This window comes from Poecile atricapillus, chromosome 1 (genome assembly GCF_030490865.1).
Source record: "Poecile atricapillus isolate bPoeAtr1 chromosome 1, bPoeAtr1.hap1, whole genome shotgun sequence".
NCBI lineage: Eukaryota > Metazoa > Chordata > Aves > Passeriformes > Paridae > Poecile > Poecile atricapillus.
This window is the reverse complement of record NC_081249.1, coordinates 115,494,666-115,731,947: the sequence shown is the minus strand read 5'-3', so window position 1 is coordinate 115,731,947 and position 237,282 is coordinate 115,494,666. Positions and strand designations below refer to the sequence as shown.

The 237,282-nt window shown below is 49.5% G+C and overlaps 2 protein-coding genes across 5 annotated transcripts; both read right to left on the bottom strand.

The window, feature by feature from the left end:
• Positions 1–45,585: 45,585 nt before the first annotated feature.
• Positions 45,586–46,371, bottom strand: LOC131590738 (claudin-8-like). Its single transcript, XM_058861027.1, has one exon. The coding sequence runs from the start codon at positions 46,369–46,371 to the stop codon at positions 45,727–45,729; it is 645 nt and encodes a 214-aa protein (XP_058717010.1). The 3' UTR covers positions 45,586–45,726.
• Positions 46,372–77,851: 31,480 nt separating this feature from the next.
• On the bottom strand, positions 77,852–200,176 carry TIAM1 (TIAM Rac1 associated GEF 1). Of its 4 annotated transcripts, XM_058861913.1 has the most exons (28): positions 199,900–200,176; positions 185,980–186,039; positions 149,598–149,776; positions 143,703–144,685; positions 132,444–132,891; positions 130,503–130,675; positions 126,508–126,732; positions 125,036–125,221; positions 122,284–122,430; positions 119,825–119,899; positions 119,188–119,358; positions 114,527–114,631; positions 112,420–112,501; positions 108,108–108,194; positions 105,484–105,708; positions 99,561–99,664; positions 90,933–91,112; positions 90,467–90,535; positions 90,052–90,177; positions 88,241–88,349; positions 85,776–85,955; positions 85,544–85,662; positions 84,685–84,793; positions 83,949–84,007; positions 83,057–83,159; positions 82,839–82,926; positions 81,870–82,042; positions 77,852–80,207 (listed from the first exon to the last, which is right to left on the bottom strand). In XM_058861913.1, exons 4-28 carry the CDS (start codon positions 144,672–144,674, stop codon positions 79,741–79,743), a joined length of 4,782 nt encoding a protein of 1,593 aa, XP_058717896.1. In that variant the 5' UTR covers positions 144,675–144,685; positions 149,598–149,776; positions 185,980–186,039; positions 199,900–200,176; the 3' UTR covers positions 77,852–79,740. The 4 variants fall into 4 exon arrangements, with proteins under 4 accessions (XP_058717896.1, XP_058717898.1, XP_058717905.1 ...); XM_058861915.1 differs by lacking the exon at positions 149,598–149,776; XM_058861922.1 differs by lacking the exons at positions 149,598–149,776; positions 185,980–186,039; positions 199,900–200,176 and adding an exon at positions 174,397–174,436 and having other exon boundaries at positions 90,933–91,037.
• Between the last annotated feature and the right edge of the window lie 37,106 nt (positions 200,177–237,282).

Genomic DNA, 237,282 nt, shown 5'->3' with positions numbered 1-237,282 from the left:
ATGATTATATGAAGGTGCTTTATTAAGAGCTCTGGGTGTCAGGGGTACACATACCCAAATCTGACAACCCTTGGTTTTGAGCTGAACATGTTTTATACTCTATCCTTATATAACTTACATATTAATTATTAAACTTACATTGTTTTATTGTAAGCATTGTTTTTACCCAAGCATGAATTTCTCGTGATCCCCCCTAGCCCCCTAACATCGTTCCTCATGTTTTTTAAACAATAATTATATCTAATCACATCTAACAATTGTATCATTTATCATATACTGACTACACAGGTACAGTTTGACCTGATCTTTAGCAAGCACGAGGCCTAACATTTCCCAGGGCCTACTTTTCCCAGGGCTTGCCAAGCCTAACTTTCTTTCTAAGTCTCCGAATTTTCGAAGATTTTAAAATCTTTTACTATCATCGTGGGCTGGATCCGAGAAGGAAAGGTGAAGGAGGAAGGGGAAGCGGGGAGGCTATGAGGAGGCAGGAGTTTTTTGGCATCTCAGGAACATCTCAAGGGTGGAGGAAGCCCTGGGCTGGATGCAGAGTTTGGCATGTGGCAGGGAGGAGGGAGAAGGATTTTATTCCTTGGAGAAAGAAGAGGGAGTCTCACTTGCACTCCCGTTTGTGGTGTGGCATGAGGAGCCCCCTGGGTCTCCTGACCCTTCCCCAGGCCACAGCTCAGCCTGGAGGCGCTTGCCCCAGCTCCAGGGGACCCAGACAGCGTGCAGGAACTCCTGGTCCCTCCCTGGCAGCTCCAGGGGATGGGGCTGAGCGTTCCCCTTCCCGCTGTGCCCCTTCCCTGGGCTGCACCGAGCTCTTCCGTGTTCTGCTGCGTGAAGCTCTCCTGGCCTCCTGCACTCCCTGGTACTGCCCAGGAGCACAGCCCCGTGTCCAGGGCCCTGGGGATGAGCAGAGCTCCTTCCAGAGGCAGCCAGGAGGGAACGGAGCCCTGGTGTGTATAGGAGTCCAGACATGGAGAAACATTTCTCTGTTTGTCCCGTTCTCCAAAAAGGTATTAATCCTATTTCTTACTGACAGAAAGGCTTCCAAATAGCCCTGGGTAAACCAGGATTTATGAAAAATTAAGTAGAAAGTGATATAATGTTTAGTATGTCACTGAAGTAAAAAAATATAGATTTTAGGGTGTTTAATACATGGAGTTAAGATGGAGGGAATAGGGTGTGGTTTTTAGCTCTCCTTCTTCCTTCTCCACGATTCTGCAGTTTTTAGGAGCACAAAGAGTGATTGGTTGAAAGTTAATCCAAATTTTAGTTATGTAAGTAGATATAGAAAACTTACTTGTTCATATATAAAAACAATACATGTGTCCATTGTTAATTGGGTGAAAATGGATATAAAGATGAAACATCCCCTTGGTTTGGGGCCTTTTTGTGCATTCAGAGCCAAGGTGAGGCAGGTTATGGTGCAGAAAGTCTGGGAAGGCCTGCCAAGTTTTGTGATAACATCCTAATAAACATGAAAAACAAGATCCTAACGAGCTTTGGAGTTTTCTTCTTGACTCAGAGAACTGAGATAAATGGGACTTGCCGTGAAGGAATATCCCGAAGGAGCTCAGCTCAGAAGAGACTGAGAAATCAGTTTTGAGAAGTGCAGCATCAAGCAGTGAAAAGTTTCAGGTGTGTTACCCTAAAAGCTGTGTGTGACACGCCTGCTGCAGCCCAAGCTGCATTTCTGCCACAGCCTGAGTGTGGTTCTGAGCGTGTTCCTCAGGTGCCTCTCCTCTGCAGAGCTCACACTCATCTCCAGCTGCTCTGTGCACCTCAAACCAGCCCCCTGCACCTTTTGCCTTTTGCCCCTGACACTTTTGGTGATGCTGCAGACTTTGGTATTAGCTTTGTGTCATGAGGTGTAAAGATTCACATTCCCTCTGCCCTCCATTCCTGCCTGCTTTGGTTTGGTTTGGGGCTTTTTTATTTTTTTTGTCCTGGCTAATTCACATTCTGCCCACTCCATTGTGTTGCTGCATGAATGCTCTCTGCAGCGAGCTGATGAGACCATGATCTGACCCACCAGAGGCACTTTTCTGCTGGAAACAGGGCAGGATAATACATTTCAGCCAAACTCCCTGCTTTTTTCCCCTGTGCTGCATCAAAAAATTAGGGCTGGCATCATCAATTGCTGAAATTTCCCTTTGGGAAAAGCCCTGCCATGACAAACTCGGATGTCTCTGAGCATCTTTTCCCTCTCCAGCTTCAGCACTGATATTCTGTGACCCAAGGCAGGGGCAGGAGGAGATGATCAGCTCTGAAACCACGAAGCTGTAACTGAGAAACCCAAGGCCAGCATTCCTAGATCACTTTTTTTGTGGTTCTTAAGTAGCTTGAAGCACAATTGAAATATTCCAGTTGATGTAGGGCAGCAGCTGATGTCTTTCAGGAATGAATGAAATGCTTGCCCCAGCTGAGAAGTTAATCAGCACAGTTATTTTTATTCCTTTGGGTTACCTAAGTCTTCCTTCCAGCACTAATTCCCAATTCTCTCCTACTCATGTAATTTATACAAATCTGATTTTCTCACTGCAATAAATAAATTGTTCCTCAATCCTGGTTTTATGTGTTTGACCAAGGAGGGAAGAAGAATGGAGAGGTATCTCACAAAATATTGGGAAAAAACCCCAAAGCAGCAGAGACAGCTTCATTATTCTGGGGCTGTGTGTGTGGGGAATATTCCTTCTCCCAAACCCATGGAATTTGACCATTTGATGTCAGATTTCAGTGCTGCAGGCCAGAACAACTTGAAAGCTACACATAATGATGTGAAATCCATCAGATTCTTATCCTGAGCTGCAGCACAGTCCAGGGACCCAAAAATCCAACCTCTGTCCCTGGAGGAGTGCCATTAAAAATAATGAGCTGCTGTTGTCCCTCGTGGCAGGGAATTCCCAGGGTCCTGGATCCAACACCAAAGTTTAGCTGTGGGGCAGTCAAAACCCCAAATAAATCCATCCTCACCAGAAACAGTGAGGGCTTTCCCTCTGGCCATTTTGGATTAAATTGCTGGCACTGGACTCAAAAGATCTTTTTTTATTTATTTATTTTTCCCCTCAGATTAGGTACAGCACTCAGAACAGGCAAAATTCTTCACATGTTCTTCTGGTATTTTACACTGGATGTCCTCACCTGGTGTTCACTGCAGTGGATTTCAGCCTCAGTGGGACTGGTTTTATTCTGAGTTGCTGATTAAATGCACCTTCACCCTGCTGTTATTTATGGTGGCATTAGCTCCTGCACAATGATATTTATCAGCTTTCCTTAATTTGATGATAACCTTGCTGGGCCATCTCCATGTGTAAATATTTTAGGGGAGATTCCTGATTAAAAATATTGACAAAAGGAAATGGAAGTGATGGCATTGTTAAGGTGCTCTGGCTAGCAGGTCCCCTGCTGAAAACCACTTGGGATTTCTTGGAGGAGAAAGCTTGGGAAGGCTGTGCCAGGATGACAGGTCTGGCTTGCAAAAATAGCCACTTTTAATGGTGTATTTAACAAAGGTTCCCACTAAATTCAGGGATGGGGGATCCACAGGCACAACCAGGGATCCCTTCTGGATCAGAGTGGCTGAACTTGGGGGACATCCCTGGGAATCCTCTGGCTCCACCCAAACCAGGGTGCTCAGGTAACTTCCAGCCAGCTTTTCAGTATCTCCCAGGACAGGGACAGCCTGTGCCAGAACTTGGTGACTCTGCCAGAGAAAACATCTTTTCCTATGCTCAGAAGTTAGAGCCAAGTGAGAAGCCATCTTAAACCAGATTAAAAATGGGACAAAGGGTTTGTGCTGCAAGATCTTCTAAATACATTTAAAATTTCCTCTGTGCAACAGCAAAAATGAGGTAGAAAGTATTTTCTTCCTTTATTCAGCAGGAAAAGCGTGAGCTCCACAAGGGGTGACCTACATATGCACTTGCATGTTTGTTGAGCTCAAAACCTTTGGTCACATCCCATAAATCAGAATCATTTAGGTTTGAAACGACTTCCAAGATCACAGAGTCCTCCATGAGTTTCTTAAGTAGCCACATAAATTCATATTGAATCTCATTAATCTTGAATTGACAGAGGGGGGAAAAAAAACCCCTACAAAATTGTGGACAGCATTTCTATTAAAAAACAAAAGGTGAAGCTTGGGCTCTTCCTGTGTTTTACAGAACAAATGCCCTGTGTAAAATCTGACTTTTAGCAACCTGTTGAGTGCCGGGGAGTGCCAGGAGCAGCAATTCCTAGTCCCAGAGGCATTCCAAGACAAATCCAGAGACCTGGGACACGAACACAAGGGTTTGGCATCTTTTGGAAGTGGCACCAGGGAGACAATTCTGGGAGCAGGGCTTGGAGGCTTGGGACATCTGCTAAAAAAAGCCCAGGTGAGAGAGACAGCCTTTTGCCTTGGAGGAGGGGCTGTCAGGGTATTGTGCAGCTTTAAAACAGCTTTTTAGCACTCCAGTTCCAGAGAAAAACCCTAAATGCAGGGAATCCACAGTAAATCTATTATTAAATCCACAGTAAATCTTATTAAAAAAAGGATTACCACACAAATAAATTGACTGTGTGCAATAGTGTGGCATGCAGAGAGTAAGGGGAAGACATTTGCATTGTTTAATATTCCCTAATTTTAATAATTATAGTTAAAATGTTTCCCAGGCAGGGTTGTGATATGTAGAGCTCGTTGTAGTTTGGTGATTCTCCATCTGAAACGAAGGAAAAGAGAAAAATGATTGCTCAGATTCCTGCCTTTGCATATCCCTTTTCAAATCTATAATTTATTATCCTGTACCTGTGTATATTTTAGCCTTCATTTTTCAAGAAGATGTCCATAAATTAAACAGGGATTCGGCAATCACTGAAGATTTATTTTGCCACTAATGATGGTCTAGTAGAGATACAGGTAAAATTCTAAAGGCAATTTCTTAGGGCTTGAATAAATTTGCTTTTTAGCTGCTTCTTTCTGGGATAGTGGAAAATGTCCCTGCCATGGCAGGGTGACACTGGTTGGGCTTTAAGGTCCCTTCCCACCCAAACCATTCCATAATCTGGAGGGAAGTTTGGTGTGCTGTTTCAGAAGCTATTCCTTTTCTTCTCCAGCACAGGACTCTTGGTGTTTTTTACCTGAATAACCTGTCAGACATAACAATTTGTGACTTTTGCAACTGAGTCAGGCTATTTTAATCCTAAACAAAGTAAGAAAGCAAAGATTTCTGCTGCCACAAAAATAACCCGGGTCTTGCTTGTGGCAGAAGGACTCTGGATGCTGTTCCAGAGAAGGAAAAGGGAATTGTAAAACCCCTGAATTCTGTGGGTCCAGCAGCACTTTGCCCTTGTGTGAAATACCTGTAGAACAAACCCAAATGTGTCCCTTTTATCGAAAATGTCAAAAGAAATATTTTCTTGCACAAAAGCACTCTGCAGCCGCATGCCAGAGAGGAGAGATTTAATTCATGCTTTGTCAGCCTGGTGAAATTCCCATTGCAGGGGGCAGAGGCTCAAAATACTCCAATAGGGAATTTATTTTAGTGTACTGGGATGTCAGCAGCATTGAGAGACATGAAGACAATGACAAAAACGTTGCCATTTGCCACATAACCTCAGGAAAATGTGCTCTGCTATTATCCTGCACTTGCTTAATTGGAGGACCTTGGCTGTTTGTAATGGGGTTATTTGTAACAATGAATTGTGTTCAGAGACCTTCTAACCATGCTTCCAGAGAGGAGCTGAATCCATGCTGAGGTTTAGTGGAATTCATAATGACCCTGAGGAATCACAGAATGAACTAGGTTGGAAAAGACCTTTAAGCTCATCAAGTCCAACCCGTGTTTATTGAAAGCACCCATGGCAGGATGTTGTGCTGACACCTCAGATGGTGACAAAAATTCAGGTGAAGTGGGGAAGTCCTCAGGTCTGACTGACAGGAGCACCCTCTGCAGAGAGGTGTCGATAGAAAGTGCCACTTTATTATTTCTGTTCTTTATTGTTCTTTATTTCTGTTCTTTATTGTCTCTCCTTTGCCTCAGCCACGCTCTGAGGCACCACACGGGGAGTGGCTTTTCCAAACCCACGCTTAAAATAAACTTGAGAAACTTTGAGTGGTTTTCAGAGATTGGGTGAAGAACAGCATTTCTCTGAAAAAGAAGGGTTGGTTGTTAGTGGCATCACTGTTATAACTTCACCATCTTCTCTGTTAGAAAGAAATCAGGTATTCTTACAATGACTGAAAGTGTTAAATGCTGTGCTGGGAATTGAAGGGGGTAAGAAAGGTAAGAAGGGTCATTTAATTTTGTTACGAGGATTTGGATGCACTGAGTGATGGAGCACACAAAATTCTCATTATGTGTCCATCCTGTAAATCCTTGAACAGGGTGGCTCTCCCTGAGCAAGCAGAAAAATCAGTGAAATATTCCATTTCTGCTGAACAGTGTTATCATAACGATTTGGGGTGTTTTATTCACTCCTGTTATCTCCATCTGAAGTGTCTGAGGGAAGGGAAGAGTTGCTGACAGGAGGAAAAGGTGGGAGGGAATGGTGTTACAGATGGACAGCAACAGAATTCGCTTCAGTCAGTGACGTTCCTTGAAGCTGAACTTTCAGTAGATTCACATTCATTAAAATGTGTTTTATCTTCATGTCATAATTACTTGTTGTCATTTCAATTATATCTTTTTGATGTATTAAGATGGCAGGTGTGCAGGAATTTGAAATCTAGACTTGGTTTTTGTCTTTGTTGACGTCCTGTGTGTCTGTGGGTGCTGGGATCCAGGCTGAGCATCCCCTCCACGGTGCATTCTGGGATCAGTGCAGAACCGTCAAATAGCCAGCTGGGAGACATAAAAACCCTCTGTTCCAAGTGCAGGCAGCATGTGAGCTCTGCAGGAGCCTCCAGCAAATGCAGTCAGCCTGGTTTGGTGGTGATGAGTATCCAGGGCAGGAGCACAGGCCCTGCTGAGGCACTGGAGACAAAAACCTTGCGTCCACGCGCGGCTCCCGGAGCTCCACGGGCACCGACAGCCCGGTTCCTCTCCTTCCCTGCAGGTGATGTGGCCCCAGCCCCTCCTGCAGCAGCAGGGTGAGGCAGCCCCTGTGGCAGAGCTCTCTGCCAAGTGGGAATTTGTTCAGACACATTGCAGAGGGCAGGAGTATTCCCCAACCAGGGATAACACATCTGCTTGGACCCTGCCCTGATGGCAGATGGTTGCATCACACACTTCCTGACCTGTTTGTGTCTCCCTGTGACTCTGCCAGCCCCAAAAGCCTTTGGCATGGCTGGGAATCTGTTCCCTGGCTCTGTGTGCTCAGGGAATGGGGAATGCTGGCTTTGCTCTTTGCAGCCTCTTTTCCTCCCGTGCTGAGAGAACACACATTGTGTAGCATTTGGCACGTGCTCATTAGGAAATTTCCAAAACACAGAGCAAGTGGCTGTTTGGGATTCTCTTCTCACAGGAAAAGAGGCTTGTTGGAGAGCTTGATTTTTATTACTTTGCTACAGAATGAAACCTTTCCTAGAAAATTTATCAGTTTTGCAGCTTAAAGGCTGCTCTCATAAACCACTTCAGGGCAAAGATAAAGCTTCTTTTATCCCCCTAAATGACCTCTCATGCTTAAGGCTCAGCCTGGTTATTTATCTGACTTTTATTCTCATTTATATCTCATTTCTGCAGCAGCTGATCATCCCTTGGCTGTGTGGTGGCAAAACTTTGCCTCCTTCTCTTTGGTTCTCTCAGAGGGATTTTTCAGAGACTAGCAGGGGATGGAAGGAAAAGGAGAAGGGGATTTCTACAGAGCGTGGAACTTCTCTGGGGGCACCTGATATTTCTGTAGGGAGGGCTGTGTTCCCACAGGGAGCCCTAAGGTGACAGAGGAAGGGAAGAGGGTGCTGGGGACTTCCTGAGAGGAGAAATAAGAAGCAAAAAAGGCGTTTTTGTGTGTGTGTGTGTGCAATTCCTGATACCTAAAGAAGACCCTCTGGCCAGAATTTTGCATCAGCTGAGGCTGAGTTTGTGCGTTGGAAAGGAGGAAGAGGAACCCAGCATTCCTGGGAAGATGTGGCCAAGGCCATCAGCTGTGAATTGATTGCTTTTTCTGCTGGAGGAGGGCAGGAAGATGTCACATGGGCTGCAGAAAAATCCCGTTTGACATTTCCTTTCCATTCAGGAACGCCACGGCCGCGCAGTCCTCCCCAATGTGTCACCGTGTTCTCAGTGAAGTGAACAAGATTAGAACATATTGTTGGGGGGAAAAAGAAATGAATCACTTCCCATTTGAAAAAAAAAAACACCACTAAATGGCTTTTAAACCTTCAGCTTCCCTTTAGATGAGCTAAATACCAATAAAGGGCAAAAATCAGCTTTGTGCCTGGAGGCCCTCTACTTCCTCACCACTGTGACCAGGCTTCATCTCCTTTGTCTGGGTTTTGCAGTCAGTGCAGCAGCTTTTAGAGTTTTGTTAATGCCAGGTTCTGGCCTATATTTTCCTTTTTCAATCATGACTATTATTGTGCTGTGTGCAGCCCTGTGGGTGGGCCTGGCCCTTTGTGGGTGAATAAAAAAGCCACCTCTTCTCTGCAGAGCTCAACATTTCAGCGTGGAGCTCCCATTCTGTACAGAACACAGAGCAAAGACCTGGGCTCTCCTCCCTGCAGGGACACATTAAATGTTTCAGTAATGTCCCTGAACAGCTTCAGAAAAGAAACGCCTCGTTCAAACTGCTCTTGCAAATATTTCAGGGTTTAAAGTGAATCCTGGTGTTGGTGAGGAGCAGTGGTCGCTGCGTTCATCTGAGCCTTGGGATTAGCTCTGCCTTAATGAGGGGCTGTTTCCAGGAGGCTGCTTGGCCACCAGAGAAGGTCTGAGAGGTGCAAAAGAATCAAGGGAAGGAGAATGGGTGGTCTGAATAGTGGAGCGGGGCAGAACTGAAACCTGGTCCCAACATTAGTGGGATTACACTAAGCATGAATATTGCTTTGTTGTTCCACACTCCCGCACATTAATTATTTCCTGAATGCTTAGGAAGTGAGCAATTAATTGGGTACTCTCACATGAAGTACTGTTCATAAAACAAAGGCTGTGTTCCAAAGGACAGGAATCCAAACTTGCTGTTGGATGCTCCAGCAGCCTTCTCACTCAATGCATTTTTATTTTAAAACCCAGAGGAAAACAGCAACCCCCTGAAGTGTTCTTGTGTGCCCGTGGGCAGCAGGGGAGGGGGATTGTGCCCCTCTGCCCCTGAGCTGAGGTGAGAGCCCACCTGCAGAGCTGTCCCAGCCCTGGGGCCAGCAGCACAAGGAGCTGGAGCTGCTGCAGAGAGTCCAGAGGAGGCCCCGGAGCTGCTCCAGGGCTGGAGCCCCTCTGCTCTGCAGCCAGGCTGGGAGAGCTGGGGGTGCTCACCTGGAGAGGAGAAGGCTCCAGGGAGAGCTCAGAGCCCCTTGCAGGGCCTGAAGGGGCTCCAGGAGAGCTGGAGAGGGGCTGGTGACAAGGGATGGAGGGACAGGACACGGGGAATGGACTCAGACTGGCAGATTAGGTTTAGATTTGATATCAGGAAGGAATTCCTCCCTGTGAGGATGGAAAAGCCCTGGCAGAGGTGCCCAGAGAAGCTGTGGCTGCCCCTGGATCCCTGGCAGTGTCCAAGGCCAGGTTGGACACTGGGGCTTGGAGCAGCCTGGGACAGTGGGAGATGTCCCTGCCATGGAGTGGGTGGAATGAGAGAATCCTCGTGTCCCCCCCTACCCAAACCATCTGTGACCCCACACTTCCATGGCTGTGGTTTGGATTCCCCATTCCTGGTGCCCCAAGACTGACACTGGGAACTGAGACTCCCAGACTCTTCATTGGGCTCTTAGGATCCCCATGGGAAAATTCCAGCCTTGGCCCTGCCAGGAGCTCCCAGGGCCAGTGCAAAGCCCTCTAAGTTAACAGCTTGTTATGCTGAAGGAACAAAGAGCACTGGGAATTATTATGGCCCATATGTTACTGAAAGGGTTTTAATGTGGATTAGGGGCTTATGTAACATGTGGGCCTAACCCACATCGGGCTTAATTTACGGTGTTTTCTCCTTGTCTTTAAAAAAAAATGGCTTATTTCCTAATGATAAGCTTGAGTACTAATTTAATTTACATTTTACTGCTCCTAGGCACAATTAGAGCACACTGGAATAAACATTTAAAGCCCCTTACGAAACTATTTGTTGGGTTTGCCATTATTCTTTTGGTTTTCTGGGTATTTTTTTTAGCAATGTTCTTCTTTCCCCCTGATGAAATAGTCTACTTAGGTTTGATTTGGAATTATAGGATCCACAAATTAAATCAATGAGTCTGCTGCAATCTGTAGTCTCCTTGGAGAAATAAAAAACAAAACAACTTCAGGAAAGTTTGACAACAGGAATTTTCCAAGCTCCTGGGATAAGAAAAGACCAGAAAAGAGCTTCAGACATAGAAAGAAAATAAAATCAAAGTCTTGATCAAAAAATACTAAAACTAAATAATTAGATAGTGCAGTTGGTGGGGGGGTTAAAAAAAGAGAGAGGGTTAAATTGGTGATGAATTCTAAGTTTATTACAAAAAAACTTTAAAAATTTCAATTCCTGAAGTGTGTTTTTTATTCCTTGTGTTTCCCAGCAGACTCTGCTATCCCTCCAGTGCTTCACTGGGGAAGATGTGGGCTGTGTTTTTCAGAGCAGGCATATGTTTGCTTGTGATGTGTCAGGGTTTTGTTGCCAGCCTGGTGTACTCTGGGGCAGTTCTGAAATGCTGAGCTGTTTTAGAAACGTTTCCAAATGAAACCAGAAATGTGCAGAGATTCAGATTCTCTGCCAGCCAGCTGAAAAAACCAAAAAGACAAGAAGTCATCTGTCTTTTGTTATCTGGTATTACAGTTATTGCTAATTTGAAAAGAATCTCACAAATTCACAAAGTGTTTCTTCCCTGCACAGAAGCCAGGGGGAGATGAGCCCAATATCCATTTATTCGTGTACAGAATTGGTTTTATCCTTGTTCTGACTAATTTACCAATACAGAAACTGGAGGGTATTGGGGGTTTTCTTTGGAGAAATTCCTGAATTTCTCCTGTCCAGGATTAATTTTGAGTTTATTTTTAGTGTCTTTACATACATCCCTGTCTCTTGCTGTAGCCTCAAGGCCACTTTAGGAAACAGGGATCTGCTGTTGGGATCTTCTCCTGGCTGGAGTCACCCAGTGCCCCACCCTGCTCTCACCGTGACCCTCCTGGGAAGGTTACAAAACTCTGGAGCTTCTCTGGAATATCTTGTGCTGGATGCCAAGAATTCATTCAGTAATTATTTCCCAAAAACTGATAAAACTCCCATTTCTGAGCACAGGTTTTTAAATTCCTTCCCCAAACTGTGAATCATTCCTGCTAGGGATGCATTTGGGGTGGGTTTTTCTGCCTCTGGAAATCTTTTTCTAGTGTTATTCCCAGCCTGGAATATGGTGATGTCCTGAAGTGGTCTTCAGGTTACCTGCAAATATTTTATCTGTTCAGTGGCTCCTTTTTATGGCTTGTCAATCTTCTTTTTTTCCCCCCTTGATTGCAAATCCACTTCTTAAGTTGCATGTTGTTATTGTGGATTTGTATTTTGACTTTTCCACCTCCCAAAAGGTCAGATTTGAATACTTTGTGGCCTCTTTGCCGAGAAGAAGTTTGATGGCTGCATCTTGAAACAGGTCACACACTCCACGTGAAACTAAATCAAGAATGGCTTTTCCTTTGTGGCTTTTGGGGCCAATTAATTGAAGAAGTGATCCTTTGTTTAAATTAATACTGGCTGCAAGAGGCTCTGTCCTGATGGGCTCTGGGTCTTTGTCAGCGCAAAGCCAAGGCCAAAATTCAACTCCATCCCATCTGCGCCACTACACGCAGAACATTTGCCCTTTTTGATTCCAAACACTCCTGAAATCCTTCTTTTCCTCCCCTAAACCAGACCTGGCCTGATTACTCCAGTTTTCTGAAATGTTCTGGTTTGAAGCCTCGTTTCTGCTCCTCAGCGTGGCTGGGAGCTCTGGCACTGTGCACACAGGCACACCTACTCCCTTTGAGGCTGCTTCCCTGCGTTCTGCCTCGGCTGGGAATGGCCTTGCTGAGCTGGGCTTTGCTGTCTCTGGGCTCTGTTTCAGCCCATCCTTTCCCTGAGAATCCTGTTCTCCACCCCTGGGCAGGACAGTCCTGCAGTGAATGTGTTCATCCACGCCCTGCCTTTCTCCCAGCCTCAGCTTTGGAATTCCCCTTTCACTTTTTGGTTTTAATTCCCAGACACAGCTCTGGGACCCTCCTGGGATCACCTCCTGTCCCTGTCCTGTGTTTTCCACGCAGGGCTGAGGCTCTGCCCTCCATCCTGAGAGCATCCTCCTGCCTCCCCAGCTCCCAGCACAGCCCTGCTGCCACTGATCCCCATCCCTCCTGTGCTTCCCCATCCCTCCTGTGCTTCCCCATCCCTCCTGTGCTTCCCCATCCCTCCTGTGCTTCCCCTCCTGTGCTTCCCCATCCCTCCTGTGCTTCCTCATCCCTCCTGTGCTTCCCCATCCCTCCTGTGCTTCCCCTCCTATGCTTCCCCTCCTGTGCTTCCTCATCCCTCCTGTGCTTCCCCATCCCTCCTGTGCTTCCCCTCCTGTGCTTCCCCATCCCTCCTGTGCTTCCCCATCTCTCCTGTGCTTCCCCATCCCTCCTGTGCTTCCCCATCCCTCCTGTGCTTCCCCATCCCTCCTGTGCTTCCCCTCCTGTGCTTCCCAGGGAGGCACTGGACAGTGCAAAGGGACCAGAAGTGCTGGCCAGCAGGGAGCAGGGAAGTAAAGAGTAGTTATTCCCCATTCCTGCACACACAGCCCCCAGCACTGGCCCATCAGGACAGACAGACAGCAGCATTTTGTCCCAGAGTGTGATGCTCACCCTCAGGCTGTGACTGCAGAGTGCAGACAGGAACCTGCAGCCCTCTCGGAGACATGGAAATGAGGCTTCAGCCAGAAGCTGCAGATCAAGAAACCCCTAAAATGCAGGGTGCTGGAATTGGGAGGGGGCCAGTCTTTCCTCCAGAGTGTCCTTCTGGTCCCAGCAGAAGGGACAGGGAGCTTTTGGTCCCGTAAGGTCCTTCAGCACCGCAGCTCCTTGGAATAATGAAGGGTGAAAATGAGGATTCAGCTGTCAGTGTCTCTCTGCTGCTGGCCAAATGCCCTCAGTGGGGTGGTTTTGTTCTCCTTTTGCTACTCTCTGTACATGACAATGGGTTGGAGCTTCATGGCAAAAGCATTTTTCATCTGGAAATGAGTTTTAACAATTTGGGTGGAAGAAATAGCCTGTGTGGAAATACTTCCTTTGCAGGTGGCACAGCTATGGACAAAATTTTACACGATTGAACCAAGTGATGTTAAGTTATGCCACACTTGCCATCGGCTACCAGGTGTATTTGTGAGAGCTGCTGCTGAGACAGGGAGGAATAGGGGGAGTTCTGCCTGCTCCTAACCATAAATAGCTAAAAAGGCACAAGAGGAGACGCTAAAATCCTGCACAGCATTTTGTTTGCAATAACTAAAGCAAAAGTGTCTTCCTGAAATGGTTCAGCATTGACCTCATCTATATGATATTATATATGATATATGAAAACAGAGTTTCATATCCCCAGGATTCATTTCTTGTTGCATCCCTCCAACAATGGGCATGTTTTCATTGCACATGCAGATGTGGAAGGAATTGGAATCAAACATGAGCCAAGGAGCCTTCTTGCCATCCCCTCAGCAGTGGTGAGGCCATGCTTTAAAAAGTGAAACAGAGCACACAGGATCCACCCAAAGGAAACACTCCAATAAAAAACCCAAACTAGCAAGGTAGCTTTAAAATGAAGGCTGGCTTTACAGCCCCCTTTAGACACATGTAAGAAGAGGAAGAGATGTGAGCATCATGCTTTTGAAAAGGGGAAGATATCAAAGATTTATTTGGCTCTTTTCTGAAATCAGGTTCTTTGAGAAGCCACAGCTGTACCCGAGCTAGCGAGCACACCCCGAGCTGTACCTTCCCTTTGAATTCAGCACAGCTGGCACTTCAGGCTTTCATTTTCCATGGATACTGCAAAGTGCCTCAGTAATGCACTTGAGTGAGTTGGTGCAGCCACAGGAACGCTTCCCTAGTGCAGGACCTGAGGTGCCAAGCAAGTCTGCTCCGTTCCTCTGGTGAATCTGGGTGGTGAAACACTTCCAGCCACCTGGGAGATGAGAAGGGCTTGCAACTTATTTGAAATCCCAGCCCTCCCGCTGTCATTCATCCCCGCTCTTAAGCCCTTCATCATGTTTAAAATATTCCAGCTAAACATTATATACATGGGAAGGGGAGAGAAAAGGAGCTTTAATCTTACTGTGTGTTTAAAACATATATGCACTTTTGGGGTTTATTTTTTCAGCTCTCACCTGCATCACAGTATGGAAATGAGGAAATGGGGCTGTAAATGATTCATCCAGCTGCTTTTCCATCATGCTGGGTTCCAATTGGAGCATACTGGAAATGAAGGAGCTCCACAAGCATGCCTCTGCACAGCTGGAGAGGCAGGAAGCTCCCTGGGATGCTGGTGACCAGCAGGATGAGCCTGGCAGAGCCCATGAAAGGCTGGAGTGAGGATGGTGAACTGGAATCCACCAGGCCCTTCCCTCTGGGCTTCCCTCAGAGATGAGCCCCTGCAGCTCGTTTCTCCACAGCCTGGGGTTTGGAATCGGGGTTTGAGCACCCAGCTGATGGAGCAGCTGGCAGATTTCCTGGCTGGGAGCAGGAACCTGGTGCTTTCCCCATTCCCCATCTCCTGGGGAAGCCTCATGGCAGATGGAATTCCTCCTTCCAGCAGTGCAGCCAGCTCTGGCTCCCATGTGCCACCTTCATGGTGCGCCACTCCCGCTGCTCCCAGTCTCCACTGGATGGGATGGAGCAGGACAGGACATCTCCGGGAGACACAGAGGGGATTCCAGGAGCTGGACCCATCGTGGTTTAACCAGGGTTAACTCCAGGAACAAGCATGGGCTTAAACATCTGGCTGAATGTTTGCTGAGAGGGCCTCAAAGCACAAAAGGAGGGGATAGTTTCCTCCTCCAGGTACCCTTTTAAAAACAATTCCTTCTGCTGTTTCAGAGAAATGCTGCTGTGAGGAGCTCTGGTTGCCTGCTGTCAGTGAGATTTCCCAGCACAAAAGCAAAAGTGAGAAGCATGTTAAATGCTGCTTCACAGGAAATAATTATTCCAATGCATTGTCTAAGTGCTCCTATAAAAGGTGCAATTAACAAAAATGCATTGACTCCACTCTTCTCATGCACAATGCCCAGTTCCTTTAGCTTAGCAAAGCCTGTGCCATGAAACAGATTTCCACTTCCTAAGTGATAACTTGATGATTTCTGCCAGGTACAGCTCTTTGTTTGTAACTGGTGAAGCAAACAATGCTAATGCTTGGTGCTGAGCAACACCTTTCCCCCACACTGCAACAGGCCAGGAAAAACTGTGGTTGTTTAGTCCTAACCTAAATAGAATCAGCATGGGGTTTAATCACTTTTACAGTGATTCTGTGGGTAAATGTGAAATAAAGCAGTGCCCAAGAGCAGGGCTGTGTGAGCAGGAGGAGCAGAGCAGCCTGAGACACGAGTGATGCCTGGATCCCCTTTTAGGCTGATTTGAAAGGTGTTTCCCTGCACAGCACCTGGCATGGGAAGCAGAAGGAGGTGCCTCTGTCTCCTGGCTTTTCCAAGGCTGTGGTGGGTAAAACTGGGAATAGTCAGCCTGTGCAGATGGATCCACACAAGCTTGACTTCAGGCTGCAGCTCCAGCTTTTGGGAGCAGCCTCAGGGCCTGCCTCGGGAGCTCCTCTGTTGTAGCTTTGATATGACAAATGTAGTCATACATGTGCTCAGACAGAAATTAAAGGGAATGGGAAAAGAGCGAAAAAAGAGCCCTGATCAGTGCTCAGGATGATGGATTGGCTCAGGATGAGGACCCAGCCACGGTTCCTGTGCAGCAGGAGGCAGGGAAGAGCAGGAGCAGCTCGGGAAGCCCTCCTGAGGGATGGATGCCACCTCTGGAACCTGGCAGGACCCCAGAGAAGAGCCATGGGGGCTCCCAGAGCAGGCTGAGCATGGAAATATCCCTGTCTGTGGCAATATCCCTGTCTGTGGCAATATCCCTGTCTGTGGCAATATCCCTGACCATGGCAATATCCCTGTCCATGGCAATATCCCTGACCATGGCAATATCCCTGTCTGTGGCAATATCCCTGACCTTGGCAATATCCCTGAGCATGGCAATATCCCTGTCTGTGGCAGTATCCCTGACCATGGCAATATCCCTGAGCATGGCAATATCCCTGTCCATGGCAATATCCCTGTCTGTGGCAATATCCCTGACCTTGGCAATATCCCTGTCCATGGCAATATCCCTGTCTGTGGCAGTATCCCTGACCATGGCAATATCCCTGTCTGTGGCAATATCCCTGTCTGTGGCAATATCCCTGTCCATGGCAATATCCCTGTCCATGGCAATATCCCTGAGCATGGCACCACTGCTCTGCTCTCAGCAGCCCAAGGGAGCTCCATCCCTGTCAGAAATGGATTTGCCATCAGCTGCATTGTCCCGAATTTATGGCTGGGTAAGGAGTGTGCAGGACTCGTTACCTGGATAAATGCTAAAGGCGACAAAGTCATGGATTTCCTTTGTAAAAGTTCAGAATGAGAAAAAGCTGATTTACAGGCAGACAGTGTTCTGGTCCCTTTCCAATGTTTTTGCACATAAATACAAAGGTCGCCAAATGGAGCTTGTTTCTCCATGGAGACTACAACAGCTCTTGAGTTTGTAAACCACAAAAGTCAATGTATTAAATGTATTAATTTCTTAATTCATTGCAGCATTTAAATGACTCAGTGTTTATTTTGATTTAAAGCTGTTTTTTAAGCCAGCTCAGTTCCTTCCTACTCAGGTACTATAGATAATTCTCTCTGGTGTGAGGCAGGCACTGCTGTTCAGTATAGAAAGATCTCTGTAACCCTAAAACACTGCAGAAGATGCATTGCACTAACCCTGTAGCCAGTAAGGAGATTCAAAGGTCTCATGGAAGGTCTCAGTGATCCCTGCAGGAGCTGCCCCACCCAGGAAGGTCATGTTCCTTTTGGACAGACCTCAGCATCATTTAGGAGCCCAAAGTTCTTTTCTCAAACATTGTTTGCCCAGAGGAAATGCCAATCAACCAAACTCTCCAAGATGTTTCCATCATTCTTATTTAGGTAAAGCAAGAAAATCTCTGATTTCTGGGTTTGATGGTTTTAGGGCCTTCATTTCAGTCTCTGAATTCAGGCTCACAGTCTGTACTTCAGTTTTGTGTTTCCAGTGTCCTGACTGCAGGTGACTTTCAGTGGGTAAAGAACCCACAGAACCAACCAGAGGTTTGGGGGTTCCACACTCCAGAATGTCTGAAAAGACAAAGAGGGAAATGCAAGATGTCCCTGTTTGTGCCAGGAGGTGCAATATCCCCCACTGCTGCTGCCAGGGGTGGGAACAGCTGGATTTCTGCTTTCCAGAAGGGATGTGCAGGTTAAATGATCTCTGTGGGGGTGCAAAAAAACCAAAAACCAGCTAATCTGTCTTAGTAGCTGATGAGCATCTCCAGTCTATTGTCAGATCCTTTTGCTTTCCCAATTCTTTTGCAACTGTGACATATGAATACAGAAAGATGTATCCTTTTTTATTTTTCCTCAAAAACTCTGAATTAGCCTTTGATTATATTTTTGTTTTAGAGGTGCATCTGTGATCTTTCTCAAATCCTTTCATTGTCTTTTTGCTCTGTCCAGCACCCCTTAGGCAAATGAGAAAGCATAAAAAGCATAAAAAGGAAGGAAAAATTTGGACAGTGCCCCACTTCATTTCTAGTAAGTTCAGCCTTTGACCTGCTGCAATCAGAGGTGAAAAACATGGCAGGATATTTCTTTTTCTCCAAGTTGCTTTAGGCTCATTATTCTTTGGCTTGAAAATTGTGTGTGTTGTTCAGACTGCACCAGCTGGCATTTAAAACAAACATCTCCATGACACAGCCTGCACGAGTGTCAAAATTCACAAATATTTGGGAATTCTGGCAGGCTTGCGTGCTGAGATCCTCTTTCTCAGCCCACTCAGGTGCAGGAATTTTGGGGCTGCAGGTTCTGAGCCTTTTCAGTCTAACATTAGCAACACTTTCCCATTATCAAGCAGGTATTTGCTTTTCCACAGGAACAAGGTTGCAGCATCTGTGCAGGTGAGCACCAAACAGAGCTGATGAAGCAACAGAAATGTTTTTGTTTCCTGTGTTGAGTTTTTCCCTTGTGTCTCCTGGCTGCTTTCAAGGACATATCTTACACACACACACACACACCAAAAAAAGTCTAAGCAAACAACCAGAAATCCGAAAATTTGCAGAATGATCAGATATCACTTCCAATAAGTGGGTGGCTGGGTCAGCAAATTCAGAGGCCGACATGGGCCAAAATTGCTGCATAATCTGCATATGCATTTATATTGGTCTTTCTCCAAGTAATGTGCTGTCACTGAGAATAAATGTGGCCTTTCCAAAGGCCAGCTGCTTCCCTGGAAAAGTTGATTTGTCAAATCTGAGCCTCAGCATTAAGCAAAAAGGAAAAACGTGTTGCCCTTCTTTTGAAAATGTTGGGTCTTCAGCAAGCCTGGGGGATTTATAAGGGTTATGTAGGTAACAAATCCCCAAATCCCAAAATGCAGCAACATCTGGAGCTTCCCACTGGCCAGAGCAGGAGGGGAGTAAGGGAATCTTCTAGAAATGGGAAGATACTCACAGGAAAGGAAGAAATAGTATTATAAACTTTTAAACGCCTGAAGTTAAAGTAATAATAGTCACATTTTCAGCTGTCCTGTTCAAAGGATGTAAAATTTCCTGTGACCTAAAGCACTCATTTGGTGCTGTGTTTACTCTGTGTGACATCAGGGAAGGCACAATCATCCCACAGAGCTTTGTCTTCAGCTGCAGGGAAATTCTTTTAATGGAAGGGATTGCAAGGTGCTCTCTGAAAAGATGCTCACTTCTGAGAACACACCCAGCTGCTTTCCTTCCCCTGGCATTTCACAGCCAGCACTCCTGCCCACGTCCTGGAGTCCAGGGAGGCAGCTCTGACCCTTCCTCTTCCCGAGGAACCACGGGAGGAGAGAGAAAATGTGCCCACCAGAGAGCTGTGGAGGGCAGCTGGCAGCTCTGAGAAGTGCAGATATTTTTATTTGTGTGGGGGGAGAGTAGGGTTTTCCTCCTTTTTCCTTGGAAGGTGCAGCATAATTAACAAGGAGATCAAAAGACAAGGAGCTGCTGGGGCCCAGTGGAGGCCACAAAGATGTTGAGGGGTCCAGAGCATCTCTGGGGAGAGCCCGAAAGAGCTGGGAAATGCAGCTGTGTGTATGTGAATGGTCTGCACAAAGCCCACCCTCGTGCTCCTGAGTGGATGCAGAGCCTGGCAAACAGATGAACACATTTCTGACAGCCCTGTGACTCGTCAGCTGCTGTTGAGTTGAAATTTGCTCTGTCAATGTGCCGTGGAGCTGCAGCAGCTGCTCGGGCAGGAAGGGCTTCACCGCTCGGGGAAGTTGAAATCAAAATGTTAAATAATTACAACCTCTTGCAGTCACACATGCTGCAGACAAAGTTCTGACAGCAACATGATGTTCTTTTCTTGCCTGACTTGCATTCTGGAGAGTCTGGGTTTTTCCTTGGGATACAGCAATGTGCTGTGCTTTGTGTTCCACCTCCTGCATTGTCAGAGGTTGCTTGTTCGTCTCAGACTTTGTGTTCAGCTCCATCCTAAACCTGGGTGTTCCTCTCAGCCTTTGTGCTCAGCTCAAATCCTAAACCTGGGTGTTCCTGACCCTCTGTGCTCAGTTCAAATCCTAAACCTGGGTGTTCCTGACCCTCTGTGCCCAGCTCAAATCCTAAACCTGAGTGTTCCTCATCCTCTGTGCTCAGCTCAAATCCTAAACCCGGGTATTCCTCTGGGACTTTTTGCCCAGCACAGGTCTTAAATCTGGGTGCTCCTCCTAAATCCCATCAGGTGGGAGGCCAGGGATGGGGAGATGATGCTCTGGCCTGGGGAGAAGGGAGGATCAGGAGGAAGCTCCTGTGAAGGGGTGGTACTGGGTGCAGGTTCCCAGCCTGCATCTCCCCAAGCACTCAGGAACTTGTCAGGTGAGAGGAAAGGGCAAAAACCCTCCTGGTGCCTGGCTGAGGAATAGAAACCCACTAAATTTGTTCCTGAGACTCAGCAAACTCAGGCCTGTCAGACATCCCACAGCTGTGTGCATGGTGATTTCAAGAGCAGCAGCTCCTTGGCTGTTGCTCCACTGCGTGCACATTCCCTGTGAAGCTTTGCTGTGGCACTGTGGGGTCAGAGTGAAGAAAAAGCAGCTTTACAGTTCCTAAAATGCTCAGCTTTTGGCCCCAGGTTGTCTCTCAGGAGGATGGCTGCTGGCTGCAAGGCACAATTCAGGCAAACAAGCAGAGGTCAGGCCTGTCTGTGATTTGGGCTCAGTGCCTCTTCCCACGTTTCCAGAGAGCTCCAAGATCCTGAACAGTTCTAGGGAGGAAATGAGTTGTGCGCACTCCAATATTGCCCAGACAGCAGGGAAGAGCCAGCTGGGAAATGCCCAGGGAGAGTGAGTGAAGAGAAAGGAACTTGTGCACACTGACATGTTTCCTTCAGCTGAGCTCCTGAGCATCCTCCTGGGAGCAGCTTCCATTGCACCCTGGGGCTTTTTATCCCAACCCATCTGGACCAGATCAAAATCATTTTCATTTTCAGCAAATAGAAATCTATGACTTTTCAGAATCATGTATCAGTCTGGGCTCAGCTGCTTCAGTGTTTATTAAAAGGATCTCAAAATCAGCTTTTTTTCAGGGGTGTAAAATCACTGCAGGGAGCCATGCCCCAGACATTCCCTTCCAATTACCCTGAACTGGAAGGCTAAATTGCTCTGAGTCATTTCATTCTGCAATGACTGTTTTCATGGATGTGATTTAAATTCTGCCAAAGGTTTTTAATTAAAGTCACCCTTGTCATGCAAATATTTAATTTGGATTGATATATTTTTAGCTATAAACCACCTTCTTGATTTTTGGAAAAGGCTCTTTAAAATTCATAGGAGTGTTTTAGTACAACTCTGTGTTGGTTGTGACATGAGATATCTGTCTGTCACTCTGGATGCTGAGGCTGGAGAGGTGAAATTCCACCTCAGACTCTTTCAGAACAGCAGAGGCTGTTGCCAGGCTTGTACAATTCAAGCAAAAAATGAGTAAAAATTGTATTTCATAAAGGTGGCCTTGCACAATCTTGCAGTTTTTCCTGAACTAGTGGAGTCACCCCCCTGCAGGAAGAGCTGAAGTGTTTTTTCTGGAGAATTCTGGTTGTAGTGTTCAGCATTTTAAATAAGTGTTTCAATACAAGAACTTTCAAGACTCAGAGTCCAAAAAGTGAGCAGAAATAGCTGCAGACATCCTTATTTTTTTCTTTTTTTTTTTTCCCTGGCACAGCACTGAAGTGGAGAAGCTCTAGAGTGTCTGTCCTTTGAGTTATTTTGCTTACAGAAAGCAGCTGATCCAGTGCTGAGCAGGAAGCCAGATTAGGTGGCCTCTGGAGGTCTCTTCCAGCCTTTGCTTCCTAAAATGATTTGAAAGTCATATATCTTCACAGTAAGTTATAAACCTGAGGATTCCCACATACTGAAAATCAGTGGTTTTTCTTCTCTAGACCTTGAGGGAGGTCTCTATTTATTGCGCTTCCTCAGTTGCTGCTGCACAATCCCCCTTCTCTGAGCCTGTGCTGTGTCCTGGAGAAAGGACAGAACAGAAGCCTTTCCTTTGGTTTGTGTTTCTTGGCACGTTTAAGGATCATGGAATGGTTTGGGCTGTAAGGGACCTCAAAGCCCCTCCAGTTCCACTCAGCAGAAAATCAGGCAGTGGCTCTTGGACTGCTGCAAACACAGCCAAAGTGACCCTGGAGTGTCCACAGCCCTTGTGGGGCTGAGAATCCCCCCCTGAGCGAGTCCCTGTCCTCGGACGTGGGCTTGGAGCGAGCACAGAGGGGCCAGAAATCACCCAGGAATTGCCACAAATGGATGTCACCTCAGCTGCTTCTCACTCTCCTTCCTGTGAGACCTCCTGTGAGACCTCCTGCTCCTGACCAGAGCCCCCTGAGATGCTCAGCAGCATCCCAGGGATTTTCCTGGCTGGGTTTACACCAAACCTGCCCTGACAACTGCACAGCAAACAACAGCAGCAGGGGAAAGAATAAAAAGCAAGCTGGCAATCTGTGTGGGGCTGCTTAAAAAAAGGTAAATGGGGAAACAAGGGCAGCAAATACCTCAGAGGGAACTTTGCTGCTTTTCACCTCCTTGCACGGAATGCTGATGAGGGTTTTTTTGGGGAGGGGTGGGGGCTGTAAACAAAAATATTCCTGCAGCTTTTGGCTGCAGAAGATTTCAGAACATGTTTCTGCTCGGTTCAAAGATTCTCTCCCTTTTTTTGCTGCCACTTTTAATATTCTCTGCCTATCTAAGGTGCATTTAGACACACAGCATAATCAAGCATGCTTCCCATAAATGTCTCTGGTCAGAAGGAGGGCAGGAGAGCACGCCTGCAGGAGTGTGTAGCTGCACCCACACAAGGGAGGGGATGCTTCTTGCAGGATTTACTGCAGGGATTTTGCTTCAGCTCAGGAAATTCGGTCCTCTCTTTGCTTTGGGGCATGAGTCTGCCTTTGCTTTGCACTGCTCCCTTTTCCAGGTGACCTTTGAGACAGGTACAGAGAGGGTGCTCTGAAAAAAATGTTATCTCAAGAGGTGCTTTAGAAAACAGAAAACCTGCAACAATCTTGGTTTTTGAATGTCTACCAGCAAGGCAGAGATTCCCAGGATAAAACCAGTGGCACCCTTTGGTCTAACCAAAGGTTAATTGAGTCTGCACTGTCAGTCAGGCTGAAGGAAGCGGAGCAGGATTTTAGAGAGCAGCATCAAAAAACCCCATTTAGTGATCTGCAGAGGCTGTCAGCTGCTTGACAGGAGCGAGCTGAGCTCTTTTTAAAACAAGCTTCTCTTATTAATAATGCTTCTGGTTTCTCTAATTATCTGCTCATTGTTCTGTAAAAGATTGAGCACTTTTGGCGTTCCAGCTAAGAAACCAGAATCTGCTGGTACATGGCAATGGAGTGTCACAGAAGCTGACCCCAGCACTGTCTGGAACAGCTGGTGTCTCCCTCTAGGCCAGCCCAGACCCCATCTGCCTCTCCAGACACAGAACACGAGCCTGATTCCCTTTCTATGCATCTCACAGCATCTTCTGATGAAGCAGTCAGCTGGGTTGTTCCTCTGCTGCTCTCTCTGTTCTCCCAGAAGCAGCGGAGATAAAATGACAGATATTCCAAATAAACGAGTGCTTTGGTTTGCAACAAAAAGCAATAGAAGCCTTTTTGTTTCCAGAGAAAGGCAACAGGAGCACTTCATGTGCTCTTGTCTTCCTCCTGTGCCTCTGGAAAGCCAGGTGAGGGAATTAGGTGGTGATATTGAGGGCTGCCTTTGCCAGAAGAGGAACTGTGCCCGTGTCTCACCAGCCCAGCTCACAGGACCCTGGCTGGAATTGTGTTCCCATGGCACTGGTCACCATTCCCCTCAGCACAGGACCCCAGCAGCCTGTGACCCACAGCCCTTCCAGGGAGCACTGGATATTTCTGGATTTCCATTCCTGTTAGGGCTGTTTGCCTCAATTCCAGTGCAATGCATCCCTGCACTGAGGATTCAGGTGACCTTTAGAAAATGAAGATCAAACATTTGGCTTTGGAGGTTGCAATGTTTGCAATAAATGCAGCCAGTTTCCTTCACCAGGTTTTATGGTTAGTGTCCACTCCATGAAGCCAATAATTACTCGCTGGACTTCCAAACATTTCAGAGCTGCTGCACTTCCAGGATCTGCAGCACATCTGCTCAACCTCAGCACTGTGGGCTTGGAAGGGACCTTTGGAGATCATCCAGGTCCCAAGGCAGGGTCACCTGGAGCAGGTGACACAGGAATTTGGGATTTTGGGATGTCCCCAGAGAGGGAGACTCCAGGCCCACCCTGGGCAGCTGTCCCGGGGCTCTGCCCCTCCATGGACAGAAGTTCTTCCTCAGGCTGAGGTGGAACTTGTTGTGTTTCAGTTCACAGCCACTGCTCCTCATCCTGTCCCTGGCACCACTGAGCAGAGTCTGGCACCATCCTCTGAGAGCCCTGGGGATGTTGGTGTCACTGAGGGGATGTTGGTGTCACTGAGGGGATGTTGGTGTGCATTGAGGGGATGTTGGTGTGCATTGAGGGGATGTTGGTGTGCACTGAGGGGATGTTGGTGTCACTGAGGGGATGTTGGTGTCACTGAGGGGATGTTGGTGTGCACTGAGGGGATGTTGGTGTGCACTGAGGGGATGTTGGTGTGCACTGAGGGGATGTTGGTGTGCATTGAGGGGATGTTGGTGTCACTGAGGGGATGTTGGTGTGCACTGAGGGGATGTTGGTGTCACTGAGGGGATGTTGGTGTGCACTGAGGGGATGTTGGTGTGCACTGAGGGGATGTTGGTGTGCATTGAGGGGATGTTGGTGTCACTGAGGGGATGTTGGTGTGCACTGAGGGGATGTTGGTGTTGTTGCTATATTTTATATATTAGTAAAGGCCTGTATGCACAAACCAGCCTTTGAAATAAGTCGTGATATTAAGGGCTAAAGTCCTTGAAACCTTCATGCAGAAGAGAGAGTAAAGTAAAACAATATCCTTGTGTGTAAGAGAAAAAATGTAAACTGTGTGTGTTAGCCAATAGTAGCTTGTTCTGCCTGCAGACCCTGTAGAACCCTATAAAAGTGTGCTAAAGATAGAAATAAACTGGCATTCACGATTACTTCTGTGAAGACTGGTGAACAGCTCGGGGGTCTTCTCAATATGGTGTCACTGAGGGGATGTTGGTGTCACTGAGGGGATGTTGGTGTGCACTGAGGGGATGTTGGTGTCACTGAGGGGATGTTGGTGTGCACTGAGGGGATGTTGGTGTGCACTGAGGGGGTGTTTGTATGCATTGAGGGATCCCCTCTCAGCCTTCCCTTGCCCACACTGGCCAGGCCCAGGGCTTTGTGAAGCCCTCCAAAACTATGTGCTTTTGGAGTAGGAGTTTGGATTTTCCTCCTGATGGGACTATGGCCATGAGTCAAAGTCACTCTGAAATGTGAATCTATCTGTGTGATTACTGGTTTCCCATTCCCTAAGTCTTCCTCTCTTTCTGGTTTTCATGCAGTTTTGAGATGGGTTTTAGCAAATGCACTTCATCCAAGTTGGATATAAGCAATAATTTGCCGCTACCATTTTTTACATCTGGAGTGACAGCAGTCCCTTCCCCATTTGTGTCACTTTGCCACCCAACACTGTTATGTTCCAGCACCTCCTACACCCAATCAACAGGAGCCATGAAATTATTCATACTTTTACGAGCCCGACACTCTCTCTTCTCACCTTTGGGTAAAAGCTCCCTTTAGGCTAAATTGAGGGAGTTAATTTTTCCCTTTTCTCACAGGGACAGATCCTTGCTTGGTGTTATTTGCTTCTGAAGAGTGTTTGATTCAGGCTGGTGTGGTTTTCCTGCAAACATGTCCTAAACAAATGCTTCCTAAATATGTTTTTTTTCTTTGTATCTTGACATGTCCAAATCAGATTTTCCAGTGACCCTCTTTGGTTTCTCCTCTGGCAGTTGGTCAGATGGAACTTGTAATGGTGAACCCCAGGAAAGCTGTGATGGGATCATTGCAATAATTCTTGATTCTCAGGATTTAGCAACCAGGGTGTCTGGCATTGCTGCTTTGCTGCAAGGGGGCAGAGTACAGCCCACTAATAATTGTCATTATCTGTCTGGTGCAAATGAAAATCACACTGTGATTTTAACAGACTTCCAAATTTATTTCTACCCTTCTTCACTCGTTTTGCATGTAACATGACTATGTAAATAATAAAAAAACCCCAGTGTGCAATAATTAGATGGGTTTTATCAGAACAATTCTCAACAATTCCTGCTTCCCTCACCCCAGCCCTACTCTGCAGCTCCAGCAGCTCCCTCTGTGTGTGCTCCAGGTGCTCTGGGTGTTGACACAGAGATTCCCAGGGCTTTTCCTGTGACCTTGGCCAAAAGCAGAGGTGTGAGCAGCAGAGAAGGGTGAGCAGGGATTTGGGACAGTGCTTCTGAAAGAGACCAGTTCACCTCCCCACTTAATTCCAGGGAAAAATGAGAAAGTTTGGGCCAGTTCTGCTGATCTGAATGCTCCCAGGTTTAAATGGACACAAGGCAAAGAAAGGCCATTCCTGGGGCAGAAAACTGCCCTTTGTGGAGGCTTTGGCCCATCTCCTCTGTCCCCGGCCCAAGCTTGTTCTGAATGCAGGTGCCAGGACAGAGTGGGGGACCTCAGGCATCACCCTGAGCATTCCAGGGGGGTTCAGGTGGCCACACAGGTGCACCTGCATTCTCAGGATTTCTTTGAAAAACAGGCTGCTTTTCCAAGCCCCACATACCCTTTTCCTTCCCTAGCTGTGGAGTCTAGCTCCCCTGGGATGCAGCACAAACACAAATGTTCACACACACTTTGGATATCTCTGCGTGGTCCATGACACCCTCTCCTAAGCTTCCTTCACGTTATGGAAAGGTTTCTTTTGACAAGTTTTCCAAAATCTGCTTCATGCACTCACTAAGGCAATGACAAGTGATACAACATGAGATTCCCAATGATGGAAAAGCAGAAAATGATTGATTTAGGTCCATCCTCAAAGGCCAGTTAGAACAAGAATCACAGTAATAAGGGGCTGACATGTCTCACTCTTACTGCAAATGCAAAGCTGTACCTCCCATCTGAGGGAAGAAGACATTATCCCTCTCTGCTTTCCTTGGAAACAGGAAATCCACGGGTCCTGTTCAGAATGCAGATTTTTCCAGTCAAAACAATTATTCCTGGCTGTCCCCTCACACTGCAGAGCACATGTCCTTTGCCAGGTGGGTGCTGCACTCATCTCCAAGTGGATTTCTGCCACCAGCAAATGCCTGCAGATCACTTGCAGAGCGCTTGGGTATCCTTGTGTGATGCATTCTGCTTTATTTCATACCAAGTCCTTGGAGGTTTTTTGTTACTTGGCATTTGTCTTTTGGGGTTTTTATTCCATGATCAGTTTAAATGCAATGTGTCCCTTGTCCAAGTTAATTACATACTCGGGTTAATGACTCTGCTCCAGGCTCTGGAGTGGGGAATGTGGCCAGTCATTGATGCACTGACCATTTTACTGCCCCTGAGCTGAGGTCTCCACCCAAAACTCCAAAGTGGGGCCTTCACCAGCCAGGCAAAATCTCTTCTTTGTGAAACTGCCTCTGAGCTCAGGAGAGTGGGGTGGTGGATGAAGGAGACGGCTCAGAGTCCAGGGAGTTGTACCAATATCAGTGTGACATCAGGGCAGTTATAGCAGATTAATACCAGTGTGATGGGGAGCTGAGTTCCCCCAGCCTGTCTGGGATGGCAGCTGCTGGCTGGAGAGCAGGGAATGAGGCCCCTGGAACGAGCAGCTACAACATCCCTGTGGAATACTTCACTAAAATCTACCTGAGAACAGGTTTTGGGGGTGAAAACTCCTATATATAGCTCAGAAACCATGAAACCCCCGTGAGCTCAAGCCACAATACTCGGAGGGAATTGAGCAGAAGCATTTTAAGCTGTGGTCTGTGGGAAACAGGCACTGGTTTTGTTTCTGGGAGACAGAAGCTCATCCATGGCTGTGATTCTCTCTAGAAGTGAACAAGAAATTCCCTCCAACACCTTTGAAATTCCCATCTCTTAAAAAACAAATAGATGTCATTGACCACTGGAGGCATTTTTTCCTCTGAAGGAGAGAGGAAGTGGAAGCCTCGAGTGCAAATTTCATTATGCTGCTAATTATAAGTTCCTCTCCTGAGCTGGTTAGCAGCTATTTTGATTAGCTGATGTTCAAGACCACTTAGTGCCAGGATTCTGGCAGTTCTTCCCAAATAAAATATTTGTTTCAGGCAGCTCCACTCTCCTCCTTAGGTGAGGCACTTGCGTGCAGGCCCCGATGCATCAGTTTGAACTCGGTGTCCCAAAGGCAATGTTTGTTTCCTTGGTTTGGCTAGACAGAGGAATCGCTGCTCTCATGTTTTATTCATGCAAGTATTTCTTGTGAATGTGGCCTCCAATATGTGTTGGAGGCAAAAAATATCACTGACAGTAGTGCCTGAAAGACTCTTCCCTTGTGTTACAAATGGAGACACAAATTAAATTACCGCTGTTAATGCGTGCCCACTCCGTAATTGCAGCCTGCTTTGGAATGCTGCTGAAGCAATTATCTCCGTTCAGAATTGCAAATCAGGAGCTGGTTTTAATCAGGAAACTAGGACATCTCACCCTACACAAAGGCAGTGGCACAGGTCTGTAACACGCCTGGCAAATGGCTACTGGCTAGGCAGGGGAATCCTCCTCTCCTCTCCTCTCCTCTCCTCTCCTCTCCTCTCCTCTCCTCTCCTCTCCTCTCCTCTCCTCTCCTCTCCTCTCCTCTCCTCTCCTCTCCTCTCCTCTCCTCTCCTCTCCTCTCCTCTCCTCTCCTCTCCTCTCCTCTCCTCTCCTCTCCTCTCCTCTCCTCTCCTCTCCTCTCCTCTCCTCTCCTCTCCTCTCCTCTCCTCTCCTCTCCTCTCCTCTCCTCTCCTCTCCTCTCCTCTCCTCTCCTCTCCTCTCCTCTCCTCTCCTCTCCTCTCCTCTCCTCTCCTCTCCTCTCCTCTCCTCTCCTCTCCTCTCCTCTCCTCTCCTCTCCTCTCCTCTCCTCTCCTCGAGTCTCCTCTCCTCTCCTCTCCTCTCCTCGAGTCTCCTCTCCTCGAGTCTCCTCTCCTCGAGTCTCCTCTCCTCGAGTCTCCTCGAGTCTCCTCGAGTCTCCTCTCTCCTCGAGTCTCCTCGAGTCTCCTCTCCTCGAGTCTCCTCTCCTCGAGTCTCCTCGAGTCTCCTCTCCTCGAGTCTCCTCTCCTCGAGTCTCCTCTCCTCGAGTCTCCTTTCATCTCCTCTCCTCGAGTCTCCTCTCCTCTCCCAGGAAAAATCGGGCAGTCCAGCTGTGCCACATCTGGCTCTGGGAATCACTCGGAGCTCTGCTCGGCCATCGCTGCGGCCGAGCGGCTCCTGCAGAGCCCGGAGAGTGGGAAACAGGGATGGGGACGGTCCAAAGTCCCGAATTCCCAGAGCCCAGGGTCTGTATTTCCCTGGGAGAGGGAAACAGGGATGGGGATGGTCCAAAGTCCCGAATTGCCGGAGCCGGGGCTCGGGGCTGGATGTGTCCCGGCCGGGATGCTCGGGGAGCGGGGCTGTGCTGCCGCAGCCCCCGCGGCTGGCGCAGGGAGCGGGGAGCGATCCTCCCGTGCCCGGCTCCTGCAGGAGCAGAGCCCCTGCCCCGCTCCAAATGTTCCAGCCCGGCTGATTCGGGGAGCCCAGACAGGCTCGTCCTCTCTGAGCCCCAAAGGCGGCGACTCCTGGCAGCCCCCGAGAGTCCCTTGTACCTTTGGAAACCTCTCCCAAACCCCTTTCCTTCCCGAATTTGGCCCTCCCCATCCTTTTGGCGTGACTGAAAACTCGGGATCCTTTACTGCCAAGCTGCTGTTTCACAACAAACGCGGTGCATTTCTGTGTCTGCTCAGCGGGAAGGAAAAGCAGGTTTTGATAGAGGAAGCCAGAGATGACATCCAGCTCCCACCCAAACTGAGGCAATAACCTGGTGTGGCGGAAGATTTATTTCTTTCTCATCACCATCCTCATTGTCTGAGCACAGGAAGCAGCTCCCAGGGAAAACAGAGCTCTCTGTGCTGCAGGAGCTTCTGGAGGTCAGTAAGGGAAAACTGGGTTTTGTTGTCGTGTTGCTGGCAGGTTCTGGGACACAAATTTCAGCCAAATATTTTCACAGAGAATTAAACTCGGCTAGAAGCTCTGGCTGTCCTGCCATGCACATGCAGAGCATAAGGAAACAGTTGCAGTTGAGGAAATGGGACAGCTTTGGAGCAGGGATGTGTTCCCAGCTCTATAAATATCGTCCTTAACAAGCAGCGTAACACAGAAAAGTGTCAAGTGCAGCTCTCATTCCTCCCGAGGTTTCACACAGGCCCTTCCACCTTCTTAATGCTTTCCAAATATTTCACCTTTTGATATCAGAGCTGGAAAATTTTAAGTTCCCGGGGGAAATTAGTTTAAAATAGGTCTTTGGCTAAGGATTTGTGTTCGCAGAGCTCGGCGAGGAGCGAGGTGCCCAGCCAGCAGTAGCTGCTCCTCGGAGCAGTCCTGGGCTCAGGACAGAGCATCTCACCCAAATTAGCAGCTGAGGAAAACCCTCCTGGCAAGGTCCCAGGAGCAAGCACAAGGGAAATAACCTCTGCTCGCTCAGCAGGCAGCAGAGATGGAGATCCAGCCTTCCATGAAGCTCCAGAGCCACTGCAGAATGAATCAATGTTAAAGCTCAGTTCCCGTGGCTGGAGTGGAGCAGTGCCAGACAAAATGAGAACAAAAAGCAAATGAGCCCTGGGGGAAACAGACAAAGAGATCAAGTACTGATCAAAGGACCTTGTTGCAAACGCTCATGGACTGTTTATGCCAGAGATGACATACAGGAATTCAGAATCAGAAATTCCTTTAAGGAAAGGAATAAGGATTTTTATTATAGCTATGTGCCTATATGCAAATATGTATACATATATACACATATATATATATATATGAATTTATTACGCCAGCTATTAGAATTTAGTTGAAAGTGTAGCTGTGTTTGATGTTCTTAAAATCCTTTGAGTCAATGGATTAAGGAAGAATCCAAACTTTTGAAGTTCTTCCTAACTTAAAACATGACTCCAGCTTTTATGATTTAATGCAAAATTCATGAAGAAGAACCTAAGGACTTTGAGATCCAGAACATATACAAAAAGTCTAAGTCTGTCATTTGGGTTTAAAATAGGATTTTAAGCCAATTTGAAAAATTTCATGGTGGTGGTGAAAAATTCCAGCCACTTTGGTGTTTGGTTCAGGTCCCAGACTCTGATTCCCAGCCTTCAGAACCCCCCATATTTAGTGGGGCCAACATTCCTGTTTCTTTAGCTGTGTTTAATGTCAGAGCATCCACACTGGCTGTGTCCATCTCTCCAGGAATTTGAGGTTCACGTACAGCAGGATGCTGAGGAGTGAGCTGATTGTTCTCCACGCTGGTGTTCATTTTCCTGCCTGAGCTGGCACAAAGGATGAAGGTGATGTGCAGGGCACACACAGTGACTCAGGGTGAGACAACTCGGGCTGCTCAGACTCTCCCAGCCCTCCAGCCTTCTTCCCTCAGGCTGTGTTGGTGTGGATTTAAGTGCAGAGAACCTCCTTTCAGGGCTGAGCTGGCTGAGAACTGACTCTGCCTTTTTTAGTGGATTAACTTCAGCAGCAGCTTTCAGCCCAGTGACCTCCCTGAGCTGGCTCAGGGGCCACGCAGGAGCTCCCCGTGGCACCTGGATGATCTCTTACAGAATCACAGGGTGCTGTGGGCTGGGAGGCACCTTGAAGATCATCCACCCATGGGCAGGGACACCTTCCACCATCCCAGGCTGCTCCAAGCCCTGTCCAACCCAGCCTTGGACACTTCCAGGGATCCAGGGGCAGCCACAGCTGCTCTGGGCACCCTGTGCCAGGGCTCCCCACCCTCCCAGGGAGGAATTGCTTCCTTAGTATCCATTCTAAATCTACTTTTCTTTTTTTCTTTGTGAAGCCATTCCCCCCTGTCCTATCCCTCCATGGCACAAATGTGGCAGCGGCCTCAGGGGAGACAAAGAGTTACATTGTCCCACCCCAAACCCCTTGTGAAGGGTGGCCCAGGAGTTCTGATTGGGTTTGAGTCCCTGGGGGGTTCTCCCTGACCCTGAACTCCACCCTCAAAGGTGTAAACCCTCGGTTCTGTCCCTCAAAAGCCCCTGCTGTGCCCCTGTTCAGGGCTGTCTGTTCTGGACCTGAGTTTGCTCCCGTGCTGAATAAATGGTTTCATGAACCGGGAGCCTGGCTCGTTGGTGTTTCATGCTGGTCCTCAGAATCCTGCTGCTTCCCTGGACGAGATCCTGAGGTTGTTGACTGCAACACACAAATAAATGCATTTGTCTGTATTCCCTTGCCCTGCAGAGTTATGATTTTTTTAAGGCAATTTTAATTTTTATCCTGGGAAATAGGGTAAAAGGACACTTTAGGAGTGTCTGTAGCTCCCCAGCCTATACTGCAGGTCACCCAAGGAATAGCAGAGTGCATCCTATTCCAGCTGCAGGAGCCAAATGGCAACCTGGCTTCACAGGAAAATCCCAATCATCCTGGCAGAACAAAATTCGGGGAAGGGCTGAAAGGCAGGGTAAAGCAGATGGGGAGGGGGAAATAAAGGGGAAGACAGCTGGGGAAAATGCCAAGAGCACAAAAACCAAACCAGAAACCAAAGTGTACAGAAAAGCCCAGGTTTTCTGAATCTTTACATGAGAGACACCCAGCAGAAGGGTTGTGCTGTCCAGGGCTGCTTAGTGTGGAGCCACAGGGCATAAACTCCGCTCTAAAGCTGGCAGGATGGACTCCTGCTGTGAGATTTGTCAATGTTTGCTTCAGACAAATGCTCACAACTCTCAGGTTGAACAAATGGGAAGCAGGAGCAAGGTACTGCCACAGAACCCTGCTCCACACATGGCACAGAGAACTCGGGGATAAATCCCAGCCATGGCAGAGAGGGCTTCCAGTGCAGCTAGGGAAAAATCCCTGTCAAATATTAGCAAACTGCATCTGGGGGAAGCAAATAGCCCAAGGAACAGGGTGTCCTGCACATGTGGCCTTGTGCAGTAGAACAGAAAGGAGAAGTGGATTTAACAACCTCTCTCCTCACAGCAAAGTGGTTTATTAATCCAGCACTGAAATCTGTGGTTTCACTCGGCTTACAATGACTGCAGTAATTGTGTTTTCTTGCCCCAATCCCCCTCCAAGCTGAATAATGAAGGACAAACAAAGCTGGATATGCCTGTGGATGAAATTAAACTTGCTAAATTCTAACTCTCCTGGAGGGCCAAACTCTTCCTCTCCTAAAGTCACAACAATGAGTTTATCCAGAACTTAAAACATGGGGAAACTGTTTTTTTGTTTAGAAAATTTTTATTATTTGTTTTACACACAAAAGGATCTCCCCTTGGAATTTCCTGGAGTCCAAATGGCAAGGTATGTGTCAAATTTAAGTCTAAAACTGTGTGTCCAGCAGGGACACCTTCCACTAGACCAGGTTGCCCCAAACCTCATCCAGCCTGGCCTTGGACACTTCTAGGGATGGGATTCTGGGATTCTGTGACTGTCTGCTGGATCATTCTGACTCCTACCCCACATATTGTTCCTTTTCTTGCAGAGTTCAGGATTTACCTCCCCAAATCCACTCATTTCCAGCACAATTATTCCTGGTTCTCCAGCATCTGCTTGCTGGCCCTGGCAGGGGAATGAGGCTGCCCAGTGTCAGTGTTCCCTGCTGTAGTGGAATCTGATTTTCACTTTGGCTTTCTGGAGTGAAATATGAGCAAAACTTACATTTTTGAAGCACAGAAAGGGATCACTGTGGTGAAATCAGCATTAAAATGTTAAAAAAGTTCTTCTTCCCCAAGAAAACCACAACCTGCTGATTTACATATTAATAGCATAACTTAATGCTCGGGAAGATAAAAAATGCAATCTTTGGCCAGATGCAGAGAATTAATTACAGTAAGCGAAAGGATCCTATGAAAAGCACAAAGCAAGCCCTGAATATTCTGGAAGAATGTTGTTGTCAGTCAAGTTTGAGTGTGTGGTGTTGTTTCAGGGCTTTAGAGAGACATTTAGGATGGGCTGTCCCTTTGAGACATGCTGCCAAAGCAGATAGAAAAGATAAAATGGAGCACAGAAGGCCACTAAAACTAAGCCCTGGCCATTTCTTTTTTCTGTGCTTCCTTCTCTTAGTATGGAATGTTAGTACTCATCCTGGGAGTGTTACTGTTGGCATTAACTAAGATTTTTTCTAGGAACTTCTTTTGCTACCACATAAATAACAACCATGGCAGCATCAAACCTCATTAAACAGATATTTTCAGCTCTCCTCCTGTTCCATGGGGGTCAGACCTCAGAGACAAATTAGTAACAACAGATTTCAAGGAAGATGTTGAAAGGGAGTAAAAAAAAAAAACATAAAAAAGCAAAAGAAAGACAACATGATGGTAATAATTTTAGGAGTCCCCAAATGCACCTTAAAGGGAGGGGTGGATTTTCAGTCCCTTGTTGGGGAAGTAAATGCACGGTGAGTAATCTGTGCTTGGTTCTCTCCTTCTAACCTTTGGGAGAGCTCCATGGTTAGCAACACTTGCTCCACCAGTGACACAAGAGGTTGTGCAACCCAGGAAGAGATTTTTGGTGCTGGGCTGCATTGGCCATCCCCACCCAACCACCAAACATCTCCAGGGCTCCTGGCAGCTCACCCTGGCTGACTCTGACTGGGGCTGACGTGTTAAAAGATCAACTGGTTCCGACCAGAACCTTTCCAGGGGCTCCAGTCCCCTCTTCAAGAACAACCGGAGCATTTCCCTGCCAGCCCTGCACGGCCCTGGCACGGCCCTGGCTTTGTTTCAGGGCATTTTTCCTCAGGCTTGCAGGGATGTTTTGGCTCCCAGAAGTGGCTCTGGCCATGCCAAGGCAGGTGAAATTTGTTGTGGATTTTGTGTGAGTGGCTGGTTCTGGGCAGGGGAGGGTTCCCAAAGCCAGGGTGCAGACAGCTTTGGGGTGTCACACAACCCACTGCTGGCTGGGCTGAGCTCAGGCAGAGGAAAGCAGAGACAGCCAGCCCTTGCTCCACAAACTCCATTTCCTGAGGGTTTCCAGGAGAATCGCTGCACTTTGCTGCCTCAAGAGACGTGCACGGGCGTCTGGAAACCTGCATGGTCCCTCTGCTCACCAGGAGCTCTGGAACCTCTTGGAATCCTGGCCTCATTTAGGCTGGAAGAGACCTCGAGGATCCCCAGGTCCAACCTGTGAGTGATGCCCAGCTCACAGGGCTTTTGGATGTTCCAGCAGAGACCAGGCTGGCCCTGCAGAAAGCTCTGGTCACCTCCACACGTGCACTTTGTGAAGAATCCCTGCATGTGACAGCATTTGAGGAGATGTTTGAGGCCATTCCCACCCCCAGCAGAAACTCCAAACACTGAGCATTGCTCTGCCAGCTGCTCAGTTTGCTTCAGGAGACTTCTTATGAACATCAGAGCTGCTGCTGAACTCATCCCCGTTGTCACCTGGCAATCAGGCAGCATCCACGGCAGCTGGCACCAGGAGCAGCCCACAGCAGAGATCAATGCACTTATTTTAGCTGCTGCTGATGCAGGGAGCAGGTCAGTTTGTCTTTTCTCTTTGGGAAGTGTCTCTTTTGCACAAAGACGTTGGATTTGTTGCTTCAATTGCTGCGAACTCTTAATTTTCTGCTGTTGTTCAAATGAAGAGAAATGTTTAATTTATTTTTTTTTTTAAATAGGGGGGGGGTGTGCTGAAGGGAACTGTATGATGTGTTCATCAATACACAGATAGTGTTTGATTAAAATTACACTTCATAAAACTCCTGTCAGCAGCAGGATTTGTTCTGAGGTGCAGGGAGGTGCTGAGGAGCAGCATCACTGGCCCAAACCCTGGTGTGGCTCGCTGCCTCAAGTGCCTGGCAACAGAAAAGTAAAAGTTTACAGCAAAATTTACTTTTCTGTAATGCCTCCAAATTTGCCACTGCTCAGGTGGTGACACATTGGTGTCAGGAGTCTTTTTGGAGGGACAGGCAGAGGAGGAGATAAAAGAATAAAAAGCCTAATGGTAAAATTAGCTTCCTCTTTCATTTTTAAAGGGCTGGGAGTGGAGGCCTGAGATCCCAGGTAACCATTTGTGCTCAGCTTTTGTTCTGGTGCAGACAACTGAGTTCAGTGTAGCATTTTCTCTGTCCCCCTTAACTGCTTTTAAAATGAGGCAATTGGTTGTATTTACTGTCCCTGAGAACACACTGGCTCAGTCCCTCCTGATCCCTGGAATGGAACAAAATCTGTGGCTGTACATGCCTTGTAAACCCTCCTGTCACAGCCCTTTCCCCAGCCACTTCTGCAGGGGATATGTGACATTTCTGAGCGAAAACTCCTCTAGTCTTCATGCCCCTCACACCTCAGGCCTGAGGACTGTGAGTATTTATTTGTCTCAAAGCCTGTCTGATTCCTCTCTCTGCTGTAATGAAGTGTTTTGCTAAACCATTGTTTTCGCCATAAATCTATTCCCTTGGCTGTATCTTTGTGGTGGATTATTCGCTCCAGAATCTTTTATTTTCATCCCAGAGATGAATATACATTTCGGGACATTCAGGTTTTGAAATACCAGTTTGCTTCAGGAAACTTCTTATGAGCAAGTCTGGGAAGCCAACACTAAATCACTTTTGTATATTTTATTTCCCAAGGAATCAGACCCACTTTGTTTATTGTCTAGCAAAACCCCAAGCAGAATGTAAAAACCAACACTGAATCAAAAAAGGAGCATTATAGAAATACTGAAGCTGTCTTTCCTTGGCAATGGGGAAATACATTCCTTCACTTTAATATGACAAAGAAATGATACAATGGTAAAGAAATAAAACCAAAAGCAGCTGAAGAGTCTGAGAGGAAAGCTGATGTCTTTACAAACAGCTCGATGGGTGAAGCAAGGGGTGTGAACATCTCTGACATGGGTCTTAGTATCTGTGAAGGTCTCTGAAATGGGTCTCAGTGTCTGTGAACATCTCTGAAATGGGTCTCAGTATCTGTGAAGGTCTCTGAAATGGGTCTCAGTGTCTGTGAACATCTCTGAAATGGGTCTCAGTGTCTGTGAACATCTCTGAAATGGGACTCAGTGTCTGTGAACATCTCTGAAATGGGTCTCAGTATCTGTGAACATCTCTGAAATGGGGCTCAGTGTCTGTGAACATCTCTGAAATGGGGCTCAGTGTCTGTGAACATCTCTGAAATAGCATTCAGCTTCCGTGAAGGTCCCTGAAATGGGTCTTGGTGTCTATGAAGGTCTGAAATGGGTTTTGGTGTCTGTGAATGTCTCTGAAATGGAGCTCAGAGTCCCTGCTGACTTTGGGCAGCAAGTTTGGTACCTGGAGCCAGTTTGGCTCCTGGAACAGACAAGTGGGTTTGCACAAGGCTGAACCTCTGAAGTTTTGGGGTGGAAGAATGGGGTTTTGGTGTGGTAGGTGGTTCAGGAAGGCTGCACTATCCTGGTAGCTCAGCCGATGTGGCTGGGAGTTTGGGATGAAAGGAGGCTGAAACCCTGAGAGAGGGAGGGAGGGAGGGAGGTAGGGAAAGAGAGACAGGGAAAAAGACGGGAGAGGGGAGAGGAATGGAGAGAGGGTGAAAGAGAGGGGGAACGAGAGAGAGAAAGAGAGAGAGAGAAAAATAAAATAAAGGAGGGGAAGGGAAGGGAAGGGAAGGGAAGGGAAGGGAAGGGAAGGGAAGGGAAGGGAAGGGAAGGGAAGGGAAGGGAAGGGAAGGGAAGGGAAGGGAAGGGAAGGGAAGGGAAGGGAAGGGAAGGGAAGGGAAGGGAAGGGAAGGGAAGGGAAGGGAAGGGAAGGGAAGGGAAGGGAAGGGAAGGAAAAGTGTCATGGAGTTACTTTACCTTTAAGGAAAGTTAGAGTTGCTGGGGACTGCCTGAAGTCTTTTCTCCTGACCAATTATCGGTCATTGCTGAGAACTGACAGCAGTTTAGGCCATTGAAAAGTGGGATCAACTTGTGAACCCCACCTTAAAGTGTAAAACCAGAACTCTCTTGTGCTCTTTGTTTCCTGACTGTGAAGGGTGGCAGAGCTCCAGGCCTCCCGTTCCCTGCCCAGGCCATGCAGCCGGGCGGGGGCCGGGCTGGGCCTGCCGTTCTCCCAGCCGGGAGATGGGGCCTGCGGGGGCTTGCCCCGGGCCAGGTCGGGCTGGGCCAGGCCCGGCCCGATCTCTGGCTCGGCTGCAAGTGTTGCTGTAACTACATTCACTAGAAAACTGCCGAGTGAAGAAGGAGAGGGGCTCTGGGCCTGCTGCAAGCAGAGACGGAGACCACGCTCTCCAGAGCAGCTATGAGGAACTTTCCATCGCAGACGGCTCCAGCTCCTGTTCAGCAGAGATCACCAAACCATCTACAAAAGCTTGGGCAGGATTTTAACTCTTTCTTATCCAGATGAGACTTGCAGATTAATCTTTTTATCCAGAGAGAGAAAAGGAGAGTGATCAACATGAAAAGAGACTTTATAAACTACTAGTGGCAAGAAAGAAAAGAAGCTTCAAGAAAGGTAGAGAATTAAGAAGATGCTTTAATTAAGCTGAAATATCTTTCTGTTAAAACTATGGGGATGGACAATGAAGTCCTGAAAAGAACTCCTTTAATTCATGATGGAGTATGGGGAGGAATAGAGTGTTCAAAGTGTAAATTTGAGTAAAAAGTAGAGTAATTATGGTATAGTGAAGTGTTGAGAGATTTGAAACCTTGAGAGGCAATGAGAAAACTGTTTTCTAGTGAAGCTCACAGAAACAGATGAAGAATACTTTTTGCCTTTGAATAACTTATCCTTAAAAATGCTATCCCTAAACATCATGACCCATAATACACCTCAGGGTGATGTGAGATGGGAGGAGTGGGCTCTGATAACAGCAGCTCTAGGCAGCTGATATCAGGGAAATGGAAAACTATAACAAAAATAGTTTTCTTGTGAGAAACTCCATAAATTAACAGAAAGAAACTTCTGTTTCTCTACAGAGACTGATGAAAAGACTGTAGAAAGAATTGGGACTGTTTAAACCATCAAAGTTCTAAAATTTTTGTCTCTGTTGTCATGTGAACAAAAGAATGGTGGGCAGTAAAAAATGAAAAGGTTTTTTTCTGGAAGTTTATTCTGGTGTTCTTATTATTGTAGTTTGTCAATAAACTTTTTTTATTCCTTTTAAATTTTATGCCTGGTTTGCTCTTGTTTTAATCCATATCTCACAGCAAGAAATAAGTAATTTTTTTTTCCCCTTTTGTTAATTACTGGTTTAAAACCACGACAAAAAGAAAAGTCCTGTAAGGCACAGGGACAGCCTTTGTTGTGCCCTGTAAGAGACAATGTGTCACCAAAGCCTGGCCTGACACACGAAGGGATTTTGTTTGGGTCACTGGAGAGTGATTTTGCAAAGAATTTGGTGTCTGTGGGAGGGTGAGAGCCCACAGGCAGTGGGAGCAGGGGATGGAGAGTGGCTGAGTGCTCCAGGAACTGCTTAGAAAGGCACATCAGGGATATGGAAGATGTGAGAGAAGGGATGAGGAAAAGGCAAAGGTACTAGCAAGGATAATGGCACAGTTTTTACAATACCTGATGGGGAAAATGCAGGGAGCCCCGAGGACTGAAGGGAAGGGGACAGCCACCAGGACAGCAATTGGGAAGGAATCAGTGTGCCAGATGTAGAAAAGAACATTAGAAATGGATTGTCAGGGGTGTCAGGATCCGCTGCTGTACCCAGGCTCACCACACTGGAGCTCTTGCTGAGCTCAGAAATGTGTCCTGGCAGACATGGGAACTTCTCTGATTGGAATTTTATGCCAAAGGGGGAACAACTGTTCAGGTGTTCTTTTGCTCATGGGGACCACGAGCAGGTGCATTTGATTCAGGCACTGTTGGTGTGTGTGGATGGGAATTAGCACTGTGTGTGTTATATCCATAGATACATGGATATATAAATATGTGCCTCTGCTCACTCCCCTCAAACACGCTGTACAGAGCTGGGAGAGGCCAGGAGGAATGAGACATGAGCAGTCAGTTGGCCTGTGCCCACTGGGTTGTTTTGTAGAACAATATTCATCACTTTTGGGGTTTTTTAACCCAGTTGAAGATCCTGTGCTGACTCTGTACAGCAAAATTGAAGGGCCACCAGGAGCCAGGTGGATTCTCTGGCTTGCTCAGATCATGCTGCTGAGGAGCCAACTCCTGGAGAAGATGAATGGAGGAACCAGGCAGGGAGGGAAAGCTATGGGAGAGTCTGTTTCACATCCCTGCCCCTGCCAGCCTGGGTCTGGTGTGCTGCTTGGGGTCATTTAGGGTTCATTGAGGTCACTGCAGCCCCTGGGAGGGGTTTCTTGAGGTCATTTGGGGTTCATTGAGGTTACTGGGGTTTCTTGAGGTCATTTGGGGTTCATTGAGGTCACTGCAGCCCCTGGGAGGGGTTTCTTGAGGCCATTTGGGGTTCATTGAGGTCACTGCAGCCCCTGGGAGGGGTTTCTTGAGGTAGTTTGGGGTTTCTTGAGGTCACTGCAGCCCCTGGTTGGGGTTACTTGAGGGACCCCCTGGGCAGGGCTGTGTTTTAGGTTACAATAGAAGATGAAACTGAAGGAATGAATGCTGTCACCATCTCCATGAGCTGTTAAACCAGGTGGGGCAGTGCTCTCTCTCTCTCTCTCTCTCTTTTCCAGGACATGTCTGATAACTCCCTCGGGGCCATCTCTCCTTTAATGGCCACCACATCTCTCTGTATGACTCACAGATTCCATCATCCCATTGGGAGAGGCTCTGACCAGGGGGAGCAGCTGGATATAATCTGAGATTTGGAACAACAGGAGCACCTTGTCTATGGATTCCCAGAGGAGAAGAGCTCCATAATCACCTTCAGAGGAAGACCAGACCCTTTGTACAGGATCATTGCTTCAGCAGAAGCCCATCTGTCACTGCAGGAGGACTGCAGGCACCATTTAGTCAGAGTGCTACCAACACCTGGGTGTCAGGTTGTATCCCAACTCTGTATTACTCTGTTTATTTTATATTATTTAATTAAACATTATTATTTAAATATAAATAATATAAATAAAATAATTTATATTATTTAATGAAATAATATTTAATTTACATTATTATATGTGTTTATTACTGCATTTATTTTAATTTGCCTATTAAAATGTAGTTCTGACTTGGGATCTCCCACTGCTTTATTTTCAAGCTGGCATATATTTTGGCTCCCAGTGTGAGAGAAGTTAGAATTACAATTCTGTATTACTAAAACCACCTATTCATGATGCTCACCGTGCTTACATGGGTCTTGTACCTTGCTCTCTATATTTTTCTGTACAGGTGGAGCTGCCTGCTGTAACGCTCCCATTGAGACCAAGGAACGGGATGAAAATTGCTCTATTGGTTTATTATCAGTTCTGTTTGCTTGTCCTCGTCTGGGCTGCCACATCTGGCTCCCCCTCAGCAACCACCCCCAGCCCCTGGGGGGAAGAGTGGAGAGTGGTTTCTTCTTCCAGCCTTCCAACGAACGAAAGTCTCTGCCACCAGGAGCAGCCAGCCAGGGAGAGAGGATACACTCCATCCACAATGGCTTTTCCTTCAGGAACATGGGATGGAAAACCCACTTCCTCCTTAGCAGCCTGGTACGTGAACTGCAAATAAACTCAGTTTCTGGGGGCAGGAGGATGCCAGCAGCTGGAGTGAGTCCAGCTGGGAAGGAGTGGCAGAAACCCCCACTGGGACTGGCCCAGAGGCCCTGCATGGGCCACGGCAGAATTGGGGATTTCAGAAGCCCGAAGGGACACCTGGGGCTTTGGGGACGGCTGCCTGGTCTCTCAGCTGTGCTGTGGGACTGCTGGGGGCTGGAGAACAGCAGGTCCCAATGGCCTCAGCCACTCTTCATCATCCTCTAAACGTGCTGCACAACAGCTCAGCAAGGACTGGGCACCTTTTTTATTGAGTTCTTTTTTCTCCCTTAATTAAAACAAAATAAACACCTAAATAAGACTTGTCTGGACTTGTGTCTGTGAGATGATTGGGGAGCTGGGAACTGGGCAGCCGAGGGGGTCACTTGGGGTCCCAGTCAGGGTTATTGGAGGTCACAGGGGTCATTTGAGGTCCCTATTGGGGTTATTTGAGGTCACAGGGGTCATTTGAGGTCACAATTGGGGTTACTTGAGGTCACAGGGGTCATTTGAGGTCACACTCAGGGTTACTTGAGGTCAGAGGGGTCACTTGAGGTCCTGCTGAGGGTTACTTGAGGTCATTTGAGTCTTTTTTAATTGATCCAAGGTTACTTGAGTTCCTTTGGGGTTATCTGGCTTCATTTGGGAATGAATATGCTGCCCCTACCAGCCAGCCAGGAGTGCAGGGCCAGCAGCCAGGACAGCTGGGCACAGCCCCTCACACTCAGGGCAGGGTCTCTGGGGCCCTGGAGATTTGGACTTTCTCAGCTGGAAGAGAAGGATGGGAGACCTTGGCTATCAGTAGCCAAAACCCCGTGAGCTGGGTCCCTCTGCCTTTACTCCAATAAAGTTGCAGGACTCCTCTGGCCCCTGTTAGGACACAAACCTCCAGCAGTTGTGGATTTTCCCAGCAAGGCCACGTGTTTATTTTGAATACACAGCAAGGTCTCAGCTAGGCACGTTTGTTTCCACTTTGTCCTGCAGTCACCAAAGACTAAAGCAAATAAAAACAGCAGGGTATCACAGCAGAGGTGGAGCCAGGGTATTTAATCAGCTCTCTCAAAGCAGTCTGGGAAGGCTCTGCCAGTTCTGCCTGGGGCACCAGGGCAGCTTCCCCCGGCCTCCTCCAGGAGAGCAGAGCTGCAGCACTCACAGCCTGACAACGTTTTAGCCACCCTTGGCCCACTCCCCAGCAAATTCCAGCCACAGGCCAGAGTGGAACCAAGGAGAGAGTTTCTGTCCTTGCCAGAGAAGAGTGATTCCCAGGCTGTGATGATTCCCAGCCTGCTCCCTCCAGCGCCGTGACCGAGTTCTGCCTCCAGGGCCCTCCCAGAGCACAGAGGTGGCTCCTTCCCTAAGTCTTTGCTGCACTACTCTTGTTCCTGGGCATCCTTACCTGTCTCGTGGAAGGACAGTTCAGCCATCCAAATCAGCTGCAGGAATCCCCTTGGGCACTCGGGGTTACTGGAGAGAAGAAAGCAGGAGCTGAGATTTTCCGGAGCAGGTGCAGCTTTGGGCACAGGGATGTGTCCCAGCTTCTCCAGCCAGACTTTTCTATTACCCTCACAAAACTCATCCACAGCAGCAGTTCCATTTCAAAGTTCAACTGCAGGGAAGTCTTACAGCTTCCTTTTCCTTCTCCCAGGCTGCAGCTTCCACATCAGTTCAGAGCGCCTGAACCGGGTAAAGGAAAAGGAAAAACTCTGTGTCTCTTAGCAGGCACAAATGCACCCATTCAGTGCCCAACGCCTTCCTTGCACTCAGAGATAAAACATCTGCTAATCCTCTAACTGGGCGTTTCCCTGCCAGAATCCACAGCGTGGGAATGTCAGTCCTGCTCAGCACCTCCGCAGATTAGAGAGAGCTGTTCCTGCACCAAACTCAGAAATGTTAATGTTAAATAATGTTAACAGAGCCTTAAACGCATTCCTGAGAGCCTCCAATGCTCCACCACATCCCCCAGGAATTGCTATGTGTGCCACTCAAGAGATTTTGTCTGAGCTCCTCTTTTGATCTGCTGGTAAAAGAGAGAAATGGGGCAATATGTAGTCATCAGGTGCTAATGTCAGACATTAAATGCTCAGGTTTTCTTTGAAATCGATGTTAAATGCTCAAATAAAACACCTTTATCTTTCTACTCTTTCAAAATAAAGTTACCAGTGCAAATGGCACACCCCGTTCCAATTTGATTCCTAGATGAGCCCACTGATAGTGGGAGCATTCAGGATCCTCTAATTAATGTTATAGAAAACTGTACTTAATTACTTCTTAAGCACTTAGATCTGCATAAAGTTGCATTAGACTGAATACATCATCATTTAAATCCATTACCTCCACATAAATACGTATCAAATTTGCATTGCAAATGTCTTCATGCTCTGCTTTGTTAATCACAAGTGTCACATCTAAATTACTCCAAAATGTGCAGTTCTGGCTTACTCCCCAAATAGTTCCATATTAAACAAAATACGCATTATAGGGCAAAATTACAATAAAATAGGAGGTGGAGTTCCTCAGGGTAGTGGAAATTATTACCAAAGTCACCAGAATGACTCCACTGAAATCAGTTGTCAGTGACAGCTGCCGTGACAGACTACATAAGGCAACAGAAAAAATATAAGGTTTAGTGCTAGAAAACCTATTTATGACTATTTTCTTCCATTTCCATCGAGAATTAGCAAGTGCTGATTTGACTGCTCAGGTGAAACACAGAGACATGAAACCTGTTCTATGGTGCCTCAAAAATTCCCACTGCAAGATCTGAGCTGGTTGCCTTCAGTGCAAATGCTCGTGGGTTAATACATGGAATGAATTTCTGTGGAGCACCGTCTCATCTAAGTTCATCTGAAGCCAAGTTAATAAAAGGCTTCTTTAATTAAATGCAGCTTTCCATGTTCTCTTTCAAATTGAGCAGTCAAATGAATACACAGAGACACTACTCTCCTCAGCCCAAACAGTCATTACAGCCTTTTCTCAGCACCAGCCACGGGCACAGAAAAGGGTCAGGTTGAGCCTGTGCCATGAAATGATCCCTTAAACGCTGCCATCCATCACTGCTGGGTAAAGAACCAGAAAACCCTTCTGGACTGGACCTCCTTTGGGTGTTCAGCAGCAGCACGGACACCAAGTGCAGACTCCAAGGTTTGCAGCTGGGAATAACAAACTTCCCAGCTGCAAGCGCTGTTGGATCCTGCAGGACGGACAGACAGGATCGGGCTGCATTCCCAGAGCAGCCTGGCAAGCACAAAACAGCCGGAGCAACATCAGGGCTGGGCTTTTTGGGTGTGCTGGGAGCCGTGGGCAGCAGCTCCGAGGGGCAGGTGGGGGGGTTGCCTGTGCCTTCCCTGCTTAATTCTGCTTTACAGCAGCACAGGGGCTGATGGTGTGCCCCAGGTTTTACAGAGGAGCCACAGAAGATGAGGGGTGGAAACAGCAGGGAAGGCAACACTCTCAGCACATTCCGGGGAAGTGATTAAAATCTGTCCCACAGGCCCTATTCCGTGCCCTGCCGAGGAGATGAGGAGCATCCACCAGCTCCACAAGCATCAGAGAGGTCCATGGACAGTCCCAGAGGCCTCTCAGCACAAACATCTCGGTGGCAGCACTGGAAGCTTCTCCGGCCACCCAGCTGTGCTCCACACTTCTCCCAGAAAGCTCCTTGCAGAGCCCGCTCCAGAGGGAAATTCCCTGCTCCCTTTGCACCTCAGGGCTCTCGGGAGGGCACTGGGATATTGCACAGCAGCTCCTTCCCCTCAGCCCAGCCCAGCCTGTTCATCTTCCCTGAGAGCCTCCTGACTGCTGCTGTCCCCATGCTGTTCCTCATTCCCAAAGAAATGGTGACTAACCATTCTGGCTCTAACCAAACACCTGTAAGAGCAGTTCCTGCCAGGCGGCCAGGATATCTGTGGAGCAGATATCCACAGTAAACAGCCAAGCAACTCAATTGCTCCTCCAGTGCACGCCTGAAGGTAAATGAAGAAGTCAATCAGCGCGTGTCAAGTAGGAAGGTCACAGGATGTCCCTGGAAGTGTCCAAAGCCAGGTCAGACGGGGCTTGGAGCTCCCTGGGATGATGGAAGATGTCTCTGCCATGGCAGGGGGTGGCGTGGGATGATCCTGAATGTCCCGTGCAGTCCAGAGCACTCCCTGGCTCCGTGGCCAGCAGCTAGACATAGGCACGGGCACCCGGGGCCGGTCCTCCCGCCCGGGCCAGCCGGGGATATCCGTGTCCGGCGGGCGGCCCAGCCCGGCACCACACGTGGCAGTACATGGCTCCTGCGGCCAGCAGCAGGGCACCGCTGCCCCAGCCCACGTACAGGGCTGCCCCCAGCTCCCGCTTCAGCGGCGCCGGCACCCGGCCGTCGTAGAAATCCCGGACGATGCTGCCGCCGGTCCAGGACACCGGGATCAGCGCCAGGGTGCCCGTCAGCAGAAAGGCAACCCCGGCCGCCAGGATGAGGCTGCTGATGGCCCGGGGCCCCTCCCGGCCGCCCTGGGAGTACTTGACCCCCGCCACGGCCGTGAGGAAGGAGAGCACGGCCAGCCCCACGGCCAGGCACATCAGGGCCCGCAAGGCCTCGAGCGGCGGCGGCAGCGCCAGCACCGAGTCGTAGAACTTGCACTGCAGCCTGAGGCCCAGCTGGCTGATGCAGTCCATCCACAGCCCCTCCCAGATGGTCTCAAACACCACGATGTTGCCGTCCACGTAGGCCGAGACCCTCCACTGGGGCATGGCCGTGGCCGCCATGGTGCCCACCATGCCCACGCCACCGAAAATGAGCCCAGTGATCTGGAGCACACAGCAATCCATGCCGCTACACCCAGAGCTGCTCCAGCTCCTGCCTGGGGCTGCCAAGGCCACTTACAAAGTCATTCGGTGCTAAATCCACTTACAAAGTCACTCGGTGCAAAAGCCACTCGGTGCCAAAGTCACTTACTCACACAGGTACTGGACACTGGGATGGGGAACTTCTGCTCTAGCAGCTTCCTGAGGTGGCAGGTTGGGTTTCTGGGCCGAGGCTCGCTCCAGCCCAGAGCTCAAACAGGTGGAAATCCATTCCTGGCTGCTCCAAGACCCTGGTATTTATTTGCTTTGAAATCCTCTCCGAGTGCAGCCCATCAAGCCTGACAAGTCTGTGGCCAATGGCAGTCTGGGAGAGGTGTGGCAGGGCTGATTTCACTACTCCTCACAGCCTGTCTGAAGTGCTGCTATAATTAAGCAAGTGGCAGGGATTCAATTAAAGGTGCTTAATTGCAGGGCTAACAATTTCTTAACTGCAGGATTGCAGTTCTGTTGAAATCCAGTACAGAAAGCCTGAACTTCCATCTGCTAAAATATTGTTTAAAATGGGTCATTACGGTTGTTCTTACAACAAAAGCCGAACTTGAGGCTTGAGTGGGGCTCATTTCCTAAGTGCTGCAGCCCTGGGAAAGCAGCTGATTATTATTTTCCTTTAAATCAAGGCAACAGGTACTTGGTGTAGCCCTTTAATGCAGATTTCTCATTTTGATCAACTACAAAAGCCTAATCATGATATCAGACAGGTACAGGAAAGTCAAGTATTCCCACCAACATCAAAGCTTCCCTCTACCAGCTCCAAAATGCACAAGCGTAACAGAGCAAAGAAATGGCTGAGCTGCTCTGCTCCTGCCCTGGATGCAGGAGCAAAGGCACAGTTAGGAGATAATCCTCTAGGAGAGGGAGAAGAAAAGCGTTGTCATCGTGTTCCACACCAGTAATCGTGGCCAGGTGACCCAGGGGGGCTGGGGGCAATGGTTCAACCCCAAATGACATTTTCAAATGTGGGAAGGATGTGCAACAACGCCTAAATCCCGAGTCCCTCTCACAAAGCCACAGCCCAGCCTGCAGATCCCTGGGCAGACACATTCCAGAGGCTGATCCTCCCTGGGCTGCCCAGGGATTGCTGCTGCCCAACTTACTCCGGCTCTTGAACCAGGTACAAAATACAAGCTAAAAAAAAATTGGCCCACCAAAGACAATAAAGGCCCCTAGAAATGCTGCTGGAGAAAGACTTGTTCTGGGTTTTTTTTTTTTTTTGCTTGTGGACTCTGTGTGTTTGGAAATATCAGACATTGCCTTTGATGGTATTAATTTAATTACAGCTTTAGGTACCTACACAACACCATCAAAGCCAAAGCTAAATTGGAAGGAAGGAAGGGAAGGAAGGGAAGGAAGGGAAGGAAGGGAAGGAAGGGAAGGAAGGGAAGGAAGGGAAGGAAGGGAAGGAAGGGAAGGAAGGGAAGGAAGGGAAGGAAGGGAAGGAAGGGAAGGATCAGATAATGCAAATTATTCCGTATCATGCTATATTTCTATGTGGAAAGTGTTCCCGAGGGATCTGGCCAATTGAGCTTCAAGTCTACAACCAGGAATCTGGAAAAAAAAAAAAAAGTCTTCAGCTGAGGTGGGAAACACAGAAATAAATCCATCATCAGGTTTGTAGTTACAGGGAGAGGAGTTTCACATCACTCTTCCACAGACAGAAAAGAAGAATCCTGGGATGCAGAAATTTGAGGGAATTTTCACCATGCCATAAAGAAGGAGATGAAATCAGGAGTCAGAGATGGGTCTAGAAGAAACTCCCTTCTCTGGCAGACACTGCTCCCTTGGGGGAACACTGCACACAAAACCTGTGCTATTAAACTCCAGCATAGTCTCCATTCATCTTGCTGGACTTCCTTAACCTCTGACTTCCCCAAACTGGTTTTTGGTTTTCTTACTTTAACTTCAGAACCAGAAATCAATTTATGATGGAAAATCCCTCTTAAAACCAGCATTTAAATGTCTTTTTTTTTTTTCTTTTTTTTTTTTTTTTAACAGAAAAACTCTTTGTGCAATGTTTTCAGGCAGGCAGCTCCTGAAGGTGAGCACAGACCATGCCTAATTCCCTGAATCCATTCTGCTGGCTGCTTTATCCATCAGGGGTGTTGGGAAATAACTCTCCCTTGGATGCTCTGGGGGGGTCAGCAGTGGAGGCCATGTGGAAAATCACCAGGGCATGCTGCAGAGAAGATGAAAACCGCTCTGAGAAATAGGATTAAAATGCAGCAATACATCCAGAGAGGGCAAAATGGCTGAGAGGGGTCCATTTTTAATGGGAATTAGAGCTTTTGGTGGGTGAGATCCTGTGCAGGAGAGGGGGAAACCCAGGGTACACTGCTGCAGGTGCAGGAGGGTTCCTTTTGTTGGAACCTGAGGGGAAAGAGGCAGCAGAGGGAAAGCATCAAATGAAATCTGAAGGTGAATTTTCAGAAGCTTAAAGGAGCTTTACAGCTTTCAGAAGTTTACAGGAGACAGGCTGGGATAAAACCCAAAACCACTACAAATATCTTGGACCATGGAAAACCTCCTGAAGCTCTCAAATACCAGCGAGTCCCTGGCTTTGCTAACCTGTGGAAAAACCCATTTTTTGCAGGTAAATCCTGAGTTTGGGTCAGCCTGGAGGGGGCTCTTACATCCCTGTGCCCCCCAGAGAACAGGAGCTCCATTTGAAGGCGCTCAGAGAGAGGGGCTTGGCTAGCTGAGGCATTTCCAAACCTCCCTGAAAAGCACCTTTCTCTCAGAGCAGAAACCACACAAATGCTGCCAGGGTGGGCACAGCAAGATACCACAGAGTTAGGGTCAGATGTGAGGAAATAAAAGGAAATCCCTGCTTACACCTGGCCAGACTTTGGAAGCCTCCTCACTGTGCATCATCCCTCTGCTGTGCTCTTTGAATGCTTCCCTGCCTCAAGAGGACAAGACCAGCTCTTATGCAAACATGTCCACCCCAAAATCTGCCCTCAAAGAGGAAAATGGGCAGCTGAGGGAGCACGTAGCCTTTACACCTCATCTCTCCCAGGATCTCTCTCAGATTTACATTTGCTCTTCCCTTCAAATCAGGATGTTCATTTGAATCTCTCCCTGGGGCACCACCTTCTGTTCCTTCTCTGCCTCTTAAAGTGCCCTTTCCCTTTGGAAAGGGAGAAGTGGAGCATCCCCAGTCCACAGGATCAGCAGAACCTGTCGATGAGGCTCAGTGTTTAATCAGTTATTACAGGCATCAGTAACACAAACACTGAACTCCACCCCTAAAGCAGGATTAATTCCTCTTTGAATAACCTCTCCACCTTTAATTTCAGAGTGCTCATCCATCCACGTGCACCTATAGAGGAAAGAAGAGGCTCCAATCCTGCACACATGTCCAGCCACAATGTCCAGAGTTCCTGATGTGCTCTCACCAGCAGCAGGGATCTTGGCTGGGCTGCAGCCTAAGGGACTGAGCTGGAGCCTCGGGAACACTCCTGGAGCAGGCAGACGTGGAGATTTCTCAAGGGCACACTTCAAATCGGTGCTCACTGCAGTGCCAAGGATCTCCAGCTCAGGACTGGCTGTGATCACTTGTTTAGGAAGCTGGTGAGTGGCATCAGGTCCTTCCTGCTTGTGGCTTTTACTCCCCAGTCATTACCTGCTGGGTTAACCACATTGTTTTCAGCTCCCCAAAGGGCTGCTCGGGGAAAGCACACTCCACTTCAATGGCTCCACTGCTTCCTCTGGCAGTCTGATCGACTGCTGCATCTCCAGCCTGCTGGTGAGGCACAAGGTGATCTTGAATCTGTTCTTACTCCAGGAGAGAATGGCCTGAAGCCAACAGAGGCCTTTTTATTTGTGCTACCTTTAATATTGCTGCCTGCGCTTCTGATATGTTTTTAATGTTAAAAGATGAAAGGGCATCTCCTCCCCTCTCTCTTCAAGTGTTTTGGGGTGAGAGGAACACCTGCTCTGCTTAGACAGGGATTTCTCCTGCTCACTTGGGCCACTGACCTCCAGCTCCAGCTTCGAGGCGAGCTCTGACTGACACTGGAATTGCAAAGAACTCACATTTCTTTCCTGTCACCTGCTGCAGCACACCCCAAATCCCCAGCCTGACAGCGCTGCCAGGCTGAGTGCTTCCATGTCTGATGGAGCCTGGCTCCTGGACACTGAGGAACCTGCTTGCAGAGTAATGAAACCCTACAGTAATCAAATATTAAACACTCCTCCGAGTATTTAATCCACTAAACCGCTTCCGGCTTTTACAAGGAATTTGTCACCTCCCTGCCTGCACACAGGGAGCAGGACAACCTGACAGAAACAGAAGCTGCCAGAAAACTGCTGTCTTACTCTGCTGCTTGCAGACAGCACCTCCAAGTTCATTTGGGGGCTTCTGCTGGCGCTGAGCTCTTGGAAATAGAGCCAATTCCAGGGGAACTGTTCTGTTTGTGACATTCAGTGGGGGAACCAAAGAGGAAGAGAAGGCAGATTGATGGCCTAAAGATAGGTGAGAGGCAAGGTTTGTAGAAAGAGGTGATAGCTCTTATCAGACTGCCTGATGCCCTTAGAAACAAGGTTTTAGGCTCAGACTCCCAAGATGGTTTTCGGAGCTCAGCATTATGATACATCCCTCAACTGGAGCTCTCCAGCAGCCAAGCACTGCTGGCAACTAACCCAGTAGGTCTCAAGCCATGAAGAAAAGGTGCTTTTTTCATCTTTTCTAGTCATGATTTGGACACTTCTGGTCCAGTCTGGTCCGCCCTCGCATTTTGTCCTCTCCCAAGTGCACGTCCTGCATGTAATCACGCTGTTAATGTCCACCTCCAAAATGAACCTCACCAAAGCGAGCTCCAGCACTGCCACCCCAGACTGCAGCTCACAGACCAAAGCAGGAGGGTTTTGCAGGAGTTCTGCTCCCAGAACTCCTCCCCAGTGTCACGAGCAGCTCCAAGGATGCCTCCCCGTCATTTGGTACCCATGTCCCTGCATGGAGACAGCCCCCAGCCTTCCAGGGCACCCCATTCCTGAAGCTCCTCCTCAGGGACAAGCCAGAGCTGCTCCTGGCCAGGCAAAATGGGAATTCCTCTGCCCATGGTCCAGCAGCTGCTGCTTTCGTTCCAGGTGTGAAATGCACAGCTGGCACCGGGGACAGCACTTCAGGAGAAGGAGGAATGTTTAATAAATATTTATCCCAACGCTGTGCTGGGAGTTAGGGGGCTGGAAGTTAGGGAAGGGAAAGGAAAAAAGATGGCAAACAGTCTGGTCTGTGCAGACTGACTTAAAACCAAGGATGAAATGGAGAAGGAGGAGGTCTCAGGAAACCTGGTGCTGTTATGTTGGAGAGGAGCAGGGCTCACATTGCAGGCAGAAGATGGAATTGAGCGGTCATTAGGATGAGAGGAGCTGCATCTCTGCACAAGGCCATTGCCAGTGAGGTGAGAGAGCTTGGAGCAGCCAGGGAGAACAGCTCCTCTGATCTGATCTTGTTATTCTTTCCTAATTACACCGGACAGCTTTGGGAGGCGAGTGTGGAGGAGGCTTAACAATTCCTCAGGAAATAAATGGAAAGTAAAATAAAATGCAGCATGAATGTAGCAAAAAAAAATAAGTTCAGGTTTTGTTTGGTATTTCATTTTCTAGAAAATAAAAGTAGATAAAATTGAATCCATTTGGACCTTATTAAAGCATCTGGCACAGCAGTGGGAAGCAACAGAGACACTGGAGGGATGGCAAAGAGCAACAAGAATGTAAAGTAGAGGCAGAACCCACCAGTCAGTCAAACAACAAAAGGTTGTACCGGGAGGAGAAATATCACATTCCTATTTCCAGACACTGATTTCAGCTGCTGTTGGATTTCTCTGGGGTCTCATCCTACTCCCCTCAGCAATCCAGCAACAAGGAAATCTGCTTTAGACCCCCAGCTGGGGGATGTGCTGAGCCCCACAGCCCGGGATAACAGAGAGCAGTGCATCCCACACACCCTGGGAAGGGCTCTGTGGGCTTGGAGAGCCATTTACCCGAGCTGTGACCACCTGGGGGAGCGTGCTTCGAGTGTTCTGCAGAGGGGAGGCTCCCCTGGGATGCTCTGGGCAGCTTCCTTTGGAATTCTCTGGGCAGCTTCCCCTGGGATGCTCTGGGCAGCTTCCCCTGGGATGCTCTGGGCAACTTCCCCTGGGATGCTCTGGGCAGGTTTAGGGCAGCAAACCTGGAAAGGGAGAGGAGAAGCAGCCAACACTAACCTGGGGTTGGGGGTGAATGAGTGTGGGGATGAATGTAAGGAAAGTGACAGAGGGGAAAGGACTGGAGGTGATGAAGTTGAGCAGGAGAGGCTGAAGGAGTCAGGTCAGGAAAAGCTTTGTGATCTGAAGGAAAGCTGCAGGCTGGGGGAAGGAAATCAGGGAGCAGCCTCAGTCTGCAGTGAGGAGATTCAGTTCAAGCTTCCTGAAAACCCTTTCTAATGAAAACTTATTTCATTATTATTAAGGGCTGAGATAGATTTCCAAGGACACAGCAAAATGGCAGCTCTGGATGTTTTAGTGCAGGAACAACTCTCAGGAACACCTGTGGCAAATTTATCCACCCAGCAGAGCGAGGGAGCAGTTCAGAGCTATCAGCTTTTCTAGATAGAGCTTCACCCACCTGAGCCAAAGAGCATTTTTCTCCTCTGACCTGCAGGGTGTGCATCCATTTGCACACCCAGAGGGCACTGGGTGCACCTCCAGAGGCTCCACTTCCATGGACTTCTTACCCAAAGTGCCGAGTGGAGGGGGATGGGGCAGAGCCCCTTGGTTTCTTCTCTTATTCCCCAAATCATTTCTCTTGTCCCTAAGCAGGAAAAAAAGGTTTCACATCATAAACTTCCAATGAAATTTTAAAAACAGTCAGCCAAACTCTAGAACAAGAATGTTGCTCTCCATTAAGCACCACAAATTGAATTATGTTCCCAGTTCAGTCGAAGGCAAAATTCCATTGATTTCTGTGGGTCTGCAGTTACACTTTATCAATTGGTTGCAAAATTCTATTAAAATATTGCCGCTATTGATTGGTTTGGGTCATTCATTAAATCAATTTGTCTGGAATTGCTTATTTTTTTACCAGGCTTTGTTTCTTTACATTGTTGCCTATCATGGTGACATGATCTTAATGGGAATAATATAATTTAGTCTCTTTTAATGGGAACTGTGAGCAAATACTATGATGGTTCTTTATGTTCATTATGCCTATAAACTATGCTGGTGTGAGAGGAGGATCTCAACAAAAATCTTGGCCTGGTTACACAAAAGACCCCTGTATTAAAAAAATAATGATAATAATAAATAAATAAATAAATAAGTAAAAAAAAAAAGGTTAAAAAAAAAAGTAAAAAAAAAAAAGTAAATATAAATATAAATCACAGAGTCCTGTGGCAAGTAACCAGCACAGTATTTGTGGTTTGTGCAATGCTGGAAAGGAAATGCTGAAAGCCACGAGTTTTCTGCCTCTAAAAGAAGCTTGTGAATGAGTTTTACCTAAATGGGCTACAAAGGAAATATTAACTTTCCCTGAAAGAAGGATAATTAGGATGTACATAGAGAGCTGTGTTTATTCTCTGAAATAAGGGATATTTTTTCATGTATTTCAGCTTACCTTCCTCTGCTGGATAAACTCTCCTTGCAACCCTCCATTAAGCCTACAATAAATCAATCCCTTTGTGAATGCTTTTCTTTTAAACCATTATTATCTTGTCTTTATTCACTGTTATCCCTCCTTTCCCAGGCAGAAAAAAACCCCTCAGCTGCTTAACTCCGCTCTTCATTGCAACAGGCCAGAATTTCATACCATGCTCTAATTTTAAGCCCTTCATTACTGTTTGTCACACAAAATGCACCCCAAAGCAAAAGCAGAGCCACACAACCCGAAAGCTGTTCCAAAGTGCTACCAAAATCACCCACGGTGCCACCAAAATCACTCACGGTGCCGCCAAAAGAGCATTACCCAGAGCCCACAGGCGTGGCTGAGCCCCCAGCCACAGCAGAGAGCAGCAAGAGGCCAAGGCAGGTTCTCATCCCTGTTTTGTGCCAGATCCTGGATCCCTCTGGAAGAACTGGGAGCAGCCAGAGCCACCTGGGATAAATGTGCCTTGTGAGGCAAATGCTCTGCATTGGGGTAATTATTTCTAAAACAATAATAAAAAGCCCCAAGCCTTGCCCTTGGCTGTGTTCATGCTGAGGGATGGAGCAGTCCCACCAGGGAAACCCTGGTGCTGTTCCTGGGTTGTGGGAAAAGCAGGAATATTCCACCTCAGCTCAGAAGCAAAGCACTTCTGCTCTGATGCTGCAGAGACAGGACCCAGCAAGCAAATCTGAAGGGTGCGGAGGAAGTAACCCCAAACCTGAGACAGTTCTGCAGGGGACGAGCAAAGTTGCTAAACACCGTGTAAGGGGGAGAAATAATAAATATATAAAAATATATATACACACACCTCTAGACATTCCTTTTGCTGCACAGCAAGCTGTGGGAATAGGCAGCACTCCAGAGACATCCCTGTGCTTAAAGGATTGCACATTCAGCTCCTCAGGATGGGATTTAAGCCACGTAACAAATCCTTTCCCTCTGCAGAAGTCAGCAATATGATGGAAGTGCAGTGGGAAGCATCGGTGCCCCAAGACCTGTGAGATCTCTACCTGAAACTACATCAGAAAAACACCACTTCTATTTCAAAAATGAAAACAAAAACCTTTTAGATTTATGGCAAGAAGGTGAACGGCTCATTGAAGCATTCTTGTGTGATGTGATGTGATCTTTCTTTCTTTCCTGGAAAATGCCAGGTGAAGACATTTGTGAAAACCAAAACAACAGAGACCATAGGCAAAAAAAAAAAAATCCAAGAAAAATCCCCAAACAGACAGGGAACAGTAGATCCTTTTTACAGATTCTTATAGCTTTGAATGTATGCATGAAATATTCAGCCTAATCTCTGAATGTGCCCTAGCATGGGAAATAAAAACCCAGGCATAAACTAGGATTCTTTTGTGGCAAAATTGAACTCCATATGTTAAGAGAAAACCTAATTTGTTACACAGTAAAAGAACAATTTAGGATATAACTACCTAGATATTGAAATACAAGCCTGCTGCTATTCATCTGAACTTTCTTGCTTCTAGTTTTTCTCTTGCCATTTATAGCTCTTCAAAAGCAGAAAGCAAATGCAGAAGTGCTAAACGTGCCAGGGATAGAGAAGGGATAAAAGTCCCATTTACAGGGAATATTTTATGCTCCCCAAGTGTGTTCCCGTGTGCAAAACCATGGTTAGGAGAGGAAGCAAAGTAAGAAGCATTCTACAAATCTTTCCAAATTCAGTTTGTCTTTTGTCTCCACTGACTTACCCAACCTCTGCAGCTGGCTGCTGCCCATGAAAACATGGAAAACTGGGAAGGCAGGGCACCTCTCCTTCTGCTTCTGGCCCTTTGAGCCCTGGTTTGTCCTTTTGGGTTTGTTTGCTGCTTTGCCTGCTGCAATCACCTCTGGGTCCGGGGCTTCAGGAAAACTGAGTGGGGAAAATTTCTTGGATGAGCAGATGCCTGGAATCACAGAATAATTCAGGTCAGAAGGAGCCCCAAAATATCATCTCATCCAACCCACGCTCAAAGCTGTGCCCTTCAAAATCCCCAGGCTGAGAGCCCAGCTCCATTTCCACCACCAAAAACACCCCCAAGTTTTCTTTGGGGAAGGGGGGGGCTAAATTCTGCTCCCCCAGGGAAGGCTTTGAGGAGAGCCTAGAAATGCCCAGCCTTTCCCTGCTAGAATGGATTTGACAGAGTGAACCCAGAGAAATAGAATTATCATTGCTGGGCTCTGCAGCCCCGTGGTTGCCATTCAAAGAGCAGAGGAAAAGCTGCCAGCCCGAGCAGAACAAATAAACAAGCTCTGCAATAATGCATCAGGAGGCAAACACAAACGGGGTGCAAACAGCAGGGCAGCTTTCTCTCTGAGGCTGATGAAGCTCGGATTTACAGGACATGGAAAATAATTAGCTGAGCAAATATAACTTAAGCACGTTATTGATTAATTTGAAAAACCATTAAGCTTCTGTGTAAATTCGTGGTAAGATTGTGTCTGCATCAAGGATTCAGTATTTGTGCATTCTTGGAAGGATTAAATTTTAGTGCCTTATCTTGCTCAAGACTGTTTTTGGAAGGAAACGTGGGGAAATCTTATTTAATGTTATGAATTGCATCTGCTTGTTTATAATTAAAACACAGGAAAGGGGCAAGTCAAGAATCTCATTATTTCTTCTCCCCTGTATTCAAACATGTCATTTCATCACGGGGAAATATCAAAAATGCCTCCAAGTAGCTAATCACAGCTTGCTGTCAGCCACAGGATCCTATTAGTGTGCCAGAAAACAAATATGTGCAGGCATAATTTAACCTTTCTTTTCCTCCTCCTTTCTCACTACATTAAGGAATTAATGCCCCTGAAGTCAGTTCCCAACTTTCCTGTGTTTTCCTGCTCGGTGCTCCCAGCTCTGCCCTCCTCCCCAGAGCAGGTGAGAGCTGCAGGCACTTTTATTCTATTTGGACCTGAAATATCCTTAAAATGCGGGCCTAAAGCAACTGCAGCATTGCCTGGGCAGGGAACACACAACATTTCGGGTCTGGTTTGGTGTGGGTTGGCTCCAAACAGGTCCCCATGGCCAGGACGTTCTGTTCCCTGTCCCTTTGGCACTTCATTTCCCCGTTCATCCCCTGGTGTGGGATGTTCCTCCCCCTCCTCATGGCTTTCTTTGCACCTCTGCTCTCTCTGGGGAAGAGATAACCCTGCCACAGATCCCCTGGGAGCTCTTCAGGCTTTAAATCCCACACAGCAAGCAGAGAGCACTGTGATGATGCCCCCCTGGACGAACAGGTGACACAGGAAATTCAGGTTTCCCTGAACTGGTGAGATGCTAATGCAGGATATTTTCCAGGCTGGGAACAGGGACACAGCTCCAAAACTGGATTTCTGTAGGTACACAGTGGCTGAAGAGCTTCAGAGGCTACAACTCCCTGAACTCTGGCTCTGAGAGAGAGCTGAAACCTCAGATGGGTACAAATATTGCTGAGCTGATTTGATTAAAAGTTTCACATCTCTGGACAAAGCCTATCATTTGTGGCCCTTCTGCTCCAACCTATTGGAGGTTGCAGCACCACATTACATTTCATTTTCTTTTCTAACAGGTCCCCAGGCTTTTGTATTCAGCATTCCTGCCATTCTTGCTGTGAAGGGCTGCCCATCCTGACTCACAAGCGTGACATGATGGTTCATTAAAGACAAAAACCACTGGGCAAGGCTGGTCTTGTTACAGCCCAGGTGCCTCGATGATTGCAGCAGGATTTCACAGGTGGGAATTAGAGCAAAATTTCTGATTTGCCTGCTTGCCTGGAACCTGTGGAGTTCAGCAGGGAAAATCCAGGGCAGGGAATGGGTGGGGAGCCTCTGAGCTGAGCTGAGAGCCCACCTGCAGAGCTGCCCCAGCCCTGGGGCCAGCAGCACAAGGAGCTGGAGCTGCTGCAGAGAGTCCAGAGGAGGCCCTGGAGCTGCTCCAGGGCTGCAGCCCCTCTGCTCTGGGGCCAGGCTGGGAGAGCTGGGGGTGCTCACCTGGAGAGGAGAAGGCTCCAGGGAGAGCTCAGAGCCCCTTGCAGGGCCTGAAGGGGCTCCAGGAGAACTGGAGAGGGGCTGGGGACAAAGGATGGAGGGACAGGACACAGGGAATGGCTTCCCACTGAATAAAGGTAGATTTAGAATGGATGCTGAGGAAGGAATTGTTCCCTGTGAGGCTGGTGTGGCACAGGGTGCCCAGGTAAACCATTCTTACCTGTCCAAGCCCTTTCCAGAAAGGCTCCAGGTGTGGGGTCCCTCCCTGCTGTGAGTGCAGGTCCATGTGTGGGATCACTCCCAGAGCTCAGCCCTGGCAGCAGGGAGCTCTGCTTTTATCTGAGGGCCCTCACTCAGCCCCAGATGAGGAGCACACCTGCAGCAGGGATCCAGAGCCAGCCTGGGAGGGCTCACACAGCCTCTTACAGCTGTTCCTGGCATCCCATCGAGCCTCCCATGCCTCTGAGACTGGAAGGATCACTGAGTCCAGCCCTGGACACACACCCCCAACAATCCCACCCTGTCCCTGGGAGCCCTGTCTCACAGGAAAGAACAAATTCATTGTCCCACAAGTAACATCTCCTCTGCCCTGAGATGCTCCTGGAACTCTTTGCTAGCAAATAACAACAACAAGGTCACTTCTTCTGGCAATGCTAACAAATTCCACTCCAATTATTTAAGAAACTGCTACCCCTAAAATGGCTTTCCTCAGCAGATATTAAAAAAAAAAAAAAAAAAAAAAAATTCCCTTTTGGTCAAATGCCTTAGGCAAAATCAATGGTGTCAGCTTCTGTCACAAAATTAAGGATTAAATGGGCAATGGCTGGGAAACACCTTCACACCCACAACTACTCTCTTCTGTCTTGTGTTTGCATTTCTACATTTCTATAGTAAAATCATTTCTATAACTGTATTTTCTATAAAATCTGTATATAAATACATTTGTGGCACAGGTGTCATTACCCCACAGTTCTCCCTCTGTAGGAAAGTAGAGGGAAGTAGAGGGAATTTCCAAGGGAATTGTTCCCATGGAAAAGCAGCCAGGTTTCCACCTTTCCATGGTGGCTTCTGCAGCACTGTCCTTGCTCAGGGACAGACTTTCTGTGCAGCTCCAAGGACAGCAAACCAAGGGAGGTGCTGGAGAGGGGTGAAGGGGACGAGGAACACGGGGAGGAAAAGCACAGCCTCAACTTCCTACCACTTTTCTTCCCTCCCTGCAGTGTCCCAAATAATCCTTATCTAAATATTTTGTTCTGAAGCTGTGTTGCCTCTTATCTTGTTACACCATGGTTTTGTATTTGATCTTAATCTTCCTCTGTTTAGCTTGTACCAGCCTCTGGCCTTTTCACATTTAAGGATTTTCTGTCTGCAGAAATTTCCTATTAGGAGTAGGGAAGGGGGAGAAAAAAGTGCTTCTGTGGATAAATTGTCACATAGGATCCGACATTATATGTAGGGGGCAAAAATAAAAGATAAGGCCATTTTAGCAGAAATTCATTTTCCTAAAGCTTAAAGAAAAAAAAAAATCACATCATTTCTTTTTTTGTGGAATGCTGTTTTCCATGGGATAGAGGCAGTGCAGTGAAATTGCACCAATTTACAATCCTGCAGCACAGCAGACTCCAGGCTCTCTCCAGAGTGTGCCTCCAGCTCCCATCAGCAACTCTGGAGTCCTCGGGAGGGAACATTCACTTCATAATTTCACCACAAACTGGAGAGTCAACATCAGCTCTAGTGCTGCTAAATTATTCCCCCCTCACAAAAGCAGCTGTGAAAGAACATTATCATTACAGATCTCAAACAAGCTCTTTCTCTTTTTTTTTTTTTTTTTTTTTTTTTTGGTGGTTGTTACAAATTCCCATTTCAGGCTGTTGATGAATATTAATTCTCTTCTTTTGGGACACCAAAATACCACAGAATGTGCAGTCAATTGTGAATTCCTCATAAAGACAGCAAGGACTTCATATTTGCAGCTTTCCAGGACCTGCAGGAAAAATGGAGAGAGGCTGTTCACAAGGGCTTGGGACACAGGGAACGGCTGCTAAAGGCAAGAGGGTGGGTTTAGATGGGATATTGGGAAGGAATTCCTCCCTGGCAGAGTGGGCAGGCCCTGGCACAGGGCGCTCAGAGACCCCTGGCAGTGCCCAAGGCCAGGCTGGAGCAGCCTGGGGTAGAGGGAGGTGTCCCCATGGCGGGGCCTGGAGTGGGATGAGCTTCCAGGTCCCTTGGAGCAAAGGTGATGATTATGGCACCGAGATGCCTGCAAAAGCTGCACAAAACATTTACTATAAACCACTCAGGCTTTGATTTCCAGGAATTTGGCCTCAGCTTCCCTGGTTTCAGAGACCTCCTCCCACTTGGGCACCCTGACACCAGGCTGCCTCTGCTTCCCTCAACCCAGACAGCAAATGAAGGCTCTGGGTCAGGCACAGCCAGGGGAGAAACAAAACCTGCTCAAATGAATTCTGAATTCCCCAAACCCTCTCTTCCAATCAGGCTGGGTTCAATTAACCCAGAGCTTCCAGGCTGAGCAGTGCTGCTCCTGGGGAGACGGGAACATCTCAGCACTCCATGTCAGCAGCACCTTTGGTTTGTCTTTCCTGGATGGAAAATGAGCGTGAGAGCCTCAGGAACATGTGAATGGCTGCAGCCACGGGTGTAAAGGAATCCCTTCTGGAAGCCGTCCCTTCCCCAAAGAGGAGACTCCCAAAGTGTCCCAAAAGAGGCACCTGCTCTGTTTGTCCTGGCTGGGTTCCTCAGGAGCCCTTGGAAATGCAGCTGTCTCCTGATGGCAGTGCTGGCTGTCCCGACTTCCCAGCTATCCCCTCCCTGCTCTGTTCTGCAGAGAGGTTCAGCACATGGAAAAAGGAATTCCCACCTTGGTCACGAAAGAACTGCACCAGGAATTCCTGTCCCCAGCACCCAAATTGTCACCTCTTACTGTCACTGTCACTCTAGTGTTTTGTGCACCTCCTGCATTCATATTTTAATTGGTCTTGCTTCATATTTCATAGAGCCTTACGCTATGAAAAGCTTTTCCAGAGAAAGGCAGGAATGTCTCCCTTCCAAACTCCTTGGTTTTCCCCCCTGGGGTGTAACTTCAGTGATATTCAAGTGAAAGGTAGCTCAGTAGTCTGAGGGCAATTCCCATCTGTGTATGTCACAAATTCTCACACAGCACCTCATGGGAGGTGAATGCATGATTCTGGCACTGCCTCACACCAGACATTGCTGGATTTGCAATCCCTGCATTTTTATTGATGCAGCCTTAGCACAACATGATGAAAAATTAGGTACATGATCACTGATGTGATTTTTGTTTTTTTAATAAAGTAAGTTTTGATTAATTGATGCCAGCAACAAACCACTCTCTATTTCAGGATTTATCTTCTTGTGCAGTGCACTGTGAGCACTCCCAGCTCTATGTCAGCTCTGTCCTGTTGTCATTTCACACCCACTTTGCTGGACAGGGGGATTGTGGAGTCAGAGAATTGTGAAAACATTCCTTGGGTTGGAAGGGACCTTAAAGCTCATCCAGTGCCACCCCTGCCATGGCAGGGACACCTCCCACTGTCCCAGGCTGCTCCAAGGTCTGTCCAGCCTGGCCTTGGACACTGCCAGGGATCCAGGGGCAGCCACAGCTGCTCTGGGACCCTGTGCCAGGGCTTTTCCATCCTCTCAGGGAACAATTCCTTCCCAATACCCCATCCAGCCCTGCCCTCTTCCACCTGGAAGCCATCCCGTGGTGATGGCAGGGAGCAGAGCCCCTCTGCAAGCCCTTCCCTGCCACTTCCCCAGGCTGAGGCTCCTGTGCCAGGAGCCTGGGACAGGGGACAGGCAGGACAGTCCTTTCTCCAGCCCACTGGCCCCACTGCACACAGACAGGGCTCCCCTCCCTGCTCTCCTGGACAACTGAAGCCAGGAGAAGGAAAATTCCTCCCTCTGGAGCGCCAGGCAAGGTAGGGCTGGGCTTGGAGAGTGTTTGCTGGGCTCTCCAAGCAGCCCCCAGCCCACAGAGTGTTTTCCTGGCACTCTGAGCCCCCAGGGAAGCAGGAGAAGCGTGCTGGATGTGCTCACTGCCTGATTAGCACCCACAAAAGCGTGGCAAACCCTGCTGGGATGGCCAGGACCGACTGAGCCCAGCAAACAGGTGCAGTGCATGTTGTTGGCACGTCCCAGGGATGTGGAACAAAAGGTACAAGGCACTTGTTGCTCTCCTCTGTTGTATTAAAAGCAGCTCCCAGATGAGCTGTTCCTCACCACAAACTCATTATAATGAAGAGGCAATGCCAAGTGAAAGCCATCCACAGAAGATGGACAACTGGTTCCCTGAAGGATGGAAAGCTCCAGGTCAAACACAGGAATTAGCAGAAGAGCCTCCTTCAGAACAAAGAGCCAGGGCCAGGGAGGCCTGGCTGGGAGGATAAAGGGGGTTTGTAGTGAGAGGAGAGCCAGGAGGATGCACAGAGAGCAATTCAGGCAGCCCCAGGGTCGGGGCACATGAGCAGCTCTGGTTGGAGTGCTGGAATAGAAAACACAGGCATTAAAAATGGCATTAGAATGAGTGAGTCACTGTGCTCCTCCAGACTGCTGGGTGCCACCAGCCCAAAACCTCTGCATTCCACTCACCTGGGAAGTGCAAATAAGCAGAAACACCTTGTCCATGTGCTGGGAACACAGGGAAGCCTCAAGTGCTGCAGAAGGGTGACAGGGTTACCCCAAAATGCCCAAAGGGGATGGCACACACACTGCAGCCTCTGTGCCTGCAACATAAAAAAAAAAACCAAAAAACAAACAAACCCTTAAAAACCCCATTGAAAACAAGTAAAAACCAAACCCAAACAAAACAGGAAAAATGAAACAAAAAATCCCAAACAAACAAAAAGAAAGAAAATATTTTCCACTGGAGAAAACCCAGAAATGCAGGAATTTCCAAGGCAAGCAGAGAAAAAGTGGCAGGGGGGGGAGGCCAGGATATGGACAAGAAATAAATAAAGCTCAACAGAAGGGGAAGCAGGTGTTAAATCTTCCAAGGGAAGAGCAGAACAAAGTAGGAAGTGGGGAAAAACCAGAGTCCCACGGAGGGGAGAAGGAGGAGGAGGAGGGCTCAAGTGTTCCAAACCCCAGCAATGTGAGCTAGCATTGCCCTGAGATTTTGGGGCTCTGTCCATCTGTCTGCTCAGGCACCCTCAGCCTGCTCAGGTGGCTCTGTCCTGCTCTTGTCCTCACCTGTAAGCAGCAGAGAGACGAGAAATGACAGCAGGCAGGAGGTCTGAAACTGCCCAAACAAGTCAAATATGCAACCAAATACGCCCAATGCAATCCCAAAAAAACATTCAGGCAAATCCTTTCTTCTCCTCCGTCTTCCCAGCAGAACAGGGATTGATACTGGGGGGAGGGATCAGCCTTTAAAATATAAAGGTGAAGACAGAACCTGATGGAGAAGCATCAGTGTGAGGGTGAGCACCACAGGGGAGCGGGGACGTCACACCAGGGGTGTCACACCAGGGATGTCACACCAGGGATGTCACACCAGGGTGGGGGACACGGCGTCATTCCAGGCTGGAAAGGGAGAATGAGGAGCCATCCCTCAGCTCATCCCTCATCCCTCAAGGGACACCACTGCAATCTCCTTTCTGTGGGAGCTGCTGCTGAGGAGAAGCGAGCTCCCTGCCGGCAGCTGAGGCGTGGGCACCAGCGGAACTCGAGCCTCCATCCAAATGTTCCCCTGGATTTCCCCAAAGTGCTTTTAATACCTCGTGGCTTTCACTGGGAGCTTCACAGACAGAAACAGCTGGCTGTGAACTTCAGAGCCCAGCAGGTTCTTGCCAGGGTTCCTATGGGAAAAAGTGGAGAAGGAGCTGGTGAATTTTGGTGCCAGGATTTTGAGGGTTTCAAACACAAGAGCTCACAATTGCTGGGGCTCAGCTCTTACCCATTCCCTCCTTTGGATGCTCTCTAACAGCTTTTTATTCTTCTCATACTGTGCAGCCCAGAACTGCACCCAGTTTTCGCAGCAAGTAACAACAGACAAGTGAATAAACCTGACAGAAAATGCTGGGGAAAATGCTTTTCAGTGCTCCTCTAGGGCCAGAGAACATTTTAAAACCATGTTCTGGTTTTAAACAAGTGCTGGGCAGGAGCAGCAGAGGTGGTGGCTGGACATGGAGCCCTCTCAGAGCAGTTCAACAACATCCTGTCCCTCCCAGCCCTCCAGCACGGCATTTCAATATTTTATCTCTTTCCTGCACTCAGGATTATGTATTAGGAGAAGGAAGGATCTGGAAGATTGTTTTCGTGTGTCCTTGTTAAGCTTCTCCCTCTCAAGCCTGATGCCCATATGTCCTGTTAATAATGCAGCACCATAATTTAATACAGTTTGCCTTCAGATAAATCCCAAAGTAAGCATGGGCTGGGATAATGCTCCCTTAATAGGACGTGCCTGGCCCAGAGGGAACCAACAAGCAAATCAAGCCATAAATGTGGAAAGGTGGGAAAAAAATACATCCTATCTCAAGCACTTAAAAAAACCCAAACAACCAAAACAAAACATCATCATCATAATGATAATAACAGTTATATTGTTACTATTATTATTATTATTATCATCATCATCATCATCATTACCACCTTGGGCTTAAATCCCATCAGCTTAAATGAAAAATGATTAGGTCCTATTATTCTCCAGCAGTACCAGTAAGGTGCAAAGTTTAAATTGGAAAGATAAAGGGATTTTTTTTTTTTAGAAGAAAGTTTGTGATTATTTCCTAATAAATCCTGAGAAGGGGTTTCCAGGCAGCTGATGGAAAGGGGAATGGAGGAGCAACCCAGGGGTGTCTATTTTCCCAAGGAGAAAGCAGAAATGTGAAAATCTTGTGTTTCCAGGGATTATCCCCCAGCAGCAACACTTTTTATTGGATTTTATTTAATTCTGCCCGTGGCACCCAACCCAGCATAAATGCTCAAGTACCCAGAGGAGACAGAAATGATTATTTATTATCTCTATTCCTACTTCTTATGGAGCTCTGTGCTCTCTGGGTGGCACTACTGAATGTGCTCAGTTCCTGCCAGCACTGGAGGAGAACAGAGCCATCACTCACAGCACATCACTCTCTCCAGTGCAGCTCCATGAAATCCCTGTGCTGCTGAGGCTGGGGAAAGCACATTCCAGAGACCTCCTCAAACACCTGGAGCTTTCTGCTGGAGCAGGAGCAGGACACTGACATGTTATTATGACTGTGAAGCCACTGGCTGTCTGAAAAAACTCCTTCTAAAGAGCACAGGCGGCCTCAAAAGAGATTTAAAAATACCAGGTTCAGACAGGCAGCGTCAGTTCGAACTCCTGTTGTAGGGAAAAAGGTCTTCCCCCATCTCAAATGGCAAGGGTAAGGAAATTTGCCCTTTTTTCTCCCTTTTTTTTGGGAATTGCACCCCAGGAATCCCACAGGAGGTTTGGAGAGAGCCCCTCAGAGCCTTGGCAGGGCTGCATGAGGAAACAGCAAAGGAGCTGACTGCCTATTATATTGCTTTAAATTTAAATTATCTTTAAAATATATATATTTCTTGGTAATTTAAATTATATTGCTTTAAATTTAAATTATCTTTAAAATATATATATATTTATTGATAATTTAAATTATTTTGCTTTAAATTTAAATTATCTTTAATATATATATATTTATTGATAATTTAAATTACATTGCTTTAAATTTATGCTTATATACACACACATATATGCATGCCACATGTGTGTTTGCTAAGAATCCACCTGGCAGCCACTGGCAGCAGCCCTCCAGCCCAAATCTGGGCCCTCAGGAATCCCAGGAGCTGTTCCCATTCCCCTGGAACAGCCCAGCAGCTCCTCATGTACCATTTGCTGTGTTGATTACAAGGCAACCTATGGCAAACCTACATTAGCCGTGCACAGAGAGGCTTGGATTTTGGCTAAGGATTAATTTAAGAGTTTTTATGTGATGCAGGCAAATCTACTTTGGCTTTGCAAGACTCTAACATTCCCAGGTTGGAGGGAATTTACTGTACCAAAATCCGCTTTTCCCCACGCTTAGAGGGTGTACAAGAATATTATAAAGCATAATTCTTCATGATCCACTCAACGCCGGCGTGCCCCAGTTCCACCAGATTCTGGAGATTTTCACTTCACAGTTCTATCGCTGCCAATGGTTATATTTATTGCTGTTCCCAACTTACCTAAAAAGGATCCTCCAAGTTTTTTGTTGTTCTTTCTGAGTTTCTTCCAGAAGAAGAAGTAGCAATGCTGATGACCAGAGAAGGATGTTGCCTGTGGGCTCCCACAAAGGATTTCCACCCCTGCTGACTCTTCAAATCTTACTTTTTTGGGGATATTTTCACCTGCTGAGCAAGAAGGACTTAGGGAATGTCTTTGATACAGAGACTGATATTCCTGGCAAAGAACAGCAGTGGGATATTTCAGAATATCCCACGTGTTTGTTTTACAAACCCCTGAGCGGTTCTCCCCTGGGACTGCACCCTGCAGAGATTCCCTCTGCTTCCCCCAAAGGCAGAACCATCATGTCTGTGCCTGATGCCAGAGCTGGGCAGGGCTGCTGAGCTCGTCCAGAGCCCAGGACAGCCAAGGAATCTCCCTCCCTCTGGGAATTCCTGCTGCAGGGTGTCTGAGAGATGTTTTATCAGCCACCTTCCGTTTCCTGAGCCAGGTGCAAAAGTTTGGTCCCTTGTCCAAAATATCCTCTCAAACTGTGGATGCCACATGAGCCCAGTTTGTGGCAAGGCAGGTCAGAGCCTCAGGCTGGCCCAGGGGAGGCGCAGGTCAGACATCAGCAGGAATTTCCCCATGGAAAGGGTTGTTAAACAGTGGCAGGAGCTGCCCAGGGTGGGTTGGAGTGCCCATCCCTGGAGGTGCCCCAGGAATTCCTGGAGGTGGCACTCAGCGCCCTGGGCTGGGGATTGGGCACAGCTGGGACTCCATGGGCCAGGAAGATCAGTGATTCTGTGATCCTGATTCTGAAATGGTTCCACTTCCTTTGATCTGTTCTTGCTCCCCTTTTCTCCCTCCAAGCCACGGATTTGTGTGGGAGTTCTGGGTGGTTTCCTGCTGTGCACACACCAAAACATCTCTTTGTGCTCCTCTGAACAGTTTGTGCTCACTAAGTGTTTGTTAGTGGAGCAAAGACACCTGAATCATACAGCTTAAAGCGTGGAGAGGTTGCATCTGTGAATTTCTGCTCCTGGCTCCTCAGTTTGTGCCTTCAGTGTGGGGTTCTGAGCACCCTTTTCACTGAGTGCACCCAAAGCAGGCCCCTGCTGTTTGCAGGATTCTGGAGCCTTGTCACGTTGGTTGTTACACCAATAATAATCACAATAAATAGAGCTGTGGGTTTGCTGGGTTGGGGGGAGGTGGTGGGGTTTGTTTGGCTTGCTAGGAAACAAATTTAATAGAGCTGCTCATTAAAGGCAGAGCGTGTTGTGCCAGCTGCAGGTAAAGTTCAGGCAAAGGACACAGCAAAAAATACAGAAGGTTCCCTGATAGATGTAAATGCACCTGCACGGAGCTGCTGCCTCCCTCAAACCCCGAGTGGCATCCTGGGATGCAGGACCCAGCGATGCCAGCACTGCCCAGAGCCCCAGCTGCTGCCTCAGCTGCGTTCCCTCCTGGCTCTGAACCCCAGGGAAGGATGGCTGTGGCCTTCTGGAGGTGCTTTCTCCATGAGCCATAACAGTGGGTGGTTTGTTCTGCCTCTTTATCCCATTCAGGGGACTGCATGTAGGTTCTCCTGCACTTTCCTCATGCTGCACAGCTCCATAAAAATACAAATTCCTAACTCAGAGATTAAATGAGATTTGGGAGATGCAAGGTCCCCAAAAAGAACGGGAAATGAAGCCCCTCATCAGTGTGGTGTGGCCATGGAAGACAGCCCAAAGGAATTTAAATACAATCCACGTTCACAGGGCAGCTTTTTGCAGTCCCACATTTGTCCCTGTCTGCTTCTGCTGGGTGCTGAGGAGCAGCAGCAGGCACAGAATGCACCAGGGGCCACCCCCAGCACAGCCCCCCTGGGAAAAGCCCCTCCCAGCACCATTCCCGTGCCTTTGGAAGGACACAGGGGCAGATCCTGGAAGCCAGGAGCCTGTCCCACACCCCTGCAGGAACCCTGCAGCTGCTCAGCCCTGCTGCTTTGCTCCACCAGCTGCTCTCAGCTGAGGAAACAGCTCTTCTTTGTGGACCTGCTTCTTGCCAAAGGGTCCAGAGGGGCACATGATGCCCTTGGCTGCTGCTGGTACCAAGTTCCTGGGGCCAAAGGGTTTGGGGGGCTGATTTTTCTCTACTCATGGATCTCTTCCCAACACAGCAGCCTCCTACTCTCCATGCTGAGCTTTCCTTTATGTTCCTCAATCCCACTGCTAAGCACTGGGCTCTGGGACGTGCCATGCTCTCCCCAAAAGACAAGAGAGTTCTCCTCACAGTAAATGGTGTTTCCAGAGGAAAATTGTCTCAAAAACAGGGATTGAAGAGGGCTGAAGTGGATCCAGTGAAGTGTATCGTGCTCTGTCTGAGCAGAACTCTGCCTCTAAGTGGGTAAAAGACCATGCTGGAAATTAATTTCAGTCCATACATTCACTGGGAGTAAGAGCCAAGAGAGTCAGGCTTTGGAAATTGTGAGGACCTCCATCAAATCATTTATTCCTGCCAAATGCACAGAGAAACTTCATCAAGGTTAAAAAAGAGGCCATCACACGCAATCAGGATCCCATTATTAAGAGAGAAACTCGTTATTCCGGTGACCCTACACCTTTCAGAAGACACGGCATTGTTTCTGCAGGTAGATGGGAAATAGCCTTTAATGAGCCACCTTTTGGCAGCAAAGAGTGAAACCTACCTGGATTTCAAGAGTTCTGAAAGTTTTTTTTTAAAAATGTATTAGTTTAAGAGAGTTTAAGACTTAGGCATGTCAGCCATACGTGCAATTAAAGCAACAGGGTGGAATGGAATGAGAACCTCTCCCAGCTCATCCCAAGGAGCCGTGGCTCCTCTTGTGGCTCCTCTTGTGGCTATGGATTGCAGCCAGAACAGACTGAGAGGGAAAAGGCCACACCCAATGTAGAACAGAAAATTTGCAGCTCAAATTGTGAATTAAAATTTGCACAAGCCATGGCGTCTGTGCCAAAATCTGCGAGATTCTGGAAATTTGCCCTTTGTTTCAGCTGGTGTTTGCAAGAAGTCTCCCTCTCTAGTGATTCTTTGGGTTTGGAGGTGCCATTGTGCTGATCCTGCAGAGTTTGTGGGGAACAGGGGAAGCTCAGAGCAGCTTTTCCCAGTGCAGAGCCTCAGAAGTGGTTTGGGGGAACCACTGGGAATCAGAACAGTTGTGACCCTTTCCCAACTCAATCCCTGCGTTCCAGAGCTCAGGAACCAATGGAGATGTGGTGCCCCAGGTCCCTGTGCTGAGGTTAATCAGGATGTAACTGAGGGCAGGGTTTAGGATCCTGGAGGCAGAATTTACCACTCTGCTGTGAAGTCAGTGCCACAGAGCCCTTTGGTTCCTCCCTGGGTCAAGACCCTGGTGTGACAAACCCCATCCCTGGTGATTCCCTCCCTGAGCCTTCACCCTGCAGCATCTTGCATCCTGTTACAGGGACATAGCATCCCACCCCGTGGGCTAGAAACCATCATCTCCAAGGGGTCATTATTTTATAATAATAAATCCTCTTTCCCACCCAGAATGCACAAAAGCAGAGCACAAAGCCTCCTCTTCCTCCTGCCAAGGCCTCAGTCGCTCAGGGCAGCTCCTCTCTCCTGACTGTCCAAAGATAAATAAATATGGTGGAGTAAGGACAACACGGAGTGTGGAGAGGGAAACACACGTGAAGGCACAGAGGAGCAGGGTCAGGACCTTTGGCTCTGTCCCCAGCTTTATCTTGGGCACTGCAGAGGCCCCCAGTGCTGGGAAAAGAAGGGAAATCTGTGCCTGGAGCTGGTGCAGCCACTGATCCAATGGGAGTGACTGAGATCACTGCTCCCTTCAGAAGCTCCCTCCATGTCCCTGTGGCTGTGGTGGCATCAGGGAACTGACTGGGTGCTCCAAATCTGGCTTTTATCACACTTGGGCTATTCCTGGCTCTAGGAAATGAAAATAAATCTGTGCTGTCTCCTCAGCAGACATGCTTCATCCCCCCTCTCATGGGCACTAAGAGCTCTGGATGAGAAAAGTACCTTTTGTTTGAGGAGAAGGGGAGGGAGGGAAAATAAACTTAAGCTCAGTTGGGAGGAGGATTGTGAAGGAAGCCCTTCATCCCTGGCCAGCCCAAAGCAAACCCCCCTGGCTGGGCTGGGCACCCCCTGCTCACAGCTCTGGTCTCACCTTTGCAAGCAGGAACAAAAATTCCAGTGAAAGGGAGCACATCCTTTGGGTGCTGCTTCCCTGCCTCTGCCTCACAGACTCTGTGTTTTCCTTTGTGCTGTCTCTTACACCAGAGGCGTTTTATCAGGCTGATAATTCAGCTTTATAAGAATCCCCTGGTATCAGCATTAGTTTTGTCAAGTCCCTTATCCACTGTGTGAAAACAGACAGGCGTTCTGTTGAAACAATAAATCCATTATGTCAACACAATTAACTCTGTTCACTGACTAAAACACTCTGTCTAGTAACAAAAGGCATTAACTTAATATCTTTATCTAGTTGACAAAAAAGCAAATTAGTTCAGAGCCTTTGATGTCACTGTGCTTTATGCCAAGGAGGATCCTTCCTGTTGATGTTTTATCAGCATTTGGTGAGGATCAGGACATGGGGGCTGTTCCAGGGCTCTGCTGAGGGACACGGGGAGGCTCCTGCACATCTTTGTGGCCCCTGAGCAGGGCTCCTCCAGAGCTGCTTCTGCCCTGGGCCAGGGACCATGGCTCACCTGTGTGGATTTTCATTGCTCCAAAAGGAAGGGATGGCTTTTCCCTCCCTGCTCCTGACACCCCAGCAGCAGGGGCTGGGTTTCTCCTGGCAGGATTTGGTGCCATTGTGAACCAAACCACTTCCAAAGTCACTGATGGGCACAAGGGGCTCCAGATCTCTAAAGGAGTTCCAGATCTCTAAAGGAGCTCGTGGCTCCCAGTGCCTCAGGAAAGGCCCACCCTTCTCACATGGATGGGATTTTCCATTGGAAACCAGAGGTTCAAACTTCACATTATTTCCGTGGGAATTACCCCAAAGGCTCCCCAGCAGTGGGCTGCTTATGTACAGAGAAAGGGAGCTTTAGTGTGATGTTCTTTCTTTCCCCTTTTCTCCTCAGAAGGGGTGAATTGTGAGGTTTTACAGCAGTGAATCACTGGCCCTGCTTTCCTGGAGGCCAAGCTGTGGTGCTGCTTTCCCTTGCTCCTCCTGGCCCTGGGACAGGGTTTGTGCAGCTCCAGCCCACAAATTAAATCAAATAAAATCAGGTGCAGCCTCTGAGGAAAAGCTCCCCTCAGCTTTTTGCTGAATGCAAAGTTTATCATGGGAAGGATTCCTCCTGAGATTGACCAGATCTGAGATTTAGCAAATCTGAGCTCAGCCTCAGGCCTGCCAGTGAGAGCCTGTGCCAGGTTTCCTTCCCTTCAGTGTCCATCTGGCTCCAGCCACAGCAGCACCTCTTTTCCTCACAGTGAGAATAAAGATCTCTCCTGAGGGAGAGAAGGTTGTCAAGTGCACAAATCTGGTAGCAGGACTAAGAGGCTCATTTCAAAAGGGGGGGGGGAAAAAAAATAATTAAAAGGTGCTTATAGTAAACATTCAAGGAAAATTCTCAAATTCTACCTCATCCTGTCTCCTCCAGGCTTCGTTCCCAGCCTCCCAGCAGCCAGGCTTTCTGAGCTGAAGCAGTGCAGCTCCAGGCAATGCAGATGGAATGATTGTGAATTGTGTGGCCATCAATAGATTCCTGATTAGCAATTTTTCTTCCATTTGTGCCTGCAGTGATTAAGAAACATCCAGCTGTTTCTTTCATTTTTTACAAAACCTTTCTTAATCTTTTTTTTCCCCCCACTCTTCTGCAGGAAAACTGATGTGTCTGGGGCAGCCTGTGCTGTGGCCACACGAGGAGGAGCTGAGCATCTCCTGTGCTTCCCTTGGGGATCCTGCAGCATCAATTCCTGTGTTTATCTCCCTGCTGGTCAGGATCTCCAAAGCTCAGCTCCTGGTGGATGGGCTCTGCCCTCCTCTGGACTGCTGGCAGCTTTAATTCCACAGCCAAGGCTTCCTCACTTATTAGGGAGCTGCTGTCCCTATAAATATATTTGCTCTGACAGGTTTTGAGTGGTTGTCTCAACACTCCCATGGTACCAAATTCTCTTCTAACACTCCCTTTGCACTGCCAGCAATTTATTCCTGGCCAAGGTTTGGGTGTGTGGCTGACAAAATTCCCACAACTTTTTCCCTTATTTATACATTTTTAAAGTAAAAGAGAAGAAATTCATGTTCACTGGTTCTAAGTGACGACATTCTCTTCCAATAATTAGTATTCTATCCTCTATTGGTTATTATTTCTCACTCCTTCTGCTAATTAGTCCATAGTTTTAGTACCTTTCCCCTCCAAATTCCGAGGGGTAGTGGGTCTTCTTTAGTCTCTCCTTTACCTTCTTCTTTCTGCAAAATGTCCTTGTGGTCTATAAATTCTGCGTTCCAGATGTCCAACCACACCAATCCGTCTTCCTCTCCCAGGCTTTGCTCATTGGAGCACAGCAGAGTTAGTTTATCAAAAGTTAAAATATCAGTCATTTTCCCCTCCTGTGTTCCCATAAAAGTAGCTTATGACAGCTTTGCTGAGAGCAATCTGAGAATAACACACAATTTATAATTTATCTGTATGTTGATTATGATTAATTAAAGCAACAATTTTAAAAGGTAATTAAAACCATTACCTACAATTATTTAGAAGCTCCCTCACTCCCAGCACACTCAGACCTCACTGTTTGTGTCAGCTCAGGGCTCCAGAGGTGGCCCAGGAACTGTCAGCAGATCACACCCTGGGAAATTCATTCTGCTGCTCAGAGATGGATCCAAGTCCAGAGGAAAATGGGGGGGCCTTTATTGTTCAACAGGAACAGGCTTGTTCCTGTTGATCATTGGAAGGCAAACTGTTCAGAGGTGACATTTGTCTCTGAAATCCACTGCCACACGCTGCAGCCAGCAGTCACCAATCCCTCCTCGAAACCTGAATAAATGCAAGGCTCCTCCTGGCTCAGGGCAATGCCACAGCCCAGGGGATGGCGAGAGAAGGGCTCAGACCCTGATGGGAGGCACAGGGAGTGTGGTGGGTAGTGCCTGGAGCCTTGGGGTGTGGGATCAGCACTCAGCACCTCCCAACGGGACCAGGGCTCTGCTCTCTGCTCCAGGTGATCAGGAGGGCTCTCTCCTCTGCTCCAGGTGATCAGGAGGGTTCTCTTCTGCTCCAGGTGATCAGGAGGGCTCTCTCCTCTGCTCCAGGTGATCAGGAGGGCTCTCTCCTCTGCTCCTGGTGATCAGAAGGGTTCTCCTCTGTTCCAGGTGATCAGAAGGGTTCTCTCCTCTGTTCCAGGTGATCAGAAGGGTTCTCTCCTCTGCTCCTGGTGATCAGGAGGGCTCTCTCCTCTGCTCCAGGTGATCAGGAGGGCTCTCCTCTGCTCCAGGTGATCAGGAGGGCTCTCCTCTGCTCCTGGTGATCAGAGGGGCTCTCCTCTGCTCCAGGAGATCAGGAGGGCTCTCCTCTGCTCCAGGTGTTCAGAAGGGTTCTCTCCTCTGCTCCAGGTGATCAGGAGGGCTCTCTCCTCTGCTCCAGGTGATCAGGAGGGCTCTCCTCTGCTCCCGTGCATCCACAGCTCATGGAGCCAGGGTGCCACCAGGAGCACCGAACTGGAACCACCTCTGCCAGAGCAGACATGGAATTCCCCAGGGTGCAGAGCTGCTGGGTACATCCAGTCCCTTCAATAAGGAATTGCAGGACACAAACACAACACAGGCCTCACTGTGTCCGAGGGCACAACATGGGATGGGTGCACTGACCCAGCTGCTCTGTGTCCACTGGCTTTGCTCTGCAGAAACAGGGAAGGGAGCCCCAGGATTGGGATACACAAACTGGTAGCAGTGAAATCAGTAATTCCCCTGAGTGCCAAGCCAAACAAAATGCCCTGCCGTGCTGAAGAAAAGGTGAATTTGTTGGAATGTGTCTCACAGAAGCTACATCTTTCTGTGCTTTGCCTTTGAAGGGAAAATGAAGCTGTTTGTCTCTGCATTGAGGGGACCTGCTCATCCCAGTCCCTGTCAAGGATACACTGAGCCTTCTGCCTTTTGTGGTGTTCCCCATCCCTGTCTCAATGATCATACAGCAGCTTTCACAGTAACTAACACAAAACCTCCTCATCCCCTTAAATCCATTGTGGCTCCTAGCAGGGTTCTGCTGGCACCAAAATCCAAGAGGCACCAGCAAAAATGGTTTTGGTGGGTTTTATCACCCTGTGTCTGAGCGCAGGGGCGTGCACCTGCACCTCTCAGCATTTCTGTGCTGTGTTAACAGTCCCTCCAGGCCCACATTCAGCTGAATTTCCTTCTATCAGCAAAGTGACAAAGTGACACTGTCCCTTTGCCTCCATGGAAATGCGCACAATGTCCCAGGGGTGTTCAGTCAATAACCTGCAGGCAAGGCTGGCTCTGCTGCTTGGACAGTGATGGAGGAATCCTAGGAAGAAAATGCTCTGTCAAAACCTGACAGCACAAGTGAGGGATGCAGCCCTCAGCTCGGTGGAACCATTGTTGTTACCTCTGAACAACCCCAGTTCCTTATGAGACAGAGAGAAGCCCTTTCCCTCCTGTAAAAGCAACATGATTAAATATGGGGACAGCCCTCCCTCATGTCTTTTTGATTTCCATGCCTTCAGGACCAGAGAGCATTACTCCAAGAGAAAGTTTGATTGGTATACTGTGCTTCCCCAAAAAGATCTGTCCCACACTCCAGGTGTAACTGCTGTTATTGGTAGCAGGAGAACATCTGGTAGGTTCAAGCCATCCAGCCTAAATATCTGAAATAAAACAGCCCTAACTCTCCCACAACTGAATAAATGGTGCTTCCTTTTCATTCCTCTCTTCCCAGCCGCATTTTCCCTCTGCCCCCTGTCCCAGCCCAATTCTAAGTCTCCACAAGGATGTTCCTGAGCTTCCCCTGCTCCTGCCCCAGCACACAGCAGCATCTTCCCGGGCCACCACCCCAGGAGTGATGCCAGTAATTATTATTTCCCTGCACTGCCTGGAAATCCGGTCCTGAGCCCCCTGGGGAAGTGCAGAGAGCTGAGCCCACAGCTCCAACTCGTCTGTACCACACTGGGGGGAATCTTCCCAGACTCAGCTACTGCTTTCAAAAGTTTTTTTTACAGCTTTTATCCCCACACTCTCTGCTTTATTTTACCTTCAGCAACAGATCTTTCACTGCTTTTTCTACACGGGAGACAGGCAAAGAAGGGTCATTGAAAACCTCTTCATTACCAGCTGCTCGTTTACTCCTGTCTCGTGAGGGTTAGACGGGGCAGAGGATTGGACTTTCTTATCTTTTCAAGTAACTTTCTTTTAATCTCCTTTTCCTGGAGTATTCCAGTGTATAATTCAACTAATAGTCTGCTATTGCAGTGACCTCGAAGAAAGCTGATGCTCTCACTCTGGTTGAGTCTTTGAATTTCACCTTGGAGATCTGAAGGGCTTTTTCGGTGTTCTCCCGGCAAGGGGACAGAGTAGACTCTCTTTAAGTGCATTTCTAGCCGAGCTTTGTTCCACATCCCTCTGCCTCCTCCAGCACTGAGATCACTCTGAAACAACCGCAGAGTTACTCGGCTCTCTGATAGCCCTTCAGGACTTAATTACAGGGGTTTAATCTCCGCTGAGATGAAGCCGAATCCATCCCTGGGCATTCCTTTCCCTGCTGGAATGACGCACAAGCCCGGGATGGAGCGGAGGATGCTGCTGCCGACCGCCCGGGAGGGGTTCGCTGTCTCTGGCTTTTCTTGGGAGCGGAAAGGCCTCGCATTCCCGAGATTTGCGGGGAAAGGGGGACACCCGCCGGCCGCGGCTGGAACGGAGCGGGGGCAGCGGGATGAATCCCGGGTTTGCCGGGACACAGCATCGGCACCGGGTGGGAGCTGACACCGCATCCCCGGAGCTCGGAGCGAGCCAGCCCCGCAGGAATCACCGGGACACTCGGGAACGGAGGGGGAGGCGCAGCCCCAGCTGCTGTGCTGCGGGTGTCAGCGAGGAAAAGCCTTCAGCGCACCTGGGGGAGGCCCACAGGGCTGCCCGAGCCTGATCCTTACACTAACCTTCATGCCAACCCTCATGCCAACCCTCATCCCAGCCCTTATCCCAACCCTCATCCCAACCCCAACCCCGTGCAGCCAAAGGAGCCTCCAGGAAACTTAGGGAGCAACGATTCCTGCTGGACCAACCCAGAAGGCAACAGGTATTTTCTGCAGGAGCTGAAGGAAAAGCTGCTGGAACCACGGTTGGGCAATTGGGTTTAAAAGGCAGCACCAGAGGCTCCTGTGGCGCTGGGAATGCTGATCCAGAACAGCCTGTGTCCTTCTCTAGAGCTCCCTTTGCCTCCCCAGCACTGGCCACGAGAAAATGCTCTCTCCTGCCACTCGGAGCCCCCAGGCGTTGGTTCAGAGCCTGCCCTCCATCCATGGACAGCTTAGAACATATTTAATATTCTATTCACACCTCTCTGCAGCTTTATGGCTCCGAGTTTCTGCCTTTGATCTGCTTCCCGCAACATTAATTCATTCCAAGCCCTCTTTATTTTCCAACTCGCTATTTCTAACCGCTTCCTTGAGTTACCTGCTTTGTTTCAAGCAGTATTTTTTCCCCAGAAGGGGATTGCTTGGCTGTTGGACCAAGGTGTGATTGCAGAGGGGTCACCAATGACCTGCACCCTGTGAGCTGGGGATCTGGCACAGGGGACACCAGAGTCCCTCCTGGCACAAAAAAAAGGTCTTGGGGCTCACCTCTCTGAGCTGCACGGGGAATTGCAGGAGGAATTTTCCCTCTGTCATCCTGTTTCTGGCTGGGGGCAGCACAGAGCCTGAAAGCCAAAGCATTTCAGCTGTGGAGCTGCCACACGTGTCACTTGTTGTCACTTGTCACCACTCATGTGCTGCTTTCTTCTTGAGGCCCTCGCTCTGCCTTCTTTTCACTTCCACTTTTCATTTCCCCGATTCCTGAGGAGCTTGGATTAGCCTGGTAGCCTTACAAGCTGAAAATAATCCTGCCTGAAGCAGCAAACAGGGCATTGCTGCAACGGATGCTGTAGGAAGTGCTGCACACACCCCACCCCATCTCTCAGTGCTGTTTCCCTCCTGTGTCACTTCTGTCACCCCTCAGCCAGCACCAGCCCCAGCTGTGGGGTGCCTGTGCCAGCTCTCCCCGCAGCTCTGGCCACACTCCCTCGTTTCCCACACACAGAGCTGGGCCCAAACCCAAAAACCTTTGGGGTGCTAAAGCCAGCGCCCCAACGGGACAGGGACTGGGCAAGGAACTGGCCACGGAGACACTGGGGAGCTTTTCCAGTGCAACTGGAATTCTTCTGGAATTTGCTGCTTTTTATCTCGTATTTTAAAACACTCACTTGAAGGGTCCTTGTGAGCAGCCTGGAAAAGCAGCGGGAATGGCTGACTACAGCTGCCATAAGGGAAATGGGAGTTCCCCCTCACCAAAACACGAGCAGAGCCTTACCTGAGGTCTCCTTCCTGAGCTAGAGCAGCTGGGAATGCAGGACCTCCTCCCTGGTACCCCCTTCCACCTCCCAGCCCTCCTGCAACAGGCTCCACATGACCTGGGGCCTCCACACACCACTCTTCACAGTTTTTGGTTTGTTGTTTTTTTTCCCAGTATTTTATTTCTGACAGGCATTTACAACGTTCCATTCATAGAACTAAAAACATAAAAATAGACCTTCTTTCAGCTTATAAAAGAAATATATAAGAACTTTGACATAGACATGTCATGACATTATGTACAAGAGCCACGGTACCTTCCCAGTACCAGCCTTCCAGTATCCGAGTGCCGACTGCGTCCCTGGGAGCAGCCCAGGACAGCCAAACCCTCCAGCACGTGGGACACGACCGACAGGTGATGATACAAAAAACAACCATGTGATCATACAAAGGGGGTAGAAACTCCTCTAAAGCTCTTATGAAAAGAAACCAGGAGATAGCAAAAAGTTAACTAGAGAAAGCTTTTGTAAGTCAAGTATAGTGCACCAGAAACCAGGGAAGGGAGGGGGCGAGGGGAGGATGCCAGCTGGGACACACAGACAGTGATGGATGTTTCGGGGGGGAGTGGGGATAATTTTTGTTATGTCTTAAAATATAGTCAGAGTGGATTTTATAAAATATAATCCTAAGGCTATTATAAAATTTCAGGTTCTTGAAGTATCTAGTGATGTGTCAAACATCAATAGATACCAACAAAACAGAACAAAATTTCATATAATCTTCCTTTTTTTTTTTTTTATTCCTATAGGTGAGACTGCAATGGGGAAAGCTATAGAAATCCTAATAAAAAAAAAAAAGTGCTATTTTGTGTTTCGTATTTGGAAGTCTACTTAAAAACCACGAGATTTTAGTCACGTTTTACCCTGTTTTAGATGTTTAAATAAAAGATTTAAAATGTTAAAGAAGTTTTACTTGTGTAGAACTTTTTTCATCCTCTATTGCAGTGGAAAAGCTTTTATAAAGGAATTAAAATACACTAGTTTCACCCACGGTAGAAGAGTGGGTGAGGTCAGTTTTTTGGCCATGAATTCCCTGTCCCCTAAGCCCAAACTCTGCCAGAGAGGAGCAAAGGGATCTGTGGTTCCAACAAGGGCACAGCACAGATCCCTTTGCTCCACTGCAATTCAGCCATGTCATTTTATTTATTATTCTTTTTATTAGCTAACTAAACTCCAGTCTCAAACATATACAATAAACCTTTTCCTGAAGAAAGTTATACCTAAATAAGAGTTTCCAGTTCATATTTTAATATAAAACCACCATTCCTAACCCTCTGCAAAAAGCTAGCCTCGTATCCAAGACGTGGAGCTACCCTAAATCTCTTACCTCTTTGTGCCCCTGCATCTCAGGTAAAATACAAAAAAATATTCCTTCAAGTGTTAAATTTGGATCTCTTTTAAGAGAGTTTGGCATCTTTACAAGAGTATGTAAAACTAGAGCTTCCGACATCGACGTTAAATTAGACCAGCCACAGACCAAGAGGACTGAACACAACATAAATCCCAAACCTTTCCTCACACGTTCCTAAAGTACATGAATATTCTCTTACATTTAGAGGGGGTAAAGGGGGTCAGAATACTGCAACTGTACAGGTTAAAAAGGCAGTTTCCTCGCCAAGGAGATGAGCCTACGACTGACGGCTTTCACGGCCATCAGCCCCTCTTGTCCTCGCGCTCCTGCCGGAGCCCATTCGCTGCACAGAGGTTACGACATCCAGAGTGATTTGTTTTCCAGTGATTCCGTTACTCCATTTCAGCCCCTGATTGTTTTAGAATAAATAAAATAGTGTGAAAGCCCTTGGTTAATGTAAGACAGGACCTCGAGCTCGTTTCGTTCCCGGTTTTGGAGCATTTGACAGTCGCCTGAAGCGTGGCCGCACGGCTTCGGACCGCTTGAGCTGCCGCAATGGTGTGTGCAAGGGTGCAATCCGCGGGGTCACCGGGAGGGACGGCGGGGGCCGGGGACACCTGCAGGGGCCGGGGACACCTGTGGGGGCCGGCTCAGAGCTCGGTGTTGAGCTTCCTGCCGGGCACGAAGTCCTCCCGCCGTACCCAGATGACCTCCTCGCCGTGGCCCTCGGCGGCGCCGTTGACGCCGGGCAGGGTCGCCTGCTTCCTCAGCTGGGCCATCCTGGTGGCGTGCGCGTCCCCGGGCGGGCAGGGCCGCTGCTCGGGCCGCCGGCCGCCCGCCAGGGACGTGGCCTGCAGCCGCTCCCGCAGCTCCCGCTGCGCGCCGCGCGCCGCCTCGCAGAAGTCATCGTCATCGCTCAGGATGTCGGTCTCCTTGATGTCCTCCTGCTCCTCGTACTGCGCCAGGTCGAACTGCTCCTCGACCCAGCGGTCAGTGTCCCCTCCCTGCGCGGGCTCTTTCTCGGGGCTGCTGCTGTGGACGGCCTCCGAGTCAATGGTAAACCTGTTTCGGGCCAGCCGCCGCCTCCTCCTCCCCAGAGACTTGCTCGGGGCTGACACTGCACACACAAAGATAAAACCCCACAGGTGTTTTACACACGGCACAACTCTGGGCCAAAGCTAAGTGCTGTCGGGGCCCGCGTCCGGCACGGGCAGGCCCAGCGCGGCCCGGTCACCCCCGGCAGCTCCTCGGCACGAGGTGCCCGCACAGGGAATTTCTGCTGCTCAGATCCACCGTGTGACAGAGAACAGCCCTCAACTGCTGCTGCTCCTGCTCCTGAGTCCTGGCCAGCACCAGCGGCCTCAGCTCAGCTTCTCGCTCGCAGCCCCCACAAAATCCAACAGCTTCACACCTCGGAGAGGGAAATCTGTCCGGCCTCAGAGCAGCGCTACGGCTTTCCCAGTGGCTACAGCAGCGCTGAAGATGCATCAAAGACAGGGAATCACGTTCCCTGTTCAGGCTCTGCTATTCCCTTCCTCTCTCTCACCCTACTGGGCGAGGAAAAAACAAATCCCCCAACCCAGGAGAGTTAGCAGAAGCTCCTTCTTCAGCATCTGGTCAGCAACTAGCCCAATTAACAAATTCCCATCTTGTGTGTCAGAACATCTTCCCAAGCAGGGGCAAATCCTGCAGCTGGCGGCTCTGCAGGCACCGTGGTGCTGCAGGGGCACACACAGAGCTCTGAGGTTGGAGTTTGCTGCCCTGCACTGACAAATTTATCCACCTCTGCCTTGGGGTTGAGGTCATTTTAGTGTCCCTGAGCCTCAAGGTGCATTAAGTACAACGGCTCAGCAATTGCAAATTTTATCTGTAGGGGGAGGCCTGGATTGCAAGGTGGGATTTCAATCCCTGCAGAATTTTCATGGCACACTGAAAGGAGGTCTGGCATCTCCAGCAGCCAGGGCCAGCTGGAGCCAGGGCTCACCCCGAGTGAGAAGCTGGGCTCAGCTGCTGTTGGTCTGGCCTGCCCCAGTCAGAGGAGGAACAGAAAGCCTGGCTGTCTACAGTGCTGGATCTAATGAGCAGAATAAGAAATAAACGACAGACCAGAACAAAACACGCAGTGGTGCCATGTACTTTGCAGTTGGAAGCAAATATTTCTTCCCTCCAGCATCTAGAGTTCTGAAAATGAAAACCTGCTTTTCCCTGGGATTTTTTCACTGCTTTTGCCTGAAGTCAACTGAAAAGGAAAATCCATGGTTTAGGACAGGCCATTACAAAAATCAGAGTACCAAGTGCACCTTCAAATGTGGGAAGGAGGAGCATGTGCCCTCTGGCAATTGAGCTGAAAAGGCTCAGGTGGAGGACACCACAGCTGCCCCTTCAAACCAAGCTCAGGGGAGCTGTTTTTCCTTGTGCATTTTAGTTCAAAAGTGCTCGAGTTACCTCAAAATTCTGTACATGCTTTTAAGAACCACACAGCTTCTGCTCTGTTCAGCTGACCCCCAGTTCAGATTAAAGTGCACAGCCCATTGGTACTATCAGGAATCCCATTTCCCTTCCATGCCAGAAGCACTGCTCTGAAACTGAGCCTCGAGTGCAAAGCAAGGTAAATAGAGGCAATTTAAGGCTCTCAAGGAAGTGAAGCATGGAAAAACCTGCAGATTTTACATATACAGGAGAGAATGCTAATCCTAATATACAAGTGACAGACACCACCACGTGTCCTACAACGGTGCTGGGGTTACTGGGATCTTGAAAGTCTGTAGCCCTACAGTACCTGCCCTGTTCATGGCTGGCCTTGCACCTTTTAGAGCACACAATCTTTTTCCACCAAAAGGAACGTATTGCTGGGATGAGGGCAAACTTTCGGTTTTAAGGAGCTGTCTTCTGTGTTTGTCCCGCAGGATGGAGTGCACTGCCTTCAGAAAGTCCTTCCTGTGTTCTGGAGAGCTGAAAAAGAGGTGGGAATACAAAAGGCAGAGTTACCCCTTGGGAACTGCTAAAAGCTGGCTGTAAATGAGGTAAATCATGGCCAGTTCTGTGATTTAAGACAGTACAAATTGATTGGCAGGCGCTTCCCCAGAGAAGACTCCACTGAACTCAGTATTTTCAAAGCAAAGCTAAATCCATGGTCACTGCAGTGGGCATCCAAGGAAACCAATACCCAGGTCATTAATAAAACATTCAGCCTTTCAACCCTCTCGAGGTTTCCTTTCCCTGCAGTGCCACCCACATGTGGCTGTGTCTGACACACATCCAGTGACCTGTGGTGCTCAATCTGTCCCTGCAAGTACACCCCACAGCTCTTGCAACTTTTCCTAGAAGCAGGAACTGGCTTGGCATCAGCTCTGTTGGATCCTGATGAACTTGTGTTCCAAGTTCTTATTTGAACCCGAAAAACATGCCAGGGCAACCACCACCACAACAATGGATGTTTATTGAAGGGAAGGCAGTGTCCCAAGTGCAGAGGTTGGGACCTGGTGCCATCAAAGGAACCACCTGAACACACCACCTGCCACAAAGACCCACTGGAAAATTGCAATAAGGCTTTTCCCACGAAGGTGCAAAGCTGATCAAGTTATATGCCTTTATTTTCAGAGACTGTACAAAATTCTACCTTCCAGAAGTAAGGTTTTAACACCCTCTTCCCACTCTCCCTCACTGGGTGGTCCCAGATTGTCTCCAAGGAAAGACAAGCAGGGATGCAGAGATGCAGCTGCCACAGAAAACAGGGAAACCCACTTACCTACAGCAGAGGTGAAATGTCCTTTCTGGCCTGCCCTCAGACTCAGATTTGACGTGGACAATCTCACACACAGAATTGGTCTCTGCATCTAAACGGAAAACCAAGCAGAACTTCATGTCTACCTCCATGCTGAACTCCAAAGCATTTACTGCATGATCAGTGAAGGCCCCCAGGCCACACATTCAAAGCCTGGCAGACTCCAGCTGTGGGAACATTACCTGCACTGGCCAGGGCCCGCACCTGCAGCGCTTCCAAAGGGATCATGTGGCGAAACCGGAACGGATCCCAGTCTTCATAGATTGAGGCTCTGTGTGATCCTCCCTGGAAGAATTTCAGACACTGTCAGGAAACAACACCCTGGGGCAGGCAGACAGTCCTGTGCTCTGTGCTGAGGGCTCCCTGTTGCAATCCTGGTTTTCTCATCCCAACACCTCCCTGGGGGGCCTCTCTCTGGAGACCTTGCTGATATCTGGATTAAAGCAGCCCTAAGGCCCATCAGCTCTTAGCAACACCTTCCAAAGCCACCCAGACCAGCCCTGGGTGCACACACACTTGGGAATATGTCAGAGTTCTGCTTCTCACCCTGAAGTCACTCTGTGCCTGCTGCCTTTCCCCATGGAGGCACCTCAAAGCCCTCTCTGGTTTATGCCACGGGCAGGGATTGCTCGTTTCCCTGTATCACTACAGACTGTGCCCCTGCTGTAGCACTGCCAAGCTCAGCTCTAACTTGGAATCCCAAACTCCAGCGGGATCCCTGAGCCACTCCTGAGGGGGCTGAGAGCAGCCAGCACTTGTTTGGTGGCACACGACAGTCAGTGTGAGGTGACAGACAATAATCAGCTCTCAGACACTCACACACACTGACCAAAGAACCTAAGCCAAGAGACACACTGGCAGTACATCTTCATCCAGGACAATCCACCCACCGCAGGGAATGGATGTGGTAAGCATGGCAACAAAGGATAAAGGAATGCTTGCTGTGCCCACCCAGCTCCTCACACACCAGGGACTACACATGCCAGAGCACATTCCAGCTCCATGGCTTTGTGGAAATCAAAACTCCATCTCAGCCCCAGAAACACCCACCCAGACAAGTCCCTGCACACTTACAAGTTTCTTCTTCTGTTTGGAACCATCCTTGTACACAAGGACCACGGCAGTTTTGAACACTGGAGGAGAAAGTTAGAGACAAAAGCTATGGAGCCACAGAATCCCAGAATCTCAGGACAGCTGGGGTTTGAAGGGACCTCTGGAGATCACCCAGTCCAACCCCCAACCAAGGCAGGGTCACTGGCTCAGGTGACACAGGAATTTGGGATTTTGGGATGTCCCCAGAGAGGGAGACTCCAGGCCAACCATGGGCAGCTGTCCAGGGGCTCTGCCCCTCCATGGACAGAAGTTCTTCCTCAGGCTGAGGTGGAACTTGTTGTGTTTCAGTTCACAGCTATTGCTCCTCATCCTGTCACTGGCACCACTGAGCAGAGTCTGGCACCATCCTGAGAGCCCTGGGGATGTTGGTGTCACTGAGGGGATGTTGGTGTGCACTGAGGGGATGTTGGTGTGCATTAAGGGATCCCCTCTCAGCCTTCCCTTGCCCAGAGTGACCAGGCCCAGCTCCCCCAGCCTCTCCTCAAGAGCATCCATATGGCCTGGAATGGGTCTCCTCTATTCCCAAACCTTTTGCCTGAGGCAGGAGAACTACCAGAGAGCAGAACTGAGCATTGCAGCAGAGAGACAAGCCCAGGTTTAAATTCCAGCCAACCCTGGGGAAGGTGATGCTCAGTTACTTTTCAGGCACAGCTGACAGTCTTTAAGGCATCTGAAATAAAAGTCCTGGGATACAAACCGAACGCTGCCAGCTCAGGTTCCTTCTTCCACTTGCCCAGGGAAGCAGGAGGGTTCAGCCATATCACTGTGTTATGCAGGAGCAAGTCCCCCATGGAAAGGTCGGCGACCTGCCAACACCAACATATGCACAGAGGCCAGGGTTTTAATCAGCTCAAGGAATCTGATGTGGGTTTGCAGCTCAAGAAAACTTGCAGGAAGTCTAGTCCTGAACAAAATTCCCCCCAGCAAACTTCTGGAGTATTTCATCAGCTCACTTCAAACAGATGCATATAAACCCTTAATTAGTGAGCATAAATTTGACTAAGTTAAACTCAAGAGTCCAGCTCTTGGAAGCCAGGGTCAAAACCAGACGTTTTCTTTGCTTTTTGTTCCCCTTTCTCCATTTCTCTCCCTACCAGTTTCTTAGTATTTTGTTGGAATATTTAAGCACATACTCAGTTTGGGGTAAAGTTTAGGGACTGCATCAGATGCAATGGCCAAAGCACCCCTTTCCCACAGCTGCTGTGACTCTTGACTTTGCCCAAAGGCTCCTCTATGGACACCACATTGTTGGGAACAGACTAAGAAAGGAGTTCCCAACTGCTGGGGGATGCAGCAAGCAGACCTTTCTCCTTACGGTCCTGCAGAGTGACAAACTGAGAGCCATCCCAAGGCCAGGGGGATGTTATCCCATCCCTCCACCCTCCCCCTCAGTCAAGTCTGAATTCAATCCAATGCAATTCAGGTCTTGAACTAAGCTGGGATTTATCTGTTTGCACCAAGATTTACTTCAATGGCACAGCAGGAAAGGCAAGTACTGGATCCAGTTTAGCAGGCACCACAATAACAGCCCTTTCCTCTCTACATCTGATTGTTACCTCTTTTTTCTCCCCTGTTTGTTCTGCTATGAGTTGGTCAAACACTGCCCCATATTCTTCATGGATTTTCTGCATTTCATTAATGTGGCTGGCAACTTTGTTCATTGTTTTGATGGCCACTGGAAGAGAGACAGGGGATGAGCAAGAGAGAATTTTAACTCTCTGAGAGGAAAGGAGGGCAGGAGGTTCAAGAGCAGAGGTGAACCAGAGAAAAGTGGGGTTAGGTCCTTACCATCAAGGTGATAATGTTCTTCACTATCCACATCAGTGAGAGCAAAGAGCTCCTTGAGCAGGAGGGGGTATTTGAGTATCCTCTGGATGGGTTTGATGAGGTAAGACTCCAGGGTGGAGGAGTGCTGCCGGCGCGGGTTCTGGGCATCCAGGAACGCCTTGAAAGCAGTGTCTGTCTTGGCTGCAAGATTCAAAGGAAGCCATTGGATCAATGAAAAAGCCTAACTGCTGCCCTGAGAAAGTGACTTTTCCAGGTTTAAATTGGTTTATCTGGAGACATTTTGTAAGGAAGTGCAGATTTACTGGGCTTGCAGAATTAGATTTACACCCTCCAGGATTTGAGTCACTGACACTCTCCCCGGATGTGCTATTTAGGATTTCACAGCAGGCATCCACCTCCAGTACGGGCAATTTTTAATTTCACTATCCATGATAGAATTTCCTGAGTGGGAAGGGCCCCACAAGGATCATCCAGGGCAGCCCCTGTCCCTGCCCAGACACCCCAACAACCTCACCCTGGCCATCCCTGGCAGCGCTGTCCAAAGGCTCCAGGAGCTCTGGCAGCCTCGGGGCCGTGCCCATTCCCTGAGCAGCCTGGGCAGTGCCAGCACCCTCTGGGGGAAGAACTTTTCCCTAAAACCCAACCTAAACCTCCCCTGGCAGAGCTCCAGCCCTTCCCTGGGTCAGTCCCTGTCCCAGGGAGCAGAGACCGGAGCTGCTTCTCAGGAGGAGCTGCAGACAGCACTAAGTACTTCTGGCAACTATTTTAGAGCAGCATGAAGTGTTTTAATCATCTGTTCCCTTTCAGCAAAGTCTCAAATTGGACATTTGTGAGAAGTCACTACTTCTAAGCCATGATGCACCCACAATATTGGCAAGTCTGGCTCTTGTTACCTCATTAAACCTTAAAATGCAGCACTGAGTCACAACAACCACCGGGAGCTGGCGAGAGGCAGGAGCCTCTAATGCACCAGATTTTGGGAACATGGGCAGACTGGACAGCTGATTGCCATCATCTTTTCTACCTGACTGCTGTAAATTTATGAAACTGTGATTTTCTCTGTTGCTACCTCCACTGGAGCATAAGGAGGGAAGGAAGGAGGAGGTGGTATTTATAGACATACAAATTATTCAGTGCAGGAGCAATTCCACACAATTGCTTTTATTAGAGTTGTGTCCCCTGCTGGGGTTGGGGGATTTTTGCAGGCAGTCCCCTGATTTCCATAAAGCAACTTGAGTTTCAAATGCAAAAGCCACCTGCACCTCGGCTGAGGGTACCAAGTGACACCTGAAATACACTCCCAGGCTTTTGAAGAGATTTACCTCTGGAATAGAATTCTAAATTCTGTTTATGCTGTAATTCAAGCACAACAGTTTCTTATTTATAAACACAGTCAGCAATGGAAAAGAAAAGCAAAATAAACAGATCTACCTAGTCTACCAATAAAATAATGCCAAAAGAAAGCATGGATGTGACTAGCAACAAATCATTTATTTATGTATTCCACAGAGCTGCCAAGTATACTTTGCAGCACAGGGAATAAGAAGTTTACAAGCAGAAATGAAAAAAGGAAAAGCGCACAGAAAAAAAACATACCAAAAACACCCCCCAAAAAAACCCAAACCAACCAAGAAGCAAAAGAACTCAAAATCTTTGACTGTCAGACATCCAGATGTTGTTTGAAAAACAAGAGTTCCTCCTTCAGTGGCATTGCTGCTACAACTGAAGCCATTTGTTTGTTTAATGTCTTGGCCAAAAAGGAATTGCATGAAGCACTGGTAACTCCAGGAGATTTACACTTCCACAGGGGAAAACATCTCTGAAAGACAAGCTGGCCCAGGAGCCAGACCACAGGGCTTTTATCTCCAACTCAGCAAGCCAAGCTCTGCTAGGAATTCTCACAAGGAAACTTCTCAGGCAAATTGGAATGAAGCAAGGAGAGAGGGGAGAGAGGACTAAAATATTTCTCCAGCTTCCATAAAACATTCTCCCAGGCTGATCCTCTCCTAGTGGCTGGGGCTTCCATGGGATTGCCACCAGCAAGGATTCCTGGCACAGCCTCCAGGAGGATCCAGAGGTCACTGCAGAGCCACCACTCCTGGTTCCAGAGCACGCAGTGACGCATCAGCACAGAGCCACAATGGGATTCCCATTTAGGAAATCTTCCCACATGACTGAAAACAAACCAAACACAGCAAGGGAGAAGGAACAAAACGTGGGAGGAGAAAAACTGCAAGCAAGGTGAGCCACCTCCTGTAACAAGCTGCTCAGGTGTCACCATGGGGTGGTCCCACAACACCCACGACACAGAGTGCTCCGGGAGCCTCTCCAAGCTTAGCTCCCTACTCCAAAGGCTCCTGGAGAGCATCCAGGCACATGTGTGCCCCCATTCCTGCCCTGAGAGGTTTGGGGTGCCATGAGCACAACCAACATGTGGCTGTGACGGCTCTGAAAGGAGCTCTTACCTTTCACCAGGACTTTGGGGACTTTCGTGTGGCTGGCACAGAAGGCACTGTACAGCTTGAACCTGTCAGCATAGTACAGGAAGGATCCACCCAGGGAGAACAACACTTTCTAGGATTAAAAGAAAACAAAAGCATTAGGAAAAAGGTATTTAGTTACTCTGCCTTCAGCCAGGTCATCTGAGGCTTCCACACAGCTTTTGGAGGACAGGACAACACAGTTTTAGTGTGTTTGCACACCAAGACATCAATGCTGGAGTAAGCCCAGAGGAGGCACCAGGATGATCAGAGGGGTGGAGCAGCTCTGCTGGGAGAGCTGGGAATCAGCCTGGAAAAGAGAAGCTTTGGGGTGACCCCCTTGTGGTCTTGCAGTGCCTGAAGGAAGCCTGCAAGGAAGATGGAGAGAGACTCCTGACAAGGAGCTGGAGTGACAGGACAAGGGGGAACAGCTTCAAACTATAAGAAAAGTAGGCTTGGAGCACCCTGGGATAGTGCAGGGGGTGGAACTGGGGGATCTTTGAGGCTCCTTCCACCAAAACCATTCTGTGATGGTTTTTATCCACCATGAAACAGGGCTAGCCCAGGTGTGTGGATTCAGCCTCTGCAATCAGCATCATTACCCAGGTCCCATCCTGGAGGCAGCACTAACTCCACAGGGACTGGGCTCCCACCTCCAGAGCTCCGTTTAAAAGCCCCACTGACCTCAGCAATGGCCAGAGGCCACAGACAGGACTGGATGTGCCTGACCCTGCAATGGATCAGGGCTCTGGGGAGCTGCAAGCAACACTCATCCCTCACAAACACACCAAGGGGCTCACCTGCTTGGAAATGAGCTGGTGCTCAGGGTCAGACACAGTCCCAAAATGTCTTGGGAACCAGACAGCACCCGCTGAGGGGCTGAGACCACACGTGGGCAGCCTGGGGACAGTGAGTGGGAGAGGGGGAAGCAAACTGCAGAACTGAAACCACAGAACCCCACATTTCACACTCTGCTCTCAGACAGGGCCCAGGGGCAGAACTGAAAGCGAGCTCGGTGCAGTTTTTATGGGAAGAGCTGGAAGCAACACTCAGGAGATGGAGTTTTCTCGGGAAGGACCCTTCACTGGCACTCTTATAGAGCTCACAGGCACCAGAGGAACTATTATTATTACTATTATTATTATTACTGTTACTATTTATCCTGTCCTTTACCAAGGTGAGTGGTGCTCAGAGCCAGAGTGGAATTCCCCAAAGGAAAAACATTTTATCATCTCCCTGCCATGCCTCCACTGCCTTAGATGCAAAATGCAATTTGTTTCCACATTTCCATGGGTTTTAAATGAAGTTCACAGAGGTGTAGTTTACATTTCTACCTGTGAAGATGCACACCTGCTGCAAGCCAGAAGTATTTGCCACCATGGAGTGCAAGTGGAAATACAAAATTCCACGTATTGTTCTGATCTGTAGCCCCAGAGGGCTTCTGAACATGAGACTTGTCAGGACAAAGATTTTATGTAACTTTCCATTTCTAGCATTTCCTGACAGCTCAAGGCAAGAAATCTGGCAGAAGGGCAAGAATAGAACCAAAAAGCACATGGTTTCTAGTGCTCTATATGGCTAAATGTAGCATAAACTACAATTGCAGCAGGAAAATTTTTCAGCAGCACCAGCATCAGCTGAAAATTAATCTTAAATGGAAGCAGATGCAGGTTTCTACATGAACAGTGGCAAGAGTCAGAAAAATGTGATGGAGAATGTTAAAGGTCTCCTCAAAATTTAAACAACGAGACAGTGCAAATAATGCGTTTTTAATATATAAAAGAAAAATTTTTTACCTTAAATTGCTCAACTTTTTCAAGCTTTTCCAGGTCTGGAACCAGCCTTACTCCATCTTCCAGAGTTTTCAAGAACTCTACCTGGAATGCTACCATTTCAGTCAGATTCCCAAAGAGAACATCCAGCTAATAAAAGGAGAAAAAAAAAGCAGAATGCTGAAAATATCACTTTGAGGCTAAATTGTGTTTTCTGTAACTGCAGCAATTCTCAGTCCAATTGTATAATCAATGTGGTGTCAGGAAAAAACAAGCTGCAGACATTACTGAGCAGCACCTCGATGCTCTACTTAATCCATTATTTGAAGGAAATGGAATTCAGTGAAATTAATTTCAGTCAAACAAGCCCAGCTGGGTGGGCAGAGTGGAGGGGCAGGAAAAAGCTCTCTGGCAAAAAGACAAGCGAAGGTCAACATACCTCATCTGGTGTGAGGAAGGTTTCTTTCTGCAGAGGTTTCAGGTATCTCTCCATCAGACAATTTAAGTCCTAAAAAATTCAGAAAAAGATTCCCACGTTGGTCCCTCTGGATATTTACTGAGGTGGAAAATGCTGCTTACCTAATCTGAGAATTTTTTCCTTTTTACACACAACACAAAATAGCTGGATCGCCCACAATTTCAGGCAGGAAAAGGAAACGTTTACACACTTGTAGTCAAAGCCAATAGCAGATCTCAGTGAGTAGTAATTGCTCACCAGTTAAGCCCTTTCAAAAGGAAAACAGCCTAAGCACTTGGAGATGCCTTATTTCGGTGGCTGAAGCTGTACCTTAGGCACAGCTTGTAGAACTGAGTTCAGCAGCAGACACGGACACGACACCCAGCCTGAAGCAGCAGAGCAGAAAGCAAGAGAGCTCTGCAGGAAAGCTGAGGCTGAGCCCCCTCACCTTGACATAGGTACGCTCAGTCTCCAGGAGCTCACAGATGACCTTCCTCAGCTTGTCTGCGTCCGTGAGCTGCCTCATGGTGCTCAGCTGGGGCCCTGCACAGTCCTGGGGGGGAGCACTGCAGTCAGAGGGGTTCATTTCATGAAGACTGCGACAGAAAGCTGCGACCTGCTCTGTGCTCTTTGGAGAGAAGGGAGAGGAAAGAGCAGTGGTAACATTGGAAATCAGAGCCAGAGGAACAAAGGGGCTGAGGAGGGTTTGCAGATGGGCAGTGGCAGCTTGGGGACTTTTCAACAGGTACCACAAGTGTCTATCCTGTCTCTCTGTAACTGGGGATAAAGGAAAAGAAAGGAGTAGCAGAATTCAAATTAACTGAAGTGCTGTTCAACTCCATTCCTGGTTTCAGACATGGGAATTTTCATTTTCCATCCAGCACTTAAGATTGACAAACTCACAGAGAGGGCAAAGAATTGGGAACCAAAAACACCTTGGCAAACCAAACACACACCCCAGCCCCCTGCCAGTTCCCCAGCCGGGGCTGCAGCATCCTGCGACCAGTTCTGCTAACACACAGGCACAAACCACTCCTGCTGGGGTTTGGGCAAGCAGAGCCTCCCAGCTAAAGCCCCTCCAGGCACCAAACACAAGATCTTTGGGAAAGCAGCTGGATCCCTAGGCTGTGTCTGGAAGTGTGCCTCGCAGGGTGAACTCCTTCCCCATAAGTGCCGCTTCCCAGAGCTGCTCCATCCTGCCACTTCCTTTAATATTTAATCAGCTGCCTATATAAAAAGCCAGTTATCCTCACTTCACCCCCTCGTGTTAGATCATTTCCTCACATCTTTCATTATACCCATGAGTTTGGAACAGGAATAGTCTCTGGTGTCAGTGACGACAGCCCCAGGCTTCCAGAATTGCCAAGGCAGCCGTGGGCTGTTCTCCATCCCTCCCAGAGACCTGGAGGGAAAAGAGCTGCTCCAGTGACCACACCTGACAATCCTGCCAGAGGATCTAATCCGGGTTCAGTGATTTCCCAGCACTGCCTCTACAGCCCCCAGCTCAGCAATTTCTCCATGGAAAGGGTGGCCAGGCACTAGCAGGGGCTCCCAGGCAGGTTTGGGGTCCCCATCCCTGCAGGTGTCCAAGGAATTCCTGGAAGAGGCACTCAGTGCTCTGGGGCTGAGTGACAAGGTGGGGATTTGGCACAGCTTGGACTCCATGGTCTCAGAGGTGTTCTCCAACATGGGTAACTCTGTAATTCTGTGAAACAAATGACTCAAAATCAGCCTGTTCAACCAGAAAAATGTAAAGAAAGCAGAGGAGAAAAAAACTAACAAAAAAACCACCCCAAAACAAAACAGAAAATAAAAAAGAAAAAAGGGAAAAAAAGAGAAAAAAAAAAAAAAAGGAGAAAATAAAGCACATCCCCACCTTGCAGTGGAGACAAAGCACTGCCCCTGGGACATCACTCCCACCCACTGGTAGTTGTGATCTCCATGTTTTTTAAGCCATGCAGTCTGCTCACACAGAGCTATTTCCTCTCCATGCACATACAAGCCATGTTAGGACAAGGAAGGATTTCTAGTCCCTTTCCTTAGAGGTCTCTTGGGACTGCAGATGCTCCCCTGAGGTCTCTGCACAGCACATGAGCAAAGATGCTCATTACACAATGCATCATTTTCTTCAGGACACAAGTAAGCCTGGAACTCATTGTAACTGGTTGTCAACACAAAACTGCCTATACACTTTATTACAGGGAAATTATTCACCTTCAGTTCCTGAGGTTTAACTCAGGTGTGAAAGAAAGGAAAAATACTGCAAGTTGAGGGCAGGAGGAAGCTGTGAGTTGGACCAGTCCATCTCCAACTCATTCTACTCCTGGTATGCATCACTGAGATTTGAGATTTACTAATCTTAATTATTCAATAATTCCTGTTATTTCTCAGCAAGGTTCCACCTATACTTGCTGTGCTTTTAAGTATAAAGCACACCCAAACTTTTAGATTAGATCTGCATCAGATTCCAGCAGGTGTGACCTTGATCCCAACAGCCCCAAATCCACCAAGGGCAGTAGGTGAATGCCTGGCTCCAGCACAGGTTAAAACACCTTCCCAAGTCCCCTGCTCTGCTGGGAAGGCACAGAGAGCTGACAGCACAGGTACAATAATCTGAGCCTACAGAGACCTGGGACAGGCAAGGGTTTGCTCAGCAACATTTGGCTTTGTTAGCACTGCTTAAGGCAGACGTGTCCAGCGGTGTTTTGCTTTAAGATCCAAATGTACAAATAACACCAGCTGTAACGCATAAAGCACAATCTGGAATCAAACCCCAAAATAAAACAAGTGTTTTAAGCAGTTCCTGCCTGCCACCCCATCCTGTGCACGCTCCTGCAGGGAAAGATGGGTCACCCAGAAAGAGAGAGCAAAAATCTGCTCAGGGTGTGAAACACCAGCTCAGCGCTGAAGTTGAAATAACTCCCGGAGACATGTGGTGCACCCCAGCAGGAGCAGTTACACCCATATGGCAGGAAGGAAGTGGGGAGGACTTCCCAAAGCCTTATCTCCACTTGTGCACACTCAATAAACCGCTGGTGGCTCCAGCCACAGCCCTGCCCCACACCTCCTGGGAACTGCCTCTGGATCAGCACACCCCTGGGGCAGTCTCCAGCTCACTCATCTTCACAAACCTCTTTTCGTGTTTGTCCACGGAACAAATGGCTCTGGGTGTGACTACACCTGAGTGGGAAGGTCTCCCAAGGTGTCTCCTCAAGGCTGAGGGCTCCTGGCCACCACAGAGCCCTGGGAAGTGATTAGGACACTTCGTATTCTCAGTCAAGGGCTATAAGGCTGTGCATATATCATCCTTCAGACATAAACCACTGACCAAGTCTGGGACTTAGTCTGGGACTAAAGCAGATCCAGCTGCACCTAAACCCTGAATTTAGCAATTCAGAGGGTCCTTTCTGACCCTCATGCCTCAATGGGAGGTTGCAGTAAACAACTGAGTGAGCCTCACCATCAAGCCTTGTTAAACCACCATCGTATTGACCAGCAAACCTGGTTCCCTTATCACACCATATCAATAAAAATATTGTTGTTTCTCTCCTAGAACTGAAATGCATGAGTCCACCTGCAACAACTGCTGCACTTCATCCCCGAGCACAACCCTGTATTCCCCTTAAAAAATCCCTTTCCAGACACAAAGCAGACACACATTGCACATGGGGGCTTCAGGGCACAGCTACTTTGGTGAAAACTCTCAAGCAGATTTCACAAAAACCCCTCTGCCCCCATTTTCCCAGAGAAAGTGGATAGAGTAGGGGAGCTCAGGAAGAGAAACAGATCCTTTTATCTCCCTGCACCAGCTCTGCCAGCAGTGACAATGACAGCACTAAACCAGGATTTCTCTAGGAGAATTATAGCATCACACTTCAGGCACAATCCCACAGGCAATCCCTTCAAGCGAGCTGAAAATGAGACTGAGGGCTGCCACAACCGGGCTGAAAAGTGGAGTTCACAAACATTAACCCCCTGCTCGGGAAGGGGCTCAGCAGAGGAGCCAAGATCACATCCTTCCCGCGGAGGAGGATCAAGGACATCCACCACAACCACAGCGGGGAGCTTTGGCTGCTGAAAGCCGTTTCCTCCCGTGTTTGCCATGCCGGGTGCCTGGGCATCAGGAGCTCTCCCCTGGAACAGCACAGCTCACCTCTGGGCAGTAGCGCCCACCCGAACAAAGCCAGGCAAACCGCATCCTTGCAGCATGGCAACAAAGAGCCCCTGCAGGGCACACACCTCGCAGCTCAGCAATTCGGAACCTGCACGATCCCCTAAGCGCCGGCTCCTGAGCCCATCCCCTCGCATCTGCTCACCAGGTACAGCATTCGGAAGAGGGAGTCCCCGTCCCTGCCGGCGCTCTCGCTCCGCAGCTTTCGGTTCCCCCTCCAGAGCGCCGACATGGCCGGAGCGGCTGCGGGGCTGTCACCGAGCCGGCAGCACGGGCCCGGTGCTGCACATCCCCAGCTGCTCCGAGCGGCTCCCGAGAACCCCGAGCTGGCTGCTCCTGCTCCTTCTGGGAACCCCGGGCTGCTCCTGCTCCTCCCAAGCACCCCGAGCTGCTCCTGCTCCTCCCCAGGCACCCCGAGCTGCTCCTGCTCCTGCTCCTCCCGGGAACCCCGAGCTGCTCCTGCTCCTCCCAGGCACCTCGAGCTGCTCCTGCTCCTCCCAGGCACTCCGAGCTGCTCCTGCTCCTCCCCAGGCACCCCGAGCTGCTCCTCCCGGGAACCCCGAACTGCTCCTGCTCCTCCCGGGAACCCCGAGCTGCTCCTACTCCTGCTCGTCCCAGGCACCCCGAGCTGCTCCTGCTCCTGCTCCTCCCGGGAACCCCGAGCTACTCCTGCTCCTCCCGGGCACCCCGAGCTGCTCCTGCTCCTCCCGGGCACCCCGAGCTGCTCCTGCTCCTCCCAGGCACCCCGAGCGCTTCTCTCCGTGCGAGCGGGGCAGGGCAGCACAGCCTCCCCTCCCGTGCCATCTGCTCACCGCGGATCCCGAGCCGTGTGCTGCCGTGGGCTGCAATGGAGAGGAGCGGGGAATATCGGGAATATCAGCTGCCTGTGGCTGAGCAGAGCCCGCAGGCTGCGAGCGGCGCTGCTCGGGAATACCAAACAGCGCAGGGACGCGGCACCGAATGAAAGGAACTTAAAAGAGCCGGTTCTGCCGCTGGGAAACCGACCCCGCCAATCCCCCTTTTAATCCTTTCACGTCTACCGCAACACACTGAAGGTTTGGAGACTTACGGCGGTCTGGAGTAATGCTGCAGAGAGCAGCCGACCTACTTTTCTTGGAAAAAAATCCCTCCGAGTGGCACAGGCGCGCACACACAGAGCCCATCAAGCACGCTCCCCCAAGCTGCCAGGTAATTGGCCTTTACTGCCACAGGCAGATGTCTGCAATTAGAAACGGAGAAACCAGTGTCCCGCAGCAGTTTTAACTGGTGACACTTCTTACAACACATCCCCAATTAAATTCGAAGGACCACGGCAGGAAAAGAAAATACACAGAGATTGATTCTGAGGTTCAATACAGCACCTATTTTAGCCTTTGGCAACCTGCAACATCAGGAACCCATATACTCAATTTTTTGGCTACCCCCTGGAACCTCAGTATTGAAAAGGCCAAAATAATCAGGTCACCAGAGGGGCAAGTAACCATTGAAGAAATTACACTGATGTGAAATATTTCTGATGCTGTGTTGAATAGAGGCTGACAGAGGGGCGTGCCCCCCATTTCATAAACAGCCTGAAATTTGGTGCTAGATGAAAACAAGCCTGAAAAGGTGGCCGAGAGCAGGCTTTCCTTTCCCCGACTCTTCTCCCTCCCGGCTCTCTCCTCCCCTTGGCTCCTACATGAAATGGGGACAGAAAGGAAAGCCAGAAGTCCACCCCAGAGCAAAAACAACTTGTAGAAAACCTTGGGCCAGGGACAGTTGCATGGCTTAAGGCAAAGGGTTGCACCTGGAAAGCGCCTTGCTTGCCACCCTTCACATAGATGTCCATCCCTAGAGATAAGAGGGTGAAACTAGATAGGGAGTGAGTTCAGAGAACAGCAGCTATCCCACACCACTGACACCTCAGCCCACCTTGGAGATGGGTTTTTTTACCAGAACAGACACAGACACCTCATCTTCCCTTATTCTCGATAATGGAATCATTGACAACAGTGATGGAGAAGAAAGCTCTGCATTATCAGGCCTTTAGGATATACAGAAGACAAGCTTCTCAGAAAAGGGAGGGATCCTCAGAGCTCCTGCTGCACCTCCAAATCCTTCAGCACCACCACAGCTTGGAGGCTTTTGCAGATTAAGAAGCAGAAGCACCACTGTTAAGGAAACACACACCCACGTGCACACATGCTGGGCTGGGGGAAGGGACAGAGGCGGCTGCAGCCACCGGGAGGAGGAGGAGGAGGAGAGAGGACACATTCCAGTGCCTCCTGTGCCACACAGCCCCCTGCCACCTGCCTGGCAAAGGTAGAAGGGACCAAGCCCAGCTTTTGGTGGGATTTCCCCGTCTTACCTTCATGCAAAGCCTGTGCTACGAGAGCAGATGAACACAGGCTGCGAGTGCCTCGCTCCTCTCCTCTCCTCTTCCCATCAATCATTAATGCTGCCCTAGGATCTCTCTGCTGGCCAGGGAGCCAGGGAGCTTCCTGGGGAAGCTGGCAGCTGTCCTTCTCTGCAGTGCTCCCCAGGCATGGATGGAGCCCTGCCCTGGGACCGGCACAAGACACCCCAAAGGCTGTTTTGGGATCTCCAGCTCCTAATGCTGTCTCTGTGCTGGAAGGAGGGGAGCTCTGTGTTTAGCTGGGGAGTTCTGATGCTGGCAACATGGGAACATTCCCCTGCTGACCAGTGGTGAATGGATGGGAGTGCTCCTGCCCTGCTGTAGCCAAGAAGGGCAGAGAAATAAAAAGAAGGAAAATAGGGGAAGTCTCCACTGAGCTCCACCATCCATGGCTGGGAGCTGTGGCAGAGATGGGATAAAGGGGAATGTGGCATGAGGGCAGAGCCTTCCCTTTGCCACGTACAAAAATAACTAACCCCTGTGAAACAGCCCTGAGGACACCACCTTAATCTCCTGTGCCATAATCCCAGGAGTATGGAAAGGTGTGGGAGTGCATGCACAGGAAAACACCTTTGTTTTTCTCCTCATGTCTGTGACTTCCCATGTGTGAAAACACATTGCAAGAATCCTTCCTTCCCATGCACATCAGCTTTCCCAAGCACACAGAAAAACCAAAGAATTAGGAAAACCCTCAGCTGAGCCTTTTTTTCTTCCCCACTGCCACATACTGGAATTTTCTATAGGCATTGCAGAATAATTTGGGGGTTTCTGCAGTCAGCTAGGAAGACACCGAGTACAGAGCAGGGACAGCAGCACCCCTGAGATTGTCACACTGAGTAGGTTATATATATTCCATAGCTACTTGTGTCCTTCATTTGTGGGAGAACATTTCAAGCAGTTTGAAACAGAAAAAAAAATGCCTCACTCCCCTTCACCCCACACAAATACAGAGATATATTTCTGTATCCCAAAAGGAAACACTCAGTGATGTCAACATTTCAATGCCAGACAGGCAGAAGCTCCTCCTGCTGGAAACCAGGGCTCCTTGGAGTTGGGAGTTACTCCCCCAGGATGGAATATTAAGCATTAAAGCTGCTAACACCCATTTCTCAGTTTGACTAAATCTGCTGAGCTGCAGAGCTAATCGGGTAATCCTTACGCCTTGTGCAGGCAATTACAGCTCTGAGCATCCAGGAGACAAGGGGAAAAACACCCCAGCCTGTGGCACACCTCAGGGACAGAAAGCCCTGGAAAACCCATGGAGAGCATTGATTCCCCAGCAGCCACGTGCTGTGCTCGCTGCTCTGCCACAGCTTCCTTTGACAGAACACCCTCTGCTCAGAGCATATGAAAATCCCACATATTTATAGTTAGAAACCCCAAAATATCAACAAACACCTCCACTTGCTGAAGAAGAAATTTACAGTTAAAAATCCCAAAGTTTCAACAAACATTTCCACTTAACAAAGAAAAAATCGACAGTTAAAAATCCCAAACTATCTAAACAAACATCTCCATTTACTGGAGAAGAAATTTACAGGTAAAAATCCCAAAGTACCAACAAACACATCCACTGACTGAGGAAGAAATTATTTCTACTTATAAGAAAAGGTTCCTCAATAAAACCTGGAAACAAACTGTATGAGTAATCACCTTCTCTGCGAGCATTTAGTGTTTTCCTGTATCTGACTTCCACTGCCTGGTTATCAAGGACAAAACTCCAGGCTAGAGTGACACAAGGGATCAGGAAACAAGAGGCCAAGGTCTTTTCCTTCCTTCCTCTGCAGCAGAGCAGCAAGGGACCAGCCCAGAGCTCGCTACAACACAGCTTGGTTACAGCAGGAGAGAAAACATGCACGGAGCAGAAACACCAGCAAACTGAGATCTAACTCTCCTTAGATCATTAACTGTGAAGAAAAATTGCTGTGAGCTCTCAGCATCACCTGTATCACAAACACCCAAAAGCAATCAAGGTAATATTGCAGGATTGTGCCTCAGAAGCCACCATCATCACCTTCTGTCACCACCAAGCTGTGTCCCTGAATCGATGGCAATTAGCAACCCATTTGCACAAGCTCCTAGCTATAACTGGACAGTTTTGCTTTGAGGTAGATTGCTTATGATTAGTTTGCAGTTAGAAACCTGCACTTGAGCGATGCCATTGCTTTAAGAAAATACAGTTTAGCTTATGTTTGTCCTAAGCCTGGCAATCCAGAAAGAATAAGAAATCCTAATAATCCACACAGTTTAGTGGAGCTGCTCTGGGGATGGAGGTGATAAACCAGCCCATTCACAAACTGTGTGGGGAACATTTTCACAGGGTACTGAAGGGATGAACCCAGTGGGGAGAAAGGGCACAAATCTTGCTGAAGAGGCAGTGGATGACGTGCCACAAGGCCTGTTCCATTCAGAATCATCCATAAACACCTTCAAAGCCACCCAGCGTTTTCCCAGGAAGGGTGCTCTAGTCTGGGTGCTGTCCCTGCCAGGTGAAAATGGAACCTCCTCACCTTGCTCATCTTCTCGGCCTCATCCAACGGCTCCAGGTCCTGCGCTTCCGCCTCCTCCGGGGCCGCCTCGGCCGAGCTGTCGGGGTCACTGCAGAGGGAGTGCCCTGCCGAGAGCGACACGGGTGTGAAACACGGCCACAACGCCCCAAAATCCCCAAGAAAAGCTGGCTGCAACCATGGAGCTCCCACGGAACACAAACACCTTCCAACAAGAGGCTGTGCCGGAGGCACCCGACGACCTCCGGTTTAAGGACGGCTGTAAAAACCAAACAGGTTATGACCAGACATCATTTCACTGGCAACTACAGATTCAGAGATAAGGCTAAAATGTCACATTACATTCTGACACTCCAGCATTCATTGCTTGGCTGGTGAGCAGTGCCAAGGACCTTTCTACCCCAGTGGTTTCACATGGAAAATGTGGTATGCACCTCTTGGTGCATGGTGATTCCACTGCCTGCATTTCTGGCCTGACACACCCACTTGCTGAGGAAATAAACCCAGTTTTAGATGTTTTTAGGAGGCAGGACCCAGCATTCAGCTGCTGTTACTGCAAGCTTTTAGGGCCCATTATTAAAAATAATTTGCACGACTGTGCAAGATTTGCCACTTTGTTATGTCCAGAGATCATCTAGAAAAGCCAGAATTCAGAAATCTGGAAAATAACTTCAGAACATATTCTACACACTGGGACGGAGCCAAGGTGGGCATTGATGAAATGGAAAGGACATAAAAAGCCCCTCTTCTGAAAAGGATGTGCCTGGAGGGATTGACAACACAGAGTCTATTTGAAGCATTTTCCCTGTAAGAAGTTTGGTTTTCAGTTTTCGGAGCCTTGCCCAGATTTTATCAAATCTCACTATCAGCTTTCTGCTCTCCCTGTTAACATGTGAGAAAGAATTCTCAAGGTGTCCATTTAAAAAAACAGGGAAAATACGTGCTATGGGCCTTAATTTGTGTGGAGCAGTCTGTTTTTCCACTGCAATTAATTTCCCTTCTCAAGCACAACGCACCTTGCAGCTGTTTCTCACCCCAAACCAAGGCAATAATATTTGTCCATATTACTTTTAAGCCACCCCTTTTTCTTTTCCTGTATGTCAAAGCCCCATTTAACCTGTTTCCTGCATTTCTTTCAGCCAGCAGCCAGGACTCTTTCACTGGAGCAGACACCCAGCACGTGTCCTCGGGCTTTTCCTGATGTCTTTGGCCACCAGGGACCTGAGCAGGTTTATCTGCTGCTTGTTAAATGCAATCAGAGCAATAAAGCTGCACGTTCCTACCCCTTAATACCGCCCGGTTACCGTCCCACTTCTGTCAGGATCGTTCCATCACCTGCTTTTTGCCCTGTGAATCCTTATTTAGCTCTGCCAGGAGAACGTGCTGCTTTCCTTCCTCCTGACCACTGCCATTTGCTGCCCTCACAGGGCATTAATGAATTAGAAGGGGAAATCCAAAAAAGCGGCAGAAAAAGGGGGTGAAATCCCTGTGGCCCCAGCACAGAGGGAGCTCACAGGGGCTGCCCCAGCAGCGTCATCCTGGGACAGTGTGACCAATGCCCACTAAATAACTCCTATCTGTGGCCACAACCAGCACAACAGAAGGAAGTCTATCACTGGAGCAAAGGAGCTGGGCCTTAAAGGCCTGGAGAATCACGGAAAACTTCAGCACCACCCAGCACTTGGCTAGATTTTCCACGACTGTTGCTTCCAGCTTGCAGGGCTGGTGTAACTCAAGGTTTTAATGAGACTTCCACAATGTGTGGTACCTCTCCTAAAGCCTCCTTTTTGCTGCCAGGCTATACATTTATTTATTACTATTTATATATTTATTTCAGTGCAGTGGGAATAAATATCCTGAGCCAAGCTCTGCCAGCTGCAGCACAAAGCTCCAAGTGTGCACCCCGCTAACACAAAATACAAACCAGGAATCCTGCAATCCTTCAAAAACATCCCAATATCATCTCTTTGGGCAGTTTAACAGCAGCTTTCTTAATCCAAATGCTGCCAGGGAATGGCCCCGTTATGACAGCAGAATTCCTGGCTGGAGAGGCTCTGTTATTAAATGCAAAAATATTATTTTTGACAGGAGTTGTTAGGGAACGGTGTCTCGGATTAAATTTTTATTTCAGGTGACATTTCACCTATAAATCCGCAGTAAATCGGGTGAATATGTATTTTTTTCTTCCTTGCAGAAGAACTCTCGTTAGCTCTGAAACACTGAACTGTGAAGTTCAGTCCCGGGACACCGGGAGCGAGGCATTCATTTCCATGGGGAAATCGGGAACCCCAGCCTTGCCTCCTGCGCGGCCGCCAGAGGGCGAGGCAGCACCGCAGCAATTCGGGGAATCGGGGATGAAAAATGCAATCCGATCCCAAACCCCTCCGGTGGCTGCTGCAGGAAGTGCCCCGGAATTGTTACATCAATGGACGAAATCTGAAATCAGCCTCGTGAAAATAACCCTGAAGAGATTAGGGTCACTGGTGGCCTCAGCTGGTTCTGAAATCCAAATTACTCAGCCCGAGGGGGCCTGTGACGGCTGAGGTTGGAATAAAAACCAGTGGCTGTTCTTACAGCGCAGTAGAAGTTTGTTTCAGTTTTACAGCACACATTTAGCCTGTGTGTTAATAACTCCAAATAACAAACTCCCTAAAACACCCATGTGTTTCCTATCTAGGGGACTGGTACAGCTGTTCCAAGCAGGGGGGCACTTTCTTTTTCAGTCTTTATCCATGCTGCACAGTGATTTATGTGCTCCACATCATCCCCCCATGCTAAAGGTCTCCAAAATACAGGGGCAGGCAAAGCCCAAACCTCAGACTCTGCCCCACACTGAAAGAAGGGAGTGAATTGTGAGGAAGACCACAAACAAATCTGGGTATGGAGGTGATAAAACCCCCATTACCAAATCCCCTACTAATAGCAGAATACCTTGCTGTTGATCTGGGGGAGATCCAAGGCTGTGTCCCAGCTCTCATTCCCTGCACTGAGGGGAGCAGAGTGGGCAGGCAGAACACTCCTCGTGGGGAGGGGAGACAGACCCCACTGATCCTTTTAGGCAATAAAGAAAACCTGCTGTGGGGCTCCAGACAGAACCAGAGCTAATCCTCCTCAGCCAAAGTCATGCAGGCTGTGTTAGCAGGAGAGAACCCAGAGCCAGGAAAAGCAATAATAGATGAGAGGAACAAAACTCATGGCTCTGCAAAGGCAGCACAGTTCCACGGGGAAAGCATCCATCATGCTCAGGATGGCAGTTCTCACATCAATCAGAGATATAAAACCCAAGGTCACTTCCAGAATAACCTGTTAAGCAAACACCCTGAAGTAACCACGGCCACAGAGCTGATTTGCAGCTCCAGCCCCAAGCTCAGCATGAGCACGGGAGTTCCAGATGATGAAAGGGCTGTGAGAGATGTCGGATTTAACAGGAGCTCCGGCAGATGGCTCTCCAGGGAGGTCGACTCCCAGAAACACCACCCTGCTTTGCTCCTCTAGACCTCCCAATGAACAGCAAGGCACCAGGAAAGCTTCCTTAAAAATATGTATCTTTCCTATTTTGAAAATACACTGTATCATTTGCCTCATACGAAAAATGAAGTCTACCCTTTGCTGCCTTCACAGGTGATGAAGAATTGCTAATTGAAGAATTATCTAATGAAGATAATGCTAAGACACCAGCATGATCCTGGATTCCTGGAGAAGGGATGTGCCCACAGGTGCTGTGTGCCCACTGGCACTGTGACCCTGCTGAGTGAGGCCTGCAGCACCTCAGGGCCAGCCACAGAATCTGTGTCCTAGAAATAAAACATTCCGCAGAAATCATGGAGCTCATCTGGCCAGCCAAACTGCCTGGAATCAACAAGGACACAAATAAATAGGTCAGTGGGTATTTCATACTTGACTGCTCTTGCAAGAAGCTGTAGAGCCAAGAACAAAAATCTAAGATAACACCACAATGTCCCAAATACAAGCACAGACCCCTTTTTAAAATGTCACGTGGATCCCACTTTAGGTAACGGATCCCTGACAAAGCACAGGAGCAGAAGAAGAAAGGCTTCAATAAAACAGGATGTTCTACAAACACGTAACTAGAGGGAAAGGTGGGGAAGATCACCTGCCTCCCAGTCACACACATGGGTGCAGAGCATTGATTTCACTCCCACCTCGGGCTAAGCCAGCCCAAATTATTTCATGTGGCAACTACAGGCGCTTCCAGAAGCAGTCAGGGACAGCTGCACTCCTCCTGCAGAAATATCCCCCTCCTTTTGGAGGGAACAGAGGCAGATCCCAGCCCAGCATTCCCTGTGCCTAGAAGGAATGGGAATGTCGGGAGAGCTCCAGGTTCTGTGTGAACACAGAAATCCCAGCTCCCAACCCTCTGCTCCCAGGGCAGACACTTACCTTGGGGAAAAACTGAGCTATGAGGAGCCAGCACTCAGGGTTCCAGTGACAAATAACAGGCAAAGACAAGAGGCTTGTGAAAAGCTGGTGTTGAGCAGCAAATGGGGGCATCTTGTGGCCAGCTATGAAAATGTACAGGACAACCTCGGTTTTCCAGCACAAAAGCCTAACTGGGTAAACTGCCATGGAAATTAAAAGAGGAAAATTTCCTGAAAATGTTGAATTTTAACTGCCTGTGTAGTTTTAGTCCACATCTTACATGATGTGTTGCTTTTAGCAGTCCCCTCAGAGGGATTTACAATAAGCTGTGTGGAAGCTTTTCTTGCTCCCTCTTTTCCACCTGCTATGAATATTACACTCCCCAAAGCCAGTCTCAGCTCAGAACAGTTTTGATTGCCTAGAAACTACTTCACTCCGGCAATTCTACTGATTTCTCCTGTATTCTAAATTCAAAAAAATGAGGCAAGAGGTCATCTTCTGCTGTCAAATCTAGAAGGAGCACTGAGTAGAAATTCAGGGAGCCAAACTCCTGACAAACAATTCCCAGTTGCTATAGGTTTATCTTCTGCTGGTTGGGTTCTCTGAGCAGGGCAGTGTCATTCATTCCAGGCTGAGCAGGAATGTCCCTTCCCACAGCAGTGTGCTCTGGGATCACCTGGCTGTATCACGCTGTAATGGCAATCCCCATCTTTAGGTGGTTTTAGAAATCCCTGTGAGTTATTCGTGCATCTCATCCAACACAGGCAGGGCTCTGTGCTCCTGGCTGACCCCACAGAGGGTGAATCACAGAGCCACAGAATATCCCGAGCTGGAAGGGCCCCACCACAATCATCCAGTGCAGCCCCTGGCCCTGCACAGACCCCCAACAATCCCACCCTGGGCATCCCTGGAGTGGTGTCCAAACACTCCCGGAGCTCTGGCAGCCTCGGGGCTGTGCCCATTCCCTGGGGAGCCTGGGCAGCACCAACACCCTCTAATATCCAACATAAACCTCCCGGGCACGGCTCCAGCCCTTCCCTCTCACAGGGAGCTGAGATCAGAGATCAGAGCTGCCCCTCTGGAGAAAGCTGCAGACCCCAGTGAGACTCCCCTCAGTCTCTCCTCCTCCAGCTGAACATTCCAAGTGCCCTCAGCTGCTCCTTGGAGGGCTCCTCCAGACCCTTCACCATCCTCCTGTCTCTCCTTTGGACACTTTCCAGCAGCTGGAGACCTGTCTGATGTAGTGGTGCCCCAAACTGCACACAGAACGCTTTAACCCTCACTCCCCTCACCACGTGCAGATCCTGTGGGCAAATCCAGATGACAAAGCACCTCCTGAGCTGCCCAGAAGGGAGCAGCTGGTTCTGTGAGTGTCTGTGGGCACAGCCCGAGGACCTGAGGTGCCTTTGGTGCTGACAGGGCTGTCCCAGGCTGGCGGCAGCCCTGTGACACCTCACAGCTTCCCCAGCCCCGCTCAGGCTGCAATTCCTGTCCCTCCCACCATGGAACCTGCAGGCAGGAGTGATTTCTGTCCCGACCCCAGTACCTTGGCTGCCCCCAGAGAAGGCTAGGACACCGTCCCCGGGCTCTGAGGGGTTCTCTGGGCGCCGTGGGGGCGGCTGGCTCAGCCTCTGTCCCTCCTCCGGCTCGGGGTGGGTGCGCACGGTGAGGCACAGCACGGGCTGCAGCAGGGCGTCCTTCAGCAGCGCCGAGTCCAGCTCCTCTGCGGCTCTCTGGTTGATCTCCACCACCTCATCCCCGGCTTTCAGGCCTGTGACACGGAGGAACGGGTCAGACTTGCGCCGCCATGCTCCCCACAGACATGGAGGAGCTCTGACGGGTGTTTACGTCTAGACATAATCATTAATGGCTGCAAACGACACTGAGATTTGATGGCCTTTGTGAGACCTGCTGTCTGGCTGCTCCTCCAGTGCCACCCCAAGAGCAGAGTGCCCAGCAAGTCCCTCAGCAACAATTTATCCCCTTTTTCCTCACGGTGCACACTGCACCCTACACAGCCCAGCCCCGCCACGACCCTTCCCGAACCCCATGGCAGCACAGGGATCTTCAAAAGGCAGAGCTGAGCCCTTGCTAAGTTAGTCATGGCTTTTTTCCCAGCCTGATTCCAGGAGTTATTTATAGCAGCAGTGCCCCAGGGAGAAGGGGATGTGCAGGGAAGCAGCTGCCTCTCGCTCCCCGGGATGCTGAGGGACAGGTGACACGGGAATCCTGACCTTCCCCATGGCCAGCCCGGCCCTCCCTGACCATCCACAGCCAGCTGGAGCAGGCTTTGATCCCAAATCATCCCTGGGGCCCAGCAGGCAGCAGCACACTGGGAACAGCAGTGCTCAGAGCCCCCCGGCCGCTGCACCCTCTCCATCTCCATCCTTGCATTTACAGGGATGAGAGCTGGAACTGACAGCAGCCAAAGAACTGAGGTGACCATCCCTGCCATGCCAAGGAGGAGCCCTGGCACCCTGAAAGCCTGGATGAATCCTCCAGAGTACTGACCCACATTCCAGGAAGAAAGGTGGAAGGGAGGAGGCTAAAGAGCTTCCTTAGGAAAATGGAGATCTCCCTAAATGCACGTAATTGTGCCCAGAAACTAGTGTGGTGTGCAGTTTCAGGGAGAATAAAATGAACTAGATAGAGCAGCTACGAAGTAAATGGACTGTAAAATCATATCTGAAAGAAGGACAAAAGAAGGCAAATCAAGCATTTCGCATTATTTAATTTATTCTACTTAGTGATTCTGTGGCATAATAGTAGCACACTAATAGGCCTGCAACCATAACCATTGGATCTGGGGCTTCATTTACTCTTTGTAGTCTTTGTTTTGGATCATTTGGGATAAAGCATCATGTCTATCTCAGTGCAATCAAGGAGCTCCTGTTCCAATAAGGAATGCCTGCCTCGCTAAGGCAGGCCAACAGAAGAAACAAAAGGATAAATCATAAAAATTACCAGGAGAAAATAAAAGTCTTCTAATTGGAGGAAAGATTGAAAATGAAATGCAGTATCTCATATCTGAGGGAGTGCAGTCAAAGGCAGACACCGCATGTAAATAATGGGAGGCACAGAGATTTTTCCTCCCTTCCTGCTGCCACCTCAGGGAATCTTGTCCTAGTATCCTGCTGCTCATACAGCAGTGCTGTTTCAGGTCTCTTCTGAGCAGCTGAGTTCTCATTGCCTGTCCTTGCACTGCAGCCCCACAGGAGGCACTCTGTGCTCACATATCCACTCCAACTGCTCTTCCAGCACCAACTAAAAGCAGACCCTGATGAAACCCCCATCCAGCCCCTCCCAACGCTCGCTTTGCTCCACACAGGAACCCACAAGGTTTCATTTCCCTGTGGCAGCCTGGCAGGGAGCCCCCCCGGCTCTGCTCAGGGCTTTTGGCAGAATATCCATCCTGTTCATCAGGGAATGCTGTGGGGCTGAGGGACAGCAAAGAGCAAGATGGTCCTTTCATATTTAACACACACCTGCGTGGGTTTCTGAAGCTGGGGTGCAACTCCAGGTGTTCTCCCATTCCTTGTTCCCCCATTCCACTGTTCCTTCCTCCCTGTTTCTGCCCCCACTGTGCCCCTTTGGCCACTCAATCCCAAGCACACTAGCCAGCTCCACCAGCCCGGGGTCACAGCAGCTGCCAGGGCACTTTCCCATGGCTCTGTCTCAGTGGAGTGCCAGAGTCAGCACCAGGCCAAGGGGGGCAGCAGCCTTGGAACAGCTTTTGGCAAGGGCCAGCTGATGAATAAGCTCTGCAAGGCCATATAAGCCCTCACCAGGAGAACTCTGAAGGTGTTCCTGAGGACTCTGCATGCACCATTGGGTTATGAAGAGATGAGAATCTTCTCACCCCTCATGGTCCCCGTGCTCTAGTTCAAAATGTGGGTGGCCTTCAGCTGCCTGGCTCCCTGTCTGTGCAGCAGGGGAGGCAGTGACTGGCACATAAGTGGCATGGTTGGCCTCAGCTTGGATAAGCTGCATTAAACCAGACCCTGCTCTGCCTTGGGACAAGCTGGGGATCCCTGCTGGCTCATGCTGCAAATGTATGCTTCCTGCTAAGGTTGTAAGCAGAAGCAGAGGCAGTAATGCTAGCCACAGCAATGCCCCTGCTGTATTTGTGTGGCAGTGACTGACTTGGGAGGGCTTTGGGAAGTGTTTTACCTTTCTTGAAAGCCAGGCCCGTCTCCTTGACGCTGTTCACGTAGAGCCGGCGAATCCCCTCCTCTTCCACAGAGGACAGAGAGAAACCTGGGGAGACAGACAGTGAGATGGTCAGAGGAAGCCAGCCCCTTCCAGGGTGTCCCAGCCACCAAGGCTGTGCTGTCCCTGCCATGAGCAGGCGGGAATCCCTCCCCTCTCCCTTCCCTCAAACCTTTACAAACACAACAGGGAAGTTGAGCAATGAAAGTGGCCCTAACAAAAACCCAAACTGAATTTCTGAGTGCATATACCAATTATATGTTTGAGGATACCACAGCTGCAAAGCCTTGGAACAGACTCCCCATTCTCTTGCCACCAAAGGTCGCTCCAGGAGGTTTTGCTGTTTGCAGACCAAAGCTGCACAGAGCCATGGTTCAGGTCAAAAGCTGCGAATCCGAGAGCCATGGCCAATGTGCTGCCCCAAACTCAGGCAAGGCACAACATGTCCTGCTAGAACAGAGAGCTGACCTCTGCTTTTCGAGATTCCTGGGCTGGGCAAGTTTGTAAAAATTCCCCTTTCCCTTTGCCCCTTGCCCTTTTCAGCTGCTTCTGGCACAACCTGTCATTTGCCAGGTCTCAGCTCAGTGTTTCACTACAGAACAGTCTTGGAGTGGAAGTGCTGACATAGCCTCATTTTAAACAGAGCAAATGGGACTGTGAGCTTTGGGCTGGGGGATTTTCCTGCCATTTGTGGGTGACACAGTAAGATAACGACGTGCCAAGTTAAATGCAGGTTGTTTATTTACCGTGGAGAGTTATCTAAAGCAGAACATTTGCCTTTCTGAAACTTCATTACTCCCTAAATGAGCGCAGGCAACCATTTGCTCTCTCTTTTTCTAGAGACTAGAAAAACATTTACAAACCTCTGGGGGGAGTCGTTTGTTTTGACATGCAATCAGCCACCAGCCAAGCAGTGCAGATGTGCTGGGAGCCTATCCTGACTTTAGGACTCCCTTCAAGCTGATCCTTATGGCTGAGAGTTATTTTTTCTTCCATGATTTAAAAATAAAAAACCAAAAAAAAAAAAGAAGAAGAAAAGAGGGGGAAGAACATGGCAGCTCGGAAGTGAGAAGCATATGGCCTTTCATGACTTACTGAGCTACTTGGAACCTGCATGCAAGCTACTCGGGCTGAATCAAATGAAATTTGTTAAGCTCACTCAACACACCCATTTTGGCAGAGGGAAGAGCCCTAGACTAAAAGAGCAGCTGTAAAATATAGCAGTTATTGGTTGTCATCACCACAAAGCCTACCTGGAAAACCCTCATCCAGAGAAACAGCAGAGTGTGCCCAAGGCTGCAGTTTGAGTCAGCACAAAGCATCAGTTGCTAAGAGCATCGCCCTTTCAGCTGAAATGCTGTTTTGGGCCAAACACCACACATTAAAACCAGGCTGAGGGACAGCTCAGGCTCTCACTGGGAGGAGATCAGCACATCCAAGCAGCCCCAAGCTCCATCTCTCCCACAAGGAAAGGCTGGGAGAACTAAGACTGCTCAGCCTGAGGAAGAGAAACTTTGGGGTGACCTAATTGCAGCTTTCTTGAAGGGAGCCCACAGGAAGGATGGAGAGAGACTCATTACAAGGGCCTGGAGTGACAGGACTAGGGGGAATGGCTTCAAACTGAGAGTAGGTTTAGATGGGATCTTGGGAAGGAATGGTTCCCTGGGAGGGTGGGCAGGCCCTGGCACAGGGTGCCCAGAGAAGCTGTGGCTGTCCCTGGACCCCTGGAAGTGTCCAAGGCCAGGCTGAACACTGGTGCTTGGAGTAACCTGGGAATAGTAGAAGGTGTCCCTGCCCATGGCAGGGGGTGGAATGGAAGCTTTAAGGTCCCTTCCTACCCAAACCATAGAATTCTGGGATTCTGTGATTCCTCCATGAGAAGACCTCCGCCTCCTTCAATCCATCAGGCCTAAATGCACACGTAGTTGCTTCTTAATTCATGTTTCAGCCATACCCATAAATCCTGCAGTTATTCCTGGCAGAAAGGGCACAAGGAGCAATTACACAGGTTGTCACCAGCTTTAAGAGATGAGAGATGGGCAGCTGGCAGCAGCCTGGAAATGGTCATCTCACCCCCAGTTAACCCCTCCACAGACAGACAGTGTGACCCTGCCCTGTTTTACCTCCACAGCTGGGACAGAGCCTGGATCTCACACCAGCTGCAGCAGTGCCTTCACTGCCCTGCACTCGGGAGAGAAACACCTTGTCCCAGCGTGTGTGCAGGCTGCACACACACGTGGACAGCAGGAATGAACAGCTCCATCTGCCTGGCTTCCACAGGGCTCCACGCAAACACTGCGGGAGAGGAAGGGCAGGAGTGGGTGGAAAGGAAGGGCAGGAGTGGGTGGAAGCCACAGTGATTGCATAAGCTGGCATTCCTGCCAAAAACATTATCATCAAACTGTGCACGGACTCTGAAACACAGGTGGGAAGAGATGGGTGGTGACCCAGGCAGAGCCTTCTCCTCACTGCGAAGTTCTGATGACAGGAGAACAAAAATCTGCATCTCTAAGTGCAGGTGGCCGAAGCAGCTCAACAGCTGAACCAATCCACCTTGGGTAATCCCCATAGCCCCTGGCACAACCAGCTGCTGGTGAACCTGATACATCCACAAACTGGAATCCAAGGATTCTTACCGATTTCTGCCCTCACAGCCCTGGCAAAGAGAGAAAGTACCAGCCAAAGAGGTGAGAACATCTGTGCTCAGGCATCAGCAAAGCATCCCACTGAGAGATCCAACACTCCGCTCCAGGAGTGCCTCTTCCTACCACAGACACACTGCTGGGAGCAGAAACACCACAGAACATTCCTGGTGAGGTCTCCCCTAGATGAGGTGTTGGAATGAGGTGATCTTTAAGGCCCTGTGCAGACCAAACTACTCCAGAACTGTGTGATTTCAGTACACACTTGTCACTGGACAAACACACAAGGAGACACATACAGACCACAGAAATCCATCTGCCAATTGGAGGCAAACCACATTTGGCTATCTTCCCCTCAAATGAGAGAAAAGTCAGCTTATCTGGGGGGCTTTTAGCATTCCCTCCCTGCAGGGTCAGAGCACTGCACAGCTACACCCCACACCTCACACAGCTGATCTCATCTCACAGGACACCACAGTGCATTTCACATTTTTTTCCCATTTATCACTTAGTAAAAAAGAAGAAAAAGAAATAAACAGGAATTGCTATGACAGCCCCAACTCTTGCAGTGCTTTCAGGCACTGCATAAATACGAACCCTGAACCATCACTGGGCTGGGGAGTATTTCTTTCTTAGGCCTTCAATATTCAGTCCAACTGCTTTGTAGCAAAGCTCAGTATTCCAATGGCCTGCAGCTGTATTATAAGGAGTTTGGGGATTCATAATTATTCCACTCATTAAAACAGAATATTTAGATAAACAGCAAAAAGATGCAGATTGGCTTCCTGTGGAGGAGGTTACACAGAAAACTCTAAAATACACCCCAGAACTGTAATTGCCAGGCCAAAGGGCAAACTCACCAGGCAGGAGGGCTGTAACCTGAAATACCTGAAAGCTGAGAAGTATGAACTACACAGAGATGAGAGATTCTGCTGAAATTACACAGGGAAGCCTTCCCCTGCTTTATGTTTCACATGGATCTGCCATGTGCCAGATCATGGCTCTGTGGGACATCCTCGAGGGCTGAAGCATCCCTGGGACACCCTGGAGCCGGGCATCCCCAGCCTCAGGAATGTCAGGCAGGCCAGGAACCCACCTTGGTTGCCTCTGGCAGGTGAGAAGCAGCCAAAGAGTCTCTGTGGAGCTGCCTGGCCACAGAACTCATGATGCCTCATACCCACAGCGATGCTCCGAGGAGAGAGGAGCGGAGCAAGAAGCAAGGAGTGAGGAGGAGGGCAAGGAGGAAGCAGTGAACCTGCAGAGCCCTGCAGGCTGTGGGCAGTGTGGCAGCCCCAGCAGAGCCCCCAGCAGAGCCTGTGTGAGATGTGACAGCTGGCAAAGGATGCTGCTCCCACCCACACCCTCCGTGGGTGGTGCTGGGAGGAACTACAGCAACAAGCAAACTCCCTGTGCATCCTCCAGCTCCAGGAAAGCCACGTTCAAAGCACTCGAAACAAAGCTGTCCTCCTCCAGGGCAGGTGAATGTTCCTGTGGGTGGCTCAGGAATCAGAAGTACTTTTCTCACTGTGCTCAAGAGACCTTTCAGGTGCATCAATAAACAGCACGCAAGAACCTGCTAGTGCTGGAACTGACTGGGGAGAAACAGCAAAACAAGTTGGGGACTAACTCACCATAAATATCAGAGGATGCATCAGACTTCTCCATCTGAATGTGCTGGGTAATTTTCTGACAGATTTCAATTTCCTTGTATAGCTGAATAGAGGGGAAAAAAAACCAAACACGAAAGTATGTTACTGTGGGAGGACACATCAATTGTAACTGTTTGGAACAGATTTTTGGTCTTTAATTACAGGCAGAAGAAAGGGACTGTGGTCATTATTTATCAAACAGTTTCTCTCCACCTGTGTGAGAGGCATTAGCAGTGTCACTCAGCTCTGCTGTCAGAATACAGTTAGAGAGGAGGAAGCAGTGTTTTCCCACCCCCATCACAAAACAGAGCGTGCATCTATTTTACTCAGTCAATACCGTATTGAGTCAGCTTCTCTCCCTGTTTTCCTCATTTACAGGTAGTAATAGCTTAATGTCTTTCTATTATTTTAATGAAGATATTGCAGGAATTCAATTATCCGACAGCACTAAAATCACAAGGAGTGATTTTGTTTCTTAAATACATTCCTTCATTATCACTTTCAGATTTGCTATACCTCAGCATGACATTTCACCTTTAACACCTGGATGTTTATTTGTACCAAGGAAAGCCCCCCAAGTCTTTGAAATGGTCATTAACATCCTTCCTGGGAGGGCAGCACAAATTCACACCTAGGTAATAGCCCAGAAGTCCCTCCATCCAGCTGTAAATCCCTCTGCCTTTCAGCACAGAAGTAACAAACCAGCCCTTTGTCTTCTGAAAAAAAACATAACCCCAGGTGAACGAGAGCCCACGGGTGAATATTAATTCTGTTGACATGCTGCTCTGAGCGTGTAAAAATGCAATTCACAACAATTAACATTTTGAAACTCAGTGTTTGGACTGCAGAATGTAAACTATTCCTTTAGAAAAGAAGAGGAACTCGTTTGCAGAAGGTTTCCCTAATAAAAATATAATTTTATCTCCTGATATAGAATAGAATTCTATCAGCACTGCAAAACTCAGTATTACAGAACAATTACAGCCCCATGGAAATAACTCCAGTGCTCTCCCCAAACAAGCCCACACAGACAAGCAAACATACAAAGTGTGTTGGTTTAATACCCACACATTAGACATCATCCTGCATCCTGCCATTTCCTTCCAGCATCTGCACAGTCCCAGGGACAGAGTTTTGGGTTAATTACAGCTTTTCAGAATAAACAGTAAGTGATGACTCTGTCAATCCTACGCCCTCTCAACACAAGGCCCCCAAGTCCTTCCAGACAACGCAGCTAAAAGCTGTCTCCTCTGAGTTTTAATTTTCCCCAACTATATCACACTTCCCAGTGCTAGCACTCCGCTAGCACTTTCTCACTATTTTTTGTTGTTGTTGACAGCATTAATGGAAAATCCCAAAAGTTCTTTGCTAAATGAGCAAAAGCCTCCATAACTAACAAAGTTTTATATTTATAAGTAAGCTAACCACCAATGAAAAGGACTTTAAAAAGGTTTACAGCGTGCCTGTGTAAAATCACAGAGTGAAAGCATGACACTAATCCTGTTTGGTCTTTTTTTTTTAATCTCTCATGGCAAAATTCCTTTGAAGTCTGCTTTCGAGATGAACGAGATGAAAACAGCCAGCTGAGGCAATTAAGGAAGTATATTCTCACACAGAACTCCAGACCTTCTTGACCTCAATCTTTACCTCACCATTAGGAAAAAAAAAGCAAAAAACACCCAACAATTGTGTGTTTCTCCCCTCTTTGAAGCTCAGACAGGGACTGTAACAAGAAGGGCTCAGGCCTCCACACCATGTCTTTAAAACCTCCATGGACAACATGAACAACAGGAGAAGACAACTTGGAGGGAAGTTAAGCTTAAATGGACCTTAGAGTGACTTTCACACATTGCCTGTGGCTGTCCCTCCTCTCTCCCCAGACACATCCACACACAAATACCAGCTAAACACCAACACAGGATGAAACCTTTGGAGAGATCCCTTTGCTGAAGGCCAATTTGCTATGGTCTGCAAAGCACCATAATTGCAAACCAAAAAGCATAACTCTGCCTGCTCCAGAATGTCAGATAAACACTAATTAACAGCGTCCTGCCCAGTGTCATGTCATTTGCCCAGTGGGCAGCATTACCAGCTCATAGATCTCCTCCTCTGGCTTTGGTACGTAGAACTGGATCTGGTTCTCAATGAGGAACTTCAGGCGCAGGTAGTGAGCGGAGTAGTCCAGCTGGTGTGTCTGCAAGAGACAGAGAGCCTTTAGACAGAAGAGCAGTCTTCCCCTCATCTCTGAGCCTCACAGGAACAAAAACGACCCAGCACCACCTTCCACCATGGCCTCCTGCCCTGAAACCTGAACAAAACCTGGCCTTCCTGCTCTCCCCCAGGAATAAGGTCCATGTACCCACGGAGGCCACTTGGGAGCAGCCTCCTTGGCTCTGCTGACCTGGCATCCTGCTCCCTCCCAAGCCATTCCAGAAATAAGCCCATGCTGGAACAGAAATCTCAGAGCATGCCTTTGGATAAAAGGATATTTAACTAAATGTTCTGCTAACAGAGCAAAATATAGCAGGAAAGGTGTTTTCAGTTTAGTTTGGGTTTTTTTAGCATCTTCGTAATTTAGCACGTAAATTGGCAGATTCCAAGCAAGGTTAATAAACACCAAAAATCTGTCTGTCCTCTAAATTCAAAGCAACTCAGGATACACTGGCTTTATGAGGCTAGAAGAAGCCAAGAGTTGCATCCTGGATTGCATCCCAGTGGAAACAGGTCACACCATTTTAATGAATTAGTTATAATTAGCTGAGGATACAGCATTTGGTCTGGGAGATGTTAATGACCTTTTCTCAGCATGATTAATAAGGTTGATTTAAGCAGAGGTTAATGCAGTGTGTAATCAAAACACATTATGAGTATGATAAACACAAAGGATATCATCCAGAAGTTACTTCCAAAGTTCCTAAAGCAAATCTAATGCAAAACCCCAAAGTGATTCACAGATACAGGAGGTAAATTCTCCTCACTGTCACTTCTGAAATCCCACTATTAAAGGCTTTTTTACCTTCAGCCTTTTCATTTTAAACCAGCATATTACCAAGTTTTCTCAGGCTGTGCTGAAAACAATGGCTTATCTGAAAATTCACTCAGGAGCATCATTACTGCCTGTTTGTCCTGTTTTTTAAAGCCTGGCTTTTCCAGTTCCAGCCGTGATACAGCAGCACTGAGGTGATGAGCAATGTACACTGAGGGACCTGTGAAAAACATCCCACCCTGGCCCTCCAGCAAACACACAGAGAACAGGGAATGCTTTGGAAAGCCTGGACTAGCCCAGGAGTAAAAAAAAAGCTACCAATAATAAGAAGGAAAATGAAACAGATCTATTGCTGCACTCTGCACAGTGCTTTGGTTCAAATATGTCCAACCCAAAGATCAATTATCCTTGGATGAAATGGAGTACCTGAAATGGAATAACCTCTGTAATCCAGGCAAATTCCTAGTTAATTAAATAATGACTGAAGTCTATCAAGGGCCAAAAGAAAAACAGCTGAATGTAGGAGATATCCTTGCTACCTCACTTTCTTTTTTTTTGGGAAAGTTTCTTGCTTGCTTTCCTCCCTGATAACTGCTGTTTTCAGTCATTTTCTCTTTACAGACACACACCTCACAAACACCTCAGAAAACAAGGGAAGCAGAATTGGCATTAAAGGTTCAGAAATGGCACAGAGGAATCCTGGGTTAATTTCTGGCCAGCTTCGTTTATTGTCCCTAGACACAAAAGTGTTTTAAACAAAAACACAGAGAGGAGACCTAAACCCACTGAGGGCATCCCCCATGTCTGGGGGTGTCCAGGGAAGGGGTTGGAGCCCCAGGAGAGGCTGAGGGAGCTGGAAAAGGGGCTCAGCCTGGAGAAAAGGAGGCTCAGGGGACCCTTCTGGCTCTGCACAACTCCCTGACAGGAGGGGACAGCCAGGGGAGCCAGGCTCAGCTCCCAGGGAACAGGGACAAGAGGAGAGGATTTCTTCCAACAAACCCCATCAGCCCAGGTGGATGCCATCAATCCAGTACACTGCAATCCCATCCAGGTCAGGAATGAGAGGTGCAGCCCATGAGCCACCCCATTTAGCTAATTAACATCCTACAATTGCCCCAAGGCTGTGTCTGCCTCAAAATCTGACACTGGTTAAAGTGTTTCAAATAGGGCCATGATGTTCTACTGAAGTGAAAGGAAAAGGTCCCTTGAACATGGACACAGCCAGGCTGCCCTAAAAGCCAAACCATTAACCCACTTTTTGTTGCTGGGAGCTGCATCCATCTGTGGGGAGGTGGGAGCAGAAACAGGGCAGCTTTAATGATATGAATATCCTTTCAAGACCGCCCAAAATACCTTTCAGCCATCCAAATCAGCTCCTTGGTTCATTTATTTCTCTCCTAATAATTCTGGCTATGTCGGGACTAAATTAAGCAGCTAATCCAGTTTAAAGCACAACCTGACAGCTTAACTGAGGTGCTCGAGAAGAAGAAGAATTTACAGGCAGGCTGTGATCCCATTCAGGAGCCCCCAGAGCATCAGGCTTAAGCACCTTCTCAGAGGCTTTGAGCACAAACCCAGAGGCCTTGGGGGACCTGCTTCTCACCCCTCATGCAGGTCCCTTTGAAAAATGTAAATTGTGAGGCGAAAAAAAATCCCAAACTTTTCTTGCCTCGCCTTTTATGCAGTCAAAAGACAAAATGCCATGTAGTCATCTAGGCTTGTTTTTTACTGCTATTATGTCCATATTGGGTTTTGGTGTTATTATCTCCACGCTGGCTCTGCCTAAATTCATAGACAGAGTGTGATTTCCTCCTCCATTTTAAGACATACCATTATGCAAATGTTAGTAATGCATATACATTGGTTCACACTGAGCAGTGTCATCACAGAATCACAGGATGGTTAACATTGGAAGGGACCAACTACTTCCTATCAGCCATAGAAAGCAATTTTAATGCATATACACTGAGTTTTCCTGCCTTCCAAGTGATGCTGCTAGTTATATTTTAGGAGAAATCTTTGAGAAACCACTTTAAAAGTGCTTTAAACACTCCTCCCACCAATCTTGAATCATAGAAGTGTCACAAAGCATCATCCAAAGCCTAACTCACTGTACAATAACAAGCAGCAATGTTAGCATTAAGAACACATTTTTCACAATGACTTTAGCGCATTTAAATGTTCTCCAACAGAAAAAATCAAGCTCAGTTTAGCAGCACAGATTTAACCACATCTACAAACATGAGGAGGTTTATATGAAATGTAGAGCTTGAAATGTTTACTGTACCAGAACTTGACTGGTTCTCAGATGGCAGATGGCAAACTGATGTGAAATGATGTGGATCAGATATTAAAGGGGGGAAAATGAGCTGAATGCAAGAGACAGAAGAAAGAGATTGATTATTAAATGCTACAGAAAAAAGGCATCTCTACAGTGTTTTTCAGGCTGAAAACTCTTACAGAAAGGAAAGAAACAGATAATAGCTCTTGCAAAAACACTCACCAACCTCCCCTTTTCCTTACGCACCCCCACCCACCGCAGCAAAAGCACAGTGAGAGACCAGACCCTCAGCAGGCACCTGCTGAACCCACGGAGCTACACCAGCTTACTCCAGCCAAGGATTCAGTCCACTGAGTCACCCATCCTTACCTAAAGGAAAACATACATCCTAAAAATAAATCATTACTAATAATGTGTCATCCAGCTTCCTATTATGTCTCTCTCCAAAAATGTCATCTTTTGCTGAACACAAAGCAGAGCTTTCACAAGCTGCAGCGCACCTGGCAGAGACGAGCACACCGTACAATTACTGGAAACAAACGCCTTTCTCTCACCTTCCCTCTCTTTGGAAGCACATGCAACACGTTCTGAAAGTCCCCAAAGTTAAGCTCTCAATAGTAATAAATGTTTTCTTTTCTCCTGCTGTTGTTGTTGTACAAAGCAGACTCACTTTTCAGAGCAGCACGTGACAGGAGTTGGGTCTCGCTGGCTCAGAAAACACACATTATGTAGCTGCCAGATCTGAAAGCCTGTGTTTAATTTGTCAAAGTTTCCAACTCTTTAGAGATGTAACTCTTTTTAATGGTCCAATGTCTCTGATACTTCATCTGGCAAAGAAATCCAGGTGGTTTTTCTTCCCCCCCCCCCAACTCCAATGTAGATAAAAGCATTCCCCTGTTCCCTGCTGCCACACACACGAGGTCGGGTCTGATTCTGCAGCACGGGCAGCAAACACAGGCACCTTCTGCTGATGGTGCTGCCACTCTCCCCAGTGCCAGCCTGAGGGGAAGGAAGGAGCAATGGCACATGTAAACAGGTCCCCTGGCTCCTGGGAAGGGGTGAGATCACCTCACCTGCCTGGCAGAGAGGGGAAGGGGCTGTGGGAGGGATGCTGGGGGCACCAGGATGCTGCACTACCAGAGTGTGGGGAGCCCAGGAGCTGGGAGAGGGGTCCCACACACAGCTGGGTTCCACTGGAGCCACAGAGGATGGCTGGCTCTGGAAAAGGCAGCAGCAGAGGCAGAGCTCCCAGGCTCGTGCACAGCAGCAGAGCAGGGAAGGCAAACCCCAGCCTGCTGCCCCCATCCCTGCAGCCACGCCAAGCTCGCTCCAGCTGCAGGGGATTTTCTGCTGCGCTCCTGCTCTCTGCTGCGGTGCAATTCGTGCGTTTCACTCCACACAGAGCTGGTGTCCCAGTGCAGAGCAGTCCAAGCACTGGCACAGAGGCTGCACCGATTTCCCACCGGCCCCAGGACACGTTTACCTTGCAGATCATCTCCAGCACGTCCCGGGAGGTGTCCCCAGGCCGGATGACCGTCAGGGCAGGCTGGTTGTTGGGCAAGCAGAACCACGAGGGTGTGAAGTACTCGTGCACCCAAATATCACAGTCAGGGTTGTGCTGGTGGACACTGCTCAGAGCCACTTCTTTCTCCCTCTAAATAGACAAAAATCCATCATGCCTATCCCAGCCCAACTCAGCTCCCTCTTCATCAATAACTAGGGCATGATGTGCTGCATCAGAGCCCTCTTAGAGAGATCTTTTGCTCCTATGCCCAGGTTGAAGGCTTGTCCGGACAGGAACCTGCAGTTTTCCCTGAGCAGGATAGAGTGTGCCTCCTGTGCCACCCACACAGCTACACTGCTGCAGTGTGCTTCTCCTGGGATTTCACCCTATGGCCACTGGGAATGCTAGGAATGAAACAAAAAATAGTAGGGATGAAAGCAGATTTAAATTTAAAAGTGGAATGTGCTGTTTCTGGGCAAACCAATGCCAACAAAACTGTCATAGGTACTGCACGTACTATGCTTAAAAATGGCAAAATAGCAAATCTTAGTATTTATTCTGAATTTACTGGCTGCAAATGTGGGGGAAGGAGGCAGCTGGAGAGCTGGGGTTTTACCTTTCCATCCGGGACTGTGTCATCAAAGATCCCTTCGAGAGATTTCTTCACTGAATCAACTCCTTCTCCAAACACCTGAGGAACAACAGAGGGAATGTGCTTTAAAACACGAGCCTGACTCCCTGTGTGCAGCACATGCCATGGGCAGAACAGTCTGTCTAACATCCAGCATGGAATTCGAACTGAGAAATACAAACATCCATCTCCAAACACACTGCTTGCAGACATTTTTCACTGTTGCAGAAATTTGGGGTGGGGAAAACCTTTTTCAGGGTGGGGAGGTCACATTCAGCAGCCACTCTAACCTCTTTTTGCTTGAGCCTGTCATCCAAAGAGAAACAACACAAGAACAAAGAGGTGTTTTCAGCAGAGAGGGGATCCCAAACACCAGGTCAGCTCACTCCAAGTGTTGTTCTTTAAATAAAGAGATATGCTGTCCTGTGTCCCCCAGCCCCAGTTCCTCACTAGGACCACTGCTCCTGAGCACAGCTGTGGCTTTACTGGCACAGGCACACCTTTGCACCAGTCTCTGTCCAGACCTAGGCTCTCCACAAAGGTTTGCAGGGCACTGAGCTGGGGGACCTCTCCAACATTCCCTGCCTCTCTGCTGCAGATGCATTGGAGAAAAGGAAAACAGCAGCTGGATGGAAGAGAAGGTGAGGTGAAAAACACCTGGTGATGGGGTGGTACAGGAGGCCACTTCAGCTTGGATGTCTGTCCTGACCTCCTTGGAGGAGCTGGACTAATTTTATCTCTCCTTGTGCTGGGTTTCCCCAACAGTAAAAGTGGGAAATGAACACTTCCCCACCTCTGCCAACGCTGAGAACTCAGGAGGGCTCTGCTTTTGGCTGGCTTTGTAATGAGCGAGCTGCCAAAAAGTACTCAGCAAACATTCAAGCACAAGTCAGTGGAACCCCTCTCTAATGAAACAGGAGCTGGTAACCCAGAACGAGCCAGAGAGGCAAAATCAACAGCATCCCATGCAGGAGGAATGATCAAACAGGAATATTTGCAGCATCCACCCCAAATCAGCACAGGACTGCATCAGATGTGCAGGCAGGGTTGGTGCTGCAGCAGAATCCAATAATGAAAACTGAAAATTTCAGTTTTATAGCTCCACATCAGCACAGCTCTAGGATCAAGTTGCTGGGCTGGTTAATTATTCCCTGGCTAAAATGAAGCAGGGACCGGGCAGGATGGGAAAAGGTCTCTGCCTTTTAGGGACTTACACCTGTCTGCTTCCAATAGGCAACACTTTGCACAAGCGAGGGAAATGTGTTCAGGTACTGCATTTAGACACTCTCAATTTACTTTCTCAAAACTTCACACTTTTTACAACTCTCTTCACAATGACTTTCCTTTAACCTGGGACAGAATCTTTGTCCATGCCTGTGCTGTGGAGGAGTGAGGGGGGCAGGAGCAGGGGAGGCAGCGTGAAGAATGCAATTATCCCCACTGAAAGGAAAAACAAAAGGGGGAGCTCGGGGCGGGGGGGAAAAGGGGTTTGAAAATACAGCACAGGCAGGATCCCAGCTCAGGACAAGGGATTTGGGGCAAGAAAATACAAAATGATGGGGATGCTGCAGCATTGGCACAAGGAATTGGGAAGGTGCTCATGGAGCTGCATTCCAGCCAAACCCTGGGCTTTTGCTCAGCCTCTAAATATCAGGTGAACTTTTAGTGTCTCGCTCCAAACAAGCTGAACAATTCCACAGCCTTCATCCTCTGCTGAACAAAACAAACACCCACTGCTGCTTGAACAGACAGCACAAGAAATCACAGGGCACAGAACAATGTGTGTCCCCAGCCTTTCTCCCCACAAGAAGTGAGAGAAGAGAAAGAAAGGCAGAGCCTACATTTCCTGCAATTAGTTGAGGTATGGCTCTCAAAAAGTGAAAGCTGTAATTAGGGATGTTTGGAAAGAATAACAGGGAAGCACCTTCCTACCACAGTGGAACACAGAGAAAGATCTGGGCAGTGGAAACAGCACAACTTCTCCTTTTTTATAAATGTGAAGCAAAACAGGGAGTGTCCTGACTAAATGTGAAGTTTCTTGTCACTTTAGGAAGTTTTCAGCACACTCAGCTACATTTAAAGCACTGTACAAATTAATCATTTTAAATTTAAAACAACCAAGCAAGTCTGGATTGTTTTGGGGTTTTTTTCTCTTCAAAGCTGTATCTGTTGTACACTGCTGCTTTGTTGCTCCTGAGATTGGGGAAGGCACCTCCAGGAAAAGCAGAAGCAGCAGAAATGCAACAACAGAATTCAGCTAAAGAAAGGGCAAATTCCAAACCTGTGATAAGAGCTGCTGTGCACTGATGTGCAGCTGCAGTCCCTGATTTGTGAGGGGGATGAGGAATGCGATGACTCTGTGCCAGTGGCTCTTTGTCGCTGCATTCTGCCCGCTAACAAACCAACCTTGCAAATAACAGTACCGCGAACCTGCACCTGCTTACCTGGTTAATGCTCGGCCTCCCTTGCTTCTTCTTCGAGGTAGTGTCCAGCCCCCAAAGAGAAGAAAACCTGCTCCTCCGCTTGCTGGCAGACCTGGACATGGCCTGTGTCCTTCTCCTCACTCCCGACTCCCCCGTGCGAGCCGCCACCTGTTGATGCCACATGGCTTCAGGATCAGAGCAGCAGCAGCCCCAGAACACACCCCACACCAAACTGGGGGGCTGGGCTGGGGGAAAAAGGCAAATCCTATGGCAACCAAGGGCTCTCACTGCTGGGACAGTGGGGATGCTGTCTTACTGCAAATTAACTGGCTTCTCCCAACATCAAATATTGAAATGGCCACTACACACCACACCTCCATCATTTTTTGGCATTCAATGTGAGATGTTTTAAAGCAGCCTAATCAACATAGAGCAAAACCTCAACATCTGTGAGAGGTTTGAATTTTTTCTTTTATTTTTCTTTTCCTAGCAAGGTTTCAAAGCTGAAGAAACCTGAGATTCCCAGACTTATCTGCTGCTTCTCAAAAACTCGGTTTTCCTCTTTGCTCTTTCCTGTGGAAGCACTCTGGGCATCCAGCAAGGCCACATAAAAGCTTGCAGGCAGGTCATGGCATTTAAACCTGCACTTCCTTAAAGATAAGTGACATCTGAAGGGCTGGAAGGCACAGGAAGGGGAAAAATGAGCTGAAATGACCCTTCCCATCAGAGCAGTGTCAACTGCTCGGCAAAACGCCCTGTGGCAAGAAGAGCCATTTGCCTTTTTTGATCCCAGCTGCCTGGGGAGCGTTTCACAGGCCAGGAAGCTCTGCAGGAGATTGGTACGACATTACTTAGAGCTGAAGTGGTCAGGCCCAAGTCGAAGGAGATTTCCCATGCGGAGGTGGCCTGAGGAGCTCCTCTCCTCAGGCCAAAAAGGGAGTGGTAGAACAGCAGGTATGAACGGGAGGCACAGCCAAGCCAAGCAGCCAGCCCCACCCTGCTGACTGCACCTCCTGAGCACCTCAGTGCTGCCTTCCCACAGCCCAGGCCAGCAGAGTGGCACTTTGTCATCTCCACAGTGACATCTCCATTCCCACAGCCCAGACCATGACAGCTCCCACGGCTCTACCTGGGACATTTATGCAGGGCCACCTGGGATAACTTAGCACAGCCTTGGATGAATGTACTGAGGAACATCTGCAGGAGATTTGGCTCATGGAATCACAGAATGATTTGGGACAGAGGAAACCTCAAAGCCCATCCCACCCCACCCCTGCCACGGCAGGGACACCTCCCACTGTCCCAGGCTGCTCCAAGCTCCAATGTCCAGCCTGGCCTTGGACACTGCCAGGGAGCCAGGGGCAGCCACAGCTTGTCTGGGTAAATTCCCTCCCTGAAACTTGAGTTAGGGTTTCTAACATGAGGCTGCATTTCCCCTCATTCCTGGGGGCAAAGGAGGACATGAGAGTTTGCTGAGAAGAGAAGAGAACACGTGTCTCTTCCAACACAACATTTTCAAAACATATTTTTTCCCTTGGCTCTCCAGAGGCACCAGCATGAAGAGACAGACTGTTTTTCAGCCTAACGCTCAGTGCTTTGCTTGATGCAAAAAAACCCCCAGCATAAATGCAAATTACAGCCCGCCACTTAAAAAATATAATAAATCCACCAGCAATTAGCAGGATGATGACGCTAATCTTTTCATATAGGAAAGAATAAAAACGCCCCTAACTGAATTACAGCTCTACATTCAGCTGAAGGGTACAGCTGACATCTACAAGACAACAGTGGAGCTCAGCTATTTCTGAGAACCTCCAGGAGTCCAAGCTGAAACTACAAGAAGTTAAATTCATTAAAACCCCAGCACTTTGCAAAACATTTCCCTGTACTTTTAAGAGCTGGGTTGTTACAGTACTTCAATTTAAACAACCATTATTTGCCACACCCTAGACAAATAGGGTAGCAGAGAACATTTCCCCTCCCTTGAGAAGCATCAGGTGTTGATGACCAGAGGGTGGATAGAGGAGTAACTGGTCAGTAGTTCCATCCATGGAAGTCAGATATGCTTGAGAAGGTCTCAGCCAGCAGAGGCTGAGGGTCTCAGAGCAGCTCCACTGTCTTCACAGGATGTGTGGATCGAGCCCAAATTCATGGGCACTTGAGATGACCCTGCTCTTGTAACAGTGATGCCTTAAGTTTTAGCTTTCATTTCTTCCAGATTCTGCACTGGGTAGGTGACTCTGAACTTCATATAGAGTGTCAGCAAGTTCTCCTCACAGCTCAGGCAGACACAATAACCCTTTTCCAGCCCCAGAACCAAGGACACCATCGCAGCCTCAGGCCCAAAATGTACAAACAGCAGTGAACTGAGGAGAGCAGTCTGGGAGGATGGGACTCCATCACCTGGAGCAATTAAATGTTGGACATTTAAATGTGGAAATGGACCAAAACTTTTGAAAGTGTGAAAACTCATGACTCAGAGTCCATCTTGGCTGGAGCCACAGCCCAAGGTGCATCCTTTGAAGGTTTTCTAATAAACACCTACTTTATTCCTTTAACTCTGTCCTGCCTCTGTTCCAGGTAGCCTCTCTAGGCATCAACAGGAAAATCTGTCGATGGCGGAAATTCAAAATGACATGTACAGGTCGAAGAGGGCTCTTCCCCAAGGCCGTGGCAGCAAGCAGCAGCTCCTTCAGCAACCCCCAGCCCCTCTGGGAGCAGGATCTCTGATCCCTGAGCCCTGCAGTGCCCAGCCCTGCCCATGCCCACTCACCAGTGCGTGGAAGGACGACACGGAGAAGATGCCCAGGCGGCCCATGGCCACCTTGGTGGGGCGGCTGGCAAAGGCCAGCAGCCGCTTGGGGTTGGGCAGCTCCCCGCCCTGCAGGCTCGCCAGGTAACAGCGGTACCGGAACAGATCCATCTGGAACTGCTCCAGGTTCTGCTCCCACACGAAGATCTGGGTCCGGCCGAGGTTCCAGAGCGAGGGGAGAGAAGGGGACAAGAGGCTGGTGAACGCCTTGAAAAAATTCCCAGTAGCACATCCTTTTCACCAATGCTGATCTCACTCAACAAACCCTGATTCCTGATTTTCCCACTCTCCTCTGCCCTCCCAACCCCCCAAAGGATGCAAATATTAAGAGTTTTCATTAGATGGAAAACAACTTTTTCTACATTCATGGCAGAAGTCTCCTCCTGGGACAACCGCTCCTTTGATACAATGCTAATTAACAGGATTAAAATTTCATTTTTAATTTTCTTTGTATTTCCAGGATTCTCTGCTCAGCAGTCCCTTAGGAGGCTTTTTTCATGCATCAAGAGCATCTGAGGAACCAGAAGAGCAAACCCCACCAAACTGCAGGGACAGGGCATCCCAAATCAGCAGCCACAGCAGCAGCTTTGCTGTGAGCAACAACAGAGCTTGAAAAAGTGCCATACACTGGGGATAATTAATCTGATCAGTGGAAGAGTGCTGTAATCAGCCTATGGAAGGACTTATTTAAATAATTCAAATAGCTTATAGGAAGCAGTTTCAAAGCATCCAGACAAACTCAGTTACATAAAGAGAGAGACTGCTCTGCCCTCTCACTGTGACTGACAGCTTTGAGTGAAGCTCTTTAGCATCTCCCTCCCCTTTCTCCCCTATTTCCCCTTCTCACGGGCTTCCAGGGCGTACAAATCTCTTTATCTCAGCCCCAAACACTTCCCATGCCTTGCATTACACACTTGGCAGCCGTGGTACCAGAGCTCCAAATGAGGGAAGCAGGAGCCATATGTTAAGCTTCCCAAAATAAGGCACTGCTGCAGCAGTGGGAGAGACATCTGCTCGAGGCTCTCTGCTTCTGAAACCCAGCCACGCTGTCCACTTGATGGCAGGAGGAGCGGGCCCAGGGGGAGCCAGGGATGCAGCCACAAGGTCAAGGCAGACCCTTGTGACAAGAAACCAGGCATGGCTTCTTCAGCCCAGCTGCCAGCAGAAGCAGCAGTGTTTGTTGACGTGTGAGCAGCTCTTCCCCACAGCATCCTCCAGCCATGGCCTGGCAGCCTCCTCAGTCAACCTCCTGCTATCCAAATCTCCTGAAGGCCAGCAGAAGACAGCCCATGCTGAACCTTCGTGGGGAAATGGTGCAGCTAAGGCAGCCAGCCCAGCTCTCCTGCTCCCACCTGGCTCCAGGGAGCTCACATCAACCTCTGAAAGGCCTTAAGCCCTCACTAGGGACTAATTTCACAGGAGCAAGAGCTTACCTGATCCAGTATGGTCTTCTTCTTCTTGGAGTCTGTGACAGAGGACAGCTGCATTTCACCCATTTTCTTCATCTTCTCGTCCATGTCTATCTTCTGCTCCAGCTTTTTGATCTCTGTTTTGAGCAGCTTGACCGTGTCCTCCTTGTGGTGCTGCCGCGCCACAGCGGTGGCACAGGCCGAGTGGATCGCCGTGATCCAGTTCTCCAGCTCCGTCTGGCTGCACGTCTGCACATGGGGAAAGAGGGCAGAGGCACTCAGGATCCTCTTTGAAACTGATTGCAGATTAACAAATGCAATTCCAAGGAGTTTCCTTTCCCTTTGATCTCAAGATTCAAAGCCTTAAATCCACTTACTCCTGTCGAAGTAATCGCCCCCCATCATCCATAAGCAGGCCATTTTTAACTCGGCACCAGGCACTCAGCACTTGGAATTACACCTCTATCTGTGCTTTGCAGCTGTGGGTGCTTCCCAGCAAGGCCGCAGGAATTACCTCCCTGGCTCAGTGCTGCCTTAACTTCTAGCTTGGCATTTAACCATGATTTCTAAACTCCAGTTCCTTAAGGCAGGGAGTGCACCACCACTGTGCTCTTCCCAGGATGGACAGCTTTTCTGGCATGCGGCAGTTAATCATAAATTAATAATAAACTAAAAGGTGACCATGATAAGTACTATGGTGCACAGACAAACAAGCTTTCTGTTTCTGAAGGTCCCAAAGCTCTCTGGAGACACCCATTACCATTAAAGGCTCATCCTTGTTTTCACAGCTCTGGCTGTGTCCCTTCCCAAGCATGGATATGGCAGGAAAAGGGTACATTTCTCCTTGCTGGAAGTGTCCAAGGCCAGGCTGGACAGGCCTTGGAGCAACTTGGAATAGTGGGAGGTGTTTCTGCCCATGGCAGGGCGTGGAACTGGATAATCTCTAATGTCCCTTCCAGCCCAAAGCACTCCATGAGACACCAGGCTGGAGCATGGGACACCAGTAGTGTTTTCTGGAAGAGAACTGTTCTGATTAGAGGCTTTTGACACACAAAGAAGAATCTTGCCAGATTTTCAAAACAAAAAGTCAATCTTCTTAAGGCCTTTTACTAAACTCCATTCCTTTTTACAGTAGGTCATAAAACAAACTTTCCAGCCAGCTCAGGGTTGCAGAGGACTTTCTGTGAGTGTCAGCCTGTGGCAATAATCACACTGGTATTTGGCTCCTGGCTGGAAAAGTAGCAAGGTGCCAAACCACCCTGTTCTAATTAAACTTTCTGATGATGCTGATCTATTAATAGACAGCCCAGCATGACTTCTCCATTTGCTGGAGAAGATGAGGAAGGTCACCCTCGCTGAGGTCACAACCAACAGCCACAGATGAAGCTAAGGAGAGCTTCCCAGAGAAGCCCAGCTGGCCTTCAGACCGATGCTCCCCAAACTTCTGTGGTGCTGAAGCAAGTGGGATACAGCTGTCTCAGAATGACACCACTTTCCTCACTCAGGCTAGAAGCCCTAAGCACAAACAGGATCTGCTCCAGGACTGACCTCCTCCTTCCCAATTCCCTTGGCTCCAGCTGGCACTGTACACAGGATACAGCTGAAACTGGTCAGGCCCCCTGCCCAGGCAGTAGCACCAGCAGGCTCTCATCCCGCTGCTGAGGACACTGAGTCCCTCTAGCTGAGGAACTTCTGCTGGAAATACTGGAATTATCTGCCAGAACAGGAGACACTTTGCCCACAGTCAGGTGGTGAAACCTCATCCCCAGCAGAGAAGAGATCAGCACTGGGCTTAGAATGAGATGCTGTGTTTGTTAATTCCTAGCAAAATCCTAACAGTGTTTGCTGACTTATTACATTTCAAAGCATTATCTGTATACAATTAGATTAATTTTTCTTCTGGGTTTCCTGGGGAGAGGGAGGGAAAAAAGGGTCTGGAGTGGATTTTAGGAGCTGAAGACCCAGCCTTAGGTGGGTGATGGGAATCAGTGCCCTTCTCAAGGGCCAGGACAACCCAAGCAGGCTGCAAACACCTGACACACGTGGGTGCTGTCCCAAGCTGCTGAGAGCTGCCGGCACACACAGCGACACGTGCCAGGCTGGGTTTGTGTGGGCACAGCCAGAGCTGCCTGAGCCCTGTGCGAGGATGGGGGGTGCCTCTGGGGCCACTGCAGTGGGCAGGCTCCTTACCAGCTGTCCAGGATGTGTGGGATCACAGCCAGCCCTGTTTTCCACAGTGCAGAAATAGCCTCCTGCAGGGCTGTGCCTGTCCTTGCCAAACCCGCTCCTACAGCTCTGTGCTGGCTGGGGGCACTCTCAGGACATCCCCTCCTTCTCTGCCCCCTTGGCAGAGGGGACACATCACAGAACATTTCTGGCAATAGAAATGACTGGGTTTTGCTTGAAAAGGCTCAGTTTTGCTTCTTCCCTACACAAAAACCTACCTGTGGTATAATGACACCGGGCTCCTAGAGAATAAGCTTTGGGGTGACCTCACTGGGCCCCTCCAGTCTGGGAGCCCACAAGAAAGACAGAGAGGGATTCTTTGTAGGGACATGGAAGGACAGGACACAGGGAACGGCTTCCCACTGCCAGAAGGCAGGATTAGGTGGGATATGGGAAAGGAATCGTTCCCTGTGAGGGTGGGCAGGCCCTGGCACAGGGTGCCCAGAGCAGCTGTGGCTGCCCCTGGACCCCTGGGAGTGTCCAAGGCCAGGTTGGACATTGGGGCTTGGAGCAGCCTGGGACAGTGGAAGGTGTCCCTGCCCATGGCAGGGGGTGGAACTGGATGAGCTTTAAGGTCCCCTCCAACCCAGGCCATTCTGAGGCTCTGTGATTCCCTCTCACCTGGAGGAAGGTATGCAGGTGCCAAAACACACATCCCCTTCCCAGAGGAGACATGAAGGGGAGAGAGAGAGACAGGGGCACTACTACAGAAGGAGCTTAGGAAAAATCCCATTGAGGTGGCAGAGAAGTTAGTCCACAAAAACAGATGGTTCAGACACTCAGTCCCTCCAAGAATCAGAAGGCCTTTTTTTTACACCAGTTTGAGAATCCAGCCCTTTGCAAGTACAGCTGCAAGGACCTACAACACAGCGTAATTTTAATTTTTTGCTCTGGAATATCAGGGAGTGATGATGTGGGGACACATCCTACCCCAGAGCAGCTTCTGGTTTGAGAAGGCAAGAAACTCCATTGTCATTGGAAAGAGAAATAAAGGGATTTCTCCAGTGAGGAAAACTGAATAAAAAGTGGAGGAAATGCACCTACCTCAGCATGTTCTGCCAATTGCAAATAACAGAATGTCACACTCTGCGTAGTGCCAGCTTGACATAAGAAAGGGGCTGACAACCTAAAAATCACTCAGGGAAGCAGTGGTTACCAAATTACAGACATCTTTTCAAGTGAAACACACCAACTAATGGATGGTCTTTGATGTAAGTCCTGGGAATTCTTTTTAAATGTACCCAGCAAAATTAAGACATTTCTCTTTCCTGATTAAATTCCTGCACTTCCAGTCTCCTCTTGGGCAGCAGCAAAATATGTGAACAAGGGGCAGCTGGATTCTGTAGCCCCTCTGGGAGAGCACCTGCAGGTCCAGACATCCCCTTGCACTTCCTACTGCTCTTGTCATCCTCTCAAGCCTCTCTGCAAGGCCCTCCTTTGACACAGGTCTTTTACAAGACACAGAGAGTGGCACAGCACATTTAATGCCCAGCTAGATGTCCTGTGTGGTGACTGGCTTGGTCTGTGTGTTCGAAGCATGCTGCCCAACCAGTTCTTATGGCGATGCTGGGGCATTTCTTCATTCTTTGCCCCAGCCATCCACACAAAGAGGGTCCAGCCAGTTATTAAAAAAGCATATTTGACACTGATCATGTTCAGATTGTGTCCTTCCTCTAGTGCTGCCAAAGGAAAACCCCAAACCTACTGGAGTCAGCAGGACTTTCCACTGATCTCAACCAGAGCTAAGATGTCCTCCTGGCTGGGAGACAGAAAAAAACTTAGCAAAAACCAACCTGGAAGAGGAAAGCGTCCCCAAGGGAGTTGCTGAGGCAGAAGACAAAGTCCTTCTTGGGGTGCTCAGGCACGGCTTGCACGATGCTGTTCTCCACCCAGACAGCGTGTTTGGGGATGCTGTTGTGGTCAATGCCAGACCTGCCATCAGTCTCGTAGAAGAACAACGTGCAGCCTACAAGGGACAACAAGCAGCACATTCAAATGCTCTGCTGATTTTAATGGCAAGCAGGCACACCACGAGCTGCAGGGCACAGTGAGAGCCCTGACCCAGCACTGTTTTGTTCCCCCTGAGTTTTGTTCTCCCTAGCATTGCCAAAACAGAAAGTCACGGGCAGTAAAATACACTCCCGGATGAGAAACATCATAAGAAATCACAAGTCTGGGCTCATGGCCACCCCATGCCTGAGATTCTGGTCCCCTGAGGGTGACAATCAGCTGTGAGCCAGCCCTGGGAGCAGGCAGGCCCCCGGGCATGGCCCAGCCTCAGCCTCTGCAGCTGCTGCTACAGTCCCTGCAAGGCTAAGATCAAGCCATTTAATTATTGGATGCAGACAGTAACTGGAATTAAAATGGACTGGGGTGAGCTGTGCTTGCTGAAAGACTGATGGACGAAAAAACTTAATTGGGTACAGCAAACAACCTGCTCAGTGTTACAAAATAATCTCTACAATCCTCCTGGGGAAGGAAAACAAAGTATAGAGCAAGCGTGCAATTCGGGAGATTCCAAAAAGAAAAGGGTCTCCACCTTTCCCACCTTCCCACATTATCTCCAGTTATTTACAGGCTGGCACGTAGTTGCTGTGTTACTGGAAAGGGATGCTCTGGTACCCAGCCCCTCAGAAAACAATTTGCAGCCAAACAATGGCAGCTGCTCACATCAAAGCCTCAGTTAAACACTGCCAGTACCAGGGCACAGCAATCCAAGGAGTTAACACTCCACTTGAGCCAAAGCACTTCAAAACAACATCCCTCCCCTGCTCATCCTTCCCCTTTCTTCTCCCAGATGGCCCTTTGTTTGCCTGCTCCTCACAGCAAGACCTTCCTGTCCCCTTCCCAGGAGATCAGGGCTGCCCCTCACCTCCCCTCTCTCATTTCCCCAGCTCTCCAGCCACCCCAAGCAAGAGCTGGCTCCAAACTTTGCTGTTGGCTTTAAAATAGCACTGCAAATTAAAAATAAACAAGCGCTCTAGGAAGAGTTCTCTGTGGGGAGGACACGGTTTGATCACACTGAGCCTTTTGGGTGACCCCACCTAGAGCAGGAGACGCAGCTCTGCCTCTGCTGGCTCCGGCCACAGCAGAGCAGAGGGAGGCCAGCCCCAAAACTGTGGCTTCCAGTTTCCTTGCTGATGAAGCACATGAAGGTGAGTTTGAGAGCACGTGCCTAACAGCGACTGCAACAACCTGAAGAGAAGAGGGTCTGTGGCCCGGGCGGCCGAGGAGGGAGCAGGGCAGCTGGATGGGTGCAGGTGACACAGCCAGAGCCACACATCAGCCTTGATGACCAACCACAGCCTCCTGTCCACTTCACAAATGTGCTGCAACCCTGAGTATTTATACTCATGAAGCACCTCCCGGGGAAGGAGAGGTACGGGAGGGACGCAGAGCGTGGCAGAGGCCCTGTGTCATTGTCATCACCATGGTGTGCCTGCGGTGGCACACGGGCATTCGTTCAGCTGCCAGCAAGCCATGGACACGCTCCTCCAAGAGAACCCTCCCTGGGTGGTGCCAGCAGGGCTCCAAGCAAGCTATGAACCTCACTGCTGTGCCTTGGACTACACACGTGCCACGGCTGAGCACATCAACAACCAGCACACGAAAAACCAGCAGGGCCACTTCCCCATACTCCAAGTGAACGATACTGAAGATCACAGCAGCTTTTGTTACGAGTCCAGGCCGCTGGTCTGGCCGCCCCACCGGACCCCAGCCCACTTCACCCGTACCTTTCAGGGACACCCAGTAGTGCTTCCACTTCCTGCGCGTGGCCGACTCCACCTTCTTGTTCTTCTTGTGCACCAGGAAGTTTTTGACGGCCAGAGCGCCGGCCTTGCGCACGGTGCCCTGCGCGGCGCTCAGCAGGATGTCAGACTGGCCGGGGGAGCTGAGGGTGCCGCTGCTCTGCTCGTCGCTCAGGGCCGAGCCCGCCTCCTCCAGGTGCTCGCTGTTGGTGGTGCTCATCTCCAGCTCGCGGCGGAAGTTCTCGTAGACGCCCTGGCGCAGCCCATCGCCCGCCGAGCTGCTGCCGCTATCGCTGCCGATGAAGGCGCGGCCGGCGGGCGGCGAGTAGCTGGCCGTGGTGGCGTTGGAGCGCCGTGACAGCAGGTCTGTGTCCGTGGCTGCGCCCTCGATGCCGCTATCGGTGAACTCGCTGCCCTCGCCCGCGTTGATGTCCTGGTGGAAAGAGAGACGCGGGGTGAGGAGGGGAGAGCATGGCCGAGGCCCTGGACCTGCCCGGGGGCACCGTGGTTCTTCACACCTCCGTTTTTCCTAGCAATGGGAATCCCTCGGCCCTTCTCCACACTAAGGCAAACAACTGGAGGAAAAGGTGGGGTAGTGACAAAAGGGCACCACAGCTGTCCTGGGACAGCAAAGAGCTCTCCACGTTGGAGAGAAAGGTGGCTTCATCACCTTCAATGTGCCATGAATCTCCCTGCAGCTTCATGGGGACAGCTGCATTCTCAACATTCAACATCTCACAGCTCCAGGGCTGTACTTTCCCCACTGCTGCAGGAGTCCCTGTGGGTCCATACTTTGCCTCAGGGGCATCTAAGGCAGGATTCCTTCCTTCTGGAGACAAACAACTGGAGGAAAAGGTGGGGTCGAGGCAGAGCTTCCAGAACAGGTTAGGAAAGACCAGTCACAAATGCACCGCTCCAGGTGGTGCCTCCGCGGCCTTGGCAATTTGGAATATAAGATGCAGCATCATCTGTTTACATTAAGCCAAGTTAACAGTGCTAAAGGTTTTGCAAAAGGAGAACATATGGTAGCAAAAACTGGCAGCGTTGAGAAAAGCAGCGCCCAACCTACGCGTTTTGAGGAGAAAACATTGATATTGTGCATTCACACCTCCAGCTGAAGATACATTTCAGACACCCCAAGCCTAACCTTTGAAACTTATGTAACCAAAAGGTTCTTTTTTTCATCCTCCTGACAGGTTAATGTGGTTGAGATTATTTCTGTTCTCATCACGAACCGTAATGATGGGCCATATGATATTCCCCACCAAATCCCACAGACCCTTCCTGGTTCCCAGGAACTTGCAGTGCAAGGATCAGAAGAGACAAGAATACAGCCAATTTGAGCAAGACAGGAGAAAACCCCATTGAATTTGGGTTTTGAAGCCTGTGACTCAGCCTGCCCCCTGCTACAAGACCAATCCCCCCAGGGGGATACCCACCACCACCACCTCAGTATCTACAGGCATCTGTGCCAGAGTTTGGAGGACAAACTAAGGCCGAACCTTGTAAATGGAAACAAACATTTTAGGCACTTGAGCAAAGAGGATGCAAAGAAGTGAGAAATATGGCCAAAAACAACAGGGATTTCAACCTCTACCTTTCCTGCAAGAGCAGCTAGCTCCTGATTCACAAGTTTAAAAAAAAAAAAAAAGAGATGGGTCTCTGAGAAGAGGTAGCAGAATGGAGTATTTATTTTAAGAGAAAACAAGCTTCCAGATGTTGGTTCAAGCACCAGTTTTCTTTGTATCCAAGAGCAGCTCTGTGGAAACAAAGAAACTCTCCATCAGCTCAGTGTGAAATCATCCTCCTGCGGAGCAAGGGCTGGCTGGGGAGAGCTTAGGGGCAGGGAAAGGGCTGACTAACTTTTAAGGCATTAATTTGCAATGGATGGGCTCGTTCTTTATAAACACCGCTTCCCAAGGGACACTTGGAGTCCAGCTGGAAGAATAAGCACTTCCTTCCCTGCTCAATGAGCACAATTCTGCTGGTCCATCTGGTTATTTAATGCAGCACACAGTGACAGACAGACTGCCCTGGCCAGGCCAGGATTGTTCTGCTCCTCCATGCATGAAAGAGATGAGCAGGGTTTCCTGGAAGTACAGCCCTGTCCCCACCCAGAGCAGCTCTCACAGCCACACGTGGATCCTGCTGTTCCAACACTCTCAGTTTTGGGAGGCAAATTACCTTCTCACTCTGTGCAAAGGAGGAATATCTGGGGAGGGGAAGTGAGATAGGATTTGTAAGGTTATAGCCTTTCAGATGACCTTGGTGAGACATTGTTTTATCTGCCTCAGTTTCCCTGTCAATAAACGGGGCTTATACTCTGTAGCTAGCATATGAGCATATCAGTTTATAAAAAAATTAATTTATAAAAATCCCTCAAGGATGGAGATCTCAGAGTAAATATATTGTAATATATTAAATATAGCTCATAAGGTTAAACCATGGCACATTTTGCAAAGATCTCTACAATCTTTATCACAATGTGAGTGATAGGCTGGACTCATCAAAAGACCTTTTCAGTGTAATGTTACAGCCCTGCTCCTAATCTCCCTCTGCTCCTTGCCCTCCCTTTTCCACTCCTAAACACTCCTCGAGACTTGTGGCAGAGGTTCCACCGGGCTCTGGGACCCCTGGCACTGCAGGAGGGCTCGGAGGAGCAGCACCATTCCTTACTCTGGCTGTGCTGCCGTGTCCCTGGAGGCACCCAGGGACAGGCAAGGAGGCTCAGCAAACATCCTGACAGGACAGAGGAGGGAGAGGTGGAATGCCCAGTGCCACAGAGGTCCATCCATCCATGTGGGACCATTGTCAGCACTGAGGCCACGTGCCAGGGCAGCCCTAGGAGCAGCCCCGTGCAATGAAGTGGAACGAGTTATCACAGCCCCATCAAGAGCAGAGAGCAATTGAACTGCTGAACCAACTGGGGAAAGTGCCACTGGAAGTATTAGCAACCTACTCAAATACAGGGTTTCTTCCTCACGTAAACACTGGGTTTCAGGCAAAACAAGGCAGTGGGGAATAAAACTGCAATGCAAAAGCTACATCAGGCTAATGCACCTGGTGCTGTAGCTTTTGCATGTGCTCACGTGGTAACCCATACCTCTGCATGTCTGCTGTAGCCATACCTGTTAAATAATTTCGGCTACATTATAAGATAAACAGAAAAAAAAAACCCTTTGCTTTAGGAAAAGTGTCTACATTCAGTTAGCAAAAATCAGGGGAGGAGTTTTGGAACAGGTTCCAAGCATCCCCATGTTGAACATACCTGGCACTGGCCTCTGCTGGAAGGAACCAGAGGATGGGACAGTCCTTGTCCAACTCTGGCTCATGACTAGGCACACTCAGAGCACCTGCAAGAGCTGCACTTCCCACACTTCCCACCACCAGCCCTGCCACAGACACTGAAAGGCCTTGGTGAATGAACCACCTTCTCCTGCCCCACCGACAGCACTGATTCATGGGCACTTGGGGGCTGGTTTAGTAGGAAAAATCTTACTTCCATAAATATAAACAGTTCCTCTTGGTTAAAGCTCTTTCTAAATGAACCATTAAATTAAAAGTACAGCTGAGTGGGGGTTTTCCTTGGAAGGGGCTTCCTCCAAGCCAATATATATCCTTTGTTCCCTGTCCTGTTGAGCAACAGAGCAATCAGATGCTCACACTCAGCAAGAGTGATTGCACACAACCTGTCTGGCTGCTCCTGAGGCAAGCACCTCAGCATACATTTCAAATGGGCAAGCAGCCTGATGGTTTGCATGCTTTTATCTGACTGGTGTCCCTTTGAAGCTCCTATGTGGAAAAAGATTGGCCTGATAAGTGTTTTTCCTTTCTTTTCAGTACTCACTCTGCCATCATTTGATGGTCAAGCTTTGCTCGCTGCAAACCCAAATTGAATTCTTTCTCCACAGTCATGTCAAGAGGCAAAGATAAATCCCAAACTTCAACTGAAACCTGAGTGGGAGAAATGGTTTAATTCCTACTTCTGTGCACTCAATGCACTGGGGCAGCAGCTCTTGAGATGTCTGAGTCAAAATTTTTAAGAAATTAAATTTAGAAAAAACAAAATAAACAAACCTTTGCATGTGTCATTAAAACTGCTCAGGGTAGTTTAATAAGCAAGCAGGTTTGGGTCACAGTTCTCTGAAATCAAATTTGCCCCTGACAAAAAGGGACTTAGCCCAGACCTCCAGATACTTCTCCTGGCAATAAACTCCAGTCTTATTACAAAAGGATGAATCACAGCCACAGGTGTCTGGGCAATAATCCCTGGGAAGGTCTTAGGGCACGGATTTCAGTGGATCTGGACCCAGGATTCCTTTGTGAGCTCATCGTGGTGAAGGCTTACAGTGTAATTTGGCACCCTGGAAGGACAGAAGAGGAGCCCAGGAGATACTGGGATGTGGGAAGGAGATGTGCACGCCTTGTGCTCCTGTGGGACAGCAGGCAGCAAACATCACTGTGCCGGGGTCTGCAATGCCCAGATCTGCAGGCAGCAGCTCAGGCTGGTCCCTCGGGATTACCCTTGGCTCCTTCAATCCATGCCAAGCTGCTACCTCAGCTCTAGGCAGGGAGGTTTGGCAGCATTTTTGGTTCACTGATTCCCCAGATGTTTTCCAGCCAATACCTGGGCCCTTGCAGGAAGATCATCCCTGTGCTTCCCCAAGGAACCTTGGCTTTCTTGCCTTAGATGCCCTAAAGGCAAATCATGGACACACGGGGACTCCTGCAGCAGTCCGGAAAGTACAGCCCTGGAGCTGTGAGACATAAAATGAATGAAAATTGTCCCCACCAGCTCCTCCCTGGCTCTAGCACTGACTTTGGAGGGGTGCTGAAGTCCCTAATTCCATGAAGGAGAATCTGGCCCTAACTCAGTAAAGGCAGTGTGGTCCCTGCCTGCAGCTCCTGACACCTGCACGGATCCGGGGTGAGTTCCCACTTTCCATCCCCTCAGTTCTCGGGTGCTGCAGTGTTTAATGCCTCTGTTCCCAAAGCATACACTGAGGAACCCCCAAATTTACCCTGCTTTCATCCCAGTGGACCACCCAGCTGAAGGAAGTTTCTAGAAGAGCTGAGTTAACCATAAACTAATAAAAGCAGCCAAACTGTGCTCGAGTTAAACCAAGGGCAACGTGCCATCAAAATCCTCCCAGTTAAATTAAAATACAGGGTTGGGTTACTTTTTGTTTGCTGAAGCCAAGAAGAAGAAAAGCCAAGCAATTCTTCCTGAGAAATGCAATAGAGAGGGTAGAAATGGGGGCCAGCTGCTAGAACAGCATCATCTGGGAGGAATTCACCTGAACAACCACCCAACCTAAGGAAGCAGGGAAATGCATTTCCCTGCCTGTCATCAGGGATGATAACCAGGCACAGCATCACACGCTGAGGCTCTCTGAAAAGGGGCATTTCAGTGGAGCACTTCACTGGAAAGGAGCACTCCTGCAAATTGCATCCATGTAAGTAAGCAGAGCCCAGCAAACAAGCAGCTGGGGCAACCTGTCTGTGATTTTTAAGTCCAAAATACTTGGAGCTAAAACCGTGCAGTGTGTATAGCTTTACAGAGAATACAGCTATTGCCAGTATTGTTATATACACTTCAGATGTATAAATGACAAAGTCCTACTGTTTAAAAAAACATGCCTGAGTGGAGCAAGATCAAATATCAGGACTGGTGATTTGCTTTCCCTTGGCCTCTGGCCGAGAGCTAAGGAAGAAAAACAAATTAAGATCTTTGAAAGAGTATCAAAATATTTGCCAGTGAAGACCAAAACACCAATTTTCACATGCTCCTTTCCCTGACAATACTGGGGCAGAGCTGTGTGCTCTGAAGGGAGTGACTGCTCTTTGCTTTTAACTATCCCGACTAGGAAATACCTGATCTAATCTCCTCCATCTGGGTGACGGGGCAGGAAAGACCTCCGAGTCTGGGTCTGAAGCTCTCTATTCCAGCCTTCCTCCTCACTGAATCCACTTCCAGTCAGCCAGGCTATAAACAGCTCGTTTGGTCCAGACTTTCAAGGGGCCTGGTCACTCTGAGCTGCCACATCAGGACCCAGGATGCGGATTCCCAAGTCTGCCCCGGTGCAAGCCTGGGCTGCCACAAAAACGAGTGGTTTCTGTTTCCCCCAGCCCGTTCCCACCCCTTCCTTGCCCTCCTCGCTCTCCTGGGGCTGAAGGCAGAGATGTTTGGGTTATGGGGGTGGTTTGCCTGGGGGCTCAGCAGGGTAAGCAGCTGGCCACTGCTCCTCAGTGGGATCCAGCTGAGCCAAATGGTCCCATTCCCAGCTTTGGGAGTCTGGGAACGTGGCTCAGGCTACATCTGAGACCTTGGGAACAACCTCTGCCTGAAAGGGATGGGAATCAGTGAGTCCCACAATGCAGCTGCCAGCCAGTAACACCCTGCTTTTAGCTACTCACTAACCTGTGTGCCAGGAATTATCACTGAACATTGTCAACTTTGTCTTTATGTCCTTGATTCCATCTGGAGTCAAAGAGCTCAGATTAAAGGTCCATAACCATCTGATTAGGAATCACACCTAGGCTGCACATAGCCATGTTTTACAGACTACAGGCAGAATTCTTTTAGAGGAGCAGAGCTTCAGCTGCTGAAGATGCTCTGCCTGGAAAAGGCATGGCTGAGGAGGGCTGGAGGAGCAGGCTGGAAGGCCACAAGTGCACTGCAGAGAGTGAACAGGATGCAGTGGAAGCCAGAAGCAGAAAATTATTTCAGCAAAGAGAATCCATGGGGGACAGGTCAACCCGAAGGTTTTGGATGCATTCCTTGCACAGGAAGACTCCAGTCTCTAACCTGCTGGCTTTGGGAAAAATGCCTTGAAGGAAATTTCACCCCATACTCTCTCTGGGGAACAAGATCTGGGCTGGATGGTGCTTCCATAGGACTGACCCAGTGTAGTTCTTTTCCATTTTGGGGTTATATCCTTCAAGCCACAAAACGATTTTGTGAGAAAGTTTCACACAACTTAAAACCAAGAATCAGCTCTCTGGAGTTTAGCTATCCTACGGAACATAATGTAACACTATAACCAGTTATAAAATTCCCTGAGATAGTAAAAAAAAAATATCAACTGGAAAGATTGTCTAATTCTAGACTGGTTTCTCTGTACATCCTGATCTAATTCCTGCAAAACCCCTTTTCATCTCCTGCATATTTTGCAAAAATTTTTATGTAGGATTATTTTTTTCAAAAGGTCTGAGATCCCAGATTCCTGCAGGTTACCTAGAGAGGCCTAAAAATAGTAATAAATTTTAAAATTGGACAAAAGGGGATTTAACACGCCAAGGACATGGCCTGGGGCTGGCACTGAAGCCGGCACAGCTTCCAAGTGAGTCAGGCAGGAAGTTTGTTGCTTTCCCCCACTCAGCTCCACAAGGAATATGGAATAAAGAGATGGCAAGACAGGCTTGGAAGGGGCACAAAACCACATCTCAAGGTTTTCATCTCTTAATTCATAGAATCATAGAAGGCTTGGGTTGGGAGGGACCTTAAATCCCATCTTGCTCCATCCCTTGCCATGGGCAGGGACACCTTCCACCATCCCAGGCTTCTTCAAGACCCAAATGTCCAGCCTGGCCTTGGGCCCTGTCAGGGATCCAGGGGCAGCCACAGCTGCTCTGACAAATTCCCACCTTGAAATGTCAATTAGGGCTCATAAGACCAGGCGAGCATGGGGTACATTTGTCTCTGAACACCCACCAGGAGGAGAAGGAGAAGGAGGGAGTCTCCTGCAGGCAAATGTTTAGCTGCCACAGGACACAACAGGGCAGCTAAACAAAACCTGGATCCCACAAAACAGGCTGCAGGATCCTGGGGATCTCACAGCCCACAGCCAGAACAAGCTGTATCCAACCTGTGCTTTCTCTCTTCCAGGAAAAATGGGTGCAAATGTCAGCCAATGAAGCCCTTTCCACCTACACCACATCAGCTCCAAAAGCCAAACATGATCCCAGCAGAGCTCTCCGGGAAGTCTCGCTTGGCAGAGCTGAACCCTTAATGGCACAATGTTGGGAAAAGCAGAACTGCTGCGTGGGTGCCCCAGAGCCACCTTGTGAGCACTAATCACTTGTGCATATTGAATAGAATTGTCTCTCCATGGGAAAAAGCTCCCTTCAATTAGTGGAAAGTGACTCCCACCGTTTAATTTAGGGTTTAAATTTGGACAGGGTGAGCTTTTCTTCCCTGTTTTTGGTGTGTTGGTGTTTTTCCCTTTAATGTAAACTATGTCCTTGCAAAGAACCCGTGGATAAGGCATTGGAACAAAACATGTGCAGCCATGATTCTGGCACCTTCTTTCTGGGATACATTTTTCTAGGAGCACTGGTCAGCAGAGCCCAGAAAGCACAGCTAGTGACAACCTGCAGTAAATTTAACTTAGAGAAACCACGATGATGTTCATGAACACAGCTGAGCATGCAATGGAATGGTGGCTGGATTCAGGAACCAAACACCAGGGCACGAGGCCATTGCTGTGGGCTCAGAGCCATCCTTCTGGCAGTGATTCCCTTAGGAACTAGTCAAAAGTCACCCACCAGCGATCATCAGGCCCTTTCAGGGCAGCTAAGACTAAAGAAACAGATGTATACCCCAGCTACAGCTTTCCAAAAAGGGGGCTAAAACCCCAAACCACTGGCAAATACAACTCCAAAGTCTTGTGAGGACTGACAACAAGGATCTGGGCAGAAACTTCACTCCTGGCTAGGAGAATCCATTAGGTGACTCCACAGAGCAGTGACACCTCACTGGCCCCAAGGCCAAGAGGGAAAACAGTGTCCAACACCCCATTACACTCGGCCCTGGGTCACCCTTGTGTGTCCCCTCAGGGCCCTAAGATGTGACAATTATTTTGTGGGATTGGGGTGGGGGAAGCAGTTTAAGAGGCTGGTCAAAACACAGATTTATAGCAGGAAGTATTTTCCAGCATGAGGACACACATGACAGGCTCCAGGGCAAGGGGATCATCAAGAGTATAAAGATAAAAGTGCTGAAACGCAGGGAGGGCAGAGGGAAACAAAACTGCCCAAAAGGTGCCCAAGTGCCAGCTGGCACAGGCCAGCAGAGTGCCAAGGAGCACAGTAAGAGCAGGGCAGTGACATGGGCTCAGCTCCACACCTCAGCTCCCAGCACACTCCACGTCAGCAGTGTCAAGGAAAGAGGAGCAAAGTGTGAGACACTGCTGCCTGGGGACCTGGTGCAGACACAGATTGGTAACTTCCCTCCCCTCAGCCCATCCAAAGCCACCTGATCAGGCTCACCAAGGAACTCCTTTCACTTTGTGTGCAAATTTAGACTTCATTTCTGCCTTTTTAAACACATAATGGCAGTCATTTCCCTAAGCTTGCTCAGGCTAGGCTGGGGCTGACATGACTTCATTTCTGACAACTATCTTATACTTAGAGGATGCTGCTGGGATTAAAGACTTGGGAGGAGGAATTTTGACCTTTGCAAAGCTTTAATTTTGTTGAATTTATCCATGGTAATAATCACTGCTAAGACTCCTTACAGCCATCATCTCCAGTCTCGGGAGATACATCTAGTGAAACCAGCCTCATGAAATAATTTCCCTGGGTATGGTTGAGGCCTCACAAAATACTACTTAAATTCCAGACTTTCACTACATGCCTCAGAGGAATCTTCTGAATGCCAGGATAGGCACCGAGAAAAAAAACAAATGCTTGGCTGTTCATGACTGACTTTATTGTCTTTTTCCTTAAATACACTTGAAAGCAGGCTGCAGGCAGCAGTTGCACCCAACAATCTTCAGGAAAGCTGTTAGGTCCAAGGCTGCCAAAACTCATCTCCTTTTTTTTTTTTGCTTGTTGTTCTCTAGGTTTTTATCCTGCGCTGGTGCAGGCAGTGAAAAACCAGAGGCTTTTCACCTCCGAGAGCAAAGAGCTGATTTTGAAGAACAAAGCTGTTGTTGTGGGATGCTGCAGCATCTGTTTCAGCACGTCAGTTTTATATTTAGCAGCAGCTCATCTCCACAGACCGAGCACGGCCTGGGAGTCCCTGAGCAGCCCCATCCCAGCAGCTCCCATGAGTCAGTGCCAGCGGATGGGGCACAGGCTCCTGGAGCCTCCCCCGAGCCCTGCAGAGCCTGCCTGGTGTTTGCTGCCCAGTCCTGGATCTCAGACAGAGCTCAGGGAGCAGCAGGATGTGCTCTGGCCTTGACCAGTGTGCAGCTCCCCCCCCCCGTCTCTGGGCCAGGCACAGCACGGGGCCAGCCAGGCAGGGGAGCAGCCCTGCCCCATCCCTGCTCTGTGTTCCCAGGCCGTGTTTCTGAGCCACTTCTAGGGAACGGTAAAACACACCGCTGCCAGCTCTTCCAGCAGGCAGCTGGAGCTCTGCTCACACAAGATTCAAACCGACTCCAACTGAGCACAATCTGCCCACAAAGCGCATGCCAGGCACGGCTAGGAGACAAGGGCAGGGTTTGGAACTCCTTTCTGCCCCTCTCTACAGGTCATCTGCCACTGAACTGCCAGCAGAAGCACTGCGTGCAGCCTAAGGCAGGAACTCCATCAGGCAGGACAGGGAAAAGCAGGGCAACATGTAGCAAAGCCCAAGATCCCAGGCCTGGAGTGCAAGAGGGGCACCTGACAGCAGAGCTCCTCTCGACTCTGTGCTGGCCCTGGCTCAGAGAAGCAGCATCCACTCCACACATCTCCATGCCCCCATCACTTCTCAGTTTACAGCAGGCCTGGCAGTGCCAGTGCTGTTTTGGGGAGATGTTTTGCACAGACACAAACATCAGCTAATTAGAAGAGTGAAATTTCAGCCCAGTGTGTGTTCAGCATGGAGGAAAACACTGACAGGTTTTTTTCTTTGCCTCCAGCCACAACTGCAGGCAGGGGAGGGTGACAAGGTGGGGAGGGCAAAAGAGGGGACACAGCTCTGCAGAGGAGTGATCAGTTTTGGCAGCTACCCTGGAAAAAAAGGAACCTTCAGCACTGCAAAACACGCAGGGAAATCTTCTGCTGGCAAATGCAGATTTCCCTGTCCCAGAGGCAGTGAGGAGTGGAAAAGGTCCAAGGAGAGCTGCAGATAAAGAAGGGACAGTGATGGAATTGAGCCAGCTCTGGAGACTGGCTAGTTCAGCTCTCTCCTGGAAACAGTTTTCTGCTTGGAAAGGGGGTGTTGAAGGACAACACAGCCTGGGAGAACCCGGAAAACCTTCATCTGTAGACCCAGCCCAGCAAATGCCAAATGACAGAAGAAAACCGCCTTACCTGGGTGGTTTTTGCCCTTCTGCCTTGCATGCTGCTGCTGTGGCTCATCTGGGGGTTGGTGGCCCCTTCGGAAAGGCAGTGGGATTTCCTGCAGGGCAGCGTGTTGTAGTTACTGTAGGAGGAAGGAGCATCCTCGGCAGTCACCGATGCCATCTTATGGCTCCCGAGCTCCGGGATGTCGGACACCAGGTTCCGGCAGTACCCTCCGAAGGCATTTCGGGGACCCCCGTTGATGGCGGCGCCGGGGGTTTTGGGGGAATACAGGTCACTCATGGAGTTGGCCCGCTGGCAGGCAGCCAGGGGCTGAGGGCTGCCACCGGCCTCCGGGCCCTGCGCGGCATCGGCATCCTTCTCCTCAGCCAGGCCCAGGATCTCCTCGTTGCTGGTCAGGTGCTCCTGGCTGAGGTCGGACAGCGAGAACTCCAGGCTGTCCTCGCGCCAGATGTCGGCCGACTTGGAGCGCTTCTTCTTGAAGCTGGCCGCGTCCATGAAGGCACTGCCGTTGGCCGCGTAGCGCAGCGCCCGGCCGTCGCCCTCGCCCAGGAAGGGCGGCTCGTCCCCGTAGAGCCGGCTCTCCTCCGAGTCGGGCATGCTGTGCACAGAGGCAGCCGTCAGCACCGTGCTGCTGTCCACGCTGGGCGTCACCGACGAGTCCGTGTGGTAGGACACGGGCCGCAGGCCCATGTCCACGCGCTCCACCCACATGGCGCTGCCGAAGTCCTCCAGGTTGGCCTCGGGGGCGAAGGGCTCCAGGCCGTTCTCGGCCAGTGACTGCGGGATGCTGGGCGTGCTGCTGGAGCGCGTGCTCACCTCGGAGTTGCGGTGGATGACCTTGCCCGAGGAGGCGTGGCGCGTGCGGCGCGAGGCCTTGCCGGAGAGGCGCAGCGAGCGCGACGTGTGCTTGCGGCCCAGCCCTGGCTGCTTGTCCCCGTAGAAGGCGTGCTCCACGCTCTGGCTCTCCGCGTTACCCATGGCGTCACGGTCTGCGGGGGACACAGCGGGCACCGTTAGGGGAGGCAGGCACACAGACACCCCGATACACCCACAGCCGCTCTTCCGCTTAACTAATGACCGAACCCGGCCCAAAACCCACGCCACGCGTTCTCGCGGGGACTGCCGCGACCGCGGCAATAATTCCACAGAATTAATTACGGGAGCCGGCGGCTGTACCGTCAGACTTAGAAATACGGTTAAATCGGAATGCAGCGAGCAGCCAGACGGCTCTGCTGGTGCAAACGAGGAGTGCAGAAGAGGTAAGGACTCAACCCTGGAGCTCAGTGGGAACTGGAACCAGTTTAGCACCACAGTGCCGTCTCAGCTCTGCACACATTCACCTGACTCTCAGCATCAGTGTCGTCATTCCAGCCAACAAACTCTAAAAATCAACAGCTCCTGTTTATCTGCAAGTAACAGCTGCTGAAAAGTAGAGAGATGTACACCTTTAGCTGAGATTTCACCTCTTTTTTTGGCTAGGAACTGCAAAGTGAAGCATCAAATAGCAAAGTACAAATCCTCCCATTTGGCAGCGAGCTAATGACAGGTTTGATTTCTGGAACAAAAAACTGTGCAACATTAAGCAGGTACGGAGAGCCCCACACAAGAAAGCCATATTATGAAAAATAAATTAGCATGAGTGACTCAGACTATACAAAAATAACCTTTCCATCCCACTCCCTCTGAAGCAGATAAGCAGATCTGAGCTCTTTGATCTGAGCTGGAACGCAGGGACGGGGTTTGTGTCCCCAGCCCCAGCCCCAGCCTCCTGCATTATTCAGCTGTGCATGTCCCGCCGTGGAACAGGTTTCCCATCCAGGAGGTGGGAGTGATGATCTGATTCAACCTTGGAAAACACTCTGAGGTCTGTGATCTCACTCAACAAATGTCAGAAATATTTTATCAGTAGTATTAGGTCCTTCCTTCTGGCCTGATGGCAAGAAGAGGAATAAGAAAAGTAAATGCCAAAGTTCAAAATTAAACAGGAGATCCTGAATTACACACGAGACGATTACATAGAGAAAAACAGTCCATCAGTCTGGAATAGAAATTCCAAGACAAAATTTTTTGTTTTCAGGGATTTCCATTACTTTTGGTTGAAAATAAAAAAGCTGCCCTGACAGTAAAATAATCTGGAGTTTTTAATTTCTTGGGGTAATTGCCTCTCCTTTGCCAGGATGCCAATGGGTACTGAACCAGATGCTGGCAGAATGAATGCACCCAGGTGTTTTCCCTCACTATGTATATTTACACAATTGGTGCTGCTGCACAGAACTGAATCAGACCTACATAAACACATGGAAAGTGAGGAACTGATGGCACTAAACAACGGGACAGAACTGAACCCTGCAGTGATGCTTGTGACCACAAGAAGAGGACTGTGCCTCTGCTCCTCCACCCAGCAAAGCTGCTCATGGCTGAGGCTAGAAGTCAGTTCAGTGCTGGAGCAACAGACAACACCATAAATATCTGGGCATTTCTGTACTGAACATAAATACAGTTGCACGTGAAGTAAACTACAGGAGGAAATGCCCTACATCTACTGAAATAAATGGTAGAACTCCTTTTGGCTGACATGACTTGTTTAGAAAAATAAATGCACTGAAGAAAGGGCAGGTTTAAATCTTAAAACACAAAAAGAAAAAGACAGCTTTATCAATCCACAGACAAGGGTTTATTACCTCCTAAGAGCTACCACTCTTTGATAAAGACTGAAAAACAATCAGCCAGCTTTTGCCTATAGAACATTTTAAAGCACAAAACCCACATCTCTTCTTCCACAGGTATCTAAAACCAGACCTCAATACTTCTGTGCTGCAGAAGAAACCTCTCGGGGCAGTGCTTTCCCTGCTCTGGTTCTTGCTGACCACACTTCCACCCAGCGGGATTTCCACCAGCTGCACAGCCCGGCAGAGCCTGAACCTTTTATCCCCAGTCTCCAGCCACCCATCCCATCTCCAGCTATCCCTTCTCAACCTAAGGACAAGCTGAGCAGTTAAAAAAGTCCTCGTGAAACCTGGAATGGTTCTTTACCTTCCAACTACACCAGGAAGATTTTCCCCCAGCCAGAGAAGGAACAGGACCGCAAGTGGGCTTGGTGAGGAAAGGAGCAGCATCTCAGGCTGCATCCAGTGAGGAAAACACTCTCCTGGAAGGAAGGAAGTCTTCTCTCCACAGAAGGAATGTTTAGGGAGTGATTTCACACAATGAAGTATCTGCTAGAGACTGGCAAGAAGTGTCAGACTTCAAAGTAAAGAGCTGGCCTTTTTTAATTCTGTGGATTGGCGCTTTGGGTGGGGGTGTGGGTGAGGATGTATGTAAATCCACAGCTACCAGTGAGCCCATACCTCGCTCCTGCTCCCTGGAAAGGCCCTGCCTAATCCCAGGGAATTCCCGGCTGCAAGGTTGCAGGAACGCTGCCCAGGGGGTGCAAGAGGGCTGCAGGCAGCAGCACAGCTGATCCAGCGCTATTCCCCAAGTCTGGCACCATCCCTGGCAGAGCCCAACTCCCCTGGGAGATGCAGGACACAGCTCAGATGCAACAGTCGGCCCCACCAGGTCAAGCTGGGAGTCGGCCCCATCCTACCTTCTCACCCCCACTTCTGCCTCCCTTCTGCATCAGCATTTCCACCAGTTACCCTGAACCAAATCAAGTGCTCCTGCAGCAGAGTCCACTAAAACAGCAGAAAATAAATCTGCAGGGAAGGGGAAAAGAAAGAACAATAAAAAGAAGAGCTTAGTTAGTTAGAGCTTAGCTATTAGTTCATTTTTGCTGAGCTAGAGAGTTGGCCAGGCACACGCCAGAGGCAGCACAAGGGTGCCTGTCTGGGGACACAGTGGGGACAGGATGGGACTATGGGTGACATAGCACCAAGGAGGAGGGACGGTGAGTGACACCTCTGGTTTTTGGCAGCAGGGAGCTGCAAGGTGAGCGCAGGCAGATGTGGAAAGGCAGCCCTGAGAGGGGAACTGGCACTGCTATAGACACCGGCATCCTCAGCGAGTGGGAGCTGGGCCGGGGAGGGGAGCCCCAGCCTCCCCCTTTCACGGGCCACAGCAGACACCCTGGGGCAACAGCGTCTTAAACTGCTCAGCAAGGACTGCCAGATGCTGCCTGTCTGTGGCTTAACTGCATTTAGCACACTCAATGAAAAAAATCTGTATCAAATTAAGAAAATGAGTAATGTTAATGGGAGCTGCACGCAAGTGCTGGTAGGACAAAGGCTCCCCTTGTTAGCTCAAGCCGCCAAATGCAAAGGCCACCATTAAAGACCCATCAAGGTACCACCAGGATATGACACAGATCAAGTGTGACACATCTCCAGGCTTTAGACAGGTCCGTGGTGGTGTTGGGAATCTGCTGTGAATTACCCTGAGCCTCACAGAGATCAGCACAGGGCCGCGCGCTGCGAGCTCAACTGGCTGGACGTTTTTCAGCAGAAAATGTTGATTCATCAGAACCCAAACTTTTTGTGGGATCTGAGGGCCTCTGATGAAATCTCTCTCTCTCTGGAAGGGAGAGGCTTGAAAAGCAAAGCAGGGAGACAGGCACGTCTCCTGGAAGAGGCACCAGCGCCCTGACTCAGGCACTCACCGAAGACGCGGAAGATCCAGATTTGTATCTGCAGCCCAAGCTGGGCAAATGAGGGGTGGCAACTTCTGTCTCCACATCCTCAAAGAGGTGGCCTGACCTTCCATGCTGGGAAAGGGCTCTCTCTCCCAAAAAACCTGCTCCTTCCCACTTCAGTGCGGGGAAGATGTCAGAATTGTGGTGACTTCCAGAAAGTCACCTTTAAGCCAGCTTGCACATCCAAGAGACAGGACAGGGGGTTGAGATATGTTTTTTGAAAGATCAAACTTCAGATTGACTTCAAGATTAGGCTGCCAGCACAGAGAACACAAACTTTGCGGTCAAGCTTTGGAAAAACAGTGTTCCCTACACTGGGTATGCTGGAAAAGCAGACTGACCTCCAGCTGAACTGCTGAGGTTTTGCTGGATGACTCTTACATGAAATGGTTACACATAAATTATATCACATTCTAGATGACCACTGATGATGGCCCACTCAGAGAACATAATTTCCTTTAAAATCAGTAATTTTCCTTCCTCTTCCCCTAACCCTGGTATTAAATTATTTCTTAAAATAATTACAAAACCAGAATACTCATTTCAATTAAACCCATGTTACTAACTCTTAAACCTGCAAAAGGTTGGTCCACTGGATTCCAGAAGCATATCTGAAAAATACTAAATTTCCAACCAAATTTGAAGCACCTCACAAGACAACAGATTGCAAATTTAAAATTAGATTCTAGTGGGAGGCCCTGGTGACAAATCTGTATTTTTCTCCTGGAGCGTAGCTCGAAGGCTGTGAGAACCAGAACAATGATCAAATCCACAGCGGGCAGTGAGCCTACAGAAATAAACTTCTGCTAAAATCTGCCAGCCAACAACAAAGATTTTTACTGAACTCACCAGAACCACATAGAAAAATGTACAAGACTAATAACCAAGTGTGAACACACACATTTTATTGTAATTAAAATGTGCTTTTTCAAAAGGGCAATGGAGAGGCTGAAATTCCACAGAAAGCCTTTGAGTTTCTCAGAAACTCCAGCGGCGTATTTCATTGTTTTCACATCAGAACCTCTTAACCAGCCACTTCTTTTTTGTGAGCCGCTCTCCCATGTGTTAAAGCACGGGATGGACTCCAGAAAGGCCCTGCAGGCAATTCCAGTAAGAGGAGGAGGGAAGGAGGAAGGGATGTCACCAGGAGCTGCTTGACAGCCATTGAAAAGCCCAGCCCGGGTGCCCAGCACATGCAGCTTATGCCCTTCCCCTCCCCGAGCATCCCAGAGCACAGCAAAGCCCTCCAGAACCCCACAGGGACGCACGTGTACCTTCCGAGGCAGTCCCGGTATCCAGTGCAACCTTCCCCCAGAGAGCTGTGGCATTTAGAGGTACAGAATTGCAAATGACCCCGAAAGGAGCAGTTACTGGGACTGCAGAAGCTGTCAGCACCTGCCACTCAGCGGCTCCATTACTCCCGCGTCAGACTCTATGACTACATGCCAAAAACCTGGGGAGAAAGGGGAGAAAAACAAATCAGACAAAGGGTTAGCAGGGAGGGCTGTACGGGAGCATCTTCTGCCGGCACCTGTCACCAGCACTTACCTAAGGAGCACTGGGCAGTACAGCACGGAATGCTGTGCTCAAATTCAGGTGATGAAATCTGATGGTGGCAGAATAAATGAAAAACCCAGTCAAGCACTGCCAGCCCCAACCACAGGACGTGGAGAGTTACTCTTCCCACAGCTCCGCAGAACCAAAATCCCCCCAGACTTTAACATTCCCTTGCTGAGGCCTGCCTGTCTCAGCTCAGGGCCAAAACCACACCTGCATCTGAAGACGACCACCAAGAGAGGCCCTGTCCAACAAAGCAGGGCTCAATTTCTGGCAGCAAGGGGAACCCAACCGCCCAGGAGACGCTGGAAGGCCTCAGAGGAGATTTCTCTGCAGACTGCTTCATTTAAGGAAAGGGCGGTTTTGCAGGCAGGGATTTCATTACCATTTTCCAAGGGCGAATCAGATTTTGGGACAGAGCATTTACATCTGGTTTTGTGAGCAAGGAAAGGAAAGGTTAATTGTGCTCAGGAAGGCACAGACACAAGAGAGCAGTCTGTGCTTACCTAGACCTGAGACAAGTCCTTAGGACAGCCCTCAAGTCAGACACTGAGCTCACGTGGGTACCAAATCCCAGCCCTTTCCAGGCCTGCTACCACTGGTGAATGCCCAGCTCTACTCCAGGCCTGGGAGAGGCTGAATGCACTTCCCAATCCAGCTGCCACCCAACTCCCCCTTCTCCCAGCCAAGCACCAGCACTAAAACATCACCTCAACACTGCACACAAACTTGGGAGAGTTATAAACTTCTCCACAGGTCCCAAGGAACAAAAACCTGGGGAGGGATTACTGTTGCCCTTCATGTTCTTCAAAGCTGCTTGGTGGGGAAAGTGTGATCCTCACTCTTGGCTGGATTCTCAAAAGAGACGAGAGTCACTGGCTCTTTTTAAAACTAAAATGATTCTCGTTTTCTTTCTCTTCCTTCATGCTCCCTTCTTTGCTCCTCACCTCCCCCTCTTCCCCCAAGCTGTTGGTTGAGATCTGAAAAGCAGTTCATTAATTGCTCAGGAGCTGGCAGAAATTAATAAAATGAAGCTCATTTATATTGAAATGGACTCATTATCATGCCAGCTGCCAATAATTTCCAAGAGAGGAATCTTGCTGACAAAAAAGGTCCTACAGGCAAGAGGCTCCCCACCTGCACCCACCGCCCAGGGAGCAACCCTGCCATGAGCATTCCTCACCTCCCGGGAAAAGGAACTGTGACCATCTCTGTTCAGATCTGGCTGCTACTGCCCCCAAAAAACCTGACCGAAAGAAGAACAAAACACAGCCCAGCATTTTATCAGATCTTCCACCCTGACGTGCCTTTTGAGTAGTTTGTAACTCAGTAAAATCTGCTCCAGGGTGACACAAACTCTGGTCACTCCCCTGAGAAACCAGCTCCAAGGCAGCCCATTGCACACACCACCTGTGCTCCTCCAGCAAAACCCCTTCTCTCCTGGCAGTCCTTTGCTAAAAAGGGGATGTTTGCAGCTGGATCCTGCATTATCCAAATCCTCACGTTGCTCCAGTACATGTGAAGGGCTGGCAACATCCCTTGCCATGAACAGATGAGTACTGGGCACGCACAGCTCCTCCAGAAGACAAGGATTTATCATTACCCATCAACTCTTTCCTGAAAAGTTTTGCTCCCATTAATTTTTACAACTCCCAGTCTTTTCTAAGTTAAACTGATTCATACTTTTCAAGAAGAACATCCGTTTTTCATACTTTGTGTGACATTAATGTGCACTGGAACGAGCCTCAGTGTCCTGGTTCACTCCAACAGCCCAGGCTCTGCCACAGCGCAACTTCTTGAGTTGTGAAGCAGCCTCCAGCAAAGCCCTCCTTCCAGCAAGGTGTCAGAAGGTCCAACAGGGCAGAAAGTGATGTCCATGCTCCTCATTCAGGAGGAAGGGCTGAAGCAAACACAAGCACAGCCCCATTACTTCCTTCCCAGCACTGAGCCCTTTTTGGACATGTTTGCTCCCACGGATGCTCCCATGGAGACTGGCAAGGGGGAAGCTGACCAGTCTGTTCTCAGGGGAGATGAACAGCTGTAAACATTGACTCATGGAACAACTGATCTGATTTTTATTTAAAAAAAAAAAAAAATCAAATAAAGATTTTCAAACTTCTGCACTGGAGACGAAACATCCCCCGCCAGCACCGACTGCTCCTGACACACTCAGACACATCCGTGGTGTGTGCGAGCCAACGCCTGTGCACGTCAGCGCAGCTCCCCACACCCTTTGAAGGCCTGCAAGCAGCACAGCTGGATTTATTGCACAGCCACAGAGCAGTGCCTCCAAAAAGCAGGCCAAGGAGTTCCCACAGGGCTCATCGTGCTGCCAGTCCCGGCCGCGGGAACACAGGAATCCCCCGCAGATGGATTAAACGCAGAGCGAGGAAGCAGAATAGATTAAAGGAGCACCTTGTTATTCACATCTGCTACCTGCAATCCCAGGTACAGCAAAGAGCTCTGATTTCCACATGCTGGATTTTGCACTGCCAAGAGTCTGGAGAAAAATCCAGCACACCTGTTTTCTTTTTGCTTGCGGACACTTGACGGGAACATTAATGGATGAAAAATATGGAAGCTGTAGCTTTCTAAGAGCCTCCTTTTCAAAGCACAACCCTTCCTTTCCAGGATGAAAAAAATCAGTATGCAAATATATTCCCTTGTCCAGTGAACAGGAAAAGTTGGCGAGAAGGAGGACAGCTCTCTTTCAATTCTATTTTTACTTTTTCATTTTATGAGGCATTATTTTTGTCAGATTTCAAATGCAATCAGTTGGTTGTTAAGTAAATCTTCATCCAGTTTGGAGAAGCCCTCGGTAACTCTACCGCCAAGCAGGATGCACATACAGAGACAGGAAGCAGTAGGCATTCCATACAGAAACCATTCAATACTCAGCAGCAGCTCTGTTCTGTATTCCCCACCCACCATCCCAGTTCCATTTCAACTCCAGTGTTCCCATCTCCTGAAATGGAGGATCAGGCCCTTGGTTTGTGACTGGAGGCCACATTCTGTTAGTTAATAGCTAGTTAACTAATATGAATTGCTGCTGCAATCCGTCCAGCCAGTGCCCTGCCCTGAGAGTGAGGTAAATGCTGCAGGGCTCTGCTGCCCTGACAGCTCTGGCTCTCCCCATCCCATATCCCTGGGCTGCCCTTCTCAAAATAAAACCCACAGGAGAGGGAGCGTAAAATCTGCAGAGCTGGAAGGGCGTCACAGGGATCAGAGTCCAGCTCCTGGCCCTGCACAGACACCCCAACAAGCCTCCAGACCCTTCACCATCCTCGTGTCCCTCCTCTGGATGCTCCTCAATAGCTTTAGATCCTTCTTAAACTGTGGTGCCCAAAGCCGCCCCCACATCTCGAGGTGAGGCTGCACCAGCGATGATGGATGGATGGATGGATGGATGGATGGATGGATGGATGGATGGATGGATGGATGGATGGATGGAAGAACTGCTCTGTGCTCAGGTCTTTGTTCAGAAATGCACTCCAGAAATGTTTCGAGCTTCCCCACTCTCGATCCAGGCACTGAGCCCTGAGACCAACTTTAGAGGACTGCAGAAGCCAGTTGACTTTTAAAATAGTGAAAATAAATTACAAACGTGCTCCTCTCTCTGTTTTCTTTCGATGGCATTTAAAATGTCATAGAAGCCTTTTGTTTGTGAGAAAAATTAATTCCAAACCGAGCGCTGCTTGTGAGAAAAATTAATTTCAAACCAACCACGGCTTATACTACCTGTTGAGGAGAATGGCTGCTCCTGAAACTGGGGTCTGATGACAGTGACCATCCAGAAAGGTCAGGGACCCATCCATCCATCCCCAGGAATGGGCTGGTAGAGCTTCAATTGCAAAACCTCTTTGCAAGCATCTTGTTAACACACAACCTCCGTGTCTGTCACGGCTGGGAGAACAATGCTGGTGATCCTCCAGATGAAGAGGAGGGCAAAGAAAAATAAACCCACATTCCCTTTGAGAAGAACTCCTAAAGGGGAAGGTGTGGGAAGCCCTGCTCCTCCACCTGCAGCAGCACCACCCCTATGACAATTTCCAAGGGAGGGGAGAAGAGGCAAAAAGAGAGGGAGGGAGGAAGGTTTGTCAAGAGACCTTAAACCTCCAGAGAGCCAGCAGCCAGCCATGCCCAAATCCCAGCTAAAGGGAACAAAACCAGGAGCACAGCACTGAGAAAGCACTGTGGGGCCTTGGCAATAAATCAATGGAAGAGCAGAGCAGGTAGCCCAAGGCAAAGCCCCCTCTCCAGGGTTTCTCTATTTATAGAGGGGATGTGAATAATTGACACGGTTGTGGGTTTGTTTGTTTTTCAATCATTTTTACAACTATCTGAGCATGTTTTAACTCTTTCTCCTTCCCTTTTATTTTTAATGGTGGGAAAATCCCCTTTTCTACCCTGGGGGGAATCTGCAAGGTTTTACAGGTTTCCAGCAAAGGGCAGAGCAGGGGAAGGATTCTAATTTCAGATCATCAGACATAAGCAAATCTATGGGAAGCCACCAGGGCAACTCCCTGGAGCCTGTGGGGCAGACTAAGCCCAGCCAGGAGGGAACTGCAAGGAAGGAGGAGCCCATTTGGCCTCCGTGTACATTTACATGATACTTGAAAAACTAAAAGAATTCTCAAAATGCAGCTGGAATAAAAAATAAGGTGTGGCTTGTTTGTTTACCTTTAGGTTCTATGTTATTGTTATTACACTTTGCTTAAAAAGGGCTTTCTGCTCGTGCCAAATGGGCAGAGAACTGCTGATACACAGCGAGGGTGGGACGTGCCAAATGCACTAAAAAGATTGAGAAGTAACAAGAAAATGTTTGGGCCAGGAGAACGAGCTCCAAATGGATCTGTGGGAGCTCTCATTGTACTGCCAAGGAGAGGGACCTTTCCTGCACAGAAGAACCACCCAGCACCACAGGCTCCAGCAATAAAAACTGAAGCCCTTGGCGTGAGTGACCGATGAGACAGGATGTGAAGGATCAAAATGTTGTGGAAAAAAATTAAGGGCAATAATTGTGGTAGGGGGAATTGGAGAGGAAGTGCTTAGTGTATCTCCTTATTTAAACACTGAGGTAAGTAATCTGATTTTCAAGCAGTGCCAAAGACCTCACACAGATCATTAAGATGGTGCCTGAGATATGAAGTATCTAATTTTAGATACCCTGACTTAAGTACTAGGGAGGGATTCCAGAGGTCTGCGGAAAAACCGGTGTGAAATACAGCTCAGGCAAAGGCACGATCCGCAGAGCTTTCCCCTTCTGGTCCCTCTCTCTCTGAGGGAGCCTGAGGAACCTCACTGAACACCAAAGCTGTGTAAGGTTCCTCAATTACTGCTTTGGAGGCAGGAGAAAGGACAGCAAAATAACTTCCATGCCGAGGCCACAAGGGAAGTACAGTAAGAAAAAGGATTGAAGCAAAGGATGTCCTTTGCAGATGACAGCATGCCTTGCACAAGTTTTGGCACCAGGATCTCTCTGTGAGCTTGTGCTCATATATCAGCACCGCTCAGGACTTGTCCTTCACCGCAGCTGCACTGCAGGGCAGGGCAGGGCTGGACTCCTGCTGCCAGGGCTCCCTTCTCACTGTGAGCACAGCGCTCTCATCAGCTGCAGACAGACCCAGCACGGCCCCATCCCAGAGGGAAAGGGTACTGGGTGGCTAAGGAGGAAAGCAAGCTGTATCCAGCCAGCAGAAAGCGTGCATTGAACATCCTAAGCTTGCCAAAAGCGGTTGTTTATTGCCTGACGTGTCGGTGGCAGCACAAGTTCTCTGGTGGGGCAGGGGCAGGTGAAGATGCTGAGACAGCCATTCACCCGGGCCGAAAGCCAGGACTCCCCACAGCACTCCCACCCTCCGAGCGCTCCTGCCGTGGCTGCCGGAGACAACGGGAACAGCAAAAAGGAGCCCAAGCTTCCCAAAACATGCCTGGGAATCCTGACTCCTGTTAATCAGGGCCTGGGAGGAGGCAGGCGAGCAGGTGCCCAAGGGCTGCTGTCCCCAAGGCAGCAGGTCTCTCACCGGGCATTACCATGGCACAGCCCCGCTCCTCCAGCGGGCAGAGACAGAGACATGCAAAGCTCGGCTGGTCAGCACCAGCCTGGCACTGCTGAAGGTAAATGAAGCATTCAGGTTTTATCTTGCACATCCTGACAGAACCTGATGGCTTCAGTTTATCTGGGCTGACCGGTTTCAGTCGCGACTCGTCCGTCGCATCTCCTGACACGGCTCTTCCCCAAGGGAGGAACGCACAACTCCAGGGCCACATGCTTGGGTGTTGCTTCTTTAATTAAGAGGGGACAAAACCCATGAGGGATGGAAATCCCGGGAGAAGACACCCTCCAGGCTCAGGGAGTGAGCCCCCACCCTGGGAAGAGGTGGGAAGGGAGCAGAGCCAGAAAAAGGATGGATCAGCAAACGCTCTGGAGAGGAAAAGCCAGAACTACCAAAAGCCAGGCTAAGGCAGCTCAGGGTGGAAAGCTGATATTCATCAGCTCTGAGTGTGGCCTCCAACTAAAATGAAGGCTTTGCCTCCTTTTCTAGGGAGTGCATGGGGGGGAGACATGTGAATCACCACATCTGAGGTTACCAGGAGCAAAACCCAGAGTTTAAAATGTGCCAGTCAGCAGCAGCTTTCAAGCTGCATCCCAAAACTATGCGAGAAGCAACCACAGGGATATGGGCAAGAATTTTTATATTAAAACCTGCGGATTGGGATCCTGCCTGGGACTGCAGAACAAGTGATCCCAGCAGTGATGTATCCCTCTGTCTGTCAAAGGCAGGAGAGCACAGCTGAGAGATGGAACTGGGAATGACACGGGAAGAAATGGGAAACTGAATTAATTTCTGCCTGCTACCCTTGATCACTCCCTGCAAGAAGATGACCCATTTTCCAGAGAAGGAAAGGCAGAAGACACCTTTCCAGGAAACTACCAGTGGAGCTGAAGATGACAAAAACTGGCAGAGGAATTATGATCTGCATAAGAAACTTCACACAGAGGTTCTGCTGAGGAGAGAATTACCTCACTCGAGTTTTTTCATGTTTTCAGTGCCGAGACAAAAATGAAATGTGCCAGTGACTTGTGCTGAGGACACAAAGCTGGATAAAGTCAGAGCACAGAGCAGACCTTTTGTCTCACATTGATCCCAGAGGGCCAGGAGCTCCTGGTGTGACAGAAATGCCAAGAAAAGCTAATGTAAATCACAAGCAGGACTTGCCCAGCAGAAGCAGCAGTGACTGATGCTGCAGAAGACACCGAGCTCATCTGGAACACCACGTGCAATCCTCATCACAGCCAAGGTTAGCACAGACCAGACACCCCCAGCAAAAGCAAGGCCAAAGTGAAGCTGCACTCCAGAGAGTTCAGAACCAGGCTGCTGTCAAATGGAACACAAGCAGAGAGGTGGCCAAGCAGCCCCAGGGCATCCAGCTGGAGGGTTCAGGGGCTGAGCACTGCCCTGGACTCCTGGCCAGCCTCAGTGAGACCCATGGATCACAGCTGCACAGAGGGTCAGAGCTCATCCTTCCCAAACTCAAGCTGTTCCTGAGCAATAAGAAAACAACAGTGACAAATCCTCCAGTTTGGCAGCACTGCAGTTGGTCCAGGTCCTCCTCTGGCTTTGCAATCTGTGGTCAATAAAGGAAAATGTTGTTGCTGGCACACAGGAGCTGCCTGTGAGTGCTGCCAGGTGACCAGCTGCAGGGCTTGTACCTGTGAGCTCTCAACATCCTGCACAGCACGCTGCCAAAAGCAGCTCCAGTTTAGTTCTCCCTTGAAAATGACTCAAAAAGTAGTGCCAGAGAAGGAGCAAGGAGAGATGTTCCAAGTCCTAGTGGGAATATTTCAGCACCAGGCTCTCGCTGCCTTTTCATGCAGTTACTGCCGGGTATAGTCACAGAAACAAAACATTGAGCTAGAGTATGAAGAAGTGGGATTCTTTTTTAGGCATTCTAAAATATGTGTGAGAAACACAAATTCCTCATAAAACAACAGCTATGCCTCCTCCAAATGCCAGGTTGGTGAGGTATCAGCCACACCATCGAACAAAAACACAGTAAATCTACACAGCACTTTAATGACTGGACACGGCACTCAGTGCTCTGGGCTGGGAACAAGGTGGGCACGGCTTGGACCCCATGATGTCAGAGGTCTTTTCCTACCTCAATGATCCTGTGATTGATACTTGCAGCAGCAGCAGCAAGTGCCATGCCATCATTTCACTGCTTCACATTAGCCCAAAATAGCACTGGAAGAAAATAACCAGTTTCCTCTTTACATTTAAAGAGCAGTAGATGGTTTTAGTGGCTGTGAAAGCCACTGGTATTTTGTGTGGCACCATGCCCAGGGCCAAATGAAAACAAACCCTGCAGTAGATGCACATTCAGTGTATCTGTGGAAACACTGCCCAGAGTCACCTTGCCTGTGCCACACGGGAATCACTCAGCCCACCTGAGCTCACAACAGCTCCTGAATTCACCTGAATGGCTTCTGTCCCCCACCAGAGCCACCTCTCAGCTGCAGGGATGTCCAGCCTTTCCCAATAGCTTCCTACCACTGGTTTTGTCTGCATGCTCATGGCAGACCCATTTTCACAGCCCACACTGTGTTACTGCTTAAAGCAGCTTTTACTCAAAGGGGTGTTAAAAATAACATCAAGGGACCAGGAGTTTCCTCTTGAAAGACTCTTTTCCACCCTCCTGAGCCAAAACCACCAGGAGAGGTGACTCTGGTGTCAAGAGACACCTCTTGAGTAAAAACTCAAGAGTGAAAACTCTGCGGAATTCCGGAATTCCACTCCACCAGCAGCCACAGCCACGTCTCCACACTGATCCTACAGATCCAGGCCAGAAGCAGTAACTATTTGCAGTGAGTGGATGCACCTCAGACACAAAGTGGCTGCTGCCCTTTTCAAGGTAAGCCCTTCAAAGGGACAAAAGAGAGAAGCAAAGGACACCTTTACAACAGAGCTAAACAAAGACTCCTTGGCTCTGCACCAGCCCTTACATCTCTTTTTGGTAGGCAATAACCTTTGTGCCAGTTCAGGGGGTTTTACCTTGAACTTTTCCACTCTCCACTACAGAGTCTGCCCTACAGGTGCTCTGGAGACCTCTGGATGTTTTGCCATCAAAGACAGTCCTGGTCTGAAAACATCTCCTTATCACACATCACTGATGGGCTGTACAAGTCACCCATGAGCAATATCAAAATATTTCAAATGCAATTCCCTTCTTGTTTCCTTAGGTTTTTTCTACCACTTGTCAGAGCTGACATACCAACATGAAAAGAGGGAGAAGAGGTAAAAAACCTCGTATTTTGCACTTTAGTATTGACAGTTTTCAATCAACTCCTACAAAATCTTTCTCAAGATGTTATTCCCTGTATGTTAAAGGAGGAAGAACAGCTCTGTGCAGTGCAGGAATCAAAGCACGGCCTCGACACTGAGGCCAGATCTACATTACAAATATTTGCCAGCACAGCTGTGATGGGACACAACCTCTGGCTGTGCCTGCAGAGGCCACTGCAATGGGGTTACAGGAGCAAAATCATGATGTCACTTACAGCAACACATCCTTCTTTAAGTCCCAAAGAAGACCAAGCTCAAGATCAGCTCCTCCAGCAGCAGCACTGCTTTGCTGGTGTGACACAACAACACAAACGCTCCCGGTTTTTCCAATGGCTTCCCATCTGCAGGGCTGCACCAGGGATGGGCAGAGCTCTGGGTTCTGCCAGGGGAAGGAAGGAAGGAAGGAGAAGTGTCTCCCTCCCTGCAGAGTGCTGACTGCAGCCTTTTCTTCCATTTGGAGCAGCCAAGCCTCTGCACACCAGGCAGCTGGGAACAAGCCGGCACACGAGCGGCGCGGCGAGCTTCCGCCTGCACAGCAGCGCCTCTCCACTGCCCTGCCCAACAGCCACACCAAAATCGGGGGGAAATGCACTCCCTGGGCTCTGCATTAGGCCCCCCAAGAAGTGACGAGGTTTGAAGAGTGCCACACGGAAGCAAACAGCTCAGCCCGGCTTCTGAGACCCCTGAGCCTCAGCAGGAAATCTCGCTTTGCCTCCTGCACAAAACATTCACACCGAGAGGGAAAAGGCCAAAGGGAGCAAAGAACACAGGGGGGAAATCTCAAAGAAATAAGATGTTATTTCTCTGGCTTTTCCACAAACCATTTCCTCAGGGGTCATTTTTAGGGCCTCTTCTTTGACTCACAGCCCCCTTGGCAGCTGGGCCAGCTCCGCTCGCCCATCTCAGGAGCTGTCCCTGGCTGCAGGGAAGGCTCCTTCTCCTCTTCCTCCTCCTTCCCTTCTCCCTGCTCTGCCCCAGGAGACCCAGCAGTGCCAGGGAGGAGGAAGGAGGAGGAAGGAGGAGGAAGGAGGAGGAAGGAGGAGGAAGGAGGAGGAAGGAGGAGGAAGGAGGAGGAAGGAGGAGGAAGGAGGAGGAAGGAGGAGGAAGGAGGAGGAAGGAGGAGGAAGGAGGAGGAAGGAGGAGGAAGGAGGAGGAAGGAGGAGGAAGGAGGAGGAAGGAGGAGGAAGGAGGAGGAAGGAGGAGGAAGGAGGAGGAAGGAGGAGGAAGGAGGAGGAAGGAGGAGGAAGGAGGAGGAAGGAGGAGGAAGGAGGAGGAAGGAGGAGGAAGGAGGAGGAAGGAGGAGGAAGGAGGAGGAAGGAGGAGGAAGGAGGAGGAAGGAGGAGGAAGGAGGAGGAAGGAGGAGGAAGGAGGAGGAAGGAGGAGGAAGGAGGAGGAAGGAGGAGGAAGGAGGAGGAAGGAGGAGGAAGGAGGAGGAAGGAGGAGGAAGGAGGAGGAAGGAGGAGGAAGGAGGAGGAAGGAGGAGGAAGGAGGAGGAAGGAGGAGGAAGGAGGAGGAAGGAGGAGGAAGGAGGAGGAAGGAGGAGGAAGGAGGAGGAAGGAGGAGGAAGGAGGAGGAAGGAGGAGGAAGGAGGAGGAAGGAGGAGGAAGGAGGAGGAAGGAGGAGGAAGGAGGAGGAAGGAGGAGGAAGGAGGAGGAAGGAGGAGGAAGGAGGAGGAAGGAGGAGGAAGGAGGAGGAAGGAGGAGGAAGGAGGAGGAAGGAGGAGGAAGAAGGAGGAAGGAGGAGGAAGGAGGAGGAAGGAGGAGGAAGGAGGAGGAAGGAGGAGGAAGGAGGAGGAAGGAGGAGGAAGGAGGAGGAAGGAGGAGGAAGGAGGAGGAGGAAGCAAAGGCAGTTCTCTGCCATCTCCCAGCACCACCCCAGCTCACAATCCCCACCTCATTTTCCCATTAAAACAAAAAAGTGCCCTTCAAAAACACTCCCAGTAAGTTCTGAAAGTGCCCTTGTTAACAACTTACGTATAATTTTTTAAAATACCTGAAATTCTCCCAGCAAAGCACCCAAAAAGCAGCCAGATACTCTCCTCCCTCTGCAAAAAGTGTTCATTGCTCTGAACTGCAGGGAGCCAAAGGAAGGCAGCACAGGCTGGAGAAATCCATCCCTCCTGGTGCCATCTGTACGGCTGCAATTAGCTACCAGTAGTTTGGTAACCCTATATAGTGTAGCAAACAGAAAATCCATTAACTGGGACATTTTGGTGGCATTTCTGTCGGTTTGATTGTTCCAGAGGCTTACATTTATAAAAGATACAAAAACTTAACTGGTTTCCTTTGTTCAGTGTTTCACAAAGATCCACCAACTTTCAGGGTTCAATTCCACTGTAATTATTAGATTAGTAATTATGTAAACAAGCAGTAAACTCCATTTAAAGACAATAAAAACATTTGCAGAGTAACTTAATGTTCAGAAGCAGAATGAAGCTCCTCTAAGCATCACCCGAAATCCCACTGCACTAATTAATATCGGGATATTGTTCAGCCTGACCATTTACCAGCACAGCAGGTCACGAGGGAGGGGTAATTTAAACCAGCCGTGGAATGGCTTTGAAACGAGACAAATAAACTAAACGAGACAAATAAATCCAGTGATGGCTGGAAATGTGGCTTGAGGCCCATTTCCACCACCCCCATCCCCCGTGAGCTCTGCTTTACCTGAGGAGTCAGAACGACCCCACTGGGCAGCAGGACGGGGGAAGAGGGGACACTCAGCACAGACGTCGTTCCCTGGCTGGGGTGCTGGGATGAGGAAGGGATAACAGCAAGCACCACGGTGAGGAGGGCACAGGGATGTGCCACCTCAGCCCCCTCCATCTCCCACCAGCCCCCAGGGGCCAGGGCTGCGAGCACAAGGAGCCGGGCACTGAGGTTTGGCACGTCCTCCCTACGCCCAGCTGTGGGAAAGGAGAGAGCGCTCCATTATCGCTCCTCACACAGGCTTTAACATGCCTCAGCTTATTCTCTGCCTCCTAAAAAAAACCCAAACAAGCCATGAAAAGGAATGTATAATCACCTGGCAGGGCACCTTTCTGCTCCAGCTTGCAGGCTCTGCCCCACCATGCTCTTTTCCCAGCCCAAGGTGACTTGTGAAACAATTTACACAATGGGCACCTCGAACTTTACAAGGGAAACAACTTCCACTGATGAAACAGGCTGAGGGCTCCTGACAAGGAAACATGCCCCAATGGGACCTGGACATGGAGCTGAAATTAGGAAGAACAAGTGTTTGTTTACGCAGGAGATGCAGCAAACGCCGGCCAAATGGGTCCCGAGTGCATCCCAGACTCTGGAGGAACCCTTCCAGCACCACAAAGCCCCAGCTGGGTGGCTGTGCCATGGTGGGGCAGAGGCCAGGGGGAAAAGCCTTGCCAGGAACAGTTCACCTGTGGGCAGGCAGGAAGCTGTGCACACAAACAGCGGAGCTGCTCACAAAAACCGTGGCTTAACCTGAAACACTGAGAAAAGCCCAAGCTGTGAGGCAGCCAACAACATCTGGAACATGGGAATCACAGAGTCATGGAATGGTTTGGGTTGGAAGGGACCTTAAAGCTCATCCACTGGCACCTCCTAACAGGGGCAGGGACACCTCCCACTATCCCAGGTGGCTCCAAGCCCTGTCCAGGCAGCCTTGGACACTTCCAGGGATGTAGGGGCAGCCATACGGAGGGTAAAGGGATTGCAGTTAATCCTCCCAACAAACTGGGAAGGTTTAGTGTGAGGATGTGTCTCTGCTCCCAGGGCTCAGCAGGGTTAATAACCTGCTTCTCTCACAGCCCCACACGTAAATACACAATTTTGGGGCACAGGGCCACCGCTGTGAGCTCATGCTCAATAGCTCCATTTTAGTTTTCCTCCTTCAGGCCTGACTTCCAACTGTGTTCTGAAAAGGAAACAAGTCCTGGACTTGTTTGAACAAGTGGGCAACACCTGCTCCAAGCTTTTGGCTTTGCTGCATTGTCTGGGGTTGGAGGTTTGTTCTTTAAAGCCCAACCTAACTGGCTTAGGGGAAAAAAAGAAAAGCCCAAAACCAGTTTCAGGAATAAGAGAGAAAAATACTTCATTCATTCACTCCTTTGTTTTCAGGAAACTTACCCTGATGTTTCTTTGCCAATACATCAGGAAAACTGCAGAAAAGGCAAACACAGGCAGGATGGTGCTTCAAAGGGAGAAGGTACAGCCCTGCTTTGGCTCCAGTTTCTCCTGAGCCAGCCTCTCTTCTGGGATATTTCAGTATCAGAGAGCCCGTTTTACTGGAACTCCTAACAAGCAGGGAAGAGCCGGCAGCATCCCTCCTGCCAAGTGTAATTTGTTTATGCAAGATTTCCAGCATCCATCTTCTTCTCTTCCCCAGAAACGTGCTGTACGCTCCGAAGGAAGGCTCTGAAGTGGCACCAGGTGAGAGCTGGGCACAGCTGAGCGCTGCTGGGGTGTGAACTGGCTCCCTGCAGAGCGTGGGGATGTTCCCATCCCGGCACTCGCGTGGCTGGAGCTCTGCAGCGTCCCGCAGGGTCGGGCCCAGCTCGCTGCTTCCAACACCACTGGCTGTTAATGACAACATCAAATTTAAAAACCCAAACACTGTGGAATTTTGTTGATTCTTTTGCTGTGCCAGTTGATAAATTCCTACAGAAATGATACCTTTCATAACGACCTTGGATGCCTCTGACAACTTTAGGGATCTACTCAGCAGAAGATGATGCACAGCAGGTTATGTGTGCCACAATGGGTTGGAATTTGCACACAGAGAAGAATAAATCAAATCCCATTTACTATCATGACAGCTAACTATTAATTTTAATTTAGCTGAAGGGAGACCAAATACTGACATCCTGGACCAGACTGACCATTAAGTTTTGTCCCACAAAGCTAACCTGATGCTTACACAACAACAATTAATAAGTTGTTAGCTCCACCAGCCTTAAAATGCCAAAATTCTACTGATATTTTCCAGATCCATTCAGGTGAAAAAAAACCATCAACACAGGAGCCATCCAGCTTTTTCAAGATTACAGGGCCTTTCATGAAAAAAAACAGGAGCAATGCTACCTGCCAAGTCAGTAAATAAAATTACAACTAGAAGAGTAATAAATTTTTTTAAATTCCATTTTTAATCAGGGAAAATGCCAGAAATAATTAAAAACTAATACCCATTATGGAAGCCCGGCTGAAATATTTGCTGATTTAAAATTAAAACGGTCCTGCAGTGGACTAACACAGAGTTGTATTTAGAATCTTTTCAACGTCCTCTTACTAAAAACAGCACAGCCGACATGCATCCGCCTCCCTGAGAGCAGAGGGAGCCACAGAACACGGTTATCTGCACCAGGCTGCGAGAAGCCGAGGCACAAATGGTCATTTAGTCCAAACCCCCGCTCAATTTCTTAAGAAAACCCAATAACCCAGCCCAGGCACATGGTTTGAAAGCCTCCCGCTCTCAGGGATCAAGCTCCTCACATCCATTTCCACGTAATCCTCTGAGCACTATTACGGTGTCACAATGGAAATTAAATAACAGCTTTCAAGTGCAGCTATTGAGATAATCACACTCAGCCCAGGAAAGAATCAGCATCCCCCCCATTCCCAGTGACACAGCTTGTGCCAACAGGTGGCATTTCAGAGCCCGCTCTGCGCTGCTGCAGGAGCCTGGGGCTGCACAAAGCTGGCCCTGGGGGAGCCCATTTTCCATCATTATTCCCATGGAATAACCTGCAGCACTCACACGGGGCGGGCTCGTGCCCCCGGTGCTTTCCTACACTCCGTGCTGCCGCTCATTTCCACGTATTGAACCTCTCCAGAGAACACCCAGCTCGGATCTGGGGGTGTTTATCAGGGATAGGCAAGGGGATTTCATGCTGCGGGCCTCCTTTTCTTCCCCCCCCCAAAGTTTTTAAATTCCAGAGGATTCTGTTCAATTGCAAAAGCTGTGTCTGAGAGAGAAGGTGCTAGATTAGGCCTCCACTCTTCAACGCAATTCCAGGGATTCACAGGCAAGCACCTGAAATCTCCCTGTGTCTCGAAGCCCCTTTAACAGACAGAGAAGTTCCTTTGCTGTATCACCGAAATAAAGCCAGAATAAATCACAGAACCACTGAGTGGTTTGGGCTGGAAGGGACCTTCGAGATCATCCCTTCATCCAGGAGAGGTGCCCATGCAGGGGACATGGTGACAACAAGCATCTCCTTAGACAGCAGGGGCTGTGCTCAGCACAGTGCAACTTCATCAGAGTACCTTCAGACTTACTCTGCTCCACTGAAAAGGCCTCTAAAACCAAGTGAAAGGAGTCACATGCACCTCCAGAATTTGGCTGCTACACAGACTTCTGGGACCCACTCAATTACTTTGGGATAACGTTGCCATAAATTGTAGGTCAGGCATAGCGGAATATGAATCCCTGCTCCCTGGCATTCCTCTACTAGGTTTAAAAAGAGGGGTTGGACAAAGATAATCCTCTTATTGCTCTGTCAGTTTTACCAGCAGAGACTCGAAATGTGAAATTTGGTCCAGCTTGAGCAATAAAAAATGATTTCCATTTCCAGACTCCCGAGAGCTCTGGCTGGGAGCCTCACCAAGCTCCAGGAGTTTGAGAACTCCGAGCTTTTGAAAGCCCTTCGAGTGGGGGAGCTGAGAAAGAGGTTGCAGAGGCTTCCACACAAACAGATTAAATTTCTGAGACCTCTGGAGAATTTCGCTCCGAACCTCACGGCAACACGTTGCGGTGCCGTCTGCTGCGAGCGGGGTTGCGAAAAGCAGGAGCTGCCAGGGAGGCGTGAAGTCTGTCCCTTCTGTGCCCAACTCTGAGCAACGTGGGGACGTGACTCACATCTCACTGCAGACTGAGCCAGGCAAGACATTTCATTGCCATTTAGACAATGAATCAGGAGCTCTGAGAGCAATACAACCCCTACAAGGTTTTCTCTTCCTGTATTCAAAACCAGATCTTATTTTTAAGAAGAATTTGACAAAAGGGTAATTTTATATACCTGCTGAAAATGTTTTGGTCTTTGACTCCTTCTCAGAGGTCTTACAGGCTGCCAAACCCTCGAACCACAGATCCACAGAATATCCTGCATTGGAAGGGAGCCACAAGGACTGGGTCCAACTCCTGACCCTGCACAGGACACCCTGACAATCCCATCACATTTCTGAGAAACACCTGGCCTCTCTTGGATGTGGTTTACTTTTTCCATGAATAATTGAGGCCCAAAAGCAGCTTACAGAAAAGTCAGTGGAAGCAACAGGTAGGCAGAGGTTTGGAAAAACTGCAGCTGCTCCCTTAAGTGACTCATTTTGGGGTTCAACGAGCAAAAAGTGCATTAAAATTTCAAAGGATTCCTGTACAAAAATAGCTCTGCACAGCTGGAGTTGCTTCAAGTGAGATGCACACTCTGATGAGCAGGTTCAAGATTGCTCTGAAAGAGCTAAATATCTGCAATCTTGTGTGAATGCCAGGTGAGCTGTGCTCCTCCTAAACCCACAGAGGGAACACAGGCTGGGCAGCCATTTCAAACACACGATGGTCAAACCTTGGGATAAGCATGACACAGATTGAGCAGGTTCTAGGGACCAGCAGGACAAGCCCCTTGACCTGTGAAACCCTGGAGCTTGGACTAGGACCCATCTCAGCACAAGGGAGGATGTGGTCACAGGGATGGCAGGTCTGTGTGCTAGAAATGAGGCTGGCTGGGCCCCAAATTAACTCCAAAGGCAACCCCTCAGACTTCTTGTTCCCTGTGTAGACAATGGCTCTCAGCAAAACGCACTGGAAATGTGCAGGGGAGGCTCAGGTGGGACAGCAGAAGGAATTTCTTCATGGAAGGAGTGTTTAAGCATTGGCAGGAGGTACCCAAGGAGGCCTGGGATTCCCATCCCTGAAGGTGTCCAAGGACGGCTGGGACATGGCACTCGGTGCTCTGGGCTGGGGACATGGAGCACAGCTCCAACCTGATAATCTCTGAGCTCTTTTCCAGCCTCAATGATTCTGGGATTCCGTGATTCTGAGCCTGAGGAAAGGCCCCATGGCATAACATGGCAACTCCTGCCCCCCATTCCATGCTGGTGCCCCACATGAGCAGAGAGCCAGCTTCACCCCCAGCCAAAAGCACCCACAGGAAAATCCTGGAATCCCAGGCTGCTCCTGCTGTCCCTACAGCTCTGCACATTTTGGTCTGCAGGGGTTATTTTTTCTGTCAACATACTGATTTGCCATTTTGCCTGCCTAACCACGTGCTGCCCAAGAGTCTTACTGGGTCCCTTCAAAGACTTCAGCCTTTTTTGCCAAACAAACATTTACTGCAGCACTTCACAGGATGCATTTCACCCATGCTCTGCGCTGCTGCATCATGCAAAAAGAGCACACGCCACTGACATGCTTCCTTAAGGTTTGCCAGTCTTTGTATCTGTGCTTTACACACACACGAGGGCCCTGTCGTCTGCAAGTGTCTTCCTTGTGGGACACCATCCACCCCGACTGCCTTGGGAGCTGTTCAGGGGCCCTGCTGGATTTATCCTGCAGTTGTATCCCAGAGCTCCAGCGTGGGCTGAAACCAGAGCTCCACAGTCATGTGAGGAGATGTGATCCTGGGTCCAGGGGCTCACATAAAGCTGGAGCTGTTTTTCCTGTCATCACAGATGTGGGATTTGCAATTATCTAGTTTCCATCTATCTGGTGCTGGTGGGGGAATCACTGTCCTGCCTCAGGCAGCAGAACAGCCCCAGTTCCCATTTCCCATGGCACCCAATAGAATCACAGAACCATGGAATATCCTGAGCTGGAAGAAACCCACAAGGATCATCAAGTCCAACCTCTGGCCCTGCCCAGACCCCCAACAACCTCACCCCTGCATCCCTGGCAGCGCTGTCCAAAGGCTCCCAGAGCTCCGGCAGCCTCAGGGCCGTGCCCATTCCCTGGGGAGCCTGGGCACTGCCAACACCCTCTGGGGGAAGAACCTTTCCCTGATCTCTGACATAAACACCCCCTGGCACAGCTCCAGCCCTTCCCTGGGCGCTGTCACTGGCCAGCAGAGCAGAGATCAGTGTCACCCAACAGTGGAGCCAGGTTTTTGGTATGCACTAAGTGGGTCAGCCTCCTGTTCTCCAGCAGAACTAACCAATGCACACCTGATGAGATCCCAGTCCCTGCAGCAGATTCAGAGAGACCAGGCCTTCCATCTGACCTTCATCCTGCCCAAATCCTTACCTTGTTCAGTGCCAGCCTCTCTGTGCTCCCTAACCAAACCTCTGCCTGGAAGAAGAGTTCCCAACGAGGACAGCTGTAAGGTACTGGCAAACATGAGGTTTCTCCCTCGACTGTGAAGCCCCATGAGGCTGCCAGCACACCTTTCCTGCAATGCCTCCGTTTCCAAATAATCCAGCCCCTTGTCCCAAAGGTGTAGCTCCAGCAGCCCGAGCCCTGCAGATGGATCTGCTCTCAAAGCCATGCTCCCCCAAAAAGCCTTGGTTTCTCTCTTTCCTCTTGCCCAGAAGCACAAACCAAGGGCACTGCAAGTTTCTCATGGCCCCAGACAGTCACTGCCTGTTCCCTGCATTGCTTCATGTTGTTTGGAAATACAGACTCAGCTGCTGGAGCACCTACACGGATGTGCAACTCTGCCCTTCTCTTGCTCAGCCCCCGCTGCACCAAGGCTGGAGGGCACATTTCAGGAAAGAGGCACTGGCTGAGCCAGCTGGGAGTGGACAGCCCATGACCAGAGGCTCCCAGGGGTACTCCCAATGGGACCTCAGTCCTCATGGAGCTCTGGACATTTGCATGAATTTCCCAGCTCTGGGTGGCTTAAAACAAGTGACCGCATCTTATTCCTCCTCAAAAATCTCTTATTCTTTTTTAATTTCCCTTTTAAAGAACTCTCCATAAACTCCAAACTTAAAGGTACGCTCAGGTAACCATGTCAAGCATAAAGACCTGTTTGAAGCAGTAAACAGGAACTGAAATGTCATGGATTCATTCAGGTGCCTCCAGGAATGACAGCTCGAAGGGACACATCATACAGCATGACTTTCCAAATTTTTAAAAACCAGGCTGGTAAATTACAGTGATTTATCACTCCACAACAAAGTACACACACACACAAAAGCCCTTCCCAGAAAAAGATTACCAAGCAATCATCCAGATGTTACTAAAGCATTAAGATTAATTTAAAAAAAAAAATCAGCAAGGAACTGACTCCCACTGGCTTTTTATTGTCATGAATTTCATCCTGCAGCTTCCAAGAGAACTGAGCTCTGTATTGTGCCTCAAGTCTCACTGGCTGTGTGTTTCTGGTGCCTCTGCTGCCCACCTCACACCTCTTACAGCAGCACCCTCTAACTCACCATGGAGGGCCATGAGAGTCAACAAAAACACAACTTTCCTCCCACTTTGGAGAAAGAAAACCACCAGATTTTCATTGTTACAAAAGAAGAAAGAAAAGGCTCCTTTGTTACTGCTGAAAAAAGCACCTCAGACATTTTTCACTGCAACAACCTTTGGCATGTGCTACACATCACCTCCAGCCCGGGATGCCTGACAGAGGCTCCCGGTCCCTGCACAGACCTGCAGCCATCACCCAACCATCACATACACCCGCAAACCTGGAGCACTCCGGGCTCCCGTTCCTGCCCCTCTCTCCCGGGCTCCCCTCACCAGGAGAGGAGGGAAACCACTGGCAAAAGGAAGGAGCACAGCTGAAGAGCCATGGGGAAAGCCCGGCAGCATCAGGCACAACCTTGGGGTTGGGTCTTCCAGGTTGTGCCGGTGTTCCTGCACTGCTGGAGTCCCCATCCCTGGAGGTGTCCAAGGGAACACCTGGACACTCAGTGACAAGGCAGGGATCGGTCACAGCTTGGACTCCTTGACCCCAAAGACCTTTTCCAACCTAAAAGATTCAGTGCTGCTGCACCAGCAGCTTCCCAGCTCCCTTCCCAGGGTGGCCTTGCGCAATGGGAGTCTTTGTCTCCATCTGGGTGTCTGAGGGCCTGGGGCACACTCTGAAAACACCTTCCCCACCCAGGTTAATGCAAATGAACAGCAAAGCAATTCCCAGCTGGGAAGCAGCCGGCAGAAGGTTCTTTGTTCTCCCTGTTAGAGGGGCTGGACTGGAGCACAGGGGGCTGTTTGCTCACCTGGGAAAGTCAGGATTTGTGAGCCTTACAGCAGTTTGCAATATGTGAAGCCAAGCTGCTGCGAGGGTATTTCAGCACTGCCACCAGGCAGTGTAAGGTACGGAGGGAGATCCTGACACCTCCCAGAAACACGGCAAGAAGGTATTCATGCAAAACATACATACTTCCCCTCTTCTGTCCAACTTCTGCTATTTCAGAGACCCCAAAACCACTTTCCGGCTTTGGACAAAATGCTACAGGAAAGGTCTGGCAACTTCCCCAGCTCCTGCAGCTGCAGCTCTGCCTTGCTGGTGCCCTACATGGCCCAACTTCAGGGAGCCTCATCCTTGGAGGAGTCACCCTCGGCGCCCAACAGCCCCAGCATGAGCTGAAGGGGACATTTCCCTACACACACAGGAAAAACACCTCTTTCACAAAGACACTGCTATTCCAGAGCTGGTTCTGCACTTGCTATCCAGTATCACATCCCCTCAACAAGTGACTCATTCTTCTGCACCTCACAGGAGAAACTGAGCCCATCGCTTCCAGATTGTTTGGAAGGGAAAGTAGAAATAGAAACATAGAGCAGCTTTCAGAAGAAAATAGCAGTTTCTGCCTCTTCAGAAATAAACACAACCTCTTCCAACCCCATGGCTGCCCACTGCCCCCCCTCTTTCCCTTACAGCCGCAGAAGAGCACACCCATTGTGACTTCCACATTCCTGTGTCCACATGGCTGATTTTTGGGCAATGTCCCCGCCTGCAGACACTCGTGCCCTTCCAGCAGGATGTACGTGTGCAGGGTGATTTGTGGTCAGCCCCAAATCAGCTTCCAGAGGTGCTGCTTGTTCCCTGTAATTCAGGGGCACCTCTGGCAACGCAAGGTGACGCAGTTCATCCCGTACCAGTCCTGTTGAAGCGGCACCACGGCACATTTTCCATGCTTCTGACACCAAGCACACAGCCCCTGCAGGCCAGTGAATGCCTGGCCACTCGTTAAACTCTGTTAACATCATCAGCAGTCTGAGCTCCTAATTACCCCACACTCCAGAACCACAGACTCATACGGTTGTTACGATAGGAGAAGACCCCTAAGGCCACCGGGTCCCACCATGGGACATCTGTCTAGACACTGCTAGAGAGGGCCACTGCTGGTTTCCCATCTCCAGCCTGGCAGCCCAGAGCTTGCTGCTGGGAAGACCAAAGGCAGAGAGCAGAGTGGGAACTGCTGTGGGTGCTGGGAGCAGCGAGACCCCAGAGATTCCTGAGGCAAACCGTGAGCAGAGCCCCTTGCCAGGGCCAGAGCTTTCCCTGAGCTCAGCCTGCAGGTCTTGCCTGCCAAGCACCCCCTTCCCCTGCCCAGACCACTCCTTTGCTTGGCTTTATGAGGGCTTTTCGAGCTGCCTGAGAACATCACATCCCAACTCTCATGGAAAGCCTAATTGGAAGCCTCAAAAAGCAATTACACTAAAAGCACTCTGCAGTGAATCAAGTACCTGTCTGGCAGCCAGAGCGCCGGCTCACGGGGCTGTGCCTCTGGGACACGGGCACGCAGAAAGGCTTTGCACGTGGAACAACACAACAGCTTCCCCTGTAAGGAAGGAGGGGCTGGCTGGTCCCACAAATGCTGCCCCTTCCTCAAGTCTTCTGCCTCTGTCCCACCAGGAACACTAACACGCTGCTGGGAGCGAGCCTGCTGAACCGGGGAAAAGGATGTTCGTATCTCTTTCCAGTTCACTTAGAATTTGAGATGTCACCACCAATAAAAACTACATTCTGGCTCTAGAAGCCCCTAACTCTTTTGTGACCTGTGCCTTGTGAGGCACAATAAAAACATAAACATCTACATGATACTTTCCCCTTTCACCTCCTGCTTCTGCACTGCTTCTGGCACAGCTGGGCTAATCCCATTCCCACTGCTCTGCATTCTGACCTCCTTAAACAACCCCATGCGAGGATGTTAAAACACTCTAATCTATAAATAATGTATTCCCCTCATCCAGCAATGGATTACTGGGCCATAAAACTCCCTGGAACGCTCTGCACAGTCGCCAGTTTAACAAAATAATACCCAGGAAGACACATCAGTAGAGACTCATCCTCCTTCTTGATGAATTCTTGCAAAGATTCGATGCCACTGTTACTTTTGCACTAGATTTTTCTTTACAATTAATTATTTAGAAGCTGGCATTTTATTCTGGTGGCCTTTTCTTGCCCCCCTTTAATTTTTTGAGCTAATAACCCTCACAACTGAGAGAAGACTAACACTGGGGAACTCATCAGAGCCCAAGGGAAGCAATGAGGTCTCGCTGCTTGACACAGTGAGCTCACAGTTTAGACCCAAGCCAACCTGCTGCCCCAAGTAGGGAGCTCCCATTCCTGCCCAGCTTCTGGCAGGAGGATTCCCAGGCATTCCCTGGACCAGTCCAGGTCACTGATCCTGCAGGGAACTAGCTGTGTTTTTCTGGGGGCTCCTTTCCAAACAACCATTACCTACAACCCAAGCCACAGTGTCTAACTTCATTAGACACAAACGAACCTGCTCCAAACACTGATGCCTAATAGACTCACTGCCACTGCAAAATCAATGCTTCTTCTCAACACCAATTCCAGCAGGAGTCCTACCACTGATTTCCCAGAGAAAAAGCATAAAGCTCTAGCAAATGCTTAAATGATGCAAATTTGCGGTTCGGCAGATTTTTTTTCTGTCAGGCATTTTGGAAAAATAAAGTGTTTCTGCCTCAAAACAAGTTAGAAAGCAGACAGGCACCCTTTAAAGAGCAAGATCCCCAGGAAGCATAACCAGGCCTGCCACATTTGGGCACCTGATCTCTCAGTCCTATGTGCTTAGCACAGCAATTTTCCACACCTTTTCCATACTGCACAGAGATCACTTTTAACTCAGAAAGGTTGGGGAAAAACAGGCGAGCCAGTGACACCCACCAAACCTGCTCGCTTCGTTCCACAGCACTGATCACGTGTGGAAATGCAAATCCCTCCTGCAATATTAAAACTCCATCCAAGGAACTAACAGCCAGCTCAGCGACGGGGCTCTGGTATACAAAACAAAACTATGAAAACACGTTTCCAACAGCTCCAGAGTGACTTAATTCCCAGAAAAAGGTATGCATTATCCTTTGCCTCTGCCCTGGAGGATTACTCACGGCTGATGGGTTGCACAGCTCTGAGTCAGGGCTGAACCCTGCCTGTGGGAAGGCAAGCCCGTGCCTCTCGGGAGGCAGAAGCCATCCCAACATTCCCAGAGCAGCCCTGGGGACAGCAGGTCGGGCTGGGGAGCCGGGACAGGACGGGGAGCCCGTCCCCCAGAGCGCAGGGCCAGGAGACAGCGCTGCCGCTTGGTGCTCAGCCCTGATGCTTAGTCACAGTAATTGCAGAGCCAGGGCTCTGTGCTAACATTTCCTGTCACCAACCCAAGAATTAGACAATTTAGATTCAGAGATAGCACCCGGGATATTAAATAACTCGATAAGCAATTGCTGAAGGAACCGGGAGGAAAATGAGCAGCTCGATACGGACGAGGTTCCCCCAGTCCCGGCTCCGCAGTGTTCCCAAATCTTTGGGAAGCGTGAGCCCCCCCAAGCCAGCCTTCCCCGCTCACGGAGCAGCGCTGCCCTTCACAGCCTCCCGGCTCCCCCCACCTCACAGAGACACCCAACAGAGCCCGAGTCAAGTTGAAACCTTTCAAGGGGCTCATTTTCAACAATTAAAAAGCGTGGCAACCTGTAATTATGGAAAATAAAGCCAGACAGCTGGAGAAGGGAACATCTCTAGTCAGTAACACGATACTGCATTTTCTCTCTTAGGGAATTCAGCTATGAAGCCCCAGCTCCCATTCAATCAGCTCGAGCCCCCGGTGTCTGGGTGAGCAGCGCAAACCCTGGAAAAGCAAAGCAGCGCTTGACAACCCAACTCAGAGAAAGCAACACCCCTAATCCACGCCGGGGAAAGACGGGAACTGGGAGAGGAGAGCCTTCCTGGACACGCTACAGCCCCAAACACGTTTGCCCAGCTTTATCCGAGCCGCAGCTGAGCTGCTCTTACCGCTCATCATCAGCAGCACAAACATCTTTGCCTCGCGTGCCTCCCGAGCCCCGGCTGCCGCTAGCAGAAAGGAGGAAGCACCAGCATTTCATTCCCCCTCTGCTCCGGAGTGGGTGGAACTTGCGAAGTTTCACGCTAAGATGAGATGGGTCAATTGGGTGTGTTTGAAGGTTTGGGGTTTTGCCATCCCTCCCTTCCTCCCTCCCTCCGTCTCTTCCTCCCTCCCTCTCCTGTTAATTCCTCCCGTCACAGGCTTCAGACGAGCTGCCACTCAACCCCGCTGGCTCCTGAAATCTGAATTCCTAAGGACATCCCTCCGGGGTGACTTTAACTCGCCAGCGTTGTGAGAGGAGCCAGGAACTAAATCCCCAGTCAGCCCACGGAGCGACTCGCTCCTGCAATCCTGCTCCACGGTCCTCGGGATTCTGCTGCGCTTGCAGGCAGCAGCTCACCAGCAAGACTGAAAATAAAACATTCTGACCTACTCTGTGCCTTTTGCCTCTGCCCCCGACCCCGAGGGATTCCCTGGGCACGTATCTGGATGGTGCTCCTGGAGAGGAGGCGTAAAAAACATGCCAGAGGCTGCTCCCACCGAGCTGCCCACAGGTGCAGGAGGGTTCCCAGGATGGGGAACTCCAGGGAATTAAGAATTACGCATAGATCTGGTCTTACTTAATTCCCTACTTCCACATAACCGTCTCTGGATTAAGATCTGAGCAGTAGCATCCTCCAGACCAAGGCAGGCTAATGGTTGCTATAAATAAGAAATACCAACGCAAAACCCAGCCCATCTGTGTTTATCCCCCAACTTCCCCCACCTTGCCTCTGCACCACATATATGGGACAAGTAAAACAGGTATGAAACTGCTCTGAAAAGGAACCAGACACCACAGTAAATATTCTTTACAAGCAGAAATCAATTAACAAATTAACATTTACAGCTCTAGGTGATCCTTCACAAATACGGAGTATTGAGCAACAACCGTACCCTTGCAGTCCCGCCCTCTGCAAGCCAGCAGTGACCGCAAGTTGGGAAAAGGACAGAACCAAGAGGAAAAGAACAAAATAAAATGGGAAAGGTGTGTGCAGGAGCCCAGTTCTGACCCAGGGCTGGACACGCTGCTGTGGGACTGAAAGGATTTCACAGCCAGAGTGAGGCTGTGGGGCTCCACATACCTAGGTGCTGCAGGTGCAGAGCAAGGGAGGAGAGGATTCTATTTTGGGACAGGGACAAGATATCAGAGAAGCAATTTGATGTGGCACAGTCATCCTTACAGCCCCCGTGACCAGGAACAGGAGAGAGCAGTGAGTTTGAGCCCACTTCAAACAGCGCCTTGGGTTTAACCTCTCATCTCAGTGCTCACAGCCTCAGATGTTTCGGGCAGATCCACCCACACTCAGCACGAGGTCCCCCGTGACCACAGGCACACCCCAGAAGCACCAGAGAGCTCCACCTTGGCAGCAGCAAAGCGCTGAAGGAGGGGTGGGATCAGACACTGCTTGGAGCGGGCAGCACTAAACAATCCTCAACATTATGGTGCATTGAAACCCTGAATGAGCAAACCAGCAGCTCCGACCTGCGGGACAAACAAACGGGTGAGCAGCTTTCAGCACTGGGAACTCACAAACCCCGAGTGGAGGAGCAGGTTTGGCGAGCCTCAAGCGACTCAGAGGGTGATGGGGGCTGCTGCTGCTGCCTGCCTTCAGGTCCACTCGGGCACGGCCACCTCTGGTCCTCTGAAACAGCTCAGAGCTCCCACACCCAGCTGGGATCGCTCCCATCGGAGCGGCCTCGGCGCGTCCCTACACACGGGTGTGCACACAGCTCCCACAGACACAGCAGCCACACTCCACAGGAGGGACAGGTGCTTACTGTGACAGATCAGCAGCGATTGTCTGCAGTGATTTTCAGATTCAGAGGGCAAAAGGCAGCACCACCCTGCTGCTGGGGCCATCTGTACCCTGCCACAGCAGCATGGGGCATCTCTTCCTGCCCCAGAAGCAAACCCTTGGCATGGCCAGAACTCCCAGGAAAGCATGAGCTGTTCTAAGAGCAGCTTGCAGAAAGCTCCAGACATTGGTGTAACCATTCATGAGTTTTAAATCACAGAACTGTTTTGTTGGAAAAGACCTCCAAGGCCATCAAGTCCATCCTGTGCCCGATGCTCACCCTGTCCCCAGCCCAGAGCACTGAGTCATCCAGGAATTCCTTGGACACCTCCAGGGTTGGGCACCCCAAACCTCCCTGGGCAGCCTCTGCCAATGCCTGACCACCCTTTCCATGAGGAAATTCCTCCTGATGTCCAACTGAGCCTCCTCTGGTCCAGCCTGAGGCCATTCCCTCTCCTCCTGTCCCTGTTCCACCCCAGCTGTCGCCTCCTGTCAGGGAGTTGTGCAGAGCCAGAAGGTTCAGTGCAGATGCGAGAAAGAAAAGCAGCGACTTTCCCTTCAATCACAGCTCAGAGCACTGGAGCAGAAACCAGCAAGCCATCAACAGCAAGCCTAAGGTATGGAGAGAGATCCAAGCAGGGAGAGGCAAGGGATGCCTTCTCCTGAGTCATGTAGGATCCACCCCAGCCTCGTCCTGAGAAATGAGATGTTTCCTGCAGGGAAGCGTGGCTGGGTGGGAGCAGGGGGCCCAGCTGTCCCGCGGGAGCCTTGCCGGGAGCTCCGGTGTGTCGCTCCCGCTGGGGAGAACAGGCATTTCCAGGCCTGGCCCCAGCTCCCGGCCCCACTGACGCACTGGGATCCACCCTTTTGATGTGGGCTTCCTCCGAGGGTGCGAGCCAGCTTGTGTAAACAGCAGGGCTCTCCCACACCGGCAAGGAACTACCAAAACCTGTTCTGAGACAGCCCGGCACGTTCTGCCCGACACGGCGCAGAGACAGCTGGGCCAGCTCCGGAGCGGGATGGTGGCTGCGGGGAACGTCACCTCCAGGAGCTTCCAGAGTAGCCATGAGCTCTGCCCTGCAAATGGGCACAGAATTACCCTTCCCTCCTCAGCTGAGTAATGATACCACTGGGAAAAGTCTCTTTTCCTTCCATCCTTCTGGCAGGATGAATCCCACCAGTCTGGAGAAGACTTAGGTCAGAACTCAGTGGGGGATGCAGCTCATCCTGAGGGGCAGCTCTGATCTCTGCTCCCTTTGACAGGGATGGCACCCAGGGAAGGGCTGGAGCTCTGCCAGGGGGTGTTTATGTCAGAAATCAGGGGAAGGTTCTTCCCCCAGAGGGTGCTGGCACTGCCCAGGCTCCCCAGGGAATGGGCACGGCCCCGAGGCTGCCAGAGCTCCAGGAGCCTTTGGACAGCGCTGCCAGGGATGCAGGGACAGGGGCTGCCCTGGATGATCCTTGTGGGGCCCTTCCCACTCAAGACATTGTGTGATTCTGTGAACCTTCCAAGGAGCCCACAGGCTCTCCCAAATATCAAGCTGAGACGTGGAGATCCCACCACAGAGCCCAGCGGAGTAAGGTCCGACAACACAGCACTTCTCTGTGGTGAAAGGAAGGGAGACATAATCCAGGTCTGTATCCTGTATAAAGGTGTTTTTATCAACCCTAATGAACATCCTGGGCCTCTCACACCCTGGCACACCTGCTAATTAGCACATATGAGTTAATATAATTTTAACAATGGATTAGCACTTGGGGCAGAAAAAAAGGAGTCACTTCAGCACAGTGACTCACCCTGAGCACAGCAGGAAGGTGAGATACGAGGAGCATCTGCCGTGCTCACACAGGGCTCTGCAGACCGTATCTCCTTAACTAAGGCTTACCTTACAAAGCCAAGGTGCTTCAAAAATTCATGATTGTATCTGTCTTATTTTTCACCTGCACACACAGGTGACCTTGGAGGAGCGTTCTGTCTCCACCATCCAGACAACTGGAGCCACTCGGGTCCTTCTGCAAGTCATGCTGGGTGACTTGTCACCCACTCTGATCAAGCAGGACACAACCTGGGGCCCAGCAGGCACTAATCATCTGTCAGGAACATCCCCAGGGGAACACCAAGGAGCAGATGTCCACAGCCAGTTTGGGTGCTTCTCCAGACATCCCACAAGCACAGATGACGCAGCAGGCACCAGCCACACGTCACTGGCACCCTTTCCCATGGAATCCTGAAAAAACTGCAGCCATACACATGTAACCCGGCCTTCAAAGTTCCCTGTGGATGATGTGGCCAACCCAAGCAGTGGCTTTCACCCTGGAATCCCACTCTTTATGCCTGTATAGCCCCACGCACCTGGCAGGAGCAAAGGGCTGTCCCTGTGTAGCAGGGGATGGTTTGATTCAAGCCATCTTGTAGTCAATCATAAACTGATGAAGAAAGGTGACTTAGCTTGCATTATTTTCTTTCAAACCTCACCTTTCAAACTGTGCATCTGTGATGCAGCACCTCACAAGAGGGCACTGATGGAAAACCATCATGCCACCATCAGAATCACTTCTACCCCCTCAAACTGATGGGGTAATTGGTAAATGGAGGCATTTAACACTGCCTGCCTTCACTTTGTCCAATAAAAACCTGCAAACCAACCCCTGGCAATTACAGAACATTAATGCCATGAAAAATGATACCGGGTTGAATGTACCCACACTCCCCGCTATCAGAAAGATTTTCTCAGCCTTATGTTTCTATTTGGGATTAGGAAGGGAGTTGTGAAAGGCAAGTATTGTTCAGACACAAATAGTTCCCTTTCAGCCCCTACAGAAGTCAGGTAATGAATTACAGGAGGTTTTTTTCCCTTTGGAGAGGTCAGCAGATATATCAGCTCCTGGGAAAGTTGATCCCTGTTGTTTCTGTACAAGGGGAGCAGAAAAGGCTCCTAATGAGCTCCAGGGAGTGGATGCTGGCAGCGAGCCAGCACCTTTGCCTATGAAACCAAGACAAGTGACAAGAGGCAGGAACCACCTCTGGCCCAAGCACAAGTTGAAATTTAAGGTTTGTGTTTCAGGGCACTGCTTGTGGCTGGCAGATCTCACACCAACATGGGCACTCTGCCTGCAGACACCCAGAGAACCTCCCGAGCTGGATGCTGCCCACAAGGACCATCCAGCCCAACCTGCCCTGCACAGACACCCCAACAATCCCACCCTGTGCATCCCGGAGAGCGTCATCCAAAGGCTCCTGGAGCTCTGGCTGCCTCCATCAACCAGAGCTTAACAAAACAGAGACTGCCTCCTTTTTCCAGGGGAAGGCTCAAGAAGGAACATTTTATTCAGGACCTCTAATGCTAACACCTCCTCTCATTTATTTTTTTGAAACCAGGCAGTAGCTGCTGTCATTTTCATGCTGCGTTCTGACACACTTCCACCACATCCCTGCCAATAGTTTTAATTTCATTGGAAAAATCAGCTCTGAACGAGAGTGACAAGCTGCACGCTGGTGACGATGCTGTCAAGTGATGGATAATGTAGGTTTACTTTAGCTGTCAAAACTTTTCAACGCTAAAAATAGGTATCACAAGCTTCTGGACTCACTGCACTGAAGCATTAAAAACACAGGATATTGACACCCTCAGAAGCGCCCAAAGCCACTCACAGCTGAGTAAAACCAGCAATGTGTGATGGACAGCAAAGGTCTCTGAGTTTTACTTATTTGGAGAAGAGAAAAACAACACACTACAGGATGACATATCCACGCTGGCCAAAGCAAAGACAAGATGCTGCATACACACCATGAAACAGAGCGGCACAATATGGGATGCAAACCCGGGCAAAGACAGAGAGAGGAAAAAAAAAGATAAAAGCTTGGAGAGAAACTCTTGTACCCTGTTATCCCAGCTCTTGGTCCAGGTCCCACAGAAAGGGAGGGCAGAGATCTTCCCACAGTAGCTCCTTCTTTCCTGCCTGTCATCCCTCCTACCTGCCCAGCAAGAAAGGGCACACACCTTTGAGGCTGGGAAGGATGGGAAAGCAGGGAAAAGCAAGGGGTTTTGCCAGAGGGATGAGATTTCCATGGAAGGGGTGAGCCCTCCCCAAGCAGTGACCCATCAATGCACACCAGCCAGGCAGCAGCTCACCAAAGGGGTCAGTGGTTTTGTGGGTCAGGTGGAACAGGAGGAGGGGGGGTAGAGAGCCACCATTTACAAATCAAATCCAGCTTTTTTATTCCCTCTGAGGCACTGGGATGACAAGCACAGGCACGGCTGTCCCTACATTAGGCCAATATTTATGGCAGAAAGAAAACGAAGCCTCATAAGGAATTACTAATTAGATGTTATCATAACCCTGTGTATAACTGAAGCAGCACTCTGATGTGCTTTGTAAATAATTAGCAAATTAACTTTCACAATGGCCCTGCAAGGCAAGTGTTATCCCCATCTCCTGCATGGCCCTGATGGGAAAAAAAAAAAAAAAAAAAAAATACAGTTTGGGCAGATTGTTCCCCTGCCCTGGACAGCTGCAGAGCTGCCCAAGCACAGGGAAGGGACATCAAAGAGGAAGGGGGGACCAGAGGCTCAGGGGGCCCAGGAAGGTTTGCAGTCTCCGTCCCTAGAGTGCCCAAGGGAAAGCCTGGATGTGACACTCAGTGATCTGGGCTGGGGACAAGGCAGGGATCGGGCACAGCTTGGACTCCATAGTCTCAGAGGTATTTTTCAGCCTAAATTATTCTGATTCCATGATTCCTCATGCGCTGGAGGCAAGAATTGAGAGGGGAAATGCTCTCCACTCCCAGCAGACCCAAAAGAAACAACTGTGAGCAGCTGCTCCTTTGCAGAGTGAGCGCACAGCTTCGAGCACAGACCCTCGGTGCCCGCCAGCTCCAGGGACATGGCAGAGAGCACTCTGCCAGTAATTCCTCTGATGGACAGACCTTCCCTGCCCATCCAATTCTACCTTCCACCTGAGCAGGAGGGCTGCCACAAGCGTCCTTGCTCCTTCCTCCCACAGAGGGTTCCCAAAGGAGAAGGGACCAGAGGAGCGCCACCGCTCACCCCCTCCCCGTGTCACTGGCACCTTCCCCCCGCCGCGTGGGGCTGACTGGCACATCCAAACCCAAGTCACTTCCTCAACAGCTCACTGCCAAGTGGTGGGAGCAGGGAAGTGAGGGGAGGGAGCACAGAGGAAGGGGGCAGGAGCACCAACGCTGCTGTGACTTCGTGCCGGATGCACGCTCTGAAAGAGGCAGACTCGCATCTATTTTAGATGTGCTGCATAAAAATAAAAGATGCTGGTTGACTGCACATGTTCTCATTTTTAGAAAACAAGTTCCAATTTATTTCTTCTATTACAGCCAGATGGTTAAAAAAAAACCAAAAAAAAACCAAAAAAAAACCTCCCCTCAATGTCACCTCAATGAAAAGAAGCCCTGACCTGGTTTCAACCTCCCCGGACCAGAGCACGGTGCAGGAACCACACTGTGAACACCTCTCTCAGGGGGCCCTGACCCACTCACAGCCTGACCCAAAACCCTCCAGGGCAAGCAGAGATCTGGACCTCAGGTCCTGCCCAGAGGGCCACCAGCACTGACTGTCACAGGGTGACTCAGGGTTATAAACATTACAGCTGGCACAACTGGACTGACCACGTCTCTGCTCTGTCTCAGTGCCTTCCCTGCTTCTCCTTTCCTATTAACTTGTTCTAAGCTGCCTTGAGGGGTCTTTTTCCCTTTTAAAACTCACACCCAGTTATTTAATTGAAAGAGCAACATAACTTTGTATGAAAGTAAATGCTGATTTTCAGCTTTCCCTATTTATCCTCCCCCCATTCAAAGCCATGCCACAACATCCCATAGAACTCCATTTCCATACATCTGTTTGCCAGTGCCCACGAGGAAGAAGCCTTTCATTTCAAAGCACAATTTGCATCCATCTCTGGCCTCTGTCAGGCATCCCCAATGGTGGTGGCCCTGCCAAGTCCAGGTGCACCACATTTCAGTGGACACAGGGAATCACTGGCAGAGCACCTGGGATACACCAGGATCTCCACCATGAAGATGCTCAGGGCAAAAAGGGAAGTGGGATCAGGCTCTCAGGAGAGGTTGTGCCTGCTCCATCCTTGGGAGGTTTTCAAGCTCTGCCTGGAAAAGAGCCCTGAGGAGCCTGGTTTGGTCCCAGAGCTGATCCTGCTTTGGGAGGACCCCACACATCCCTTCCCTCCCACCTGACTGACACGGTGACCCCAAGCTCAGGGAAACTGTCCAAACAATTCCCAAAAGCCCCGGCTCAGCCATGCCTGGCAGAGAGGACATAAGGCAGAGAGGACACGACCTCCACATCCAGGGCAGATGAGCCACTGCCTTGAAGCCTCCTCAGAGTCTATGGAATGGCAGGAACTGAGAAGCAGTTCCAGGGAACACCTTTAAACAATGACTCTTTTCCATGGTCAGCAGGACAAGGAGGGGAGAGGCAGAACAAACACAAAGCAACTGGAGGCATCTTCTCTGAACTGCAGTCACAAGTCTTTGGCTATCTTTTGGTACCAGCACATTTAAAAGAAAATAAAGGGCCTCTTAAACCTTGTTCCAAGCTACTTTTTGGAGGAAGGCCATGGCTCATTATGGACACAGCAGGCAAAGAACACCTGGTTTGTGCTAGTCCAACCCCAGCTCCTGTGAGCCCATTCCTGAATGTCTGCACAGCAGCAGCAACCCTGACAGACAAGAGCTGCAGCCATGGGTTCCATCTTCACCTCTGGAAGGGCTGCATTAGGGTCCCACCTGAGCCTCCAGCTTCTAATGCCACTGCTATGTGACCTTACCTTCTTACTTGAACAAATGTGAGACTGAAGGCTCAGAGATCCATCATTTCTCTGAGTGGTCCCCAAGACTGAGAGTTCATACACAGATTAACTTCTTAAGCAAGCTCAAGGGCAGAGACCTGGTCCCTTTTACTGGCAAAAGCCCCGCATTCTGAAAATCGTAACAGCTCCAGAACTGCTGATTACTTTTCCTCATTTGTACTTTTTTTTTTTTAAAGTCCTGCCTGTTCCTCCTACTTCTTATGAGGCTTTTGCAGTATTTGTCTGTTACTTGAATGCTAAAGCCTGATTTAGGATTAAACACAACATTTGGGAGGTGGACTCCAATGCTGCCTGCTGTCACTGGTCCAACTCTAAGAAGCTCGGAGAGATATCAGGGCAGATCCTGCTCTGCATAAGTCTGTGTGACCAAAGCTATTTTCCCTTTATTCTATTCCCCACACACACGCACAGACACGATTAATACACAGGGTTGGGGATGGATAGTGGTGGAGAGGTATTAAAGTCACAATAAATAGGCAGGGAAAACAAAAATACACTGCAGAGTAACAGAACAGCTCAGTTCCATGGGCTGCACTGATTGCCCAAAAGCAGAAGTGGGGCATCGTGTGCTGAAGCACGTCTAGAACACGGGGCTTGGTCACTTGGAGAAATGGCTTTTCTAAGGTGGCCCACTTCCCCCGCTGCAGATGAGGGAACTCCTGGAGCCAAAGAGCCACGTTCCGCATTTGGGGGTTCTGCAGAATCCAGCTGAGCTCCCCTGGGCTAAGCCAGGCCAGCACAGAGGGCGTGAGCATCCAGCTCCTCTCCCATCCCAGTAACACACCAAACTCAGAGCTTCCTATGTCCTCCAAGTCCTGGACAGACCCCTGAGAAAGCAGAATAAAAAGCACAGAAAAGCTCAGGTTTCCCACACTGTCCCCATCCTGCAGCAGGGGTGACCCTGGTCCTTACAGCAGGTGTCCCTTGGGACATCAGGACACAAGTGGAGAAGCTCTAAAAGCCACAGCAAAGCAGCACAACCCCAGAGCTGGCAAGGAAAGGTTAAACCATCTATTCCTGGGCTTTGGGAGTGAAGTGCTTTGATGACACTACTGGGACTACAAGAGAGCTAAACAGACTCCAAGACACCTCCTTCCTCCTCAGACCTCTCCAAAAATGACCACATCAGGCCTGCCACATCCTGCCTATCTCTCCCAGCAACCTGGCTCCCAAAACACAGCTGGCCAAAAGACCACAGTTTTATTTTCTGGCCATTTTGGCTCCCTGAACTTGCTCACTGTGCACTAAGCAAAGCCCCAGTGCTGCTGCAAGGAGGGGAGAGGGAACACATGCCCCTGATTAGAAGGACAGCCACGTCTCCACAGGGGCAGGGAAGCACAGGAGGGAACTGGGGCTGGAGTGGGGGTAACCAGGTACATAACACACAGGTTACACTCTGGATCAGTACCTTGGGCTGATCCACAACCACTGGCCCCTGCAGGTGTTTCAAGCTAGAAGTGCTCAAGACTTACTCTTACAAAACCCACACAAGCACAAAAACATCACAAACGGTATCTCCCTCCCAAAACCGAAAAAAAGAAAAGGGATTAACTTCTATGCTTGCCATGGAAGAAGCCCTTGGCTTCAGGACAGCAGCCCCTCTGGCACGAGTCAGTATTTGATACAATAGAGTGGGAGAGAAGGGATGTGGAAACCTCTCCCATCTCTCTATTATTTTGCCTTAAATGCACTGTAGTTTATGTCCTCAATAAAAGCCTGTGCATATCTTTCCAACTTAAATGTGGATTGCAACCTTGGGATTACTGCCCTGGCAGAATTAACGTATTAGACATAAAAACCCATAATGTTTCATTATCCATTGTAAAGCATGTGTGCTTTCCCCTGGGGAGACTGGAAATATCACCCAATTTCACTATCATTTTCTGTTAACTGACTGCCCTGCCACATGTTCACACACTGGCACCCTCACTTTGATGATATAGCAGTCCTCTGGTTTCATTCTTCTTTCTTTATGATGCTGACATTTTTATAAATCATGTTTTTCTGTTCTGTTTTTGTGTCTGTGAAGGCACCACACTACGGAACCACTCGGCTGGAAAATAAAACTTACCCTGGAACAAAAAAAACAGCTCATATTTGTCTAGCTGGAAACATACCATAACCTGATGCCTGAAACAAGGGTAGAAGGCAACAGAGAGGCAAGAAAACCTCAAATACAACAGGCAAGCAAACTCAGACTCATTTATGGGCACAGTGGGGTCTGTGGTCAGTAGTGAGGCACTGAAGAACAGAATCTCTTCCCTCTGCAGTTCAAATTCCCTGTATTCCTCCCTCTCACTGTTAGGCTGGCTGCAAATTCAAAGATTTGCATAAGCCACAGATTTTGTCTGTCTCTTTGAAAGGTCAAAACCAAGGAGCAGCACAACCCCAGAGAGGACAAATGGGCCAGCTGGCAGTAATTTGGAGTGACCACCACACAGAGGAAGTGTAGGGAGGAACAGGGGCCAGAGAGGAGCCTTTAAAAGCCTGGGTCACCCTTATATTGCAACTTAGAGGCTGCCTCAGGGAATCTTTTTATTTAACCAGTTTTGTATCTTCACACAGATTAGTGACCAACTGTCCCAATTTAGTGCTGCCACGTTTCTACAAACATTCCTGGCCATGCTTGCTTGGAAAAAACATGCAGCTGCTGACAGTCTCTCGTAGAAACATTTCACTCTGCATCTCCAAGAGGCCTTAACATTTTTATTGCCAAGAGAGCCCTTGTTCTGCTCTGCAGGCCGGGGAGGGGAAGGGGAGGCGAGCAGAGCAGGAGGAGGGTGGGCAGGAGCTGCAAACACACACACCCTCACCAAATCCACCCCAGTCCTTACTCACATGAGGGTGGCACAGCAGTAAACAGGACCAAAGGGAAACATTGGTTGTCCCACGTAGCTCCTGGAATGCAAATGGAAGATTAAAAGGTCAGCTTGGAGCATCCAGATGCACAGAGCTGCAGTTCAGCTGCCTGATCCCCAAAACACACCTCAGCCAAAGCAAGGCAGCCAGACTGTTCTCACTGACACCACCTCCACCTGCTAGGGCAAGGGGGAAAGAACTCAAATCCCTATTGCTTCTCCCTGTTAGCTGCTGTTTGTATCTTGCCAGAGCCACAGAAGCCAATTAAGGTGGTTTCCCTTGGGTCTGCAGTCGGTCAGCTCCAGACACCGAGGGCTGCAGGCAGCATTTACTTGTTCTAAAGCAACTCTTTCCACAGGCCCAGGGTTCAGCTAATTGTACCACACTGCTGTTGATCTGCAGTTCTACAGAAAGCTTGGCTCCCAGTTGAATGCTCTCAGCAAAATCATGCTCGAGGTTAGTGTGGATCTCACAGAACAATAACCTGAAAGCACTGGCAGAGGTTTCAGGTAGCAAAACAGAATGTATTTAAAAAATAAATCCCTAGAATGCCTGCACAACAAAAGCAGTAAAAGGTCACTTATCACCAGCAAATATCATCCCCACATGCTGCTCTGAGATTGGAAACATGAGTGGATTGACAACTCCTGAGCACCATCCAGCACAGATTTCCTACAGCTCTTCTCCCTGACCAGTGCTTCCCATCACCTCAGGACATGGGTTTGTGGCAGGCAGAGCTTGCCAACAGCTCCTGATGGAAAATGGTTGTTCCCCCACACCAGGAGAGTGGGAAGAGCAGAGCATTCCATGGCCAACCCACCGCTCCAAGCCCTCCAGAGCCCTTGCAGCTCCAAGGGCTGGGGATGATGTAACACCATCAGACATCTGCCAAATAAATAAGCGAGTTCCAACATGCCTTGCTCCAAACCTGCACAGCAATTTCCATTCCAGAGCAGGAACTTGTGCTGGGGTTTAATACTCTCTCCAATATATCCCTTTCCACAAAGAAAATCTGTGCCCACTGCTCCAGGAACACACGTAATCCTTGTAAGCAGATGTCAGCCTCCAAAGCTGAGAAAATGACTTTGTTCTTGGGGATCAGGGAATTTAAAATTCAAGAAGTTGGAATGTCCTGATGAATTTGGTAACTGAAACCCCGGGAGGAAACACCTGCTCTCTGAACAGCCGCTGCTGTTTTATCCATCCGTAATTCCATGGGAATGGTCTTTTGCTCTTTGACAATCCAGCAGCCAGAGAGCTGGGAAAGAGAGGAGGAGCCAGCAGCCCCAATCCCACAGCACTGCCCCACGCAGCAGCTCTCAGACAGAGGCTTCCAAGCTGGTGCTGCTCCACGAGGACCCACCAAACCCTACACCCTCCAATCACCTCCCCTGGAGGGACACCCCTTCACCCCAGCTGTGATTTGGGGTCACAGCTACACCTCCCCTCTCCCAGCAAACCACACACAAACAGCAGCATTTCCCAGGTTTTTACAGCAGGTAAAGTACAGCTCTGGGGTCTCACAGGGAAGAAGAGACACAGCCAGAAAAAAAGGGATTTTCATCAAAAAGTCAACAACAATTGGATGTAACCATTATCTCAGAGAGCTGCTTGGTAGAGACCCACAGGATAAAGCCCTGGATGGAAGAAAGGCCCATAAAACCTGGTTAATACCCAAGGATCACCTCCTCCAAGCAGGAAGGCAGGTAAGAACTCCAGGAGAGCTGTGTGGACCAACAAGGAGCTCCTGGAAAAACTCAAACATAAAAATGAGGCTGGGAAAGAGATTGTCCCAGCAGCCAGGTTGGACAGGGCTTGGTGCTAGAGTACGGAAGGTTGGAATGAGATGGGATTTAAGCTCCCTCCCAACCCCAATCCAACCCTTTCTGTTTCCTGTGCTGGCCGCTGCTTTGCCTCAGCAGAGCTGGGTGTTCAGGAAAGGGAACAGACGGGAGCTCAGCGGAACGCAGGGTGTCCCACACACCTCTTGGAGCCAGGAGGGCTTGGCACAAGAGGGACTGGGTCTGCAGGGAGCTCAGGACAGGCAGCAGCAGATTAGCAACACTTCTGGGAAATTTTATCCTGCCAAGGATATGGAGATCAGCCTGGAAGTCTTAATTCCTGCTGGCCTGAGTCCTAATGATGGGCAGAGCTGTCGCTGTGGCGTGATGAAATCTGCACTGACACCCAGGGCTGGGCCGGGTGCTTCCCCTTTCCACCACCCCCAGAGGGGTGTGGAGAGCCCCACGGAGAGGCTGCGCTGGCCCAGAGCCGGGCTTGGGCTGCAGCAGCTCCACAGAGCCTCCAGCACCACGCGCTCAGCACAGACAGGCTCTGCCACAACGCTCGCACCCAACACGCGGGTACCCAAGTTCTCCTCCCAGCCCAAAAAAATCCTCCTCCCAGCCCAAAAAAAATCCTCCTCCCAGCCCAAAAAAAATCCTCCTCCCAGCCCTTGCCCCATCACAAGCACCTGGTCCCAAGCAACTCGAGGTATTTCTCTCCCTTGCCTGGCTGGGGCTGGAGAGCACAAGCAATGGGCACACAGCTCAAGAGCAAGTCCCCAGGAGAAGCAGATCCCCGGCTGCCCAAACTGAGAGAAGCAAACATCCCTCCCCATCCTTGAGTCCCTCATGGGACAAAACCAGGGTGAGGGCAGCCCACTGCCACCAGCACTGCCAGGAATCAGCCCTGCTGCAGGTGAGGCAGGAGCTGTCCTGCAATTAACACTGCATCAGAGCCCTCACAGGAAAAGAGAGCAAGTCCAGATTAGGCAGACAAGCTCAGCTCTGACAGCTCCTAAGCTTAGCTTAAAACTGCACTTTAATAATAGGTGTTTAACACAGCTCTTGGGTTGTGCAGTTTTTAATGCACCTCTTGAAAGGTGAGAAGAAAAATGAAAATGTTGCTAAAAAACCTCCTTTTTCCCATGTTAACTAATGGAAGTTCAGCTAGAAGATCTACAAAGTGTTTTTATTTAGTGTAAGAAAAACCTGTGATACCCGACTACCCTCAGGTCAGAGCACTGATGTTTTCTCCCTCCCAGGAGCTCCAGCCTTCTCAGGGATCTGTTTTGTTTTATCTACAAAAGCCTTTTCTTCCCTTTTGCTCTTCTGGAAGCTCGCAGGGAAACCCCAGCATTCCCAGCAACTGCTGCAAATCCCCAGTTCTTTTCCTGATTTAAGCATGGCTACAAGAGCCCGCTATCATCAGCCAGTGCTTATCCCAGAAAACATGTAACTCCAATTCAACAATCCTATTACATATGCTCCCAGCATTTGTACAGGAGAGATTTAGCTCTCAGCTCTCCATTGCTTTATCTCTTTCTGGGTTTGCCAGGGCAGAAATTATCCCGGGCTATAAACGGGTCACATCCAAATGCTTCTCCTATCTTTGCTGCAAATCTGGGGGGAAAGCTCAGGTAGCTGCTGTGCACTGTCCGGCTCCCCCGTGCCCAGCAGCCCCTTTGGGAGGGACTGGCTCCATGGGAGGAGCTGGCAGTCCCATCTCGCCTCCAAGGCACTGCCAAAACCACAGCCTGTCCCACCAAGGGCTCCCTCCAGGAAGGCAGGGAGGGGGAACCCCTGCCACGCTCCCAAGGACTGCGGTGGCTTCAGAGGCGACAGGTCTGTCCAGAGCAGAGATGGCAAAACACAAAAGCAGAAGACAAGAAGCATGGACACGGATGGAAAACCTCACACTCTATCTCAGTGGCTTGCCCTAGAGCCTGTAGCTGGGGTAGGAGGGTAGATCCACCCCAAACTGCCTCACTGCTGGTGGGAGGACTCATCCCATCCCACTCTCTTCTGCCTCTGATCCCCCAAACTCCACAGGCCAGGTGCCCCTGGCCCTTCCTGTCCCCTGTTCCATCTCCCTGCTTTTGTCAGCAAACTGAGCCACCACCGATCCGTCCCCGTGTCTCAGCAACACACCCACCTCTTGCATAAAAAAATAAAATAAAATAGAGCTAAACCACTTCTGCCTCATTTATTCCAGGAGCACTGTTCCCACAGGCCTGTATCCATGAGATCCGTGTGCAGCTCCTGAATCACCATCTCCTCCATCTAACACTGACACCCAGTTTTAAGGCTGTTTTCCCATCCACCTGCCAGCTACCTCTTCCCTGTGGTACCTCCCCTGTGCTCTTGCCCAACACCTGTCTCTTACCTCACATCACACCTCCGACACACTCTTGTCAGCTCATGGCTTAGTCACTGCTGGCAAGTCCAAACCCCAGCTGTCTTTGCCAGCAAGACACTTCTGTCTCCGTGAGAACATCAGCCCAGCTTCCTGGATCCCTGCTCCCACAAAGTCTGGGACAGCCCACGGAGCAGGCAGAGCTCTCGAGAAACAGCTGTCAGGGCAGCAGTGGCACTTCCAGAGGCTTTGGGCTCCACTCAAGGAGCACCAACTGGGATGGACGTGGACAGGAAAGGAAGGATTAGGATAAATGGTTCTGCAGATGTGTCAGGAATAAATCAAGCTGCTCAAACCCACAGCAACTCAGTTCTGGAGCATTAAAAGTAATTTCAAAAAAATAAAATCAGCCTGATGTACTCAAAGATATAACTTTTTTTTTTCTTTCCTGGAAAACACGCCAAGGGAAATGGGGAGCAGGTCACAGGCATCCCCAGCCATGCTCCACCAGCACCCCTAAAGCTGCTCACAAGTGTTTCTCCTCTTTTCCCCTCTAAGGCCACCTCACTCTGGGAGCACTGCATCCAACCCCCCAAGGAGCCATTCCCAGTAACAAAGCTGGGGTTTCACTCATGACATCGCCCTAGAGGGAAATAAAACCCTACAATACGCCTGGGAATGATCCCAGCTGTTTCCTCTGGAAAACATCTTCTCCCCACCCTTGCAGCACCCTGAGCTCCTCTGGCTGTGCTGTTTGGCTCTGCCCCTGTGGTCAGACCCCGAGGTGTAGCTGTGCAGCCCCTCACCCCTGACCCACCACTTCCAACATCATCCAACATCCGTTTCTCCTCCCCCTGCCTCCCTCTCTCCCATCTGGCCTTTCCCACCAGCCAACAAGCCCAGCCTTTGTCCTCCCCTCCAGGCAGCTCTGATCCCCGTGCCCTCTCCCCACCCTGCTCCCCCCACTGCACTGTGGCATCCAAACACTGCAAAGTTTAGGAACATGTAAGAGTTTCCAGAGGGAAACATTTGTAAAACAGCCCTTGAGTGTGTGCTGAGTGGTTTTATTCCAAGCAGAGAATAAAATCAGTCTGCACCTGACTGCAGACACTGCTGACTGTGGACACACTCCTCGCCTCACCTGTCATCCAGCTCGCCCCGTACCACCTGCCTTTCCTCCTGGAAAACCTGGACTGGGGCCTTTGCCTTCTCTTTCTGTTGTGCCAGGAGCCCTGCAGAGCGACAAAGCCTTGCAGAAATGTCTCCTGGCTCAGCAGGCCCCCCTGCCCTCCCAGCAGTGGGAATTTGCTTTCAAGCTACCTCTGGAAGAGCCCCTCTCCAGGAGGTGCCCGGACAAAGTGCCGCAGGTGCAGATCAAACAGATCAAAGAGGGAAACCTCCCCTCTGCTTTCACTTCAGCTTTGCCTTCAAATCAGCCTCTCTGATGTGCTGCTTCTCTTTCATTACTGCTCCTTTTGCCTCCAGGTCCTGTCCACGGCTCTGGCCTTCGATTACCCCATCAGTTCCATCACCACGAATGTTCTATCAGTGCCTGCCTGGCTCTTCTCTTCCCTCAGACTCACTCTTTGCACCTGCTACTCCCAAGACACTTTTTCCCAGTCCAGGTGATGGCTTTCCTTGGCAGGGGTGCAAGATCTGAGCAGTGTGATCTGGGCTCTGGGAGCAGCACAGCAGCACGCAGGAGGGTGGCAATCTGCGCCAGATCTCTGTTTATACACACACACACACACAAAAACGCTGCTAAGTGCTTTTTGAGAGGGAGGTGGGACCGGAGAGCTCCTCTAACCTACACAATCCTACCATTCTGTCACTTTCTTGTAAACAAAATAATCCAGGCTGGAGCTGGAAGCGGCTGCTCACTTGACAGCACAGCAGAGAGGTCTTGCAGCTCCGCGTCCCTTCTGCTGCAGCGTCTCGCTTCTCAAATCAATCACAGCTCAGACGGGACATCAAAGGTCTCTTTCTAGTGCTCTACCTCTGGAAATCCTCCCATAAGGAAGGAGATAATTGAAGCTGCTTAAGGCTCAGGACATCACCACAGTGTAACATGCAATTATTGTAGCACCTGGGAAAATTGGATAGCAAAACCACCGCTGAAAGTCCCCACTGCTCAAAAAGCACTTCATGCTTTTCCTTTTCCCCAGTGCCTCCTGACAGGGAAGGGAGGGCTGATTTCTGGACATGGGCTATTTCAATTTCATCTTTAATTTTACTTGGCAGCCTGTTCCCAGACCAAAGGTATCCATGCCTTCCAGTGGCATTTTCCAAAGGAGCAATTCTGCCCCTGGAAAGTGAGAAGCTCTCACTTAGCACCAGTAAGAGAGAGAGAGAGATGATGTTCAGTTTGACAATGAGGCTGTCAGTGGGCTCTGAAATGTCACTCCCACACCTCGCAGATGCAGTTGGCTCATCCCTTGTTTCAGAGGAATGTACTGGAGCTCCTTTTGTAACTGATACAAAATGTTTAACCAGGCTGGAGCTTTAATTTGGGAAAAAAAAAACCTCCTTCCCTTTCCATTGAAAGGCACGTTAATTAATTGTCTTGAACATATTTCAACTGTTCCATCCTTTTTAAAGACACTTTTCCAGGGACAAACCACGTCCTTAAGTAAAACCCACATGGCACCAAGCTGAACTAAAAAAGCCCCAAGACAACACAAAAACCCAAACTGATATTTCAAGAAGGTGGATTCTTCCACCTGTCATCATTCTTGTCCCTGACTTTGCCAGAACTTGTATCTGTGAATAACTCTGGAAAGATAACCGGGACAAATGTTTCCATAATGGCAGCTTGACAGTGTAACTTGTTTTGAAACAAGCATGTAAGATAAATCACAACTGGAATGACAGGAAAAAAACCAAGCGAGAGGAGACACCAAAAACCCGTGGGAGAAGGATAACACAAGTTCCACTGAGTTCTGGTATCTAATCTTGCAAGTGAGCCCATCATCTCAGTACCAAAAATAATCTATTAGATGAGCTTTTCTTTTTAGCATCAATTTTCAATCCATATAAAAATTGTCCCAAAAAGCCTTAGGCACCACCACTACAATCTCCACATCCTCTCTATCCTTTCACATTTCTTGCTCCTCTCTGGCCAAATTCAAGTGGAAAAGGAGGAAAGCCCTACAAAGCAGTCCAGCTTCACTGTATCCTGAATCCTGGATATATGAAAATGTGGATGTAGAAAGCAAAATTTATCCCTGAGTTAATATTTCACTCAGAAATAAACCTTCCATTTTCATCCTGTGGCAACTCAACCTCCCCTCCTTGCCAGTCCTGACTTGGAACTTTGTGGAAATTGGACTGGGCTGCGACATTTTCCAAGGGCCCAGACCTATACGCCCATGTGCTGCTCTTCATCAGCTAAACACACCAGATTTGTCTCCTAGGGCTGCAACAACACTATCTGCTCTCTGCTCCATCACACAAAGTTTAAAAGTGAACTCTGTTAGCTTGGTTATTCATCTCAAAACTAAGGCAATGGTCACTTCATCACTGTTGTCCTTAGAACTCATCACAGCTCTGTAAATTGCTCTTCTGTTTCCACAGGAGGCTGAATTTTCTTCTTGGAGAAAACTGGCTATGTACAAATATTCCCTGTATATAAATCTAAATCAGTCTGTGGATTGGGTGCTGATATTTGATTGGAGAAAGAAAGACAAGCACACCCCACACCAAATCCTGTGCAGTTGCTCTCCTCCATTACACAAACACTTGGCAGGCTTCCAGTGTAAAAATTATGCACTAAAATTAGCTCTCACAATTGCAATCAATTGCAACAATCAATCACAAGTAATTCCAGGGAAAGGGAGGGAAAAAGAAAAAAAAAGAAATAAAAGAGGTGAGCATGGCAAACAATGCCAGAGCACTGCAGTGGCTCCTGCGTGGGTCCATCCTTGCGTCCAGCAGAGTTTTCCTGCCCCATCATTCATAGGGCTGCAAATACAGAACTTTTCATCCTCCATGTGACACACACAGCCACTGTACAGTGCCAGAACACAGCTCTAAGCAGGGATTTTTTCCCCCCTTGAAACAACAACTCCTAATAAATGTTACATTGTTTGGAAGGAAAGGCAGAAAATGTATATAAACTTCTGGCAGCCAAATACATATGGCAGGAATATGCTCCAGAGAACACAAGGAATTACAAGCCCTCCCTGGGTAATCGAGTGTAAATATTACAGCTGATGGTCTCTTCTCTCCCACATGCAAATAAATATCTGTGCCCCCACCTTAATCTGGGCTGTCCTCTGTCTCCTTATACCAACAATTTACATAACTTCTGGCCCCTGAAAACCTATGTCTTGCATGTCATCACACATTAAAACTCAATTACCTGCCACTGTTTTCATTCCCTTCTGGGGTTTGGGTTGGATTTCTCTTTCAAACAGGTCGCAGCTGTATTATAAAGGAGAAGGGATAGATAAACAAGCAGATGGTGTTAGAGGCACATTTTAGTGCTGCAAGGAGTACAAGAAGCTGGCTTGGTACAGAACCTGATGAAACCAGCAAAGCCCTTGGTACCACAGAAATGTCTCCTTCCCCCAGCTCCCAACAGCAGATGCTCTTCTGACCCACACCTACCCCCCCAAAGACAAAACCAAGCATAAACTCATCGTTCTTCCTATCACCTAAAAGCTATTTTAAACCCAAGCACACTGAGACCATTTGGGATTATTTCATATTTTATAAGTGAGTATTTTCACTTCCAATGCAACTGCAAATGATAAAAGTTATGCACAAAAAGTAGGGGTGAAGCCTAGTTATCTAAAATTCCTCATTGTGAGTTTGCATCAAGAACAAAAAACATCTAGGTAAAGATTTTTTTAAAAAAATATGAGTTACCTGGCATAGTTTTAAATATAGCAAGAAATGGAGGTGGCTAGAGGAAAGGATCTGGAGGAAAATGCAGCTGATAACCAGGAATGGTGGATGTAGCAACTCACCAGGCTGCAGAATGCCCTCCAAAAGCAATGGGAAGATAATCTTTGCAAAAAAGCTTTGCCACAGCAGAAGATGACTGCTGAACAATTCTCCATAAATCTCACACTGCTGTGGAAGTGCAGTGATATCCCAAACACAGGAATCTTCTTAGGCTGGAGAGACAGGGCAAAGAAAACAGCCACACTCCAAAAGAACCTTAAAATATTTCCTGTGCTGACTATCACAAGAACAAACAGCAGCAGAGAGCCATGCAGCCGTGTTCCCAGAAAGGAGAGCTCTCCTGGAGAGGTTGGCCTGCTCCAGGGGCACCAGCAGCCTCTCCAGCAGAAATTCCAGCCCTGGCAGGGCCAGCCTGGCAGCACACGTGTGCCCAGGCAGGTGACAGCTCAGGTCATGGGCACGAGCACTCTCACATACGTGGGTGCAGGGGAGGAACGCCTGGGCTGCAAAGGCATTTCCTCAGCACGAAAACACCGCAGGAATTCCTCTCCTGCCTCAAACAGCACTGCTCCTGCACCAAGCCCATCCAGCCCCAGTTACTTCTGGCCCATCCCACCACCAGAGACAAAACTGCGACCCCAGAGCCACGTCCTGAGGTTCAGAGCTCTGCCACCCTGGCAGCAGCTATTTTTGGGGATCTCTCTGGTTGCTAGGGCCAACTCCCAGCCATCAGCACCATCCTCCAGGCAGGGTCTGGTGTGCCAGTCAGGAGAGGGGGAAGGAGTTGAGAGGAGGGATGAGTAAGCAGGGGAACGTGAGAAACCAAACAAAATGCCAGCCTGAGGAGAAATACATGGTCACAGCTTCCACCAGCACTCAGCTGAACTCCTACATGAAACAAACCTGGCTGGATTGAACCAATAGAGCCCAGACCAGCATGGAAGACATTTCCAAAGGCTGCACAAGGCCTCCTGCTGCCCCCCAGGCAGGATGAACTCCATCCAAACACCAGCTCCGAGCCAGACCATGTGTTCATACAGCTCTCCTGGACTGCTGCTCCTGGTGCTTTGCACTGGGGAGCCAGCAAAGCAGACAGAAAGGAAGCACTTAGCCCTCAATTGCACACCAAGTCTCCTGCAAAATTAGGAAATTGCTCCAGATGCTCAAAACCCCAGAAATAACTGATGGATTGGGTTTCTAGGAGCTGTATGCATGGACAGCTTCTCATTTTCAGAATTACTGGAGCCTTGGTCTACACCAGCCTCTTACACATCTGGATAGTCTTACATAGTTTACAAAAGACCGTGACAGTTTTCTATCCATTTCTATCTCTTATTTTGAGCTTTCAGTTCAAAAAACACCTTTAGAAAGTTAACAGGGCAAAGGTGGTAAAGAGAGAACAAAGCTGGGGGGGTATAAACTCTGCTCCCTTTTTTCCACAAACAGTGAAGAGACTCATACAAATAATCTCTTAGGCTTCTAAATAACTCAGTTTTGAAAAATGGGGTTTAAACACCACTGAAACCTAAGACCCTAAAGAGAAAAACATATGTGCATATGGACTTAGGAAAGCAAACAGCTTTTCAAAACAGAATTCTTCTGACACACTCCTAAAGGAAGTGTTTTTTATTTAAATCATCATCAGCTGAAGGGCAGGAGAAGGACTCCAGCACATGTCAGCAAGAACTCCCACTCCACACAGGCAAAAACATTCACACAAAAGTAAACTAATCGCTTCCTAAGCTGCTAAGATGCCATTATAAATTACTATATATACATATATATATATATGTCCATGTGATACTTGTACAGGAACATATCACAGTTTAGAGCTTTTTAAAATAACTTCAGGAGAGAATTTGGTCATAGGACAACACCCTGGTATAGAAAAGACTGAAGAGAAAGACATGCTCAAATCCAAGTGAAATCCCCCACAGTCAGGAGACCCGGCCTTATTGACAGAGATCCTTGAAGGTCTTTTCCAACCTTGATGGTTCTGTGACTACCTTCTCCACCTCCCATTAGAGGAAATACAGCCTAACAGCCATTGGGAAGGAAGTTGCCTGTAGCATGACTAGGATGCTCAAGTGGTTAGAAGTTCCCTGGAGCACCAGGAAGCTCGTGGGGAGGACACAGAATTCACGGGACCAGGAGCTCTGAAATATTTTGGGTGAGATACACACACGGGCTCACCCCATCCCCTGACAAGCCTGTGAGGCTTTAATCTGCCTCAGATCTACACAAACAGAGATCATAGAAACAAGTGCCTACAGCAGCCTGGGAAAGAGGAATTCTGCTATCAGCTTCATGCTGGAGAGGAGGCAGGAGATGGAAGAGGGAAGCCAAGGAACCCCACTCAGCATCCCAGCTGGATGTGAACAGGCCTATTCTGGGTCACCAGCACCACGAATCCCCCTGCAGCAGCTTGGGCCCGTGTCAGGCAGCACAGGCACCTGGGGCCCAGCTTCTCCGAGCTGCCAAGGGAGCTGCTCCGTGCTGCAGAGCAGCCCCAGCGCTGCAGGGACACAGCTGCCCCTGGGTCACCCCGCTCAGACGCTGCCTGCGCCTCTGCAAGAGCGCTGCAGTGGATGGAAAGGTCAGCCTGAGCTGTTGCATTTGTGTTTCCAGTCCTCCTCCCTGAGCTGCAGAGTTTCTAAATTAATCAGGGTCTTTGGGCTGTTGGCTTTTATTGCTGTTTCTTAGGGCACGGCCCACACGGCTGAAATCCCCAGACAAGTTCACTGAGTGCTTTTTGCAGCTCGCCTTTGCCCTCATTCATCCCAGCGTGCTCCCTTAAGTGTCTCCTAAAAACCCAGGGAAGGAAATGCACTCAGTCTCCTCCTCATTCCCTGGAACGTTTCCATCAGGACTGGCCGCCTGCTCCCCCCGGGAACAGCCCTGCTTTGTGGGATTGTGCTCCGCGGGTCACACCGGGGGGTCAGCCTGCACCAATCCCACCCTCCCCAAATCCTGACCTCCCGACTTGAGCATGCCAGAGGGCAAGAAATCCTGCTTCTGTGCAACAAGGCGTTGTTAAAGGGAAAATTCCTCTTTTTTCTTTTCATCTTTTTTCTACATCCTTTACAAGTCTGGGAGAATTGGGATTGTTCAGCCTGCACAAGAGAAGGCTTTGGGGTGACTTAATTGCAGCCCTCCAGGACCTGAAGGAGCTGCAGGAAAGATGGAGAGAGACTGCTTAAAAGGGCCTGGAGTGCCAGGACAAGAGGGAATGGCTTCCCACTGCAAGACGGCAAAGATAGGGGGGATATTGGGAAGGAATTGTTCCCTGGGAGGGTGGGCAGACCCTGGCACAGGGTGCCCAGAGAAGCTGTGGCTGCTCCTGGATCCCTGAAGTGTCCAAGGCCAAGTTGGAGCACCCTGGGATAGTGGGAGGTGTCGCTGCCCATGGCAGGGGATGGCACTGGATGGGCTTTAAGGCCCCTTCATACCCAAGGCACTCTGTGACTCTGTGATCTCTGTGTTTAGTGCCCCACAGCAGAAATCACTCTACACCCACCAAGACCAGGCAGGAATTTACTGAGCCCGCTCAGACACTGCAGGGACTAAGCCAAAGCCTGCAAACCTGCTTTGGCCATCTCACCACAACAGAACCCCTGCCCTAAGTCCAGTTTCCCTTAAGTACAGGAGGGGGCAGAAGGAATTAGTATAAAAAGGCATTTAACTAATAACTGGAATCTCTGTGTTAAACTAATCAGGGCACTGCACTGGGGCAAGAGAACGCGGTCAGCACCCAGACATAACCCACCGTGCCCTCCTGCTAGGATCAGCTGCTCAGATTGAACAGCCCACATCTGTCACTGCTGGCAGTTCTGCAACTGGAAAGTCTCAGGGAGGGCTGATTAACGACCACACTGTGGAATTTCCATGGCTTAGCTTTACACTGGCAGCTTCATAGTGAGGGAAACCGTGAGGGAAAACCAGGCAACAGGGGAACGGAGGCAGGAGCTCCTCTCAGACATGCCCAGGGCAAGGAGAATCAATCCCTTTCCAGTGAGGCTTCAGCTTTAGCAGAAACAAAGTGGGCCTCCACTTTCATTCTCAGGAAAGGCTGCAGGTGGGAACTGATGCAGTAGCATCCCCCAGAGAGCCCTGAGGTCACACAGCACTGCAGAGACCACCATGGCCACAGCAAAGCCACACATCCTCCTTCCACCTCTTTTTCCCCAAAACAGAAGGGTGGGGGCTATGCAGCACCTCCAGCACCACTTCCACCCTCCTCCTGCACAGCCCTGGTGCCACAGGTAGGGACCAGCAGCCTTTACATGGCCACACTGCCAGCTCTGCCCCACCAAAGCACACAAGCAGGCCCAAGGACATGCACCTGAACGGGCATGGGGCAGTGCCAGCCACGGGAAAATCTCAAATCCCCCATGCGAGGGCAAGCCCAGCACTGGCCCAGGGCTCAGGGACACACTGGAGAAACCCCTTCCTTGCAAATTGTCCTTGGAAATATGCTGTGGCCAAGCCCCAGGCATCCAAACCATGAGGTCTCCTTCACACCTGGGCTTTTCTGAGGGTTTTTAGTGGGTTGGGTTTTTTTTAACTGCTACTGGGTCCATGTGACCAATTTTAAGCATGTGAGACTTAAATCCTCATGACAGAAGAGGCAGAGAAAAGGGAGGGACGTGTGGTGGGACACACATGATACCACAACAGACACCCACATATTTAAACTATAAAAACCTCAGAGGAAGGATAGCACAGAAGTTTTGTCCCAGAAGCAGCAAAGCCTTAATTTTCTTCCTTCCTGAAAACACCTCAGTCACTGAGAAAGAAAAAGAAATCAGAGAAGAGCGGGCATTTCATTTGTAAGTCCATGTCATTTGTACTTACCTTGTCAAGCTCTCTCGTTTTCCAGAGGTCTAACAGCTCCTAGGCGAGCACAGCAGCTCCACAGGGACAGGGCTTGACAGCACTGTCTGCAGAGATCCCTGGAGAGCACAGGGGCTGAGTTTTCCCTCTGGGCAGTCCCATTGACAACAGATTTTGGCCTTCACGGTTCCTCCACTTGGTGTCTGGGCAGCAGAAGGCTCTGGAGAGAGGAGACACACATGGGATCCTTGGGGAGCTACCTTCACAGAGAGCCAACGCAAACCTGTGGGGTTTGTGCAGCTCGTGGCCAGTGCTCAGGTATGCAGGAAGAGCTCCCAGGGAGCTGCAAGGAGCTGCTTGGTCTGGGGCACAAAGCCCACGTTTGAAGGAGAGCTGCTCACAGGCAAATATCTGAGCTGCACTCAAGGCTCTCCATTGCCACGCGCTCCCCAGGAGAGGCCAGTCCCACCCAGAGGCTCCAGCACGCTCCCAAAGGCACTTGGAATTGTTCCTTCCTACAGCTAGGGGCAGGTGAAATGAAGGAACGCACCCACCACTGTAGGGTTGGGATGAGATCCCTAAGGAAGCACAGAGGCTCAGCAGCTGCCAGCTCACATCAGCTCCAGAGCCGCAGAGCCTCCGGGACCAGCCCCAGTCCTGCAGAGTGGAGTGCCCCAGTAATCCAATTAGGCTGTCTGCAGACATAAACCAAAAGGAAAGGATGGGGGAAAAGGAGCAGGAGTGTATCCTCAGTACTGGTCCAAGCTGCAGCTCAAGCAGGAGCCCAGCTGGGAGCCAGAGCCTGGGAAAGCCCAGCCTGGAACCCTGGCACCCAGCACAGGGGCTGCCCAAAGCCCAGGTGTGAGGAGACAGCCCTTCCTAACCAGCCTGCTCAGGAAAGCTTGGAATGGTGACTCCAGCCTGTTCCAGCTGCTTCCCTGCTTCTGTCACACAGCATTCAGCCACTGCCAGGTATTCTCTGAGGAGGGCAGTACTCAGAAACCACATGGTGGCAAATGGGACATGGAGAGGGATGTAACTCAGTGATCCTCACAGCTCCCTCCCATCTCCAGATATTCCATGATTCTGCAATCATTCCTTCTGAAGGCAGCTGGGTGGCTGAGGCTGCTCCTGGGAGCCCTCTCTCACAGTGCCTATTCCCTTCTGTCCATCCCACCAGGTTCCCAGCTCCAAAGATTATCCATCCTATATGTGCCTCACATCAAACACAAACATGAACAAGTCCAGGAGAAAGCACCCATCCAGCTTTAAAGGTCAGAGCCCCCGGGAAGAGAAGGGAAAAGCAATTTGGGGAAACCCCACCATGGAAAACAGGAGATTTCTGGGCAAAACAAGTGTTTGGCTGCCAGTGGTTTTCACATGCCTAAGAAATGAGCGTGGCCAAAGTGCTAAAAACATGTTTTAGGAAGCTTCCTAGCTGGACTCTGGCTTCTGCAGAGACAGGAGGTCATGACAGATCCAAACCCAGAGCAGGAGACTGCAGCCACCAATGGGTTTGTTTGTGGGTGTAAAAGCTCAAAAGCACAAAACCATCACCTCAGCCCCCATGCTGGAAGCCAAGACACCATCATCTGGGAGTTGGGAAAAAAATAAAATTAAATAAATATAAATAAATATAAATTATAAATGCCATTGCTCTGGAAAATTAGAATTCTTAATGGGAAAGTAAACATAAGGCTCATTCTAGCTGATGATAACTATCAGCATGTCAGGGGTTTCATGGTTTCTCCATTACTAAAACAAAAGCATCTTGCTTGAACTGCAGGAGTTAAAAATGCAGAACATCCCGACTTCCCAGAGATAATTCTGCAAACAAGGAGTGACAAGGATGCACTTCCACTGCTGATTTCTTCCATGAATAACTTTATCAGCACTTTCACTCCGTAGGGAGATCCAGATGTTTTATCAAGATGGATTTACAATGTTAGATCAGGGTTTGAAAGCACAACATGCTGAGGAGCTGGCCATCAACCTCTTGCTTAGAAAGCTCCTTCTCTTGAGTATTACCCAAAGGGATCTTGTCACACAAATGAAGAGGAGGCACCAGTGACGTCTCTGCCAGGCTGACAACCCCTGTGTGAGCGTGGCCAGCAGCTGCACAGGCCCAAGGAGCCACCAAATCCTCAGCAAACACAACATTTTTGTACCCTCTCCATGGACGATTAGCAACAGAGCCTGAAATGTCAAAACCCGACTCTTAATTACAGAAGTTGGCACTTAATGACTCCAATTACAATTTCCACTGATTTCTGAAAATTGGATTCTCCACTACAGTTACTGTGTTTAAATGAGTTTCTTACCTCGTTCATGGTAATTATACTCTGACAAACTAATTTAAAATATGGTAGAGATTTCTAAAATACTACTTAAAAATGGTGGGGATTTAAGAACAAAACATTGCTTAAGCCTCTCCCACATTTTTTAATCCCGTTCCTTTCAGGACCCAAGAATGCAGAAGGTTAAAAATGAGAGATACTAAGGACAGTATTTTGTCAAAATGCCATTGAAAGGGTATTTTACAAGTAGGAAACAGTTTTATTTCTGTGATAGAAACTCACTGTCTTTTCCCCCCGGTATCACACAAACTGACTTCTCCTATTATCCCAAATCCCCCCAGAAGCTGCTCTTCTCAGGTTCACCATGAGCAGAGCCCCAGAGGAGCCCAGCAAGAAGCAGATTCATTGGGAAGGGATAAATCCCTGTCTGAGGCACAGCTAAAAGCTTTGTCTCTGCCCTGCATGCTGACACCTACCACCAAACCTGCCTGGGGGTGAGCCTGGCTCCTGCAGGATGCAGCTGCACCCCCCTGGCAGTGCCTCCTCTGGATTTGGGAATTGTTTTCAAGCTCCTGCTCATAATCAGCAGAAGAAATGGAAAAGCGCAGGACAGTCCATTTCAAGAAACTAAGCCACCAAAAGAAAGAACACATTAAAATGTGATATTTTAGGGCTTGTATGATACAGAGAGCAGCGATTTCTCCAGAGCCTGCCTCTTCCATGCATTATCTCCTGAAAAAACAGAAGGAAAAGCCACTAACATCCCTGATCCCTTGGCCAACCTCAGAAGTCAGAGATCCAAAGCACAGAGCCCAGAGTGGCAGGAGCTGTGGCAAAGCCGAGGGGGCTGTGCCACACAACCCCATCACAGGAGTGAGCCCCAGCACGGGACAAATTCATCCTGATCCCTGATCCAGAGCCATCAGGGACACAGCAAAAACCAGCTGAGGGGAAGGTGCAAGCAGGGTTTCAGTTTCTGAGGGATCACAACTGCCCCAAAGGAGGGGTGATGACTCCAGAGGGACACTGGGGTGCCACCCTCCAGCTCCTCACAGGGACACAAGGCAGAGGAGCATGGAGCAAACCTGCTGCACGTGTTCCCTGTGCACAGAGTTAATTCAGGAGGACACGGACACACAGGCTCACGCTCCCACTCTGGCACAGGGACAGAATGTGCCCCTGGCACAGCTGCTCCATGCAGTGATACCTTTTCATTCCACTCATTTCTGCTTTATTTTCCTTCTCGTCTTTCACAGATACCCATTACTCAGCAGTGGTTGTAGGATTTTATGTTCACATATGGTTTAAAGAGGTGGCTGTTTAATGTTCCCTATATGTAAATAACTACATGCTGCTCCAGTCCCTGCTGAGCAAGTGAAGGAATGATTAGATTATAAATCTCCAGCACAGAAACATGCCAGGTTGCTTTTTATCTACAAACACATTAGAGCTTACACTGGGTTACATTTGCTATCTTCCCTTTTACCCACAAATTCCCATTGTTTTTAATGAGCGTATAAAGCAACCAGCAACAGGAAAAATTATCCCAGAAAACAGGAGCCCAGGGGAGCAGCCAGTACCCTGCAGCCATCCCTCTGCCTAAGGCAGGGTTTTCACCAGCACAGTGCCAAGCTGAATCCAGAATGTCAGTTCCAGGGTTTGTGCTGTGGGTGCCTGGGAGCCCCACAGCAGAGGAGGAAGCAGCAGCCCTGAGCCCTGGGCTGGCACTGCTGGCCACCTCGAGGGCTGCACCCAGGTCTGGGCTTCTCACTCCAGGAGAGACCTGCAGGAGCTGGAGCATGTCCAGGGCAGGGAATGGAGCTGGGGAAGGGGCTGGAGCCCCAGGAGAGGCTGAGGGAGCTGGGAAAGGGACTCAGCCTGGAGAAAAGGAGGCTCAGGGGGCCCTTCTGGCTCTGCACAACTCCCTGACAGGAGGGGACAGCCGGGGGGGAACAGGAGGACAGGGAATGGCCTCAGGCTGGGCCAGGTTGGACATCAGCAGGAATTTCCTCATGGAAAGGGGTTTTCCACAGTGGCAGGGGCTGCCCAGGGAGGTTTGGAGTGCCCATCCCTGGGGGTGCCCAAGGAAGGGCTGGAGATGGCACTCAGTGCTCTGGGCTGGAGACAGGGTGGGCATCAGGCACAGCTGGGACTCGATGGGCTCAGAGGTCTTTTCCAGCCTCAGTGACTCTGTGATTCCACCTGGGGAAAGGCCCCATGGGATAACATGGCAACTCCTGCCACCCTCCACACTGGTGCCCCTCAGGAGCAGGAGTCACTGCACAGGCAGCCGGCTGCACCTCCAACCAAAGCCAGCCATGGAAAAACCATGGAATCACAAAATGGAAGAGACCTTTAAGCCCAGCCAGTTCCAACCCCTGCCATGGGCAGGGACACCTCCCAGCAGCCCAGGTGGCTCAGCAGTGCAGCACAGCATGGCAGGAGCCAGGAGGGCAAACACCTGCATTTCAAATGACTCTGCTTTTCCTGTAGTTGTGGCATAACCCCAGCGCTGCTGTTGGAAACCAAAACACGTTTTTCAGTGTAATTTATCATCTATTTCACATGGCTGACAGTATTAATTTCAAACCAGAGCTTCCAGGCCAAGCACATTAAAACCATTTCTATTTTTCAGGAGTGAATGCCACGAGGGCCAGGAGCAACATTAACATACCCACTCACATTTCCAGCCTGTCCGGTATCAGAAACCAGCACGGAGAGAATAATCTTTTGAACTTTCCAAGGTGGAGAAACACTCTTTAAATAAAGAGGAGATACACAAATCCTTGCTCAGCTGGTCTCCCCTCCTTACTGAGCCATAAAAGACCACAGGGAACACCCCTGATACTCCTAGGCCGTGCAGAGCAAGGAAAGCAAAGCAGAGAACTCTCCCTGCATCCCGGGAAGACATCCTACAGCCACAGATAAACAGGGGACCACCATCACAGGCACCCCCTGCTGCACCCACAAAGGCACCAAAGGCACTCAAGTGCCACCACAAAGGTGCCAGGGCTTCTCCTGCACACACCTGCCTGGGTGTGGGTGCAGAAATCCATCCCCGGTGGGAAACAAATGAGCAAAACCAGGGAAAGGCTCATAAGGCAGAAATGAAGATGCTAATCAAGGAGGCAGGAGGAAGGGAAAAAACCCTTTGGCCTGTGGAAGCAGGCAGAAGATAGCCTGAAACTGGGTATTAATTCAATTTATACAAATGCAGTCCAAGCTATCAAGTTTGGGCACAGTCTCTCTGTAGTGAGGAGTTATTGGAGTGACTGCAAGAGCTACAGGATCCAAAAGATGCTCCAGACCAGCACTGCAGAACGAGGATGGAAGGAACCCCAAAGCTGCTCTGGGCTGCCTCTTCCCTCCCCATCCCACCCCACATTCTCCTGATATACTAACAAGGAACCCTTGCCCAAATCCAGCCCCCTGTACCCGATTTCTGCTGACCTAAACTTATCCTGCAGCAGATGATGGATATTTCCTACCCCAGCAGCCTCTGTTGCCTGGCACTGCTCTGCATATTAATGATCCGTAATGACACCTAAAAGCCTCTGCAAAGTCTCACATATGGATTTTACCACTTAGGCTGATGCCATAAAGAGCCAACAGTGGCAGTGTGTGTTTAATGACCAAAACCAAGCAAGGAAAGCATTCATTAAGACATCATCTGACTCTTGTGGAAAGGGGCATTAAGATGATTTTTCTCCTGGACCAGTGGTGGGAGGAGAGGAAGGTGATGAGTAATATCAGTTTGAAAGGGATCTTTAAAATATGCACTATTTTAGTTGGCAGGGAATAAGTCTATTCAGTGGAAACAGGGGAAAGGGAAAAAACGGTCAGGGGAGTGAAGGAAGAGAGCTGCCTGTCCATGACATTGTCAGCTTCAGACAGTGATGGAAGATTAGTCCTCAGGAATATAAATCACCTTCAGCCAGGAGTCCTGGAATGCACTGCTTCCCGTGACTGCTGAAGAGGCACTGTCAGCTGATCCTCACCTCTCAAGATCAGGATGATGATTTGGGGGGGATATGGCTGAAAAGAGGGGTTAATTAAACAAAGAGGCAAATAGGCAAGAGACTTGAGGAATTGATTAGACAATGAAAGTAAATGACTTGGCAAAACAACCCTGGTATCCCATCCAACAGATGCAGTGCTGTTCTAGCGATTGATATTCTCACTGGATGGTCCTGCAGCAACGGGGAGTGCTGGGACATTTATTGGGGCAAATGAAATCACAACCCAGACACCTCCTTTTCTACTCTTTCTCTTCAAGGAGAAAAAGCTGCCAGGGACCTCTCCATCCAGAAACCAAAGCATCACTGAGGACTTAGGAAAATAATTGCTTTGCCGAGTAAGGCTCAGAAAAATAAACTCATCAAGCTTCTGTGGCATTTGTCGTTTGCTTGCTTGGAGGAACAATGCATCAACATTCACACAGGTGACCAGAACCAGAAACCCAGTGTCCTTCCTCATTTCTGCCCTATATCTAGACCCCGTATTTTCCACATTCCCGTGCAGATCTATTTCTGTTTGTTTGCAAAGTCACATGGCCAGGGGAAGGCCCAGAGCCTTGGGAAAAAACACATGTCAAACACAGACCATGCCTCTGTTACTCATCCAAAGGTTATTTAAAGCTTTTTGTGTAAGATATCAGTAAAGGAGAGAGACTTCAGTCTGGTTTCAAGTCTTGAATCATTGTGTTCACGAGGTCAAAACTACAGCTGGTATAAATTTACTTCCCACCACCATCAATCCCAGCGTCGGAGCGCTGAAACGTTCCGGCCGGCCGAGCAGTGACGGTGCAGACTGCCCTGCATTTTTAACCTTGATTATACATAATTGTTAATCACTGACCCATTCTCTGGCCGTCCTGGTTGCTAAGCGACCCATTTTTGCTCCAGATACTTTTTAAAGCTGGTTAAGAAATGGCCAAAAGTCAACAGAGTGAGGATTGAGACTAATGGGGATGGATCTTGTCTGAAGTGAGGGAGACTCACCCACACCTCTACCCATGGTGTAAAAACCACTCAGTAATAACACTTTGGGGCCTCTGAAAGCCTCTCAGAGCAGCCCTGAGGCTCCCACATCTCCTAGGGAAACCCAGGCTCCTAAGGGGAATGTAATTACCCTCCCTGGCAGGAGGGCAGGGACTTCCAGAGACCAAGGATTAAAAACTATCAAGTAGAATTAATCAGGTGAGGGCAAAAATTGTCCAGCCCATGTTTCCGCACCCATGTCACCCCTCAGCCCTCCCTTCCCAGCTCCCCCATGCCCTGCCAGTTCCCAACCATGCCCAAATTCCTTCTGCTGCTCCCTTCAACAGCCTGGGGCTCTCGTGCCCACCAGGATCCTTTGGATTTGCAGGAAGGGACCTCAGAACTCCAAGACTTTCACCTTTCTGGCAAACAGAGAGACACAGGGCAACATCCACCGTCCTCCCCAGGCCATCTACCTCTGGTTTTCCCTCTCTCTGGAAAACATTCTAAGAAAGGGCAACACTTCCTGTGTTGTATAAGCTCAGGGCAATCTCCTCCTGCTGTTCCACTGCTGTATCACCCTCTCATGAACAGCTGCTGTGGTGTGTCGTGATTAGCTACAGAAACACCATTTATATCCTACAGAAACCTGGTTAAAATGCTGCAGATTCACACAGCAGCAAGAACCAGCAACCACATGAACTGTTAAGGAGGAACCGAAAAAAAAAAATAAAATCAGGATTTGCAAGGAACAGGAAAATGCCATGGTTCTGCTTTTTCTGCCTTTTCTCCTTTTAAATATAACCTGGTGCTGTGGGTTCTGGGCACAGCTGGAGTTACTGGTGTAACCAGTGTAAATCAGACCTTTGAGATCAGGTTCCCAAAGCAGCTGAGCACTTCAGTAGAAGGCTGGGGCTGTGTGCCAGAGTGGGAACTCCAGTAGCTGAATATGTTCTTGTCTGCATGAACTGTTGTCAGTTCAATACATTGATGCAAAGATGCCTTTTTTGGGGTTCAGGGGGTTTTTTTTGGTCTTTGAACCTTCAAGAAAACTTCAGCACAACCTAGAGTGTCCAAGGCCAGGCTGGACAGGGCTTGGAACAACCTGGAATAGTGGAAGCTGCTCCTGCCCAAGGCAGCAGGATGGACCCAGATGATCTCTACAATCCCTTCCATTCCAAAGCAGTCTATGATTCTCTGATCTCGTGAAGTACTGGGGTACATACACCAAGAGGGCAAAGGCTTCCAGCTTGGGCCTCTCTTTTCCAGTCACAAATCATCTCATCAAAAGCAGCCCAGGCTACACCACCAATGTTTTATGAGTACCAGGCATGGCTCAAAGCACAGTTTTGTAAACATGGATGGGGAGAAAGATCTGGACAGCGTGATGATAGCTAGGCACAACAGGCAAACAAAGTGCAGAGAAGTATAAGGATCAAGAGGCTGCTATGAAATTATTAGCTTGGAAAAGAAATGATTAAGCAGGAAGAAGTCACCCAAAACCAGAGGGCCCTGTGAGTAATCTGAGCACTTGTGTGTGGATATTTTTTGATAGTGTGTTAGAAAGGAATGAAAACCTTAGCCTCGCTTGCCTTTGCTGCCGCTCCTGGGGCCGGGCGGGTTTAGGGCACCCGGTGGGAATAAAACCAGGAGTTGTGCAGCACAACACTCTGCCACTGCCCTGTCAGTCACCGCAGGCAACACGATCCCATCACCTCCGGCTGACCCCGGGAAGTTCAGCGCCGCTTCACGAGAAACTAACTCCTGGAGCTGGCCGATGGCAACGTGCCCTCCAGACAGGCCTTGCACAACCCCGACCCATCCCAAGCCAAGGCATGGCCCAGCGGGATCGGGAAGCAGACAAACACCCCCAGAGCAGGAGCCGGCCCCAGAACCCGGGGTTTTGGGAAGGCTGCTGCGACTGAATACCCGCATTTCCACCGCTGCTGCAGAGGAAGGGCTGGAGACATCCCAGAGCAGGAAGCTCTGCCAAGCCAAACTGCTGCGAGCCACGCTTCCAAGGAAAGAAAACAAACCCCCTTTTGGGCCGAGAAGTGCCTGGAGTACAAAACCTGCACTCAGCTCTGTCCTCTGCCTCCCCCAAGCATCAAAGGATGCGTGGGGAGAGCGGGACAGTGCAGTGTGTCTGCACACAGACGAACAGACACTGCTGCACCAGGGACAGACGGCAGAAGTCCTTTTGTCTCGGGGATGCCCATGGGATGGAAGGGGCAGCGCTGGCACAGCCACTCCTGTGCTGAATCCCTTCAGCTGAAGAGGCCTCCCGTTCCCAAAGAGCCATTAATCCACCACCCTTCAGCTCTAAAATTCATGCACATGATTTTATTCATAATTAAGGCCTGTAAATGTGGAAGTTAAATTACCATTTACAGTGCAGAAGGAGCTAGCACAGGAAAACCTGGATGGCAGCAACAGCTCTGCACGGATCGGGAGGACATGGGGGATGGGGGCTCTCTGGCAGGCACGTTGAGGAATCATACAGCAAGATCTGTGTTAGCTCAAAATATAGATTTCAGTATCTTTAAAAGGCTGTTCAGGCCCAGTCACAAGAGACCTTTATGTCTTAGGTTCCAAATTAACCCCCAAAACTCAGGTGCCCCTCAGCTCAGCTGTCAGTAATCCCCAGGACTTTGCATTAGGAGCACATTTTCAGGACAGCAAAAACCCCAGCGTTCCTTTTGTCACTTGGCTCCTCCACTGGCAAACAAGCTGTTGGGAGAACAAAGGAGCCGCTCCTCCTCATATGGATGCAACCTCACCTTTCCACTCGGATCAGGCTGCCAGGGAAGAGAGAACATAGAGGAAAACAGATGGCCCTGCGCTGAACACGAGGCAGAATTCACTCGAGGGGCAGAGATGAGCAAACTGTGGCTCAACACCACCCCTGAACTCAGCCGTGCCGCCACAGCAGGGGCAATCCACAGCCACCAGTGTTTGCCCCCTAATTCACAAGGGAAACGCTATGAGAAGTAATTCCACCTCTCATCTCAGTGCCAAAGGAGCATCTGAATTGGTGGTGGGGATGATTCCATGGTAGTTTCAAAGCAGCTCCTCCCCAGCCCTGATAGCCCAGGGATGCACTCAGCAGCAGAATCCTCTACAAGAGTGGGGATCTTTCTCCCTCATAGTCAGCTTGCCCAGTTTGCCAAGGCATTTTTAGGGTGAGGAGATGGTGAGAAGATGGTCTGTACGCAATTACTCAAAGGGACCAGGAAACACGTGTCCCACACATTCCCATGCCCAGCAGGGCAGGCAGATTGCAGAAAGGGTAAATGGCCATGTCGAAATTCAGCAGAGAAGAAAAAGTTCACATACGTGACCTTTCTGGTTCTGAGCAGACGAAAATAAAGATGCACCAAATACAGGGAAGTTTCAAGGTAAGATTCCCCCCAAGAATCCTTAGAGAAGCCAGTGAGGGCTGAGTGGATGCCTGTGCCAAGTTTTCCTTATGGAGGAAACAGGGGGAGGCTCCTTGTCGCACCCCACAGGAGCCTTTTGGGATCAGTCCTCACTTGGCAAGGCAAACCCACCATGCCAAGGAACAGCACAGGCATGTTTGGTGCTGGAAAAGCAGGCTCTGGAGAGATTGGGAATGTGGATAGCAGGAACAAGAAGAACTGCTCCGTCTGGTCCCTCCTCCTCCTCAGGCGCCCATGGGCACGAACCCGCTGTCTGTGTGACTCCAGCCACCTGGTGAGTCCCTTCTGCCGCTGACACACAGAGGATGTGGGATTCCGTGAGGGACCCACGGCTCCCAGGCTGCCGTGATTCATCCTTCACAGAAGCCCAGGTCAGCTCCTGAGGGGTGGCTGCTCCATGAACATGGTTGGAGGTGAGCACTCCCAAAGTGCCTGCAGGCACGCTCACACACACTCAGATACAAGAGAGCACCAAAAGAAATGCAGCTCCTGTGGAACAGGCAGGGAAAACCCACAGCTTGTTCCCTGCAGTATATCCAGTAGCCAGAACACAAACATAGCTCCACTCTCCCTTCCAGCTCAGGCTGCTCCAGCTGCTGGTGGTTTCAGCCCCACAGAGGCCAAGGCTTCACCAGGCAATCCAAGTCCTGTATTTACACACCACGAGTGGAAGAGCTCAGCGGATGCCCCAAGTGCAGTTGGTATTTCAGTGCCATACCCAAGGAAGATCGTCTCTGTGTCTGCACGTCCAAGCCCCAGCAAGCTCAGTGATCACAGTGGAGCTGCACAAACCTCTTGGATTCCAGTTAGAATGAAGGACAGTTTTAAAGATCTAGCTCAAACTGAGTCCAGGAAAGGGCAACAAAGCTGGTGAAGGGTCCAGAGGGTTGCATCTGGGAAGGAGAAGCTGAGGGAGCTGGGAAAGGGGCTCAGAAGGAGAAAAGGAGGCTCAGGGGACCCTTCTGGCTCTGCACAACTCCCTGACAGGAGGGGATAGAGACAGGAGGAGAGGGAACAGCCTCAGCTTGGGCCAGGGGAGGCTCAGGTTGGACATCAGCAGGAATTTCTCCACAGAAAGGATGCTCAGGCATTGGCAAGGGCTGCCCAGGGAGGTTTGGTGTGCCCATCCCAGGGGAGACCTGGAGGTAGCACTCTGGTCTGGGCTGGGAACAAGGCAGGCATCGAGCACGGCTTGGATTTGATGATCCTGGAGGTCCTTTCTGACATAAATTATTCCATGATTCAGCGATGCCAGCATCAAGTCAGTACAAAATAACGAGAGGTGGGTGAGAAGCGAGCTGAGGTGCAGCTCCCAGCTCACAGTGCACAGAAACATCCCTCCCACACTGAGGGAGGCCTCTCCAAAGGCAGATTGCTATGATTTGCAGGCAAACCTCTTCTTGAACACCTCGAGACTTACAGCCATGTCCCAGGCACCCAGGAGAAAGATATTTCCAGAAAGGAGATGCTTCCACACTCCCTCGCCAGCACAGCTCTTTCAAAGCACTGTTTTGTAAAGCCTGACTCAAATCATACCCTGCTCCTGCAAAACACATCCTCACCTCCCCTTCCCATCACACCAACCAACGGGGCTGCTTCCAAATGCTGCCACAGCATCCCCAGGCCCACCCTGGCACCCTGCAAGCCTTTGGGAAGTGTGAGCAGGGAGCACCATGCCCGACTCCCGGATCTGGTTTACACATTTGCTGTTTCACTTAGTGCCAGATAATCCCAACCACGTGGGCATCGTGGTGCTCAGAGCCCCCCGGCTCCCTGCTGGCCCTGAACGCTGCCATCCTCCTTCCTGCCCCCCGCACTGGATCAGGCTCTCCACAGGGAAAAGCCGCAAATGTCCTGACAGCCCAAATCCCAGACACTTCCCAGTGGCACCAATGCAAACTCTGGAGCACGGCAGGCAGGAAAACAGCAATTTCCTCATCAGAACAACTTCCATTCACAGCAGGACCCAAAAGAGCAGAAACACCTTCTGCAAACCCCCCCTCACCAAAGTGAGAGCACCTCACACATCATAAATACCACTCCTGAGCTGGGCATCAAGGGCTTTGCTTACTAATGAGCCTTTCCAAACCAGACCAGACAATGATCACAAAACAATTGCAAAGAATAATATTGGAAAATACCCATTAGGAGAAAAGAGGCTTCAAAGGAGAAAAAAAAACTTTGACAAAGACACTCCTCATTTTTACCTAGCTACAGACAGCACTAATTTAAGGGAAAACATCTGGCTGAAAAACATAGAATCATAGAACAGAATTTGCTTTAATTATGCAACTAACTTCCCACACAAACAAACCCAAGGTATGGAAAACGCTTCTAAAATGGCATGAGTTGAGCCAAAGAGGAGAATATGCCACAGTAATTAATGTTTCTTTGCAACCTCTACGAAGTATTCACCATTTGGTTTTGCCCAGGGGAAATAAACACTGCTGCAAAGTGACATAAAACACTGCTCCGGAGTAAAATCGATCTCTGCCCCGTCCCGATTTGTCTCTGGAAAAATCCACATGTGCACAGGAGCTGAGAAAAGCGGCTGAGCTCCTGAAGGCACATCCTGGATTGGGCGGCCCCTCTCCATCCCTGGCTCCCTGCAGGAGCACAGCCAGGGCTCCCAGCAAGGGTGGCAGGGAACCAGTGGCCAGTGCAGCCCCTGTCATCTGTCACAGAAGTTGGGTGGCTTTGGGGCACCTGGTAGGTCTCTGCAGCAGCAATGCCACCGCAGCCGCTTGTGGCGCGGCAAGTGGGACCAAAATGAGTGGAAATCACTGTCATCCCCCCTCCCCACTTCAGGAAACCACCTTTGAGAATAAAAACTTTCTATTTCAGATCCATTTCCACCCAGCTGAAGCATCCCAAGCCGCCTGGGGTTATCGGCACAAACATCAAACACAGAGCCGCGTTGGGCACGTCAGCGGCTGCCCCAGTCACAGCCATGCCAGCCTGAATCGCTAACCCAGGATCCCAGGGAATTGCACGCACAAAAAAAAAGAAAAATGAGATAGATATATAGATAGTTAAGAAGAAAGCGCACCAGGCAATTAAAAAGAAAAGAAGAATATAAAATTCCTTCACATCAGAGGCAAAATCATCACCCAGGCTATTGCACTCCATTAATTTTTCAGCAGTGCTACCCATTCAAGGCAAATATCAGACAGAGAATTGATACTTCAAGTCTTTTGAAGCAAACCTTCTTCCAGAAAAAGGAGAATTGACCTGATAACAATCCATTTGCTATCAGTGAGGAAGAAAGGGATTCCCTCTCACACACAGCAAAGTCAGCAGGCAAAACTCCCCAATTATTGCAGGCTGGTTTCAGCAATACATCTGATTTGAAAGGGGCTAAGAAGCAGAGGCTTAAAATAAGCCAAGAAAGTCAAATACTTTTGCAGTGAAGGGTTCAGAGACAGTGTTTTTTTTGGGAGCTTTGACATATTTATTTGTTCGTGTTTTTCTTCCCCAGTTTGTGACACTGTCGCATCAAAAGCTCGATCTAAACCCCAAAGGGGAAAATACCAGTTTATTATATTTTTATATACTGTTTAAGTGGCAGGAGGAGATTTCTGGACCCCTCCTCAGGCAGCAGCCCCAGAGCCAGGCTGCTTTCCCAGGGAAGAAGCCAGAAGCTTCTCCTGTCAGTGGGACGCTCACGCAAGCCCTCCTTGCTTTAGGGGTAAGTCCTGATCTCCTTGCTTGTGGAGAAGGAATTTAACAGTGAGAAGGACAACTTCCTCTGTAGCCCAGCAAAGGTTTGACATGAAACACAGCTCAAATTCCCCCAGCATCTAAACCATTTCCAATGGTAATTCCCACAGCCAAGAAAGGGAAAGCAACAGCAATTCCGCAGAGTCACGAGAGGCACAAAGCAGAGCAACAACATCCCATCAAAGCCTTGTCCTGCTACTTCAGCACAAGCTCCTTTTGTAAAGAGAAAAAGGGAAAAAAAGCAGACTTCTGCTTAAAATATATTTTGGAGGTTAAGTAAGGGATGTTTAAAAACCAAAACCCTTTTAATTCTTTGTTAAAAGGAAACATCCTGAACGAAGGCCCTAGGAAGAAATAAAAATAAACTCCTGCCATGGACTCAAGACCCCTCTGCTGAATGCACACAAAGAGTCTTCAGGCAGAGCTTCCCCTGCACTTCCGAGTGTTCAACTCCTCTGCTCTTAACACTGGATCAAATAAATAAATCAAATTGAATACTGTATGCATGAGTAACTCCTGACTTCAAATATTTACACCAGACTGTTCTCATTGCCCCCGATGTGGGTCATCCGCAGTGCCAAGACATTCAGAGCCACAGCAGCAAGGACTAGGGAGGATGAGCAGCAGGAATGCTCTCTGCCACCTGGGATCACTCAGAACTGCTGCTGGTGAAGAAGAGGACAGTCCCCACAGCCACAGGACCAAACAGCAAAGCCAAACAGGAGGGATGGGGGATCCTGGCAGGCATTGGGAAGAGTATTCCCAGGTCAGGGATGAGCCACATCCCTGGGCAGAGACCAGAGGGCCTGTGGAGTTTCTCTCCCTGGGGATACCCCATACCCCCTTCTGGACACACTCCTGTGCCCTGTGCTCTGGGATGGCCCTGCTGGAGCAGGGGTGGCACCAGGTGACCCATGGTGGTCCCCTCCAGCCTGACCTATCCTGGATTCTGTGATTCTGGGAAGAGGTTGGTTTGACTGCAGGTTTCCAAGACAAGTCTCCTCCCAAACATTATCCTGCACTGGAGCAGCCACACAAGTTAGATCAGCACAATTAAAACGAGCCAGAACAATCCTATTACAGCTAGGCTGGCTAGTTTCTAACACAGACAAGCTTAAATACATACTTAATTAGCTATTTCAAGGAAGCTCAGTAGTCTCTTTCTAGGACCAGCTTTCCAGAACTCAAGGGATCACCAGCAGCAATTTGAAATATGAGGAAAAAATCCAAAGCCATTTCCTTCTGTAGCAGAAGCCCCACGGAGACCACGGGCACAGGGACACGCTGCTCCCCCTTCACCAGCCCTGGGCTGTGCAAACCCCCATCACAGGCTGCCTTGAGGCCCCTGTGCCCTGGCTGGGACACACCTGGAGCAGCAGCCACATTCCAGGGACCAGGAGAAGTTTCACCCACTGTGGCAGATAACAAAAGTACCGCTGCAAGCAGCTGACCATTCCCATTATCCGGTGTGACAGGGAGCTCGCAGCCCCTGGCAGGGTCACTGCAGCTGAACCACGGGGCACAGCATCCTGTGGTACTCACAACCTCCTGGTTACACTTGGATTTATTGTCTCTATCAGTGTTTTCTTTGTGAGGCAGGCACTATTGTACATTAAATGCTTAAGCACGCTGGGCCTTCGGGTCATGGGCTGGCCACCACTTGAACACAAATAAATACTGGGGGTATGCTGGGTTATATTCACCTAAAAGTAAAAAAAAAAAAAAAAAAAAAAACAAAAAAACCACACAACTAAAAACAGTACTTGAACCAAAATAGCAGCATGTTTACTTTAGGTCTCTGGAGTGGGAGCAGGTATTGCAACTCAAGTACAAAGAGGGCAGAGTAAGTGGCAGCAGAACGCTGATAACGAGAAGGGGAGATGAAAACAGACCCAAAGAACAGAACAAACCTTTAACAGATCTGAAAGGAGAAACCCAGGGTTTGACAATCACTTTGACATCACTGTGATTTTAGCTATATGGATGGAGAGATCACTATCAGTGTTTAAATTCCCTTACACACTATTTCTACGAGTTACATCTTATTCTGTAAGAAGCAGTTACACAAAACAACTCTACTTTGGCACACTTTCAGGCCCTGAATTTTAGAAGGTTCTAAAGCTAAATGAGAATGGGAAATTTTAATCTTAGCCAGGAGAAGCAATATTTCAAACAGAGAAAACATTGGCACAGGTTGCAAAAGGCAAATTGACTGAATCTCTTTCAAAAGCTTAGAAGGGTAGAAATTATCTTTTTCCACAGAGCTTACAGACATAATTTTAAAGGAAAGCATCCATGGGGGAGTGACACTGCCATACCCAGCTGGAAAGACAGGATTTAAGGCTGGATTGAGTTTTGTTGGCAAGCCAGAGGAGCTCCAGTGATATCAGCTGTCCCATGCACTCAGGCCAAGCCAGGAGGTGTTTTGTGGCACCACACAGAGTGACCTCAGCTCTGAGCTGGCTTTACCAAGGAACAGTGGCTCACTGAGTCACCACAGCCCCTGCATTCATCCCAACCTTCCAACTCAATCTGCCACCAAGTCAAACCAGCAACAATTACCCTCCTCCTGGTATTGAAACATGCAATGGCACATGCAAAAAATACACTCCACTTCATCTAGGAGACAGATCCCAGAACTTCCTAATTTCTTCAGAAACACAGAAAGCCCCAGTGCCTCAAAAATGAGGCCATTCCAGCAGCATTTGGCTGTCTGCTCTTGGTGAAAGAGGTTACCAGCTCCCTTCAACAGGTACCTAAAAGTTAGGAAGGAAGGGCACATGCCCCTTCTGCAGGGAAGTGGAAAACAGCACACACACACATAATTGCCTCTCCTTTCCCGTATATCTGTCATCTTCCCATTCTGCAATGCTACAGAGCAACAGGAGAGAGCCCAAAGCATCCTGCACACAAAAGAAGAAAAGCTGGTCTTGCACAGGGACAAAGAAGGAGGTGCAGTACCTGCCCCTGAAGAACAAACAGGTTCAGACACTTTCTCTTAGGGAGATAAAGTCTTTCACATACAGTTCCTCCCACCACCTCCAGCATTAAAATGCTGGGGAAGGAAGAAAGGAAGGAAGGATGTGCTGAGAGAATATTGTACATTTGCATCAGGCATTTTGATGGGGTGAACAGCTCTGTGTCCCCTGGATTAAGGAGGTGATTAAGTGTACAGACATGCTAGAAATTTATTTTTTTAGAAGTGGAGAGTTTGGGGTTTTAGTTTGTTTTGGTTTTGTTTTTTCTTTTTAATTTGACACAGAATCCTTCCCTTGGGACAACTTGTTTGTGTTCTTTCTCTCCACACTGAGGGGAAATCCAGAATTGCCAGCTCAAACTGAGTGAAGACACTTCTAACTCCTTGACTCCCCAAGTGCCTCTGTATTTTTGTAATCACTTCTCACAGAAACTCCTGAGTGGGAAGGGCCCCACAAGGGCCATCCAGTGCAGCTCCTGCCCCTGCACAGACCCCCCAGCAATCCCACCCTGGGCATCCCTGGGAGCAGTGTCCAAACACTCCTGGGGCTCTGTGGGGCCATGCCCATTCCCTGGGGAGCCTGGGCAGTGCCAGCACCCTCTGGGGGGAAGAACATTTCCCTGAAATCCAACGTAAACACCCTCTGGCACAGCTCCAGCCCTTCTCTCAGGTACTGGTGATGGTGACTAAATGATCCCTTCTCACAAAGCCCAGTGCAGGCTTAGAACCAGAACAAGTCAAGCACAGGCTTTCCCATTTTTGGCACAGCTCTCCAGAGGATGCTGAAGTACAACTGAGAGCCAAGATCAAGAAAATGATTCAGTGACATGGAGGGAGAGGCTCAGCTTAGCAGACCAGCACACCAACTCTGGTGCTGGGAAAGCCCTGTGCAGATCCCAGGCAGGGCTACATCCCTGGGTAACTCTCAGAGATGCTTAATGACTCTCGCTGCTTCCTTGGAAAGCTTTCTAGAGTACAAAAAATACAGCAATTCCAGCTTCTGCTGAGAAAAACGGTTGTATTATTTTTAGGACAGCCTAAAGAGAGACTGGTGTCCACCATGGACATTATGTTGAACCATCATCAGTGCCAATGTTTTCCCCTCATTCTAACCCAGGTCTCCCCTGCACAAACAGGTCCCAGAACACAGATGTCTTCCCAAGCTCCCTACCCAGAAGTGGGTGCTGACAAATCCCCCCACATGAAGGGGGGCACAGAAACCCAGGAGGAGACTTCCCTGCACCTAAAAGGTTATTGGGGATCCAACAGGATAAAGAGCTCCCTGTCTGCCTGTGCTAGAGCAGATGAGCCACAAGGCAAGAAATCCACACATTCCTTCTGTCAACAAGGATTTGGGATGATCTGAGAGAAGATCCCCAGCCCAAGCTGCTCACATTATCCTGAGGCTCACTCCCACCACGCATGAGCTCTTCCCTCTCCTGCCCACGAAAACAGGGAATAAATTACCTCCCTGTGCATGAGACTCGGTTGTTCACTGATTCCAGAGACCTGGAGCATCTGCAGCAGGCAGATCTCCCGAGGCATTTCGTGTCCTGCCATTCCCAGCTCCCCACAGGATGATTCCCATTAGGGTGCCCCTGCCTCCTCCACAGGATTTCAGCTGCCGTGGATCCTAGGGGCTCTCAGCTAAACTCTGCTTCCACTGCTGCTGCCAATCCTTGCAGCATGCCAGAGCTCTAATCCTTCTGCAAAAACAGTCTTTCCTCTTTCCTGCCCACCCAGATCCCTCTGTTTTTTTCCCCCGCCCCAGGATGAAGCAAACAGGTCAGGCAAGAGCCAGGCTCAAGGATGTCTTTCCACACTTCCAGCACAAGGAACAACCTAAAATGTAATTTATCTTCAAGAAAATTTGGGTTCTCTGCAGATAACTGATGGATTTGCTCCTACACCAAGCTGAGAGTCTGGTTTTAAGCACAGGGTTCAGTCCCTTTGCTGCTGCCTCTCCTGCTCCCACTGCAGGGCAAAAGGAGGCACTGGGGAAAGCACTGACAGAACAAATGAACTTGTAACACGCTCCATGGAACAATCCAAGGCAGCGAGAGGGAGGGTACCTGTTCCCCCAGCAAGCCCTGGCTTCATGTCTGAGCTCTGCAGGAGCAGAGGGCCAGAGCAAGACACCAAACTGGAGGGGCCAGGGCCAGAAGCAGCCACAGAAGCTCAGCAAAGAGGCAGCAAGCATGCCAGGGGAGGGTGCAAACTCACCTGGCCAGAGTCCCAGGTGTCCAGCAGGAGGAAGGGCACCTGCTTTTCCTTCCAGCAGCAGTCCTGGCACACCTGCCCTACCCAGACACACACAGAACCAGGGCATGCAGCACAAGCCCCCCAGCAGCCACATCCATCTGCCCCAGGAGCTCCTTGGGACTGGAACAGCAGTTTAGTTCTGTGGAACAGTCAGGAAAACCAGAGAGCCCTAGGGGGCAGATGAAGGGGCAGATAAAGCCTACCTGGAGCAGGGACTAAAGCAAGGAGATGACTCCCTGCCACAAAAATGCAGACAGCTTATCTGTCAGGCCCCAGGGGGTCCCTTCAAGGGATGCTTTCCCTTCTTTTCCAGGAAGAAAAAGGGGGAGGGTGTCTTTTGGCACTCTTAGTTAAAAAACACAGAGCAGACCTACTCTCTGTTGGCCAAACCTACCAGCAGTCCTTCCACTCCCCACTCCAGGTGCCTCCTTGCTGTCCCCCTACCCCTTTACCCCTGGACAAGGCCAGAGGGGGAGGACATCAGTGAGGATTCCAGCCTCAGTGGGGAGAAAAGGCAAGGCAAAGGGATGGTGTGTGGGATCTGCCAGGTAAGTCAAGCATTTGAATTCACAAGTGCAACCCAGCATTCCACAGGTTCCATTTTTCACCCTGGTTTGATGCAGGGGTGCCCATACTCACAGGTTGTGTTATACAAGGTCTGCAGTCTTAAAAACAGAGCCCCGATCTGCTTCCCCCCGAGAGCTTTGGGGGAACTTCCTTCCCTCTCTGTGGGAGAACTAATTGATGTCTTTGCTGGTGACAAGGACAGTGGGACTGATGACACAGCTCTGTGCTGGAGTCACACAGCAGAGGGAAGGGATGGGGCACCCAGAGGGACCTGGATGGGCTGCAGAGGTGGCCCTGTGAGAACCTCGTGATGCTCAATAAAGCCAAGCTGCACCTGGGTCGGGGCAATGCCAAGGACAAACACAGGCTGGGAGAGAATGAACTTCCCACTGCCAGAGGGCAGGGATAGGGGGGATATTGGCAAGGAATTCCTCCCTGGGAGGGTGGGCAGGCCCTGGCACAGGGTGCCCAGAGCAGTTGTGGCTGCCCCTGGATCCCTGGAAGTGTCCATGGCCAGGTTGGATGGGGCTTGGAGCAACCTGGGATAGTGAAAGGTGTCCCTGCCCATGGAAACTGGGTGATCCTTAAGGTCCCTTGCCACCCAAACCATTCTGGATTCCCTAAGGTGAGTGAGCCATTCACCCTTCACCTCAGCTACACACACATTTAAAAAAAAAAAAATAAACCAACCAAAGCAACTCTGCTCCAGCCACAGCGTGGATTTGGCCATCAGCTGAACCCCTGGCTGCCGGTCAACACCAGCCAAGCCTTTTCCTGAGCCATCACAAGCCTCACACAACACATACCTGACAGATACAATGTCATCTGCCAGTTTTCGAGTTTGTATTTCCCAGGAACTCGTGTGCTCCTCACAAAACCTGATGCACATTGTTAAAAACCAAGTGAGAGGCTCCCTCTGGGGAAAGAAAAAAGAAAAAAAAAAGCTGCTAAATACAAATAGACTGCAAAATCTCCCCCCCACTGCACATTACTGGAAGCTGGGGAGCATTCTGGAGAAGTGTCAGTATCACCTGCCCAGGTCTATCCCCATGCCTAGGGGATAGAAAGGTCTGGCACTATATATGAATACAGAAATACGGATGTATTTCACAGTGGAAGAAAGCTCAGTGGGATGTGAGAATGCTCTTCATGGGAAGACAGAACTGCCTTGCACATCCAGGTTGAGCTCACCCCAAATCCTGCCCCAGCAGGCACCTCCAAACATCTACAAGGGGCCAAAGGAAAGCTGTCCTTTCATTCTCCCAATCTTGTGTGAAACAAATCAGAACATTCCCCTGAAATCACATGCTGCCAACAAACCATTTCCACACTTAGAAGAGAAGTAGGAATTTCACACCAATTTCAAGTTGAAAGCTAAACAGCTTTAATTTGGGACACAAGGACAAAAACGTGCATTGCCAACAAGTAGTTGCCCAAAGTAAAACAAGGCCCTCAGCCTCCTCACACAGCCCTTTCAGAGAGGACAGAGGCACATCAGGGGGGCTCCAGTGCAATAATTACAATTAATCCATCACTTAATCTCCTGATCACTCCTGGGTAAACACCATTCTCAGACATTTGTAAACCGCAGAATCATCCCGGTCAGAAAAGCCCTCCCAGCCCATGGACTCTAACCTGTGTCTGACCCCCACCTTGTCCCACCACTGAGTGCCACATCCAGGCCTTCCTACCTTCATGGACAGCCCATTCCAATGGCTAATCTTTCTGAGAAGCAATTCCTGCTGTCACCCAACCTGAACCTCCCAAAATGACACATTCCTTTTCCAACCATCCTACTCACAGAAATTTCGCCGAGAAAAGAAATTGGAAAACACCCAGGTTAATAACACCAGTTGCTTCATTTAAAGCTCCAAGAAAAGCAGATTCTCAGCCAAGGCCCAGAAGCTCCCCACACTGGGGGGTCCCACCCTCCTGTCCAGCTCCTTGGGCTGGGATTAAATGGTTCATGATCCATGAGCTGCTCCAGTAACTGGATATGCAGAACCCCCAGCAAGCCCCTCTCACTCAGTATATTCCACCTAACACACAGAGAACAGATTTAAACAGGCAGGGAATGAGTTTAACCACCCCGTGGGACACAATAACTCTGTGTTACCAACACAGTCTGAGAGCAGACAAGGGTAAGAATAGAAATTCTGGCAGTTTTTGTGACACTTCAGCACTGTGTCTCACATGGCAGGTTTAGGAAAAGACCTCAAACACTGACTTTTTCTTTATTACCAAAGGAAAGAAAATACTCCAGCATGGGAGCCCTGAAGCTAAAATTAAACCCCTGTAATTTGGGTTCAGCAGAAGTTGGTACAATTCAGATCCCAGCCACAATGAAAGGTCTCCAACATTATCAACTGTCAACAATTACTACTGGCCAGGCACACAAACCAGCTTTGTTCTGCACTGGAAGCCACAAATGCAAGCAGCAGTAATTGCTACCAAAGGCAAAACACACAAAAACCCCAGCCAGGCCACGCAGAATAACTCTGCAAAGAGGAATACAGGAACGGACACATTGTTGTCTCCATTCACAGCTTTCAAATCCCAGAGTAAAATCCAATACTGTACACCCAGCAAAGCAGGGGGCTAGCAAGGAAAAAGGATCCTAAAAAGACACTTGTTAACGATTAGGAGTTGAATGCACATTTAATGGAACATCCTGTTCATTAGTGATGGAATTTCATTAGCAGTTTAAGGGAAAGCGACACATGGAAGAGACAAAATGCAATCAATTTCTCCTGGAACTGCACACACTGCCACACTGAGCCTCCGCAAGCTCATCCCAACCCGTATTAAAACCCAAATCAATTAATACTAATGGCTCACCTTATTTTCACAGAGGGATCTTCGCACTCCAGCAAGCCTCAATAAAAAAGCGAAGACAAAAGGCAATTTGTACAAAAGAAACTCGCTTGTCTGGTGTTTTTATATTCATTTAGCTATGCATTTCATTATGCTGGCAGGTGATTCTGTCAGCTCCAGTGCCCTTCCTCACAAGCACCCCTGAGCAAAGGGGCAGCACGAGGCCATCCCATTGCTAGAACTCATAGAACAAAGTTTTATGAGTCATTGGAGAAATCCCAAAGCCACTGACATCACTGCCAGATTTGCCAAGGTGACACAGGGATGGCCAAGCCAGGAAATGTGCTTTAGGAGAAACAAGCCAGGATTTATGTTCACAGAATCCTGGGATGGTTGGGATCTCTGGAGATCACCCAGTCCAACCCCCCAGCCAAGGCAAGGCCACCTGGAGCAGGTGACACAGGAATTTGGGATTTTGGGATGTCCCCAGAGAGGGAGACTCCAGGCCCTCCCTGGGCAGCTGTCCCGGGGCTCTGCCCCTCCATGGACAGAAGTTCTTCCTCAGGCTGAGGTGGAACTTGTTGTGTTTCAGTTCACGGCCATCACCGACAGCTCCTCATCTCTCAGATCACAGACACCAAAACCCACTGCCATCTCCTGAAAGCCTGATGGTACCAGAACACTAAAGTAAGTGGAAAAGTCAACTGCAGTCAGCTCTCACTGCAGGCTTTTTTTTTTTTTTTTCCTGTGCTCCTGTAGATTTAAAAGTGCCTCTGCAATTTCATCACACCTGTCCAGACATCAGGGAAGGTTCCTGGAGAAGGAACAAGCTACAGATGGAGGCCTCCAGCAAGTCCTGCAGGTAGGAATGCAGAAATGCAGGCAGGGCATGAATCTAGGCTTTCATGGAAGCTCCAAACAGCACAGAAACTCCCCAGGAACTCGCTGGGTGGTCAGGAAGCAGGACTCTCAAGGTTTCAGACACACTTTCCATAAGCAAACGGAGGTGAGGGGCTGGTGCAGCCAAACAGAGACGTGCTGGAACACTGAGGGAGAGGCTTTTGGTCCAAGGCCTCACTGGTGACAGAGGGCAGCAATTTCCAGGGAAAATCCCAGCACAGAGCTCAGTGGAGGGATGGAGTGGAAGGGCTGGAGTGGCCATTCGTCCCCAAGCCACACCAAGGGGCAAAGGCAGGCTAAGATTTGCCTTAGAAGAGACAAAGTGTGATGGGCAGGGGTATGGGATAATGTGAAACAAAACCTGCCTGCTGCTGCAGCAATGCATGGGTCCCAGGGACAAGCAGGAACTGGATCCAAGCAGGAACTGCCCTGGCTTGCTGAGAGCTGTGTGTCTGGCTGAGCGCTGCTTCTAAGGGAGGCTGGAAAGCCAGAGGGAGGAAACCTTGACAAATCTACGAGGTTACTGTTAAACACAAAAATTAAACAAAAATATAAAAAAGGGGGAGGTGGGAGAATCAAAAAACCCAAAAGCCAAGCAAAACTTTCCTAATGCCGCTGGCTTTCTGCACGCTTCCTCCTGCAAATCAGACAGACAAGACACAGCAGCCAGGATATTCATGTTCTTGCAGAGGAGTGCTAGTGTAGCAGGGAAAAATCGTGGGCAAAGAATTCTGCCGCAGCTTTCTGGCACGAGGTTTTACATCTCTAGATATAAGATGTTTTGAGTGAGAGATGACAGATGTTTTCCAGCTGTGGTTTAACTGGAGCCCAGAGACATTCAGCTGCTCTATAAAGGTAGTTCCAAGAGCACTTTCTGACAACAAAGGGAGAGGAAACTCCAGTCATCTGATAGTGCTTTTGTCAGCCAGTCTGAGCACTGACTGAGGCAGGATGAGAGGGGTCACACATCAGGGAAAAAGATTTCTTTCTCTCCATGCTCGGTTTGGGGCGAGCCCACAGCAGCAGGGTTGGGAGAGCAGGGATTTGGCTCCTGCCTCCTCACCCCAGCAGGGCCAAGGGAAGGCAGTCCTGCCCTGCAGCAAGGCACACAATTAGGCAAAGCAAACGAGTCGTCAATAAACCCTTGAGCGTTCAATGAGATGTTGCTAATGGGGAGGCAAATGTACACTGTCAGAATCCCTGCCACGAGAGCAACAATCCCCAAGTTATGCTTGATGTTTCTGTGATGAAGCTATTTTCAGTTGCTTTGAATCTTCCTCGGGAAAGGCAGTCTTGGAATAAAAAAAAAATTAAAAAAAAAAAAAAAAGTCACGACTGTTCTGAGCTGAGATGCACACACTTAATCAGTCCAGGTGTTTAAATTATTTATCCGTGAGGAGGAAAGCTGTACTAATCTTAGGCACAGCGCATAGGAAGGGGAAAAACAGACACAAAGACATGCCAAACGCGGTGATGCAGCAGAGAATCCTCTCACGCGCAAGGTAACTGTGGCCAGAGGTGTCCCAAGTGTTTGTTACTGTAGCCTGGGCTGCAAAACTCCAAACACTGAGATTTGCTGCTACCAGAAGAAAGGTTTCCCCACCCTGACGTGACATTATTGTTTTCAGCCACCACAAAGTCCTACTCGAAAGTTGGTACTTTCCCTAGCTGGAAAAGGCAGAGCTTTAAAACTGAGTTTTTTGAAACCCAAACCCAGTGTCTGGGGGAAAATGAAGCATCTCAGGAGCTGCTTTACCCCAAGGAAGTGCCACATCCAGTGCTCAGGATCAGCCCTCCCCTCCTCATCACCGACACACAGAAAACAGCCTTTTCTTTCCTCTCTCTCTCACCTGCCAAAGCTGCAGGGAAACTTCCCAGTTGGAAGACACAAGCATATACCACTGCAGCCTTGCTCCCATGGGAACAAGCTCCAACCTAAGATCCCCTCCCGGTCTGTGCCATATCACAAAGCTTGGGTTGAGCACAGAGAAGGAAAATCCTTCACCTTTCCTTCAAGCAACTCAAAGAGAAGTTTAAGGTATTTCAGCTCACTTCCAGCTGCTCTTTCAATCGTTTTGTTTCTCTAATCTGGGCAGCACACCAAAGATCACAAGGTTTGGGTTTAAGTTTCATTTCAAAACCATCTTGTAGGAGAAGAATCATTCCTCCATTTTATTAAGCAAAGCCCATAGGCTGCTGACAGGGCTGTTGCAGGCAGCAGCATTAATGGGACATTACATACACGGTAAATATGTAAAGAGGAAAACATTGACCTGGAATGCTACTAATAAAAATAGAGAGGAAGACCCCTGAGACACTGGCTTCGTAATGCCTTTTTACCCAAGCCAACACTTAAAGCCTCCTGGCTGAGTTTGCCCAAGAAACCTACAGAGCACTTTACAGCATCATTGCTCAAACCAGCACAAGCACCCAGCCGGTCCATTTCCAAGGGAATCTTATGTTGGTTACTCACACAACACTGCACCGAACAAGATGAAACCAGCAAGGAAGCGACACCCACTGCCTGGGAAGTAACACGGGCTCTAATTGACTTGCAGTGGGAAAGTGACTTCTTGTTATACCCAAGGTCCTCGAAATTACTGCTCACATAAGCGGGAGACACCACGAGAGGGACACGGTTTCACAAGGAGCAGCAGCCAAAGGAGAGGGGAAAGAGAAGGAAAGGAAAAAGATAATAACAGACCAACCTTTGGCACCACAGCCTGCCCAACTGCCCCCAGGTACAGGGAATCCTGAGCCCCACTCCTTATTTCCAGCCTTCATTTCATGATTGCTTTCAGCTGACATCAGCCTTTTTACACCATTTTCCCAGATCATATTTTTGTCATTAGTTCTGGTCAGAGACAAGATAACAGAGCCACAGAATATCCCAAGCTGGAAGGGCCCCACCACAATCATCCAGTGCAGCCCCTGGCCCTGCACAGACCCCCAACAATCCCACCCTGGGCATCCCTGGAGTGGTGTCCAAACACTCCCGGAGCTCTGGCAGCCTCGGGGCTGTGCCCATTCCCTGGGGAGCCTGGGCAGCACCAACACCCTCTAATATCCAACATAAACCTCCCGGGCACGGCTCCAGCCCTTCCCTCTCACAGGGAGCTGAGATCAGAGATCAGAGCTGCCCCTCTGGAGGAAGCTGCAGACCCCAGTGAGACTCCCCTCAGTCTCTTCTCCTCCAGCTGAACATTCCAAGTGCCCTCAGCTGCTCCTTGGAGGGCTCCTCCAGACCCTTCACCATCCTCCTGTCTCTCCTTTAGATCAAACAGATTGAGACATGTCTGATGTTGTGGTTTCCAAAACTGTCCCTACTCAACAGGGCATATGTCATTCCTTTTTGTCTTTTTTTTTTTTTTTTTTTTTTGCTTGGAGTTTTGGGGTTTTTTTTGTGGATTATTTGGGTTTTTCTAATTAAAGTGCCTTTTGCTCTAACCCTAAGCATAATTACTTTGGGGCTGACATTTCCCACTCTTGTTTCCATGGCAGAGGTACACACCTGAAAATGTGCTTGGTCGTTTAAGGCTTTTAAACATGTTCTCTGATAAGCACAGCTGCGTTTTTAACAGTAGCTGAGAATACAGAATTTAAGAAAGGAAAATTTGATATAACATTTCATGCTTTAGTTAACAGTCTTCCAAGACACAAAGCTGCTCCAGTTGCTCTGGAAACTGTAACTTGGACACAACCATGCAGATACATCAGCCCCCTGGCTATAAATGAAACCACTTTAGCAACACCGCACATTTGTATGACAAACATTTATTAAAGCAAGCATTGCATCCCCATTCTGCTACAGCAAGGGCACATCCCGTGCTCCTCCATAACAGTGCACAGCTCTGATTTCCTCTGAGCCGTAAGGGACACGACCGCAGGGTCAGGGGGGCTGTGGATCTACCACTGAAATAACCCCCCAGGTAAGGCAGAAAGGGGAAACATGGCTGGGTGTTTGAGGGATGTACCATGGATTCAAAGCAGGGCTCTGCCTTTCACAGCCCAGGCACGGCTGGAAGCCAGCACCAGCACCAAAAGGAAGGCTTGGAAGACAAAGGGACATGGTGGCCAGGCTGGGATTTGGTGCACACACTCCTGGTCCAGGAGAAGGCAGGGGGAAGCTGGGAACAGAGCAAGAACAGGGAGAAGGAAAGCAGGAGGGGGATGCTCAAACATCGAGTAGGAGGCATGAGTGAGGGGTGCTCGCAGAGGACTGGACACAGCACCACACCAGATGCCAGACACATGGGCTTTTTAAAAACAGGGGGAAATATTCCATACACAAACGACGGCCCGAGTGCTGGTTGCTGTGGAAACCATAACTTTGAATTCAGTGGCTAAAACCCAGCGCTGCTATTTATACCGCGCTCCTCACTACAGCACGAGAACTTCGCCTCGAAAGCAGAGCTCTGGTACTCACAAACGTGGTTCTCCACCCCCGTTACACACGCTCTTCCCCTCAAACCAGGCAGCACAAGGTTTTCCCAATGCTCCTCGCCACTGAAGGACTACACAGCACCACCGCCTCTGATGGGCAAAAAAATCCCCACCACCACTGCCTTTCCTCTTCTAAGCAAGACCAGGTGAATCCCTGGACAGACATGGGGAAGGAATCCCCACGGATTGGATTCTGCTTCAGTCAAGAGCAGCCAGAGACACCAAAAAAGGCTGTTTTATACATTAGTTTATCTTGTCTCCCTCAAGGTAAATTCCAGTCAGCATCACCTGAGATTATGCAGGGCCAGAGCCCAAAGTCAGTTATCATTAGAGATGACGAGATGGGTAAGGACTCCAGAATATCGCCTTTAATATCCCAGAAAGCATAACTGGGTCAGTAATGCAAGAATAACAACAGCAGAAAGGCTGCAGAATAAACCATTTCGGGGAGAATCCCTGTAACAACACGTATTTTCAAGCTGCTCTGCTGTTGGAGAAGGGAATGGCTTTTTCCTCCATGGAAATCATGATTGTGGGGCAGCCAAGTGCTCCCGCAGCTGAAGCGGGAACAGGAGCTGCCCGCAGCCAAAGCCTAGGTAAGCCAACTATGTTACATTCCTTCTCCACCTCCACCATTCCAGGGCCTGGAAGGGAAGAAATAGCCCCATTCATTCCCCAATCCTGTTTTCCCCCAAGCATGATGAAGGTGCAAGTATAGCACAGCCAATAACTATCACAGGGTGACGATCCCTTTCCAAGACACTGCCCAGGACCGGAGCACCTATCGGTCCCCAAGCGATGCAGAAGGGCAAAGAAGGCAAAAGCTGAGAGAGAACCACACTTGCCAAGGTCACTGACACCTTCAGAATCCCACGGGACCATCCCATCCGTGGGGCTCCCTGGGAAGCAGCAAGGACAGCAGCTCCATGCAATCCAACAGCAACACCCCGCCTGCCCAATGCAGGGTTTCCAGGGGAAGGGCAGCCAGGGACTGCACAGGGACGGGAGTGGGGACGCAGGACACAAGCTCCAGGAGCTTCCAAGCCAGGAAGTTGCTCTCTGTGCGATTGGGCCCTTACAGCACAGGTGAAGGAGGTCTAGTCTGTCCTTGCTCAATAATTTACATCACAGCACTGAAGTGTCATTGAAAACGACAGGAGCATTTTAATAATAGAGGAAAGGAGAAAGATGCTCTAATCGCAGACACCCAACTAATCACTCCATAGATCTCAGCCTCCCCTAATTTATTCCAATACGTTTTTTAGTCAGAATTTCAAAATTATTAACAGCTCCCGACTGCTACCTACTCCCTAGCCCTGGTCACTTTCCGTTATCCCAGTCCTCCGGATGCCCCGATGGAATGGGAAGGAAGGACCATTGATGAGGAACAACATGTCAGTTTCTCCCAGCGCTTCCCAACCCAACGTGGCAGCGCTGGAAATACACACTCCTTCCCGCAATTCCATTGGCACCCCGTTTGTGCCAGTCTTCCCCGTGGACCCCAGGGCTGCGAGCATCCCTCGGGAGCCCGCACCTTCTGCCAGGGCAGCGCTTCCCATGGATCCTCGGGCTGCGAGCATCCCTCGGGAGCCGTAACTCCGGGCTGTGCCTGCCTCCGGTGACCCTGCGGCCGGGGCGGGCACCTCACCTGCCCGGCACCGCTCACCTGTGCGCGCCCCAGCGCCTCGGGCCGCTCTCCCGCGGCTTCACCGGCGGGGCAGGCACGGGGCTCGGGCCAGCGCCGGCCGCGGGGGTCCCGCGCCGACATTTCCAGCGCAGCCCCGGCGCTCCCGGAGGCTGCGGCAGGGCCGGCTCGGCACCGGCCGAACGCCCCCCGCGCCCGCCCAGCGGAGCGGCGGCGGAGCGGGGATGGGGATGCCCGCTATGCCCCGGCACGGAGCGCTCCGGCGTGCGCGGGGATGCGGGGACGCGACCGGACGGGCACTCACCTGCAGGGCGCCGGGGTCGCCACGGGTGCGGGCGGTGGGTGGGTGGCCGGCGGGAGGTACCGGGTGCCGGCCGGCGGGAGGCGGTGGCTGCGGGCCGGTCGCTGGCCGGGGGTCGCCGCCCGCCCCGGGAGCCGCTCCCGGTGCCCGCCGGGCGCCCGCGGCTCAGCGCGCGCCGCCGCCGATAGGCGCCGCTGCCACATTAATCCCTCCGCCCGCCGCGGGGGGCACCGCCCATTGGCCGTGCCGCGCGTCAATCACGGCCCGGCCGACCAATGGGCGGCGGCGGCGGCGGCGGCGGGGCCTTTGGAGTCGCGGAGCCCCGTGCGTGACAATGGGCGCGCGCGGGAGGGGCGGGGCCCCAGAGCCGGCCGGCGCGAGGGGGGCGCGCGGGAGCGCGGCGCGCGCCGGGGCTCGGCCAATCGCGGAGCGGTGCGCGCGGGACTGCGCTGCCCCTCACGGCCCCTCACGGCCCCAGACCCCCGGAACCGAACGGCTCTCCACTCCCCCCGCTGCCACCGCGCTGCCTCACGCTGTTACCAAATCCTCCGAGATCGTCCGGGATGAATGAAGCCCTCTCACGCCGTCTTTTGAGCGCCAGCGAGTCGGGCGCTACTTTGGTGTTGGCCAGGGGGCGTATGCATGGCTGGGTGTACTGCAGAATTCCAGCCTCCACACAGACACGCGTACAGAACTTTTGCGCCTATTCATACGTTTCATCAAATAAAGGCATTTCTAAATTATACCGGTCGCTTTCGTTAATTAGTATTCTATCCTACTGGTTATTGATTGCTCACTTCATGTTAATTAGTCCATATTTTTAGTCTTTATTTCCTCCAGCAGGGCCTTTCCAATACACCTACTGATTCTTTCTTTAGTCTCTCCTTTACCTTCTGCTTTCTGCAAAATGTCCTTGTGGTCTATAAATTCTGCGTTCCAGATGTCCAACCACACCAATCCGTCTTTCTCTCCCAGGCTTTGTTCATTGGAGCACAACAGAGTTAGTTTATCAAAAGTTAAAATTTCAGTCATTCTCCCCAGATGCGTTCCCACAAAAGCAGCTTATGACAACTTTGCTAAATGCTGGCTAAGATTAATCTAAGAGTAGCACACGATAATTAATATGTATATTAGTTCAAATTAATTAAAACAATTAATTTGAAAGTTAATTAAAACCATTAACTAAAGTCATACCGCTCTATCATTTCTGACAATGCAGTGGGGCATTGCTTGAGGCACCCTCTCCTCCCTGGCTCCTGACCCCTTCAAAGCCCCCAGGACCGGTGCTGAGCTTTCCCCATCTCTGCCTCTGTCCCAAAATGTGGAATGCACCAAAATTCCCTTAGATAGGATGTTCTGCGATGCTTGATCTTTGTACACTTTCAAGCCTAATCAGCTAGAAAGGAGATTTAGCCCCAGAAACAGAGAGCAGCCAACAAGCTCTAGGTGACATCCAGGTGTTAAAAAAACAAATTATGTGCTAAGATGTAGGGCTGGACACGTTTCCATGATGTCAGACCTAGGGGAGGTGAGCAGAGCTTGGGAAGAAGGATGTGCCTCTGATATCGAACACGAGGAATGCAGGATTTACAGGCCACAAGGACATTTGGCAGAACCCCCAAGATAAGGAAGAAACTAATAAAAGTAACTGTGCAGAACGAGCTCCCACTGGGGAAAAAGGGAATTCCAGGAGGGCAGATCGTGACCTCCAGCCCCAAAACCCCACCGACCCAAAAGAAGAGGAACACCAAGCATGGGAATGAGCAGCAGAAGCGAGAGAATCATTAACCAACAGAGGACAGAACACTAATTAATAAGAGAACTGTGTAACTTGTAGCCAGTGAACACGAATGCCTTTGTTTGCATCACACGCAGCCTCCCCTCAGCAGGACACGGCTCAGCCTGAAGAGAGCACCCGGGTGCTGCAAGCACTTGGATTTTGTTAAGCCTCAGCTCCAGCCTGGAGAAGCACATTTCATAATGCACTAATAAATAAACATGAGCTGTGTCTAAACTAACAGTTTTTCAGCACAAAAAAACTGGGAGCACTTCCCCAACACCTTTGAAAGTCAGAGTGGGGAAATCCAAACCAACCCAACGTATATCTAATAAAGAATATTTATTTTCTAATACTGTGTATTTGTTCTGCCTTTAAAAATCAAATACAAAATCTCAGATATCATTAATCGCGTGTTACTTGCAAATCAAGTCCAAATATTAAATGTCAGTTTTCTTCATCAAGCCATTGACTAATAAATGGCAGGTTTTAAATGGCATTACCACACCAAGCACTTTAGGCAGAGCATTTAATCGGCAGCATTAAACACAGGTCCTTTCCTGACTTTGATTTCAGGTGTACCAGGGCCTCTCCACCCTCACAGCCACAGGAATTCCTTCCTAATATCCCGCCCAGTGCTGCGCTCTGGCAGTGGGAAGCCATTCCCTGTGTCCTGTCCCTCCAGGCCTTGTCCCCAGCCCCTCTCCAGCTCTCCTGGAGCCCCTTCAGGCCCTGCAAGGGGCTCTGAGCTCTCCCTGGAGCCTTCTCCTCTCCAGGTGAGCACCCCCAGCTCTCCCAGCCTGGCTCCAGAGCAGAGGGGCTCCAGCCCTGGGAGAATGTCAAAGAAGCAGTGGGAGGAGAGCCCAGAGGCTGAAGCTGCTGCAGGCACAGCTGTTCCATGCCCTGGTGCACACCAGACAAGGGCAGCAGAGCCGTGTGTCCCCCAGTACTGTCCCCCTTCCCCGCTCCAGCCCCAGACACAGATCCCACAGCCCAGCAGACCTGCAGCTTGTGCCAGCTCCTACGGGCACATCTTTAACTAATCCCACCTCGTTTGCGACTTACCGGCGTGTAATGGCTGAGATTCATTAGTCATCTGACAGTTCCAGTTACTCTGCACGTCAAGCCCCATCTCTTTATTTGCAGAGCCAGGCTGTTGTGCCAAGCCCGTGTGCTGGCTGTCCCCCTCCACCTACTCACTGCTAATTCGGGAGCTGCTATTTCTGTCTGTGTGCATCCAAAGTTTGGTTTCCTCCGAAATGTTTTCAAAAGAAGCAGAAGATGGGCCTGAGCTGAAAATTCCCCCAGCTACTCATCAACTGCCCAACATCAGCAAACCTTGTTTTCAGGGAATGTAGCAGGAGTAAAACACTTTCCTAGGAAAATCCTGAGTTTATGAATGATTGAGCTGCACAAAAGAGAGTTGTTTCTGACAGGAGTAGCTCAGTCAGAAAGAAACAATTTGGTGACTCTCAATGAACAGAGTAAAACTTAACTGCAAGGGCGGCAATTCCGTGATTGGAAACACGGTACAGCATTCCTTGTGGAAGAATCTGTATGGAGGAGGAAAGCTCAGAAGCAAAGTTCTGTCTCTACTGCAGACATTCCACTTGTTACATTTTGTAAATAAAGCTTTTTTCTCTTCGCAATGCACGCTGTGGTACTTCTCCACATAAAAGAATGCTCTTGCTCCAGAGCAGTGCACACCTGTACCTGAGAGACAGGAACCACAGGGGACATTTCAAGTGGGAAGGTGGAAAATAAGGTTTTAAAAAATATATTGTGGAAACTGTTCTTTGAAAAATAGTGGTAGACTGTGACCAGTGCAAACCAGGCCATCTAAACTGGTTTGAATTAGGTCTTGTTCTGTATTGGTGCAACATTTACTTTCCTGACAGATTTCCCTGTAGCTTACAGAAGATGTTCACCACAACCCAGAAGCTGTTGCCTTATTTTTGTCTTTGAAAACAGCAACGACAATGTAATAATGAAGGTATCTGGATTTATATAAGTGACTCAGGTTGGTTGCAAACTCCATAGACAGAAAATAAGTATTCCTGCTTAGTATGAATTTTAGGGAGGACAGTCTGCTCCCCTAAGTGCAAAATATCCATGAGCCCTCAGAGTCCCTTGGAGAAGCTCTCCCAAGCCTCTGCATGCTTCAAAAATCATAAAAATGCCTTCCCAGGTGCTTTCCAGCTGGTATTTCTGTCAGGCTGCAGTGAGGCTAATAGTGGGATCACATCCTCATGATGTGCCTGTAGGATTATGTAAAAGAGGGAAATGCATTTGATGAATTATTGTCCACCTCAGCCTCTCTTTGGAGAAATGCTGTTATCTGTGTTCACTGGCGCTGCGGGTGAAGTGGTCTGTGAAATCAGAGTTGTCTGGATAATGGCAGAGCTGTGGCTTTCCCAGGGGTATTGCTGCTCATCCCATAGGACACACGTGAGGCAGGCAAGAGCCTTGGCTTCCAATCCTGTTTGTTGTCAGCTTATTATGTTGAAGTCTTGCTTTCAATGTCAGTGCTAATTTCAGAGAATCCCAGAATGGTTCTGGTTGGGAGGGGGCTTAAAGCTGATCCAGTCATGGGCAGGGACGCCTTTCACTATCCCAGGTTGCTCCAAGCCCCAGTGTCCAACCTGGCCATGGACACTTCCAGGGATCCAGGGGCAGCCACAGCTGCTCTGGGCACCTGTGCCAGGGCCTGCCCACCCTCCCAGGGAGGAATTCCTTGCCAATATCCCCCCTATCCCTGCCCTCTGGCAGTGGGAAGTTCATTCTCTCCCAGCCTGTGTTTGTCCTTGGCATTGCCCCGACCCAGGTGCAGCTTGGCTTTATTGAGCATCACGAGGTTCTCACAGGGCCACCTCTGCAGCCCATCCAGGTCCCTCTGGGTGCCCCATCCCTTCCCTCTGCTGTGTGACTCCAGCACAGAGCTGTGTCATCAGTCCCACTGTCCTTGTCACCAGCAAAGACATCAATTAGTTCTCCCACAGGAAAGCAGTTGGGCTTCATGAGCTCAAGGGACTTTTCCAACCTAAACAATTCCATGACTCTATGCCCATGAGATGTACAGAGGCATACAGCTGCTTGTGAAAGGCATGGGAGAGAGTATCCCCAGCCTTCCTGGCTAAACCATTAGCCCAGAGCTTTTCTTCCTCAAATATTAATGTTTTCCTGATTACCTGCTGCTTAGGGGAAGGTGACTGTGCCTGTGTACTCCCCTGAATAATTCACTTAAAATATTAAAGCCATACAGAAGTGGGTTATAGCATGGTCTGTCCAATGCCATCCTTGCCCAGTGAGGGAGGCACTGGGAAGCATTCCCAGCATCCTAGAGCTTTGGAGATAGCAGGGTGGAGAGCAAGTCAGAGTTGTTAGAGACCACATTCTCCCATGTGTGTGTCGGTGTGGAGTGGGGAAGGAAGGCAGGAGATGAAGGCAGGAGTGGGAGGCGGGGGTGGGAAGCAGGTCAGTGAGCTGCCCTTCAGTTTATCTGTATTTTTGAGCCACACTCAGCAGCATTGCTTCTGCAGGGCCTGTGAGCAACGGGGTCACTGCTTTGCCTCCAAATAAACAAATTAAACCAGCAGTGCAGACCTGGGCCGTTTGTGCTCCTGCTACCTGTGCTGCCATTCACTTAAAATCCTTTTTTCCCCAGACAGATTGGTTTCATGCTCATGGATGGGGTTTTTCCCCCACAAACACCTGTACCCCTTGTTTTTATCGCAGTCTATGCAAGATGCCATATAAAGATCTGCTCTGTGTCCCCAGAGGAATTAGAGCAATCATTTCTACCCACATGAAAGCTTTTGGATCTTTTTCCAGACTAGTGGTTTTCAACCCTTGCAAGACAGATTCTCTCTTCCACGAAACTACAAGCTATCCTCCACACTTCTGTGGGACATGGAAGGAGGTTGGTTTTTTTTCTTTCCAAAGTTTATGTTGCCACACAGTCCAAGATTCATGAAGATACCAAATTTACAAGCCTAGATGGAAAAGGAAATTTATTTTTGTGGAGCTGATCAGCCTACATCATTCCTTCCCTTTGCTTCCCCAGACCCCTGACTCACAAAGGTATCTTACTTTTTATTGTTGTTGTTGCTACTTCCAATTTTACAGTATTTTGCCAAAGAAAAGCGCTGTGGAAGGGAGAGCCTATCCCACAAACCTGGACCACTGACGCCATCCTGTGGCACTCCCTGACACTCACCAGCGCTAATAAACCCCGAACTGCCTGCAACAAATACTAAACTCTAAATTCTTCCCCCCACACCGTTTGCAGTCTCTGACACTGAGGTTTTTTGAGCCCACGCTGAACCTGAAAAAATGTAAGAAACAAGCTGTTTCTGGCTTGTCTAAAATACCTCTGTTTTCTGTAGAAACTGTCCTCTAGAGCTCAGTCTCTGAAGTAAACCCCAAAAATGTACATGCCCGGGAGGGACCTTGTGTCTCTCCACAGCCCCCTGGCAGGGGGTGCAGCCAGGAGAGGTCGGGCTCAGGCACAGGACAGAGGAAAGGTGCCACGAGGCTGCAGTGAGGAGGATCTGGCTCTGGAGAGGCGCCTGATGGGCAGAGCAGGGCTGCACCCACCCGCCCGTGCCAAGCAGCAAATTCAGTGTCTCAGGCCTCCTGGCAGAACTGCACCTGGAGCCGTGCCTTAAGCACGGCACGGCAGAGTGATCCCTGCCAGAAAATCCCTGCTCTCCGAAGCGTGGTTTAGCTGGGATCACGGCGACAGGCCGGGATTAGGGAATGCTCTCCAGCAGCTGCGTGCCATAAGCTCCCCTGCTCCAGCTGCGGCCAAGCTTGGCACTGCCAAGCGCTTCCCAGGCTGTGACACGGTGGCTGCCAGCCAGGAGCTGTCAGGAGCCTTCCAGCCGTCCCCCCAGACTGCCAGGCCTGGATGTGGTTCGGCACAGACGCAGGTTCTGGAGGTGCCACAGCCTTTTCCAGAGCAGCAGCAGCACAGCCTGGCCCTGGCAGAGCCCACACGCAGGGTTTGGAGTCTCTCCATACACCCCAGCGTGGACGGGAACTTGTGCTCCTGCCCCCAACTCCAGCAGTCCCAGCCCAGCCGCTGGCCTTGCAGACACGCAGAGGTGCTCTGAGCACATTTTGGGAAGCTGTTCCAGCCCGCAGGAACGGTGGCTGCCGGCAGGCACGCGGGGTCCAAAGTCTGCAGGCTGCCTCCTGCAGCGCCCTCGGCCCTTTGGCACGGCTGGAGACTGCGGAAAAACTTCCACACGGATGTGGAGCACATCAATATTAATGAATAA

Excerpts from the sequence above, each read along its gene's own strand:
- LOC131590738 (XM_058861027.1), bottom strand. The coding sequence starts at position 46,371 with ATGGATTGCTGTGTGCTCCAGATCACTGGGCTCATTTTCGGTGGCGTG.
- TIAM1 (XM_058861913.1), bottom strand. The coding sequence starts at position 144,674 with ATGGGTAACGCGGAGAGCCAGAGCGTGGAGCACGCCTTCTACGGGGAC. Across the intron at positions 85,663-85,775 it reads AGAACATTATCACCTTGATG|TGGCCATCAAAACAATGAAC; the intron begins GTAAGGACCTAA and ends TCTCTCTTCCAG. Across the intron at positions 84,794-85,543 it reads AAACAGGGGAGAAAAAAGAG|GTCGCCGACCTTTCCATGGG; the intron begins GTAACAATCAGA and ends TGGTGTTGGCAG.